The 288,358-nt window shown below is 35.5% G+C and overlaps 3 protein-coding genes across 9 annotated transcripts; 1 reads left to right on the forward strand and 2 right to left on the reverse strand.

The window, feature by feature from the left end:
- Nucleotides 1–17,273: 17,273 nt before the first annotated feature.
- On the reverse strand, nucleotides 17,274–147,429 carry Rnmt (RNA guanine-7 methyltransferase). 2 transcript variants are annotated; one of them, XM_090397359.1, is made up of 12 exons: nucleotides 147,401–147,429; nucleotides 138,080–138,165; nucleotides 120,961–121,012; nucleotides 115,989–116,121; nucleotides 105,863–105,994; nucleotides 94,046–94,170; nucleotides 71,270–71,451; nucleotides 60,407–60,571; nucleotides 46,712–46,829; nucleotides 40,483–40,599; nucleotides 25,354–25,387; nucleotides 17,274–20,532 (listed from the first exon to the last, which is right to left on the reverse strand). In XM_090397359.1, exons 3-12 carry the CDS (start codon nucleotides 120,982–120,984, stop codon nucleotides 20,402–20,404), a joined length of 1,161 nt encoding a protein of 386 aa, XP_090253485.1. In that variant the 5' UTR covers nucleotides 120,985–121,012; nucleotides 138,080–138,165; nucleotides 147,401–147,429; the 3' UTR covers nucleotides 17,274–20,401. The 2 variants fall into 2 exon arrangements, with proteins under 2 accessions (XP_090253485.1, XP_090253484.1); XM_090397358.1 differs by lacking the exon at nucleotides 138,080–138,165 and having other exon boundaries at nucleotides 147,401–147,428.
- A 29,935-nt stretch (nucleotides 147,430–177,364) lies between these two features.
- On the reverse strand, nucleotides 177,365–239,406 carry LOC150103259 (uncharacterized). The gene is made up of 8 exons (XM_090398429.1): nucleotides 239,335–239,406; nucleotides 208,159–208,188; nucleotides 207,994–208,056; nucleotides 207,623–207,852; nucleotides 205,395–205,518; nucleotides 199,833–200,050; nucleotides 185,163–185,298; nucleotides 177,365–177,585 (listed from the first exon to the last, which is right to left on the reverse strand). The coding sequence occupies exons 1-8, from the start codon at nucleotides 239,404–239,406 to the stop codon at nucleotides 177,415–177,417; spliced, it is 1,044 nt and encodes a 347-aa protein (XP_090254555.1). The 3' UTR covers nucleotides 177,365–177,414.
- Nucleotides 235,909–288,043, forward strand: LOC150103260 (uncharacterized). Of its 6 annotated transcripts, none has more exons than XM_090397484.1 (4): nucleotides 235,909–235,943; nucleotides 254,389–254,696; nucleotides 275,676–276,006; nucleotides 285,562–288,043. In XM_090397484.1, exons 2-4 carry the CDS (start codon nucleotides 254,456–254,458, stop codon nucleotides 285,827–285,829), a joined length of 840 nt encoding a protein of 279 aa, XP_090253610.1. In that variant the 5' UTR covers nucleotides 235,909–235,943; nucleotides 254,389–254,455; the 3' UTR covers nucleotides 285,830–288,043. The 6 variants fall into 6 exon arrangements, with proteins under 6 accessions (XP_090253610.1, XP_090253608.1, XP_090253607.1 ...); XM_090397482.1 differs by having other exon boundaries at nucleotides 235,916–236,263; XM_090397481.1 differs by having other exon boundaries at nucleotides 235,916–236,190.
- Nucleotides 288,044–288,358: the final 315 nt, after the last annotated feature.

The following is a 288,358-nucleotide window of genomic DNA, read 5'->3' on the forward strand; positions in this document are numbered from 1 at the left end:
ATAGTATAGCAAACAACAAAAGACAACTAGATGAAATAATGAATTTATTTATTTTTTTTTTTTATGTTGAGCCCGTACACGAGAAGTTGGTTGATCAACCTTTAGTACATTAGTACCATGTATGGGTAGAATGAATTAAAGACAGTATCAAATAAAGTAGATTATACTTTTCAACTATGAAAAAAAATTAAAATAATGACAAATATCAAAGTAAACCAAGGAACAAATAACAAAATAGAGAAAGTACAAGAATATGTAACCTTGGAAGAAATTTTGTGTTAGGAAAAAGGGAAAAAAAAAAGAATTTAGCAAGGCTTAGATGACTTTTGGCAAACTGGAAAAATTCCCGTGCAGTAAAATAAAACCAGAAAATAGAACCAAACTTTTCAACCAGTGTGTCAATCAGTTATGAGATATGGAACAAAGACAAGGCCAATGACCAAACAAATGCTAGACATAATGAGGGAAACAGAGCATAGAATGGAGAGAGAGAGAGAGAGAGAGAGTTGGATGAAAAGCAGTAAATAACACCCAGTGCCAGTTGAAAGAGGACAAATTCCTGAATGATCAGAGACAAGGAAGGATGATCTAGCAGAAATGATTAGAGAACATTGGCACTGGAAAGCCTTCAATAAAGAAAAATTGAGACAAATGGGGGAGGGGCTATAACCAAACATTATTATTATTACCTGACACCTCCAAGGAGTCCAAAGACTCATCAAGGGAGGGTACCTACTGCACAACTCTGTCTCCACCACTCACAGTCTACCAACTACAATGAACTGCCGTTATCACCACCAACGCCATCTACTTCCTACTACCACTAGTATTTTTACAGACAATCGCAAACATCCATGGCAGGATTTGAACCCGTAGCCTTTTGGCTGGAGAGTGGATACGTTAACCAATCGGCCAAACAGACTGCAAAATTCATGAAATATTGCCAATTATTACTCAAAATAGCACTTATCTTTCTGGAGCTCTTTCCAACACTACACAACTTATGGCCCTCTTTATTAGGGCTTAGAAGAAGAAAAATGGTTGAGGTGGATAAAGGAAATAGATACACTGACACTTAGACTTTGTATTGGCATTTGACAGCATATCATATGAAAGGCTGTTGCATCAAGTGGAAAATAAGATTGGAATATAAACTATTGACTTGGATAAGTTGATGTCTGAGGGGTATATAGAAAAGGGGGGGGGTTATCTGCTAGATTTAATGTGACGTTCAATTTATGTATTAATGATATTGGAAGGATTTGACAGGAGATGTATAGTTGTTTGCTGATAATGCAAGGATAGGCAGGACAATCATGGATGCTGCTGATATACATACAGTGCTTACAAAATGATTTGAATAGGCTGGAACTGTGAGCAAATGATAATTGCTGCGAGTTCACTGTTAGTAAGTGCAAAGTTGTGCACTTTGGCATGATGAGATTTATATTGGTGGGATTATGCGATGAGGCTAGGGATCTTGGAGTTATGGTTAATAGGAAGTTGAAGTTCAAATGTCACATAGCAAAAATTGCAAATTCAACTCAAAGGATAATTATAATGTTGGAAGAGCAGTAACATGTAAAGATAAGGAAGTAATTTCACCTCTTTACAGGTCCTTGGACTACTGTGCACAGATTTGGTCTCCTGGGTTTGGATGGAATAAAGAAGCTGTGATGAAATAAAAGAAGAGTAACAACGATGATATCAGGATCATGAGACATATTAAGAATGTAGATTGCAGACACTGGCAAGCAGGAGAAAGAGAGATGGTATAATAGAGATCTATATTGACTGATGAAAGTTTTTTATATGGAAGGTAGGAGAGGACAACAGGCTTCCATGGAAATTGAGTTGTGTGTGTAGTTAATTAAGGGATGAAAGTTAGATTTTTCTCACAGCAGTGGGTGAGTAGAACAGCTAGCCTATCAAAGTAGCAAATGCATCTAGTGTGAATGAATTTAAGAGAAGATATGAGAAATGGTATGGATGATGTTCTTATTAAAATCTCAAATAATTTTCATATAATAAAATTAATACAATAATCCTATTTTACTATTAGATTTAATCATGTTACTTAATGCTATATGATCCACATAGATCAGTGTCTGGAGATAGTTTTATATTAAATCACATGAAAAGCAGAGTTCTATGTTATCTTGCTTATACTTCAGTTTTTAACCTCCCTCCCTCTATCACTGTGCAGTGATGCTGTATCGCACACTTTATTTAAACCAGCGAACTTTAGAGAGATCCTTATTTTATTCCCAGGATTTCTTGACTTAAAGTAAAACATCTGGTCTCAGTAATTGTTATTTACTGAACCCAGTTTATTTCTCAGTAATTAAATGCAGTTAATCTCAGTAAGATCTACAAAATACCCCGCTAAGATGCAATCACCTCTTGATTCAAAGAAAAATGCTGACCAGCGAGGAAGAGTTTTAGTTTAGGGAAGAGATAGAAGTCAGAGGGAGCCAAATCTGGGGAATGGGTGGATGTTCCAACAATTTATAGTGCAGATCCCTTAATTTTTCCATTGCCAAAACATCTTTGTGGGCAAGGTACATTGTCCTGATGAAAGATGATTTTTTTCTTCTGCAAACTGGGTCTTTTCTCATGAATGTTTTCGTCTAGTCTGGATAAAAGATCAGAATAACATTCCCCGGTTATTGTTTTACCCTTTTCAAGATAATTAATAAACAAAACTCCTTTAGCATCCCAAAACAACGATGCCATGATCTTTCCTGCTGGTGGAACCGACTTTGTCTTCTTTGGTGCTGAACAACTGGCTTCTGTCCACTGTTTTGACTGCTGTTTGAATTCTGGTGTGTAATTGTGAATCCAAGTCACGTTCATAGTAATAAATCTATGCATAAAATCAGTTTTATTCTTGTCAAAACGCTCCAAGCACTGTTCAGAGATTTTCATGCAAGTGTGTTTTTGATCTGCTGTGAGCAAGCGTGGCACCCATCTTGCGCAAAGCTTTTTCATTTGCAATTCATCATGCAATGTGTTCTTTTGAAATGCCTATAGTCTCAGCAATTTCATGCACTTTGACTCGTCAGTCATCCAATACCATATAGTGCACTTGATCAATGATTTCTAGTGTTGTTACATTTTTTGGACATCCTTCACATGGATTGTCTTCAAGGCTGGTAAAGCCATGTTTAAACTCAGCAGCCCATTTTTTAATTGTTGAAAATGAAGGAGAAGAGTGTGCCCATAAACTTTTATGAATGTCGAATGAATTTATTTTGGTGTTAAACCTTCTTTAACAAAGAATTTTATAACCGAATGATACTCAATTTTATCCATTTCAAGGGATACAGACAGCTGTATAAAAAAAAAATACTCGATAGAATGACTTGCAATTTCACATGGATGCTTATGACAGATGTACCAACTTAGGAAAAAAAAAAAAAAATCGTGCCGATAGTGTTGTCATCTATGGTCAAGGTTGAGAATTTTTCAGACCACCCTTGTATGTATACTATTAACTACAGGAGAATAACTCCATTGACGAATATTAGAATTCAAAGAAATAATTGCAGATTTATGAAACATGGGAATAAGGAGCATTACTTAGGATGATTTCCCAAAATTGGGAGTTTAAGGCAGTTGTTTTTGTTGAGGTTAGGTCTGTGAATGTGGGCCTTCACATTTGTGTAGGACTTCAGTTTTCTTCCAATAAATTCTATGCCTGGTGGACAGTGCATGTCTGGCAAAACCAGATTTATCAGACTCTTGATGTTCTAGAAACACACCTCACTGTCTCTCCTACTTAATCCTCCAACTACCATCAACACATTGCCATCTACCACTCACCTTCAGTTAGTATTTTTTTTTGTCTGAGAACTCTTGAATTGTGCACTTTCTTGGCTGATTTGTCTGTATGCAGATGGTAACCCTGAGTTTCCAGGAGAAATATCTTTGCTACCTCCTATATTTCTGTTGTCATGTTGTTGTTAGGTATTACACTTTAGAGCCTCTGTAGCACAATTGGAAGAACAACGATATATTACGCCCTTTGATTGGAAAAGGCCTAAGTTCGATTCTCGCCGTGATGGGAGGAATCTTTATGTAGGTTTTTTCAATTGAATGTCAGTTAGCTGATCTCAAACATAGGTAGCAGGTTTTTTTTTTCTCCTGGAAACTCTTAATTTTTCATCCCAGATACAGACTAATTGGCCTTCAGGACAAAAAAATACTAGTGGTGGCAGTGGGCAGCAGATGTCGTTGGGATGAGAAGCTTGTCAATGATAGAGATGGATAGAAGTGGTGGAGACAGAGAGTTGTAGAATAGGTGCCCTCCCTCGGTGAGTCTTTGGACTCCTTGAAGTGTAAAAAAAATATTATTGTCTAGGGAGGGGGAGGAATATTTCTTTGAAATCAGTGTACAAAGCAAATTAAGTTGTGTGTAATGAACTGCAAATGGAATACTGAAATTCCCTCAGACAACATAATGGCAGTTAGCAGGACTTCATTTTGAGCAGGTTGAATATCTTAGCAAATAAATTAGAACCCACATTAGACTTATTCAAGAGATGGGTAGGAGGCCAAATCCAGCATATCAATCACATGCTATGCTATTAATCTTGCATGAGATACAGTACAGACTACTTTTTAGGACTTCATGAGGAAAATAATGTGTTCTTCAAAGCTAAAGTGTTGGCATTAGGAAAATTTTTATATTTTAAAGTGAGGAAAAACTTGTAAATATTAGTGATAAGTGAAGTTGCCTTATGAAGTATAGTGTCCTTAGGAAGCTAACCTTTTAATTATTATTGCAGAGCACCTTTATGGAATTATAGAACAATATGGGAGGACATAAACAATTATTCCTGTAAACTAAATATGTTTTCTGGTTAGTTTACATGCTTTTCAGGAGGAAACAAAAAAAAAAACTGGAGAATAAAAATTCTGTTGCCTCTTTGAGACCATCCAATTCACTTTCAGTTGAAAATCTCAAAGTTCTCACCTTGAAAAGAATCAGATGGAAAGACCTGAGTTTGAGGGATGCATGTTGTGTCACTGTAATGATTCCCATAGAAGTTGTTTTCATATATCTAAGGTCTACCTTTTGAAACACAGCACTTGGCATCAGTAATACAAAGAATATATATGCATGAAAATTCAAGGAAGAAAGTGCTTATGATCAATTGTACTATTAAAGCTGTTTGCATTTTTTATTAACAGAAAAGTATTATTGTGCTTAAACATGATAAACCCAGATCCATCATAGGTTGCAACGAACTGTCTATTGTTTGGCATTAATTCAATAGAGTTTGTTAGTAAATGGTCAAACCTGGACGGGACCATTTAATCTTATACCATGACATTTTCTTTGATATTCATTGTTGGGTTGGAGTGTCGTATAATATTCTCTTAAGCTCAACCAATGGATCTAAGTGTTACGTAACATTTCTTGTCATTCCATAGGGACTGTCTTTGTTTTCCAGAATTAATAGCAATGGTAACTTGCTACCCCAAACTTTATTTTCTGGTGTTAAGTGGGACTTAACACCAGAAAATGTTGCCGATAACTAATCTGCAGATTAGTTATCGGCAACATGGGTCCTGTAGATCAGTTGGTGGCCTTCAAACAGATTTGTAAAAATAAAAAAAAACATTATTTATTTTTTTTTAAATGCACCTCTTTTCTGCCCATTTTTATGTATACATATATACATGTTTCTTCTTATTATTATTACGTGACACCTCCAGGGAGTCTAAAGACTCATCGAAGGAGGGTACCTACTCTACAACTCTCTGTCTCCACTAACTGCAACGAACCACACCAACACCATCTACCCGCCCACCACCACCACAACTGGTATTTTCACTGACAATCACAAACATGCATGCCCATGGTGAGATTCGAACCAGCAGCCTTTTGGCTGGAGACCAGATATGCTAACCACTCAGCCAACCAGGCTGGCACTAAGCTAGAGAAGCTTGTGGGATGAGTAGGTGCATTTGTGTGGGATGGGTACAGTGTATCCCATATATATATGTCAATATGTCACTAAAAAAAGTGTTTTTATATTAAAAAAAAATTAATATCCTTATATTATCACACTAAGCTAGAGAAGCTTGTGGGATGAGTAGGTGCATTTGTGTAGGATGAGTACAGCATGTCCCATGTGATCAGTTCAACTCAAGTATGCCTGTCCTGCAGCTGAATGTATCCACAGCTCTGATCTCCAGTTTTTCATATCGGCATGGAATGATGTGCCTATGCACATGAAGGTTTAATTATCTTATCTATCAATTTTCATAATCTATTGCAACCTTTTTTTTTTTTTTAAACTTACTTTGCACTGTCTTATTTTGTCACATCGGCTACCATGTATCTAAATCTCATTAATAAAAACAACTCGTGAAAAGTTGAACTATATATTGTTGATTTATAAGTTGAACTATGTTATGTTGATTTAGGTTTATAGACAAAACATATTATTTGAAGATTAAATATAGAATCTGATTTTTAAAAAATGCAAGGTCAACAGAAGTCATATGCTAATATGTATTTCTTGACATTTGAGAATTAGTGACTTGTGTAAAAAGTAAGATGGTAACTCAAACATAAAAATAGCATTTGATGTATATCACAATGAACTATGCAAGGGTTATGAGTTCTGCCATTCTAAAGATGAGCAAATATGCTACAACTGACATGCTCTCTGGATACTTTTGACTTGAGAAATTTATTGGTGGTTGAATCAAATAGAGCTAGTAGTAGTAGATTTGATAGTTTAATGTTGAATGGCCTCCCTCTTATGATGAGTTAGGACTAGTCCAGTAAGGTGCCATTTTTTTAATTTAATCTTATACATATCTTATAATAATCATAATATTTATACATACAAATCTTATACATAAGAGAGCAAAAGCTCAAGTATGTTAGTGCTGTGTGGCCAAGAGACAAATGAAGGAAATTTTTTTTTTAAGAGCTAGTATCTTTGGAAGTGGGGAAACAGTAAAAAAAGGTCAACCATTGCTAATAGCAACTACTTCCAACTTGGTATTCAGTGGAATTGGAAAAGGAAAGGGGAGTCAATTGAAGTTATGAACACCGAATTTTCAAAAAAATAAAATAATAATCTAATTCTTTTGGTAATTGATCCACAGTAAACGTTTGAAGGGATTGAAGGAACTTTTACAAAGGTTGGAGAGCAATGATAAGAATTTCATCAAAAAAGGTGATTCTCAGTTTGATATCTGACACAGTGATGAGGATGTTAGTAGAGGTGTAAATGCAGTCTAGTAATTAAAATAGCTAGTTTCACCTAGGTCAGTTTGATTCCTAGCATGGGCAATTACTTTTGCAGGCCTGGTTGCTGAGTCGTTAGCATACCTACTGTCTAGTCAGTAGACTTTGGATTCAAATTCCACCTGCATATGAATGTTTGGTAAATAAATGTCTTTAGGTAGCAGATGAATTTCATGACCCAATGTGTGAGTCAGGTTGTTTTGAATTGCGACTGAAACAAATAAGCTATCAGTCATATTACATCTGTTAATTGCACATTCTGGCTGGTTGTTTTCCAAGATGAAAAACTAGTTTCCAGAAAGAAAACTCCTGCCACCACCATATGACACTAGCTAGCTCACCTTCAGCTGAAAAGCTCTTAGATTCTTTGCATCCTAGACAGGATTTGAAACCAAGTCTTTTCAGCCAAAGGGCATTGATGTGATTGCCTTAGCCACGGAGACCACCAGCATCTGTTAACTGCTCCCCTCATTACTGGAGGCCTGCAGTGGCATGAAAAAAAGTTCCATGTTTGTCCTCTTGAGTATGCTTCTAGATTATCTAACCCTTAGCCCATTCATAATACTAAATAGTACGTCTTATGGGTGGGATTTACATGGCCAAAGGATTCGTACAGCATAGGTTGATGTTCACTGATGGATAGGTCTTGTCTGGATGTAAGTGGTGGTGTACATAATCTACTTGGCACTTAGGCCCCAAATGTAGAAGTGGGTATGTTTTGCAGGTGGATTTTTGACTTTTCTTTTTTTAATTGCAGGAGGTTTTTTTTTTTTCCCTAAGATGCATCTTAGATTTTTCTATATGCTTTCATGTCTAGTTTAAGTTTGAAGACATCTACACAAAACAACACCCAATTCTTTAATCTTAGCTGGCCTTTGAATGCATGCTACACTACTATACTTAACCCTTTTCATTTACTATATAGCAGAGCAAGTAGCAGTAGGATTATGCACTGTCTGGTCAAAACGCACCAGCTGCATTCTCATCGGGTTTGGCCACCATCTTGAAGTTCCTACCCCAATATATTATTGTCTACAACAGTATGGGTTCTATGGATGCAAAACACATCATTTTCGCAGGGCTACACAGACCTACATTTAAAACTATCTTCAGGACTCATCCGTCCTCTAGACAGTCTTTCTGTCATTCATATGTAACTCACATCTTCTCATTGTTGGATCTTTTATTTTTATTCCTTATGCTTGTATTAAAAAGGTACACATTGCAGTTATTGAATTAGAAACCTTTATTTAATACTGTATTGGAATCTTAATACCGATCCTCTACCCTGTGTATAGTTTAGTGAAAAATGGGATGCAAACAGCCTTCATTAAATGCTTTGGTCAATTGCTGCAAACAGGAAGTTCTGTTTGCATGTACAAGCTTTCTCAGATGATGATGATCATCTCATTCCTGACACTATCTCAGGATTACAGTTATATATACTTAGACAAGTTCTATGCATTATTTTTTACTAATTAAACACCAAGGATATCTTATCTTTTAAGAAGCCAGTCACCTTTGCTGTTTGCAAAATCACGGTTCTAGCCAGACGGGCACCCACAATAAGCCTTTTATCGAACTCTGAAAGATCCTTTGTTTTTCCCATTGCAATCAACGCTATTGACAATTAACAACAATGCTACTGATATGAGTGAAGCGAATTGATTTTCATATTCCCCTTTATCTGTGTAGAAAGTCACACTCAATGGTTAGTAAAATGGTCTTAGGTCTTTTATGCTTGTGGTGGTCATATTCGTTGTAATCTGCAGCTTGTTTGATCAGCTGATGTGGCTGCATTTGAAAAAAAACTACTGCTAGCGAGTGAAAAAAAATAAGAGATATATGGGATATTGGTATCACTGTGAATCTGTTCTTTTTGATGAACAATGGGGCATCTAGTATCATTTGTTTTGTACTTGTAATCAAAGTATGTTGGATTTGGAAGTATAGTTCCAAGTTGGCAAGGCATAAGCAATAGGTGATAAGGTCATATACCACCTGCTAAAGTAATAGTTTGTTTCTTGTATTTAGTTTGCTGCGTCATTTAATCATGGAGTAAAGTTGAATGATAGCTTTGGATACTTTCGGACAGATGAGTTTAGTGTGACTATTGAATTGTACTCCTTTATCTGATTGTATCCCAAGATATTTAGTTTCTGTTTGCCATGGGATTTTAACATTAAACAGTTGAATATCTCCTTTTGGGGGATACTAGCCTTCTGGTGAAGAATGTGGCTGTGCTTTTTTGAGGGTTTACTTGAAGCCTCCAATCAGAGAACCATTTTTTAGCGTGGAGATCTTTTGATTACCAGGCAAGGACAGAGAGATCTTGTTAATATTGCAGTATCGTCTGCATATAGAGCTGTGATGGTTGTCATAGGATTTTGTGGAATATCTGTCATATATAGATTGAGAATAAAAGCAGAGCCTTGTGGAACTCCAACTAAAATTTTGCATTGGGTAGAATTTGTGCCACTAATCCTGACCTGCATTTTTCTTACACTAAGGTATGATTTATTGGTATGTTTGCTCTGATAAGTTTGTATAGAAGACCTTGGTACCAGATTTAATCAAAATCCTTTGCAATGGCCAGGAATATAGCACCAGTGTGCTGTTTCCAGTTATATCCTGTACTAATATATTCAACAAGTCAATGGATTTGCTGAACTGTATTATGGTTTCATCGGAAACCGAATTGTTCATTTGGGATGATGTTTAATTTATCTGTTGATTCTTGTAATCTAGATGGGATGATTTTTTCTGCAATTTTCCCTAGATTGGATAGTAAACTGATGGGTCAGTAGTTTTGAGGAAACTGTATGTCTTTTTCTGGCTTATGTATCAGAATAATGTTGGCCATTTTGCATGTTGGAGGGAAATACTGCAATCTTATATTCCGTTTATGATGTATTATAGCTTTGCATGGGAGATGTTTTTGTTTGTGACACCATCTGAACCTGGTGCTTTTTTTTGTTGTTGAGGTGTTTGATAATGTTAATTATTTCTGCTCGAGAAGTAGGGTTAATCAGCTCTTAAGTTGTTTTTGGGTTGTCTTAATGTGCTTATATATATTTTGATGAACCTTATGAAAACATAAATATCAATTTATGTTTTCATATGCTGGACTTCATTGCTTTCAAAAATGGCTGACAAGAGCTTTGGCTTTTTTCATCTGTATATACAATACAATGTTTGGCCTACACAGGGGGAAGAGATTTTTGTTTGTTACGGAGAGTTTTCAAAAATTTTCATATCGAGTAGTCTTCAGGACTAAGAGATGTTAGCTTATTTTGCCATTCTTGATTTCTGTAGTTTCTCTAACTTTGCTGTTCATTTAGTTAAGGATTTTTGCACGTGTGTTGTGATATCTTTTCCTGGCTTTGTTCTTTTCTCTGATTGAATTCATAATGTCATCTGGGAGAGGGTTAGGCTTATGAGGAATTTTAGTCTCGGTGACTGCTGTTAATGCTTTGCTAATTTGATTTGTAAAGTTGGCTATTGCTTCATCTATCTCACCCTGTTTTTTGTATGGAGGACACTGGCCCACTGTGTTTGGAGTTACTCTGAATAATTTTTCCCAAGCTATAAAGGAATGAGATGGGGAGAATTGCTCCTGAGTGCCGAATCCTTGCCGTTCATAAGATTTGCAGTTAGATAGATCAAGAATTTTGTTGGTGTAGCAGTTGGCATTCCAAGTGGCGATCGGCAGAAAGTTTGGTAGGATTTTGTTTCTATTCATTACTGTGTGGTTAGAATGTAGTGGGTCTCTTATAGAAATCAGTGTTGGGCTGGATTTACTACAGTCTTGTAACATGGTAGCTAGTAAAGCAGTAATGACTGCAGTTAGGTTGGGATTTATTTGTTCAATGTGTGTCAATTTCTTGGAACGTACTGCATCGAAATAAGTTTAGTTTTCCTTCCTCGTTATTTTACAATTTATTTAAGTTGGTGGATGATCAACTTCTTGACAAGAGTGGAAGTTTAGGAGGAAGTCTATTTCTCCCCATCAATCGATTTTTTGGATAGAAACTACATCCTCTGTAATTGGCAGGTATGGTTCTAGGCTTGGCACAGAAGTTGGGTGATTTTCACCACATTTCAGACATCTGTAGTCAACCCTATGCAGCACCTCTTGGCATGACCAAAATTTTGATATCTACATCAACTGTAGAACCCACATTATTTCAGACAGTAACATATCCTGTTAGGATTAGGTATCAAGAGATGGCAGCACTTGTTTGCCCGCCTCTTCATCAATGCCACCTATTTTAGCGATACACATGGGCCAGCTATCTCTGATTGGTTACCAGTGGAGATCGAACTGCCCACTCAGCCTCCAAAATCTGATTGGTTACCAGTGGAGATCGAGCTGCCCACTCAGCCTCCAAAATCTGATTGGTTACCAGTGGAGATCGAACTGCCCACTCAGCCTCCAAAAGCTATATATATAGGGTTAAAAGGCCTCGCCTATTCCCTGTAAAAAATAAAAGGCATTAACTGATTTTTTTTTATTGCATTACCCAGATTATGTTCTCTTTTTTAAGGGGTTCTAGGGTAATTTATGAGGCCATAGATATCGGTTAACTCATGTATTTGTTCCTGAGCATTATTAATCTCCACTAACACAAGTGGCATTGGCTTTTTGTCAGTTCAGTACATCCTGCCCACCTTTATTGGAGTCAAACTATGATAAGATCTGTTGCGATCTCTTCTGGAGTAATATCCTCCTCTAATTTCAGATTTCTTTTGTTACTTAGGGCAAAAGTATGGTATTGAGTTTAAATTATCCATAAGATTGGTTAATTTATGGTAATCACTGACTGTAGTGGGCTGAATTTTTATGTCATCTGTGTTTTTGCCCAGGAGCAGGGCCGACTCTACCGACGGTGCATAAAATAAAGGGGAAGGGACAGCCCTGTCCAGGAGTAGGTGATATTTTGATCCTTGATAATTAGTGTGACTGAAGTCCATTTGTCCTTGTCGTGCAGAATGAGTGGAGGAACTTTCTCGCTATTGGTACTTGGAATATCCTTTATAGGAGTATCATCGTCCATATGACCGTCTTTGTGAACTTCCTGTCTTGCGCTTTTTACTAACATGTTCTTCCTGTATTTCGAACTGATGAAATTCCTTAGTTGGGGAGACCACTAAGTTTATATTTTTGTTATCTTTGCCTGTATCACCTTCAACGTAACTTCTTAATGAATACAGGTTTAAATATCCAGACCACTCGACCTCAAACCTCTTCAGCATTTTAAGATCGAGTCATCCATAGTCAAAATAAAATTCTTACCTGTTAATCTGCTAGTGATGTTCACTAAAAACACAAAAGTAAAGATCAAATTAGTTCTTCACCATAAACAACTTTATGACACTAAGCTTACATAACAGTCGAATCTATAATCACAAGATCAAGAAACAACCAAGACTTGTCTTGGCTGTTTCTCCCATTAAGCTATCTGGGTGTAGTTTGTCTAAAAGTATTCTAAGCTTTCTCCCATTAATCTTTCCTCTGGCGATTTGTTTGTAGTGACAAACAAATCACCAGCAGAATATACCATTCTTGGTGAGGTGGTATCGGGGATTAGTTCCCGTTTTTTTGTCCTCGGTTGTGTGCGATCAATGGTCAAGTCTAAATCCTAGGGATTCTATTGAGCGTATAGCAAATTCGCATTTGGTGCTGTTAGTGTATAGTCCAACGTTGAGTAGTCTTTTCAGGACTTATGTTATCCTTTACCATTTTTTTTTGGGGGGGGGTGTAATGTTAGATTCCAGGTAGGAGTGTTAATGGTATTTGACCTTAAAATGTTTACAATGTCTAGTCTAATCTTCGAAAACCAACCCCCACCAGTTAGCTTTGCTAGTACTTCATTGATCATAAAAATGGATTTAAAAATGGTATTTACTGCACAACTTTGTCACGTAGCAAAAAAAAAATTGGAGACAGCCCTTAAGGGTTATGTGAACTAGCAATCCCTTTTAGATCCTTAAAATTATCCAAAAGTTGTGTACTGCTTGAGGCACTAGTTGCATTCCTCATGCAGTACAAATCATTCAGGAGTCTGATTCCCAGTACCAGGCACTACTCCCCTTCTACCTCTCCCATATAAAACGAGTAGGTTATATTTGGCTATGTGGCTCTTCCATTCTACTTCGCACTTGCTACGATTGTACTTTTTCGAAGGTATTACTGATTACAGAGTACGACGCTCCTGAATATATCTCCATGTCCAGAGGCTTTTCCTTTTAGCAGCAGTCTGTTGATAAGCATGCATGACTCTCACATGTGGAATAAATATTACGTGACATCTCCAAGGACTTGTGGGAGGACACTACTCCGCACATCTAACCCCTCCACCATTTAATTCTTGTACACATAACTATCATCCATCTAGCATATCACTACCACCTAGTTATTTTTTTATCTGTAAATTGCATGTTCTGATGGCCGATTTACCTGTATGCAGGATGAAAAATCCTGCTACCTCTGTATGAGATTGGCTAACCTCACCTTCAAATGATTATGTTGGATGCTCTTGAAGAAAATCGAACTTAGGCGTTTTCCAATCAGAGCCCAACATACCATGAGCCTCAGTAGCTGTCAGTATAGAGGTCTATACCCTTTGGTTGGAAAGACCTGGGTTTGATTCCAGTCAGTGACATGAGGAACCCTTATTCAATCTCTTTCAACGAAAGGCGAGTTAGCCAGTCTCATACAGAGGTAGGGTTTTTTAACCCGGAAAAACTAGGGTTTTTCATCCCTCAGGACAGGTAAACTGGACGCGTGAACATACAGATTACCATATGCCAGTCCCGAGCCCAGGTGGGGGGGGGGGGGGGCAAGGACTACAAAGTCGCCTAGTGTCAGAAACGACTGAAGGGGGGAAAACCACCATTAAGGCAAGAATGAGTTGACAAGAATAGGTTTATGTATTTGCACAATTACTTTTGTTGGCCGAGTGGTTAGCATATCTACTCTCTAGCCAAAAGGCTGCAGGTTCCAATCCTGCTGTGGGCATGGATTGTGTCAAAAATACTAGTAGTGCTGGTGGTCAGTAGATGGTGTTGGCAGAGGGTTGTAGAGTGCCCCCCCCCTCGAATCTTTGGATCCCTGGAGGTGTCACGTAATAGAAAATCATCATACCATCATTCTTCCAATTGCGCTACTGAGTCATCCCTTGAGTTTCCTCTGACATGAGCTTGAACTATTTTCAGAAGCCGGTTTTTTTCCTTTACAAAACACATTTTCTCTAAGTGTCGTTTTTACTGGTGACACAACCTTCATTCGAGATCAGGTTGAGTGATGTTCCTCCCTGCAATGTAAGCAGTTGTCCATTCCTTGGACAGGATGTAACTTGGCTGATGACTTTTATTTCAGATGTTTTTACATGGCACATCTGCCATAGCTGTCATGCATCTTTTGAAACAGTCTGCTAACATTTGAAAACTTGCAATCCTTGCTTGAGAAGTTCTGCTAGCTACTTGGTTGACTTCTTAGCCCAGAGCTTTCCAAACTGTGTCGGCTGCAGTGTGAAGGTGTGTCACACGAACATAAGGCGTTAAACAGAATAATCGCTGAAAATTTCCACAGTGGAATCCATTTCGCAAAGTAGTGGTACGACTTTTAGTTAGCAGCGTCAAAATTATATATACAAACTATCTTTTATTTTTAACCTTTAAGAATATTTCATATCAATATATTTCGACAAATAATGGAGAATAAATGCAGCCGAATTCATCCCTACACTTAGTAGTCGCTCAGTTTTATTATCGTTCGACCAATAAAAATAAAGTGCACCACTTATTCATACAAATGTTATTGATGTTTATTCTAACTGCAATGTGAATAAACGAAAGAGCTGGTGCTTTTATTTTTAGTTACTGTTAAAGCTTTACAATAAATTCGCAGTTTTACAAAACATAATTGTAAAAGCATATACTTAAACTACATCCGATCTGGCCATGTGACCCATGAGAGGCACATCACTGAATTACTGTGCCGCGAAATTGCCCGTCTAAAAAATGCATCACCAACATGAAAAGTTTAGAAAGCACTGCCTTAGCCCTTTGGTCACAGCAATGAGCAGTACTGCACAAAGGATTCAGCTTGGTTTTTTATTCTTTAGTTCACACTGACTCTCACGTATGCATATGACTGCATACGTCAGAGCTTGTTTATTTTCAGTTTTACAGTGACAGTGCCTTTGATACTCTGGTCTTGTTAAATCTTTCTATTCATTTTGTTTAACTAATAAAGAATGGAAGACTACATTCTTATTCTTTGCAAATAACTTGCCTGCAATATATCAAATGTTCTTTTATGTGTAATAAAGATGATAGTTTTCGGCTCTCAAATGGCCATCAATGTCAAAGTGAGAAAATTTACCCCCCCCCCCAACTTCAAGCTATTAATTTAGAAGATTTAATAGGCATTCCAGAAGTTTTAAATCATAATTTGCAGTAAATAATACTCACTTTAATTTTTAGTAGCATCTATTGAGCATCTTACAAAAACTGATATGATCTGTCATTGTTGAATAATACTCCCATTCTCCATGACCAATGAGTAAAATGTGATTTATTTGGCAATTACTCTTTATTTCTTGTTAGAAGAGGGGAGGAAGAAAAGAGTGCCAGATGAAGAGAAGGAAGCGATATGTTCAGGAAAAAGATGACAAAAGGACGGCCTGTGGCACACAACTTAATAAATATGGGCAACATTTTTTGCCCATAATATTGAGTAAAGCTATTAATTTAAAGAGGATTTCTTGAGTTAACTCCATATTTTTGTGAAGGATGTCTGAGTTTCAATTGTAAGTTACTTTGCTGTAAAATGTATGTGGGAAAGATTTGTTTTGGATTTTCTGTAATAGTTTTCAAGGAAAGGAAAAGTAGCACTATCAGAACTTTGAACAACAAAAAACTACTGTTATATGGTATAGCAAAATATTACAATACATATAGTGCTTTCAACCCAAAAAGGAAAATACAAAGCTAATTCACAGCAAGAATAACAGAATTCAGACCAGTCCTTAACATACACGCACGCGCACCCCCCCCATACCTCTCTGAACATAGTGAATAATGTATCAACCATTGTATTAACACCAAGTTTAAAGAGGCTATTACAGTGACTTTTGCAACAGCAACCTGAGAATACTCAGATTCGTAGATTACCAACCTTGATAAATCCACTTTCCAACCAACAAACTGCAGGTTCGAATCTTGCCATGGATGTTTGTGATAGTCTTTAGGTGAAAGATGAATTTCATTGCTTGGTGAGAGACTACTGCCCCACTTATTGGAGGCCTGAAGTGGCTTGAAAAAATTTCATGTTTGGTCTCTAGTCCAGTTTTTGGACTATGTAAAAATAAAATAAAATTCCTTCCTTATATGCAATGATCAAAATTGATGTTTAATTATTTCGTGTACATGCATGGGGTACAAACATCATGATCACAAAAATAGCAGAAAATGATAGCAGGAATTGTCATTATAAGGCTGATTTGGATGAAGCAACTAACCCCAAAGGCCAGTAAACTATTAGTTAATTGCATATCCTCAAGTCAGTTTTATGGAAATAGGAACTTCAAATTTTCAGGAGGATAAATCCTATCTCCATGAGACCAGTTAACTCTCCTAATGAAAAGCCCTTATAATGGAGTCAAAGAGAGCTGTTATGGGCACCAACCATGAAAACAGTATTTCAGACATGTGGTTAATATAGTATAGCAAAGTGATATGCGGAGCTAAATGAAAAACACAGTTTCATGCATGCTGAGAAAAATTAAGTTACAGTTATCACAGAAAAAGAAATTTTACCTGGTCCAGAAATTATGATTTTATCGAAGGACTTGAACACATACACCTTGTTCCTGGTAGTATCTGCTGTCCAATTACAGATAATCTTTCCTAGTAAATGTGTAGGGTGGAAAATTTTGAATAAGGTTGACTTTCAACAAACAAGTGAAACTGTTCTTTTTAAAATAATGTTACGTAAAAGGTGCACAAGAATTTTATTGAAAAAAATAAAATAAACAATGCAAATTCTGTACAATAATGTTACATGAACATCCACAGTCATTCTGTATACATTTTAAATGCCTGAATATTCTACAAAAAAAATAATGTTCTCATGATTCAGTTGTGTGAAATATTACTGGTTTCTGAGGAGTGAGTTAGTTTTACATTTAAGATACCACAGCAAGTTAACAAGGTTGCATTGTTCCTCTCAATCACCGTTGTTTACACATTCCACATATATATACACATTTTTTAACTTCAGATGTTACTACCAAAAGTCAGGAACTAGAAAGAATAAGTATAACACAGTAATAGACATATTTCAGGTATATTTTCCAATATGTTCGGTAAGCTTTTAGATACTGTACAAACTTACTGTTTATTTATGAACATAAACACTTAAGTCTATAGCAGAAGTTTCCATAAATGAATGCTTTTATTGCCGATCAATCATCCAGTGTTTTTGAATGAACTATTTAAAGACAATTGTTAACGAATGCAAATAAATTCCTATCTTTTAGCTTATTGCTGCCATATTCAATCTTTGCCTTATCTTGAGGACACATCTGACACTTTGCCATGTCAGACATGGCAAAGTGTCTCAAATACTACTACTATGACAACTATTTTTAAATTTTACTCATGATTTGTGGGCTAAGAAGTATGTGTCCTCTTGCTTATACATCATGTACACAGCTTTTTTAAAATAAAGAACTGTATAAAAGAAGTAAATTTTCCCACCCTTAGCTTGAATGTAACCATGCTCTAGCCAGAAACAGAAAATTTGACTTCTGGACTGTCCTTTACTTAAAAAAGCTGTATGATGCCTGCTAAAACTAATTTCCATATTTCATCCCATGTATGCACCAATATGAACATCTTCATTCCATTAAAAAAAACATTCCAATGTAGCTTATTCCTCTTAAATACTCATACTACAAAGAAAACCAAATAATGAAACTCGTGTTAATTAGACCTTTTCTCCTATTTCATTTTATTACATTCTTTCTCTTATGTATTATATCATAACATGTGTTATGGCAGAATAACATGGTTTGCCAGTATAAACCCGATTTGCAGTAATGAAAATACAGTCAATGAGTTTTCTTTTCTGGTTGGATTACTGGTTTAACAGAAGAGAAAAACCCTTCCACCTCTTTCTATAAGAACGGCTAAATCAGTTTAACAGCATAAATTTAAATGTGCTATATTCTTTAAATGCTCCTGCATTCCCGACAAGATTCGAACCCAGGTCTTACCAATCAAACAGTATTTTATGTTACTGATTCATTTTGATTTTTTTTTTTTTTTTTTTAAAGGCAAATATTTTGGAGCTACAGCTTTTCATTTTCTCTATTTAAAGCTAAAGTTTAAGTCTCATTACATTTTTAAAATACCAGAAATGACTAAGCAGCACTAGTCTTAACACTAAGTATTTTATGTATTTACAGGACATTATAAACTTCAGAAAAAATAAAATAAAATTTCTGATCCAATTTACTACTGTATTATATTACATTTTCTTCCCCAAATGTACCAAAATGAATCATCAGGTGAATTAGAAGTTCAGTAAAATGGAGGTCAATATTGAACAATTCAATATACCTTATAATCCAGAGTGGATCCTATTCACCCAATGGTTTACAGCTCATTTATTTCAAAAAAGGAATCATTTTTTGGTTGAATAGAATATGCACGCTTATTGATTATTTAGCTTTAAGTTAAAAAGAATGTAGATATCTAAGGAGGAGGAGAGGATACTTTTACTCTCTCTCTCTCTCTGAATGTTTCCTTTAGGCCTCTTAAAATGCTTTACTTTCAAAACAATTTTCTAGTGACACACATAAATGTGTCATTACCACATAAATGCATTAGTTCCATCACTGTAGAGCAACCCCCAGTAATGGAGAACCACTAATTAAGAAATCCCGTAAGTATTATTTTTGAAGAATCTGAAATATATTTTAATATATATTTAAACTACTGTCCCTATATTAAGTTGAATGGTTAAAACTCCTATAAAATAATATACTAAATACTTTCATGTTTTGCTATATGAAAATGAGGTGCAAGTGCCTCCATAATTATTATGGAAGAAATGATACACCATCAGTTACAATAACCCACATAAAACATTTCTATTTGTATTTTGCATAAATGACCAGTAACTTTGTAGGAAATGTTTGTATAATTGAAATTCAAAATGAAACAGTTTTACTCTATATATGTACTACGGATACCCCCCCCATGCTATTATAGTTTGATGATATTAAAATATGAAACAATAAATTCCTATAGTGGTTAAAATGTCATTATTACAAAATTCTTTCTCAGAATGCATCAAAAGGTAATCTTCTGTTATTCTTTGAAAAGAATAACAAATAATTCCAATTACTGTACAAGTTCTCCAATGGCTGTTAATTCAGGAGAAATACATTCGTATTAGTAATTAATACAAATTGTACAGCTAGTATTTCAACAAAAATTAAAAATTCAATTTGAATATTACAACCATGATTTCATTCTTAGCAAAGCAAAATAACCAATACAACTGTGTACAAAGATTTTACAATGTTTTTACTTAGAGATCAAAGAACAATTTACATTTAAGAATGCTAATGGTGATGTTTACAGTAAGTAATGAAGTTGAAAATAATAATTAATAAACTATACATTTTTGAAAGAATGTTAAAACACTGAGTACTTTATTTTTTACTGTGAAAAAGATTTTGTCTAAAAAATTATTACTTACATTGGAAGGCATTAAAAATACAACAGCACTTTATTTAACAGCTAAATAACACTATCTTAAATAATACTGCTAAATCATTTTAGCATTTCAATTTGTAAAAATCCACATGAAAATTAAATTTTAAATGAAGAAATTTACTAGTAAATCTCAAAAATTCTAGATTGCTCAAAATAACATACAATACTTCCATTTACCACCTGTTCTTAAATTTACATCATATTAAGTGTAAAACCAGAAAGGGTATTTTGTTGCACTATAGATATATTACATTTCAACTGGAATATACTATGCTACGCAACATAATTACATTAAACAAATATAATATATCAAAAGATATTTAAAATCTTTTTTTATTGCCTTTTTTCAATTTGATCATTTTCTTGCGATGTTTTTTCTGATTTTTCCTTGACAAGATCTTGTTCTTCCTCTGAACCTTTTTCATCTGGTTTCACTTTTACAAATGCAAACACAACATACATACCTACAAAAATAATTGGATATTAATACAAAAACAACTGTAACACTAAATGTCATCTGAACTAACTCTGATATTAAATTTCCAAACAAATATTTATAACTTAAATAACAGCTTTAAAAAAAAGTAGTATTGTCTAAAAATAAGTTCCAAACAAATACTTGTCATTAGAAAGAACACATCAATGTGGTTTCAACTTTTTTTGAGTCCTTTCCAGAACGTGTAGAATCTTAAGAGATTTTCCAATAAATGTGAAGTTTATTCTCACTCATAAAGTTTTTCCTCCTGCAAGACAACAAACTAGAGAATAAATAGTCCTTGACTTATGTTGACTTGAGGCACTTGGCTGGTCTGGACAAAACAAAAGTCAAAAACATGTGCACTGCACAATTTAAAAATTAGTTAACCTGTATTATAACATGAATGTAATAGTTGGAATGCGACAAATTGTTCTACAATGTATGCATGTAACTGTTTATGTTTCTACTCAACATCTGTCTATGTGTGAAAATTATGGTTTAATAATTACTTTAAACTGTTTACCTTTTAAAATTCCATAAAGAGAAATTCTAGGTGGTGATGTTTATCACTCTTAACAATAAGAAAGTGAAACTGCAGAAAATTGGAATTAACTAGTCTGAAAAAGGTTAGATGGCAATCAATATCAAGTGAACCTTGGATATCTCTTGTATGACTGGTGACCATCATAAAAACAAAAAATTAAGGAAAATAATAAGAGGTGGTCACATGCAATCAAATGACAACTTGGTTTCAGAATCAAATTCAATATCATGCACTTTTTAAAAGGTGAACAAAGAGGTTTTGGAGGTTTCAGGAGATGAGAGATTTTGTTGATGGGATAGAAGGCAACTTTCATATTTTGTTGACATGGTATCCTTGCTGTTTTATCTGTGTCTGATTATATGTAGGGGATAATCACTGGTCCTCTAAAGTCTTGGCTTTCATGTTCATCTGAATTTTGTTGACTAATGTTATATATATTACTAGAAATTCTGTAAGCTCTTATCACATAAAGAACAAATAATGCCTATTTCTGTCCTGGGTAGTGATGGGATGTGGTGTGTAAGCAACATCTGGTATTTGTTGTTTACAAGATCAGCAATAGCTGTGGTTTAAATATACAAGACAGACATACAGGTCAGAAGAAGTATGCCAATCTGAACACACCATGAATGGTGATAATGAAAGAAAACACAGATCAGGACTGGCAGTACATACAATTGAAACCAAACATCAAGTATTATGGCAACAAACAAAAAATGCTCCATACAGATTACAGATATTTCTCAAGAACATTCAAAAAATCAGCTGAAATGATGAAACATCATCAGCAGTGCAATAAAAAAAACAAGGGATGATTTACATCAGGTCTGGTCTTCTCTAGTTCAATACAACATGCACATAGTTACCAGTAGTATGCAGCAGACCACAAACCAGCAAACATGAAAACAAATGTGCACTCTTCATTGTTATTCTTGTTCAAATATTTTCATTAGGTACATTACGTATTATTTAGTTTATTCACTTATTTCTTCTGATGATGTGAAATGCAAGAATTTTCACAAAACTAGCAGAGCATTCAAACAAAAAAATGAGCATCATATCCCATCTGGTCATTCTTGTGGAGTAATACCAACAAAACATTTCTATTATGTCCTTTCTCTACAGAAGCCTATGCAATGATTTGTTAATAATATTCTGGTGTGTGTCTTATGTTCCATCGAGTCATTTTCAACTCCTGGTGATTCTATGAACATATGCTCTCCATTGAGATCTGTCCCTGGCCATATCTTTCAGAATTTCCAGGCGCATTCCAGTTGCTTCTTTAACTTCATCTACCCATCTAATTCTTGGTCTTCCTCTTCTCCTGCTTCCATCAACTTTAGCAAGCATCATCATCTTCTCCAGACTGTCATTTGCTCACATAATATGTCCAAAGTATGACAATTTTTGATTGATGATCATAGCTTCGAGGGAGTAATCCAGCTTTATTCTATCACCGATTTATTGATTTGTTTTGCAGTCCATGGTATTCTTAGCAAGCGTCTCCAAACCCCATCATTGAAATGTCTATCTTCCTTCTTTCACTCTTTCTCGGAGTCCAACCTTCACGATTTTGAATTTTGTTGCAAGGCTAATATCTTTAATCTTTAAAGATCTTGCTTAAATTTGTCATTGCTTTCGTTCCGAGTAATAATCTTCAGTACAATACCCATCTATCAATTCGGGATCCTAGGACCACAAAATGGTTAACTGCTTCCATTTTCTCCCTGTCAAAATCATTAACTTCACATGTTGCCATAACTTTTGCCTTTTTGAGATTAAGTTTAAGGTCATATTTAGCACTTTCTTCTTTAACTTTCATAATAAGTTCCTCCAAATCTTCTTTGCATTCTGCTAGTAAGGTGGTATCATCTGCATACCTCCAATTATTAATATTTCTTCTGCCAATTTTAATTCCAACTGAGGACTCCTCCAGCCCTGCCATTCTTAAAATATTTGCTGTACAAATTAAATAGGTACGGAGATAAAATGCAACCTTGTCATACCCCTTTACCTATTGTGAAATACTCAGTTTCTCCAAGATCTGTTTGGACAGTAGCTTCTTGTTCATGGTCAAGATTCCTCAGAAGGATAATGAAATGCTCTGGTACTCCCATTGTTCTTAACATATTCCACAGTTTCACATGATCTACAAAGTTAAAAGCCTTACTATAGTCAAGGAAACAAAGGTAGACATTCTTTTGATATTCCTGTACTCTTTCTATTATCCATCTCACATTGGCGATCTGATCTCTTGTTCCTCTGCCTTTTCGAAATCCTGCCTGTTCACCTGGCATTTCTCTCTCTTCATGAATGGTTCCAGTCTTTTCTGAACGATCTTAAGTAAGACTTTACTTGCATGAGAAATCAGTGTTACAGTTCTGTAATTTTTGCACTTTCTTGCATCGCCTTTCTTCAATAAAGGTATATAAACTGATTTTTTCCATTCCCTAGGCCAAGTAGTTGTGATCCAAATTTGCTGACATAAAGCTGTTAAAATTTTAACTGCCTCTTCTCCCAGGGCTTTGAGCAGCTCAATAGGTATTCCATCCCCCTCTGGTGCTTTTTTACTGGATAGCTGTTGCAGTGCCCATCCTTTGTGTTTACTTTTCTATTCCCTGTCAGTTCCCTGATCTTTTTGAAAAGATCTTGTTTTTCCTTTCTTGTTCTGGTCTTCTCTATTTGTTGGCATTCCTGGTTAAACCATTTCCCCTTGTCTCTTCTAGCTTGTCGTTGAAACTCTGCATTCAAATGCCATACTTCCTGCAAATTTCCCGTGGCCTTCATTTTCCTCCTTTCCTGAGCAGTTTTGATGACATCTTCTGACAGCCATTTAAACTTCTTACAAGCCGTTGGAATATTCTTCTTTGCTTCTGTTTTAATTATATCTTTAATCTCTCATAGTTCATCTGGTGTTCTCTTTCACACAAATTGAGTGTGTTGAATCTGTTCTGTATACTAATATTGTATTCATCCAGTATGTTTCCAAGATCATATCTGATCAACATTTGTGTCGTTTTCAGTTTCGATAATTTCACATTTCTAGTATGTCATTTCTCTACAGAAGCCTATGCAATGATTTGCTAATAATGTTCTAGTATACAACACTTTATTCTCTTGCTTACTCTCTTCCTTCTATATCAATGACAATTTGCAACTGATAGCAAATCCAATTCACAGTTTTACTGTTGCTAATTGCATTGTACTTAGCTTTCTTATTTGACAAAAGCTTTGTACTTAGCAGTGAACAAAACTTCTAAAATCTTAAATATCATCTCCAAACCTTTATTTGGTAGGGATCTAATAACCACAACCATGTTTAAATGAGTTTTGCTAAACCACATTTAGCAAAACTCATGTCTAATTTCTCTTCAGCAGAACTTTTTCTCCCACTTTTACTTTTGATAATATTCAAATTTCAAGACAAGAAGAGATAATTTTACAATCATATGTTTAGGCTTAGGATCAGGCTAAAGTTCATGTTGATAGTTTAATGGAATATAAATAAAAAGCACACAGGAATGAACTGAGCGATGGTATAATAATTTCAGATTTCTCTCTCTCAAAGAGACAACACTAGGGACCTGATACAAAACAACAAACATGCACACAGGCAACACTCAGCAATACCAAAGATAGGTTTAAAGACAAATCCAGAAGGGCACCAGTAGGTATTGTAGGCTGAGTGGGAGGTATAAGAATTATGGTTTCTTATATCTTGAGGAGTTTCACACAACCATATTTGTTCAGATTAGTTTTTGGTTTTTAGAGCAGCTGCTAATTCCAAAAAAGTTTCTTGTATTTGCATTTGCTGTGATGAATGCACAGTTTTTTTCCATTTCATTCTGTGAGTAATGTATGGCATGATCTGCTAGACCAGATTGTCCATAACCTTACAACCATGTCAAAGGGTGCATTCTCATAAACTTTTAGTCACTCTCAAAACTTAGTTTCAAAGGCAAATAGTTTGGCTACTTGGCTATAAAACAATAATGGATATTTATTATTCTGACCAAATGATGCCTGGCTCTTTTTTTTTCTCTACTTATTTATTCTAATTAGAAGAAACAGTTTCAGAAATGAAAGATGCTTGATATACTCTTTTTCCCATGAAAGGGAGAAACTTTCACTCTTTTGTCAGGTAGGGTAGAGAAATCCTAACCAATTAATTAATAACTATTTTAACATGTTAAAGCTTGCATTATATATAAACAAACTGTTTTCTTAATATCTAATAAAAAGTGGTCAACAAAATATACTTACAAGCTGCTTCCCACTCAGCTTTGGACAGTGTACCCTGCAAAATTAAAAACTGATCTTAGCAGAGAATATTCATGACTATTATTAATACATTAATTTATTCTACAAATATAAGTTAAAGAAGATGGTCATTATCAGTCAAATGATGCGATTAAGATTTATTCTCACCCACAGTTACCTTTTACTGGACACATGTTTTGACTCTAAACAGATTAACGTAATTTAAAGAACATAAAAACTCCACTTTTGGGTTCTTTAAAGAGCAGTATAATTTCTAATTCAATATTCGAGAAAGATAAATTTCTACATTTTAAACCCCTTCCCCCCCTTAACTGTTTTACCAACACAAACATAAATGGCACCACTTAATCACTCTGATTTCTGCAGTTCAACTACCCAAGGAATGAGGTCATTTTCCTTGATAACGTGGATATTTGAAACCTCAATTGGTCCTTCCCCTTTCCAACTCCAGTGATCAAGCTGGAAGAGATAATCCAAGTATCTGCTGTAAATAATGATTCAACATACCAAACAATCATAGATAACACTCTGCTCTCCCACCATTCAGTCTTTTCTTAACCACTTCTCCTTCCAAGCATGCTGTAGAGCAGCGTTTCCCAAATTTTTCCTATAACGGAACACTTCATAAATTCCTGAAATTTTAACAAAACATCTTGGTTATAGTCGCAGCTTTTAAAACCATTCCAGGCTCATATTAATATTAATTTTGATAATATTTCACAGAACACTTATTCACTTTCCGTAGAACACAATCTGGGAAACCCTGCTGTAGAGATAGCCTTTCCTCTCTTCAGACCATAACTTCACTCTCAACCTTGTGTGCCAACACTATCATCATCATCAAATTCCTACCATGTACCCTCAAGGGTGTACAGGATATGATAGTACTACATGAAAAAAATTACATCATTACTAACTTCTTATCTACAATTTTCCTCCAAATCAGTCTGTTACTTATCTCCGATCTTATATTTCTATCATCTAAGGCACTTTGTACCGTATCAATCCACCTATATCTTGGTCTTCCTCTGGGTCGTTTTGCTGACAACCTGGAAGAGAATACCTGTTTTGCTAATCTTTCTTCGCCCATTCTGTTTAAGTGACTATACCATCTGAGATTAGCTCTGCTAATGCATTCCTGAATGCTGACAATGTCAAGTTCTTTCCTAATATCCTCGTTTTTAATATGATATTGCCATTGATGCCATCTGTTCATGCCTATAATCTTTCTCAGGACTCTCATATCTGCGGTCTCTAGTCTTTGGTCAAGCGTTTTACTTCGATCCATAAGTTAAAACTGGTTTAAACACTGTCTTGTATACAGCTAATTTAGTGTTGCGACTAATTTCTCTCTTATTCCATATGAATTTATTCAATTGACGGCCTACCATACCAGCTTTGTTGATTCTGTTGTCTATTTCCATATTTAATTTACCATCTTCAGTAAAAATCATGCCTAAGTGGCTGAAACTTGTTTACACAGGTTCTCCATTCACAACACAGTTGACATTTTCAATGATTCTGCCTATTTTCATTGTCTTTGTCTTTTTATTGCTGACCTGCATACCATATCTATAACAACATTTATTCAATTTAGTCAGGGAATCTCGCAAACTTCTAGAGGATTTATTTAGAAGTATAACATCGTCTGCATAAAGCAAAGAGCATACATTAACATCTCCAATTTTGATATCATGTTTAATACCACTTTTCTTCATAATGTGATCCATATAGATAACGAATAACAGAGGGGATAATGTACATCCTTGTCTCACACCAGATTTAACATTAAACCATCTTCCTGTACTTCCTTCAATTCTAACTGCCGACTTACAACTCAAATAAAGACTAAGTATTGCTTAATATAATGCCCCATTGACACCATATAACTGCAGCGTATTGAATAGCTTCTCTCTTGGCACCTTGTCATATGCCTTTTCCAAATCGACAAAACTTAAATACAGATCTTTGTTATATTCCCATGCTTTCTCGACTATTTGTCGTATAGTGAAGATCTGATCCTGACAGCCTCTATTTGGCCTGAATACAGCTTGTTCTTCACCAAGCTTTTCTTTCACAATTCTTCTCAACCGTTTCTCAAGTATACTTGCATAGATCTTGCCAGGAACACTCAGTAGGGAAATACCTCTGTAATTCTCACATGCAGTTTTATTTCCCTTTTTATATATGGGTACTATGAGAGCTCTACTCCAATCATCAGGAATTCGTCTCTGTGTCCAGACCTTCTGAACCATGCAGTGCAGCCACTGTAAGACTCTCACACCACCATATTTCAGCATTTCTGGTCGAATATCATCTACTCCTGCTGCCTTTCCACATTTCAAGCCTTTGATGGCTTTTTCTACTTCGAGTATAATTATGTATTCCTGACTGCATGCCTGGTCAGTGTTTTTCACCACTGTGCTGTCATCTCTGCTTCTTTCATTTAGCAGTTTTTCAAAGTAATTACTCCATACTTCAAGGATATCTTTTTCTCCCGTTTTCATGTCACCTTTATCATCTCTAACTCCTTTTACAGCTCTTTCCTAAGCTTCTTCAACAACCTCCAGAATATTTTGCCACCTTCTTGATATTTATTTTCTATATTCTTGCCAAAGTCCTCCCATGACTTTTGTTTAGCTAGTTTTACACAGTGTTTAGCATTCTTGCATTTGTCTCTGTATTCTCTAAGAGCACAAGCTGACTTATTTGACAGGAACTTTTGATATGCTTTCTTCTTTTCCTTCACTGCCTCTTTAACTTCCTGTATCCACCATGGAGTTCTAATTTTTCTATCCTTGCAGACAACTTCACCACATGCCTCTCTAGCTGAATCAATCAGGGCTTTCTTCAAGGCTTGCCACTGAATCTCCAAGATTTGATTCCTGTTCTCAAACTCTTTATTCCAAATGGTATGATTTCATAATTTCTTCTACTCAATAGTCTGATTACCATTTCTACTTTTCTGATCCAAACAAACACCCAATTTCTTTTTTCAATATTGATTCCATACATGACATTTCAAGACACCTATAAGCATAGCAGTGCTGTGTGTGGGTGCAGATGAGGAACAAAACTTTTTTTTTTTTTAATTTTTGGAATACTTTATGAGAAAGGCCATTTCAAAGGACAGTGATGGGTGGAAAAAAAGAGAAGCAGGTTTGGTGTATTTGCAAGGGATGATGGGCAGCTGCTGCTCTTGTATTAATAAGTGCAACACAGAAAGTGGAGGAATGATGGTTACCAATCTGTTGGAACAGTGACCATAGAAGTACTACCTGTAGAATGAACACAATGCAGAAACAATGTCTGTGAGATAAAAGTTGAAGTGAATCTAGAGATCAACTATGAGCCTAATTGCTCACCTCAAAACAAAAGATTTTAAAGGAAGTTTTAGATGCACCACCCCCAAACATGAGCAGTATTCTAAACAAGGACATATTTAGGATTTGTATATAGTTAAGAGATAGGTGTAAAATAGTCTCTTGAACGAAAGATAATGCCTAATTTCTTGAATGCTCAGGAGGCTACTGATGTGGTGCGTTTATGCCTGGAGAGAATGGAGGTAAATGGTAATCCAAGCAGAGACATCTGATCTTGTCTAGTGATTTGTGTATTATTGAGGGTAAGGGCAGGTGAACGGAGAACTCTTTTGTAACAAAGAACACAAGACTATGTTTTGGTGGCATTGAATATGACAAGGCTGTCCTTGCCCAATTGAAGGATAGAATGTAGATCAATGTTTAAGGCACTAGTTGTAGAGGATCTTATAACCGGGGATGTCAGAGTACTGCATTGTTTGTCAAATGAGTAGGATGAAAGGAGAGTACTATCATCTCCAAAGCTGTGGATAGGATCTCATGCACATAAATGACTTACTCACAAATGATTATGAATGTCATTTATATGCATGAGAAAGAGTAGGTAATAGAACAGAGCTTTGAGGCACTTCAGCATTTGGTGGTGAAGCTCAAAGTCATCTACCATGACTTGCAGAGAACGACCAGAGAGAGAGAGAGAGAGAGAGAGAGATGGCTATCCAATTATAAATGGTGGGAAGGAGACCAAAGGATGGCGATTTGTTTAGTAGGTCTTGATGCTATACACAGTCAAAAGCAACAACACATAGTGGTGGTGTAAGCTACAAGGTTGGCTGCGGATCATGAATGGTGGAATCCATATTGGTGGTCATTGATTAATTGGTGGGCCTCTAAGTAATGGATGAGTTGGATATTGATAAAATCTATTACTTTAGTGAGGACAGAGATGATTGCAAATGGTTTATGGCAAACTTCTATCACTAACTTGAAAAAACTAAAAAATCAAGAAGAAATGAAAGACTCACATATTCCTCATTATATAAAAAAACAAAACAAATCACTTCAAATGATGTCTCCCAAAGAATATTTTCAAACTCAAAATAGTGACAACATTTTTGCAGTTTGGAATGGTTCTTTGCCTGATTTAGATCATTTCGCATCAAAAATAAATGGTTCATCCAAGAATTTCAGGTCACTTTTAGAAAAGGAAATAATAGCCTGTTTGGATTAACTAATTCTTTGTCAACCTGAAAGCAGCCTATAATTCCTCAGAACAACACCAACACAGGCTAATTCATGCAAATTTGCACCATCATCCTAGTAAAAAAATTGGGACTATTAAGATCTGAATACATCATGCCCATACTTTTATGCTCTAGAGATAACTTGCACCACATTAATTCAACTTTCTTTTCAAATGGCCTCAGTGAAGTATTCATTAATAAAGCCTTCGACAGCTATAGAATTCCTGCCTATATTTTTGAATAATGGCTTCACACATGTAAGAGAAAACTAAATATAATTTATTACTCTTATATATTTCAATTCAATATGTCATGAGCTTCTTTCAGGGAGAAAACAGAAAAACTGGCAATTGCAAAGATGTCATCCACAAAATGTAGCCAAATGCAAGTCGAGGAGAAATGGTGTTACAAATTTGTCCCTTTAAATGCTCCATAAAATAATCAGCCAAAGCAGGTGATATAGGACTACCCATTTCCGTACCTTCAATCTGATGAAATGCAATCTGGTCTCACTCTGAAGCAGAACTACTTCAGTTTCTGGATAAAATTAACTTCTTATATACTCACATTAAGTTCACTAGTGAAAGTGAATCCAACAACATTCCCTTTTTGGATACTTTAATACACTGTAACTCTGCTGGCAATACTGAATTTTCTGTTTACAGGAAGCCATCCTTTACTGGAAGATATATCCATGCATCTTCACAAAAAAATATTTAGGTATTATCAAAAGTCTTGTACACTGAGCATGCACAATTTGTTCTTCTAAGTATCTTCTATTAGAAGAATCAAATAAAATAAAACTTACTCTGTTTACTTTATGGATATAGTGATACCTTGATACAGATTTGATAATTACCATCCCTCTTCCAGACCACACTTTTATGTTAAAAGGATCAGCATACCCTACCTTAAAGGAACATCTGAACAAATAGCAAGGACCCTTTGCAGATATAATTTGTATGCCACCTTCAAACCAGCCTGGAAGTTGTCATCTTTCTTACCACCCTGTTCTTTGTGTTCATCTTTGCTACTTTGGACTTTCAGATTTACAAAATCTCATATAATCTTGATGAGATTTTTGGATTTTGAAGGTTCAGGCCTTGCTTCTCATGCCATTGACACTAGACAAAGTTCACTGGAACCATACCAAGATGTTATGCTATAACAGGTTCAAATTTAATCATCTATTTCTTGAATCATGTGAAGCCCTAATGCTACCATCCTAATCAGACAGAATGTGTGCCTATTTCTAAGTTTTGGGAAGTGATTGCTGTTTATAATTTTTTATATTTTATTTATTATTTTTAAATTAATTAATTATACATTTATTCCCACTTCTCTGAACTCTAATAGTGTTTCCTCCTACCTGACAGTTGCAACTGAGACATGTGATATTATATGCATGCTGTATGACTTGTTCTTGTATTCAGAAATCTTGTTACCAGTTTTTCTGTCTTCTCCCTAAATGAAGCTCATGACATATTGCGTGAAATATATAGGAGTAATAAATTATATTTAGTTTTCTCTTAGTATTCAAAAATATAGGCAGGAATTCTATAGATGTTGAAGGCTTTTTTAATGAATACTTTACAGAAGCCATTTGCCAAGAAAGTTGAATTAATGTGGTACAAGTCATCTGTAGAGCATAAAATTATAGACATGATGTATTCAGGTCTTAATAGTCCCAATTTTCTTTACTAGAATGATGGTGCAAATATGCATAAATTAGCCTGTGTGAGTTTTGTTCTCAAAATATATTTTGTATTCAGAATTTAAATATTGTTGCTAGTTTTTCTGTCTTCTCCCTGAAAATCATGACATATTGAGTGAAATATATAGGAGTAATAAATTATATTTAGCTTTTTCTTACATGTGTGAAGCTATTATTCAAAAAAATATAGTATGTCTAATGCGCATGTCTCTATTAAACAATTAAAATTCCTGCCTCTTCTGCTCAAGAAGAAAATTACTCATATTCCGCTGCCTTACATGAAGGGAATATCAAAGCATATTGCAAAACCTTTCAACGTTTTTGACATTCTCCAGTCAAAAAAATCTCCACCGTTCTGTCTTCACAAAAGGACAACCTTCCTTCACTTAGTTTTTCACTATCTACCAGATTCCATGCTTCCGTGGATAGTATTATTACAGACAACATGGAAGATCTACTCCATGTGGTATTACATCAAGTATTATGAGCCTTGCTGAATATGCCATCTCAACAAGAGAAGTCCTCTGTAGTAGTAAGACCAAATCCTACATAACAGCATAACTCCATTATCCAAACTTAAATATTTGATGGCTTAGCATATCTCCTTCATGACAAATAGGAGAGGATAGAAGATTGAAAAAGTACTAATTTGTTTAATTATGTATTAGGAATTTGTATATTGTTTTGTTACTTTTAATGCAGCTATTGTGGTGCTATTTTAGAATGTCTGTTATTCATTTATTATATTGTTTCATTTTTGTATTTGATGCCTTTGACACTTAGGCTGAGGGTGCTTAAGGGTCAAAGCTATATAACTGAAAGGAGACCTCCACATAACCTTTAAAGGAATACACAGATCGGACCAGGACTTCTGACCTAATGTTCAATCCTCACCTTCTCATGGTGCATCCTGTTAGGAATCTACCTGGATACCAAACAAATGAGGATGGACTGGCAATTTGTGATTTGGCCAACCAAACTATATTCTTATCGTCTTCAACCACAATATAAAATGATGGTACAACATCACAATTTCATGCCGGCTGGGGCATTGCCAGTTAAACAAGAACCCCTTGCTTTTGCAAGGGAACGAGGGTGAACAGCGAAAAGTCAACTACTGGAACAAATCCTGAAACATATCCCAGAGTTCAAGATCAGTACTATGAACATAAGAAGCCTGAATGGCAAAGAAATGGAGCTTGCAGAGGAACTGGATAAGTACCAGATCGATATAATAAGGATGATTGAAAAAATCTTTATAAGCAATAAATACAAAATGCTATATTCAGGCAATAACAATCAGGGAAATGAAGGAGGAGTAGCTGTAGTATTCAATACTAAATACGAAGCTAATATCCTTGAATGGGAGGCATATCAAGAACAGTAATGTGGGCAAATATAAGAATGGGGAACTGGACAATGAGACTTATTTGTGCCTATGGTCCCACAAAAGGTTCTACTAATCAAGACATAGAGGAATGTTTTGAGGCATTACAGAAAACAATTGACACAATGAAAAAGAAAAAGTTGGTCCTTGTTGGGAATCTAAATAGCAGAGTAGGAAATAATTGTCAGAAATACAAAAATATTTTGGGAAATTTGAAGAAAAGAACAAAGCTAATAATAATGGCAAATACCTGTTGATTTTCTGATCAGGACATGGACTGGTTATTAATAACACAATGTTCCAACATAAAAATGTGCACAAATTCACATGAAGTGAAGAGGAAAGGAATAAAAAAAGTCTCACTGACTATGTTATTATTGATAGTGATGTTTTCTAACTGGTGCAGGACACTTAGAGTATGCAAATGATTTGAAATTGAAAGATCATCATTTAGTTTTGAGCAGGATAAAATTGAATTTCATATTGAAGAAAGTTTAAAAGTTGAGCAGCTCTCAGATATGAACTGTAGACTAAAATACACAAACATTATTCAAGAAACAGAGAAAGAGTTTGATAACAGGAACCAAACCTTGGAGATTAAGTGACAAATCCTAAAGAAAAGATTGACTAATTCAGCCAGAGAAGAAGAATGCAGGGAGGTTGTCTGCAAGGATAGAAAAATCAGAACTCCATGGTGGACACAGGAAGTTAAACAGGCAGTGAAGGAAAAAAAAAAAAGCATATCAAAAGTTCCTGGCAAATAAGTTAGCTTGTGCTCTCTTAGAGAATACAGAGACAAATCTAAGAAAGCTAAACAATGTGTAAAACTAGCTAAACAAAAGTCATAGGAAGACTTTGGTAAGAACATAGAAAATAAACATCAGGAAGATATTTTGCAAGATATTTTGGAGGTTGCCTGTTGAAAAAGCTCAGAAATGCAGGAAAGAGTGTTGTAAAAGGAATTACATATGATAAAGGTGACATGAAAACTGGAGAAAAGGATATCCTTGATGTATGAAGTAATTACTTTGAAAAATTGCTAAATTAAACAATCAGTGACAGCACAGTGGTTAAAAACACTAACCAGGCATGCAATCAGGAATACATATTCATACATGAAGTAGAAAAAGCCATTAAAAGCCTGAAATGTGGAAAGGCAACTGGAGCAGATGATATTCAATCAGAAATGCTCAAGTATGGAGGAATAAGTTTTACCGTAGCTGCACTGCATAGTTCAGAAGGCCTGAACAGAGGAATGAATTCCAGATAATTGGAATAGACCTCTCATAATCATAATTTATACCCGTATATAAAAAAAGGGGAAATAAAACTGAATGCGAAAATTACAGATATTTCCCTACTGAGTGTTCCTGGTATGCAAGTATACTTGAGAAATGGTTAAGAAGGATTGTGGAAGGGAAGCTTGGTGAAGAACAAGCTGGATTGAGGCTGTCAGGATCAGATTTTCCCTTTATGAAAAATAGCTGGGAATATAACAAAGATCTGTATTTAGTTTTGTAGATCTGGAAAAGGCATATGACAAGGTGCCAAGAGAAAAGCTATTCAAAACACTACATTTGTATGGCGTAAATGGGGCATTATATCAAGCAATACTTGAGTTGTTTATTTGACTTTAAGTCAGCAGTTAGAATTGAAGGGAGTACAGGAAGATGGTTTAATGTTAAATCTGGTGTCAGACAAGGATGTACATTATTCCCTCTGTTATTCATTATCTATATGGATCACATTATGAAGGAAAGTGGTATTAAACCTGATATCAATGGAGATGTTAATCTCGGCTCTTTACTTTATGCAGACAATGTTATACTTTTAAACAAATCCAGTACAAGTCTGCAAGATTCCCTGAGTAAATTGAATAACTGTTGTAATAGATTTGGTATGAAGAGCAGTAACAAGACAAAGACAATGAAAATCGACAGAAACATTGAAAATATCAACTGCGTTGAATAGAGAACTTATAGAGCAAGTAAAACATTCCAGCTACTTAAGCATGATGTTTAGTGAAGATGGTAAATTAAATATGGAAATAGACAACAGAATCAACAAAGCTGGTACGGTAGAAAGTCAACTGAATAAATTTATATGGAATAAGAGAGAAATTAGTCAAAACACTAAATTAACTATATACAAGACAGTGTTCAAACCAATTTTAAATTATGGATCTGAGAGCTGGGTTAGAAATAAAAAAACTTGACCAAGGACTAGATACCACAAATATGAGATTCCTGAGAAAGATTAGAGAGGTGAACAGATGGCATCAATGGCAATATCGTATTAAAAACGAGGATATTAGGAAAAAACTTGACATTGTTAGTATTCAGGAATGTGTTAGCAGAGCTAATCTCAGGTGGTATGGTCACTTAAACAGAATGGGAGAGGAAAGATTAACAAAACAAGTGTTCCCTACCAGGTTGGTAGGAAAAAGACCCTTAGGAAGACCAAGATATAAGTGGACTGATACAGTGAAAAGTGCCTTAGAAGAGAGAAATATAAGATCTGATAATGTTGGACTCTTGTCAGGTAACAGATTGATTTGGAAGAAAATTGAAGATAGGATAACGATGTAAGTTTTTTCATTTAGTACTATCATGTCATGTACATTCCTTGAGGGTACATGTCAGGAATTTGATGATGATGACACTTAGCCAAAAATGCACCATTAATTAAACAACAAATTATTTGAGTCTTCTATTTCTTATATTTTTAATTGTAATGTAACCTTTGTCTATCTATTTTCCAGTAATTCACTTGCAAGGAAAGCTAATTTTCTGCATCAATTTTCTCCCCAATTTCTCCATATGCAACCTTGCATTGATATAGAATGCATTCTATATCAATCTCTTTCACAATCAGCTGGCATTTGTTCACACAGTATAAAAACAAGTTTTGATACAGGTTTCATAAAATAAGCAATATAGCCAAACTAGTTTTGTAAGTAGTTAGACTTACAGAAGATTTTTACGTTACTTCACGCCACCATCGATTACAAAAGATTGGCATGATTAAAACATGAGACGAGATAGATCCTACATTTCCAGTAAGCAAAAAACTGTGCTGCCTGCAGTATACTATATGTAATTGTGGAAAGTATTCCCTTTTCATATTTTCCTGTTATTGCAGGTATTCCTGAGAGTTCTGTTATTTTCTCCACCCTCTTCTTGATTTATATAACTGACCTCCTCCCACTGATTGAAATTCTTATTCATAGTTGGCTGATGATAGCACTCTCCACTCATCCTACCCACACAACAAGCAAAATTGCATCCTTTTTCACTCAAGACTTTTTTCTGTTACTTGTATAAATCCCAAATTTGGCCAACCTTGGAACATGCTCTCATGTTTTAAGTGCACTTACCCCCCCCCCCCCAATTCTCTCATTGAAAATCAGTTTCAGCATTGTCTCTCTTCTACCATGGCTGCTGTTCAGCAGAACTAGCATCCATTATGCCTCCCAAATCTACAGGAACTCAAGCAACAGCTGCTCACTTGGTTATAATTTAAATTAAACTTGACAAGAAATACTCTTCTCGAATCCTTGATCCAATTCTTGGATCCAACTACTTTACCAAACAGGATTTTATGTCTATATTATTAATAAATTAGTAAAACTTTGTTATTACTGGCACCCTGCACAGACAATTCATTATTGCATGTCACTGATGACCTGGGAACTCTGAGATGTGTTTGTCTACTACCCTTAGAAATTGAACAATGATTTTTCGTGTATTATTCCTTTAGAAGACGTGAATTGTGCTAATATCTTTTTTTACTTCAAAGAACAGACAACATCCTATCCTATCCTATTTCCCATTTTCTATTGCATGTTAAGCTCAAATGTATTATCATGATGTAAAAGGACACATGGCACTTTTCAAGACTACCTCAAACTGCAGAAAACAGATGTCAGATAGACAAACTAAACAAGACTCCTATATTTAGAGTTTAGATAAATAAGCTTTAAATAGAAACACCAAGGGGGGGGACACAAGGAGCAGTCAGTCCTAGAAACAAACAAATCATACCAAGTTCCTAGCAAATAAGTCAGCATTGTCCTAAAAAATACAGATAAAAATGTAAGAGAGCTAAGCTGTGTGTATCAGGAAGGTGACAAAATATTCTAGAGGCCATTGAAGAAGCTTAGAAATGAAGGAAAGAGTACTGTAAAAGGAATCGGGGATGATAAAGGTAACACGAAAACTGAAGATGAGGATATCCTAGATGTTTGGAGTACAGTCATATCCCGACTTACACGAATCCTGAGTTATGCGGTTTCTTATATGTACATATTCCCATCCCGCTTCACCACTAGTCGTATCTTTCAGGCGCCGGCCGCATTCGCCAGTGTCGCACATGCTGTGAACAAGCACTGACGTGTTTCATGCGGTCTCCATTCATATGCGATTTTTATAGTCTACAAACCTTGCGATTGTTTAATGTTATGTTCTTGATAAAAATTTTATCACCAAAAATAATAATGTCATCCAAAAGAAGCAAGTCCGGTTCTTCTACTGCTAGTAAGAAAAGAAAAACATTAACTTTGGAAACAAAACTCAACATTACTAAGGATTTTGAAGGCGGAATGAAAATTTGTGAGCTAGCAAAGAAGTTCGATCTACAGGAATCCACAGTAAGAACAATCATAAAAGAAAGGTTTACAGATTTTGGAGGACATAGATTCTAACGAGGAACGAATTGTAGCCACAAGGCAAGGAATAAAAAAATCATTAGCTTGCTACGAAGAAATTTTGCGTGACAAGAAAAAGACATTATGCCGTCAGACGAATCTATTTGATTTTATGAAACCATCGACACTGAAATAACTTTCTTTTTTTTTATGTACGAAAAACTACAATTATGATTATATTTCTTAAAAAATATAGGTGTTTTTGTAAACCTTTGGTCCCAATTGTATATGTTTGTATATATAAATTACATGCAAAATTATACCCCGAGTTATGCGAATTCGACTCGCACGCTTTTTGTTGGTCCCATCTACTGCGTAACTTCGGGATGTTACTGTATTTACTTTGAAAGACTGTTAAATGAACCAAGGAGTGACAGAACCATATTAGAAAATTTGCAAGAGGAATGCAAAGAAAGAGTACATATCAATACTTAAGGTAGAAAAAGCTGTCAAAAACTCAAAATGTGTTAAGGCAGCTGAAGTAGGTGATATTCGACCAGAAATGCTGAAGTATAGAGGTATAAAGGTTTAACAGTGGCTACTCTGCGTAATTCAGAGGGCCTGGTCAGAAGATTGAATTCCCAATGATTGGAGTAGTGCTCTCATAATATACATCTAAAAAAAAAAAAAAAAATGGGAATAAAACTGAATGTGAGAATTACAGGGGAATTTAGTATCCCATTCAGTATTCAGAATTACAGGGGAATTTAGTATCCTCTTTTCCAGAACTACTAAGAGTTCTGGAAAAGAGGTTCAGAAAGATTGTGGAAGAGAAATTTCGAGAAGAACAAGCTGGGTTTAGACCAAATACAGGCTGTCAAGATCAGATTTTCACTTTAAGACAAATAGTTGAGAAATTGTGGGAATATGACAAGGTGTGTTCTTAAGTTTTGTAGATCTGGAAAAGACATAGGACAAGGTGACAAGAGAAAAGCTTTTCAAAACACTACAATTATATGGGGGTGAATGGGATACTATACAGAGCAATACATAGTCTATATTTAAGTTGTTAATCAGCAATTAGAATTGAAGCAAATATAGGAAGATAGTTTGATCTAAAATCAAGGGTAAGACAAGAATGCACAATATCTCCACTCTTAATCATCATCTATATGGATCACATTATGAAACCAAGTGGCAACAAGCCTGGAAATGCTTTCCTCTTTGCTTTATGCAGATGATGTTGTACTCCTAAATGCATCTAGTGTAAGTCTCCAGGATTCACTAAGTAAATTGAATAACAGCTGTAATAAATTTGTCTTCTAAAATCAGCAATAAAAAGACCAAAACTATGAGAACAGATAGAAGCATAGAAAACTTAAGCTACATTCTGAATGAAAATTCTATAGAACAAGTAAATTATTTCAGCTATTTAAACACAGTTTTTAGCGAAGATTAAATCTGGAATAAGAGAATTAGCCAAAATACTAAACTAGCAGTATGCAAGATAGCGTTCAAACCCGTTTTAAGTTATGCATCCGAGAAATGGATTAGAAATAAAGCACTTGATGAAAGATTTAAGACCACAGATATGAGGATTCTGAGAAAAATTAGGGAAGTGAACTGATGACATTAATAGTAGTCATGTTAAAAATGAAGATATTAGAAAGGAAAGTGGCATTGTTAGCATTCAAGAATGTGTCAGCAGAGCTAATCTAAGGTGGTATGGCCACCTAAACAGAATGGGCGAAGAAAGCTTAGCAAATCAGGCGTTTGATGCCAAGATGGTAAGAAAGAGACCCAGAGGAAGACCAAGGTCTAGATGGATTGATTCAGTCAGAAGTGCCTTAGAAGCACAAAATATTAGATATGATAATATTGGGGTGCTCACAGGTAATAGACTGATTTGGAGGAAAGTTGTTGATAGGAGATTAATAATACTGTAAACTTAATCATGTAGTGCTGCCATAGTAACCTGAGCATCCCTCTGAGGGGACATATCAGGAAATTGATGATGAGCTTTAAATAGCTTTGATTTAATTAGTTATGAGTGAATTTAAATATTAATACAGCATGATGTGCTTAAATCCAATAGTGGTCTCAACTGAGTAAATTGCAAGGATTAACACCCTTTCTTTGTTCATTTGTTTTGGACTGACATTCTTTCCACCTTTCTATTAAATTCCTTTTTTTGATTCCTCCCTGCTTGAGTGAATTTTAGTGCCAATACCTTAGTTATAATAAAAACTATACAAACAGAAGAAAACTCACATTAAAACTTATTTGTAGAATTTTCACCTAAATTTCATAAGGTATCTTCAGTAAAATTACAGAATGCCAATCGAATAAACAGCACTCTTACAGCTAATATAAGAAAACTAAAACGTTTTAGTTGACTTACATTAGCTAATAAGTTGGCGCTTTTTAGAATTTTGTTATTGTGTGATTGCAGTTCAGAAATTCTGTACTGAAGATGTTCAACTGGAAAATTCTACAAATAAATAAATTTTAATGTGAGTTTTCCTCCGTTTGAATATTTTGTTATTTTTATTATGCTAACTTACAGTATTCCAATATTGAAACAATTTAATATTAGATTCATAATAATGGGATACTTTCTGTATAGAAGGAAAACAGAAAATTCTACATTTAGCACACAGCCTTCATAGCAGGGTGATTCCCTCACACTTTCTATACAGAGGTTATATACCAAATGTCAAATTTTCTGTCAATTCTATACAGAAAAATAACACTTAAAGCAATCAGACATATGTCATAGGTCAATAAAACTTTAAACATACCAAATTAATATGATGTGCTTTTTGATTTCGAGAATCTTGTAAAGTTTCAAGGTGCTTTCTAGCATCTTCATAATCACTTTTTTTTCCCATCTGCTGTCCATTAGGAGATGGAAATGTCTGTTAACAAAGGATACTGATCATTAAAACAATGCTGATAAAAACACACACACACACATACAAAAAAAAACCCCATTTAATTTACTACTTGTCACACTTGATAATTAATGGTTTCATATATATCACATGATCATAATATTATTATCATCATGTGATATATAATAAGTTGAATTGATCTCTTTCTTTAGAATAATTTATGCATGCATAATACAGGTACAAGAGATTGCAATCCTTAATCTCAATGGATTTATTAAGAAAATTTAGATTTTCAATAAGAATAATTTGAAAAACAAACTTATTTATATATTTTATTCTATGTTACAAATTTATATTCTTGTTCTATCAAGTAAGTATAGCATACAGACAAATAAACAAAAGTGCGCCACACTATTAATAAGGTGAGACTGATGTTACTTTGAATTATGCTATCTAGTTTACCCAATGATATTCTTTTAAAGTATTTCCCCTGAAAAAAAAAAAAAAATTTTTCACAGGTAGTGTTTCACATTTGAGTCTTTGAAATCTATCATAATCAAATTCCTGATAAATACCCTCCAAGGGTGTACAGGATATTATGATAGTAGTTGTTAGTTATAAGTTATTAGTAACATCCTATCAACGATTTTTCTCGAAATCAGTCTGTTACTCAATATTGTCAGATCTTATCTCTCAGTCTCTAAGGCACTTCTAACTGCATTAATCCACAAAGATCTTTGTTCCTCCTGTCATCAAACATATTTTCTTACCATTTCTTCTCTCTCATTCTGTTTAAGTGACCACGCAATCCTAGATTAGTTATGCTCATACATTCCTGAATGCTAATAATGTCACATTCCTTCCTAGTCTTCATTTTAATACAATTTTGCCACTAATGTCATCTGTGCACACCCTTAATTTTTTCACAAACAAATTACCTATTCTCTAGTCTCTGATCAACTATGCAGCTGATATCTATGTTCCTGGGTATTTTCCTAGTCTTTGCTTTTTTGTTGTTGATTTCCATACCAAATTTGACACATCAGTTATTTAATTTAGTTAAGATCCTTCAGGGTGGTATTTTAAGATTTATTATAGCATACATAGTAAAGAGTTAAAATTATCATCAGAGACCTCCATGTAGTCAAGGACTGATCAAGGGAGGCCACAGATCATCCACCAGATGTCGTATCTTCTCTTAAGTGCATTCATGCTGGATGCACTCAACACTTCAACAGGTAAATGGTTTCACCCATTCACTGCTCTATGAAAGAAATAACTAGCTCTTCTGTTTACAAGTGTGTGGTCCACATACTCTCAATCTGTCCTCATAATCTACATTCCATAATCCTGATATCATCTTTGTTACTCTTCTTTGTACATTTTCCATAGTTTCTTGATCCACTCCAAATGCAGGATACTATGCACAGTAGTCCAGGCAAAGTCATATCAAGGCCTTTATAAAGAGATAAAATAACTTCCTTATCCTCACACGCAAACATTTGTTTCAATGTTGCAATTATCCTGAGTTGTATTTGCATTTTTTGTAATGGGAACTTTGAATTTAAGTTTCCTATCTGCCATAACACTAAAATCCCTGGCATCATAATTTCTTGTAACATAATCTCATCAATATAATATGCTGTTGGAAATCTCATCACATCAAAGTGATGAGATTTCCCCTTATTCAAATCATTCTGTAAGTGCTGTATATCAGTAATATCCCCGATTGCCCTGCATATCTTGTATACCTGTATACAAGATATGCAGGGTATTTGTATATCTTGTAGATACTTGTATATCCTGTATACCTAGAGTCCGAATAATAAATCAAGTAGGGGTTAAATGGATGAATAACACCATTAAGCTTGAGCTGCAAAAAAAGAAACACCTATGGAGGGAATTTAAGGAGAAAGGTGACCGGCAGGCACATGAACAGTATAAAGCGCAGGCCAGAAGGGTAACGAGTGTGGTAAGAAAAGCAAAAAAGGATTACGAAAGAACATGCAGGCTAAAGAGAATCCTAAACAGTTTCTTAGATATGTAGCAAGTAAAAGGAAAAATGTACATGGCAGAATGATTTTAAAGAATGCCGATAGTAGGGAGGTAACTGAATCAGTTGATATAGTTGAGTTACTGAGTGAGCACTTTACAAGTATATATCATCCAGGTGGTGACATTGCAGAAACGAATAAACCAGTAGATTATACGGGAATTGTGGTGAATGAGGTGGAGGCGAGTAGTCTGTTGCATAACCTCAATGTCAATACATCCGTGGGATTGGATGGTATACCAGCTCGTGTCGTACGAGAGGCAGCTAAAGAATTGTCAGTACCCTTGACCATTTTGTTTAATTTGAGTCTCGGGTCTGGGTTAGTCCCGTTGGGGGGGGGGGGGGGGGAAAGAGGGGAAAATAGTCCCACTGCATAAAGGTGGTTCCAAGACTGCTGTTGTAAATTACCAACCAATTAGCATATCAGGAATCATTGTAAAGGTCTCAGAGAAATTAGTCAAGAAAAGAATACAGGATTGGATAGATGAAAATGGGATATTGTATGGGGGACAACATGGTTTTGTGAAGGGTAGATCATGCCTCAGTAACTTGCTCACGTTTTATAACACAGTGACGGCTGAACTCGATAAGGGTAATGGGTTTACAGTGATTCTACTGGACCTTGCCAAGGCCTTTGACAGGATACCACATGGAACCCTAATCAGTACACTGGAGCAGATGGGGATAGATATAGGGTTGGTGAGATGGATAGGAGGGTGGTTGAAGGAGAGATGCCAGAGAGTGGTTTATTCAGGAGTTGAGTCCAAAAGACGGCTTGTGACTAGTGGTGTGCCGCAGGGCTCTGTTCTTGGACCAATACTTTTCAATTTGTTCATCAATGATATAGGAAAGGATTTGAGAGAAAGTGTTCACTTGTTTGCTGATGATGCAAAGTTGGGTAGAGCAATTATGAGTGCACAGGATGTCAAAATTTTACAGGATGATTTGGATAGTTTGGAGGACTGGGCTAGGAAAAATGGATGTCAATTTAATGTGCCAAAGTGTAAGGTTATGCACTTTGGGGGGGGATAGAATAGCAGCAGTATATCACATTGGTGGAACCGTACTCCAGGAGATTGATGAGGCCAGGGATTTGGGAGTGTTGGTGGATAGGGAATTGAAGTTTAGGGGGCACATTGCAAAAGTGACTAAATCAGCTCATCAAATCACTTGGCTTCTGAAAAATACTTTAACATGCAGAGACAAACAAGTTGTTGTTCCTCTGTATCGAGCCTTGATAAGACCCCATCTGGACTACTGTGCCCAGTTATGGGCACCAGGGTTTCTTCGTAATGGGGAGGAAGTGGAGAGGACCCAGAGACGAGTGACCAAGATGATAGAAGGTCTGTGGAATGAACCTTATGAGAATAGGTTGAAGATTTGTGGGTTGCAGAGTTTGGACTCAAATTACTGAAAGGTTTCTATAAGATTGATCCAGAAGATATTTTTGAAAATATGACTGGTGGTTGGAGGACTAGGGGCCATGCACGGAAGCTGGGCAAGAGGGTGGCTGACAAGGGAGTTAGAGCTAGGTTTTTTACTTGGAGAGTGGTGAATGAGTGGAATAGGCTTCCAGAGTCTGTTGTGGGGGTGCTATGACCGTGAATGAGTTCAAGGCAAAGTATGATAGATACTGTGTCAATGTCACTATTCGACATTGACACAGTATGATAGATACTGTGTCAATGTCAAATAGTTGTTCTTGACATGATGTTAGGGCCTCCCTCGATGAGTCTGTCGACTCCTTGGAGTTGCACGGAACAATAATAATAATAATCTTTCCCAACATCATTAATGTATAGATGAACAACATGGCCTAAGGAGAGATCACTGGTCACCTTAAATCTAGAAGATTCACACCTACTCCCCATATACCATTTTCTGATACTGATCCATCAGCCACTCACCTATCCAAATCAATTTATATTTCAGTCCCATATTTCCAAGTTTATACAACAGCCTTTCATGTGGTCTATCAAATGTGTTAGCAAAGTCTAACAGTATCAGTGTATCCATTCCCTCTATCCAGTTCTGCCATAACATTATTATAAAATATGAGCAAATTGCTAAAACATGACCTCTCTTTAGTAAATCCATGCTGTTCCCTGCAGAGTATAGCTTGGCTGTCGACCCCTTTCTATACGCAAGTTCTTACCAACTTCTTTAAAATCTTCACCACCACTCCAGAGATACTGATAGGTTGGTAGTTAGACACATCAGGTTTTTGCACTACCTTTGTACAACACAACTATCATATATTCTTTCGGTTCCTATGGGATCTTAGCTGAGATTCAAGTCATACAAACACAAGGGCCAAGCCATTTTGGTTGAACATTCCGTTAGCAAACATGCTGATATCATTTCAGCCATTATCCTAAGGCTGAAATGATATCAGGTTATGCAACAGGTCTTGAACCTCATTCTTATGTACCCCTATCTCTTCATTCATTATAGTGGTAGCATTGTGCCACCTGGTAGCACAATGGCTGATAGATTAATTGAACAATCTCATCTGCTGCTGACACAAGAGTACCATCTACATTCAAAGTTATTCTTCAAACACTGATTTTTGTTTGTATTTAAGCATAGCAATAACATTCTTTCAGGTTGCCTTTAGCCATACTCCAATTTAGCTTTATGTACAATATTTGTAACTTTTCCGGCCTGAGCTTTATATATTTCAAAACTCCTCCCATTCTTAAACATTCTCATATATTTTTCCACATCTTCTTATGTATCTCTTGCTTACTAAGATTACACATCGATTTTACTCCCACCCTATTTGTTCTAATCTAGGTCTGTAACAACACCCCACCATGTATTTGATCTTGTTAGATCCCATCTCACACCAGATAACTTCAAACTCTGCTGTATGGAAAACTGTTACTAATATCGCAATCATTAGCATTATTCCCCTATCATTATTAAAAAAATATACTGTACACTCCTACACTCAATATCAGTTAGTATATTTGCATCAAAGCCAGGTGCCAAGGCAACTAACACAACCCCTTTGTTTTATATATTCTTGCACATATTTAAGTCTGAACCAGACAAACACCGAGTCATCTTTTCATCATAATCACCTTCATGATTAAGCATATTTATATCATTAACATAGCTACATAACTTAGTTGCTCTTACATATAGATTCTCAACCACTCCTTCCATCACAAACTAGTTTCCTTGACTCCATATTACATCAGCTAATGCCTTTTTATTTCCATATAGGGAGTAAGCGAGGCCGTTTAAGCCCTATCTAACTTTTGGAGACTGAGTGGGCAGTTCAATCTCCACTGGTAGTCAATCAGAGATAGCTGGCACAAGGCTGTCACTAATTAAACAAGCACGTAGTGAAGAGACGGCTCAACAAGTGCTGCCATCTCATGGTTCCTAACACAATATATTTAATGTCTGAAATAGTGTGGGTTGTATGGTCGACTTTCTTGAGTTTCTGGGATGAAAACCCCGCCTGCCCGCACCGGAGATCAACTAGCTCGGGAACCGGTCGAAAAAAGGATTAGAAAATTTTCCTCTAGCATAGACTAGATTCAAAACCAAGCCTTCCTTTGTGCAGTCAAGCGCCATGGTGTGCAAACACCACATCCACTGAGCTATACAGGCTATACCATATTAGGTCTCATACCAATAAATTTCTCCAGATTCCTGATACCAATGCATTCAAGTGCAGGCCATATATCCATTATATCTCATATCCATCAGACTCGCTTCATGCACATCGCAAAACAGCCTACACATATGTAAAAATGTGTAGGCTGGCCCCGTGAACACATGCATCTACAGACATAGGACACACTAGGAGGCATATGGCTAACCACCTTATCCTCGAGTTATAGTTGTGGTTGCAAAGTCCAAGAATAGTTGGAAGGTTGTGGGTGCTTAAGTGCCTGTTAGAACCACTAATGATGATGATGATGATATATATATATATAAACAAAACTTAAAAAAGAACAGCACTGAAAAAAAATCAAAACGAGTATAAATGATAATGTAAACTTATCATGTAGTATACTATCATAAATCAACATCAATGATGAAATAAAAATTTTTAACTTATCATACCTCTAATGCTTTCATCTTCTTAAGAAGAAATCTGCCGTCTCTGCTGTCCTGATGATCTTGAAAGAAATCTTCAAACCTCTTCCGATAAACCAGTTTTAGTCCATACTGAGAAGCTAGCCTGGTCAGTCAGGGAAATATCAGGCATCCAAGCTGTCAGCACATTAATCATGTGTCTGCTTTATAAACTGAACACTGAAAATCTACCTCTAAGAATTACCCTATTTTATGTCAAGATTTATCATGCAAAATGATCACGCATTTCTATCACCCAATTTAACGATAAAATTTATTTTTTTTTAAATATTTAATAAAAAATATTTTTAAAAGTTGGAACTATTACTGTATTATTTCGTTTGCATTTGAAAATATCAAATTTTTGAATATAACCATGCAGAGGCACAAGCTCAGCTTAATTTTTTTTTTCATGAATTTAAAAATTAAAAAAAAATTGTAAATCAACATCAATCAAATAAAGCAAGTTAAAAACTGCATGATACACCACCACATAAATTGCAACCCTATACAGTCAAATATATTTAACCACCCAACTGGCCATGACGGCAAGGTTACCATGGATGCGAAGTGCATATTAAAATCTCTTACCATTGATATTACACTGAAATATATGATGGATACGAAGTGTGTGCGGAGTGATGTGATGTATTTTATCCATATGGCTGGTTGGGTGATTAAAGAATAGAAGAATAATGGTTTTATAAAAATTCAAATGACATTTATAAACAATAAATTACAAGGCTGTTTCAAAATATAAGCTATCAAACAGTTACACTAAGAATATTATCATGCAGGCTACTCCAGGGAGTCAAGGATGTTATCTCTTCCAGGACAATGCCTAAATACCTAACTTATATCTTTCTATCATATCTTCTCTCTTTACACACACAGCAATCCCCCAATTAATGCTCTAATGCATTCTTTAAAATGGGCACGTTAATTGAAAACACGCTAATCAAATATAATAACCTATGGGAAAAGTATAATTTTTTTTTTTTATAAAAAGAAGGGCCTAGTTAAAGGAAAACCACCAAGCTGAAAGACAATAAAACATATTCAGAATATAAATTTATTTTACTTTTTAATGAAGAATTGAGGCTAATGTAGTTTGGAAAGCATTATGTGCCCCCCCCCCCCCATACACCTGATGGTTCTTCTGCAAATTTTACTGCTTCTCTCTTCATCAGGGTCATCCTCTAGGCATTGCTGTTTAAAAACTTATTGTTTGAAAAATATTTTCAAATTGTTTCAGTGAAATCTCTTTTGGCCGACTATCAGTGTTAAAAAGTGGTTTCTTCATATTTTTCAGGATCTTCCCACTGTGTATCTAAATTTAGCAAACTTCTGTCCTATCTTTGCTCTGGACTTGTCTTGTTCATTTTTTTTTATTATTTCAAGTTTTTCTTCCGATGAGATTACTTTCTGAATCTTTTTCACACTTCCACTGTTTGCTCACTAATTCTTTTACTTATGATTAAAGGTTGGGAAAATACTTTAAAATAAAAAAAGTAAGAAAAGCAATTGCAAAGGAGGCACGAGATATGATCAGCAAAATGCTATATAATTAGCAGATGACTTTTAGCAGTAAATTTGGAACACAGCGTACATGGAAATAGCGTAGTACTGTATGCCATTAAAAATAACTTTGTAAAATGTTTTAAATCGGTAACTATTCATCCTGGTGAGTAATTTTTTAAGTTAGCCATAAAAAATGTATAGATAGAAAATTTTTAAAATCTGTAACATTTATTTTTAAGATGTATATAGCACACTAATCTAATTTTAGAGGCGCATTAATTGAAAACACACTAATCGAGGGATTACTGTGTGTGTGTATATATATATATATATATATATATATATATATATAAATTTCCATATATTACTGAAATGTTGAAGACTGCTATTCCAACGACTAGTATGTGGAATAGCAGTCTATTATAGAAACTAGAGCCTCCATAGCTCAATTGTTATAGACAAAGCCCTTTGGTCAGAAAGACCTGGGTTTGATTCCCATCCATGACGTAAGGAACTGGTCTCTTTTGATTAAAGGTGAGTTAGCTGGCCTCATATGGAGGTGGAGGGTTTTTTCATATGGAAAGTCAGGTTTTTCGTCCCTCTGAACACACACAGATCTGTAGTCACAATATCCCTCATTAGGAGGGCCCAACCTATCCTAAGGGATGGGGGATGAAAGGGGGAACCCCATATGAAATAAATAAAATAAATTATAGAAACTCAAAGGGATAGGTATGCAATAGGCTGTGACATCAATAGGAGATTAGCTGACTGACAGCTATCAGAGAATAAGATATGGAGGTGCCGAGTCTAAGTGAAAGACTAACTTGTGTTTTAATGATACTGGAGTTGGTCTTTGCTGGTGATGAAAAGTTAGGAAGGGTTGATAAGGATAACTGATACAGCATTCCTGCAGGCTGATCTCAACAAACTGGTTCTAAATTAATAAGTGAAAACAGCAGAATAACTTGCGTGATAATTTTTACATATCATAAAATTTTGCTCTGCTATGAAGAGCATTGTCAGTATAGATGTTTAAATTTGGCATAAGCGATAACTGGAAGACTCAACACCGAAAACATGGGCTACATACAAATGATGTGTCCTAACTGCATAATTTAAAAAAAAAAAAAAAACAGGTATGCTATTGTATGTTTAAAAAAATGTACATGGTGGGAAGTATGAAGAACTATTTTTCATAAGGATAACTTTAAACCATCGTTTCTGTCCAGAAAAGCAAAGCTTCACAATTTTCTTTGTATGAGTGTTCTGAAAGAGAACTACTGTTATTATATTTTTGAAAGGACTATGTTCAGTAGAGAGGGCAGATTTCTGCAAGTCCGTGCTGTTGTATCTCATGGGCTTTAATATAATCAAGATGTACTTCATTACTTTGAACAACCACATATCTACTAGTTTGACTAATATGGCAGGGGAGTTGGGTAGAAGTTTATCCTCTGCAGAGTCTAAAAAGGGTGGATGAAAGGACACATGAAGGCCAACAGATCTAAGCAATTTAGCTATTCTTGCATAAAAAACTTCAACTTATATTCCTTATGTTGAAGTTTTTTATGACAGACCACATCTTTGGAGGAAGGTGACAAAGTCCTATAATGACTGTGTTAAAATAAGACTTGGTGAAGTCAGTAGCCAGGAAAGTGATCTTAATATGATTTATTTCTTGTGATTAACAGAAATGTTAATCACAAGAGTGAAACAAGAGTCTTAATAATGACAGATTTTTTGACAAGTATATTTCTGTTAGTTTCATTTACAGGATACACACACAAATTAGATTTCAATACATAATTATTAATGCAAAGTAGTAATGTACAGAACAATAATAATTTGGACTTTTCTTCTCTTTATAAATCTCTCCATAAAGCATGATCACGTGAAAGGGCATGAATCTAAAGCATTCTGATGCCATCTTGAAACACGACAAAGGAGATGATGTTTGCATTCATTGAATTAGGGGGAATGCTACAATTAGAGAAGATGGATCCTAATGCTTCACTGCTCTTAAAAGTCCAAAGAGAAATTGATTATGCTTTATTGAGAGATTTATGAAGATAAGAAATTCCAAATTATTTATTTTTCTGTTTATACATCACTACTTTGCATTATTTATTTCATAATTACTTACTGAAATCTAATTTGTGTGTGCATCCTGTGAATAAAACTAACAGAACTACATAAACAGTAGGGTGTGATTAACAAGTGGAGAATTAAATTCAACTTATGTAAAGATTGCAGTTGGAATTGAATGTATTTTTGACTGCACTACTGTCATTTGCAATGTAGCTCATGCATTTCATTAAGTCTTCCATTTTTCTTCTACAGAGAATACTGCTCTCAATACAACGAGTGAAAATTTTATGATTGAAAATTATCATGTTAGTTATCCTGGTATTATTATTTATTTAGTTATGCCAACTTATGTTCCTATATGTTGTATTAAACTAATTCTATGGGTATATGATAATGAATGTCAATTCTATATTCCTGGGTTCTAGCTTATGCATTGTGGTCTGAGGACATGCCAGGCAGAATATTATATTAATGGTAATTTGCTATAAGTGGTAAAGTTATTCTTCCACTTCTGCTGGACAAGACTTTGATAAGACTTCTTCTTAAGCTTTCGTGAACCATTAAGGTTCTTAGCTATGGACTTCACAACTGTGACCGTCTTGAGGATAAGGTGGTTGGCCTATGGCTCCCAGTCTTCCCTATGCCTGTAGATGCATGTGTTACTGAGGATGGTTTGGAGAAGGGGGGGGGGCAAAAAATGAGTTTCTGGGTAAAAAAAAACTTCCTACCTCCATATGAGACTGGTCAACTCACCTTTAGTCAAAAGAGACCAGATAAAGGTTCTTCACATCTTGGACAGGAGTCAAACCCAGGTCTTTCCGACCAAGGGGCTTTGTCTATACCGACTGAGCTACAGAGGCTCTCTTGAAATTACATATTGAAATCTAATTTGTGTGTGCATCCTGTGAATGAAACTAACAGAAGCTTTTAAATGTTAAAGCCTGTGAATGAAACTTAGCTTTTAAAACTTCCAACTCATTCACCTCTATTTAGTTCTACTTCAGCATTAGCTAATGACTGGGATGTATATTTACTAAAGTGATCACTTAACAACTCAGCTATTTTTTCTAAAACATCTGATTTTCCAACATTCTGCATTAACTACAGTTATCCTTCAGTGGATTTTTTTTTTCTTCCTTTCACTTGCCACACAGTGAATAAAATCTTACCAATGTGAGCCTCACTGATATATGTCTAAATTAAAAATGAATGAAATAAAGGACATTTTTTCCTATTATGATAAAAAAAAACAATTTTTGGAAAATGAGAAAGCAGAAAGTCCAGAAGACGTTATGGAAAAAAATTTTCAATGGTATACAATGAGTTGGCAAGAGACTGGGTAGGTAGACTAAGAAGGTAAAAAAAAGAAAAAAAGATTGGTTATCAGACAAACCTGGAAATTCATAGAAGAAAGAGGCATAAAATTAAAATGTTTGCAAATGCCAAATCTCAGAGAACTAGAGAAAGTCATATGAACAATCGTAAAGAGGAAAAACAAGTTAGTTAAAAGATCTGCAAGAAAAGATACAAAGTATTATGTGAACACTTTGGCAGAAGTTACACAAGAAAAGGCTGCAGCCTTAATACATATTTGAAAACTGCATGAGGTGACAAGGAAAATATGCTCTGAAGAAAAGAAGGAAATTGATGCTATAAGGGATAAAAATGGTTTACTACTAATGGAAGAGGAATGAGATTGTTAGAAAATGGAAAGAACACACTTTTATGAGATTTTAAGCATAGAAAACACATACCTGACATGATTAGAAGTTCAGTAATGGAAAAATCTTCAATAAGCACATTTAAATAATACACTAGAACCAATAACTAAAAATAAAATAATGAACATAACAGAGATGAAGAAAAGTGAAAAAGGCATGTGGCAATGATAATATAGCAACAGAAATGCTTAAGACACTAAAGAAACTGTTATTGATTGATAAATTGCAACTGATCTTTAACAATGTGCAGTGGAAAGAAACAATGATAACTATAATTCCAAAGAAAGGAGATCTCATTAGTTGTGAAAATTGAAGGGGAATTAGTCTACTATCAGTACTTGTAAAAATTTTCTGTAAAATATTGCTAAATAGGATTAAAAATGAACAGGTGGGAGTACTGTGCATCACATTTTTATCTTAAGGAACATCATTGAACAGTATTGAAAGAGAAACATCATCATGGTTAACTATTAGAAGCCATGGAATTCCTGACAGTTATGTGAGAATAATCAAAGAAATGTAAAAAGGAAGAAAAAGTTGCGTTATTGCACAGCAAACAATATCCGAATGGTTTGAGATAAAGACTGTGAGACAGGATTGTGTAATATCTGGTTTACTGTTTAACATAATCATTGAGTGGATTATGAGATTAATCATTATGAGAAAAGTTACAGGTGTAAGAAGAGGAATTAAATGGAATCCTATGTCACAGTTTGAAGATTTAGATTATGCAGACAACATAGTCTTAATATGATCAAAAAGCCATTGATACACAAGCAAAATCAGAAGCATCGTATAAAACAGCTGAAATGGTTAGTCTTAAAATAAATGAGTAAAAGAAAAGTTTTTAATTTGAACAGCAAATGTCACAAAGAAATTAAAATCAATCAGCATGCAACAGAAGTTAAGAATTTTACATACATTGGAGCAAATGTAGATACTCAAAGTCAAATTGAAAGGGATATAATGCAAAGATTAACAAAAGCAAACACTGCTTTCACAAAATTAAATAACAACAATTATTATTATGTGAATTATTATATATTATGCGAATAATGGCCAGACATTATTCACACAATATCTATCATGCCTCTCTTTAGACTCATTCACAGACAAAGCATGCAGAACTACCTCTGGCAACACATTACACACATTCAGCCCCCCCCTCCCCAAGCAAAAAAATCTAGTCCTAAAACCATTGTTAACCACACTCTTGCACAATTTCCAGGGTTGACCCCTTGATCCTTCCTATACTATACAGAAAAAAAGTCATCAGTGCCGATCCTATAAAAACCCTTTAATAACTTATGTGCATCTATCCTATCTCCTCTCTTACACATATCAGCTAGTTTTTGGAGCCCACAGACTTTCAATCCTCATAGGAAACATTCCACAGACCTGTCACAATCATTGTCACTCACCTCTGGATCCTTTCCACCACTTCATCACCAAGGAATCCAGGCAAACAGATCTGTGTACAACAGTTCAGATATACTGCCTTATAAAGTGGAACAATAACTTCCCTATCCCTGCCTGTCAGTGTGTTCTTCAATGTCCATGTAATTTGATGTGCTATAAATTAAAGATACCAAGAAATTATATTCTTAGTTTCATCCTTTATACAAGTGTAAACAAACAAAGTTTGCACATGAAGTCACTTCACTACTGGACTGCTTGTATATAGAGACTACTGACTTTGCATCAGTTGCCCTAGTATCCCATAATGTAACATACATATCCTTATGGACATAGCATTAAAAGTGTCCATAAGGATGTGTTACTTTACAGGATACTAAGGCAACTGATGGGAAGTCATTAGCCTCTATATATACAAGCAACCCAGTAGAGAATTGACTTTAAATGCAAACTTTGTTTACACTTGGATAAAGGATCAAACTAAGAATATAATTTCTTGGCATCTTTAATTTATAATATAACCAAGGTGAAAAAAACTTACAAAACCTGATGTGCCGTTTTGACCACCTTTGCAACATGCCCTTTAAACTCAAGTTCTTTGTCCATAATCATCCCCCAAGTCCCTTGCCTCGTTCTCTTCTTGCAGTTCAATTCCATCAATATATAGTATACAGAGAATGTAATCTTATCCTCCCAAAGTGCATCACCTACTTAGCCACATTAAACCGGCAGTCATTTAACTTTACCCATACCTCCAGCATATTTAAGTCATCCTGCAAGATCCCTACATCACCATCAGTGACTGCGGCTCTTCCCAGTTTTGCATATCAGCAAACAAGTGGATATTTCCCATCAAGTTATTTCCAGTATCATTAATGTATAAATCAACCAACAGAAGACTCTGTACTAAGCCATGAGGAATATCACCAATCACATGCCTTCTTCTGGACTCAACTCCTCCATAAACCACTCTTTGATATCTGTCCATCAGCCACCCTCTAATCTAAATCACTAGCTTCAGATCCATTCCCATTTGCTCTAATTTATGCGAAAGAATTCCATATGGAATCCTGTCAGATGCCTTTGCAAAAGTCCAGCAGTATCATCAAATTTCCATATCCTCTTCTTCTGCAGCTTGTCCCACTTAAGTAGGGTCACTGATTGTAGTGAGTCTCCTCCACAACCTCCTGTCTGCCTGTAACCACATTCAAGTTCTTCATCCTCAAGTCCTCCCCCACCATCTCTTCTTTGGCAGCCCACGCTTCCTCCTCCCCTGCATGACCTTTTAACCCACATACTCGTCCTCCCCTTCTTATCACAGGACTAAACCATCTCAACCTTGTCCCCTGTATCTTTGCTCCTAAGTTTGTAACTTTCACTGTTCTCCTTACATAGTCATTCTCAGATGATCCTTTCTGGTCACACCACACATCCACCTAAGCATTCTCATCTCCGCTACTTCCATCCTGTTGATGTTATTTTTCCTCAGGGACACAGTTTCCGTAGCATACGTCATAGCTGGTCTCACTACTCTCCTGTAGATTTTGCCTTTTAGATTAAATAAAATAAATAAAACAATAAAACCAAAATAAAGATCTTGAACAGCAATATTAAGTATATATTATTTTTGATCAGAGACATGGAAACTGACCAATAAACAGGAAGCTAAATTAAAGTTTTCAAACAAAATGTCTGTGTAAAATATTAAAAATATTTTGGTCACAACCTGACTGCCCAAAAGAGTATTACCAGTGAAATAAAAAAAAAAAAAAGAGAGAGATGGAAAGTGATTGGACATGTACCGTGGATAGACAGCAGAGAGACTCCAAAGTAGCATTGACCATGGATTCCAGAAAGAAAAAGGAAAAGAGGAAACCTAAATTACTTTGTCAGAAAAAGGAAAGAAGACTGATTGGTTGGGAGAGAAATGGATCTCAACCTTACGTATCATGAAACACAAAGATGATAAGCGAGTAAAGAAAGATGTTAAGCCTAACTGCTTTTCATAGACAGATTTCACCATAGGTCTCTTACTACTTTTCAGCTTTCTTTTTTTTATACTGCTATGGGCCCTGGTAATCGCACCTTTCCTGGTACTGGATTCATATTTTCTTTTTAAGAAGCACTTGATTCAAAGTCTTGCTCATCCATTTAATGCCTATATGCTTTATTCTCTTGACTCTAAGAATGCGGTTGGCTATACTGTAGCTTCTTTCAGACATTCTTTGACACATCCCATGCAATGTGGATTCTCTTATCATGCAATTTTTTCATGTCAAGGCACCACAAGGCTTGAAGATGCTTTCTCAGTCTATCATAACACTTACCTAAAGTTCACATACATCCTTTTTTATTGAAAGTTTTCACATGACTAGCCACCTCCCAATTTAAATTGCACAATACCCCCCCCTCTCCAGTTGAAAGCAAAACAGCTACCTCATTTATTAGCTGTTCCTCCTCACATCTCTCTCATACAAACAGACTATAGTAATGTTGAGAGAAAATTCTAGTTTTTTTTTTCTAAGGTGTCTCAGATATAGGGAACAATAACTGAGACACCTCAGAAAAAAACAGCTAGAATTTTAAAGAAACAATCTCTGCACTGCTTTCAAATCTCATTTGAAGCTGGCCTCAACTTCTCCAATCTTCTAAGGATCCTCTTCACTCCCTCTGTTCCAAGTGTTTAAAAGGTTCCAAACTGGGAGATATACTATATCTATTTTGATGAACACAAGAAATACATTCTCTGTCATAACTATAGTCAGTCAAGTCTAGCTAACCATGCCTTGGATACAATGCACAGGGATCAGATGTTAAAAAATACCATGCTTCATCACAGCAAATACAAACTTGAAAGACTCTTTTTAGAATCAGATTTAAAAAAAACAATCCTAAATAAATATGGTTCTGTTAAACTTCCTAAGATTTGGGAAACTAATTCTTTGGCCTCCCACCTAACAGCACCCATAGAGGGTGCCTCTCATAGGACTTTATGACTTTAAAAAAAAAACCTTTCTTAAACATTTATTTTATTATCTTCCAGAAGAAAGTTGTTTAGTCCCAGATGATCCCTTCGTATTCCAAAGGGGCTGAGAGCATCCAGAACAAGTGACAGAAATGGTGATCTAGGGATTAGGGTTTAGCAGAGAAGATTGGCTATAACAGAAACAATATTTTATAGAGAAGATGCTGAAGAAATTTTTCTGTACATGACCGGACAGGAAAGAGCAAGGGAAGTTGCTCCCTTGAAGTTGAATCACTGTAATCACTACTGGAAGTTAGATAAGGATGTGATGTGAAAGAGTGTGATGAATGAATTAAGGAGAGGTATGACAAGTAAGAGCTAAGCAAATAATGGAATGCGAGCCTCCCAGGATGACTCTTCAGACTCCACGAAGGCATCTGTATGATATAAATTATGCATTCCCTGCACATTTTATTTTGAACACCAATTAAGAGACCTCTACAATAAATAATAAAGAAGACATTTTTTTCTTTTTTTTGAGTGTAGGTGTGTGCTCATGTATTCTCTCCAAGGAAAGTCATGACATATTTATATGCTGGTTAGAAATAACAAATCTATCAAAAAGGAGAAATTTGCTAAGCTTCTAGCATTATTATTATGTTTTTCCTCAAAATTTTGCAAAACATGTTTTTTTTTTTTTTTTACTATTAGCTGGCCCTATGGGCTAAATCCTAAACTGCAAAATAAATACCTGAGATTAAAAAAAAAAAAAAAAAAAAAAAAAAAAAAAAAAAAAAAAAAAAAAAAAAAAAAAAAAAGGGGGGGGGGAGAGAAGGACACAGGACAAGAGTCAACTCAGGAGTGCATACATTTAGAGAACAATCAATAAATGCCATCAGTACCGCAAGCTCTTTTTTGGGTGTATCCAGTGACAAGATTCTTCTGATTTTATGGGGGGGGGGGGGGAAATCAAAGGCAGCACTAAATATTGTGTATTTGTAATGGTAGCCGAATATTTACCAAACTCATCAATGCAATAATTGGAAGAAAATCAGTTATCTATTTTCTTTTTTTTCTGTGAGTAATACAGTCAGAAAGTGTATCAGAGTAGTTGAAAAAAATTCAGCTTACTGCAGATGGTTTGCATCTAGGCTTTATGTTTTGCTCATACCAAAGCATGCAACAAATGCAAAGCTGTCACCAACAGACAACTTACCTCCTGTCCATATGGAAACCATGTCTTCTGATCCTTGCTAGGGCTGTTGGACAACTTCTGTTCACCTGCACTTCCACTCCTGTTACTTCACCCAAAGATAAAGCTGATCTAGCATAACTCTTTTCCTCAAACTACTGCAAATGCCACCTACCATACCAGAATCCAAGCACTGTATGCCTCCTGTAATTTTTCGACAAAAAGACGTCAGAAAATTACTAAATAATTTAGACACTAAAAAGTCTCCTGGTCATGATGGCATCTCTCTACTGGTTCTCAAACATTGTACTCCAGAGCTAACACCTGTCCTATATCATCTCTACAATCTTATATAGCTGGTACTTATCCCAACATGCAGAAGTAATCTCATATGCAGCCTATTCCAAAATAGGAAGATAGAAGTCTACCATCAAACTATCGACCAACTGCCATCACCCATCACCTCTGCCTTCTCCAAAATAACGGAGAGTCATTAATATTCATCTCCTCCACTACTTACTTAGATGCCAGCCAATTAATCCACAACCACCAGAATGGATCCAACACATCACACCAATAGCTTCCTTGGCATCCAAGAAATTAGGCATTCTCTTTTGTTCAAGTGACAATTTTACACCCAACCAATTCTTAACAACATACAAATCCCAAATTTGCCCAGTTAACTTCACCTACCACTGAACATGTGCAATGGAAAGGTTGACAAAACTTGTACTGTTGCTCTTTACATTTCCAGAGCTTTTGATCATGTCTGGAATCAAGGCCTGCTATACAAGCTGCCATTTTTTTGGTCTACCTATCACCTTCTGTAATTGGGTTGTTAGCTTCCTCTCTGGTCATTCATTGCATGTCATGGTTGATGGCTGCCTCTCTGAGCTTCACTACCAATAGTGAAGCTCAGAATATCTCAGGACTCTGTCATATCACCTACTCTCGTTTCTCATGTACATAACCGGCTTTTGATCATCACTAATCTTATCCACAGCTTTGCAGACAATAGTACTCTCCATTCATCCTACTCATTGGGCAAATCACACCGTAATCTCACATCCCAAGAATCAAGATCATCTACAACTAGTGCCTTAAACACTGATTTATGTACTATTCTTCAATGGGGAGAGGAATCTGGCCATGTGCTTTGCTACCAAATCAGTTTTGCCTCTTCCCATGCAAATTTCTTTTGCATGGGAAGTTCACATTACTCTCCTCAGTAATACATAAATACCAGACAAGATCAGATCTCTCTCTCTCTCTCTCTTGGACTAATTTTTGACTAAGTTTGGACTAATATTTGCCTCAAGTCTCTCCTGGCACCAACACATCACACCAATAGCTTCCTTAGCATCCAAGAAATCAGGCATTCTCTTTTGTTCAAGTGACAATTTTACACCCAACCAATTCTTAACAATATACAAATCCCAAATTTGCCCAGGCCTAGAATACTGCTCATGTGTTTCAGGTGGAGAACCCAAAACTTCACTAAAAATTCTTCATGCTATCCAGAGGGAAGCAATTTGGATCATAGACAATCTTTCTCTTACAGATTCAGTTTAATATCTATCTCATGAATGAAATGTTTCAGCCGTCTATTCTATAGGTACTTCAATAGTCACTGCTCCGTTGAACTGGCTACCATCATTTCTCCACTTTCTGTTGCACCTGTTAATACAAGAACAGCAGCTGCCCAGCACCCCTTTACTGTGCACTGCAAACACACCAAATCTGCTTTTCTCCTTCCTCTTTTATTCCATCTTCCCTCCATCCTCTAAAAAAGGCCTACTGCAAGAAGTATTTCCAATCAACTACAACTCTTCACAAGTAAATAACTTCTGACTTCTCACCCGCATTCCAGACATGGCATTGACGTGCTTATAGGTCTTTCAACCGCTCATGTATGGAATCAATATACTTATATATATATATAAGTTAACTGAGACTATAGCAAACTCATGGGTGACTAACTACAGGAATGAGAGAATAGTTTGCAATAGTGATTTTTTTTAATTTTTTTAAACTTGGCATTGTAATTGTAGAACTTTAATCAGGATTTTGTATAGTAGTTTGTTATAGTGAGCAAGTTTGCTATATAGCAAACTTGCTCACTATAACAAACTATATAGCAGTGTACTAAAGCGAGAGATGACTGTAAGACTGTAATGAAATAGAACCATTCAAATTATACTTCTTTCAACCAGAACAAAAGTAAGCTAAAGGGTCCAGCCTATGCAGAATTATATCAGTTTTTCTCAGCATCATATACATAACCTATGACCATTTAATGTTAATAACTTCTTCTCACTTTAGCCTATTAACAGTGCTAATGTATTAGAGGAATGGAGTCCATAACTAGTGTATATGAGATTCTAATACAAAATATAAAATTATGTTGGTTACATGCCTGTCCAAATTTTTAGACATGAGATTAGAGAAGGAACCATAATTCCTGTTAATATTCTCTTAATTCTTGTCTACCTCCTTGTGATCTACATGATTTTTATTTTGAACAGTCAGATGTAATATTATATGATGCTACATGAAGTTTGTATTTAAGCTTATCACAAACACTAGAGTATTTTTCTATAGCATTGTAACCTTTTATAATGCAACAACAATAAATGTTCAAAGTTTACTTAATATCAATTATTAAACATCGAGAACACAAAGTGAATACATTGTGGTTTTCAATATATTTTATGATAAGGAATGTAAAAGTATTATAAAAACTATTTCTAAATGTAAAGGAAAATTAGAATACTTACTCTTCGACAACTGGAAAATAAACTAAAAATTCAGGACAATTTACAACCCCTTCTAAATGGAAATCATACTGAGCACCAAAAAGGGGAAGCTTTTCTTTAGACTGGAAAGTTACAGAATATACATCACTGCCAAACGAAAGTCCAGGAGATTCTTGTAGCCTCCTCCTAATTTAGAGAACGAGTTTCATACAATTATTTGTCTAAACTTTTTAAATATTATTTACATTAATACAAAATGTTATTTACACTTACACAATTTTAACTCATTTCTTGGTATGTAATTGCAAGAGGTGTCTAGACTGCTATGATGGTACTATGTAATTAAGTTTAATTATAACATTAATAGCTTTCTATCAAAAATTTGGGAAATCACTTAAGGATCAAAGCTAGATATTGAGGAGAATTCCACACAGATACCTATTCATAATCTTCTAAGGAATACAAAAAACCAACTAGGAGTTTTGACTAAATGTCCAATCCTTGCCTTCTCAAAGTGTGCCCCATTATTAGGTATCCATCAATACTGAACAAATGAAGGTGGTATGGTAATTTCAAAGTTAGTTTTTTGGTGTTCTAGCTTTGATCAAATAAAGCAGTGTTCCTTAAAGTGTGATAAGCACACCCCTGTGGATACAAAAGAGCTTTATGGGGTTGAGGCACTATTTTGTTGTTGTTGCTATACTGTCACAGATAAGTGCAGGTATATTCAATAATAATTTTTCAACAAAGATTTAAAGGAAATTTTAAACAATATGCCTCTTGGCATGTATTGATTCACCTCCTTTAGGGCCGCACCTGGTTGATAGCATGATCATGTTTCAACCAGGTGGTCAGAATTCACCTCTAAATTTCATAATTTTCGTTTCTACTATATTTTAATTGGATTCCTATAACTAAAAATGTATTTAATAATTAAAAAAAAATGTCATGTTTGTAATTTATTATAACACAAATGCTAAAGAATTTAGTTTTATTTTATGTAGCTCCCATCCACAAAATGTTATTTCGTAAAATAGTATATTCATGCTATGGATCTTTTTTTTTTTTTTTTAATGAAAGCCCTGCACTAGAGACCAAACCTGGAACCTTTTCCAGGCCCCTTCAATACGTGGCAAAGTGGTCTCATGCCAGGCAATGAAATCCTACCTAAAGACAATTACATCCATGCCCACAGCAGAATTCAAACCTGAAACCTGTCAGTTGGAGAGCGAATATGCTAACCACTTGACCAACCAGGCTTTATTACAACTTCTCCCAAATTGCTTTTACTTGAGAGAAAGTATATCGGTGTCACTAATATTTTAAGAGATACACAGGTACTGAAAGTGTGGTAAAAACTGAGATGAAGTATTAGGATATATAAGATTACAACCACAGAAGCAATGGATTATGAATGAGATACTTAATTTAACAAAAGAAAGAAATAAAGCAAAAAAGAATAATAGAAAAACTGGATGAAAAAAATATGTAAACCAGACATTAAAAACTAGAGGAGATAAGGCACAATGAATAATTGCATACACCTGTAATCCCAAGTAGGTTGAAAAAAACTTATCAGTAAACAAAGGGATATCAGAAAGATTGGAGGTATATCTTTCTTTGTTATCTGTCAAAACTCCAACATTATCAGATCTTATATTTCTGTCTTCTAAGCACTTTTTACTGTATCAATCCACCCTATATCTTGGTCTTCCTCTGGGTCTGTTTCCTGCCAACCTGGCAGAGAACACTTGTTTTGCTAATCTCTCCTCTCCCATTCTGTGACCATACCACCTGAGATTAGCTCTGCTAACACATTCCTGAATGCTAACAATGTCGAGTTATTTCCTAATATCCTCATTTTTAATATGATACTATTCATGCACCTAATCTTTCTCAGGACTCTCATATCTATGGTCTCTAGTCTTTGGTCAAGTGTTTTATTTCTAACCTAGCTCTCAGATCCATAAGTAAAAATTGGTTTGAACACTGTCTTGTATATAGCTAATTTAGTGTTTTGACTAATTTCTCTCTTATTCCATATAAATTTATTTAGTTGACTTATGTAAGCTTTCTTACATTTTCTGCATTCTCTAAGAGCATAAGTTGACTTATTTGTCACAACTTTTGATATGCTTTTCCTTCACTGGCTCTTTAGCCTCCATAGCTCAGTCAGTATAAACGAAGCTCTCTGGTTGGTAAGACTTGGGTTCGGTTCCCGTGCCTGACATGAGTAACCTTTACCTGGTCTCTTTCGATGAAAGGCGAGTTAGCTGGTCTCATATGGAGGTAGGGGTTTTTTTCACCCCCCAGAGCAGACAAACCATCCCTGTTGAAAGTTTATTTTTCACTTGGTCAGACTATAATAAATTTAGTTTAAATTTATTATATCAAAATCAAAATTAAGATTTTTGTTCTAAGAAGGTTATAACTAATTTATAAACTACTGGAATATATTGGGCATGTTGTAAATGCTCACCAAACTCTTTGCAAGAAGAGGGCTTGGTCAACATTGCCATTAGAATTTAAAAGGAAAGCTGGCACAGTTGACTTTCACTGTAGCAGCACTTATAACCAACTTGCTCACTATAAAAAACTATCAATAGGTCCTGGTTGAAAACATCCATTTCAAACTATACCCATAACAAACTGTTCTTGTGGTCCCTACCATTTTGCTGGAGTGAATAAGCTCATACAAAATGGTAGAGTGTTGATTCATACATTCAACAATTCATAGTGCCTACTTTCTTTAATCTGCAAATCACCTTCTGGTTCACATCCTGTTTGCCTCTTCTAAAGATCAACTTGGTCCATTATTCCATAAGGGAGTCTATCATGTTGTGTAAGAACTTCAGTTTTGTTCCAGTATACTATGTGTCCAATTGGAGAAAAAAAAAAAATGATGTGCAATACCTGATCTGTACATCTTCTGATACGATATAGACTGCCATAACATCATGTGTAAGAACATGATAGACTCCATTATGGAATAATGGATGAAGTTGATCTTTAGAAGAGGCAGGATGTGAACCAGAAGGTGATTTGCAAATTAAAGAAGGTAGGCACTATGAATAATAGTTTTGATCAATCTTTAACATATGGGAATGGAAATCCTATGGATATGTTCTTGTGAAGATTGAGAACAAAGGTCATAATTGTCTATTAATCTTTTCTAGAAGTTGAGAGCTACTGCTAGTAGATAGAAAAGTGCTTTAATATGTTCTGCCATCATAAAATGAGTGAGAATTTCCAGTTACTACAGAGTAAACTGGATTGTGCTAATGAAGAGTTCCAAACTGGATGTTTTTTTTTTTTTTTTTTTTTTTTTTTTTTTTTTTTTTTTTTGGGGGGGGGGGGGTATCCACTTGTGGAAGGTCAGGAAGTTGAATTGCTTAACATGTTCCATTTAATAATTGATAAGAGTGGGTAAAATTGAGCCCCACAGTTGGTGTGTTTTTTCATGTGAAATAAACTGAATTAATTGCAAAGTCAGGTAACTGAATGATGTCTGGAGGAAAATCTCTCTTTGGTAATTTCAAGTTATCAGCCAACAATATTTGTGAAAAGGGTTGTTCTCAGATTAATTAAAATGTCAGAAGAAAATAACACCACATGAAAGCCCTTGTATTTAATGTACCTGCACTCTTTCAACCTACATAGGTTGAAAGAGTGCAGGTAAGATGTGCTAGGTGGAAAATCTGTTTTATGGCTCTAAGACCTTCTCTAAACTATGCAAAATGTTCCACTTCAATTACTTGCCTTTGGAAATGACTGCTAATGGAACATATGTTCCACTGGTAGTCAATTCCATGGGCAATGCACAGTTATAAACTAGTTAAAAAGTTATCCATAGTCCTTTTAATTTTTTAAAGATATATTTTGTTCTTATATTTAGAAGATTTAAATACAACTTGTCTAATGTTATCTTTTATTCCTTTGACTGATACTTGGAATTACTGAAGAAAGATTTTCCTCCAGATGTGAATTATTTGAATTTTCAATTAATATAGGTTATTTTACCTGTTCATTAAAAACTATTCAGACAGGTTGAAGAAACAGCAATCTCATACTCCATTTGCCCATGTGGTTCTTTATGTTGTTTTTGCACTTTCGAGCCCTTCACAGCAGGTTTACATTTACCCCCCCCCAAAAAAATAAGAAGATTAAGCCAGCATACTCATGTTAAAAACTAATAGTATTCTGCTGTTCTTAGATATATTTATGTTAAATCACCTAAGTTAAAACACCTGAGTCACCAAGATTATTGTAATCTTCTGATCGTATAACAAGATTCAACAGTCTCATACTCTGAGTTTCCTTCATCAAGTTCTGCTTCAAGTAATTATCTCTCTCTCTCTCAGTAAGGGTATGGAGTCCCTTTCCTTCCTGGCATGTGATCTTTCCTCATTTCAATCTATGCTTCCAAAGTTAAAATCCCCATTATAATTACTTGACTTGCACTCATTGTACTAATCTGCTGATGCTTATCTTCCACATCATCCCTGGCACCTATTGGCCTCAATCTCATAGCATATTGACTCAAAAGAACGGCAATCTGCCCATCTGACTCTTACTTTTGTTGGTTATAATTTATTTGTTATCATCATCAGTACCCCACCATCTGTATGCCGTGTAGAAATTGTATCTTATTTTAGCTATTGCTATAGTTTTCAGTTAGGCGATTTGTTGATTGTTTAAGTTCTTCACCCAATACTATTCCAGGACTTCTTTTTTAACTTCATAGTCTGGTTTGAGGGTGCTTAAAAGTCAAAGCTGTATGACTGAGAGGAGACCGCCATGTTGCTTTTAAAGGAATGTGGAGAACTGACCAGAGCTTCTGACAAATGTCCAATCCTAACCTTCTCATGGCGCACCCTGTTAGGTATCTACCTGGATACTGAACAAACGAGGATGGACTGATAATTTGGGATTTAGCCAACTAAACTGCATTCTTATTGGCCTAAACCAATATTAAATTATGGTACAAATAGAATTTCATGCCGGCTGAGGCATCGCCCAATTAAACAAGCCCCCCCCCCCCATTGTTTTTGCCAGGGAACCAGGGCAAACAGTGAAAAGTTAGGTACTGGAACAAATCCTAAAATCCACCCCCAACTCAATATCACCAGAATTGAAGATTGATACTATCAACATAAGCCTAAATAGCAAAGAAATGGAGCTAACTGAGGAATTGGATAAGTACCAGATTGACATAATAGGGGTGACTGAAACAAAAAAGGCAAAAACTGGTGAGATCTTCCTGAGCAATAAATACAAAATATTATATTCAGGCAATAACAATCAAGGAAAAGGAGGAGTAGCCATAGTAGTATTCAATACTAAATACGAGGCTAATCTTCTTGAATGGCAGGCAATTTCAAGTAGAGTGATGTGGGCAAATATGAGAATGGGGAACATGACAATGACACTTATTTGTGCCTATGGTCCAACAGAAGGTTCTACTAAGGTAGAAGTGGAGGGATTTTTTGATGCTTTAGAAAAAGCAACTGACACAATGAAAAAGGAAAAGTTGGGGATCTAAATAGCAGAGCAGGAAATAACTGTCAGCCATACAAAAATATTTTGGGAAAATCTGCAGAAAAGAACAAAGCTAATAATAATAGCAAATACCTGTTGGATTTCTGCTCAAGACATGGACTGGTTATTATTAACACCATGTTCCAACATAAAAATGTGCACAAATTCACATGGCAAGAAGAGGCAAGGAATAAGAAAAGTCTCATTGACTATGTTATTGTTGATAGTGATGTTTTCTCCCAGGTGCAGGACACCAGAGTGTACAGAGGATTTGAAATTGGAAGCGATCACTATTTAGTCTTGAGCAAGATAAAACTGAATTTCATATTGAAAAAAATAACGTAAGAAAGTTTTAAAGCAAATAAAAGTTGAGCAGCTCTCAGATGTGAACTGTAGACTGAAATATACAAAGATTATTGAAGAAAAAATGAAAGAGTTTGAGAACAGGAACCAAACCTTGGAGATTCAGTGGCAAGCCTTGAAGAAAACCTTGATTGATTCAGCCAGAGATGCATGTGTGAGATTGTCTGCAAGGAGAGAAAAATCAGAACTCCATGGTGGACACAGGAAGTTAAACATGCAGTGAAGGAAAAGAAGAAAGCATATCAAAAGTTCCTGGCAAATAAGTCAGCTTGTGCTCTTAGGGAATACAGAGACAAATGTAAGAAAGCTAAACAGTCTGTAAAACTAGCTAAACAAAAGTCATGAGAAGACGTTGGTAAGAACATAGAAAATAAAAATCAAGGTGGCAAGATATTCTGGAGGTTGTTGAACAAGCTCAGAAATGGAGGAAAGAGCGCTGTAAAAGGAATTAGAGATGACAAAGGTGATATGAAAGCTGGAGAAAAAGATATCTTTGAAGTATGGAGTAATTACTTTGAAAAATTGCTAAATGAAACTAGCAGATGACAGCACAGTGATAAAAAAACACTGACCAAGCATGCAATCAGGAATACATATCCATGCTTGAAGTAGAAAAAGCCATCAAATATCTGAAATGTGAAAAGGCAGCTGGAATAGATGATATCAGACCAGAAATGCTCAAGTATGGAGGTATTACTATTACTATTATTACGGGCAACTCCAGGGAGTCATTAGACTCATCGAGGGAGGCCCCAAATCATATTCATCACAACTATTTGACATTCATACAGTATCTATCATACCTCGCCTTAAACTCATTCACTGTCATGGCATCCACCACAGACTCAGGGAGCGCATTCCACTCATTCACTACTCTAAAAGTAAAGAACCCAGCTCTAACACCTTTACTAACCACACTTTTGCCCAGTTTCCATGGATGTCCCCTAGTCCTCCCACAACCAGCCCTGTTCTCAAAAATATCTTCTGAATTAATTTTATAGAAACCCTTCAGTAATTTGAATGTCTCAATCATATCTCCCCTTCTCCGCCTATCAACCAATTTTTGCAACACACAAATCCTCAACCTGTTCTCATACGGTTCATTCCACAGACCTGCTATCATCTTGGTCACTCGCCTCTGGATCCTCTCCACCTCCTCCCCATCAAGAAGAAACCTAGGTGACCAAATCTGAGCACAGTAGTCTAGATGGGGTCTTATCAAGGCTCGATACAGAGGAACAATAACCTGCTTGTCAACGTATTCTTCAGCAACCAAGTGATCTGATGAGCTGTTTTGGTCACTTTTGCAATGTGTCCCCTAAATTTCAATTCCTTATCTACCAACACTCCTAAATCTCGTGCCTCATCAATTTCCTGGAGCACGGTTCCACCAATGCAGTAAACTGCCGCCAATCTTTTCATCCCAAAATGCATAACCTTACATTTTGCCACATTAAACTGACATCCATTCTCCTTAGCCCAGACCTCCAATCTATCCAAATCATCCTACAAAATTTTGACGTCATCTGCATTCACTATTGCCCTACCCAACTTCGCATCATCCGCAAACAAATGAACTGTTCCTCTCAGATCATTTCCTATATCATTTATGAACAAATTAAACAGCAGTGGTCCAAGAACAGATCCTTGTGGCACACCACTAGTCACAGGCCGTCTTGTGGACTTTACTCCCGAGTAAACCACTCTCTGATATCTCTCCGTTAACCACCCTCCTATCCATCTCACCAACCCTATGTCCATTCCCATATGCTGCAATTTACTGATTAGAATTCCATGTGGAATCCTGTCAAAGGCCTTGGCAAGGTCCAGTAGAATCACCGTAAACCCATTACCCTTATCCAGTTCAGCCGTCACTGTGTTATAATACGTGAGCAAGTTACTGAGGCATGACCTACCCTTCACAAAACCATGCTGTCCCCGATACAGTATCCCATTTTCTTCTATCCAATCTTGTATTTTCCTCTTGACTATTTTCTCTAAGACCTTGACAATGATTCCTGATATGCTAATCGGTCGGTAATTTACAACAGCAGTCTTGGAACCACCTTTATGCAGTGGAACTATTTTCCCCTCTTTCCACCTGCTCGGGACTAACCCAGACTCGAGACTCAAATTAAACAAAATGGTCAAGGGTACTGACAATTCTTTAGCTGCTTCTCGTACAACACGAGCTGGTATACCATCCAATCCCACAGATGTATTGACATTGAGGTTATGCAATAGACTACTCACCTCCACTTCATTAACCACAATTTCCGTATAATCTACTGGTTTATTCGTTTCTGCAATGTCACCACCTGGATGATATACTTTTGCAAAGTGCTCACTCAGTAACTCAACTATCTCAATTGATTCAGTTACCTCCCTACCATCGGCATTCTTTAAAATCAATCTGCCATGTACATTTTTCCTTTTACTTGCTACATATCTAAAAAACTGTTTAGGATTCTCTTTAGCCTGCATGGCCAATGTTCTTTCGTAATCCTTTTTTGCTTTTCTTACCACACTCGTCACCCTTCTGGCCAGCGCTTTATACTGTTCATGTGCCTGCCGGTCACCCTTCTCCTTAAATTCCCTCCATAGTTGTTTCTTTTTTTGCAACTCAAGCTTAATGGTGTTATTCATCCATTTAACCCCTACTTGATTTATTATTCGGATTCTAGGTATACAATCAGCCATTGCTTTATGCAAGCACATCTTAACTACCTCCCATGCACTATCAACTTCTAGTCCTTGCAGTTGTACATGCCATGGCACTGAACCAATCAAATTCCTAAGCTTGTCATACTTTCCGAACCGATAATTCCACATATACCCTGTCTTAATTGAAAATTCTGCACCTTTAGCCACCTCCCAAGTTAAGACCCTATGATCACTCTCACCGATTGGTGGCAATGTGGTCATATTTGTTACAGCCAAATCCTCAGATGTAATTACTAGGTCAAGCACTCGCTGACCCCCTAGTATTTTCCATTACATGCTGTCGCAGATAGTTATCCCTTAATAACCACATAAAATCCAGTTACTTCCTCCCGTGTGTCCTCTCCTCACTCCAATCAATGCGACCATAGTTGAAATCTCCCATAATAATCACCCTCCTTCCACCCATTTCTTCTATTTGCTTGTGCATACTGTCACCACCATCTTTTCCATCACCTGGTCTATAGCAGCACCCAATTGTATATTTAGTTCTGCTAGCCACAATCTCACACCAAATGGCCTCAAATGTGCTCTTTTCTCTATCCTGCAATTCAACTTCTATTCTCCTTGGCTGGAGCTCATCAGCTATCATCAACAATACTCCTCCCCCCATAAAAGGGTATAAAAGTTTTACAGTGGCTACACTGCATAGTTCAGAGGGCCTGGACAGAAGGACGAATTCCAGATGATTGGAGTAGAGCTCTCATAGTACCCATATATATATATATATATATATATATATATATATAAAGAGAAATAAAACTGATTGTGAGAATTACAGAGGTATATCCCTACTGAGTGTTCCTGGTAAGATTTATGCCAGTATACTTGAGAAACGGTTGAGAAGGATTGTGGAAGAGAAGCTTGGTGAGGAAGAAGCTGGATTCAGGCCAAATAGAGGCTGTCAGGATCAGATATTCACTTTAAGACAAATAGTTGAAAAGTCATGGGAATATAACAAAGATCTGTATTTAAGTTTTGTAGACCTGGAAAATGCATATGACAAGGTGCCAAGAGAGAAGCTATTCAAAACGCTACGGTTGTATGCTGTCAGAGGATCATTATATCAAGCAATACTTAGTCTTTATTTGAGTTGTAAGTCAGCAGTTAGAATTGAAGGAAGTACAGGGAGTTTTTTAATGTTAAATCTGATGTCAGACAAGGATGTACATTATCACCTCTGTTATTCATTATCTATATGGATCACATTATGAAGAAAAGTGGTATTAAACCTGATATCAATATTGGAGATGTTAATGTCAGCTACTTGCTTTATGCGGATGATGTTATACTTCTAAATAAATCCGCTACAAGCCTGCAAGATTCCCTGACTAAATTGAATAACTGTTGTGATAGATATGGTATGAAGATCAGCAATAACAAGACAAAGATAATGAAAATAAGCAGAATCACTGAAAATATTATCAGCTGCATTGTGAATGGAGAACCTATAGAACAAGTAAAACATTTCAGCTACTTACGCACGATTTTTAGTGATGATGGTAAATTAAATATGGAAATAGATAACAGAATCAACAAAGCTAGTATGGTAGGAAGTCAATTGAATAAATGTATATGGAATAAGAGAGAAATTAGTCAAAACACTAAATTAGCTGTATACAAGACAGTGTTCAAACCAATTTTAACTTATGGATCTGAGAGCTGGGTCAGAAGTAAAACACTTGACCAAAGACTAAAGGCTGCAGATATGAGAGTCCTGAGAAAGATTAGGGGCATGAACAGATGGCATCAATAGCAATATCATATTAAAAATGAGGATATTAGGAAAGAACTTGACATCATCATCAGCATCCAGGAATGCGTCAGCAGAACTAATCTCAGGTGGTATGGTCACTTAAACAGAATGGGCAAGGAAAGATTAGCCAAAGAAGTGTTCTCTGCCAGGTTGGCAGGAAAAAGACCCAGAGGAAGACCAAGATATAGGTGGATTGATACAGTAAAAAGTACCTTAGAAGATAGATATATAAATATAAGCTCTGACAATGTTGTAGCTTTGACAGATAACAGATTGATCTGGCAGAAGTTAGTAATGATGTAAAATTTTCATGTAGTACTATCATATCCTGTACACCCCTTGAGGATAAATGTCAGGAATTTGATGATGAGAAGTTACTTTGCTCTTATTGATGATATTAAAAATAGTTAATTTCTGTTCATATGAAATCCAATTTTATGCTTCTAAAAAATATATTTATGATATTTTTGAACTATCAAGATAATTTTAAAAGGAATCAAACTTACATAATATCATATGAGTCAGGAGTTGTACCAATAAAATATCCTCCAGGACATAGGCACTCACTTGCATTCTGGATTAAACACTTGGCCTGAGAAAGGCTTTCAAAGCAATAGTGAAAACTAAACTGGCAACTGACCAAGTCAAACTGTATATCAGGTTTGCTGTATAAATCTTTTAACCTGGCCTATATAAAAAAAAAAAATAGAGATAATCAAATAACTTTGACATTTATATAAATATTGAAATTTCAATTAACTGTAAAATAGAAGAGCATGTTCCAAATTAGTCTATTAGTTAGTTATAGATGTTCAAATTGGATCAATGCTCTCTTTTCAATCTTATCCAAAATACTAACAGTATTACCATATCTTATGTTTTTCTGATGTCTCTCCTAACTGCCATTCATCTTCCTTTTTGTAAATAGAAATACCATCTTAGATTAGCTCTGCTCACACATACATGAATACATGATGTGGAAGTTCCTTTTTAATATTTTCATTTTAATGGCTCTAACAGACTGATATAATCAATTCATTCTGCTAATTTTCTTCAGAAGCTTCATATCCACTGTCTTTAACAGCTCTCAGATTCAAAAGTTTAAACCAGTTTAAACTTTTACCCACTGACTTGGGTACAGCTAGTTTTGTTTTGGCTAATTTCTCTCTCTCTCTCATACCATATAAATTTATTCAACTAGTTCACTACTTTATTAGCTCAATTATTCTGTTATTTATTTTCATATTTAATTTTAACTAAAAAGTGTGCTTAATTAGCTGGAATGTTTAACTTGGTCTATAGATTTACAATTTCAAAATACTATAATCATCTAAATTCCTGATATACTCTAACATAGTGAAAAGAAAGTACAAAGCTCTTCAATTCCATACAAGTCCAACTAATATCTGGAAATTCATTCTCATCGTCACAAATACTAAAATTCACCTGTACCAATTTATTATTAAATTATATTACACTATCTACAATTAAAAATTTAATATCACCAATTTCAATGTCAGATTTAATGTCCCTTTTTCTTTCATAATGTGATCCATACAGATAATGAATATGGAGATGATATGCACTGGAGATCTACATATCAAATCATCTTCTAATTCAAGTGCTGACATACAACTTAAATGTCTGTATATGTTCTATTTAACATCCCATTTATACCATATAATAGTAACATTTTGAACAACTTTTCTCTTGGCTTTCATATGTTTGCAGACCTACAAAACTTAAAACTTTTATTTTCTCATCATATTGAATTCCTGGCATACCTTAAGGGGATGCACAGGATGTTAGATAGTACTTCATCCAAAATTGATATTATTACTAACCTCATATGGACAACATTCCTCCAAAATTAATATGTTATCTGTCAGATCACATATTTCAGTCATCTAAGGAAATGGCTTACTGTCTCAATCCACTTGCAACAAATACTTGTTTTGTTAACCTTTCCTCTCACGTTCTGTTTAAATGACCATACGAGTTCTTGAAATTAGCTCTGCTAACAATGCAAGATATTTCCTAATATCTTCATTGTTAATATGATGTGGTCATTGATGCTATCTCTGATCTATTGTTTTGATTTCTAACCCAGCTCTCAGACTCATAAGTTAAAATAGGATTGACTGCCTTGTATATAGTTCATTTAGTGTTTTGACTTTCTTTTTTATTCCATATAAATTTATTCAGCTGTCTTCCCACCATGCCAGATTTGCTAATTATGTTTATTTCCATCTTCACTACAAATTGCACCTAAACAGCAGAAATGTTTTATTTGTTCTGCATATTTCCTATTCATGTGCAGCAGATGTTTACAATGTTCCTTCATATTTTAATAGTCGGTTTTCTACTGATTTTAATATATAAAATTTATTAGAAGCTGTAAATCTTACAGGCATCAGTGAATTTCTGCAGCACTATAGTTTTCCCACTCACAATAAGCATATCACACCACAACCCTTGCACAACTGGCAGATTTTTTTTTTTTTATCACACTCATCTAATAAGTTATCACAACACTAATAAATTATTTGTAGAAGACAACATACAATAACGTGACAAAAGTAAAATGATCAACAGCTAGCTAATGAGTCACTTTATGCTACCATGCATGTGACCCCTCTTCCATATCTTATTTGGCAGTAAATTCTGAACAGACCTTACTTTCTGGACATGCATGAAGTAAAGAACTGAGTAGAATATCTCCCATTCTCATATCAGGACCACTTTCCTTCATAATGTGATCTTTACAGATGAATAACAGTGAAGATAATATACACCCTTGTCTCACACCTGATTTATCAAACTATCTTCCTGTACCGCTTTCAATTCTAAGTGGTGACTTCCAACTCAAATAGAGACTATGTATTGCTCAACACAATGTCCAACCTACATCATATACGAGGGTGGTCTGAAAAGTTCTAGGTCTCAACCATAGATAAACACTAAATAAAGATTTATTGTTACATAGACCATATATTTACAACGTAGTTAAGCTCTTACAAATTGCCTACCGGTTTCGCTAGTGACTGACCAGCTTTATCAAGGCTTGCATAGTACAAAAAAGAGGTAAATGCAAAAAAGGTTTCAAAATACAAAGAACCGTTAGTACCTGTTAGGTAGCTAGGGTGACACGTTCGCGTGACATAACTACTCAACATCATGAACACGCGTTACATGCAAACGCGTAATATGGTTATTTGCGTACTGTAGCTCTGTTGAACTGAGGGAGTTAATTAGATTTTTCCAGGTATCGTTCAGAATGGCCCCTTGATTTCTGTTTAGGTTACTTCCCGTACGTAGTACCACTGCCGCTTCTTTAAATACTCGATGCCTGTAATCCTCGTCTACGTAGGGCATGGAGCTGTTATTCCAGTCTATAGTGTGGTTCGAAGTTGAAAAGTGATGTGCCAATCCTGAGATGATCGTTCTGTTGTGATTAACATCGCCTATATGTTCTTTCTGTCTTATTTCCAGGCTTCTCGAAGTCTGTCCGATGTAGGAAAGACCGCACGTGCATGGGATATTATACACACCTGGATATTTATAAAATGGCACACTGTCTTTAGGGGATCTTAGGACCTGTCTTATGCTATTTGTTGGTTTAAATACAACCCTGATGTTATGTGTCTTTAACAATCTTGCAATTTTTGTTGAAGTTGAACCTATAAAGGGGATGACTGCTGTTGAGATATGCTGGGCGACTGTTCTTTCTTGTTGGTTATCTTTGTATAGAAATTTGTTGATGATGTGTCTAGGATAACCATTTTGTGATAGAGTTGTAGCTATTTGAGACAGTTCTGTTTGAACTTCTTCCTCGTCAGAGATAAATTTTCTAGCTCGATTTCTTAGCATGTGGATGATGCTGTGTTTCTGTGACCTATGATGGTTAGAAGAGTAATGTAGATATCTTCCAGTGTCCGTTGGTTTTTTGTAAATCGACAGTTTAATGCTGTTTCCTTGTCTTTTTATTAGTAAGTCCAAGAAGTGTAACTGTTCGTTATTTTCCACTTCTAGAGTAAATTTTATTTTATTGTGGAGTGCATTGATTTTGTTAACAAACTGATGTAGGCTTTCTAAGTTGTCTTTCCATATGATGAAGATGTCATCCACATATCTCCACCATATAGAAGGTTTAGGAGTAATGCTGGTGAATATTTCATCTTCAAATTTCTCCATGAAGAGGTCTGCACATGGTGGCGACAGAGGGCTGCCCATGGCTAGGCCTTCTAATTGTTTGTATATCTTGTTGTTAACTTTGAAAAAATTTGATTGTAGGCAATGCTCGAACATCTTTGTGATATTTGCAGGAAAGATATCTTTGATAATGTTCATTACTTCTTCTACTGGTACATTCGTGAACAAGGACACTACATCTAGGCTGGCCATTATGTCTGTTTGTGTAATTTTTATGTTTTTTAAGTTTGTCCACAAAGTGTTGAGAATTTTTTAAGTAGGACTCTGTTTGTCTAATTTTTCCTTTAAGTAAATTCGCTAGGTGCTTAGCCAATAGGTACATTGGGGATGACCTGCCATCCACAATCGGACGAAGTGGCACTTCTTCTTTATGCACTTTAGGCGCCCCGTACAGTCTAGGAGTGATGGGATGTGAGGATTTAAGTTTCCGTTTTAATTCTTCAGGCCAAGTATTCATGTTACGGATCAGGAAGTTTGTCTCATTGTGGTTCTTCATTGTGGGATCTCTGGTGAGGGTTTTGTACGTGGAACTGTCAGATAGTAAGTCGTTTAACTTCTTCATGTAGTCTTGTGAATTAAGGATAACGGTGGCATTCCCCTTGTCTGCTTTCATAATTATTATTTCTTTGTTCTTCCTTAAGTCCCCAATAGCTTTCCTATCATATGGAGTGGTATTCAGTTGTGTTTGTTTTGCTGTTGCTAGTATGATAGTGCTTTTGAATCTAATGTCGTTGGCTACACCTTGTGGTAGTGGGTAGAGACTTTTTTCAATTCCACACATAAAGTCCATTTTTGGGATGTAATTAGGAGTGATAGAAAAGTTAAAACCTTTTTTTTAGAATCTCCGATTCATGTTTCGAAAGGCAGTGATTCGACAGGTTGAAGATCACTTTGTTAACTGGGAGGCCCTTGTGTGTCTGGTATGTTTTCTTGTACAGTTCTTTAAATTTACTGATTTGTTTGGCTTTATTGAACTGGAAAGTTTTCTCGTAGCTCTGTTCTAACATGTGGTCTATATAATTCCAGGTCGTATAATCAAGACTGTTGGAAATGTCATCAAAATATTCGCGGCAATTCATATCACTAATATTCAATTCGTACCTGATGTGTTGGATTCTTTCTCTAAGTAGTGCCAACGACGCTTTGTGGTAAATTCTTCTGGCTTGTATGGATTTAATATGTCCCTTGATTATAAGAAATTTAGGGATGATGGAAAAATCCCTACACCTTTTTAGGAAAGTTAAGTGGTTCAATAGCTTGGCCTTTCTGCATTTTTCCTTTTCTAAGCACCGAACTTTGTGTTTCATTAGACTATTTAAATTATACATGTTTTGGTCATAAAGTATTACAAAATAAAGATTTATTGTTACATAGACCATATATTTACAACGTACTTAAGCTCTTACAAATTGCCTACCGGTTTCGCTAGTGACTGACCAGCTTTATCAAGGCTTGCATAGTACAAAAAAGAGGTAAATGCAAAAAAAGGTTTCAAAATACAAAGAACCGTTAGTACCTGTTAGGTAGCTAGGGTGACACGTTCGCGTGACATAACTACTCAGCATCATGAACACGCGTTACATGCAAACGCGTAATATGGTTATTTGCGTACTGTAGCTCTGTTGAACTGAGGGAGTTAATTAGATTTTTCCAGGTATCGTTCAGAATGGCCCCTTGATTTCTGTTCACATGCTAAGAAATCGAGCTAGAAAATTTATCTCTGACGAGGAAGAAGTTCAAACAGAACTGTCTCAAATAGCTACAACTCTATCACAAAATGGTTATCCTAGACACATCATCAACAAATTTCTATACAAAGATAACCAACAAGAAAGAACAGTCGCCCAGCATATCTCAACAGCAGTCATCCCCTTTATAGGTTCAACTTCAACAAAAATTGCAAGATTGTTAAAGACACATAACATCAGGGTTGTATTTAAACCAACAAATAGCATAAGACAGGTCCTAAGATCCCCTAAAGACAGTGTGCCATTTTATAAATATCCAGGTGTGTATAATATCCCATGCACGTGCGGTCTTTCCTACATCGGACAGACTTCGAGAAGCCTGGAAATAAGACAGAAAGAACATATAGGCGATGTTAATCACAACAGAACGATCATCTCAGGATTGGCACATCACTTTTCAACTTCGAACCACACTATAGACTGGAATAACAGCTCCATGCCCTACGTAGACGAGGATTACAGGCATCGAGTATTTAAAGAAGCGGCAGTGGTACTACGTACGGGAAGTAACCTAAACAGAAATCAAGGGGCCATTCTGAACGATACCTGGAAAAATCTAATTAACTCCCTCAGTTCAACAGAGCTACAGTACGCAAATAACCATATTACGCGTTTGCATGTAACGCGTGTTCATGATGTTGAGTAGTTATGTCACGCGAACGTGTCACCCTAGCTACCTAACAGGTACTAACGGTTCTTTGTATTTTGAAACCTTTTTTGCATTTACCTCTTTTTTGTACTATGCAAGCCTTGATAAAGCTGGTCAGTCACTAGCGAAACCGGTAGGCAATTTGTAAGAGCTTAAGTACGTTGTAAATATATGGTCTATGTAACAATAAATCTTTATTTTGTAATACTTTATGACCAAAACATGTATAATTTAAATAGATAAACACTATTGGCACAATTTTTTTTTCTAAGTTGGTACATCTGTCATAAGGATCCATGTGAAATTGCAATCATTCTATCAAGTAGTTTGTTTTATACAGCTGTCTGAAGCAAAAGTGTTCTCTGTATCCCTTGAAATGGATAAAATTGAGTATTGTGTGGTTATAAAAGAAGGTTTAAAGCCAAAAGAAATTCATTTGACGTTCATAAAAGTTTATTTGCACTCAAAGAAATCATTGATCAAGTGCACGATATGGTATTGGATGACCACCGAGTCAAAGTGTGTGAAATTGCTGAGATTATAGGCATTTCAAAAGAACATGTAGGATATATTTTGCATGAAGAATTGCAAATGAAAAAGCTTTGCGCAAGATGGGTGCCGTGCTTACTCACAGCAGATCAAAAACACACTCGCATGAAAATCTCTGAACAGTCTTGGAGTGTTTTAACAAGAATAAAACTGATTTTGTGTGTCGATTTATTACTATGGATGAGACTTGAATTCATCATTACACACCAGCATCTAAACAGCAGTCAAAACAGATGACAGAAGCCGGTTGTTCAGCACCAAAGACAAAGTCGGTTCCATCAGCAGGAAAGGTCATGGCATTGGTGTTTTGGGATTCTGCTTACTCACAGCAGATCAAAAACACACTCGCATGAAAATCTCTGAACAGTCTTGGAGTGTTTTAACAAGAATAAAACTGATTTTGTGTGTCGATTTATTACTATGGATGAGACTTGAATTCATCATTACACACCAGCATCTAAACAGCAGTCAAAACAGATGACAGAAGCCGGTTGTTCAGCACCAAAGACAAAGTCGGTTCCATCAGCAGGAAAGGTCATGGCATTGGTGTTTTGGGATGCTAAAGGCATTTTGTTTATCTTGAAAAGGTAAAAAACAATAACCGAGGAATATTATTCTGATCTTTCAACCAGACTAGATGAAAAAATTCGTGAGAAAGACCTGGTTTGCAGAAGAAAAACAAATCATCTTTCATCAGGACAATGCACCTGCTCAAAAAGGTGTTTTAGCAATGGGAAAATTAAGGGATCTGCACTATGATTTTTGGAACATCCACCCTATTCCCCAGATTTGGCTCCCTCTGACTTCTATCTCTTCCCAAAAATAAAACTCTTCCTCGCTCATCAGCGTTTTTCTTTGAATCAAGAGGTGATTGAAGCCTGTAGAGGGGTATTTTGCAGATCATACCGAGAACCACTACAAGGATGGGATAATGGCGCTGGAATAAATATATTAATCCTAAGGAGATTATGTTGAAAAATATAAATAATTTTGAAATTATAAATTCGTTTTTTCATTGTTAGAGAACTTTTCAGACCATCCTCATAATTATTATGTTTTGAAAACAGCTTTTTTCTATTGTTATATGCCTTTTCTGGATTTAAATTAGAGACCCAGTTATATTCCCATGATTTCTCAACTATTTGTCTTCAAGTGAAAATGTGTCTGCCAACCTTCATTTGGTTGAAACCAGCTTGTTCTTAAGTTTCCCTTCCACAATTTTTCTTAGCACAAAGAAAAATTGTGGAAGGGAAAGCTTGCACAAAGCTTACCAGAAACATAGTAGGGAAAGTTCTGTATAATTCTTTCACTGATGGAAGACAGCTTTACTTCCTATCTTTCCACATTTGAGGTTTTATCCCTCCCTCATCTCTAGTATTGATATATACTACAGATTGCATTTCACATAAATATTTTCTAATACTATATAATTACTCCAGACATCTAGAATATCTTCCATTCAGAGTATTCTTTTCTCCACTTCTGATTATTTTCGCTAATTTTTCTGGAAAACCCACATAAATCTGGGTTATTATAACAACTTAACCTTTTTTTTTTCCAATTTTTTTTTTTTTTTTAAGCCTCTTCAAGTAATGCCTCCATAAATCTTACCTGAAAACTGCATTTAATTCTCACATTCAAGTTTGACCGTCCTTTGTAAAGATGGATACTATGAGCTCTATTCGAAATTCTTTGGAATTTGACCGTGTGATCAAGCTTTTTTTTACAATGCAGCCACTGTAAATTTTTAATACTTCATTTCAAATTTCTGGTTGCTTCATGTGTTCATGACTTCATACCTCCTGAATGTTTTCTAGCATTTCTACTTATCTCTTTAAATACTTTTTCAAAGTAATTACTGTATATGCCTATAATACAGAGCACTTTGTGTACTCCAGGCACAGTGAGATATATGATCTTTAGTGGAATGTATAAAGTTAACAAGCTTTCACTGAGGCTTGAAAGCTGTGCAGACATTGCATTTCTTTAACTCTGGCAATTTTTTCTGAAGTGCCTCAGCCATAGAGAATGATGATAGCATTACTGAAATCTTTTTGAATAGAGAAGGTTGAGAATTGGGGGAAAAGATTGATTATTATTATTATTATTTATTTTTGCTACTGTGGGAACTGTAGCCATTAGATAAGGTGTGGTGTACAGTTTTGCTGTAAGAGAGGACCCACCGGAAGAAAGGTTATAGGCTCTATTGATTAGTGTTTCAGTGATACCATATTGCTGAGGGAGGAGGAGGAGTTGATGAATGTATCTGCCTGTGTGGGTGGGCTGGGCTTCCTGTATACTAAAAAGAATAAGTCAACATTGGGTAGGTGTGTTACCAAAGTACCTAGAAAGGCTAAACTATTATTAGTTTTTTTTTTTTTTTTTTTTTCATGGTAAACTGGATTCTAGGATGCGGAAAGTCTTGTGTTCATAGTACATGTTATTTATTTTCAACAGTATTGATGACAACACAGAATGACAAGAAAATAATATTTATTAACTTATTTGCTGATATTTCGCTAGTATTATATCCAGCATCTTCAAAGCACAAAAACAGTTTGTCACAGTACGCGAAAAAAACAAGAATTTGGTATAGCAGTGGGATTAGTTTAAAAACAATTGTAATGGACAACACCAGGAACTAAAGTCCTAATTAGGTATCAACTATGTTGGTAAAAGAGAGAAAATAAATATTAATTAGATCTTAAAATGAGTCTCCCAGATTTATGGTAAATTTATACAGCCATACTTGTTTAGGTTTGGAGTATGTTTTAAAGCTTCTGATGATTCCAAAAAACAATCTCTCTCTCTCTAACTTATGACTTCTGTGTAGTACTTTCGTTTTCTTCCAATTGATCTTGTGCGAAGTGGTATCCAAGAAATAGTCTGCTAGACCGACTTGCCATAACGATATGTCAAATGTATTTTTTATGTTAGCTAAGGCAGATGTCAAAAGTTCTTCCTGTCTATCCATAGTAAGCCTGATCACAATAACAGGGCACTTCATAAACTCTTGGATATAATAAAAAATAGAGTTTGTTCTTAGGTGAATGGATGAGAGGTGCCAATTTGACATAAGGTCTAAATACGGTGCATAGCTGATATTTACTGAGCACTCTAGATATCTTTTCAGATGTGCCTTGATATGAGATGATAACAGTTTTGCTGCAGTCTTCAGTGGTAGGCAATGGAGGGTATTTCTGGGGAACATATAGTCTTTTTTTCTATCCTATGGAGATTATAACCATTGGCTAAGAAAGTGTAAGTGAACGAGTTCTGCAGTAAGAGCATTGTCATTGGAATAAATAGCTCTAGCTCTGTGAGTTAGTGTTTTTAGGATACTATACTGTTGAGCTGGATGATTATGGTGTGACTGTGCAAACATCTCCCTGTATGTGTGGTTTTTTTTTTTTTTTTTACAAACAGAAAAAGATAAGGAACCACCTGAAAGCCGTGATTAGTGTATCCAGGATGGGCAGCAGTTATTAGCTTCCTGTTCCATTGTTAAGTGGATTTTAGGATGTTGGCTATTTAAATACACTAAATATGTATCCACATGCTTAAGGGTCAAAGCTGCATAACTGAAAGGAGACCTCCACATTGCCTTTAAAGGAATGTAGAGAACTGACCAGGGCTTCTGACCTAATGTCCAATCCCCACCTTCTCGTGGTGCATCCTGTTAGGTATCTAACTGGATACTGAACGAACGAAGATGGGCTAAAATTTGGGATTTAGCCAACCAAACTGTACTCTTACTGGCTTAAACCACAATATACAATAATGGTATGACATGACAGAATATCATGCCGACTGGGGCATTGCCCAGTAAAACAAGGCCCCTGTTGTTTTCACCAAGGAACCAGATCGAACAACGAAAAGTCAGCTACTGGAGCAAATCCTAAAACACACTCCAACTCAATATCCCCAGAGTTCAAGATCAGTACTGTATCAACACAAGAAGCCTGAATGGCAAAGAAATGGAGCTAGCTGAGGAATTGGATAAGTACCAGATCAACATAATAGGGGTGACTGAAACAAAAAAAGACGAAAATTGGTGAGATCTTTCTAAGCAACAAACATAAAATGTAAATTCAACCAATGACAATCAAGGAAAAGAAGGAGTAGCTATAGTATTCAACACTAAATACCAGGTTACAGTATATTATCGTGTATAATGCGAACTAGAAATTTTGTTTGAAAACTAGCCCTAAAATGCCATGTCCACGTATAATGCGATCTGTTAATCATGTTCCATAACATTATAAATAATACAATACGAATTAATGAAAGAAATATTTATTTTAAAACAAAATGTCAAAATACAATATGAATTAACGAAAGAAATATTTATTTTAAAACAAAATGTCAAAATCCTTTAAATTCTTCTTCATCTTTTGAGTCGTCAAACATTTCATTTATAAATTCATCTGTAGGGATTGCGTCATCAGTGTAGCAGTTGTTGTCATCATCTTCATGCTCTCCAATTTGATGTGCATCATCCTCGCTTTCGTATATGACGTGATCTTCGGATCCATCCATTGAATTACTTATTCCACATTTAAGAAATGAGCGTTGAATCATTTCAGATGGTATCGAATCCCATGCTTCTTTAACCCAGCTAGTGACTAGGGTGATCTCAAGTTCTGCAAATTCCCACCCTTTGTCATCTTCACCAAACCAGATGACATCCATTCTCTCCATTTTTCAAGTAAGTGATCTATAAACGGCTTATTCAAGCGGCTGCAAAACGGAAGTTCGAATACCCGGTATGACCGCTAGGTCTGTATGTAGACCAAGTGCTTTCTCTTTGCATGCCTCTGTTAAATGCGCCCGGAACATATCCCGGACTAGCATGCTTTGTTGACGTAACAAGCTACCTGGACATATGTTCCATACTTGATCCAGCCACAATTGTACACCTTCTTCATCCATCCAACCTTTCTGATTGGCACGAACAATTACACTTGGTGGAAATTTCCTTCCTTTTAAATATCACTGTTGGCTTTAATTTGGTTCCGTCTGCCATGCATACTAGAACAACGGTAAAATGCGTTTTTTCATGTCCTGTTGTTTTTATGAAGACACCCTTTTCACCAACTGAGTTTACTCTTTGATTCCCAGGCATGTCAAAGTACATGGGCATCTCATCCATATTGCCAATTTGGGAAAGTTCATATCCGTGACACTTCCATAATTTTATGATAAATTTATGGAAGGACTGCACTTTTCTTTCAAGCTGCTTTGGTAACTTCTACACAATTTTTGTTCGGTGTCATAATGTTAATGCTTTGCGTTCCATAAATCTGTTGCACAACCCAGGCGAAGCAAGAAAAGATGAAATACCGAATTTACCATTCTTGAGTTGTAGAGCTCGAAAACAAATTGCATTTCTTGTTACTATAATGCCACCTTGTCGTTGCGTCAAAATCCATCCATTTAGCTCTTCTTCGAGTTATGGAAAGGATGCTACATCTCCACGACGGGCACGTTTCGTTTTGGGGATTTTTAAAAGATTGTCTCTTTGCTTACGCCAAAGTCTAATATTACTCTCTGCTACACCAAATTCTCTCATAGCAACACTGTTATTATGTTCTTCTGCAAACTGCACGACACACAATTTAAATCCTGCTTCAAAAGATGAACGTTTACATTTCTGTTGACTCATTTTCAGGCTAGGTTTGTTTAACCAATAATATTTAAAATGAACTGTGGTTAAACCGATATACCTAACTGTGCTCTATCATTCGGCGACGGAGAGTGCATGTGCAGATACGATGCGCACTCGGTCGCCGAATGCGAGTGGATCAAGTAGATTTGGTTGCATAGGCATTAGGTAGTATATATTGTGTGTGCAAGTCTAATAAGATGTTATATTTTTTAGGATCCGCATATAATGCGAACCCCTAACTTTAGGTAGTATTTTTTACCATAAATTTTTTGCATTATACACGATAATATACAGTAATCTTCTTGAATGGCAGGCAATATCAAGTAGACTGATGTGGGCAAACATCAGAATGGGGAACTGGACAATGAGACTTATTTGTGCCTATGGTCCCACAGAAGGTTCTCCCTAAGGTAGAAGTGGAAAAATGCTTTGAGGCTTTAGAAAAAGCAACTGACACAATTAAAAATGAAAAGTTGGTCCTTGTTGGGGATCTAAATAGTAGAGTGGGAAATGATTGTCAGACATACAAAAATATTTTGGAAAAATTTGGAGAAAGGAGCAAAGCTAATAATGATGGCAAATAGCTGTTGGATTTCTGCTCAGGACATGGACTCTTTATTACTAACACAATGTTCCAACATAAAAATGTGCACAAATTCACATGGAGAGAAGAGACAAGGAATAAGAAATGTCTCACTGACTGATTGTTATTGTTAATAGTGATGTTTTTTCCATGGTGCAGGACAGTAAAGTGAACAGAGAATTTGAAGTTGGAAGTGATCACCTTTTAGTCTTGAGAAGGATAAAATTGAATTTCATACTGAAAAGAAGAACATGTAAGAAAGTTTAAAAATGAATAAAAGTTGAGCAGCTCTCAGATGTAAATTGTAGACTAAAATAATAATCTAGATTATTATTTTAGTGGCAAGCCCTGCAGACAACACTGATTGATTCAGCCAGAGAAGCACGTGGTGATGTTGTCTGCAAGGATAAAAAATTTAGAACTCCATAGTTGACATAGGAAGTTAAAGAGCAGTGAAGGAAGACAAGAAAGCATATCAAAAGTTCCTGGCAAATATGTCAGCTTGTGCTCTTAGAGAAAACAGAGACAAATGTAAGAAAGCTAAACACTGTGTAAAACTAGCTAAACAAAAGTCATGGGGGGGGGGGGGACTTTGGCAAGAATATAGAAAATAAATATCAAGAAGGTGGCAGAATATTCTGGAGGTTGTTGAAGAACCTTAGGAATGGAGGAAAGAGTGCTGTAAAAGGAGTTAGAGATGATAAAGGTGACATGAAAACGGGAGAAAAAGATATCCTTGAAGTATGGAGTAATTACTTTGAAAAACTGCTAAATGAAACAAGCAGTGATGACAGCACGGTGGTAAACCAGGCATGCAGACAGGAATACATATCCATACTTGAAGTAGAAAAAGCCACCAAACACCTGAAATGTTGAAAGGCAGCTGGAGTAGATGATATTCAACCAGAAATGCTGAAGAATGGAGCACTGCATAATTCAGAAGGCAGAGTTCCAGGTGATTGGAGTAGAGCACTCATAATAACCATATATAAAAAGGAAAATAAAACTGAATGTGAGAATTACAGAGGTATTTCTCTACTGAGTGTTCCTGGTAAGATTTATGCAAGTGTACTAGAAAAACGGTTAAGAAGGATTGTGGAAGGGAAGTTTGGTAAAGAACAAGCTGTATTCATTCCAAATAGAGGCTGTCAGGATCAGATTTTCACCTTGAGAAATCATGGAAATATAACAAAAATCTGTATTTAAAAGTTTCGTAGATCTGGAAAAGGCATATGACAAAGTGCCAAGCTATTCAAAACACTACAGTTGTATGGTGTCAATGGGGCATTATATCAAGCAATACTTGGTCTTTATTTGAGTTGTAAGTCAGCAGAGTAGAATCGAAGGAAGTACAGGAAGATGGTTTAATGTTAATGTTAAATCTGGTGTCAGACAAGGATGTACATTATCCTCTCTGTAATTCATTATCTATATGGACCACATTATGAAGGAAAGTGGTATTAAACCTGATATCAAAATTGGAGATGTTAATCTCAGCTCTTTGCTTTATGTGGATGATGTTATGCTTCTAAATAAATCTGCTACAAGCCTGCAAGATTCCCTGACTAAATTGAATAACTGTTTGTAATAGATATGGTATGAAGGTCAGCAATAACAAGGCAAAGACAATCAAAATAAGTAGAAACATTGAAAATATCAACGCATTGTGAATGGAGAACCTATAGGAGGTAAAACATTCCAGCTACTAAGTCACGATTTTTAATGAAGATGGTAAATTAAAAACAGAAACAGACAACAGAATTAGCAAAGCTGGTATGGTAGGAAGTGAAATGAATAAATTTATATGGAATAAGAGAGAAATTAGTCAAAACACTAAATTAGCTGTATACAAGACAATGTTCAAACCAATTTTAACTTATGAATCTGAGAGCTGGGTTAGAAATAAAACACTTGACCAAAGACTAGAGACCCCCAGATATGAGAGTCCTGAGAAAGATAGGAGCGTGAACAGATGGCATCAATGGCAATATCTTATTAAAAATGAGGATATTAGGAAAGAACTTGACATTGCTAGCATCCAGGAATTAGTAGAGCTAATCTCAGGTGGTTATATAGTTTATAGTTGAATTTATTTTTGAGAGCTCGATTTCTTTCTTCCTCCTTTAGCCAATTTCTATATGGAAAAGCTAGCCATAAACAGAGTCACTCTCAAACTAGCATCATAACTATGTGGGCACCTGTTAGTAGCTTAGGATGTAAACTGGATCTTGAAATATTTTTGTATTCTTCCAAATGGAAGATTTGGCTGATCTTTCTGTTTGTCCATAGTAAACAACCAAACACTGCTTATTGGTGGCCTGAAGCAGGAAAAGCTCATGTATAGTCTCTAGGGCAGGGTTTCCTGGATTATATGGGGGGAAAAAAAAGCTTAAATGAATATGGGAGGGGGGGAACCTTAACCTACTCAAGGTACTAATGTACTTTTTCCAAGTTTCCAACTTTTTGTAAGTGGGAGTCACATAATATCTTTTTCATATGAAATAAGAATTAGTCAGCCTCTGTAGTTCAGATAGTAAAGGCTACTGCTTGTTTGCTGTAAGGGAGGTGCAAATAAGCATTTTTAATTTTTACTATTGTAGCAAAAGTCTATTCTGGATAGGCTTATCATGGATCCGAAAGTTTATTATTATATTGTTTCTATAAAGTTTTAAAAAGAATTTAATTTCAGTAGCTTTTACAGGTAAATTGTAGACTCAACTATGAAAACAAGAACCAAACCTTGGAGTTCTCATTGGCAAAACTCTGAAGAAGACACTGCCTGATTCAACTAGGGAGGTATGCAGTGAAGTTGTCTGCAAGGATAGAAAAATAAAAACACCACATGGTGGACACAAGAAGCAGTCCTGGAAAAGAAGAAAACATAACAAAAGTGCTCAGCAAGTAAGCCAGCAGATGCCCTAAAAGTATGCAGAGAAAAATGTAAGCAAGACTTTGATAAAAAATATAGAAAATAAATATCAGGAAGGTTGCAAAATATTCTGGAAGCTATTGAAAATGCTTAGAAATGGAGGAAAAGAGTACTGTAAAAGGAATCAAAGATGATAAAGGTGACATGATAACTGAAGATAAGGATATCGTAGATGTCTGGAACAATTACTTTGAAAGACTGTTAAACAAACCAAGCAGTGACAGAACCATACTTCAAAAATTTCAACTGGAATGCAAAGAGAGATACATATCAATACTTGAGGTAGAAAAAGCTGTCAACAACTTAATGTGGAAAGGCACCAGAAATGTTTTTAAGTATGGAGGCATAAACGTTTTTCAGTGGCTACACTGCATAATTCAGAAGGCTTGGACAGGTAGTTGAAATCCTAATGATTGGATTACAGTTCTCATAGTAGTCTATAAAAAAAGAGAATAAAGCTGAGAAATCGTGGGAATATAACAAGAATCTGTACTTAAGTCTTATAGATCTGGAAAAGGCATGTAACAAGGTGTCCAGAGGAAAACTTTTCAAAACACTACAATAATATGGGGTAAATGGAACCCTATACAGAGTATAGTTACAATATATAGTCTATAGTTAAGTTGTCAATCAGCAGTTAGAATTGAAGAAAATACAGGAAGATTGTTTGATGTAAAATCAGGGGGTAAGACAAGGATTCACATTATCTCCACTCTTATTCATCATCTATATGGATTACATTATGAAACAAAGTGGCATCAAGCCTGATATTAGAATTTTTTTTTTTTTTTTTTTAATGTAGATGATGTGCTCCTAAACACATTTAGTTCAATTCTCCAGGATTCTGTAACTAAAATGAATAACACCTGTAACAAATTTGGCATGAAAATCAACAATAAACAGACTAAAGCTAGTCTTTTTATTGTTCTGAAAATGGATAGGAAAACATAGTAATCTTCAGCTGCATTTTGAATGGAGATCCGATAGAACAAGTAAAATATTTCAGCTATTTAGGCAGTTTTTAGTGAAGATGGCAAGTTAAATCTGGAAATAGACAACAGAATAAGCAAAGTCAACTAGAGACCACAGATATGAGGGTTTTCTGAGAAAAATTAGGGGACTAAACTGATGGCATCAATGTCAGAAAGATATTAGAAAGGAACTTGTTACTATTAGTATTCAAGAATGTGTAAGCAGAGCTAATCTAAGGTGGTATGGCCACTTAAATAGAATGGGTGAGGAAAGGTTAGCAAAATAGATGTTAGATGCCAAGATGGCAGGAAAGAGATCCAGAAGAAGACCAAGGTCTAGGTGAATTGATTCAGTCAGAATTGCCTTAGAAGAACGAAATTATAGATATGGCAATATTAGAATGCTTATAGGTAATAGACTAATCTGGAGAAAAATTGTTGATAGGAGTTTAATAATAATGTAGACTTAATCATGTAGTGCTGTTCAGTAGTAACATGAACACACCTGGTAAGTACATACCAGGAAATTGGTATGTACTTCCCAGGTGTGTTCCATGGTTTATCCATGGAGTCAAATGGCTCATTGCAGGAGACTCACTAACCATTATTCACACAATATCTATCATACTCTCCTTAAACTATTTCACTGTTACGACATTCACATCAACTTTGGAAATCCAGTCAACTCATTCACCACTCTCCAATCAAAATATCTAGCCTGCACAAGCTTACTAACTATATTCTTACACAACCTGCTTGTTCTTTCCCCACACATCATATAATGAAAATTTGCTTTTGTCTCAATCTTACAGAATCTCTTTAGTAACGTATAATTTCCTATCATGTCTGCTCTTTTCCTCCTTTCAACTAAAGTTTACAACCCACACCCCTTCAACTTATCTTTCTAGGGAATATTCCACAGGCCTGTCACCAGCTTGGTCATTTGTCACTGAATTCAATTCACCACTTCTGGTCCCCAAGAAACCCAGGTGACAAAATATAGTCAAGGTATGGCAGATAAGGATAACAACCTCCCTATCATTACTTTTTAGTCTTCATGATCTTCAACATCCAAGTAATCTCCTTGAGCTATTTTGCCAACTTTTGCAATATGTCCTCTGAACTTGAAATCTCTGCCCACCATCACTCCTATAATACAAAGTATGTAATCTTCTCATTTCAAAGTGCATTACTTTACATTTTGCAACATTAAATTGACAATCATCCTTTACTCAAACTGCCAATTTATTTAAATCGTCCTGCAAAAAGACATCACCTTTATCAACTGCTGCTCTCCTCAGTTTTGCACCGGAAAATAACTGTATATCCCCCCTTTAAATCTTTTCCTATAACATTAATATACAAATTAATGAGTAGTGATCTGGTACAGATGTCTGTCAGTCAGCTTTCCATGCCACTAGTCTCATATTCATTCCCATAGTTTTCCATGAAGTATTCTGTCAAATGATTTCAGAAAGTCCACTAGTATTATCATCATAGAGAAACCATTTCCTTTATCCAATTCTACTGTCACTTTATTTATAATAATAAAATGCGAATAAATTATTATGGCAGAAACTATCTTTTATGAAGCTGTGCTGTCCCTCCCCGACAGAGTATCATATTCTTATTCATCCATTGCTGAATTTTACCTTTAACTTTTTTTAATACTTTACCCACCAATCCTGACATACTAACTGGTCTGTAATTTGCGACTTGTCTTGGAGCCACATTTACATAATAGGACTATCTTGCTCTCCCTCCACTGGAACTTGGCCAGACCTAAGACAAACAAAGAGGCACTGCAGTTCTCTTCCACATTTTTGTAGCTACCCAGTACAACTGCTGTATTCACACTGATATTTTTCAATATGTTGAGCACCTCCAGTTAGTCTACCTCAATTCTCACATCAGCCTCTGCTATATCAGTACCTACAAGTAGCTCAACTATTTCTTCTGCTTCAGTCACCTTCCAACCATTAGTACTGATTAAAGTCATCGTTCCTTTTACATGCTACATATTTTTGGATTTGGATTAGCAGTTCATTTTCTTTCATAATCTAATTTAGCCTTTCTTGCCATACTATACTAGTCACGCTTCTTGCCTGTGCTTTGTATTGCTCATAAATAAGTTCTCTTCTACACTTGTAGCCACCCAGTACAACTGCTGTATTCACACTGATGTTGGGTAACTGTTCATATAACTTTTTTGTTTATATTCCCTCCACAATGATTTCTTTTTTTTTTTTTTGAGCTTCTGCTTTATATCATTACTTCCATTTAAATCCCTACTTGGTTTATCCTCCTCAGGAAGATAAACCAATTAGGGAATTATCCTCTTTAAATATGTTACTGAAACAGAATTCACACCACTGGAAAGGAGATCTTTTTTTTTTTTTTTTTTACTTATGTGGCTCTCACCCGATGTAAGGCTTCTATAACTGTAGTATACTCATTTGTATCATGAATGGGTTAAGGTTTTTTCCCCCTCCATTAAGTTTATTTTATTATTATTTTTTTTTTACACAATCCAGAAACCTTGCTCTAGAGACCAAAATTGGAACATTTTAAAATCATTTCAGGCCTCTAATAAGTAGGGTAGTGGTCTCACACTGGCTGATGAAATTCATCTCCCACCTAAAGACAATCACAAACATCCAGATGTAGCAGGATTTGAACCTGCAGTCTATTGGCTGGAGAGCAGATATATTAACCATTAGGCAAAACTAGGCAAGCAATATTGCCAACCAGTTTAAATCAATGGTTATGGAAGAGCTCATAGTTTGAATTATTTGGACAAGATTTGCCAAAGGAAGAAAAGGTATGGAGTAAGCTGCTATCTTCAAAACTCTGAGTAGGATCTGAAGTTAGCAAAACAAACGTATGCAATGTGCAGCCCTCAGATATGGTGGTTTGGTAAGTCTCTATGGAAGATGCTGGAAATGTCAAAATTCATATGAATTTCTCTGAATCTTTCTATGGACTGTATGCAAGGGTGACGGATAATGCTGACTAGAGGTCTGCTGATGAGTGATTATGGTGGAATCCATATTGGTGATCACCAATTAACTGAGCTTAAAAGGCAGATGAAGATATTCTTGAGATAGTCAAAAAAAGAGTACAGTGTCATCATTATCAATTTCCTGATATGTACAATCAAGGGGTGTTTAGGTTAATATGATAACATGACATGATCAAGTTTACATTATTATTAATCTTCTATCAACAATTTTCCTATAAATTAGTCTATTACTTGTGAGCACTCTAATATTGTCAAATCTAACATTTTATGCTTCTAAGGAACTTTTGATTGAATCAATCCATCTAGATCTTGATCTTCCTCTGGACCTCTTTCCTGACATTCTGGCATCAAATACCTGTTTTGATAACCTTTCCTCACCTATTCTATTTATTCGTAATTAGTCATACCCCTTAGATTGCTTATACATTCTTGAATGCTAACAATGTCAAGTTCCTTTCTAATATCTTCATTTTTAATATGATTCTGCCACTGGTTCAATTCCCCCCCTTTAGAACCCTCATATCTGCAGTCTCTGGTCTTTAATTAAGATCCCAGATCTAACCCAACTCTCAGATCTATAACTTAAAACTGGTTTGAACATTCTTTTATACTGTTAGTTTGGTGTTTTGGTTAATTTCTCTCTTATTCCATATAAATATATTCAGCTGGCTACCCAGATCAGCTATGCTTATTCTGTTGTCATTTAACTTGCCATCTTCGCTAAAAAATTGTGCCTAAATAGCTGAAATATTTTACTTGTTCTAAAGGATCTCCAAACAGAATGCAGCTGAAGTTTTCCGTGTTCCTGCCTATTTTCATAGTTTTGATCTTTTTATTGCTGATTTTCAAGAAAATTTGTTACAGGTGTTATTCATTTTAGTTAGAGTCCTGGAGACTTGCACTAGATATATTTAGGAGTACATCACCTGTATAAAGCAAAGAACCAAGTTTTACATCTCCAATTCTAATATGCGGCATAATGTCACTTTCTTTTATAATGTAATCCATAACGATGATGGATAAGAGCGGAAATGTGCATCCGTCTTATCCCTTATTTTACATCAAATCATCTTGTATTTCCTTCAAATCTGACTGCGGATTGACAACTTAAATACAGATTATGGATTGCTCTGTATAATGTTCCATTGACCCCATATAACTATAGTGTTTTGAAAAGCTTTTCTCTGGGAACCTTGTCATATTTCCAGGATTTTCTTAATCTCTTTTCAAGTATGCTTGCATAAATCTTACTTGGAAGAGAAATGCATATGTAAGTTCTCACATTCAGCTTTATTCCTTTGTTTTACAGATGAGAACTAATACAGCTCTACTCCAATCATCTGGAATTCAACTCTCTGAATTATGCAGTGTAGCCAATGCAAAACTTTTATACCTCCATACTTAACGATTTCTGGTCAAATATCATGTACTGCCACTGGTTTTTCACATTTCAAATTTTTGATGGCTTTTCTACCTCAAGTATTGATATGTACTCCTCCATGTATTCCTCTTGAGATTGTTCTAGTATGGTTCTTTCACTACTTGTTTTGTTTAACATTCTTAAAAGTATTTACTCCAGACATCAAGGATATTCTTATCTTCAGTTTTCATATCATGTTTCGTTTCTTTTACAGTATTCTTAACTCCATTTCTAGTTTCCAAAACATTTTGCGACCTTTCTGATATTTATTTTCTACATTCTTACCAAGGTCTTCCCACGAGTTTTGTTTAGCTACTTTTGCACATAGCTTAGCTCTTACATTTTTCTCTGTATTCTTTTAGGTCATCTGCTAATTTATTTGCTAGGAACTTTCAGTATGCTTTCTTCTTTTTCAGGACTGCTTTAACTTCTTGTGTCCACCATGGTGTTCTTATTTTTCTAGACAAACAACTTCACAACATACCTCCCTGGCTGAATCAATCAATGTTTTCTGCAGAGTTTGCCACCGAGACTCCAAGGTTTGGTTCTTGTGTTTTCGATCTGTTTCATTCTTTTCTTACATATTCCTTTCAAAATGATATTCATTTTTATCCTGATTAGCACTAAGTAATGGACACTAAGAGTAGTGTTTCTACTAAGTCTAAAACTGATGGAAGTGATGTTATTAGTCAACTACAATGTGAAGTTAACCAAGCAGTTAATAAAGCACTGTAAAAGTAGCTAAAAAGTCAGGAAGACTTCAGTAAGAATTCACTGCAGGACTTAGCAAACAAAATCAATAGAAATCCTGTAGGAGGAGTTGAAGACCAAAACTATGGATAAATGATAATGGATACCAGTTTAATGAAGACAATTGTAAGATCATGCATATTACATGGAATAACAACAGCACTCAAAGTAATGAGTCTGTGGATCTAAGAGTGATGCTGGAGATTTCAGAGGACATACTGCAAAGCTGGCCTAAAAAACATGGTATCATTAGTGTGGCAAAACACAGTATCAATTATGTAACCCTTCTCGGACTACTATGATGGGATTTGGTCATTTGGGTTTTATGAAATAAATGATAAAAAAAAGATTCAGAGACAGGTCAAGATGGTATCAGTATCTGGTCTATAAATTGAATGCTATAACGATAGTTTAAGGGTATGTGAATTACAAAGTTTTATTAAAGGCAGAAAACATGACTAACAAATTACTAAAACAATTTTATAGGACAGATACAGAAGTAATTTAATATATGGTGAGAGGAAAGAAATGTTTAAGAATAGGTGTGGTAGACATTGTGCAGACTGCTTGCAGTGCTAGAACTCCATGCCTGAATAATAAACTATACTCACTGAATCATTGCTTAATCATCAATGAATCTTCATAGGAACAGTTAGAATATACATGTATACTCAGGCACACCAATTAAAAAAAAAAAAACACAGCCTTTCACATATGCTCTCATTTCATTCTTATAAAATTTCTTTAGAATACTGAATTCACAACCAAATAAGGAACAAACCTTTGTGCAATCAGCTGTTATGAAATCTGCCTTAAACATATGTTCGGTTTCTTTAGACCTTCCTTGTCGCTGAAACATATCATGATACCTTTGCTGGCACTGATCTACTGAAGTGGCTGCTATATCTAAGAAAATATAAATCAACTATCAATAATACAGACAACTCTTATTATAGAAAACACTTTTATAACAAACTTGCTCATTATAACCAACTATTCAAAATTTTTGACCAATGCCTCAAAAACCACAATTCCGTTCTGTGGGAAATTTGCTATAGCAAACTATCCACTATTCATGGAGTTGCTTAAAGGTTAAGGCCAAATAAATGAAGACCTCCACATCACCTGTAAGGAATGCAGAGAACCAACTGGAGTTTCTGAACAAATGTTCAATTCTCACTTTCATATGGTCTGCCAACTTGGAACTTAGCTGACCAAATTGTACTCTGTTAGTTTAAACCACAAATGCACGTGATGGTAAATGATAAAATTTCATGCCAACTGGGGGCACTTCCGCAGTTAAACAAGGCCGTCACTGTTTTCATCAGAAACCATGGCAAACAGTGAAAAGTTATCTACTGGAATAAACCCAACATCAAAAGAATTGAAGACAAGAACCATTAATATAAGGAGTATTAATGGAAAGGAAATCAAACTTGCAAAAGAATTAGAAAAGTATCATGAATATAATTCGTATTACTGAGACAAAGAAGATAAAAACAGGCAAGATCTTACTAAATATTGAGTATAGGATGCTATAACTATCAAGGAAAGGAAGGGGCAGTGATAGCATTCAAGACCAAATATGAAGATAAACTTCTTGATTGGAAGGAAGTTCAAGTAGTTATGTAGGTAAACTTCAAAATAGGGAAATGGGCAATGAAACATCTGCCTATGGTTCCACAGGTTCTCCTAAGGAAGTAGTGGAGGATATTTCCAAGTCATTAGAACAGGCACCTGACAAAGAAAATAGAAAAAAGTGGTCCTTGTTGGAGATCTAAACAGCAGAGTAGAAAATGAATCACACCAAGCATATGGGAATATTTTGGAAAAACTGGAAGAAAACAGCAATGCTAATAATGTTATCTGCTTAACTTCTGTGCAAGAGACAGAATAGTCATTACTAATGCCAGGTTTCAACATAAAGATATCCAGAAGTTCATGTTGAAGAAGACAAGAAATAAGAAGTGCCTCAATGACTATGTCATTGTTGATAGTGATATCTTCATCCTGGTTCAGGATACAGGAAAGTAGAAGATTTGAAATTGGAAGTGACCATCACTTAATTTTAAGTAGGATAAAAATGAATATCACATTGAAAAAAGCAGTATGTAAGAAAGTTTTAAAAAGAATTAAAGTTAGGCAGTTTTTACAGGTAAACTGTAGATAAATATACAAAGGTAGGTGATGAAGTTGTTTGCAAGAATAGAAAAATAAGAATACCATTAGACACAAAACATTAAAAATGCAGTCATGGAAAAGAACGTATACTGAACGTTCCTAGCAAATAAGTTAGCAGATACCCTAAAATACAGCGAATAAGAGAACTATGTCTAAAAGCAACTAAACAGAAGTCATGAGAAGACTTCGGTAAGAATACAGAAGATAAATATCAAGTAGCAAAATGTTCTGGAGGCCATTGAAAAGGAGGAAAGATTACTGTAAAATAAATCAAAGATGATAAAGACAACATGAAAACTGAAAAGGATATCCTAGTGTCTAGAGTAATTAGTTTGAAATACTGTTAAATGAAACACAGAGTGACAGAACAGTGATAGAAAATTTTCAAGAAGAATGCAAACAGGAAGACCTATCAATACTTGAGGTAGAAAAGACATCAAAAACTTGAAACATGGAGTTGAAGATATTCAACTTGAAATGCTCAAATATAGAGCTATAAAAGTTTTGCATTGGCTATACTGCAAAATTCAGAGCCTGGTCAAAAGGTCAAATTCCAGATGACTGGAGTGGAGCTGTAAAAGTTCTCATCTGTAAAAAAGGGAATAAAGATGAATGTGAGAATTAAAGAGAAATTTCTCTATTAAGTGTTCCAGATAAGATTTATGCAGCATTCTTAAAAAGAGGTTGGGAAAAACTGGGAAGAGAAACTTGGAAAAGAACAAGCTAGGTTCATTGCCAAATAGAGGTTGTAAAGATCAGATTTTCACTTTATGACAAAGAGTTCAGAAATCATGGGAACATGACAAGGATCTGTACTTATAGATCTGGAAAAGGTATATGGCAAGGTGCCCAGAGAAAAGCTTTTCAAAACATCACAATTATATGGGGTAAATGGAATATTATATAAAGCAGCACACATTCCATATTTAAGTTGTAAATCAGAGATTAGAAATGAAGGAAATACAGAAATATGGTTTGATATAACCACTTGGCCAGCCGAGTGGTTAGCATATCCGCTCTCCAGCCAAAAGGCTGCAGGGTTCAAATCCCGCCGTGGGTATGGATGTTTGTGATTGTCTGTGGAAATACTAGTGGTGGTGGTCGACGGTAGATGGCATTGGTGGTGGTCGACGGTAGATGGCATTGGTGTTGGTCAGTTGGTGGATTGAGTGGTGGAGACAGAGTTGTAGAGCAGCTACCCTCACTTGATGAGCCTTTGGACTCCATGGAGGTGTCAAATAATAATAATATAAAATCAGGGGTAAGACAAGGATGCACATTATGAAAGAAAGCATTAAACATGATGTACCCTAAATACATCTAGTGCAACTCTCCAGGATTCTCTAACTAAACTGAATAATACCTGAAACAAATTTGGAATGAAATTTAGCAATAAAAAGACCAAAACTATGAAAATAGGCAGAAAGACTGAACATATCAAGTGCATTCTGAAAGAAGAGCCTATAGAACAAGCAAATATTTCAACTGTGTAGGCACAGTTTTTAGTGAAGATGGCAAGTTCAATCTGGAAATAAACAACAGATAAGCATAGCTGGTATGGTGGGTAGCCAGCTGAATATATTTTCCAAAACCAAACTAACAGTATAAAAGAGCATTCAAACCAGTTTTAAGTTATGGATCTGAGAATTGGGTTAGAAATAAAGCATAATCCTTAATCAAAGACTAGAGAACATAGAGACCATGAGGGTTCTGAGAAAAATAACCAAAAAATGAATTTCTGAGGGATAAATATCTTAATCAGCATGTGAATGAATCAACTAGAGATTTAGATTTGGTGATAACTTCACAAATTGTAGTGGTTAATGAGCTATTGACACTGCTGACAATTGGTAAGAGTGATCATGAGGTACTTGTTTGGGAAGTAGCGAAACAAGAAAAAGGTTACTGCCAAAAACGGATATATGTGGATGTATAAGGTGAGTGATAATGGAAGCTTTGTAGTCAACTAGCATCAAGAAAATATGTTGACAGTGCATAGAAATTCATAAGGCAATATCTGGCATAAGCAATGTATAACTGTATACCAAGCGTTAAGTGAGTAAATAGAAAAGGAATGAAATGGATGAACCATGAAATCAAGCAAGCTGTGTTGGAAAAGAAAATGCTATGGAGGAGGTACAAGATAGTTGGTGGTGACTGGAGCCAGGAAAGTGATGAGGATGGCGAAAAAGAAAAAAAGAAAGAAAAGGTGTATGAGAGATTGGCTGGTCAGGGCAAGGTTAATTCCAGGGAATTCTTCTGCTATATGGCAAGCAACAGAAAGAATAATTATGGGAGGTTGACACTGGTGTAGAGTCACGGCAGTATAGTGACCACTGCAAAGGATATAGCAGAATTATTGAATGAGCACTTTATCATCGTATACCATACTGGTGTAAATGATGCCATGCAATACACAGAAGGGAGGCAAGCATTTGGAGAAATGGAAGTGAAAGAATCAGATCTCGATTTGGTTAGATGTTAATAAAGCTGTAGGAATGGATGACATATCACCACACATTCTTAAGGAATGTGCACAACAGTTACTTATGCTATTGACCTGGTTATTTATTGAAAGTTTTGCAGTGGGTAATGTTCCTAAGAAATGGAAAGAGGGCAAAAGAATGACAAGCATGGTTCTAGGACAGAAGTTTCCAATTATAGACCAGTCTGTATAACTGCAGTTGCAGCTATGGTGTTGGAGAGATTGGTTAGGAATAGAATACAAGATTAGGTTGATGGATATAGTATTCTTTATGATGGTCAGCATGGATTTGACAAGTTAGGTTATGTTTTAGCAATTTACTTGCATTTTATGACAAGGTGACGTGTGTATTAGATAAGGGAGAATCATATATTTAGTGATATTCTTAGACTTTGCAAAAGCTTTTGATTGCCACATAAGTTGGTGTATAAGCTGCATATGATGGGAATAGATAGTATATTGGTTAGATGGATTTGAGATTGGCTCTCTGAATGATACCAGCAAGTTGTGCATGATAAAGCAATGTCTCAAAACAGGAGGGTAAACAGTGGCATGCCCATGGTTCTGTTCTTGGGCCCCTGCTGTTTAACTTGTTTATAAATGATACATCAAGTGGACTGACTGGAGACTTTCAGTTGTTTGCTGATGATGCAAAGTTGGGAAGAATATTTAAACTACAATCCCACAAAGGAGTGGGGTTATGGTATAAATATAAGTGCAAGGTGTTGCATTTTGCAGTGCAGAAATATAAAGCTGTGTACTATATTGACAGTGCCAGAAAGTGGATGAGATTCAAGATTTTGGAGTGATGGATGAGAATAGAATGAAATTTAGATGGAATGTTGCAGTGTTGCAAAGACTGCATATTGTAGTGCTGCTATGATATAAAGTACTCATATAGGGATAAGGAGGTGATTGTGCCTCTGTATAAACCACTGATCAGACCACACTTAGACTATTGCTCATATTTGGTCATTTGGTTTTCTACATGATGTAGAAACATTGGAGAGGGTTCAGAGAAGAGCAACTAAGACAATATCACGACTCTGGAAGCTGGCTATGGAAAGATAGCAGGTGATATGATAGAGATGTTTAAGTTAGTGAGGAGATTTTATCATATTAATTCAAGGGGATTATAAAACGAGTATAAGGCGAAAGGGAAAGAACCAGAGGCCATCCCTGGTTGTTAAGTAGGAGTGTGATGAAGAGGGGTGCGAGGAATAAAGTTTTTACACGAAAAACTGTCAGTGAATGAAATGCATTACAGGAATATGTTGTTAATGGAGGGAGTGTTAAGGGTTTTTAAGATCCAATATGATAGATTTGTCGTCATTTGAATGAACCTCCCACAATGAGCCTGCTAACTCCATGGAGAATGTAATAATAATAATGACACTTGAGAAATGGCAAGGATTGTGGAAGGAAAGCTTGGTGAATAACAAGCTGGATTCAGGCTAAATAGAGGGTGTCAAGATCATATTTTCATTTTAAGATAAATAGTTCAGATATCGTGGAATATAACAAAGATCTGTATTTAAGTTCTGTAGATCTCAGAAAAGCATATGACAAAGTGCCAAGAGGATAGCTATCCAAAAATGCAGGTCATATGGTGCTGATGGGACATTAGATCAAGCAATATTTAGTCTTTATTTGAGTTGTAAGTCAGCAGTTGGAATTGAAGGATGTACAGGAAGATAAGATGGTTTGATGTTAAATCAGGCATGAGACAAGGATGTACATTATCAATGTTATTCACCATCTATATGGATCACATTATGAAGGGAAAGTAGTATTAAACCTGATGCTAAAACTGTAATGTTAATCTCAGTTCTTTACTTGACAGATGATGTTATACTTTTAAATAAATCCAGTATAAGTGTACAAGATTCCCTGACTAAATTGAATAACTGTTGTAATACAGTGGTATAGAAATCATCAGTAAAAAGACAAAGACAATGAAAATAGGCAGAAAATATCAACTGCATTGTGAATGGAGAACCATACAGAACAAGTAAAATATTTTAGATACTTAAGCATAAATTTTATTGAAGATGGCAAATTAAAAACAGAAATAGACAACAGAATTAGCAAAGCTGGTATGACAGGAAGTGAAATTAATAAATTTATATGGAATAAAAAAAAAAATTAGTCAAAACACTAAAATAGCAGTATACAAGACAGTGTTGAAACCAACTTTAACTTATAGATCTGAGAGGTGGGTTAGAAATAATCTGCTTGACCAGGAGACGACAGTTATGAGAAAGATTAGGGAAGTGAACAGATGGCATTAATGGCAATATCATATTAAAAAGAGGATATTAGGAAAGAAATTAATATCGTTAGCATTCAAGAATGTTAGCAGAGCAGAGCTAATCTCAGTCACTTAAACAGAATGGGAGAGGAAAGATTAGAAATGTGTTCTTTGCCAGGAAAAAAGACCCAAAGCAAGACCAAGATCTAGGTAGACTGATATAGTAAAACGTACCTTAGATGACAAAAATATAAGATCTGATAACATTGGAATATTGACAGATAACAGCTTAATTTGGACGCACAACTAATTTGTCTTACAGTAGTACAATATGTACTACTGTAAACCCTCTGTGGGTACATGCCAAGAATTCATCATCATCAAATTCCTGACATGTACCTCAAGGGGTGTACAGGATATGATATTACTACATGAAAAATTTACATCATTACTAACTTCCTATCTACAATTTTCCTCCAAATCAGTGTTACTTGTCAAGACTCCAACATTATCAGATCTTATATTTCTATCGTCTAAGGCACTTTGTACCATATCAATCCACCTATATCTTGGTCTTCCTCTGGGTCGTTTTGCTGCCAACCTGGCAGAGAACACTTGTTTTGCTAATCTTTCCTCGCCCATTCTGTTTAAGTGACCATACCACCTGAGATTAGTTCTGTTAACGCATTCCTGAATGCTGACAATGTCAAGTTCCTTCCTAATATTCTCGTTTTTAATATGATATTGCTATTGATGCCATCTGTTCACGCCTCTAATCTTTCAGGACTCTCATATCTGCAGTCTCTAGTCTTTGGTCAAGTGTTTTACTTCTGACCCAGCTCTCAGATCCATAAGTTAAAACTGGTTTGAACACTGTCTTGTATACAGCTAATTTAGTGTTCTGACTAATTTCTCTCTTATTCCATATGAATTTATTCAATTGACGGCCTACCATACCAGAGTTGTTGATTCTGTTGTGTATTTCCATATTTAATTTACCATCTTCAGTAAAAATCATGTTTAAGTGGCTGAAATGTTTTACTTGTTCCACAGGTTCCCTGTTCACAACACAGTTAACATTTTCAACAATTCTACCTATTTTCATTGTCTTTGTCTTTTTAATGCTGACCTTCATACCATATCTATTACAACAGTTATTCAATAAATGTCGGGGAATCTTGCAAACTTATAGAGGATTTATTTAGAAGTATAACATCGTCCACATAAAGCAAAGAGCTGAGATTAACATCTCCAATTTTGATATCATGTTTTAATACCCCCCTGGTATTAAACATGATATCATGTTTAATACCGGGGGGGGGGGGGGGGGGGGGGGGGGGGGCAACTGCTCCACAATTCTGCCTCCACTGCTCAATCTGCTAACTGACCACAACTACACCAATGCCATCTACCGCCGACCATCACCACCACTAGTATTTTCACGAACATCCACGCCCACGACGGGATTCGAACCCGCAACCTTTTTGGCTAGAGAGCAGATACACTAACCACTCGGCTAGCAGGCCAGCAAAAGGAACTGCGCCACCTGGGTCACAAGAATGGGAATCTTGTAGGATACCATTATACCAGAGGTGCAAAATTTTCAGCCAAGTCCTAATGCTCTTTTCTGTAATATACTGGAATTACTGAAGAAAAATTTACTTGCCGATATTGCTAAATTATCGACTATGTCACTAATGTAGGCTATTTTACTTGCCAGAAGAAAAGAAGGAATGGTAAGATTTTTATACTCCTATGCACTTTATTTTCCATCCTTTCATTCCAATATGGAGACAATATTTCTTGCGCGTGAAATATTTCATCACCAGAATGATGTTCTTCTTCCAAAAATTCAGGTAAGTTAATTTGGAGGAAGAAACTAACTCCCATTCTAAGATCTACTCACTTCAAGAAAATCAAATGACAGCTTACAGTTTTTATTATGTAGAAAACCAAAAGAGAGCTATACTGAAGCTGTTTCCTACCATCATCCTCCTCAAGTTAAGTATGATCAAAACTTTTGGTCTGCTGAGATAGTACCTTATGATCAACTTTTCTTGCAATTTGCAAAAAAAGAAGCTACAAAATAACCATGGCTTTAATTTTCAATCTACTAAAGAAGACATTTATTGGGTAGTAATTAATGAAGTTGTTTTTTTTTATTTTGAATTACTGCTGAAGTAGCTAAGGCTGTGAGTTAAGTATGTCTGCTAATTACAAATGCTCTTCTGGCAGTTTGTTTCTAGATGAAAAACCCAATATTCCAGGAGAAAGAACTCTGCCCTCCATAAGAGACCTCCTCTATAACTCACTTTCAGTTCTAAGCCCTTATAAGGTCTTGAAACTAGCCAGGCTTTGGTCCTTTAAATCTACAGGAAACTTTATCTGATTCATGAGATAATGTTCTTCCTATGGTCTTCCAATTCACTATCCCATGCAGGAGTATCAGATGACATACTTGTTGTTCATCATATTATGATCAATCTGAGAGGTCAGCATTTATACACCCAGAAGAATATCAACATAAATGAGTCTGCAAAAGCAGATCATGCCCATCATGCAATTTCTCACAATCACAACTAGAACAAAACTAAAACACAAAAGCCAGTTTATAGTAGAAAGAAAATGTGAAGTTCTACTACTACATAAATAGAAACTAAATAAGAATGACTCAGAAAGCAATCTTGCAGAACAATCCAGTTTTTTTTTTAAACACACACTTTAATGTTTGATCTCATATGATTATTTTGTTTGTTTGTAACCTTTCCAGTACTAGCAACTTGAATGACAAAAAGAAACTGTTACAAATTTTTCTTTAAAAAAAGAAATAATATGAAAGTTATATCAATATAATAAATCCTCTAATACATTTATTTACTGAACAAAAGCCAGAGCTCCTTAGGCCCTAACTAACTTTTCTGAAGCCAACCTCTATTCTTCAGCCTTCAGTTGCAGTGTTTTCAAGCTATTAGCAAACCAAGATGCTAAGGGGAGGAGAGAGTATGGTAGACAACTAACTTAATCTTATGGCTATAATCTATAATGCAAATTCTATAGTCTATTTTAAGATGTAAGGTTATAATCCTGAGTTTCTGGAAGAAAACTCCCACCCATGTACCAAAGATCGACTAACTCGGGAACCAGTTCAAGGAAGGTCTAGAAAAAGTTTCTCTAGTTGGTGACTAGATTTTAGCATAACTTAGAGTTATTATGTATGTTCCTCCAGGAAGTTCAAGGACTCAATCAAAGGAAGACCATCTTATTCATTCCAGTCATACATAGCCAATATCAGTCAAATGTCTCTTTGAACACATTCACCAAGATGTGCTCACATCATCCAACAGTATCCCATCCCAAACATTCAACTACTCACCATGAAAAGCTCATGTGCTTCCTGCTACACCTTCAACCAGTTCCATGGATGACTTCATGTTCTGCCTGCATCAGCCATAATTCTGGTAGATATGAGTAATCAATATATAAGCCTATATATATATATATATAAATAACAATGTATATTCAAATATTAATTATAAAAACTGTAATTAATACTTTCCTATATTTTGGCAATCACCAGGGATCATAAAAACAATATGTGCATGCAGGCACTAACACTGGGAAAATGAGGTTGAAGAAAGGCAACCAAAATCAGGCCTAGATCCTAAACAGCACCCCCTAGTGGGCTGAAGACCTTAAGATGTATACTTCCCAAATTTGGGCCAGTTTCATGCACCCATATTTGTTGAGGTTTGGAAATTTTTTCAGGACTGAGATAGGAGGAATAACCTTTCATACTTGTATTTGCTGTTGTGTAGTAGAATGGTCTTCTTCCAGCATATGTTGTGGTGGATATCCAAAGCATGGTCAGCGAAGTCCTGAGTGGCTGTATTGGTGGAACCTGATGTAGTCCTTGTGTTCAGAAATTCTGATATCGACTGTCCTGCCTGTTTGCAACTGCAAATGACCTGGTAGGTCTAGGGAATGTCGTTGATCTTTGGTGGAGCAGACAAGAGATGCCAATTTCTTATGTGATCTGTAAGAGGTTGTAAGATAGTATTTTCTTAGGATTTTTGTCATTTTTCAGATATGCTCCAGATATATGGAATGGTGATAGATCTCGAGTAATCTCTGCTCTGAAGGAGGAAGGAGGGGGGGGGGAATGCAATTACAGGGTTTTAATATTTTTGGGGGGGTTGTAGCCATTAGCTAAGAAAGTGTTGAGGATATGAGCATCAGCCATAAGCTACAATATGTTTCTATTTAATCTTCACTCATCTATCTATTCTTCAAACTTTAAGAATCACATTTCTCAAATCTATCCTCATACACATAATTCCATAGGAAAGTTATCTTAGACACCTACTGCTAGATCGTTTAACTCTTTACCCATCTCCTTAAAACCCAGGTAACCAATCTGTGAAAAGTAGTCCAGATGTGGTCATATCAATCTTGAGTGGAAAAAATACCCCCCCCCCCCTTACAAGTTAGGGTTCTTTTCAATGTAGCTATCTGATGACTTAACTATCTTAGCAATATTACCTCTAATCTTTTAACTGAATGTCCACTATAACCTCCAAGACTAGCTTCACTGACTCGCAGCAAATTTCCACTGATATACTGCTTGCAACGTCCTTCATCCATAATACAATCAGGAACATTAAACTGATTAACTCATTAATAAAGGTATATAAATTCTTTCCTCCTCGACTTAGACACTTTCTATCCATTCTAAACTATGTGCTCATGGTTGAAATCATCCATAATGGTAATTTTCTTAAGATTTTAACATGCATATGATTTATATGATGTAATCATTCTGAAAACATTACAAAAACTGGCATTACTGTACAGTGCAAAACATCACTGAAAATTGCATAGTAACACCATCAGCATTCGAACGTGTAACAATTTGTTACATTCTAAATTATAACATAACATTAAGCATCTTCAGGTATCTTCATATAACACGTATGGGCTTTAAAAACAAGTTTTTTTTTTTTTTAAAAGTAAATAAACCTACAGTACATTCGTATTGTGATATTGTGGTTGGGATAAAGATTTTTTTCTATTTTTATTAATTTTATATTTTTTATGCAGTCAAGAAACCCTACTCTACAGACCAAACATCAAACTTTTACCAGTCACTTCAGGCCTCCAAAAAGCAGAGCAGCGGTCTCACAGTAGGTGATAAAATTCATCTTCCACCTAAAGACCATCATAAACATTCACGCACATGGTAGGATTCAAGCCCATAGCCAGCTAGCTGAGACGTGGATGCAGTGTCATGTATACAACAAACACACACAAAAAAATTCCCTTAGCATTCTGTTCTGTATGTAAAACATCTATTTGCAAAATATAAGTTGTGATAATGTTATTTAACTGTGCTAATAAAAAAACAAAGGATCATGTCATATATTAAAAAAAATGTTAATGAAGTTGCATGAAAATTATTTTAATATGAAACTAAAGATGTAACAGAGGTCAACCCTTCTAGACAAGTTTTTCTTTCTCTTAAATAATACTGCTATCTATTCTTTCTTGAGGGAAAAAATGCTGTGCATAAAATACATTAGGGAAAGATGTAAACAAATAAGAAATATTGGTATTTTCTTTAAAAAAAAACTTAAATAGTACAAAAAGTGCAATTATATATATTTTCTAATTCTGATATAGCTTACCTGCACAAATTAAATAGTGGATATCTCCTTTTTTCCATTTCAGCAAGTCCCCTCCTTTTCCAGCACCAATGTCTAAAACGTTAATTTGGTGATTTCTTCCTTTAGTTTGTCGAAGTTTCTGAATGAACTCTCCTAGTATAACAACATTTTTGGTAAGTTCTTTTTAAATAAATATCCATTTATTCATGTACATTTTGTTCTTTCTAATAAAACACCATCACTATAATGATTTATTTTCAAAATATTTCCTGAAGATCAATATTTTGTATTAATAATACTTGATGCTTTTTACTGATTTTCATTAGGCATCTGTGGATATTGTTGCTGATTTATTAATTAATGCAGATCTCATTATGAGAGCATGCAAGACACAAAATCCTGGAGATGCTTTCATGAACAAAAATCAAGTTAAGAGTAAACAATTAACATACTCCAGACAAGTCAAATACTAATTATCTACATTTATAAAACTAAAATTATATATGCATAATCAACAAACTGAAAAGACAATCTATCTTAAGCAAATTTGCAACAGTCAAGCTCACATTATAACAAACTATCCCTTTCGGTCCCTAGACTCAGATGACTATTAGAGTGCTCCATCCCTGCTTAGTGACTCTTACCAATTCTGGTGTATATGAATTTTTTTAAAAATTTTGCCCTACCTATTTACCGATCTAAACAGGCTTTTGGGTTCAAGGCTATATTGAAAAAGGTCTATTTGTTTAGCACTCTTGTAAAATAGGTGATTTTTTTTATCTGTTTTATTGTTTTCTTAGAATAATTAGTGTTTTATAGTACATCTGCTGATTTTTTTTTTTTTTTTTTATTGTATTTGGTTTATCTCATAATATATATTTGGCAAGATACTGCAATATAAAAATTGTGCCATAAAATGGCACCAAAAACACACAAGAAAATGCTTACCCTACTGAACATACCAGCACTGAAACAAATGAGAAGGCTGAAAATGAATTAGAAATCTCTCAAGATTAAAAACAAATTAGAGAGACAATGCAGAAATTAGAGGAAAGACAAGAAAGGTAAACAACAGCAAAAGGAGATACAACAAAGAATTGAAGCGAGTAACGTATTATTGGGAAATGATAATCAGGTAAGAGAAGAGTAGAATTATATATATACAGTCATACCCCGACTTATGCGAATCAGGAGTTGCGCAGTTTCTTATATGTACGTATTCCCGTCCCGCTTCACCACTAGTCGTATCTTTCAGGTGCCGGCAGCATATGCTGTGAACAAGCACTGACATGTTTCGCGCGGTCTCCATTCATACACGATTTTTATAGTCTACAAACCTTGCAATTGTTTAATGTTATGTTCTTGATAAAAATTTTATCATGTAAAAAATAATAATGTCATCGAAAAGAAGCAAGTCCAATTCTTCTACTGCTAGCAAGAAAAGAAAAACATTGACTTTGGAAACAAAACTCAACATTATTAAAGATTTTGAAGGCAGAATGAAAATTTGTGAGCTAGCAAAGAAGTTCGATCTACAGGAATCCACAGTTAGAACAATCATAAAAGAAAGGTTTACAGATTTTGGAGAACATAGATTCTAACGAGAAATGAACTGTAGCCACAAGGCAAAGAATAAAAAAATCATTAGCTTGCTGTGAAGAAATTTTGCGTGACAAGAAGAAGACATTATGCCGCCAGACAAATCTATTAGATTTTATGAAACCATCGACATAACTTTCTTTTTTTTTTATGTATGAAAAACTACAAGTATGATTATATTTCTTAAAAAAATATAGGTGTTTTTGTAAACCTTTGGTCCCAATTGTATGTTTGTATATATAAATTACATGCAAAATTATATCCTGAGTTACACGAATTCGACTTACGTGCTTTTTGTTGGTCCCACCAACCGTGTAAACTTTGAGGTTTTACTATGTGTGTGTGTGTGTGTGTGTGTGTGTGTGTGTGTATATATAAATAAGGCTATAATGTGGTATAATCACCAGCAAAGGTTGGTCGATTGTTAGAGCCTCTGCTACTAATGGCTCACGAAAAAAGTTAAGTTTGGGCATGGTTAGTAGTTGGAAAGGGTCAATCGTTCCATGCTGTTGGCACACTCTTCTATGAGTCTTTGGACTCCCTGGAGGTGCAACATAATAGTAATAATGATTCAAGTTAGCCGATCTCTGGCACGAAAAAGCGGGTTTTTTCTCCCAGAAACTCAAGAAAATCGACTGTAGAACCCACATTATTTCAGACATTAAGTATATTGTGTTAGGGACCACGAGATGGTGGCACTTGTTGAGCGGTCTCCCTCCACTGCGTGCTGCTTAATTAGTGATAACCTTGGACCAGCTATCTCTGATATGCTGCCAGTGGAGATTGAACTGCCTACTCAGCCTCCAAAAGTTAGATAGGGCTAAACGGCCTCACCTACTCCCTACAAGGGAATAAAAAGGCGTTAGCTGATTTTTTTTTTTGATAATGATTCAATTATAAAACATGCCACTAATGAGTGTGTTATTACTTTGAGTTTCTATAGAGTGAAAATCAAAAATTTAATGAATGCAATAAAAATAAATAAAAAGATGGTAAATCTCATAGGCACAAACCATTTAACTAGCAATAAATGCAGTATATGAGAGAGGATATGGAAGGAATACTGAATGAATGTAGCAAGAGCAAAATGTGAGAGTGGAAATCATTGGTCCACCAAGATATAATACCATATGCATTAGTATTTTTTTTTAAATAAAACAATAATATTACACACACACACACTTGTGACACAAAAAAAGTAAGAAAAGACAACAGACCTAGATAACTTAAGATTAATTTCCAAGTATGTATGTGCATGTTATTAAACTAAAATAAACAACTGTTACACATTTCTATCATTTCATTTTTAAGTTATAATTTAGAATTGGAAAATTCTTTTCATCAAAAATAAACTTTAATCTGGATCTATTTCAAATACAAGGAATGCATGGTGAAACAATTTAACCATATATGCACGATATATAGTCTCTCTCTCTCTCTCTTGGTAGTTTAATCACACATAGCCTGTGCCCACAAACAGAGATCTGATAACACTGCAAAAAAGCATTTTCCCCCTAGCTGGAGGAAGTGCAGTCATCCAAGATCAGACATAGTCCACCTTCACTATCCAAATTACATACTGCTTAATTCCTTTTGCCACAAGGATAGCACATGTGACTTTGTGAGGTGTGATACTGCTTGCCAGAGAATGTCTAATTTATAATTCCCTGCTTCTTTTGACCTCCTCAGAATACATCAAATGTTCGTCTGATGTATTTACCACTCTCCTCAAATTCTGAAAATTATGTCCACTTTTTCACCTTCTTTATCTCTGAATGTCAATTTGCTGCAGTCCAAATAATAAAGCTATCCAGCTATCCAAATAATGAAGTAATCTTCCTTGGTAACCTTGATGTCCACAACTCAAAATGGCTTCCATTTACCAATGCCACTGACCAAACTGTAGAAGATGCAAATTTTTGCTATAAGCAATGATGATCTAATACAAATTGTACATCTCCAACTTGAATTCCTTGTAACTCTTTACACTCTCCCAATACCATTATTTTTTTTAAACAGTTCTCTTTCCAAATATACCATAGAGATAGCCTCTACTCTCAGACTTGGATACTGTTAGGATAGGTACAAGTCTCCTCATGCTCGCCATTATATCATTATTGTTTAAACTAAATTCTGAATTAAGGATTTGAAATGAGCAGAATTAAAGAGTTAGCTAATTGTTTTACTAATTTAAGGGAGGAGCAGCCAGTAGCATCCACTATGGGACAGAGAGGGTAAATGGGTTTATGAATTTTTGGCAATCTGTGCATCCAAGGGGAGACAAAGGTTTTCAATAATGCAGATAAAATTTTCTCCCAGAAATGGCAAACCCATTCCAAAACATTTCCATATTAATCTTTGTGGTCTTAGCTCTAACAGAAAACTATGCTTACCTGCAACTGCAGACACATAAATGCAACCTGTTATTCTAACAGAACCCCAAAATTACAGTCTTGTGATTCCTTTTATCGTGAGAGTGGAACCTGTGCATTTGTCAGATCAGAGAAAATTCATATCCCATGTTAGAGAATGCCAAATAATGAATCTCTTCAACTGCTCTGGCTCAAAATTTACTTGTTTCATGCAGCTGCTTTCTCTAGTGTCATTCTCCAAATTCTGATAACTCTGACCTTTTTTATTGTTTGTCTTTGAAGCTTGATTTCTGCAGTCTAAATATCCAAATGGTGTAGGGTGTTTTGATTGGATAATTCCATGTTTACAAGACAGCTTCCTTTGTGAAGTCAGTTTTGAGCTGCAATGCCAAGATATTTACTGGCAGCAACCTTCTTTAATAGACTGTCCATCAGAATACCAGATAATCCTCTTCGCTTCCTCCCAAACACTTTTATAAACAGTTCTTTCAAATATATTGTGGATGTCAGCTCTCCTCTTGCTATCTAAGACTCAAACTTGTCTTAGGTTTCCATTTCTATGGAATGCCATTCACTCAGTCAATTCATATCTGGCACCATAATGATTTACTCCTTTCCTTGTGCTGATTGCTGTTTTTGCTTTTATGATCCAAACCCTTACTCAAACTAAAAAATTTAAATAATTCTTATTCAAATGAAAGTATTCATCCCCATTCCACTCAATTTCAAACCACTATAAAACTTTGGATTAGCATATTATAAGTAACTCAGCAAATCTTTAATATTTACCTAAATGAAATAATAATAAAATGGAATAAAAATCTTCATCAAGGTAATAAACTTTCTCCTACTGTGAACTTAAACACTCTCCTTTTTGCCAGCGACCAAATAATAATTGCAAATTCTGAAGATAACTTATAGAAAGCTATTTTAGATCTAAATGAGATAGCCAAAGATTATGGTATCATAATATCAACAGAAAAATCAAAAACTATGGCCTTTAAAGACAAGATCCAGTAAGAACTAAAATAGTAATAATAACAAGATCTTAGAACAGGTGAATTCATTTAATTGCCTAGGATGTATGATCACATATGAAAATGAAAAAGATCTAAACCTAAAAACTGCAAAATATTTAAAAATAACAGATGTAATTAACTATATATTTAAACCAAACCTAGTTCAAAAACAAACCAGACTAAGAGTATACAATACCCTACCAGTCTTATTGTATGGAAGTGAAATTGGGACAATAAAACAAAAAGACAAAGATTAATTCTGTAGAAAGACTTAGACGTTGGTTATACATGATTATTAATTAACTTAAAGAATTCATAATGTACACTAGAATATTTCAGCAACGTCACGTTGCCATCTTCAAAGGAACTTAAAATAAAGACACGTGCACTAAACACAGTAAATGAGGATGAAGCGAGGAAGCTATTGCTTCTCCTAAGAGTCCTGATGGTGCCCCCTAGCAGGCTATGTAGGTATTCTTGGTCATTGGGCTGAAGGACCCCTGATGCACGTCTCCCAAATTTGGGGCAGTCTCATGCAACCAAATTTGTTGAGGTTTGGCATGTTTCTTAGGGCTAAGGCTGATTGCATGAAAAGTCCTTCAAATCTGAAATTGCTACGGTGTATTATTGTGGCTTTCTTCCACCATATTCTGTGGCATGTATCCAGATCATGGTCTGCAAGACCAGAGTGGCTATACTGGTGAAAACGGATGTAGTCCTTGTGTTCTGAAATTCTGATATTCGCTGTCCTGCCTGTTTGGCCAAAGTAGGACAGCTTCCAGCTACAAAGGACTTGGTATACACCAGGAAGGTCTAGGGGAGGTTGGTCTTTAGTGGAGCAGGTAAGGGATGCCAATTTTCTATATGGTCTGTAACAAGAGGTCAAGCCATGTTTTCTTAAGATTTTGGTAATTTTTTCCACGGTACCTCGGATGTAGGGAATGGTGATGGATTTAGAGTAATCCTTGTTGTGAAGGGGGAGAGGGTTGTGGTTTACTGGTTTCAATATTTTTTGGATTTTTTTTTAAGGGGGGGGTCCTATAAACTAAGAAAACCAAGGTTCCACCAGGCTAGTGGGTCACTAGTGTGTCTAGAAGAGGGAGACTGTTGTTTTCCTCTTTTTCCAGAGTGAACTTTGATTCTGGGGTGTTGGTTGTTTAAGTGTGTTAAGAAGGAGAAGAGTGTATCAGAGCCATGTGGCCAAATAGCAAACCCCAACAAATTTGGTTGCATGAGACTGCCCCAAATTTGGGAGACGTACATCAGGAGACCTTCAGTCCAATGGCCAAGAATATCTACATAGCCTGCTAGGTAGGTATTCTTGGACTTTTAGGAGAAACAATAGCTTCATCACTTCGTCCTCTTTAATGTGTGTAGTGCCTGCATGCACGTCTTTATTTTAAGTTCCTTTGAAGATGGCAACGTGACATTGCTGAAATATTGGAAATATATATTAAAGTTTAATTTATATTCTAGTGTACCTTGTGAATTCCTTAAGTTAATTAATAATCAAACAAAGATTAATAACAGCAGAAATTAAGTTTATGAGAAAAATTGCAAAGTATACTCTATTTGATCACAAAAGAAACGAAGAAATTATGAAAGAATTAAACCAAGAATCAGTAATAAAAAAAATTAAAAAAACATAAATGGATGGAACACATTCAAAGAATGAAAATAGAAAGATTACCAAAACAAGCCTTAAAGTAAAAGCCATTAGGAAAAAGAAAACCAGGACGTCCTCTTAAAATATTCAATGATGCTTTCTAAGGCCAGAACATGCCAAGCTAGGCCTAATATAATATCATCTTATAATATCATCATCATCATATGCATGATGATGATGATGATATTATACTAAACCAGTGTTTCTCAACATTTTTTGGATCATGCCCCACCTCAACCTCTCAAAGATTTTGATGTCCCCCCTCCTTTAGCATAATAGTCAGCCAAGTTCTGAAAAAGTATAATATAAATATGTACATTTTCAAATCCCCCCGTAGGGATTTGAAAGATTTGAGAAACATTGCTCGAAACCAAAAGTCAAGTTTCGCATTCAGTCCTCACTGATGCATGCAACAATTGCACAAAGATGATATGCAAATTCAAACACTGAAAGGAGGCTAAGTGCAGAAAACTTGCCTCAAGTTCGAAGGAAGCTGAGCCTTGTGGTTCATTGACAAGAATATCAACTTCAACTTATATTCATCTATGTTTCAATTTCTCTCATATACACACATCCCAATTATACTACTGTAACATTACTCAAAGCTGACATCCTGGCATCATACTTTCCCTTTAACTCCTGCAGAGACAACCAAGGCAAATCTCCCCATTCCCACACATACAATTTCACTGCATGCCTCCTCTGTTCTTTCATCAGAATGGCATCAGGTGAATCCTAAATAGCTCGGATACAAACAACTGTATTATCCTTGACAAAAAATTATATTTTTGTTTTAATCCTTACTCAAGTGTAAGCATACTAAGTTTTCACAAAGTATCTTCATGATTAGTTTACTGGTCATGAAAATACTTCCATGATTGTCTGAGTAGTTAGCATATCTACTCACCAACCAAGAGGCTGTGGGTTTGAATCCTGTCTTGGGCACAGATCATCTTTAGGCAGGAGAGAATTTCAACAATTGGTGTAAGACCACCCTGCTTATTGGAGGCTTGTAGTGTCTTGCAAAAGTTCCATGTTTGGTCGTAAGAGCAGAATTTCCAGATTATGTAAAAAATAAATAAATCCTTAACCCATCCATGATACTAATGTACTAGAGGTTTACACAAAAACCTTCTGTGTATGAGTCCTGCACCAAAATAAATACTGAGGCAGTTGATGTCACATCAATTGCCTTAGTATTTCATAATGCAAAGCACACTTCCTTAAAGCATGCATGGATTATGAAAAGGGTCACTACCTAGATTGCCTTTTGACTTTTACTAAGGTCTCATCATTAGAGGGAGCTGGATTCAGGAAAATATTAAGATTGAATCAATGCAGAAGCCATATATTTTCCACATACAAGCAGTAAAATGCTATATAATCACTATATTATTAAAATACTGTACATCAGAGAAAGGTAGAAAGTTTCTCACTTGGTTATAAGTATATTATACTTGACATGAAATTATATTATTGTTTTAATTGTTACCCAAATATGCAAACTAAGTTTGCATGAACTATACCAACAAGCCTTCCAAGTTGGGGTAGAACACCTGATGTTCTTCCCCTTAATTACATGTTAAGTATGAAAGACTAAAACTTTAAGTCTTTCATACTTAACATGTAAGTTAGCTTATCTGAAGATGGGAGATAAAGGCCAGCCATTTTAACAGTAAAGCTATATTAAATTTTAGATAGAATTGTAGATATCTAGTGACTAATTCTTAGATTAAATACCACCAACTGATAACATCAATATTCCTTGCATGTTTTTGTTAAGATAGTCTAAATCAACCTGATGCTTATAAGAGCACCAGTATGTGTGCCATAGTATTCATCATAATCCTAGGGTGCTTTTCGACACTAAAATATTAAATCATAAATGTTTTAGAATTGGTTTTTTTTTCCTTTTCCTTTTTTTTTTTTTAATAGTACACCCACACTTTGTAGAGCTTCGCTTGGCTTGCTGCAAAGAATAGTCAATTCATGCTGAAGGAGAGAAATAAATGAAGGATGAACGAATTGGCCGCCAACATGTGAAATCAGATGCTTTCTTGTCTGTCACTGTACTAGTAGTAGTAGCTTGATTTTTGTTGGCGCTTTGTTGCATTATTTTTTTATTATTAATTTGTATGATGGATCCAGTACAGTCAACAAGTTCTGGTGTTAAACCTTTCAGCAGCTCTTGCAAAAGAATATTGAATAACGTGCTGACATTCTGCAAAAAAGAATCGTTAGAAGACAGTCTTCTTGTTCCCTTTTCTCAAGCCATAAAACATGCAAGTGCAATTGTGGGCGTATCAGAGTCGACTGTTAAAAGAATTCGTAGGGAATCAAAAGATGAAGGTAAGCCAAAATTTAAATCTGCTAAAAAAACCGCCAGAGAAAGAAAACCATCGAAACGTAGCTTTGAATGATTTTGATGTAGACGTTATAAGAAGAACTATTCACAAATTTTACGTGGTCAAGAAAAGAGTGCCAACTGTTCGCCATCGCAACGTAACTGGGGATATTGATATGTCAAAAGTTTTTAAGCTTCCAGAACAGGCGATTGAATGAAAGCATTACAGTATGTATTGGGACAGAGACAGAATTATCAAAGAATTATGTGAACCTTTGGTGATCAATTTAAGTGAAAGTGATGGCGATTCAGATGACTATGAAGACTAAAAGGATTTGATAGTGGTATTATTTTTTTCCAACCTTTTTTTGCATGGGTTTGTTAAGAGTCACAACAAGTCATAAATAATTAATCAGTTTAGGACATTAAAGTGTCTCAGTTCTCTCAACTGTAAGTTTAGAATATCTAAGTTCATTTGAAAAAATTTCTATTTTTCTGTATAATTATTTTTATTTTATACAAAACTTTCTTAAAAATACATTTTGATAAATTTTTGTTTTATGCTACACCTTTTTTTAATTTTGTTAGTACTCTATGTACATTTTTCCAACTGTTATACAAGCAAAATAGTTACCACTTTAAAAACTACAATGTTTGTAAAAGAAAAGTTACATTTTCCGACTTGTAATAATAAACAAACTCATCCCAGAAGATGGATTGATTACCCTATTATCGGAATGGATTCTCCTTTTTCTGACATGCGCAGAAGTGTCGAAGGGTCTCGAATCTGTGGGCGTACTATAGTTCAACATATTCCACACATCAAATTTTCTATGCTCATTTACAAATCAGTTTATAGCTAATAATCAAGACAATACTTTGATTTAACCACTGTGATAAAAGACTGGCAGGTACTACACAACAATGTTTCTCTTACCTTTTTTTTTTTTTTTTATATAATTTTTCCTTGTATAATTCTCAATTTTTTGAGAATTATACAAATCATAAGATATTTAGAATCTCATATCCTTTATAAAGGGCTCATACAGCAACAGAAAATTCTTATGTAAGATTTCTGTTGGTCCTAATTTTCAACTGCAATAAGCCAACTTTCAACATATAATGTGAAATAATTAATCCATGTTACCTATTAACATGCTTTTAATCCAGTTGTTGAAGTTGCGAAGATGAAGTATACGACTCTGAGATCTTTCTTCCAGTCCCTTCTCCTCAAGTTGATTATAGTGCTCAGCTACAACTGATGTTAGTCCTTCACTTTTCTAATGTAATAATAAAATATTCAGGTTTACTAAACTGTCAGTCATACACAGTACCTCAGAATCTTTATATAAATGATTAATGTAAATAATGTAATGAATTAAAAAGACAATATCAAAAAAACATTTTTACTCATCTTACTGTGCTTGTAACTGGAGCATTAAAGAAAAACAATACTTTTAGTTCTTCAAAGTTTCCAGCAAAAATGCCAATAGCATAAGCAAATTACTAAAACAATCTTTTCCTAACCTACATAGAATGTTCCTGTTTAGGTTGAAAAGTTTTCTTTATATAATTAAAGATGAACAAGTTTAACTGTGATGTCTATGTGTTGTCCAGCACCCTAAATGTTATCTTAAAATGGATGGGAACAGAGAACTCTCTAGGATGACCAAGAACCTATTCAAGTTCTTGGGTATTCTATAGATGTATGTTATTATAAATGCTGCCAATTTCTTTAAATTGATTCTACCACTGAGTGATACATTATCAGGCTGGTTAGCCTGAAAGATCTGACTCAAATTTTGCATACCAAAACACACAGCTTTTTTTGTTGCTATTTTGATGCTTGCTGATTAGAATGAAATAGATGTGTTACACAAAATGTAGGTGTATAAAAACTTAACTATCTAAGGTCATATAGACTATCAACTTGTTTGAAAAATACTTTCATTTAAAATACCAGCATTCTTTTATGGTAAGATACAAAGTCTCAGACATTGTTTACCAAAAATTGTCAAGTACACGATAATAGCATTACTTCCAGCAACGCGCTGATGTTTATCATATCAGCCAAGAGCAAAACTATATTGTAAATAATCTTTTACAATTCAGTCATTTACTATTTCTAAAGTTACACTGCTTCATTATTATAATACAGGTATTTCCATGGAGTCAGAAAACTCATCATGGGAAACCCATTATTCACACAACCCATTCACTGATAAAGCAAGCACTCACAACCACCTTTGGCAACCCATTCCACCTAATCACCACTCTTCAACCAAAAAATCTAGTATTAACACTCTTGCTAACCACTCTTACAAGATTTCCTCATTCTCTCCTTCCTGCCATGTACTGAAAACAGTCTTCTGTGTCAATCCTATAAAATCCCTTAATAAATTATATGCTTCTATCATGTCTCCTCTTTATTCACCTAACAGTTTTTAAACCCCACAGACCTTTAAATCTATTCTCATAAGGGGAATTCCATAGACCTGCCACAATTGTCACTCGCCTCTGGATCCTCTCCACTACTTCATCTCCATGGAATCCAAGCAACCAGATCTGCATGCAGTGAACCAGATGTACCTTTGTTAAAGCCTTATAAAGAGGAATAATAACTTCTCTATCCCTGCTTATTAGTGTGTTCTTATTTAGAACACACATTAATGACCTTATATTATCCTAAGATGACTGGGGAAAAATTAATATTTAATCATTTTTTGCACTCCAAAAATGAAGTACTATTTTCTGACTGACATATGCATGATCTGAAACATACGTTTCCATCTAGCAAGGACCATACTACTATCTAGCATAAAAATAAAAAAAATCCAACATGTGTAGTTATAGAAAAATTTGTACTCCTGCACCAGAAGTAGCCAGACAATATAGAATATATGGAACGACAAGGATTCATACCTGCATTAGCTTAAAATAAACATTACCAGTATGACAAAATGTTTTATTCATAATTCCTAAGTTACAAATCTTTACCCTCTCATAATTTTTAAAGAAAGATCACATGCTGTCCTATAAAGATACCTCTAAGTAAAAGTAATCTTCTACTCACATTATTATTTACTTCTTGTTCGTAAGTGGTAGAGTACAGAGATCTGTTATAACAAAAAAGTTCACACCATTTGCAGAAAAGGTCATTATATAATCAAATGAAACAGCATACTTACTCTTCAACTAACAACTTGTGGATGTTTGTAAATGTCTTTAGGTGGTAGAATTTTTTTCGTTGTCCAGTGCTAAATCATTATGCCACTTATCAGGTCTGGGCCTAAAGTGGACTAAAAAGTTCCACTTTAGGTCCAGATCTCTGTTTAGTCTCTAGAGCCATGTTTCCAGATCATCTAACTCTTAGCCCACTCAGGGTACTAACACTAAGATGCTGTTTACAACCTTTTGTAGGTAAGATTCACATTAAAAATAAAAACTATCACAAAAAATCAACGAGCCTGTGTAGCTCAGTGGATGTGGCGTTTGCACACCACGGCACTTGGCCGCACGAAGGAAGACTTGGTTTCGAGTCTAGTCGGCAACTAGAGGAAATTTTTCTAAGCCTTTTTTCGACCGGTTCCTGAGTTAGTTGATCTCTGGCACGGGCAAGCGGGTTTTTCCTCCCGGAAACTCGGGTTTTTCATCCCGTAAACTCAAGAAAATCAACCATAGAACCCACATTATTTCAGACATTAAATATATTGTGTTAGGGTTGGGGACCACGAGATGGCGGCACATTTAAGCCGTCTCTCTTCACTGTGTACTGCTTAATTAGTGATAGCCTTGGGCCATCTATCTCTGACTGGTACCAGTGGAGATTGAACTGTCCACTCAGTCTCCAAAGTTAGATAGGATTAAACTGGGCATTAGCTGATTTTTTTTTTTTACAAAAAATCAACAACAAACAGTAGTTATCACATTCCCTTAACATGTTAGACTCAACAACCTGTCAGAAACAAGTAACCTGGCTTCATATAAACTCAATTAAATCCATTTGCATAGTCTTCTTCATATGGAAATTGTATTCTCAAAATCAGTTTGTCTGTAGAATGAAAAATCCTTCCATCACCATATAAGACTAGTTAACTTACCTTCGACTGAAAAGACCTTATAAAGGGCACTTACATCCTTCACAGGATTTGAAGTAACTGCAATGACTAGTTTCTAACCAGGAATAGCAATTACTGAGCTATGCAAGCTCTTCCAATGATACTGCAATAATAATAATATAATCATCATATTTACCTTATTGACTTTGAAAAAGAAAGATTTTTTTGGGTCTCTTTCCTGTCATCAAACATCTGTTTTGATAACCTTTCCTTCCGTTCTGCTTAAGTGACTAATACCACTTTACATTAGCTCTTCTCACGCGTTCTTGAATGCTAACAATGTCAAATTTCCTTTCCAATGTCTACATTTTTTTTCATGATTCTGCCATTGATGTCATCATTTCATTCCCCTAATTTTTCTCAGAATCTTCATATCTGTGGTCTAGTCTTTGTTCAAGTGATTTATTTCTAACACAACTCTCAGATCCATAACTTAAAACTGGTTTGAATGCTGATTTGTATCTGCTAGTTTCCTGTTTTGGCTAATTTCTCTCTTATTTCTCTCATATAAATATATTCAGTTCACTACCCACCATATCAGCTATGCTTATTCTGTTGTCCATTTCTAGATCTAATTTGCCATCTTCATTAAAAACTTTGCTTTAAATAGCTGAAATATTTTACTTGTTCTAAAAGATCTCCAAACAGAATGCAGCTGAAGTTTTCCATGTTTCTGCCTATTTTAAATACTTTGATCTGTTCATTGCTGATTTTCATGCCAATTTTGTTATAGGTGTTATTCATTTTAGTCACAGAATCCTGGAGACTTGCACTAGATGTGTTTAGGAGTACATCATCTGCATAAAGCAAAGAACTAAGTTTTACATCGCCAATTCTAATATAAAGGCATTAATGCCACTTTCTTTCATAATGTGATCCATAAAGATGATGAATAAGAGCAGAGATAATGTGCATTTTTGTCTTACTCTGATTTTACATCAAATCATCTTCCTGTATTCGCTTCAATTTTAACTGCTGATTGATAGCTTAAATATAGACTATGTATTACTCTGTATAATGTTCCATTTACCCCATATAACTGTTCTGGTATTTTGAAAAGCTTTTCTCTGGACACCTTGTCATATGCATTTTCCAGATGCACAAAACTAAAGTACAGATCCTTGTCATACTCCCAAGGTTTCTCAACTATTTGTTGTAAAGTGAAAATCTGATCTTTACAACCTCTATTTGGCATGAACCGAGCTTGTTCTTTTCCAAGTTTCTCTTCCACAATCTTTCTCAATCTCTTTTCAAGTATGCTTGCATAAATCTTACTTGCAATTAGTAGAGAAATTCATCTGTAATTCCCACATTCCCTTTTTTTTAAAAAAACAGATGAGAACTAATATAGCTCTACTCCAATCATCTGGAATTCAACTGCCTGAATTATGCAGTGTAGCCAATGCAAAACTTTTATACCTCCATACTCAAGGCATTTCTGGTCAAATATCATCTACTCTAGTTGCCTTTCCACATTTCAAGTTTTTGATGGTTTTTCTACCTCAGGTATTGATATGTACTCCTCTATGCAATGTTCTAGTATGGTTTTCTCACTGCTTGTTTTCTATAAATGTCTTTCACAGTTATTACTCTAGAGATTTAAGATATCCTAACATCTTAAGTTTTTATGTCACCTTTATAATCTTTTTCATTCCTTGTACTGTACTCTTCCCTCTATTTCTAAGTTCTGAAGGCAAAGTTCCATTTAATTCCGAGATATAGGTTACATAACCTAGACACCAGAATTAAATTCACTATAAAAACAGAATTAAATGGTACTTTATTCTTTCTTAATTCCTCTTAAAAAGAGAAACAATGGCTCCCTATTGATTTCTATCTATTGCAGACAGTATCAATGAAACCGAGAACAGGGCATTAAAAAAAAAAAAAAAACTTCATGTTAATATTATACTCAAACAAATGGTAGAAATATCAACATTGGAAACAGGCTTCAAACTTTGCAAAATAAAGAAAATATGAATGTTACTATTTCTCCATTACCTTTTCCTGATTAACTGCAGACATTGTTAAATTTCTTGAAAATGTACTGCAACTGTAAAAGGCAAAGAATAATTTACAAAACAAAGAGTACTTATATATCATTAACAAAAACATTTTGCATTAAATCATTTATACACAAGCAATTATATATACACATGCACACGTGTCTTTTGTTTGAGAATGAAAGTTGAGAACATGATTGTGTTCTCAAATTTCATTGATGTAATAATCATTAGTTCAATAATAAGCGATATAATATCAAATAATACATGATTGTGTCATGTATTACTTTTTTCCCCCTGTTATTTCAGAGCAAGTGCCGAGAAGCCAAAGTTTTAGTAAAGAAAGCCACAATTTGTAACATTAATAAGAATAGCAGAACGAATTTCCAATGAGCTACTGAGTTCAAACATATGTGAATCAATCAAGAAATTCCAGTAAATATTCTGGTCTGCCACAACATCTATTAATGGCAGAACAGAATGCCTACTGGAATCACTTTTTTTGACTGAAGTAAGGCATCCTTATTCTTTTTTAATTCCTCTTAAAAGGAGAAACAATGGCTCCCTATTGATTAAGCAAACAAAAGTTTGCACCTGAAGTATTTTCAGGACTAGAGCAACTCGTGGTAAAGGTGGGATAAGTTCTGTTCACCTGCCTTAGTATCTCATAATGCAAAGCACATCTTGCAGACATGTATACTGCTATGCATTAAGGGATCACTACCAGAACGGTTTCAACCTTTATTGAGTTCTTGTCAATGGGAGCCAGACCCAGAGATGGTGATACTAAAGTGAAAGTAATGCAGAAGTCATATACCAGTTGCCAAAAGTGTCAACACCTTATTACCAAAATTCTCTGGATTACAGATAGTTGATGGAAGTTTTTTCAACTGCCATGCCACTAATTACACACCTGGTTTAATCCCCATCCAAGTGTAAGAAAACAACGTTTGCGCCTGAAATATTTTCAGGACTGGAGCAACTCGTGGTCAAGGTGGGATAAGTTCTGATCACCTGCTTTAGTATCCCATAATGCAAAGCACATCTCTTTGTGAACATGTATACTGCTATGCATTAAGGGAAAAACTTCCATCAACTATCTCTAATCCAGAGAATTTTGGTAATAAGCTGTTGACACCTTTTGGCAACTGGTATATGGTGATATGACTTCTGCATTAGTTCCACCTTAGTATCACCACATCTGGGTCTGGCTCCCACTGACGAGACCTCAATAAAGGTTGAAACCAGTCTGGGTAGTGACCCTTCCTTAATGCATAGGAATATACATGTCTGCAAGGAGATGTGCTTTGCATTATGGGATACTAAGGCAGGTGATTAGAACTTATCCCACTTTTACCATGAGTTGCTCCAGTCCTGAAAATACTTCAGGCACAAACTTTGTTTGCTTACACTTGGATGAGGATTAAACCAGGTGTATAACTGGTGGCATGGTCGGGTGAAAAAACTTCCATTATACTTATTTAGCAGCAAAAATATTCAACACACTAGCTTTAACTTTAACAATAAGAAATGAAACTAACCCAAACAAGTACAAAACTCATTTTCACACAGAAATGAGGAAGCTCAGTTCAGAATAATAATATAAATGATTGGTTTTTGCATATTGGTATTAAAAAATCCTATCTCAGGTGTAAAATGTAAAAAAATTAAATGCTATGCAACTTTCTCTGTACATATTAGCATGTCTCTTGTGATTTTATTATGTTATTATATTATAAAAATATATAATAGGTATATTATATGGATGTACATGTGTATATAATGATAATGCATTACATAACTTTTTGTAACTTTATGCATATTGTAACCTGGACAAGCTGTTACTCTTAGGTTACACATGACTGTCAAAATTTTGTACCAGAATATGAAGCTTACAATAAACTTCTTATTTGCATCTTATACTTGACAAGAAATTACAATCCTTGTTTAATCCTTACCCAAGTGTAAGCAAACGAAGTTTAAGCATGAAATATCTTCATGACAAGTCTATTTGTATACAGAGGATACTGAGTTCATATCAAATGCATTAGTATCTCACAGCAAATTCTTTCTTTTAGTGTTGCACGGTGATCAGCATTCATTTTAGAAATTATGAACTTTACAACAATGTTATAAATAACTATTTCAATTTCCTGAAGTTTCAACCATCATATTAAGGTCATCATCTAGAGCAGGGGGTTGACAAAGTGCGGCTCCAGAGCCGCATGCGGCTCTTTGAATGAATAATTGCGGCTCTTTTCGTTATTAAACAATCTATTTTTGAATAATGCAAAATGAATGTTATTTATTAAATTAGAAACTAAAAACCCTAAATTTAGCATTTGCAATAAATTATGGACATTTTACATTTAATCAAGGCCATTTTATATTAAGTCAAGGATATTTTACAATTGAAGTACATGCGATGCTGAAAAATTTAATACTTTCATGTTTGAACTCTTTGAAAGCATACGCAATAATCCTTCTTTACATTCTATTTACATTTAAAAAAATTTCTACTTTATGGTGGATATGACTTCCCATTTAAACGCACTAAATAAGAAACTACAGGGAAAGGGAAATACAGCAGTTTTGCTTTTAGAAGAAGTGATTTTGTTTGAACAAAAATTAGATTTGTTTGTGACAGACTTAGAGAAAGGCACATTATTATATTTTCCTATGTTGAAGAAGTATCAACAATAACAAGCTGATAATTCCATAAATTTAACCTTTTTTCAAAGAAACTGTGGTAAATATGCGATCTGCATTTAATGGGAGATTTGAGGAATTTAGAAAAAAGAAGGCAACTATGTCATTTTTATTGCAACCACTTAAAATTAATCCTGCCGAATTAAAATTTTCACCTTTGGTTGGAATTGATGAGGCTGCATTTCAACTTCAGTTAAAGGACTGAAAACCCAGGATTTATGGAATTCGAAATTTAGAAATCAAAGCTGACCTGAAGGAGTTGGAAAGACAAAAATCTACCTTTGCAATACAAAAAAATCATCAGAAATAGAAGATCTTAAAAAGCAAGATCAGATTGTATTTAACATGTGGAATTGTTTACCGGACACTTACATTCGGTGATTTCAAACATACGCACTTGGACTTCTATTGATTTTCGGATTGACATATTTCTGTGAGCAAATATTTTCTAATATGAATTTTATTAAAAGTAAGTTGAGAAACCTACTAAACAACATGAGTCTTTCGTCATGTTTGAAAATGAAAATTATAGCATATTCGCTGCATATTGAGAAACTATCCCAAGAAGTTCAACAGCAAAAGTCGAATTAGGAAGATATTTTAAATTAAAAAAAAATTAAAAATTAAAGAAATAGGTATGTTATTGGATTTTATACATGTTTTAATAAAAAATATCATATAATTTCGGGCGACATGCTACTACACCTGTGTTTTACAAGTATAATGTGTTATTGTTAAAAAAAAAACAAGGAATAAATAATTTAATTATAATATTTTTCAATGTAGTTTCTAAATTTAAAGCACTCAGTTCGATCTGCATAAAGAATATTTTCTTTTTCTTTGATAAGAAAGTATTAATTTATTTTCCATTATTTAACTATATTTTAAGTCCGCGCGGTCAGCCTAGTGGCTATGCGCTTCGCAACCATATGCCTGGGGAAGGAGTGTCCTAGGTTCGATTCCCGTCGGTGACGTGAGGAGCTGAAGGATCTTCCTCAGCCATAGCCAAGTTAGCCAGTCTTGGGCGTGGACAGCTAGATTTTTTCCCCAGTTTATTCTGGGGTTTTTCATCCCGCAAAGCAGGCAAACTGGCCTTGAGAACTCGACACTACAGGCCATAGGATACACCGGGGCATAAGGCTGACCACCTTATCCTGTAAACGGAGTGAGGTCCGATGATCAATGGACCCTCGACACCGCAAGGTAAAAGAGGGTATAAGGAAGATGATGAACTATATTTTAATTTTTTAACCTGCACAAATAAATCCACATGTAAAAATCAACATTCATAAAATAGAATTTTAATTAAAATATATTAATTCTGCAGTACAAAACGAACACCATGGACCGCACAAAAAACCTGAGAGGGCCGCATGCAACCCGCGGACCATTAGTTGCTCATCACCGCGTGCGGCTCCCTAAATTTTTTTTTTTTAACAGATATAATTTTAAAAATGGCTCTTCAATCCAAAAAGGTTGCCGACCCCTGATCTAGAGTATATACAAATATACAAGGATCTGATCAATAGTTATTCTACTGGCATGACCCCTTGTGAATATATAATATAAAAAAAAAACAAAATTATTTAGACTCTACATCAAAGCTAAATGCTTACTTTTTTTTTTTTTTAACTTCTGTAACACGTTACGCACGTTTAATGAGATTCTATTGTAATCATGCACCATAACTGTATGTTATTCATATTATTGTTTAAACTACTGTACTGATGATGTCCTAAAGATACTTAGGATGAAATATTTACAAGTAAATAATTTTCACTGTGGTTAATACGTGTGTTTCTTTTAATTAAATTCTATTTAAGATAACATAAGAGAAAGACTCTTTCATATAGTTTTCTTAGAGTAACAATGATGTCCTAGTTTAACATGACAATTGTTATATTAGATTTAAGATTCTGGATTATCTACAGTCCTGTTTATAGTTAACTCTTAGGGAGAAAGGTTCCGTGAATAGAATATGTGGCTTCCATATGCTTGGGATTTTCAGACCATCATTATTGTTCAGATTAGGGTGGTTGATAAGAATCTCACAGGCTTCCTTAAATTTACATACATACCACATTTTGGTGTGATAAACAACTGGTGCTTTTCCAGTCAATTCTATGTAAAATGTTCAGGACATGATCAGAAAGGCCAGCTTCACTACAGTTATATTTAATGTGTCGTTTATGTTCTTTTTGTCTGATAGGAATTGTGTGTCCTGCTTCCCCTATATATGGTAGATTATAGGTGCAATAACATTACAGGCATGCGGTTACATGCTCCGCAACTATATGCCTGGGAAAGGGATGTCCTGCGTTCGATTCTCGTCGCTGACGTAAGGAGCTAAGGATCTTTCTTAGACATAGCCAAGTTAGCCGGTCTTGGGCATGGACTGCAGAGTTTTTCTCCCCAGTTTATCTGGGTTTTTCTTCCCACAAAGCAGGCAAACTGGTCTTAAGAACACAACACATCACAGACAATTACACATGGTTGAGCGTCAGGGTAACGACCCCACCTCGTAGTGAGTTATGAAACCCAAAAAAAAAAAAAAAAAAAAAAAAATGGGAGGCCAAGGCCCTACATGGGGGCTGTAGTGCCAAAGAAGAAAAAGAAAAGAGAACAGGTGCAATAAATAAGGTATACTTCAGGGTGGGCCAGTGGAGGTTTAAAGGTGGCTTTGAGATTGTATTTCTATAGTATTGTTTTTTTTTTTTTTATCTGATGTCCCTTTAATGCAAGGAATGGTTATAGTTTTATAGAATACACTTCCGTTTCTAGATACACTTGTCGCACGTCTTCCTTCACTACTGGTCAATATATACACATAAACTCCTACCACCACCCAACACAAAAACTAGGTGTCATTAATACTCTAAAAAACAGGGCTCCGAAGATTTGCTCCAATGAACAAGCACTTAAAGACGAATTTAAAGTTATCAGCAATACTTTCATAAAAAATGGTTACAGCCAAAACACTATTAACAAAATTCTACAATACCTCAATAAAAAGTAAAGATAAACCAGACTACAATAAAACTATAACCATTCCTTACATTAAAGGAACATCAGATAAAATAAACAGAGTACTACAGAAATACAACCTCAAAGCCACCTTTAAACCTCCTGCAAAATTAAAAAGCTTACTCAACTCATCCAAAAACCCACTCTTCCTTCACTGGCCAACCCTGAAGTATACCGTATTTATTGCACCTGTAATCTATCATATATAGGGGAAACAGGATGCACAATTCCTATCAGACAAAAAGAACATAAACGACACATTAAATATAATAACTATGGTGAAGCTGGCCTTTCTGATCATGCCCTGAACACTTTACATAAAATTGACTGGAAAAGCACCAGTTGTTTACATCACACCCAAACATACCATGTTTTTGGTGTGATGTAAACCACTACCAACAACCACCCTAATCTGAACAATAATGATGGTCTGAAAATCCCAAGCATATGGAAGCCACATATTCTATGCAAGGAACCTTTCTCCCTAAGAGTTAACTACGAACAGGACTGTAGATAATCCAAAATCTTAAATCTAATATAACAATTGTCATGTTAAACTAGGACATCATTATTACTCTAAGAAAACTATCTATATGAAAGAATGTTTCTCTCATGTTATCTTAAATAGAATTTAGCTTTGATGTAGTTTCTAAATAATTAATTTTATCTTTTTTTTTTTTTTTATATATTATATATATATTTTTTAACATTATATTTTCACTAGAGGTCATGCCAGTAGAATAACCGTTGATCAAATCATTGTCTCTTTGGCATACTCTGCGAAATGTAATTCAGCTTATCCTTGTATATACTCCAGATAATGACCTTATATGAAGGTCAAAACGTTGGGAAATTAAAATAGTTATAACATGGTTGTAAAGTCCATAATTTCTACAATAAATGCAAAGCAAACTTCCTTTCAGATGTTATATATATGGGTGTGTATGTATATATATACATATATATATATATATATATATATTATTGCCATGCATTTGGATACTGATCCTTTCCATAATGTATAGCAATACACATCAGAAAGGGTTTTGCATTATAATACTAAGGCAACTGATGTGAAGTCAACAGTATATATATACACAGGCCTGCCATAAACACTATTACAACTTCCATACACCTTCAACGCTGCCCACAGAATTGGGTGAGCTTGGTTCCATTAGTGGTGTCATGCACAGCCTACATTCACATTTATCAGTAGAGAAAGAGAACGTTGTCTAGCTGTATAGAATAACATGCAGTGGGAAGATTATGAGAATCGTGTAGATGTAACAGCATTTCAGAAGGTTGGAATGCAACCACCTGTTATATTCAACATGCTAAAAACACTTGGGATCAGTAGGATGTTTGCGTATTAGACTATTAACCATTATAATGGTACAGAAGATGCATCTGACTACCATTATAGAAGGTGGTCAGATGCACCTTCTATAATGATACAGAAGATGCATCTGACCACCAAAGAACAGGTTCACCACACTGCGCTAGGACACAACAGCTTGTGAGGCTACGAAGGCATGCCTTCATCGTAATCCTGTGAGAATGCAGAAAGTGCTGAATGTTTTGCAGAGAACAATGTACCATGTACTGACTGATCACCTGGAGGATGAGAACCTATCATCGTTTTACTAGATACTTTTTAACAAAACGTATGTGGCAGTGGGTGATAAAATCAAAAGGTACTTCTCAGAGGTACACAAACACACAGAGATATCTTCCTCACAGATGAGATTTTCACCATTAAAGAGTTGTTTAACCACCAAAACAATTGGGTATATGCTACAGAGCATGTGCCATAGCACCCAGGATTCAGAGAGGTCATCACCCCACGTCAATAATGGATTGGTGGTGGGTGACATATCAAGGGAGTATCCAAGTTGCATTTCTGAAGAAAAGAATTGCTAAAGTGTATCGAGAAACTGTGCTGGAACACGTGGTACAGCCCCTGAACAATACCTTTTATAGAAGCCAGTGGACCTTCAAACAGGACTCGGCCTCTGCATACAAGATGAGGACCACACAAGTGGTTGGAGGCAAATGCGCCCAACCATATATCACCATCTGATTGGCCATCTTGAAGTCCTGATTTGAATCCATTGGACTTCAAATTGTGATCGGAGTGTAGCCTGCAAAAAATGACACCCCAGCATCACCAGCCTGAAGTGGATTTAGAGCAAGCAGCAGGTGGATTTCCACTGGATGTTGAGCGTGCCACCATTGATACGTGGCCTCAGAGACTTTGGGTGTGCATGAAGGCAAAAGGGGACATTTCAAACATTGAATGCTGCTACAAGCATGTTATACATGTGGTTTAACATGTATATGTGCTGAAAGCTGTAAATGATTTACTGATAGATTAAGGGTTTATGCTGACAATCTGTAACAGTATTTATGGCAAGACTAGGTACACAGAACTTGCTTACACTTGGGTGAGTATTACTGCTATTACTATTATTACATAGGCACCTCCACTGAGTGTGAAGACCCATCATGGAAACAAACTATCCCCACAATATCTATTTTATGTCTCCTTAAACTCACTAAGAAACAAAGTGCTCAACACTGGCAACCCATTCCACTCATTCACCACTCATCAAGCAAAAAATCCAGTCCTGATACCCTTGCTAATCACACTCTTACTCAATTTCCAGGGATGACCTCTTGTTCTGTCCTCTCTAGCAAAGTGGTGAAATATTTCCATTGCATCAGTCCTATAAAACCCTTTTAGTAAATTAACTTATTAACATTCAGTTCTATCATATCTCCCTCTTTTCTGTCTTTCAATCAACTACAACCCAAAAACAATCTATCATCACAGGGAGCATTCCACAGACCACTTACCATCTTGGTCATTTGCCTCAATCCTCTCTACTACTACCCCATCCTTAAGAAACTTGGATGACCAGTACAGTAATTCATATGTGGACATATCAAGGTCTTATTAAAAAAAAATGAATGATAACTTCCTTATCTCTGCTTGTTGGTATGTTCTTCAATAACCAAATAATGTTATGAGCTACTTTGGCAACGTATGCAATATAGCCTCTGAATTTCATCTACCACTCCAAATCCTCACCTTCATCAACGTCCTGGGCTATACTTTTGTCGATGGGGGGGGCCTAGATTGGAATCATTTCATCCCAAAATGAATACTTTCTTTATCCAATTTTGCATCATCAGCATACAACTGAACATTTTCCTTCAGATCATTTCCTATATCACTTATGTACAAATTAAACAATATGTCCAAGCACAGAACCTTGTAGCACACTGCTAGTCACCTGCTTTCTCCTGGATTCTGCACCTCATGAACTACTTTTTGGTATCTATCTATCAGCCGCCACCCACCCCCATATATATATATATATATAACCCATTTCATATCATTCCCATTTTTCTATAATTTGCATAAGAGTTCCGAAGTATCCCATCAAATGCCTTTACAAAATCCAGCAGTAGCTATTTCCTTTATCTAAATCAACTGTCAATCTATTATAAAAAAAAAAAAAAGTGGTAATTACTAAGGCATGATTGACTCATCAAATAAAACCATATTGTCCCCACCTGCAATAGAGTATCATTCTTATCCACGCCTTCCTGAATTCTGTCTGGTCTATAATTTCCTATGACCTTAGAAACCCCCTTTATGCTTTAAAGGAGTTATTTTTGCTCTCCTCCTCCTATTCCCTTGGAACTTTACCATAGCTGAGACTTTAAATAACCTAGTCAGAGGTACTGCTAGTTCCTATGCACATTCTCATAGAACACAAGCTGATATCCCATTTAATTCCATGGCTGTATCTGCATTACAATTCTGGTATCCTAAATACATTCAAAGCCTCACCTTATTCTCACATCAGTTCCTGTCACTCAGTAGCTCAACTATTACATCTGCTTCTGTCACCTCACTTCCATCAGCACATTTTAAAGTTAGGATTTCTTTTGGCCCTGCAGCTAATTTCTTCTCATAATCTGAATTTGCTTTCCTTACCATGTGATTGCTTTTCTTGCCTGGACTTAGACACATTCTCTAAAACATTTATTTTGCAGCTCCTGCTTAAATGATACTTCTCATCTATCTATCTAACTTCAGGTATGCAGTCTAATACTGTTTCCTTCAGAATAAACCTGACCATCTCCCATGCACTACTAATATCCTTCTCTTGCAGATTTTTATGCTATGGCAATGCATCAAACTGCAGGTGATTATATCACACTCATAAGCTAAATATAATCACCTGCCTTGCAATTCCATATCTACACCTTTTTAACTGAAAATGCCTCATTTCAAACCTCCCAAGTCAAGACTGCATGATCACTTTCCCAAATGGAGATGGTGTGACCACCTTGGTTATAGGCAGATCTGATCTTATGACCAGGTTCAATATTCACACCCTGCATCTCCTCTATCATGCTACTTCAAGTCATTATCTCATAGCAAGTGAAAAAAATTACACTTTCTTTCCTTATGTGATCTTTCCTCCGACAATCTATGTCTCTATAGTTGAAGTCCCTCATAATGATTTATTGGCATGCACCCAATGAGTTAATTTGCTGACATGTCTTCCACATCATCCCTGGCCTACAGCAGCAGCAGCCAACTGTTTATTTTGTCCTACTGACCTCAATCTCACCAGATTAGATCAAATGAACTGTCCATATGCCTGTTGACTGCAATTAATCAGCAGTATCCTTCCTCATGCTCTATCTCCTCTTCCCTGAAAATGCCAAACTTCTCGCACTCTATACCTGTAACTACATCTGCAGTTCACCAATCCTCACTATATCCAGCACTTGCTTTGTAAAACAACAGGTGCTAGTATACATTTATTGCTACCAGGAAAAAGTTGACAATTAAAATGATTTTGCATTGTCGTGTCGCATGGCACTGTTGATAAAGTTGCTGGTAGGCTGTACTGTTGTGTACCATCTCAAAAACTGCTAATACCTATAACTTTTGGTTAGGGTGCACCAAACAACCAGTGTCAGAAACACCTTTCTCTTATTTTTGATACTTCTGGCATTAGTATAAACCAGTGTTTCTCAACCTATGGTCTGCAACGATGGGACAGGTGGTCCGCAGACAGACTTAAATTAATTAAATAAATATATATTTTTTAATTATCTAAACAAATTAAAATTGAATAAGTAAAAATTATTGAAATCAAATGGAGTCTTAAAAAAACAACAAATATCGTCAGAATGTTCAAAGGTGGAAGCAATAAAACTATATTGTTGTTCACGTCACCCTTTTTATTATTCGTCATTCTACAACTAAATATGTAGCAGCAGAATGACCATAATAAAAGAGGAGTGAAGTGAACAATAATATAGTTTTATTGCTGCCGCCTTCCCTTGCTGTTTTGTCAGATTTGAAGTGAACATGTGTTATCCACATTTCAACCAATGGCTTCTTGTTTATTGATTTTTATTATTGAAGTTTTCCCTCCTTCAACCTTCTCAAGTATATCTTGAGAAGTGCTAAGTGATACTTGGATAAAGTGTGTCCTGAGTTAACCCCATTATTATATATTTTTCTCGGAAAAGTAGCTTAGAACTAGGAATTTGAAAAGAAAGGCAAATGAAACAGGTGATGCTAACTTTAATTGTGATACAAGTGTTGTAATGGCGAGTAAATCTGATACTATAAAAGTAGAAAAAACAAACAGTTCAAAGAAAAATAGAGTAGGAAAATAACAGTTCATATTTTGAATTCGGGCTTACTTGGTGTGGAGGTGAAAGTGAACAGAAACCTCAACGTGTTTTGTGTTATGAAGTGTTGTTGAACGAGTGCACGAAACTCCGAAAACATTTAGAAACTAAACATTATGATGCGAAAAATAAGTCAATTGAATTTTTTCAGTGACGCTTAGGGACATTAAATCATGGGAAAGATATAGTTTCAGCCATGGGTTCTATTAATAGCAAGGCACTGGAAGCATCCTATCTCTTAAGTTTGCATTTGCACATAGCGAAAACAGGGAAATCTCATTCTATTGGGGAAAATTTGCTACTTCCGGCTATAAAAAATGTGGTAAAAACTATGTTTGGCAACAAGTTACTAAAAGATGTAGATTTGATTCCTCTTTCAAATGGCACTGTCAGTCGCAGAATCAATGATATGGCAGGTGTCGTAGAATCTCAGTTAATCGAAAGAGTTAAGAAGAGCTCTTATTATGCATTACAAATAGACGAGACTACTGATGTTACAAGTGATGCACAGTTAATATGCTACATAAGATATGTGCATGATAACAACATTCATGATAATATTCCGTTTTATAGAACTTTGCCATCCCGAACAATTGGAGAAGAAATATTGCACACTATCAACAATTACCTAATACACAAAGGGATCCAGTGGGAAAAATTTGTGGGCTTCTGTTCGGATGGAGCTCGTGCCCTTAGAGGCAGGCATAGTGAGGTTGTTTCTATGGTCAAGGAAGTAGCTCCAGATATGAATTGGGTGCATTGTTTCATACATAGGGAAGTGTTAGCCTCCAAAGGAATGCCACCAGAATTTGAAACTGTGCTATATAATGCTGTAAAGTTGATTTTATTAAAGCTCGACCATTAAATAAGGTTATTTGCAGTAAATTAAGTTTTATTATTTGTAAATGAACGTAATTCTGATTTTGCACCACTCCTTCTTGACGAAGCATGGTTACCAACACTATCCTATCTTTTAGACATTTTTTCAAAATTAAATGAACTAAATCTCTCCCTTCAGGGAAACTCTAACTGTTCTTGATCCCTACGACAAAATAAGGACATTCGAGAAAAAACTGGTTTTAATGAATTAATTATGTAAAAGACAGACAATTTGCACCTTTTCCACCATTGGAATCCTTTTTAGTGGAAAATGGCATTTTTGTTGATTCCGAGTTTCTGGAAAGAGTTTGTGACCACCTCAAAAATATGAAACGGAATATATTTTCCGAATAACTTTTATAAGAAATTTCTGTGGGTTCACGACCCATTTCAGGCTTGCAGTCAAAAAAAGAACAGTTAATTGAGCTTTCAAATGACAGTGGACTTAAAATGCAATTCCGTGATCTTGGTTTGGCTCGATTTTGGATCTCGCCTTCAGTGAGAAGTGAATTTCCTGAATTATCTGAAGCAGCATTGAAAATCGTCATGCAGTTCTCTACAACCTATCTTTGTGAGAAAGGATTTTTATCGCTCCTTCAAATAAAAACAAAATACAGAAATCGTCTTTGTGTGTGTGCGTGCCGATCTTCAACTGAATTTGACCAATATTGAGCCAGACGTCCAGCAACTCTGCTAGGGCTGAGAAGCTCAACCATCTCATAAAAAGTAAGTAGTAACATAATTAGATCATATTATTTATTTGTTTAATGAAAATTAAAACTTTGTTCAATGATGATACACTTTTAATCATTTGCTTCCGATTTAATTAATTGTTTCCATATGTATTCAAAACATGCTTTTAAATTTATTATGTTACAAATGGCACAGTTTTTCCGAAATGTTGGTAATTCCTACTTAGGTTTTTAAAAAAAATTACAAAAAATCAAAATGACATATAGGGAAATAAATTAAAAACACTGTTTATTTTTGAAGTAAAACTTTAATTCCAACATTCTAAAATGTTATTTTTCTTGCTTTTCTGTTCGCAAAATCATCGAAGTCTATTTCATCACTCAGTTGCTGTTTTATAGACAAGTAAGGCCAGATTTCTTAAATGCCCAAAAAAAAAGTGCCACCCGGGGTGGTTTGCCTCCCCCCTTCCCCAGCTACGCCTCTGTAACTTAGTGGTCCGTAGAATTGTTTTCAGCATTTTACTGGTCCTTGTCCTTAGAAAGGTTGAGAAACGCTGGTATAAACTATAGCTCCCCCTAGGCCCTAATCACATTTGCAAATTGTATTGATTACCCATTCAACATTGTTGCTTATAGATTACCCATTTTTTGGTCATTCTTGCATTCACCATGCATAGGTGCCATTGTATGCACAAACACTTGTATCTACCCTTTTAGTATTTCTGACTCTTTGCTTCCACACTCTTAGTGAACAAAGCTCTCTCTCTCTCTCTCTCTCTCTAGACACTTAACTCTCATATCTATTTTAAGTAGATTCATCAGCATTACACTTCCATCCATCAAATTCACTCCATAGGTCTACAAATGCTACATCACTTCTACATAATCCTGCCTTGATTCATTTGCAATCATTGCCTTCCTCCTCAATATTATAGCATGGCAGCAGACTTACAATCTGCACCATCTCACTTTTCTTTTTTTGCCTCTTCAATAACTCTTTCATACCTTCTCTCATATAATATTTTTTACCTTTCAACGAACAAGAAAATAATACCATTAGTATTGCTGGAACCAAAGAGACAAACAAATGAGGTCTTTCTAGATATATAAAATGATAAATTTTAGGCAATATAAATTAAGAAAAGGGGAAATAACTATAGCAGAATTCCAGATATTCATCTGCTTGATTAAAAGTTACTCCAGTAGAAGATTAGGGGAATTTTTGCAATGGAAAATTTATTTATTCCTATGGTTCCATGGAAGGTTTTTGTGAGAAGCAGAATTTTTTTTGAATCTTAAGGAAAGTGGCTGACAAAAAAGCGCCGCTCCAATTATTGGAGGCGGTGGTCTTACAGTTAAAAAATTAACGAGGTTTATTCTTGTTACGAGAAATCACCTGAAGAAAAAAAAGCTGAAATAAAGAATTCTAAAGCTTTTATGCAAATTCTGCATTTCCAAACCTGGCAATGTATCAGACTTCATTTGAGACTGAAATATATGAGATATGTCATATTACAAGATTTAAAATTTTCTTCTGTAAATGATATAAAACAGAAAGAATCTAATCAATGTTCGTGTATAGAGGCTTAAATGCTGTGAAGACAATGTTGGAGGTTTAATGGATTTTTTTACAACACTCAGAAAGGATTAAAAAGAATTTAATACTTCCTATATTTCATCCTAGTCACTAGGACATCTACGGGGAATGCAAAAATAACTAATGTAACATAACACAAATATCATACAATACCAAGCCCAACCACATGGGTAACACACTAAAGTTCTATCTAGGTGGAGCACCCTCTAAGGGTGGTTGTAGGTGGCCTGGAATATAAAGTAGGATCTCTGGTGATGAGTGTTTCCCAAATTTTCGGAAGCTTAATGCAACCTATTTATTAAGATTTGGTTGATTTCTAAGAGCTGCTGCTGCTTCTAAGAATAGTCTCTCTTTCTTGAATTTGCTGTGATGGAGCATGGTGGTTTTCTTTCATGATACTCTGTGGGTGGTGTCCAAGACATGGTCAGCCAAGCCTGAATGACCATAGTTGTGTTTACAGATGTAAGACTTGTGTTCCTCTAGGCGGATGGATGCTGATCTGCCTGTCTGTCCAAAGTATGCCAGCTTACAGGAACAGGGTACTTTGTAAACTCCAGGCAGAGAGAGAGAGAGGAGGGAGCTGATCTTCCGTAGAACGGATAAGGGTAGCAAGTTTGCGGTGGGGCTTATATGATGTGTGTAGGTTGTACTTTTTTAGAATCTTGGCTATTTTTTCGAATGTGCCACGGATGTAGGGTATGGTGATGGCATTTTTCTAAAAAAGATTCTAAAAAAGTACAACCACACACAGCATATAAGCCCCACTGCAAACTTGCTACCCTTATCCGTTCTACGAAAGATCAGCTCCCTCCTCTCTCTCTCTGCCTGGAGTTTACAAAGTACCCTGTACCTGTAAGCTGGCATACTTTGGACAGACAGGCAGATCAGCATCCATCCGCCTAGAGGAACACAAGTCTTACATCTGTAAACACAACTATGGTCATTCAGGCTTGGCTGACCATGTCTTGGACACCACCCACAGAGTATCATGGAAGAAAACCACCATGCTCCATCACAGCAAATTCAAGAAAGAGAGACTATTCTTAGAAGCAGCAGCAGCTCTTAGAAATCAACCAAATCTTAATAAATAGGTTGCATTAAGCTTCCGAAAATTTGGGAAACACTCATCACCAGAGATCCTACTTTATATTCCAGGCCACCTACAACCACCCTTAGAGGGCGCTCCACCTAGATAGGACTTTAGTGTTACCCATGTGGTTGGGCTTGGTATTGTATGATATTTGTGTTATGTTACATTAGTTATTTTTGTATTCCCCGTAGATGTCCTAGTGACTAGGGCGAAATATAGGAAGTATTAAATTCTTTTTAATCCTTTCTGAACATTAAATCTAATCAATGAGTATGTTGATTTTTTTCGACCAAAAAAGTAATGTAATAAAAAATAACTAACAATGGATTTATAGTTCGTAATAATTATACAGGCCTGTGATGGAAAAGTTGTCTGAGAAAAGTAATAATTGATTCTTATAGATTTTTAGGTACTGAGTTCAGAAAAAATTGTAAAAAAATTCCATCACTCACCAATTTTACCCAATTTCTAATTTTATCATTTTTATTAGTATTTGGATTTAAAATCAGCACATTGGTATTTATTTTCATCTCCTTTATTTACTAATTAGTTGCATAAGTGCTTTTTTGAAGTGCCTTTTTATGGTAAATAAAGAAATTTCCACGAAACTTCTCATTCTTAAGATAGGAAAGAGAGGGAGGAATGCAGATAAAAGTGCAAGTGGCTACTTTGAATCTGATTCGCCAAGATAACGGATGACTATCCTGTTGTCACAGACACATTTTCTTATGTGATTCGTTGACTACGAAGGTTATCATATTTCTCAAAGTTGGCATATTTCCTAAGTTAGCGTGAAGATTTAATTTAATGTGTTTGCAGTTTTTTTTAAATGTTTTTACGTAATGTCGTGTAATAGTGTTGATGTCATTCGTTTAACAGTGTTTTAAGTGGTGTTTGTAATGGCTTCAAGAGGTTGCAAATAGTTGCAAAAATTCGCCTAACATTTTCTGCTACATATGCAGGAGTTAGTGGTAAAAAAACAATGAAGAAACATTACAGATTTCGTGAAAAAAGTGCACCATGCATATTTTGAGATGAAACTTGGTGACTTGGATGAGCCATAGGTGCCACATATAGTATGTTCCATTTGTGTAGAAGAACTCTGAAGGTGATCGAAGGGAGAACAAAAATCTTTCCGTTTCGGAATTTCCATGGTATGGCGGGAACCCCACAACCATACTGATGACTGTTACTTCTGTTCTTTGAATGTTCGAGGTTTTATTGTGAAAAATAAAAACGACATTTCCTATCCTAATTTACCATCTACAATACACAGTGGAACATGGTCCTGAAATACCTGTGCCAACATCTCCACAAATTTTTGAAGAACCTCTCAGCAGCAATTCAAACGAAGAAATTGAAGATTTTAATGATGACGAATACAAAGATAGCAGCCTACCTGAACTTTTTGCACCAACCGATTTAAATGACTTGGTCAGAGATTTAAGTCTTCCTATGGAATCTGCAGAACTGCTGGGCTCGAGCCTAAACAAAAAGAATATGTTAGCCCCTGGCACCTCTTTCTCATGGTTTAGATATAGAGAAAGAGATTTTCTTCCTTACTTTTCAGAGGAAGGTGATTTAGTTTACTGTAGCAATATTCCTGGACTGATAAGCAAATTCAATGTAAAATATGAAGTCATCGATTGGAGGTTGTTTATCGATTCCTCAAAGCTGTGCTTCTCCATAATTACAATAGGTATGCTTCAGTACCAGTAGTACATTCCGTGCATTTGAAAGAATGATACAAAAATTTAGCCTTCATTCTCAGCAAAGTTAAGTACAATGATCATGGATGGATAGTTTGCAGTGATCTTAAAGTCATATCTATGATTTTGGGACAACAAAGAGGATACACCAAATACCTGTGCTTTTTGTACGAGTGGGACAGCCGAGATCGAGAGCAGCATTGGATCAAGAAGGAATGACCAAAAAGGGTCACATTAGAACCTGGAAGTAAAAATGAGTAACACAAAACTTTGGTTGCTCTGGAAAAAATCCTTTTACCCCTGCTTCACATAAAGCTAGGATTGATGAAGCAATTTGTCAAGGCTTTGTTGAAAGAAGGAGTGTTTTAAATACATCTGTGCAAAATTTCCGGGATTATCTACAGCAAAATTGAAAGAAGGTATTTTTTATTGGTCCAGACATCAGGAAACTTATGAAGAATAAACTGTTTGAAGAAAAAAATGGCAACTGTTGAAAAAGAAGCGCAGAAAGCTTTGAAAGAGGTGGTGACCAAGTTTCTGGGAAATCACAACCCCAACTTTATGATTGTGGAAGACATGCTACAGAAATTCAAGGATTTGGGATGCTCCATGAGCTTAAAAGTGCACTTTCTCAACTCTCATTTAGACTACTTTCCTGAGAATCTGGGAACTGTCAGCAGAGAGCAAGGAGAGTGATTCCACCAAGACATCAAGAAGATGGAAAGAAAGTATCAGGTGGAATGAAAACATGATGGCAGACTATTGCTGGATGTTGCATAGAGACGACCTAGGAAAAGAATTTCACAGAAAATGTTCAAAAAGAAGCTTTGAAGGAAAAAGAAAAAGACACCACAATGAAATATAAAGTATGTACTAGAGATTAATCTTTAATTACTTTAATTAATTTTTTTTTCAAATACTTTCATCCCAAAAATGTTCATGGAAAATTTTAAATACTGTTATTTTACTTAACATAATGATTTTTAAAGCTATTTTACTGTAATATTGAGATCCATTTTGTAAAATGGAAGAGATAATTGAAATCAGCGGTCAAAAATAAATCAGAAACAGTTAATAGTTTCCAGACAACTTTTCATGACTCGAATTTTGCAGGCCTGTGTTATTTAATAAAGTTACTAGTTTTGCCACTTAAGCTAGTAGCTTTATCTGGGTGAAGGATGAACACAAATAGACAACAAGCATTAAATATGAATCATTACATAAATAAACACCAAATGTGTAGGAACTGTTAGACAAAAATACTGCAAAACAGAAACACATGGAGCATGGAAGCTGGCACATGGTCAGTCATTGTTCAGCAAATCAGCCTGATAGTTTACAGAAAAATCAAAGTCCAACGCATTAAAAGATCTAATTAGTGACTTCCAAATGTCACACAAAATCATTCCTTGGTTTCTGTTGAGTGCATTATGACTGGATTACCACTGTAGCCTCTCTGATGTTGTGGGTACTGAAGTTGTCTTCTACATAAGGGAAAGAACTCTTGTCCTATTCAATGTTGTGCTGAGTGTGGGAGAAATGGAAAGCCAGACTGAGATGTCTTCTCTATTGTTATTGACATCTCCAATATGCTCCTTTTGTCTTATTTCTAAACTTCTCGATGTTTTCCCTATGTAATTAAGAACACGAGAATATGGAATACTGTAAACTCCAGGATGTCTGTTGAAAGGGTTGTGGTAATTGGGACGAGCATAACCGATTTTGTACCATTATAATGGGTTTGAAGTCCACTCTAATGTAATAAGATTTCAGGAGATTTGTAATTTTTAGTGAAAGTTCGCCAATAAAAGAAATGGAAACCAAGGTTCCATAATGAATGCCATGAATCTGTTGTGAAGAGGGATTAGAGAATAGTATTCTTTGTGCCTTTTTTTAGGATATCCACTGCTGGTCAATAGTTGGAGAATATAATGCAATTCTTCTGTTCCTTTATTTCTTATAATAGAGATCATCTTCTTTTTCAGTGTATGTACAATACCCAATTTTTCTGAAATATGGTGCAACGAGGAGAAATGTAGATAATGGTCTACATGAGTTGGCTTACACTACACACCAAGAGAAATGCCTCTGCCTGCTATTTTTGTAATCAGAACGTCTAGAATAGGTAATTTTCCTTCATTTTGATTTTATGGTGGTAAGAGTTGATGACAGAAAATCATGTAACTAAGACATCACTGTGTTTCCATATTATGAATATGTCTACATATCTCCACCAAAGTGACAGTTTAGGATTTGTAGATTAACAAGACATCTTTTAGAAGTTTTCAATGAATACAGTTATATGGTGCCAGTGGGTCATTATATCAAGCAATACTTAGTCTTTATTTGAGTTGTAAGTAAGCAGTTAGAACTGAAGTACAGAAAGGTGGTTTAATGTTAAATCCGGTGTCAGACAAGGATGTACATTATCTCCTCTGTTATTCATTATCTATATGGAAAGTGGTATTAAACCTGATATCAAAATTGGAGATGTTAATATCAGCAGTTTGCTTTATGCCGATGATGTTATACCTCTAAATAAATTTGCTACAAGTTTGCAAAAATTACCCGACTAAATTGAATAACTGTTGTAATAGATATGGTATGAAGGTCAGCAATAGCAAGACAAAGACAATGAAAATATCAACTGCATTGTGAATGGAGAACCTTTAGAACAAGTAAAACATTTCAGCTACTTAGGCACGATTTTTAGTAACGATGGTAAATTAAATATGGAAATAGACAACAGAATCAACAAAGCTGGTATGGTAGGCCGTCAATTGAATAAATTCATATGGAATAAGAGAGAAATTAGTCGAAACACTAAATTAGCTGTATACAAGACAGTGTTCAAACCAGTTTTAACTTATGGATCTGAGAGCTGGGTCAGAAGTAAAACACTTGACCAAAGACTAGAGACTGCAGATATGAGAGTCCTGAAAGATTAGAGGCGTGAACAGATGGCATCAATAGCAATATCATATTAAAAACGAGAATATTAGGAAAGAACTTGACATTGTCAGCATTCAGGAATGTGTTAACAGAACTAATCTTAGGTGGTATGGTCACTTAAACAGAATGGGCGAGGAAAGATTTGCAAAACAAGTATTCTCTGCCAGGTTGGCAGGAAAAAGATGCAGAGGAATACCAAGATATAGGTGGATCGATTCAGTAAAAAGTGCCTTAGAAGACAGAAATATAAGATCTGATAATATTAGTCTTGACAGGTAACAGGCCGATTTGGAGGAAAATTGTAGATAGGAAGTTAGTAATGATGTAAATTTTTCATGTAGTAATATCATATCCTGTACACCCCTTGAGGGTACATGGCAGAAATTTGGTATGTCTAATTCTGCCAATGCATGTCATCCATATCTGTCTTTAGCAGCAACCAATAATATATTTTGATTTATTAGCCTCCATCTCCCACCAGACAATCTAAAATGAACCATTTCCCCAGATCTAAAATCCTATATCACAAAATTTTTTTTTCATTTTTTTTTGTGAAATTGAATGTCTTGAATCCTAAATTTCTTCATTTTGAGAGACCCAAAAAATCTTGAAGATAAATTTTCTGTCAGCAGCATAGAATACTTTTTATATAGTCATTGAATAAATAAAGATGCCAAGAAATTATATTCTTGGTTTCATCCTTTATCCAAGTGTAAGCAAACAAAGCTGTATGTGAAGTCACTTCACGATTGGGCTACTTATATATAGAGGCTGATGACTTCACATCAATTGCCTTTGTATCCCATAATGCAATGCCCATATCCTTACAGACATATAATGTTATGCATAATGGGAAGGCCACTATCCAGGCTGGTTTTTGCCTTACTTACACTTGGATAAAGGATGAAACCAATAATATAATTTCTTGGCATCTTTAATTATAATACAACCAAATGAAAAAAACTTTCAACATAGTCTTTGTAGCACAATCACATGAATTCCTTGAGCCATGTTTTGGAAAGCAAGTTTTTATGATGTTTGTAGTTGATGATATATATTTTTCTCATGTTTTTTAATTCTTTCTTATCTCTTACTGTCACCAATGGTTTTATACTATTTAATTAAACTAAAAAAGCTAGTCTGCATTTCCTTTCATAAAAATAATTCAACAGTAAAGACAAATAATACACTTTACGAAAACAACAGAAAATGGTCAGCACTAATAATGACAGTCGCATGTCAATAATGTGATTCGGTCTCTGATTTGACAAGTTAATTGTGTTTCTTAAATAACAGTGTTAAAAAGAATTTTCATCAGTAAAATGTTCAAGTATATAATTACACTAAGCCAATTCACGTTGTGAAGCTTATGCCTAGGGTTTATACAAAAACCGACTTTTGAAAAAACTGGTTTTCGAATTCCAGTATTTCCAAAAAAAGGGTTAAATTGGTTTTCAAATTTTTACAAAAAAAAAAAAAAAATACTGCATTTGCCGGCATATAAGACGCACCCCATTTTTTCTCCACTTTTAGGAAAAAACTTTATCTTTCATTTCCTTGCGTTAATGATGAATCGATGAAATTCAATAATTTTTTCTTCATATTCAGCTGGCATCTTTTGTGATATTTTTGTTTTAGTCCGCACACATAGCTGGACAATAAAACAAAAAGACAAACAAAGATTAACAACAGCAGAAATGAAGTTTTTGAGAAAAACTGCAAAGTATACCCTATTTGATCACAAAAGAAATGAAGAAATTATGAAAGAATTAAACCAAGAACCAGTAATAGAAAAAATTAAAAAATATAAACATAAATAGATGGAACATGTTCAAAGAATGAAAACAGAAAGATTACCAAAACAAGCCTTAAAGTACAAGCCATTAAGAAAAAGAAAACCAGGACGTCCTCTTAAACGATGCCTTCTAAGGCCGGAACAGGCATTGCTAGGCCTAAATCCTTGATATGCATGATGATAACATAGCTGGTTTCTCTTCATGAATCTTGAACACCATGATGTTGATCCAGTAAAGTTGCCGATCCCTCTGTTAATGGCTATGTTAATTTCGCTTGATGAATAATCATTTTTGTAGGCACTGAAAGTCCTGCTTTTCTGTGGTCTAAAATCCAAGTATCCAGTTCTGCCTCAAGTTCTGGCCATTTTCCAGTTCCACTTCGTAGGTTATATTTACTATGAGTTGCTTTTTTTAGATCCTCTTCCTGATTCCACCTAGTTCTGATCATTTTCTCAATTGGGGGTGGCCTGAAATGCCGCTCTGCAGCCCAGTTTCCATGTTCTTTGGCATATGCAATCACAAGTAGCTTGTATGCAATATTGTAGCAATGCCGACGTTTTTCAGCCATAATTTGCCAAGAAATTTAGAGAAAATTTAACAGCAGAAATTTATCACCATTCACAACAACACAACAATTAAAAAATATATATATAAAAAATCAGCTAATTGCATTAGAACACAACAATTAGAAAGTTTAAACAAACAGGAACACAGCTGTGATACCCGATGACAGCACATGCGCATCCACTGAACTCTATGTAATTGGAATGCTCTCACACCGCAAGGAAGCAAGAAAGAAATTATGTAACTCGGAACAGAGAAAATTTCAAGAAATGAAAGTAATAAAAAACTGACTATCGGTGTATAATATGCACCGACATGTTTTTCAGACCTGTTTTCAAAGAAAAAAAGTGCGTCTTATACGCCAGCAAATACGGTATATACTGTATATAATTAAACCAGTAAAAAAATATTTATAATTGTTTTAATATTTTTCAGTTTATTTAATATTTATGGAACTAAAAAAATATAACAAAATAAAATATACTCCATACAAAACCAAATAAATAAAACTAAAATCCATACAAAATATCAATTTTTATTTCACTTAGTATTTTTCTTTGGGAAATATGATTTCAAAAAAACATAAAATGTCCACTGAACGATTACTTAATCTTGTTCTTATTCTAGATACAAAATTTCCTGAAATAGAAAATACTCTCTCTCACTGGCTACTGAACTTGGTTTTATCATTTTCAAGGCATCAAATAATAAATCTAAATTCTTTGTTCTTTTATTGGTTGCCTCAAATACTGAAAATTTGGCCTTCAGTATCTTTGGATTTAATATTATTTCTTTGGCTTCCTCAAGAAACCTATGAATTGATTTTTCCATGGCTTCTTTTAGAGCACTGCCGTGATTAATAGTTTCTCCGTCTCCAATATATTCATCGTCAGAATCTGTTTCCATACAAGAATTTGGATATATTCTAGACAAGATTTTTCCAGATAACTTAATAATATTGAATTTGCTGAAATGTTTTGTGGATTTTGCAAATATAGCAAAAGGGTCCAACTTGTCTTCTTTCTTGAATTCCTACTTCTAAAGCATTTAATAATTTAGAACTAATTTCAGTCCTTTAAATTTTTTAGTTTATTTAACTTTAAATTTAAATTCAAATATGCCTTCACTTGTTAATAAATTGGCATCCTGCCGCCATAAGGCCTCAGCTTCTAGATGTACTGGTCTCAACACTTTGAAAAGCTCTATGATTTTAGGATATTGAGCTTCATTCCACATACGAGAATCACCAATATCATTCAAAACTAAAACACATTCTTTTACTGTTATAAGTATTTCAATCATGGCCTCTAAACTATTCCATCTCGTGTGTCAAGAATCAGACTTAATTCCTTTCTTTTTTCTTGTTTTTTACATAATTCTGAAGGATGCCATCTCTTACAGGAGATTTTTTAAAAAAATTTACAAATTTCTCTAATTTGGGAAACTGATTGCTTGTAATTGTCAGACAACATAGGTAATCCACAGTGGTTATCTGGATCAAGAGAATTTAAAAATCCTCGCCATAGTCATCTTCAGATTCCATGGCTGCCACATAGAATAGCATAATCGAATACATTTGCGGATTTGCATGTCAAACATTCGCCTGACTCATGAATAGTTTTACTACAACATGCTTGTGCCCGAGGTGATTTCAAGTAAAAATGTTAACATTTTAAATTAAATAATTAATTTTTACATATTAATTCCAGTATCTAAAACTGTTTGTTTTTTTTTTAATTTAAAAACCAGTTTTCAAATTTCCTGAATTTATCCAAAAAAAAAAAGAAGAAAAAAAAGGTTTTTAAAAACCGACAAACCGTACTTATGCCAATACTACATCATAACCTAATACCTACTTAAGGGCTAAAACGAGTGCTGGGAGAATACAATATAAATGTCTTATTTTGTATTATAGTTGGCAGTGAAACAAATGAAAATCAATTTCTTGTTAAATGAAATTTTTAATGGTATTTCTGGTTTTATGACTTGTGATAACTTGCAAGTAATGCAAAATAAAATGTTTGAGAATACTTGAGTATTTAAGTTTATAACAGAGTATAAGAGATAAATAGTACAATCTGTTGTCATAGATTGGAAATGAAATCTCAGAAACAGCAGCAAGGCATATGTTTGAGAATATCTTCATACAAACTGGCTTTTGGTAGGGACAAACAGTCTGCAAAGGAATTCTTAATAAATGAATTACTATGTGAAGGCTTGAAAGTAAATACTAACATCAGCCAAAATCATTAAAAATTTATATGCAAATGGATAAAGGAATTTACATGCAAATGAAGTATGAATGGACTGCATTCACAGATGAAAGAATATAATTGAGAAAAAGGTCACAACATTCATTCATTCAACCCACATAGTGCAGAAATCTTGCTGAATTTTCAGCTTAGGCATATAATTTTGGTTACGAGATGACCAATTGGCATTAGATTCAGCATACACAAAGTCTATGCAAAATATGTAAATTATATGTGGCAAGAAATTATATTCTTATTTGATTCTTCATCCAAATAAAAGCAAACAAAGTCTTCATACAAGGTGTTATCATGATTAGGCTATTTGTGTATAGAGAAAAATATATGATGTCTGCATTAATTCAACCTCTATGTCTTCCTTGGTCTAGCTCCCACTGATAAGACCTCCATAAACATTGAAACTAACCTGGATAGTGACTTACCATAATACATAACACTATACATGTCCAAAAGGAAGTGCCTTTACATTGTGGGATACTGAGGCAATTGATGTGAAGTCAGCAGCCTCTATACACATAGCTTAGTTGTAAGATACTTCATGCACAAAGATAATTTCTTATCAAGTATGATTTACTTTGTTACAAGCGGAAAAAATTTCTATAAAATGTGTATTTGTTAATTTTTCTATATGCTGAATAAAATTTAAGTCTCTTCCTTCCAAGTTTTTTTTTTAATACAGAATTAACGTAAGTCAGTGGCAGAAAAAAAAATCAGGAATGTGTTACTGCTAACAAAAAAAAAAAAAAAACGTTTTCCATATGAAAACTGTTATATTCAAAACATTTTACAAATCTGAATCCTCCTTCCTTTCAAATTATATCTCGTTTTTTTATTCTGAAATATCTGACCCCAATCAATTTGAAAGAAAAATGACTCATGAATATCCATAAATATCATCACTAGTGTATGGCTTATGTGTTTTAATTAAACACTTGTCTACTAAAATTGCACTTTCCTACTCTAGGATGTACTACAGGGTACAAAACTTTTATAGGTAGCATATTTCATACATGACTACCTTTCATGATTTCTAGCATTAGCGTAATTTCTAGCAAACATAGTTCTATTAATTGGTAAGGGTTTACAATATATAAATAAAGAATTAAGCAACTATGACGGGCAATTAAATACAGGTCTTGTAATAAGGTTCTGTGAAATGTCTACAGTTTTAAAAGATATGTAACTCGTCATAAACAGCGTCAATGAATAATTCAAAGACTATATGTAGCATTAATACAATATTTAGATTTCACACGCCATACATAAAAACACAAACATGTTACTAAAAAGACGGGAGAAAGCAAAGGGCATTTGATAGAAAAAAAAAGTCAGATGACTTTTCCATTAATATTTCATATCATTTCATTCCCATTAGATACCACATATAAAGTAATTAATTTAAAAAATAACGGCCATACATAGAACTCACCTATAAATTTCGGACATGTACTATTCGCGCCTTCCAATACTAGTGCTGCCGACTAGTGCTGTTAAATAGCAAGTTACAAAACTTCTAACTTCCATTGCTTTAGAAAAGAACCAAAAGTCTCAAATGACATTGAAATTATTATTACAAGAAAGAATACTCATATCCATCGTAAATGGGCAAACCACGACATTTAAAAATATATCTAGAATAGAAACCGCTTAAAATACAAAGTGACTAAATAATAATATTAATTTAATGACTACTATTAAGTGGTGCCAGTGATAATAAATAAATATTCCGCTAACGCCTTTTATGCACAAAAGAAGTAGTGCGATGTCGTTTTGCTAACTTTTGAAGACAGTAGGCAACCAAACTCAGCCGATACGCAATTACTAATAGTTGCCTCAAAGCTATCAATGAATTTAATAGCATCCGGGTGGGAGACTGCGATAGACTACTGTTGCTATCAGGGGCAAATTATTCATGCTTGCTGCGCAAGCTCATTACTTGAGAAGGAAGTAATATTTATTTGTTAATAAATGCATGCCTTTATAAGCATTCCATTTAGGCTTTTATTTTTATAGACAGAAGACGTTTTAAGCTTGCGCGGCAATAATTGAGCTTTGCGTTGTGTATCGAAGGCCGATGCTTGCTCGTCTAGTCAAAGCTACCTTGGCTTGCCCGGTTGTAGAAGATTCCAGGTCCTCGCAGCAGCACTGTGATTTCATGCGCGCGCATAGCCATTTCACGTCGTCTCACTCTGTTGCTTAAACACAGGCCAAACGCAGTCAACGTAGCTCTAACCAGTGAGCTTCAGCCATCCTTTACAAGTGTGCTTGTTGCTTGGGAAAATTAAGTTACAACCAACTTTTTATGCCGATGTTGTTGACCAGTTCATAAAGAAGAACCGTAGGGTAGAATTTGTATTCAAATAGCTAAATTGAAAAAGATAAAATATCATTTCTAAAATAAATGTTGTATTTGTATTATTAAATGTACATAAATTTCTAGATATGTAGTTTTAAATGGTCAGTAATTCATTATTCCGCTAATCAGACTTCAATCACACTTCTCACTCCCTGAATGATAACGAGAGCAAGCATGAATTTCAAGACCAGCATTCGCCCCTGGTTGCTATATGATATATCGTTATTCATAATCATCACCATCATTATCAACCATTATCGATCCACTGCTGGATGAAAGCCTTTCCAAGATTACTCCAAAACTGTCTGTCCATGGCTCTCCTTTCCCCATGTCACCCCTGCAAATCTGATGATATCATCAATCCACCAAAACCCAGCTGTTTTGATAGCAATTTGGAGTTCATGGATACAAGTCTGTAATTCATGCAGTTGAAATAAAGATAATGTCATCTGCAAAGCGTAAATGGCTTAGATATCTTCCATTTATCATCAGACCTGTTCCTTCCCAATCAAGAAGTTTGAATATTTTTTCTAGGTATGCTGTGAGCAATTTTGGACAGATTGTGTCGCCCTGTCTCATACCTCTCTGTATTTCCACAGTAGAGATCTTCCCACTGAAATGAATTGCTGCTGTGGCTTTGGTGCATGCTGATTTGATGGTTCTGACATATGGTTGCTCCCAATGGTGGATTAAGGATAGTTGAGGCCCCTAGGCAAATTATATTTGGAGGCCCCCAAAATAATAATAATAATAATAATAATAATAATAATAATAATAATAATAATAATAAAAAGAATTTAAAAAAAAATAAAAGTTAGGTGGCAAATAAACGAAATTTTGTTCTTTTGAATTTTTTGAACTTCTGGATTTTTCTGCCTGTTAAAGGGTATAAAAGATGATAAATAATAAAACTTTTTATTTAATATTTATTTTTTTTAATTTTTTTAATCTTTTTTTACCATTTTACAAATTTTTTTTTTTACTTGCACTACACTTATAAGCCTGTGTAGCTCAGTGGATGTGGCGTTTGCACACCACCGCGCTAGGTCGCACGAAGGAAGTCTTGGTTTCGAGTCTAGTCGGCGACTAGAGGAAATTTTTCTAAGCCTTTTTTCGACCGGTTCCCGAGTTAGTCGATCTCTGGCACGGGCAAGCAGGTTTTTTCTCCCGGAAACTCGGGTTTTTCGTCCTGTAAACTCAAGAAAATCGACCGTAGAACCCACATTATTTCAGACATTAAATATATTGTGTTAGGGTTAGAGACCACGAGATGGCGGCACATTTGAGCCGCCTCTCTTCACTGCGTACCGCTTAATTAGTGATAGCTTTGGGCCATCTGTCTCTGATTGGGTACCAGTGGAGATTGAACTGCCCACTCAGTCTCCAAAAGTTAGATAGGGCTAAATGGCCTCGCCTACTCCCGTATATACGGGAATAAAAAGGCGTTAGCTGATTTTTTTTTGACTTGCACTACACTCAAATAATGAAAACACGAAAAGTCACATTAAAAAGTTTTTCTTTGAAACAAACACTTCACTCTTACACGATTCAATAACAAATGAAGTTAAGGAGCAACCTGGCGAAACTTCCTATCTCGGGAATGCAATCAGTTAATCTTGAAGCTGTCAATAGCGCCATGCGCCGACATTGGTAATGCGGTTTAATTTAAAGCATAGATAGCATGCACTTTTCAAAATACAAAATACGAAGCTTGTCAACTAGCGCCGACATTGGTATTGCGGCATTATTTAAAGCTTAGATAGTGCGTGCTGTTCAAAATACGTATTAAAATGTAATAATTGTTTTGAAATATTTTTGCTTAAAATAATCAAGGGTTTTATGATGTTTACTGAAAACATTAAACCTATTTTAAAACACTATAGGAAAATGTCTTGGCTTGGGGGCCCCCAAAGCTCGAGGCCCTAGGCACGTGCCTCATTGCCTTAATGGGTAATCCACCACTGGTTGCTCCATTTGTTATTCATAATATTCATTATTCATAATATTATATATTAGTGTTAATTATTGAGTTGCAGTACTAAAAACCCAAGTTTCTTAGAAGAGGGAAACCACTATATGCCACAGATCAAGTAATTCGGGACCGCGTCGAGCTAAGTCATTTCCACAGGTGCACGCACACACACACACACACAAACACACACACACGAGCCTCCTTTAAATAAAAAAATAAACTAATAATAATGTAAAATCACAAGTGTGTAGATATTGTCCCTTGGATTTCAGAGAGAGAGAGAGAGAGAGATGGGGAGACAGCTGAAATGAACCAGAAGCAGGTAACCAAGAGAATAACTGGTCTGCATAATTCCAAATATGAGAGAAAATTGAGGAGAAAGAAATAGAAGGAAGAGAGAAGTGATAGAAATATACAATATAGTAAGGGGTACTAATCTTATATTATGTATAAGATTATGTATCCCTTACTATATTGTATCTGCACTGTAAGAATTTGCACCAAATCTGCAAATTCTTACTTGTATTATAAATACAAGTAAGAATTTGCAGATTTGGTGCAATAGAACTCACCATCATGAAAGATAAGGATGCCCAGAATATAGTTAGGAAGTACATAACGTAGAATGTAATGGATGTTGTAGTTGAGATGGCTGTTCTCTGTCATTTAGATGTTGTTCAATGTTGTTGAGTGTTCAGTTAATATATTCAAAGAGAGAGAGAGAGAGAAAGAGAGAGGAAGTTATGATAGGTATTTAAACATATTACTAAACGAGCTCTCCTTTGTTGAATTCCTGGGGTCATGTTATGATAATGGTACAGAAGTCTAGACCAATGGAAATGAGCTCGGCTTTCATACCGCTACGCTGCCTGTTCTAGGATCAATTCTAATCGGCAACAAACTTTTAACAAGATAACAAGATAACAAGACGCATGATCAAACTTCGCGAACAGTTCGACTAATTTTAAAAAAATTACCGTTATTCCTTTCACTTAATTTATCAGATGATCCGCGAAAAGCTAAATTTTGGCTACCAAGGAATTTAATAATTTTAATCAAGCGTTCTAAAACACTCGTCCAATGTTTCTTTTCCATTGAGTCTGGCAATCAATAGTAGTTTTGTTTTTTAAATTTTTATCAAGTTCCTTTCATTTTAAGAAATTTTTCATGTGAGTTAAACTAGTCTCATGTCTATGCAAAGTTGTACTTATATTTCTCCAATCGTTATAACGTTGTACAAGACTACTTGATTCAGTAGTTGCGAAAAGTTTCCAACAAAAGCAAAAAACAGAATTTAAAGTTTCGGAATAAATGAGCCATGTTCTTGGCACGAGCCCCTCGTTTTCCATTTTTCTATTATAATACGTGTCGCCAAATTTACGACCATATGTATCTCTGGGATATATTATATTTTTCTTTTGAACAGACCCCATTTCAATTAAAACATCTCATAATTTTTCATCAATATTTCCCCATTCACCGATTTTCTAAATTTACAGAGACTAACAATGTATTAGTTTCGTGGTCAACTACAACCAAATCTTCTCCTAACTGTTTTTAACTTAAATCATGCGTCTTGTTATCTTGTTCAATAGTTGCAATAGTACTTTCATGAAAACTGGATGATGTGCACGGTGTTCTTCAACTCTGATTTCTGATGTATCCAGTTAGTTACAATCTGCATCAGAATATTTTAATATTTTAACAAATTTATTAAGAGCCCCAGTTCGTTTCTTAATATCTGCTTCTTTCGCAGCATGACGCTTACGCTTTTGTGCACGGGATAACTTATTTTTAATTTTTGATTCCATTTCTATTTTATACCCCAAAAAATTATTACACAACACGACACAGAGACGAAATAATAGACCACACTGCGTTGCTATCAGTAGCCTACTGAGATGTGTACCATATGACTGGTTAACTAGCAACAAATGTTTTGTACGAAAATTCGTTTCAGCGCATAAAAACCGTTCATCGTTTCACTTTAGATAGACTGCACTAGACACAGCATTCTGCAGGCAAGCATTTAGCCTGCTCTCGCTGCAAACTTGTAAACAGCTGGTTGATCAAAGAGGCGGTTTATATACAATTTTTTAAAATTTTTATTCGGTGCATCCAGCCTTATTTATTTTAATATTGATCATTCTAAGAATTTTTTGTTTTCATGATAAAAATTTTGTTTCTTAAAAATGAACTTACGAACTGTGCCCCGGCGGCGGCGCCCCCTTCGTAGCGGCACCCGCATGCACCGCATGCTCTGCATGTCCGCTTCCGCCGGCCCTGCATGTAGTCTTACCTAGAAGATTACCCGAAATGCAGAATTTTCTTCGTGAAGAATGATATATATACGGAATTACAAAATACGGAAATGCAGAGCTTTGATCTATCACCAAAGCTCTGCATAAGTATTTGGAGGGGAGATATGTTGGTGGTGCATGGGAGGTGGATAAGCGATATTTGATAAAAGTAGTATCAGAATGTATACACAAATTCAGCAGCATAAATCAGATAGGATGAAGTTGTAGACAAAGAAAATTTTGCAGAGGAATTAGAAAGAAAACGTATTCAGTATTCACGCAAGGAGTATAAGGCTAGAGCAATGGCATGTATGGAAGGAACGCCAAAACTAATTATGAGAGAAAGCCAGTTGATGAGGCAAAAAAAAATCTAAAGGGTTCTTTTACTATGTGGCAAGTAAAAGCAGGAAATTTCTATAGAAGGACGTTTGATTTTAAAAAGTGCAGATGATTGGGGAAGTAACAGAACCAATCTAAATAGCTGAATTACAGAGTGTGCATTTTATAGGGATGTACCATCTAAGTGGCGATGTTGCAATGTCAGATATCACATTGATTGATGGGCTAATAGAGTGTAAAGAAATGGCACTAATTAAAATATTGCAGAACCTCAATGTGCACGCAGGAATTGCATTAAATGGTGTATCGGACTCTGAATATGCAAGGGAATTATCAGCTAATCTGACTAAGCTCTATAATTGAAGCCTCGGTACTAGGAAGGTTCCAGTGGAGTGGAAAGGGGGCAAATTAATTCCAATGCATAAAGGAGGATACAAGACAGAAGCAGCAAATTCTAGCCAAACAGCAAACCAGGAGTAATATTTAATGTATTGCAGAAATTGGTTGGATTGGAAAATGATACTCTATAAGGCACAACGTGGTTACTGAAACTGAAGTCTTGCCTTAGTGATTTGCTTACTTTTTTATAATAAAATAAGAACGAGTTGGATAAGGGAAATGCAAAGGGTTCTTCGCCTTGTTCTGCCAGCCATTTTGAAAAATAACTACTTAACATTAAAACGCGATTAAATAAAGAATAATTTCAATGAAGCCCGCGGGCCACTAAGCTGTACTGCAGTATTTAGAATTCTAAGATGCTTTCCAGAATCACAAAGAACGCTGTGCATTTGATACTTTACATAAAATACTATAAAAAAAAAATATTAAATAGACATGCTTCTTCAGCCATCTACCAGCGCCAAGCGGTACTTAGGTACTCGTACTAATGTCGCAGGCAGACGGCTGAAGCAGTAGTTCGTTCGAGTGCGCTGTCTAGTGCTTTCCAGATACATCTCGAAGGTTTTCAATACTTCGTTATTTTCATATAAATATAAAGGGATCTCATCCACAGTCAGTCAGTCGTGAACAGTGTGATATTCGTGTATAAGCGCACGCAAGTTCGTTGTGTCAGCCATAGCCTATTGTGATTTTATATTGCCAGACTTTTTTCATTACTGTGAGACATATTCAGTGGATAATAACGACACGGCAATTTTGAATCGTTTTTTTGGGTTCATCCCCTTCCATCACTATGGCATCTAAGAGTAAAAAGTGTAAATCAAGTTATTCTTGTCGGGGTTTTTAATAAAAATTGGACCAATTTGTATTTCTTTTTGTGCCGATCGACGATAAGTCAGTGTGTTTATTTTGTCGCAAGTCAGTGTCAGTATCAAAAGAATACAATATAAAACGACACCATGAGACAAAGCATGCGTCCAATTTCGATTACCTTCAAGGGCAGCTTCGTGTGGACAAAGTGAACAGTCTCCAAATTTATTTAAATTGCCAGGAGGGTACATTTAAAAGGCAGAGGGAAAAGAGCGAATCATGGATCAAAGTAAGTTATGCAATAGCTGAAAAAATTGCTAAAAATTCAAAATCCTACTTGGCGAGTTTGTGGAAGAGTGTCTCATCGCTGCTGGGAATGTTCTATGTCCAAATAATATGGAAGTGTTTAAAAAACCGAGTTTGTCTGCGGTGCTGTAACTGTAGCACGACGTGTCGAAGAACTTGCTAATGGCATTGAAGGAACTTTAAAAACACAGTCGTCCGAATTTCCGTCATATTCACTTGCTTTAGATGAGCGTACAGATGTGAAGGATACAGCACAACTGGCTATCTTAGTCAATGGGATTTATCAACAATTCAGTGTGACAGAAGCACTGCTAGCGTTCGTACCTATGAAGGGAACGAAAGGCACTGATATTCTTGAAACCGCCAAGATAACGCTCTAGTGTTTCGACCTCAGCTTAACCAACCTCGAGGGTGTGGGAACTGATGGTTCCCTTTCTATGGTGCGAAAGAACGAAGGGTTTGTTGCCCTGCTACGGAAAGAACTGAAGGAAAAGATTTCAACTATTACCACTGTTTAATCCACCAGGAGAATTTGTGGCGAAAACTATTGGATTTGAGAATGTCATGAAAGTCATTGTGACTGTCGCCAACATTACTGGGGCAAGAGGATTGAATCATCGTCAATTCCAAGAGTATTTGACCCAAGAGTGCGAAGGGGATCAGGGCGATGTGGTTTATTATAGTGATGTGCGTTGGTTGAGCAGAGGGAAGGATCTTAAAAGTGTCTTTGATTTAAGGAGCGAAATACTGCAGTTCATGCAAACCAAGGGGAATCCGATTGCGGAATTTAGCGATCCGAAGTGGATGATAGACTTTGCCTTTGTGATGACCGACATCTCGTTGCATATGAATGACCTAAATACGCGGCTACAATCCAAAGATCAACTGATGCACACTTTGTATCATATCAAAGCTTTTGTGGCCAAGCTCAAACTTTGGGAGTTACAACTCACAAAACAAGACTTAATTCATTTTCAGCTTCTCGCTGAGGCCAACTGTTCGTCTCTTAATGAATACGCTACAAAATTAGCCGTGTTGCGAAGTGGGTTCGAACTTAGAAGAGAGATTTAGTGATTTTCGTAACCAACAGTCTTTAGATTTATTTTCAATGCCATTCAGTGTCAATGCTGCTGAAATGCCAGGCTCAGTACAAATGGAGCTGCTTAGACTCCAAAACATCTCTTCTTTGAGAGAAAAATTATTCAATGTGCCCTTGCTTACATTTTAAAACGACTACATTTCTGAGGACGCATTCCCTAATCTTTGCCGGCATGCTTTGAAGATGTGCGCTTTGTTAGGAAGCACATCTTATGTGAGCAGTTTTTCTCCAGAATGAAGCATGTGAGGTCCAAGACAAAGATTACAGACCATAATCTTAGAATACTCTGCGCATAGCGACTTCCAACATTGACACCAACATCGACAAGGTGGTCAAGGAAAAACATTGCCAAGTTGCCCATTGACATTGTAAAAAATGAATGTTTACTTCATTCAATTATGTTTTTTCAAGTATTGATTGTATTTACTTATCATGAACCCGACTCCTACCCCTACGCTCTTAAAGATCAGTTTGTTTATTTTTATAAGATTTTATGTAAAGTATCAAATGCACAGAGTTCCTTGTGAATCTGGAAATCATCTCACTAAATACCGCAGAATAGCTTAGTGGCCCGCTGGCTTCATTGAAATTTTTAATGCGGCCAGCACTGTCTGAATTGGCCACAAACTTGGATCATTTATATTCACTTGATCACCATCGTTATTATTGTTTTCTTCGTTATTTGCTGTATCCAAAACGTTTGTATAATCAGAGGCGTCTTTTTCGACGAATCCCACAGTTTCTACATTTTTGTTGAAAAGTTGTGTAGCTTGTTTGGAGTTTTCTTCTTTAGTTGAAGTTTGAATCGCAACTGCCGAAGTCGTAGCAATTTCGTTGTCAGATTTATTTTGTAGCCATGAAAACAAATCTACTTGTGACTTTTTGAGATTTTGCTTTCTTCTTTTTTCTTTTCTGCTGATTTCCTTTTTTGACACCCAGAGGGATGCTTTCTTGGCATGGACATTATGGGTTAGGCTTTGCCTGTCGAATAAGTAAATAATATTAAATATTTTTAACTACAAAGATAATAAGCCAAAAGGCTATTTTACCGCGAATTTGTTAATTAAGAGGGAGATGTTAAATTCCGTTTTATTTTATAGACGGGTACGAAACTCGGGTCGAAATCCATCGACATCCATAGAGTTTCAATGCCAAAAAAACTGTTCCGCCGATAGTTTTTTCGGCATTGAAACTCTATGGATGTCGATGGATTTCGACCCGAGTTTCGTACCCGGCTATAAAATAAAACGGGATTTAACATCTCCCTCTTAATTAACAAATTCGCCGGTAAAATAGCCTTTTGGCTTATTATCTTTGTAGCTAACAATTTTTAACAATATATAGTACACCACTTCGGCAATTCGATAGTAGAGATATGTAAGTTTCTGTTCACTTTAAACCTTGATATTGATTGGTACAGAAAAAGATGGCGGCTCGCATAGTAGTCTCGCGTGACGGTTGTTGTTGTAAAGAATGTTTTTTGATATATCAGTGGTGATTAGTGAGTTTTAGATATTGTGAATCTGCTTTGTTTGCGGAATAGAAGGTAAGAATTTAACGTCTGATACAATTTTCTGGCCGTAGCCCGTTCTATTCGTCATCATACCTATCCGAAATATATCTTAATATTTCGTACACAAGAATGGAGAATGTAAACGATATCAAGGACGCCATTCAACAGCTAAACAAAGATATGTCACTTGACATTCTCAAATTCATCCTTAAGAAATTTGATACAGATTATCCTGATTGCTTGAATCTCTTCACTCAAGTAAATGACACTGAAGATGGTGATTTGGACATAGAAGAGGACAATACACCTGTTCTACCTACAAAGATTCCCCGACAGTTCGATTGTTCTCATGAGGAATAATCTAATAAAAGACGAAGAATATCGGGAGGTGAACTGGAAGATAATGTAACAACTCAACAAAATCAGATCTCCCAAGACAGAAAAGAAAAGGTCCCTTCAGTTATCCTTCGAGATAAAGACAAATGGACCTCAGTCTCAAGATCCCTAGGAGATCATAATATCAATTTTTCCTGGGCAAAAAATACTGAAGAGGGTGTAAAGATCCACCCTACCACTGTCACTGATTATCGCTTGATGACGAAAATGTTTGACAACTCAAAACTGCCCTTCCACACCTTTGCGCTAGCAAGCGAGAAGAACTTGAAGGTAGTTCTAAGAGGAGTGGCTGAAGGCATCACAACTGATGAGATCACAGCTGACCTCATCCATCAAGGACTGACTCAAACCAAAGTAAGTAGAATGTTGAGGTCAGATAAAACACCAATGCCACTAGTGTTGGTGGAAATCTCCAACACACAAAAAAGCATCAATGAAGTAACAGACATCTGTAAGCTCAAAATCACAACCGAACCTCTAAGGAAAAAGGCATCGGCAGGGCAGTGCCACAGATGCCAGAGGTTCGGGCATGCCCAAAAACTGTGCAGAGCTGCATATAGATGCCTAAAATGCGGTGAGGGTCATCAAACCAACTGCTGCACCAAACCCAGGTGGACACCTGCCTGTTGTGCCAACTGTAGAGGACCACATCCCTCTAATTACAAGGGTTGCCTTTTCCATCCAAAAAACCGTGGATCATTAAGAAGTAACCACGCTTCTCCAAGAAATGACACAATGCACATGCAAGCAGTTCACCCTCCAGATCATATTACCTCACATTTGACAGCATAGGAAGGCACTCGACCCTCAACCATGTCCAAATCATATGCGGAAGCGGTAAGAACCCAGACTTCACCATCGCAAGAGCGAACAAGCTCTAATCTCACATCAGTTTTAACCTCGTCACTTGCAACAATGCTGCATGAATTCAGCAAAGCAAGCACCTCACCATCCTCCAGAAAAAGATTCTACCTAGAAACCCAATCCATATTAACAGCTCTCTATAATGTTTAAAAAATTTAAACCAAATTCTCTCATGATAACAGCATGGAATGCTAATGGCTTAACAAACAAAATTCTCGAGCTGCAAGAATTTGCAAAAAGATACAATCCAGACATAATCTTGATCAGTGAATCCCACCTCAGACCATCAAACAACCCAAAACTAAGAGGTTATATTTTGTACATGACAGACAGACTTAACTCTAGTGGAGGCGGAACAGCTATTTTTGTCAAAAATTATTTAAGCCACAACTCGCTGACCAACTCCCAAACTCTAAACCTTGAGGTGACGGGTGTAGAAGTGCACACTAGTAACGCTGGCAAACTCAAAATCTATGCAGCGTACAATCCTCCCAGTATTCCACTATTGACAGCAGACTTGGACTCCATCCTCGGCTCCACGGACTCCATAATTATAGCTGGAGACCTTAACTCCAAACATACGGCCTGGTTCAGTTCGTCAATCAACACCAAAGGCCGTACCTTATACAACTACACATTACTCAATTCATCAATAGTAGCTGGACCCACTGAGCCCACCCACTACAGCCCATCAGGAAGTTCTGATGTATTAGACATAGTTATCCTCAGAAACATCAAATATCAATACCAGCTGGAGACAGTAGAAGAGCTTAACTCAGATCATAATCCCATCCTACTCAGGTTAGGACTTCAAGACCAGCTCTCTCCCCATCATTCTTTCATACCATGGGACAAGCTCTCCAAGGTTCTTCCAATCCACATTGGTCCTCCCCCTGTCATTCGTAAAAAAGAAGAAATAGATCATGCTGTAAACAATTTAACTAGGCAAATCAACACGCAATAGCATCAGTCACTCAAACCACTGTCTTTCACGCTCCTAACTGGATCCCAGAAGAGATAATGGACCAGATTAGAGCCAAAAACAAGGCCAGAAAGCGATATCACAACACCAGAGCCCCGCAGGACAAAGCAACCTTAAACACTTTGAACAGACAGGTTCGAGAAGCCCTCCAGGTCCACAGCAACTCCAAATGGGAAACCAAACTGAAGGAAATCAACCCAGAAGATAACTCCATGTGGAAGTTTGTAAATTCTCTTCGTACCAAAAGACAACCACTTCCCCCTTTAAAGACCAATCTTGGAGTTGCACACACAGATGAAGAAAAAGTAGAAGCCCTAATTGACAATCTGGAAAATCAATGCAGCCCATCTTATGCAAACTTAAATATCAATCTTATTTACAAAGTTCATCTTAAAGTTAGATATGCACTAAGTCAGCCTAAGGATGATTCAGAAACCATCACCCCCACATCTCCAACAGAAATAATAAATATCATTTCCCATCTGAAGAATAAAAAGGCCCCCGGCCTAGACGGCATTACCAATAGAATAATAAAGCTACTCCCACGGAAAGTCATAATTCATCTAGTTAATATTACCAGTTCCATTTTTAGATTCCAGTACTTTCCCACAGATTGGAAAATCGCGGACATTATACCTCTGAAAAAACCTGGTAATAACCCACAACTTTCCCAGAGCTACAGGCCCATCAGTCTTCTTTCCTGTCTTGGCAAAGTAATAGAAAAGGTCATCCTATCAAGACTACAATCAGCAGTGGACCAACAGAAAATAATCCCAAATGAGCAATTTGGGTTTCGCAAAGCTCACAACACGGTGCAACAAATTCACCGACTAACAGAACATATCACTCATGGTTTTAACTGGCACCTTCACACTGCTGCTGTGTTTTTGGATGTTGCCAAGGCCTTTGATAAGGTCTGGTATCAAGGCCTTATCTTCAAACTAATTGAAAACAATATCCCAATTAAACTTGTGAAACTCATATATTCTTATATCAATGAAAGATACATGCAAGTAAAACTCAACGGAATTGTTTCTTCAAGGCGCAAAATTCTGGCGGGAGTACCTCAAGGTTCTCTTCTGGCCCCAATACTTTTCACAACTTACATGGCAGATATTCCTCTCAATCCAAGAACAACTACTACAGCCCTTTATGCCGACGACACCGCTATTCTAGCTAGATCACTCAGCCCTCGCCTAGCAATCACTAGATTCCAAGGAAGTATCAATGAACTAGCAAACTGGTTCACCAACTGGAGGATTCAAGTGAACCCCCCTCAAAAGCTCAGCCATAATGTTTTCAAGAAGAAAGATCTGCAACAAAGAAGATATCCTGCTCTCTGGTCAAAAGATCCCATGGCATTCAGAGACCAAATATCTTGGGGTATTGATGGACAAGAAACTCCTTTTCAACAAACACATCAATCTCATTTGCTCCAAATCTTCTAAAGTCATAGCTCAGCTCTACCCATTGATCAACCGCAAGAGCAAATTGAACCTACATAATAAATTGCTTCTTTACCGGATGGTAATACGTCCAGTCATCACCTACGCCTCACCAGCATGGAGTCACACTTCAAGATCAAACATTTCAAAATTACAGAGAATCCAAAACAAATGCCTTAGGATGATCCTGGATGCACCGTGGTTCATCAGAAATTCACCGAGAAACCGGCACTCCATACATCTCCTCCCTTCTTCGTGATCTTGCAGAAAAATTCTTCATGAAGTCAAGTTCACATTCAAACCCACTGATCGTGCAAGCTATCAATTACAATGAGACTGATTTCTACAAACACAAAAGACCGAAGGCTATTCTTCTCTCAACCGATCATAGCTAACACTACTGCCCTCAGAGGGCGAGCTTAATTGCTCACAAATCTCCCATTCCCAAATAACTCTCATTACAGATAAAGGGGAATAAGAAAAGCACTTGTGCTTCACCAATCCTGTCAGTAACGTCAATGGTCAAAACCTTGATATTCCAGGTCTACCGACTCACTGATGGGACCGCAAAAAATGTTGAAACCAGTCTGGGTAGTGACCTCTTCTCATAATGTAAAACAATATTTATACATCTCTTAGGAGCTGGGTTTTACATTATGAAAGAATATTAAAGTTAGTGAGGGATCTTGCTCCACCTTTGCATGGAGTTGCCCTGGTGTTGTACTATCCAAGTGATCATTAAATATTTTTATCCCATGAATTAACAAAAAGTTAAATATGTACATACTTTTTACAATATTACAAAATTTTAGACACACTCAAGGAATGTGTTTATTTTTTTCGTTTGTTTACTTCAGTACATCAGTTTCGCCCTTATATATCTCTGTTAACTAAGTTGAAATTAATGTAGTTGAGATCTAATCACGTGCAGACAACACTTCATAATTCTGAATATTGATAATACATTTCACATAGCTTTAAAAATAACTTACCGTATTTACTTGAATATAACTGGTCCTCGCGTATAACTCGCACCCCTGATTTTACTTTGCGAAAAAAAAGAAATTGAAAAGTTTCGCGTAACCTCGCACAGAAAAAAAAAATTTAATCACGTTCACTTCATGGCAATAGTGACTCGCTTCCCGTGGCAAAACACGCGCCTTCCATACTAGCCAATACGTCTGCAGACGCCAGTAAAAGCAGGTCGTTTTAGTGTATCACTGAATAAGGTACAAATATTTGCAGTCTGTGTAATATATTTCTCAACAAATAGTGCAATTAGAGATAGCTGGGATAATCGCACTAACTAATGAATCGCATGTCCCTTACCCCAAAAACTATGGTATTTAGCCACAAGCAAAACCATATGCTGCACTGGCAAACACTAAAAACTAGATGTGTGGGAGTCTGTCCCTCCAGCTCAAATGCAGAACAACAATAAAAATCAACAGAAAGTGTTAAAATTCGTAAACGTGTTAAAGTTAGGAAATATATAGTAAATATTGTTATGGCACTTTCAGATATTGAATTTGGTTGAAGAGAATTAGCATTTCAATTCAAAAATTGTCTGCTGACTTTTATCTTTGACTCGCGCGATCTTTTGTTAATTCCGCACCAATCATATATGCACATATCTTTACTGGCCTAGTACCATAGCTGTCTGTTCATTAGTCATTCGTGAAGGATTGTTCATTAAGTATCTCAAGTCTTGTAAATTACTGCTAATTTTTGCTTGAAATAATGGGAAAGCAGATGGTGCTATTTGGGTAGGATGCACACAAAGAAACTGCTCTCTAGGCAGGAAATAGCAATTGCAATATATGCGGGATTTTACGAAAAAAACTGAAAACTTTAGTTTCCGAAAATCAATGTAAAGGAAATTTGCTTTTATATCTAATAAGTTAAACATATTAATTGACAATAAATACTTCCAATCCATATTTTAATGACTTACGATTTAATAAAATCCAAATACACTTTAGAAAACGGATACGTTCTTTACGAAACATGAAAAGATATATCAAATGGTAAAGGAGTCATGCCACATCTGGATGCCTGACGAATAATGCAACAACTGAACTGGACAAAACTTGTACATCAGTATATCGCGGAGATATATTGACGGCTTGGAAATAGGATGTTTGTTTCTAATTTTCTTATTACTTATAATTATGAAACAGTTGGTAGAGTTTAATTAATTATTGCATTTTTATTTGGTATAGCTGTACTTAATAAAATTGTATTATATTAAGTTAAAATATGTGTCAGCGAAGATGTTTGAAATGCATTTTTTATTTAATTATTTTTTAAGATGAGCCCTTTGGGTTGCGTGCCGGAAAAAAAAAGTCATTGGCGTGCCATGTTTGGCAGGCATGTTAAGGGTTGTCCACCCCTGCTCTAGACTAACCATATATAAAGAATATAATAAATATTTTTTCAACGGTTTCGATAACGAGCCAAATGATATAAATGTGTAACAGATTAGAAAAAACTAATGATGAATCAGGCATTTTAGGTTAAAAGTGAAATCGTGTTTGTTAATTTTTATACATTGCTTAAACGCATCAAAAGGGTTAAGCAAAAACCCTAATATAATAGAGAAACATAGAGATACTATTATTACCGGGGTGCCTAAAATCCTGTCGATGAAATCCCTTTAGTTGTAAGCAAAATTAGAAGAAGGAAAAAAATAATAAAAAATACGTTTCTGCAAATGTGTACTGACTGTGCCCACTCAATCGTGGGGCCTGGGTGCATTGCGCCCACTGCACCCTCTCCCCCCCAAGATCGCCGGCCCTGAGCCCAAGCAGAGGAGAAAAGGCAAGGCAAATATCCCGAAGCACCTTCGCTCATAAGTTTTTCTTTTTGCTGAGGGAGAGTAACCTTTTGCCAGAGCTGAATGAGTCCACACCTTGCTACGTTCCTGATGAGATGTAGCCGAGCCAAATTTCCTGAAGAAGATCTGAGACCAAAGAATTGCCATAGAACTTTAGTGAAAGTCTTTTGACTGAATGTGAGATACAGAGCCATTGTAAGTTCAAAACTTTTATATAATTCCTGTTATAGTTGATATAAGAAAAGTATAGAATAAAAGACATCACAAGTAATTAATAGAAATTACAAGTATACAAAGTTAAATAATAATAAAAGTTTACAATGTCGCAGTAATGACTGGATAGCGATAGTAGATGTATAACAAAAGCACTATAAGAAAGACTTTTAAGATATATGTTTAATAGTGTTAAAAAAAATGTCCATAAGAGAATCAATTGGCATGTTAGAGGTTGATATCAAATGTGTAAAGATAACTTAACACAGATTTAGGTAACCTCTTTACAAGTAAGCTTAGAGATTAATAAGTAAAAAATTTGTAAACTGAGAGTAGGTAACCTTATGTGTTAAAGAAAGTATTTAATGTTGAAGAAAGAAGGTTCAAATTTTTGCTAAAGAGTTTTTATAGATGGATAGAGAAGGCAATCTCCCTAATGTTAAAATTGTGTATATTTCATAGTAATGTAAATAATTGTCATTAGACTTTTTTATTAAAAGAGTTCTGCCTGTTTTTTTATTTACAACTGCACTGTTACTAAAATAAATAGGACTTGTTCAGCGGGAATCTAAGTGAGTTGGCCAAAGCGTAAAATTAAAAAAAGAATGGACCACGACTGTTTGTGAAAGTTTTAATGTAGGAATTTGTGTTAGAGAAAGAGAGAGAAAGAGAGAGAGAGAGAGAGAGAGAGAGAGAGAGAGAGAGAGAGAGAGGGAGAGAAAGAGAGAGAGAGAAATCTACCAGCCGTATATTTGAGTTCTTTTTGGTAATCGAAGATATTAGTGACGCAACCTCATTTTAAATAAATTTTCTAATATCTTAGGCATAAGACTCGTAATGTGAAAGGTAGATAAACGTAGCACGTAATAAGATAAACAACTGAGATTCTGAGAGAGAGAAAGTGCACAGCAAATTAGAATAACGGAGAATAAAGTATAGAATAAAAGACATCACAAGTAATTAATAGAAATTACAAGTATACAAAGTTAAATAATAATAAAAGTTTACAATGTCGCAGTAACGACTGGATAGTAATAGTAGACGTATAACAAAACCACATCGTATGCGCTTCGTTTAATTTGAGGATAATCATGAGTGTATCAAATAAATCGAAGAAGTATCATTTTCAGAAGGCATGGGAAACGGATTTTTTCTTTACAATGGTAAATGGAAAGTGTTGTTGTTTGATTGGTAATTCATCTGTAGCAATTCCAAAAAAAAAAAGGTAATATTGAGAGACATTTTCGATATCGCTACATGCAAAATATGATGAAGATTTTCCCAAAAATTCCGAAATACTTAAATCAAAAATTATAAATTTAAAGGCAGGACTTTCTGGACAACAAAATATGATTTCGAAAGTAATAAATAAACCAATATCAGTCCCTATTGCATCTTTGAAAGTGTGTCATTTATTAGCAAAAGCAAAAAAAGCCTTTTACTGAGGGAGAGATAAAAGAATCGGTTCTTGCAGCAGTAGAATCTTTATTTTCTGATTTTAAAAATAAAAATAAAATCATTTCGAATATTAAAGATTTACAACTTTCCAGAACAACGGTTATGAGAAGAGTTGAAATTTTAAGTGCCGATCTGAATACTCAGTTAATGTCAGACATTCACCAATGTGTTGTGTTTTCATTACAATTTGATGAATCAAACGACTTCACTGATATTGCTCAGTTAATGGTATTTATTCGCATGGTATTTCAAGATTATTCAAGTAAAGAAGAACTTTTGAAAATTATACCATTATTTGGAAGGACTAGGGGAGAAGACTTTTTTTGATGAATTTGTGAAACACAAACTTCCGCTTTTTAAACTTGTGTCTATTACTACTGATGGTGCTCCTGCAATGATAGGTAATAAATCAGGCTTCATTTCATTATGTCAAAACGATGATAAATATCCAGATTTTTTAACGTACCGCTGTATTATTCACCAACAAGTATTGTGTAGTAAAAGATTAAACACAAAAGATGTTTTGGATATTACATTTAAAATTGTAAATTCTGTTAGAGGAAAAGTCCTGCAACGGCGGTTATTTAAATTATGATGATGATAGGGAACTTCTGTTGTACAATAATGTTCGCTGGCTCAGCAGAAGTCAATTTTTAGAAAGATTTTTTGTATTAATTAACGACATAAAAATTTTTCTTGGTGAAAAAGGATATATTTATCCACAATTGAGTGATATAAGATGGTTGTTACACTTATCATTTTTAGTAGATTTTTGTACGAAATTAAGCAATTTAAATTTAGAGTTACAAGTTAGAGATAAAATTTAATTGGCATGTTAATTTCAATAAAAACTTTCCAACAATACTTTCTTTTATTAAAGAAAAATATAAATGACCGCGAATTTAGACATCTCCCATATTTATTAAAATTTTTTGAACAAAATCAAGAAATGCTTCGCTATGATTTAAAAGAATTTATTCGTGAAATAGAATTAGTTGAGGAAGAAATAAATTCAAGATTTAAAGATTTTAATAAAACTGAAATGATTGTATCTTTTATCAATAATCCATTTCAAGAAAACTTGAACATCACAGAAATTACACATAAAATTAGTGGGCTGTTTAATATAAACCAAGCTGAAGTAGAACTTGAGATAATAAACATTCAGAATAGTTCACATTTAAAATCAATAAACAATGAAGTCATTTGGAAGTATGCACATGAAAAATTCCCAATATTAACTGATATTGCGCGAAAAAATTCTGTCGTGTTTCGGATCGACATACTCGTCAGAATCCGCTTTTTCAAATATGACCGTCATAAAAAATCAATTAAGAAACCAGATTACAAATGATCATTTGGATGATTGTCTGCGATTAGCCACTTCTTCATATCAACTTGACTATGAAAATATTGCGAGGTCCAAACAATGCCAAATTTCACATTAACTTTTTTTTTTTTTTAATCAACCAGCATTTCCTGTAACTTGTGAGTTTGTAATCAATCTGTTTTTTTTTCTAACTTTGGTTTTCCAAAATAGAGAAATAAATATTTTATTCCAATATTTTTTTTGTTGTTGTATTAAAATAATTAAAAGTGATAAATAAATTTTTAAATACACAAATAAAGTTTTTAGTTGCTTATTTTTTTTTTTAAGTTGTTTATTTTTAGTTGTTTATTTGTGCGTAATCAGATATCAGGTTGGGGGAACGTGATCTATTAATATTTTTATTATTTTTTTTTTTTCCGGGCTACTCCGGGAGTCATTAGACTCATCGAGGGAGGCCTTAAACATCATGTCCACACAACTATACGACATTCTCACAGTATCTATCATACCTTGCCTTGAACTCGCTCACTGTCATAGCACCCACAAGAGACTCAGGCAGCTTATTCCACTCATTTACCACTCTAAAAGTAAAGAACCCAGCTCTAACACCACTGCTAACCACACTCTTGCCCAGCATCCATAGGTGTCCGCTAGTTCTCCCACCACCAGTCCTGATCTCAAAAATATCCTCTGAATTAATATTATAGAATCCTTTTAGCAATTTGAAGGTCTCAATCATGTCTCCCCTTTCCCGCCTATCAATCAGTTTCTGCAACCCACAAATCTTCAACCTGTTCTCATATGATTCATTCCATAGACCTGCTATCATCTTAGTCACTCGCCTCTGGATCCTCTCCACCTCCTCCCCATCAAGAAGGAACCGAGGTGACCAAATCTGGGCACAGTAGTCAAGATGAGGTCTTATTAAGGCTCGGTACAGAGGTACAATAACTTGCTTGTCTCTGCTCGTTAAGGTATTTTTCAACAACCAAGTCAGTTGATGAGCTGATTTAGCTACTTTCGCAATGTGCCCCCGAAACTTCATCTGCCTATCCACCAACACTCCCAAGTCCCAGGCCTCATCAATCTCTTGGAGTATAGTTCCACCCATGTGGTATACTGCTGCTAATCTTTTCACCCCAAAATGCATAACCTTGCATTTTGTCACATTAAATTGACATCCATTCTCCTTAGCCCAGAACTCCAATCTATCTAAGTCGTCCTGCAAGACTTTGACATCTTCTGCATTCACTATCGCCCTCCCCAACTTTGCATCATCAGAGAACAAATGAACTGTTCCACTTAGATCTTTCCCTATATCGTTAATGAACAAATTAAACAGCAGTGGTCCAAGAACAGAACCCTGCGGCACACCACTAGTCACAGGCCGTCCACTCCTGAATAAACCACTCTTTGATATCTCTCCATCAACCACCCACCTATCCATCTCACCAACCCTATATCCATTCCCATATGTTGTAGTTTACGGATTAGAATTCCATGTGGTATCCTGTCAAACGCCTTTGTCAGGTCCAGCAGTATCACTGTAAACCCATTTCCCTTATCCAGTTCAGCCTTCACCTTGTTATAAAACTTGAGCAAGTTACTCAGGAATAATCTACCCTTTACAAAGCCATGCTGTCCCCTGTACAGTATCTCATTTTCATCAATCCATTCTTGTATTTTTCACTTGACTACTTTCTCCAAAACCTTGACAACAACTCCTGATATGCTGATCGGTCGGTAATTTGCAACAATAGTCTTGGATCCTCCTTTATGCAGTGAAACTATTTCCCCCTCTTTCCACGCCTTCGGGACTAAACCAGACCTGCGACTCAGATTAAATAACATGGTCAAGGGCTCTGATAATTCCTTAGCCGCTTCACGCAAGACCCGTGCCGGTATACCATCTAATCCCACAGATGCATCCACATTAAGGTTCTGTAATAGACTATTCCCCTCCACTTCATTCATCACAATTCCCGTATAAACTAATGGCCCCTTCATTTGTTCAATGTCTCCACCTGGATGATATACTTTTGCAAAGTGCGTGCTCAGTAACTCCACTATATCGACTGGTTCAGTGACCTCCTTACCATCGTCATTCCTTAAAATCATTTTGCCATGTACGGTTTTTTTCTTGCTTGCATCATATTGAAAGAACTGTTTGGGATTCTCTTTTGCTTGCATAGCTAGTTTCCTTTCACAATCGGCTTTTGCTGTTTTTACCACACTCGTTACCCTTCTGGCCTGCACTTTATACCGTTCATGTGCCTGCAGGTCATCCCTTTCTTTGAATTCCCTCCACAGTTGTTTCTTTTTTTGCAGCTCAAGCTTAATGGTGTTATTCATCCATTTAACCCCTACTTGTTTTACTATTCGGACCCTAGGTATACAATCAGCCAAAACCTCCTGTAAATGCGCCTTGACCACTTCCCATGCTCTATCGACGTCCAGCCCTTGCAGCTGTACATGCCATGGTACTGATCCAAGCAATCTCCTAAGCTTGTCATATTTGCCAGCACGGTAATTCCACACATCATCATACGTATCAAGGATTTAGGCCTAGTATGGGCTGTTCCGGCCTTAGAAGTCATCGTTGAATCGTTTAAGAGGACGTTCTGGTTTTCTTTTTCCTAATGGCTTGTACTTTAAGGCTTGTTTTGGTAATCTTTCTGTTTTCATTCTTTGAACGTGTTCCATCCATCTATGTTTATATTTTTTAATTTTTTCAGTTACTGGTTCTTGGTTTAATTCTTTCATAATATCTTCGTTTCTTTTGTGATCAAATAGGGTATACTTTGCAGTTTTTCTCATAAACTTCATTTCTGCTGTTGTTAATCTTTGTTTGTCTTTTTGTTTTATTGTCCAGATTTCGCTTCCATACATTAAGACCAGCAGGGCTAATGTATTGTATACTTTTAGCCTGGTTATCCCTTTTAGCCTGGTTAAAAATCAATGCTTTATGCATGTTATTGGTGAGAGTGATCATAAGGTCTTGACCTGGGCGGTGGCTAAAGGTGTGGAATTTTTGATTAAGACAGGGTATATGTGGTAATTCCACATATACCCTGTCTTAATCAAAAATTCCACACCTTTAGCCAATTCCACATATACCCTGTCTTAATCAAAAATTCCACACCTTTAGCCACCTCCCAGGTCCTTATGATCACTCTCACCAATAAAGCATTGATTTTATCTATATAAGAGAGTAGATCGCCGAATAACTTTTTATAGAAAAGTAGTTCGCGTAGTAAAAAAAGGTTGAACACCACTGCCCTATAAGATAATAAAAGGTGTTAGTTTTTTATTTTCTACAATTATAATTCGGCTATCTGTATTTTATCTACAAATTTTAGAAATAAGCAAAAGTATGATGCTTGCTACAAGACATGGCTAAGTTGGCACATGCATAAAGCATTGATTTTATTTGTGTCATCACACTGTCGTAAATTTATAAATGAAGAGTTTGCATTTCAATTTTTGTTTGAAAGTGATCAAAAATGATTTCGGATTGTGTTGCTGTTAGCAATACTCCGAAAATCTTCATTATGACTTCAAAACGAGTTACTCACAATAGGGTATTATAAGGTCGATCGTGATCGATTTTAAGGATACCCCCCCCCCCCCCAAAAAAAAACACTTTTTGCTCGAGATTCAGCTTTAAAGAGAAAATCATTAGTAAATTACCTGTCTCATTCTCTCTCTCTCACACACTCACACGCAGTGTCTTGATACCCACGGGCAAGGACAACATGTCATTTGCCCTTCGACTGATTTTAATTTTAATTCTGCAAAAATCCCAGAATGTAAAACTCGGGAGATATTTTCATTCTATGAAACAGGCAAACCCGCCGGAGAACACATGCAGTGAAAAGACAATATTATAATAGGACTCATAGCCTTAGTTGCTTCTTCCTTCGCACACGCACATATGTATGAGAGCTGATTCAATATTGTTCGAATTCCATCAATGTCAGAAGGAACATTTATAAAGCCGTTATAACTGAAAGGAAGTTATTTGGTCTGATGTGGAAAGCGTTCTTCTCCCAGCAAAATAAACCAGAGAACATACATGTGAGAGACATGTATACTACGTCAGAACCTTCATTATTGTTGTTATTGTTATTTTATGATTACAATGAGGTAGCCTTTTACATTTTTCAGTCTTTCATGAACACAAATAGCTATATTTTTCATAGAACAGCGAACTGGGCTACTATTTTCCGCTAAACCAGGGATTGGGAACCTTTTTAGTATCAAGGGCGAAAATTGCTAATTTAAAAACTTCCGCGGGCGACTGGCAAATTGTATTTTCAATTTTTTTATTTTCAATAAACTAAAAATAAATAAATAAAAGCGCATGAATTTGATTAACTGAAATAGACTTGTTCTTTTGGGGCCTCATTATGATGTTGCGCCTAGGGCCTCAAAAAGTATAAATGCGGCCCTGTGTAAAAGCGGTTTTTTTTTCAATCAAGAGCATCGATTGAAAGCTCTTGATATGAGTGAGCAAAGAGGTCATTAGCTGATTGGGGCCTTGTAATTTCAAATTTAGATTATTAAAATAACTAGTAATATCTACTAAAAATGATAAATCAGTTTGAAACTTTTCATCCTCCAATTCTTTAATGGGACACCTTTAATGTCCAAGAAAATTTTCACTTCGTCTTTAAGTTCATAAAATCGCTTGAGCATTTGAGCTCTACTTAGCCACATAACTACACAATGGTACAATAAGTCCCCATATTCGGCTTCAAGATCTTGCAAAAATTCTTTGAATTCCCTGTTGTTCAACCCTTTACTTTTTATCAAATTAATCATATGCCAAAAAATCACATTAATCATATGATTCATATGGAAAATCTATGGCCTTTGTTACTACATTCATGATGCTGTTCATCTTGAGTGACTTTGCACATAGATTTTCCATATGAATGAAGCAGTGGCACACAATTAAAGTATTTGGGTTCAATTGATGTTTCTTAAATTCATTCTTAATCAGCGCCACGAGCCACATCAGCAAAGGGACGAATTGAAATAGACTCGCGGCCAAATTTCGCCCGCGGACGAGGGGTTCCCCACCCCTGCACTAAACGATGAACACGAGATGTTCACTATTTTTTATATAAGTCCCACTTTTCTACAATTACAGAGTGCTTTCTACTTTTAATTCGATACAGAGTTAAAATAAAACAAAGGTAGGGGGAGGAATGATTACAGGTCACTAGGCATTGTGTAGTTGTGTTGTTATACTTCTTTCTTTCCAACCTTCAATTTATCCATCTGGTAAAGCACAATGAATCCATTATTATAAGAGTATTTAAAAATATCATTTTTTTCAATATCAAATCGTTTTATAATAAATTTTATATTATTCTACAAAATTTTAGAAATGCATACGTGCAGCTTAAGAGCTACAGCTCATCCAGATTACAAAACGCAAAGATACAGATAGCTGTATACAGAAAAAAGTTGCAATATACAAAGTTAGTTTAATTTTGGGGGAGGAAAAAAATAAATAAAGAATAACAAAATACCACTTTTAAATTGTACACATAAGACAAGATCCTTGAACTCAACCAGTTGAAATCATTACCCTAATTGGATAATTATAATTATAATTATAATTATTTCGAGCAAATTTTCCTCATTTATTTAGAAAAATAAATATTATTGAATCAGATTCTTGTATTCGTTTGGGTGGGTTTCATGTCTTATTGATAAAGGTAGGGTAAATGAATATTTTTGTATATTTTAGTCTACTAAAGAAAGCCCCTTGTTTAATATTTAGGTATTCATTATTATTTTTACAAATAATTGTTACGCATAAATATCTAAGAGATACTATGTATAATGCGCTATGTTTATTGCACATTGTAATATCTATATATTTTTTAATTAGTTAAGATCTAAATTGCTTTGTGTCAAAACTTCGAATTTCGTACTTCAGTGTATTGCAAATCCATGCAGAATATATTTTTAACATTTCTAGATTTAAGAATCTATTCAAATAGTGAAGTCTATAAAAGTTAACGTAATCCGTAGTACGGATTCCATACTCTATCTACATCAGTGATGTGAGATTTCCAACTTAAATTACAATCCATTTCTGACTCTATTATGTTGATATTGATAATGTTGATATTAATGCCATCGTATCCTGAAGTTGCAGTTGTTTATAGTCGTAAAGGCTAGCTACAACAGTTTTGATTTCAATTTCACATTGAGGAAAATATAAGTGGAGTAGTCAATTCTTTTAGCAGTTAAGTCAATAGAGTAGTTTCATCCTTCCTTACAAGATTTTCTCTGATTGTGGCAAAATAATGATTAAATTCGTCAACTCAACTTCTTTATTCGTTTACTCATTTTTATTAATATCTTTAAGTGCAGGAAGAATTTATTTACCCACATCTTTTTTCATTAATCTATTCAAAAACTTCCTTTTTTTTAACTGTTTTAGTATTTTAGGAATTCATTTCTGTAGTACCGTTTATACTTTCTTTTAATTTATGGTTTATTAGATTCAAATTAAAATTATGCGTTTCACTACCATGTGTTATATTCGAAAGCATGCAATTATCGAATACTGTATATATATTTTAAAAGACAGATTGGAATGTTCCCTTTGAGTTTTTACGGTGTTTTCCAAAGACTGCAAAACCAAATATGAGAATACTTCTTACATTTATATGCAATATTTTTAGAGTACTTAAAGTGATGAAAGTGAAAAATTCCTTAGCTACTAAATCATAACACACTGAACATTTTTTAAAAATTGCATCACAATTATTGTTATTCTCATCAGTCATTATTGCTTGTAAGTTAGTCATCCATCATTATTTCTCGAAGTTTACAAGTTGCACACCTGATTCACCTTAATGCTACTCTCAAGCACGCCTGACTATAGCTATTCTCCATTGCACAAGAATACATTTTGTTCAGAAAGAAACATTTCAAGAGAATCTTTATTGTTAAAAAATATCATTTCTATCTAAGCTCATTTGAGACTAACATTTTTTGGTAGACTAAATCCAAAATGGAGTTATACAATTAACACATATAAGACAAAATAGTTAACTCCCATCCTTTGATGCATCATTATTCGTGATGCACAATCGAATAGGTCTTCATCTAATCTAACCTCTCCATTCCACTAAAACAATGAGCGTTCAAGAGATTTTCAATCTGACTTTCGTGACTTTCGAAGTGAACAAAAATATAATACCAGGATTGCTAAAGACATTCCCGTTGAAATGAAAATCTTCAACTGTTTGATTTTTATGCCACCAAAGTAATGCAAGCCTTATTATTCATATGAAAGCCAACTATTAATGAACTACTAATTATTCGAGATAAGGAAATAACGAATACAATATAAAACAAATTGACGTGAACTCAAGATGGAATCTTGGTTATTTTATGGTAACAAGGCATGTGTATCCCTGTGAAAATGACATTCGTATCAATAGTGCTGGGCCACCCAAAGAAAAAACCGTTCGAAATTCGATTCTAGTCGCCGGTCGGTTAACGAACTGATCGATTTCTGACACAGGCAAGTAGGGTTTTTTCCTCATGGATACTCGTGTTTTTCATCCCTTAACTGAAGAAAATCGACCTTCGCACTTACACTCATTCAGGCAATAATATATAGTTACGATTAGGAACCATGAGACGACGTCAGTTATCTTCCGTATTCTCTTGCAGGATGCCAATTAAAAATAACTGATAGTCATGTCCAGCTGTGTGAATGACTAAGAATGGAGACTGGCTGCCTGCTAGTCTTCAAAAGAGGACCTAAACAACCTCACCTATTTCATTTGAGAAATAAAAGGCATTGCCAGATTTATTTATTATTTAATTCATGGGGCTTCTTGACGCCTCGAGATCATTCATAATGTAAGTCAGAACTTTAATTCAGCTCGCCAAATTTCTCGTTTACCATGTGTTAGTGAAAAAGCTATCATAACGTTTTCATACCAGTTATGGCACACTTCTTAAATAACAGCCTTTCAAAGGAAAATTGAACATTGGCAATGAGAAACATATTTTTGGATTCGGTAACTTTATCTTTCATAAGTGCATAGCTTTAAGTGCACACTTAAAAGTAATAATGGATCATAAATCATTGCCTTTTGTAGCAACTCTAGTTTAATTATTCTACTGAAACAAAAATTGAAAAGGCTTGACATATTATAGCGTTCTTCCCAAATACTAATAAGTATTTGGGAAGACAGTGTAGACAAGAAAATATAAAACGGAACACTAACTTCTGTGTACTTATCAAATCTAAAATACACTGATCCCGATTAGATCTATAGAAACAAATCATAATGTGTTATATGTCTAAATGAAAGGCACTCGATACAACTTTTAATTTCATACCGAGAAAAGCATGAATTAAAATTCGGATTGTTGAGCGCAAATCTCACGAAATATTTCTAAATATTATATTTTGAAAAAAATGATCAAGAAAATCAAATTGCTTACTGTTTTGGTATATCTTCAGTTAAAATACACTTCGGCAAACAAACGCTATTCTGAAAAATAATATTTCTCAGTCAAACTAGTTAAAACAAATGTTCGGAAAATACAGCAGTTAATAAAGAAAAACATGTATTTCGCATTTTTGCAAAGCAATTAGTCACAATTAATCGGTCACAATTCGTTCTGTACTGTACTATACTGCATGCTGAGTTTGCCATCAGAGTTTCAAAATTTCGGTTTAGAAATGAATAATAAGTTTGGATTTAGATTCCAAAGTTGTATATAAACTATTTGAGCTACCTCTAATTCCCATTTACGAATTTCGTATACGCAACTTTTAGATGACGTCACCAAACAACACCAGGTTTTACTGAAGTATATTTTGCAAACAAATAGCAAAAGTCCGTAAAGTTTGTGAAATCTTTTATATATGTTTTATGTTACTAAGCATCAGTTGGGGAAAAAATTATATTATGGGGGAGGGGTGGGTACGTGGTTTTCCCTTTGGGTCGTTTCCGAGCGTTAGTGACTTTCTAGGCATTGCCCACAAAGTATTCCTGGTGAGTTTTTACAGATCGTTTACCATTGTTTTCCACCCCCACCCCCAATTTCCCGGGCTCGGGACCGGCATATTACTGGTCTATGTGTGTTCAAGGGGTTCGGTTTGCCTATTCTGGGAGACAAAAAAAAACCCAGAACAGGCAAACCGGGTGAGGAAAAAAAAACCCTACCTTCGTATGAGAGATCGACTAACTCACCTTTAATCGAAAGAGACCAAATAAAGGTTCCTCACGTCATTGACGGGAATCGAACCCAGGTCTTTCCAACTAAAGGGCTTCGTTTATGCTGACTGAACGACGGAGGCTCTATGGGGGGGGGGGGAATACAAATGTTTATTACATGCGTTTCACAGAATGTTTAAGCGCTCACTAGTTCTTTTGCTTCACCTATAAGTCCGCAAGTAGTCCATGAGCACAAAGAGGAAATACATGTCGAAATTAAATGCTGCAATAACTCTGTTCGGCTGATAGAATTTAATCATATTTGATATTTAGGATGGAAACAAAAAGATGTCCATGTGGTTATTATTGGTTTCAACGGCGAAATATTATTACAAAGTTTTGACAAAATGATTCGTACATATATTGTACTAATAAGTTCATACTGGACTTAATTTCATGGAGCTCAATAATTAAATAGCGCCTCATTGGAAGAACGATAAAACATGCTTCTTTCGATTAACTGAGGTTTTTTTTTTTTTTTTTTTTTTTTTTTTTTGTCCTGCAAATCGGCCAGAGTACGCAAATAGTGAGAACGGTGGAATTGTTCAGTGTTAAAAATCGTTTTGTCAAATATTTTTAATAATATTTCACCGTTTAAACCAATAATAACCACATGGATGTCTTTTTGTTTCCATCCTTTTTGCGGATTGTGTAGTACAGAAGCTTCCGCAGTGAAGATTCGGACTGCATGGAGATGTTTTGTAATAATAACATTGGCCGAATGTAAATAAACAAGATTTCATATTAAGCATTGAAGTTTGTCACGTTATTTCAATTTTGAGTTCAATCGGATGGTATACAACCGGTATTGTATGTAAACCGTTATGGAAGAACACTTCACATCCAATGTTCATTTAACATAATGGTTCACAACAGTTAGACTCTAATTCGTTGTTAAACCAATCACAGGGTTCAGAATCTTTACTTTACATCATGTATTTGCCTAGACGAAAAGTCCTAATTTTCGGGGTGGGGGGGATGAAATCATCTAGCACCGTATGAGACCTGTTAAGTCGCTTTCAACCGAAAAGCTCTGAAAAAAGATTTTTTTTTTTGCGTTTTTGCTGAGATATAAGTTTATTATCATGGAAAGAACAATGACAAACGACAATTTTTAGAATTAACCCCAAAACATTGTCTTTTTCGCGTGATTAATGTTCCAACAGAACATGTGCCTCCTTTGATAAAATTCGGTTGATACGAATGAGATGGAGCAACATGGACCTATTCATTTCGAAGAAAGATTCAAATAGAAATTGGTAGAAGCAATTACCTTGCCTCAGGATATTGTATGAGCCAAGATGATTAATATGATATCATATCATTAAGTATAGGAGATGTGGGAAAAAATCCACAACCACACATACATTATACATATAACTAACATTAACATTTATTATAATTTGTACGATATTGTTCAATTTATATAAACAGTGCCACGATCGTTAAATATCCGTTCGCGATCAACATTAAGGTTTATTACTACATATTTTGTATTGCTTCACATTTAACAGCATTGGAATTTTAACTACTCATAATGTTACCACCCCATTCCTTCAGTGGGTTTTATCGTATGTATCTTTATTTTTGTATCCTTGAACGTATCCAGTGTTTTCTACAGTGTCTGTTCCTTCGATACCTTTTCCTTTACCTGTTTCATCGGATCTTCCAGTATATCTGCTGGAAGGTTTACTCAGCCGTTCGACAACGTCCATTTTCAATGGTTTCTATTTTAATAAAAAAATAAAATAAAATAGACTTATTATAGATAATTCCTGATCAAAAGAAGTTTCAGTACATGAGACATTTGAACATTTTTAGCATCGAGGATAAAGCCATACCTATGTTTCTTTATCATTCTTCAGAAATTATTAGATTAATATTAAAACGAAAACGTAGAAAATATTCTTTTGTATAATTTATATTCTGCAAAACGTTGTTTGATAGGCATTGATATAATATATATCAATGATCCTCTATATATAATGTTATAATACTACAAACATCGAAATAACCTTATATAATACTACATAACCTAATATAATACTACAAACATCGAAGTAATACCATATCTTATGTATATAAGATATAGTATTACTCAATGTGTTTCTATACATTGCAGAACTTAGTAAATATAAAGCCTATGGTACAAAATTAAATTATCAGCTTTGGTTGCGGTGAGGTATGAATATATTTAAGGACTAACAATGACACTACAGACCATTTATTACTGAACTGCATATTTTCATTTTAGCATCGACGTCCTTTGTTCACTGTTAATTTTAGGAAGACACTCGAGAGATGAGATGTGAAAAATTTTCATTTCCAAAATATTTTTCTTGGATTCTTTGCTACAATCCCCCCCCCCCCCTCACAATTTTCTTAAGATTTGGTTCACTCTCGATTGAATAACGACTACTCATCATCATCGTAATCATTCTAAAGGTCTGTATTATTATGATGAAGTTCTTTCTTTCAAGTCTCTCTATCGTCAACTTTTCTCTTCATTTTCTTATAACTTCTTGACTGATTGAAGTACGTCTTCTAATAATGCAGATTCATCTTCTTTTCCACGTTATCTTTTTTTACTTTGCAATCCATTTGTTATGCGTCCGTACATGTCTCAAGAACATAATCTTCCTTTCTATGACTATCTTCTTCATCACTCTGTACTCTTTTATTTTGAGTAAAAAAAAAAAAGACCTTCCCAGGTCTTTCCAACCAAAAGACATCGTTGAAACCGACTGAACTATAGAGGGTCTTTTTTTTTACTCAAAATAAAAGAGTACAGAGTGATGAAGAAGACAGTCATAGGAAGAAAGATTATGTTCTTGAGAAAAGAACATAATCTTGGCGAGTTCTTGGCAAGAAGAACATACAATTGACAACCATAGTACACCATGCAGATGAAATAAAGTACATCATTAATTAAACCGCAGATTTCGGAGCATTGATTAGTTTATCAAGAAGCCAAGTTACCTGTCCGTGACAGGCCATTGAGCCTAACACTAATGGAAAATGGAATGGGGGAAGGAATCAGCTAACGCCTTTTATTCCCTAAAGGGAATAGGCGAGGATTTCATTCCCCCTCTCCAATTTACTCCTCGTAACACTTTCTTCTGTTTTAATAATCCAAATTTCACAACCATATCAGAATACACTCCGTACATATATTTATACACATCTTTTTTCTTGTGTCTTCACTTATCTTGTTTGTAATACATGATCTCTTATTTTTCTATAGTAGCTCTTTGTGTAACTTCCATATTCCATCTTCTTGAATAGTCCCTTCGCGTATATAAATGAGTTTAGTTGCTCAATAATCTTACATCTAATCACTATGTCTATCTTATTTTGTTCTTTAGAACACGTTACCATTATTTTAATTTTTCTACAATTATAGTAAATCTATACGCAAATAAAACATGTTCTGTCCTAAATAATATCTTTTTTAAATCCTGCTAATACTCACTTAAAACAGTTATATCATCAGTAAAACGTATCATATCTGCAATTACTTAAATTTTTACCTCCTTCATTCCATGGTTTATGGAATGAAGGAGGAAATTCATGGCGGAAATTATTCCTTCTTAGCCTCATGGGTTAAGAAGGAATTACTACGTCCGTACCAATCGTTTTGCCAATAAAAAAATTTTAAAAAATTCGTTAAAAAATCCCGAATCTAAGACTGGTTCAAAAATAAAAATGATCACTACAGCATTTGACCAAATATCTCATTATAATAATTTATTTTAACTGTTTACATAAAATTGAGTTTCTTACTTAAGTTCTTACTTTCATTGTATTGTCTATATACAGTTTAAAAAGTAAAGGCAACAGTGATAAGCAATCCTGTCCTACATCTTTTTTACTTTTACAGATGCGTCATTTCTCTGTATTCTTATCTTGATTCTCTGGTTGGCTTATAACTTCTTAATTAGGCTTCTATCTCTCCAGCCGATTTCAATGTCTTTCATTACTTCAAAAAAGCTTGTTCAATTGAACATTATCGAATGCCTTTTCCAAATTATAATTATACATTTACCTATATCATGTATATCTCAAGAAAGAGAATAATTTCTTTTTTTTTTTTCCATTTTAAATGAAATAAGCGATCGGACAGTTGCAGTCAATCATGCAAAAGATACGGTTCGATCGAAATATCATTCTTTTATAGTGGTATCATTCATTATCTCAAGAATCAAACCTAGTCGTTTCTTGCATATGTGCTTTAGGCATAATTTTGTTTTGCTTATTTTTTTATATATTTTATATCAATTCTACCAATAACTCCTAATTTTCATTAAATCCTATCAGGCTAAGAAGGAATTATTATGTCCGTACCAATCGTTTTGCCAACAAAAAAATTAAAAAAAAATCATTAAACAATCTCGAGCCTAAGTCTGGTTCAGAAATAAAAATGATCACTACAGCCATTTGACCAAATATCTCATTATAATAATTTCTTTTAACTGTTTACATAAAATTCAATTTCATTTTGAAATTGATCAGATATGCATTTTCTATTGGAGACATTTTTTTTTTTTGCTTTCATGAGGTCTCATTACATGGAGAATTATACTCATTACATGGAGAATTATACTCATTATACTCATTACACGGAGAATAAAGTACGGATAATTGCACAACAATAATAGGCTGTGGAAGCAAATGATAAAGTCAGAATAAAGCCTTCTATAACGTATCATTATTTCCTTTCTCTAATTGAAGCAGTTTTACTTTATCTAACAATCTGCGGAGCATTACAGGAGATGGCTAAGCAAGACGAATTCTAAATTTATATTTCGTACGAAACCAACAACATTGATGAATGTATTCACCCAGGCGCTTTGCCGTCATTGGTTTAAATAATAGCAGCTTTTCTGTGTCTCGTAGAATTTTCTAACCAGATAGTTTTCATATTTTACATGAGGTCTCATGATGTCTTATTAACAAAGTTACAATAGTCTGATTATTCTACTGAAAGATGGTACGTTTATAAAAAATATGAAGGTTAAGAAATCATTTTGTTTTACTAAATTCTACCACTGCAAATGGTCAAAGGAAAAACAAATCGAAATAATTCGAAATTTTAATAGAAATTTTCATTATGTTGTTATTTGGAATTATTGTCAAAGCAATTATGAGTCCAGTGTATTATGCCTGATGTGTGTGGGTGCGTGTGTGTGTTAATTAAATTTCATCTAGTTAACTCGTTCTTTTTTTTCTTTTGTTCTAAAGCCTTCTTACGTTCATTGAATTCCATCTCGCTAGAGCAGAGTTGTAATTTCCACACGTAGGGGGGTTCCGTTGCACTTCTTCAAATGGTCAGAGAGAAAAGAGAGAAACTAGAATAGCTTAACAGACGTTTGTATGGATCCCAAATACTAAATTGCAAGAAAATGCGCCCAAAATTTGTCCAAGAACTGACGAACTAAAGGACGGAACAATAAATCTAATGGGTGCTTAATGCACTTTGCGAAAGTACCTAAAACGCTGTTAGTGACTTACGAAAACACACACACACACACACACACACACACACACACACACACACACACACACACACACACACACACACACACACACACACACACACACACACACACACACACACACACACACACACACACACATCAGGCATAATACACTGTAAACAACTATAATTTAACATTAATTTTAATTCCTTTCCATGTTTCTTTTCGTGTTAGGCCCAATGGCCTGTCGAAACCAAATAACTTGGCTTCTTAGAAACCTGACTGCTGTTAATATAATAAATGTTCGAAATGGCTACCGACACATGGGATATACATCTTGATTGTTCGACTATGGTAAGTCATTTAAGAATTGCAGTATCATGAATGTGTCCTGAAGCGTTAAAAAAAGCGCTTACATAGTTCTCTTGTTCACCTTGGATTCATAAACCATATATTTCATATAACTTAAAACCTACAAATCTAAAAAAAAAAAAAAAAAAGCTGAGATCTGATCACACTATGTCAATTTTGCAATTTCCTATGGTGGATCATTTAGGACAGTGGTTTCACACTTCATTGTTTATTTTCGAGCCCCCCTCCCCTCCTAATGTACGAGATATTCCATCCACTTTTTTCAATACAATATAGCATTATTAAACAGTTGCAACTTCCTTGATTATTTCGTTAACATCATTACACTAAGTTATCATTATGGTTATGATTGCAGTCATTACGTAATCCAAATTTGATTTCGTTTAACGTCTAAGATTGTTATCAAATTCTCAGATGCCCAATATTCGGCACATCCAGGTTGTATGTCTTACTTCCATTTTTGTTAGGTCACTACTCTATCCCACTCTTCTCAATATTTGATTAGATTTGAATAGCTGTGGACTGTTTTGTCGTGGCAGCAAACCTGTGGTGAAATTTTCGAAAAGAATTCTTCAACTCACAGTTGAAAAGATAAGGGACATTTTTGAAATTTGACATACGAAATTAAAAGATACACTACATTTAATTTTGTTTATAAATAAATATCTTTACTTATTCGTTTTATATTTACCTTGCTCATCCCCTGATAGAAAATAGGATACACTCGTATTACTGAAATTCACATGGATTATTATTGATGGTGAGGAAAGGACGTTGTGTTTGCTTTGTATAAAAACATTAGCTGCATGTAGTATGAAACCCAATAAACCAAGATGGCATCTTCGAAGTGTGCATGCAAAATACGTTGGCAAACCCAGAAAAAGTTTTAAATTCTTTCAAGGAAAACTTAGAAGCTCTTAATAAGAAAAATAGACTTTTTAAAGCGGAAGAAGAAGTAAGAAAAAATAGAAAGCGGGAAGCATCTCTTTAAAAAATGCGAAACCATCGAGTTAGAGAGTTTATTCAGAGGAACTTCAGATAATACGGAATAGCTTAAATGATAAGATATAACCCAAAATGTTTCGCCTAAATTTCTGTTTACGAATTTCCGTTATTTCTAATGTATTTCTTTTCATTCAAAGATTTTCAAAAATACAATTTTTGGGAGGAGAGCGTATGTGGAATACTTTTTTTCATCCAAAACAATAAGCTATGTGCTTTTATGAAGTAAAACTGACAAAATAATAATAATAATAATAATAATAATAATAATAATAATAATAATAATAATAATAATAATAATAATAATAATAATAATAATAATAATAATAATCCTATGAAAACTAACTAAAGTCTACTTTCAAAAGTCATACACTTAAGTGTTTCTACTCCAGCCAAAATACCAACTATTCTATATTAAATATTACGCATGAAATATCAACTATTCCATTATCCCTGCATTCCCATTTCGAAATTATGAGTGACGTAGCCGCGAACTGAGAGTCAAAAAAAAAGTGAAACTAGACTGAAATGAAACTCAGTCTTCGTTCTATACATAGCCAAAAGCAATTAAGGGTATGTGGAATACAGTCGAGATATCAAAGAGACAGAAGCTCCAACAAGGCATAGAATTCCTCGCAGGCAGAGAAGGTGGGTGGGTGAGGATAAAGGAGTTAACAGTTCCATTGTAGTCCTGTTAGCTGCGACACTTTATAGATGAGAAACCATGATATTCCTTATTACCCGAAGTTCCTCTACTGAGTAACGTCCCAAATGAAATGTAGGGAATCCATAAATATGCACTATCAGCCTACTAGTACTAGAAATACTCTCCTTATACCTACCACTCATGTTCAAGAAGTAATGTCTCTAAGAAAGCCATCATTTCATTTAAGAAATGTGCAGCATGTCACCTGTTAAATATTCAGAGTTGGACTGGGTTGGATTAGAGTAGGTTGTTTTATATTACCGCTAAAGCAATTAAAACATGAAGCCAGTGTATTTAGGTGTTAATTGAGTGTATTCTATTAACCACTTTGCCTGTTTTACGGAACGAAAAATCTGAGTTTCAGAAAGAGAAATGTCCTCTACCTGAGTACGAGACTTTCTAAAGAACTTTCAGTTGAAAAGCCTTTCTAAAGGTCTTAAACTTTGTGACCTAAACGGATTGGAGCCTAAGTCTTTCCAACAAAAGAGTATCATAGATACCAAATGAGTTTACGGAGGCTTCCTACACATTCAGATGTTACGGAAGATAAACATACAGTCAAATTACATGGTCACAGAAGAACGCTACTGCCAATTATTTTCTGTTGGTCCATTGGAATTGTTATCATAAGACTATAAATGGCAGCTTTTAGTGTTATCGACTCCATCGGAAGTAAAAAGTAGCTCGTCGAATAAAATATAATAGTACAGACAGAATGTATACCAAAGGAAGAATTCCAATCTATTCATGTCGCTAAGGTCAAAATAATGAAATTCATGAGGTACAATATACACATTTCTTCATGAGTTTCCAGTTCAGTTGGTATCGTCGATGCACTTCAATGGTACGACTTGCGTTTGAATCCCGTGTAGGACGCGAAGAACCTTTATAAGCGATTTTCAACTGAAGATGAGTTAGCCGGTCACACACACACACACACACACACACACACACACACACACACACACACACACACACACACACACACACACACACACACACACACACACACACACACACACACACACACACACACACACACACACACACACACACACACACACACACACACACACACACACACACACACACACACACACACACACACACAACACACACACAGTTTACAGAACACAGTAAAGTAGACAATGCAGATAGGTTTAACTGCCCGCTGTATCAGGTTTCTTAGAAGCCAAGTTGCCTGTCCATGACAGACCATTGAAACAGACGAAAAGGGAGGCTATTTATTCATTCTATAACATTTTACCAAGATTGTAATTCATCTGACATGGAAGTGGAAGGAAGTTCTGTAGTTATTACGTGGACTGCGTTGTGCCATTTAAATAATGTTTTCTCTTCATTCAGGAGTCAAAGGCGTACTTACTCGGAGTAAGCTACCTGCTCGCAACTAGCAACAAACATTACTAATCACATGTAGAAGTGCTCTTTCTCCAGATATTCTCTCCGATATTCTTCAGCCAGGAATTGCAAGTCATTACAGAACAAATAAAATGCATATTTGCGTATTCTTCACTGAAATGTATAAACGCATGTTCATAGTTACTGCAATGGATTTTCATACGGAAAATGCGTAACAAATTTTCTCAGCACCGAACTTCCATACTACTCTCAAAAAATATTAGGAGAGTATACCCACATATAATCTAGATAATACCTTTTATATTATGTATACTACTCTCCTAAATACTTTCCGAGAGTAATGCATAAAGTATATATAAATACTTACAGTGATCTTGCTGCTTTCCCCAGGAGGACCGCAGTTGACAAGTTTATACTTTAAGACTCCTTTATAAAAAGATTTAGAACGGCATATGTCGTCGAGAAACTCCTCATATTCCTTGAAAGACATATGTTTTCTGCTTCTATAAAAGATAGTCGAGTAGCATTTGTGATATCTGTTGCTAATAACTGAAACTGCTGAACCCATACTAAAGATTTAACATATATCTTATTTCAAAATGGGCTGTTTATAAAATAAAGTTTATAGAAAAGTAACTATCATTGGTACAGCTATACTGGACAATTTTGTTTTAATAAAGACGAATCATTGGAACAAATATATTATTCATTTTTCTATTAGGATTACTACTATTCAAAAGTAATATAGAGCTCATAAGAGAGAACTATAAAAATAAAGTATTTTCCAATAATATATGTTTTGATATATTTCGCAGTTGTATTCTTCCTTATTATAGATGGCTACATAATGACACATATGTTCGAGGTTGTAGGAATAACATTGGATATTTCCACTGATCGACTTTTAGCTACTCTCTTCATATCAGTGTTTTCCATTTAATCTGAAATGAAAAGGAAACTAGTATTCGTCCCGTTATTACTAATAGCCTTTCATTAGTCCTTTATAATAATTACCTGCACTTTGTTGGATAGAGTTCTTCTTCTTCTTCTCTTCAGATACTAGGCCTAGTGGCCTGTTACGGAGCTACCTTTAGCCCTTCTAAATCGTACCCGTCCCGTGGATAAGGTGGCTAGCCCTACACCTCGGGACACAGTCAACTGGGCGATGGCCAAGTGGGTACCGGACATTTGGGCGACAAAATAATAGATCAAATATGCAATGCTATTCTATTGATCTATTACCCGGTAAATTTAAATAATAGTTTTTTGAGAAACGAGTTAAAAAAACGATATAGACATAAAATTTGAAAACTCTCGCTTATATTTAAGTTTATTTTTATTGTGTAGAATTACGAAATTGTATGGACGTTATATTATTGAAATTTCCCATGCAAAAAATGAGTCAGCTAGTTAACAAATATTTTCGTTTATATCATAATGAGAATATTAATTTTTGGTCGTGAAAGTCATGCAACGTGGAGCCAAAGCATGAATGAGTTATTTATGAATGGCACATTTTTACTTTCTCCCCTTCTTTTTGCTCAAATTTCTGTTATTTTGGCTAGAAAGAATGGAGGTCCTTTTCTCCCTGTTTTGTATTGTTTACTACCTAATAAGATTCTTGAAACATACACAAAATTATTTTATATGACACATGAAATGTGGCCATTACTAGATCCCGAAAATATAAATGTTGATTTATGAAAATGCCATTCGTCAAGCTTTACGTATGGTATTTCCGCAAGCTACCATAAATGGTTGCTTTTTTCATCTCGTACAAAATCTTCGTAAGTAGCTTCATGCAAACTTTTAACCAGATACAATTCTCACGGGCAATTCGCTTTAAATTAAAAAAAGATCACTTTATTTGCTTTCGTTCCAGAACAAGATATTATTTACGCTATTTCTGAACTTCAGAATCATTTATCCAATGAATTTGAACCAATTTTAGAATGGTTTACCAACATAGGTCATCTAAGGAATAATAGAACCAGGGCTCTATTACATGGAAGCGATAGGACAAACAATTTTGCGGAAGCCTATCATCGAAAATTACAGTTGAGCTTTGGCAGCAGCACAAGTCATCCAAATTTATGGATTTTTATAAACGGACTACAAAAAATTAAAAAACATATGATGTTGATTATGAAAGAGCAGTAGCAGGTTATCAACATCAGCACAAACGTAGACGTTACGATGAAGTTGACCAAAGAATTTTGAAAAAAAAAAGTTATAAATTACGATAGGGAAAATATAATAGAATATTTACGTGGTATTGCATATAACTATAATATGAATTAATAAATTTAAAATAAAAATTTTGTTTTGAATTTCATATATTTTTTTGTTTCAATATATATATATATATATCTGTACACTGGAGATAAAGCGCACTATGTCCATTTTTTACTTCTGGTTGCCATGGGATGAAGACAATTAAGTGGTTTCGCTTAAAAGAAGAGAGTGTGAGGAATCGTTTTAGGGAGAGAGTGTTAGAGAGGATTTCGGATGGACTGGAAAGTGTACAAGATTGGTGGAAACATAATTCAAAAGTAATCCTGAGCTGTGCAATCGAGGTGCTTGGTGAGACATCTGGAAAGATTAGAGAGCAGAAGGAGGGTTGGTGGTGGAATAATGATGTACAAGTGGCAGTGACAGCTAAGAGGAAGGCAAAGCAGAAGTGGATTAGTCAAGAGTCGAAGAGGACAGAGAGGTGTACAAAGAGAGAAAGCAAGAAGCCAAGAGAGTTGTGGCACAGGCGAAGGCCATGGCATATCAAGATCTGTATGATCAATTAGAAATAAAGGAAGGACAGAGAAAAATTTACCAACTAGCGAAATGTAGAAATAAAGCAGCTAAGGACATCTTACATGTGAGGCAGATCAAAGATGCTGAAGGTAGAGTATTATGGAGGGATGTGGACATAAGAAACAGATGGAAAATATACTTTGAGGGACTTTTGAATGAGGAAAATGCAAAGACTCACAGAGGAGATGGGCAGCCTTCTGAGGGGATGGTGCAGAACATCAATAGAATGGAAGTGACGGAGGCCATGAAGAGGATGAGGAATGGAAAAGCGGTGGGCCCCGAGAGAATTCCAGTGGAGGCATGGAAGGCACTGGGGGAAGAGGGAATTGACCTGCTGTGGGACCTGTTCATGAAAGTTTGCCAACAGGAAAATATACCCGAGGAATGGAGGGAGAGTACTCTTGTTCCCATCTACAAGGGTAAATGGGATGCACAAGACTGTAAAAATTACAGAGGAATAAAGTTGATGTCCCACACAATGAAGATCCTAGAAAGGGTTCTTGATGGTAGATTGAGGGAGGAGGTGGAGATTGCAAAGGAACAATTTGGCTTCATGCCTGGTAGATCAACAACAGATGCTATCTTTGGGTTACGACAGATGATGGAAAAATATCGAGAGAAACAAAGGGAGCTACATCTGGTATTTATTGATCTGGAGAAAGCATACGATAGAATGCCAAGGCAAGAAGTCTGGAGGTGTCTCAGGGAGAAGAAGGTGCCGGAGAAATATGTCAGGTTGGTGCAGGAAATGTACAGAAATGTGAAGACAAGTGTTCGGACCTGTTTGGGACAGACAGAAAGTTTTCAAGTAACAGTTGGCTTGCATCAAGGGTCAGCATTAAGTCCGTTTCTGTTTAATATTGTGATGGAGGTGGTAACAGAGGAGGTGAGAGAAGATGCACCTTGGACAATGTTGTATGCAGATGACATCTTGCTGTGTGTAGATTCAAGAGAAGAAGCAGAAACTAAACTGGAAAGATGGAGAAAAGTACTGGAAGAGAGAGGTATGAGACTGAGCAGAAGTAAGACAGAGTATATGTGTTGCGCAGTGGGCGGTGGCCAGCAGACAGACCTGGAGCTGGAAGGAAATGTCATCAGGAAGGTGAGAGACTTTAGATACTTAGGTTCGACAGTGGAAGAAGATGGAGGAGGTGAGAAGGAAGTGGGATGCAGGATACAAGCAGGTTGGAGGAACTGGAGGGAGATGGCTGGAGTGTTATGCGATAAGAGGATGCCGATCACTCTGAAAGGCAAAATTTATAGGACAGTAGTGAGGCCAGCTATGACATATGCTATAGAAACTGTGGCCCTGAGGAAAAATAACATTAGCAGGATGGAAGTAGCAGAGATGAGAATGCTTAGGTGGATGTGCGGTGTGACCAGAAAGGATCATCTGAGAAATGACTATGTCAGGGGAACAGTGAAAGTTACGAACTTAGGAGCGAAAATACAGGAGGCAAGGTTGAGATGGTTTGGTCATGTGATGAGGAGGGAGGACGAATATGTGGGAAGATGGGTCATGCAGATGGATGTGCAAGGAAGGCGGAAGCGTGAGCGGCCAAAGAAGAGATGGAGGAAGCTGGTAGAAGAGGACTTGAAGATGAAGAACTTGGATGTGGTGACAGCCCAAGACAGGAAGGTGTGGAGGAGACTCATAACAAACAGTGACACCACTTAAGTGGGAGAAGCTGCAGAAGAAGAAGAAGAAGAAGATGTCCATTTTTTACGGAATAGAGTTTTAGGTATATTTTAATGTTTTGTTTCATGCTCTTTTCAGTTGTGCGAAGCACTATCTCCTGTGTGTAATAATAAGCGGATTATTATTACACACAGGAGATAGTGCTTCGCACAACTGAGAAGAGCGTGAAACAAAACATTAAAATATACCTAAAACTCAATTCCGTAAAAAAAAGTACATAGTGCCATTTACCTTCGGTCTACAGATATGCGACATGTGTAAATGCTATTTAAATTAAGGCGATATTAAATTCCACATTGTTTTAAAACCGAATAAGAAACTCAAAGATCGGAATCGGAGAGTTTCATGCCGAATATAGTAAACTATAAAAGTATCAGCGATTACTAGCGTGAGCTAATGCAAGTAGTCCTGGTACGTAGTACAAGCTCGAGCAACACGCAGCAAAGGTGGTAAAGTTCTGATCGCTATTCTTGGTATTTTCCATAATGTAAAAACACATTTCCTAGGAAATGTATGCTGTTATTACATTATGGTGGGAGGTCACTACCCAGACCGGTTTCAGCCTTTATTGAGGCTTCATCAGTGAGTAGCTAGACCAAAATTAATACCAAAGGGTATAGAGAAAAGAACTTATATACTCTGCTATATGAGTTGTCGAAAAGGTGCAACCCATTAAGTTACTTAAATATATAGAAAGAGCCAACAGGCTTCATTTCGGCGATATAAACATTATTTTATATTACAAAACTCGGCACAAAAACGTAGTACAAATTCGGGTGTGTTGCCCGAGTTTGTACTACGTACTAGGGCTACTTGCATTAGCTCACGCTAGTAATCGCCGATACTTTTATAGTTTACTATATTTGGCATGAAACTCTCTGATTCCGATCTTTGAGTTTCTTATTCGTTTTAAAACAATGTGGGATTTAATATCCCTTTAATTTAAATAATGTTTTATCGCCGAATTTAAATTTTTATCGCCAAAATGAAGCCTGTTGGCTCTTTATATTTAAGTAAAATGTGTAAAATCGTTTGTTAATTACAAAATAAAATTAATAAATGAATTAAAAAACTGTATTTTTTCTTTATTTTAATACTGTGCAATTATACCTTTTCATTTTTAAATCATTTTCGGACCACTCTTTTTAACAATCTCTTTCTTAAATGATCCTACAAATTTTGATATATGATATACCGTATTTGCGGCGTATAAGACGCACCGGCTAACAAGACGCACCCCTTTTTTGTACACATTTTTTAGGAAAAAAACTTTATCACTGAATATTATAACGAATTTACAGTATTCCAAATATAAAGTAATAAGTTTAATTTCAACAAATACCTAATCTAACTAGAAAAGAGCACCCACATTTAAATCTTCCTGTTTCCATGTTCATTAGCATACGATCGCACGTAGCTTGTATGATATTGTAGCAATGCGGACGTTTTTCATCCATAATTTGCCAAGAAATTTAGAGAAAAATTAACGGCAGATCTGTGAATTAACAGCTGTGATCGTTGATGACAGCGCATACGCATCCACTGAATTCTACGTAACTGGAATGCTCTCACACACCGCAAGAAAGCAAGAAAGAAATCGCGTAACTCGGAACGGAGAAAATTTCCAGAAATGAAAGCAATAAAAATCTGAGTATCGGCGTATAAGACGCACCCTGTTTTTCAGACCTATTTTGAAAGCAAAAAAGAGAGTCTTATACGCCAGCAAATACGGTAATTCTTCGAAAAAATATTTTTTTTAATTTATCGAAAATTAGAATATCGGAGGCAAATTCATGCAGGTAAGCTTAAGTCAGTGTAGATCGTTAAATCTGGATTATTATTATTTTTTTCAATTATGTGGAAATAACTCATAAATCACACTTCATAAGTCTCAACCATATTTATATTTATATATATTTTACCAATATTTACAAAAAATCCGCAAAATCGTATGCCAACTATGCGTACAAAAATTTGTAAGTTTCTGGCGCCCACATGACGGTCGTCTAGTTAACCGTCGCCCACCTGGCTATCGCCCAGTTGACCATTGCCAGTTGTCGTGTACGCTATGCCTACCGGTGTGTCCTATGTCTGTAGCTGCGTATGTTCAAAGAGCCGGTTTGCCTGCTTGCGGGAGGAAAAACCCCAAATAAATTGGGGAGAAAAACCCTGCAGTCCAGGTCCAAGACCAGCTAACTTGGCTATGTATGAAAAAGATCTTTAAGCTCCTCACGTCGACGACGGGAATCGAACCCAGGCATATAGTTGCGAAGCGCATAGCCACTCGGTTAACTGCGCGGACTGGATAGAGTTGTAAATTTTATTTACTGCACGATTGGAATAAAAATAAGAAAAGTTATCACAATGAAATTCAAATTGTTAGTACTACAATCCTTAAACCATCATATTCTATTGAATGCCTGAGAAGGAAAATCTGTCGTATTTCATATGACTTAATTAGCTTGTATTCGGTGTAGAATGGATTCTACTGTTGTTCTCTGAAAGGTATTTGGAGTTATTTAAATCCTGTTGTTTAGTAATAGTGCTGCTAAGTAATTATGCGATGAGAGATGTGGACTTCTCTCAGTATAATATTTTCTAATACATTCCAAAAATTCTGCTTGATTCCAATTCAGGATTTGGACTGACTACGAAAGATCACCTGTTTCACTATTATATTCCTTAGGCTGCCAGCAGATCTAAATGCAATAGATGAGTAAATTGCCATTCAACCTTCAGGTTAAGGTAGAACACTGCAGAATGTCCTTATCGGTACCATTTAAACACCTAATAGATTTTACCTTCTCTTCAAATACGTGTCAGTGATATGTATGTATTCCTTGAACTATTATTCTGCCTATTGTACATTCAATGCAGAACTGTTGTTAGGGGTATATGCGACCCTAGGTAAGCACTATTTTGCCCCATCTAAAAAAAAAAAAAAAGTGTTTTTATCGTTGAGATATAGTTTTACTGGTTTTTGCTTCTCCTGCTTATTGTCTTAGTTGCTAAGTGGGTTACGATGGTCCTGATTAGAGATGACAGACACATCAATGAAAGATATATCACTTCAAAAGACTGATTGCACACTCTGGTCTCGTCATCATGCTCAGGTTGGAATGAGCTGGCTTCTGAACTCATATTGAACCAACCTACTACTCCTAATACCCATTTATTGTAACTGCAATCACTAAATTACACTACAGGTCCATTCACATTACTATTATTTTTGTTTCAAATAGATTTCGAAGTAACAGAAAAGTACATGCAGCAGCCACCATATAATTCTATATAATGGATTCTGGAGAGATAGGCAGAAAAATGTAACATAACCAGTGAGGAGTGAGGAAAAAAAAAACATATATCCTGCTTTCCATATTTAATAATTTCTCATAACTGACCCACCTAAATAACTCGCATGAAAAAGTATCCAATTCAGAACGAGAGCATAAGTGACATCTTTATTGCATATATGCAAACAGTAAATAGTAAAATGGCGAGAAATATAAGCGAAAATAATAAAATTGTTTGTTGATCATCACCATTCATCAGAATGATCAATGGTGATGATCATTCTAATTATCATCATCTTCCTTATACCCTCTTTTACCTTGCGGTGTCGAGGGCCCATTGATCATCGGACCTCACTCCGTTTACAGGATAAGGTGGTCAGCCTTATGCCCCAGTGTATCCTATGGCCTGTAGTGTTGAGTTCTCAAGGCCAGTTTGCCTGCATTGCGGGATGAAAAACCCCAGAATAAAATGGGGAAAAAAACGCTGCTGTCCACGCCCAGTCTTGGACGTGGACAGCAGCGTTTTTTTAGCAGCCTCAAAAAACCCTGCTGTCCACGCCCAAGACTGGGCGTGGACAGCAGGGTTTTTTGAGGCTGAGGAAGATCCTTCAGCTCCTCACGTCACCGACGGGAATCGAACCTAGGACACTCCTTCCCCAGGCATATGGTTGCGAAGCGCATAGCCACTAGGCTAACCGCGCGGACTTCATTCTGATTAGTATTAAAATAAAGTCGAAGAATATTCTCTCCTCACAGAGGATTCTAAAAATCTAGCTTAGCCATGAAATTGAATAAATCCCGTAATACCAAATTTCATAAAAATACGTTAAGTGGTACAAGAGGGAAAATTGTGAAAGACAGAAGTAACTTAACCATACTGTATTCTGTGGAAAGGGGCTGAAAAGCTTTGATAAACACACAGAACAAAAATGATATTAAAGCAACTGATATAACCTCAAGAAAGAACATACTAGTAGCAGAGTTATGAAGGTATGTCTTTCTTGTGGTTTCAGTTGCTTTAATATCATTTTTGTTCTAGTTGTGTATAAGAACTTTCCAGACCACCCGCTTGCATGAATAAATTAAGTGGTGGTGATTAGGTTATAGTTAAAGGAAGTAAAGGGCCCTCAAACTGAATGGAAAAGTTCAAGTGATGGGGGGGGGGGGGAGAGCAGTGCTTTCTTACTCCAGATTAACTCAATTTTTTATCAACTTTTTAAATTTCTGGTTCTTTATAATTGTTTTTTATATTCTGTAAAAAATTAATTATAAAAAAAACGGAATCCTAATTATGTCATCAGTCGTCATTTATAATTAAGAAGAGAGTGAAGGAATGCCTTTACAGATATTTGTTTTTTATTTGGCACATGCAGTACAATGTCTCCAAGGCGGGAGGGGTAAACTATTTTTCCGAAGCAAAGTGCTAATTACCTTTCTCCCCTCTTCAAATGAAGAATGCTTCTTAGGTTTTATTTATTTTTTTTAATTTAGAGATTGTATATTCAAAAACAATACATTAATATAATTGATATGTGCAATTACAAAAATACTTTGTTTTTGTTTGTTGCTGCAGTTTTGTAAAAATTAGTGTCTGCAAACAGCAATATCCCGTTGTTCCATGATGGGGCCTTACAAATACAATTCTTGCACTAAATGCTGAAAAATGAAATGAATACAAGTATTTTGCCCATTCTTCGCCCAAAAAGGATTCGACTGTCAGTTCTTGGAGTGAAATTGAATATGTTGGTTCTCTTCCAAAATCGATGTTTTAAAAGTGCTGAAGAATTCAGTGTTGCCTATGCTATTAATATGATATTCTGCGATCAAAAAAACGTTTTTCCTGCCAACAGCCATACGTAATCATATAAGTCCATCTGAATTCAGAATCTTCTTCTTCTTCTTCTTCTGTAGCTTCTCCCACTTAAGTGGGGTCACTGTTGATAATGAGTCTCCTCCACACCTTCCTGTCTTGGGCTGTCACCACATCCAAGTTCTTCATCCTCAAGTCCTCTTCTACCAGCTCCCTTCATCTCTTCTTTGGCCGCTCACGCTTCCGCCTTCCTTGCACATCCATCTGCATGACCCATCTTCCCACATATTCGTCCTCCCTCCTCATCACATGACCAAACCATCTCAACCTTGCCTCCTGTATTTTCGCTCCTAAGTTCGTAACTTTCACTGTTCCCCTCACATAGTCATTTCTCAGATGATCCTTTCTGGTCACACCGCACATCCACCTAAGCATTCTCATCTCTGCTGCTTCCATCCTGCTGATGTTATTTTTCCTCAGGGCCACAGTTTCTATAGCATATGTCATAGCTGGCTTCACTACTGTCCTATAGATTTTGCCTTTCAGATTGATCGGCACCCTCTTATCGCATAACACTCCAGCCATCTCCCTCCAGTTCCTCCAACCCGCTTGTATCCTGCATCCCACTTCCTTCTCAGCTCCTCCATCTTCTTCCACTGTTGAACCTAAGTATCTAAAGTCTCTCACCTTCCTGATGACATTTCCTTCCAGCTCCAGATCTATCTCCTGTCCGCCGCCCACTGTGCAACACATATGCTCTGTCTTACTTCTGCTCAGTCTCATACCTCTCTGTTCCAGTACTTTTCTCCATCTTTCCAGTTTAGTTCCCGCTTCTTCTCTTGAATCTGCACACAGCAAGATGTCATCTGCATACAACATTGTCCAAGGGGAATCTTCTCTCACCTCCTCTGTTACCACCTCCATCACAATATTAAACAGAAACGGACTTAATGCTGACCCTTGATGCAAGCCAACTGTTACTTGAAAACTTTCTGTCTGTCCCAGACAGGTCTGAACACTTGTCTTCACATTTCTGTACATTTCCCGCAACAACCTGACATATTTCTTCGGCACCTTCTTCTCCCTCAGACACGTCCAGACTTCTTGCCTTGACACTCTATCGCATGCTTTCTCCAGATCAATAAATGACAGATGTAGCTCCCTTTGTTTCTCTCGATACTTTTCCATCATCTGCCGTAACCCAAAGATAGCATCTGTTGTTGATCTACCAGGCATGAAGCCAAATTGTTCCTTTGCAATCTCCACCTCCTTCCTCAATCTGCCATCAAGAACCCTTTCTAGGATTTTCATTGTGTGGGACATCAACTTTATTCCTCTGTAATTTTTACAGTCTTGTGCATCCCCTTTACCCTTGTAGATGGGGACAAGAGTACTCTCCCTCCATTCCTCGGGTATATTTTCCTGTTGGCAAACTTTCATGAACAGGTCCCACAGCAGGTCAATTCCCTCTTCCCCCAGTGCCTTCCATGCCTCCACTGGAATTCTGTCGGGCCCACCGATTTTCCATTACTCATCCTCTTCATGGCCTCCGTCACTTCCACTTTACTGATGTTCTGCACTATCCCCTCAGAAGGCTGCCCATCTCCTCTGTGAGTCGTTGCATTTTCCTCATTCAAAAGTCCCTCAAAGTATATTCTCCATCTGTTTCTTATGTCCACATCCCTCCATAATACTATTCCTTCAGCGTCTTTGATCTGCCTCACATGTAAGATGTCCTTTGCTGTATTATTTCTACATTTCGCTAGTTGGTAAATTTTTCTCTGTCCTTCCTTTGTTTCTAATTGATCATACAGATCTTGATATGCCATGGCCTTCGCCTGTGCCACAACTCTCTTGGCTTCTTGCTTTCTTTCTCTGTACACCTCTCTGCCCTCTTCCTCTCTTGACTCATCCACTTCTGCTTTGCCTTCCTCTTAGCTGTCACTGCCACTTGTACATTATTATTCCACCATCAATCCTCCTCTGCTCTCTAATCTTTCCAAATGTCTCACCAAGCACCTCGATTGCACAGCTCAGGATTACTTTTGAATTATGTTTCCATCAATCTTGTACACTTTCCAGTCCATCCGAAATCCTCTCTAACACCCTCTCCCCAAAACGATTCCTCACACTCTCCTCTTTTAAGCGAAACCACTTAATTGTCTTCATCCCATGGCATCCAGAGGTTCTTATCTTCGATCTTATTTTAAAGTCTGCGCACAGCAGTCGGTGTTGCTGTGCTACTTGATGTGTTGGAATTACTTTACAATTTGTCACAACCTTAAGATGTTTTCTTCTAGTCAAAATGTAGTCAATTTGTGAACTGTTGTTACCACTCCTAAATGTTATGAAATGTTCTTCCCTCTTGTAGAAAAACGAGTTCACAATTGCCAGATCAAACGCTACTGCAAAGTCCACAACCATCTCTCCTTTCTGGTTCATCATTCCCACTCCGTGGCCACCATGCACCCTTTCACAGTCTCTATTCTGTCTTCCTATGTGTCCGTTCAAGTCTACTCCGACAATCACCATCTCATTTTCTTCCAATTCCCTCATTTCTTCATCTAACACGTTCCAGAACTCATCTTTCTCCTCTGCTGTACAACCAACTTGCGGGGCATATACACATAATACGACCACCCGCTCTTCTCCAAGACCCAATTTCATTCGCATGATCCTGTCGTTCCTTCTACCCACTTCCAGTACTTCACCCTTCATTCTGCCACACACCACAATTCCTACACCATTTCTTCCCTCGTTATTCGCTCCAGAGTAGAACAATTTATATCCATCTCCCAGTTCCTTTGCCTTTCCCCCCTTCCACCTTGTCTCCTGCACACATAAAATGTCCAACTTCCTCTTCCTCATCATGTCTGCCACCTCTCTTCCCCTTCCAGTCATGCTTCCAACATTCAGTGTTCCCACTCGCAACATCCTCTCCACCTGCTGGGCTCACTTCTTTAACCGCACCCGCCCTTGATGCGGTAGCCCTCGTCCACTTCTCGCAGCTGTAGGGCGATGTGGCTGCACGTCGCTTAAGGGGTACGCCCTAGCCCTTATATCATTTTCTCTTTGACTCATATCATAGTTTGAGCTGGCATTGAAGTTTTCCGACCGGATGTCCTTCCTGACATCAACCCTCGCATTTATCCGGGCTTGGGACCGCACCTATTGAGGCTAGCTTGCCTCCTTCGGTGGCTGCATAAGACGAAATGACTTAGCAAGATAGGAAAGACTCACCCCTAGCCCTCGAATACTCTAATAGCATCAGGGGGAAGGAGCAAGGAAAGGAGAAAGAAGCAAAGAAAGAAGAGGAGGGACCAGTCTACAGAATAATATAACAGATATATATTACATGAAGTAAAGCATGGTCCAGCATCTGGTACCTCGGGTTTGCCATGCCCGTACTCACTAAAGTGAGCCCTTCTTTTCAAATCAGATGGACAAGACAAGCTTTAAACGGTGTCCAAACATGGGAAGCTTTGCATCACGCCAGTCGAATCTTGCATTGTTTGACGCGACTACCATTTTCCAAATACATGAAAACAAGACTGGAAGTTAAGTATAATATTTTAGTACAGTTGAGGAGGTCTGAGCTCTTAAAATGAGTGAATCCACTGATTCTCAAATGCACAGCTATTAACATTCTCTCCTCCCTTTCAGCTGTCAGTTTACTGGTCCGCCTACTGTTTATTGATTTCTTTGACTAACGTTTCATGCTTTTAATGACATCGGCTACAAATGACCTCGAATTGGGCAATTGTGCAAATAATCTCATTAACTGACTGTTGGTTAATACGAAACCCTGTGAAGTCGGGTATTTCTAAACCATACCCAGTTTATATTGTACACAACTCTAGTCATTTAGTGCTCATTCTCCTGTTAGATGGGAATGGATAACATCTTTGTTATAGAATGCTATAACAGCCAGTGCAACTTCTCTATTTGCCGAGTGAAAAAAAAAAAAAAATTACAAAATGTACTCAAAGTTTGCAAATAACCTTTTGTGGGTGGGAGCAACATTAAGAAAAATATAATATAGTAAATTCTAATGTAATATAAAAATCTTCAGCAATGCATTGATTTTTAAATGTCATTCAAACAGGCGCAGTGTTGTCCAGATAAGTTCCAGCTAGATCTTTTCGCATCGCTTACATTGGAGTGCCAACATTAACACTGCTCGCACCAGCAAACTGCTGTCCCGAGTAACAAACATTGATCCCGGTATCCAGGAATCTCAGATAATATTTGTCACTATAACTGACGAACTACGAAAATCGCCAACAATCTGTTCTTACTCTGGCGTCGATATGTAAGAGAGAGAGAGAGAGAGAGACGCAACGTTCTGAATGCTATAATATCCCATGCAATTTCCCCATTTGTCGAGCAAAAAAATACATTAAGGATTCGTCTTTCATTTCGTATTTTTGTTTACAACACTAGATTATATCGAATAAACTTCACGGTGTTGTATATCGACATGTTCGACATACAACACTTTGTATATCGAACATGTCGATATACAAAGATGTTTGTTTATTTAGTGAACGCCTTTATTTTAGCCTTTTTTGTTCAAAGAGAACATATATGAAATCACCATGCAGTCTGCCTACACCTCCCCTTGTTGATTTTCGTTTTTTTTTTTTAATCGAATATCAGTAGTTCTTTTCTCGTTATCAGAGGCGATTTCAGTGAAGTAGTTCATAAATCTCAAAAAATAGCGCTGTAGTGAGACCTATTCCCCCCCCCTCCCACACACACACATTGAACTGAGATCTGAAATTCGATGTACATAGGAGATGTAAATTCTCTTTCTTAATTTTCAAGAATTAGGCTAGGTGTTCGGTTTCTATCCAGCGTTTCATCATTTTCTACCTCTGTTTCTTTATTTTGGTGAGTTAGTATCCAGAGAATGGAATTGCGCAGCAAATATCTTCAATTTTTTTCAGTTGCCAACTTCGCCAATTTCATCTATGTATTCATTTTTCTATTACTATAAATTTTGTAAACTTTTCAACCCTTCACTAGGCAGTACAGGCGTCCCTAATATACTAAAAATCAATCATTAAGTAAAGGTCTATTTTGATTAGTGACCGGTTAATTAAAAAGTAGCGACAACCAGATTTAAGAGTTTACTTTTAAATCTGGTTGTCGCCACTTTGTCGTCACGCAGAGATCATGCAGTGATTTTAAATTACAAACATCAAAGGTCTGAGGACTATCACTTCTCATTTGAAGAAACTTCCATGATATTAATGATAATCCTATAGTAATTAAATTAAACAGTACTAACCAATAAATATCACTAAGCCTTCAATTACTCAATGAAATATAAAATATAAAAATAGATGACAAAATGAGAAAGATATTGAAAGCATGTAACAATGCAGAATATGATGATAACTGTAATTAAATAAATAAACTAACTTCGCTATTTTTCCAAAATAGATGGCACTGTCAACAGTTGTAAAATTTCGATCATCTATGACCTTGGCCTGCTTCATCCAGCGATCGCTATTACGATGGGATATGGTGTCTCCGGGATTACCTCTGTCTCCATATTTAGCATATAGTGCAAACTGTTCACGAAATGAGGTCTCACTAGGTTCTTTACATTTACTCATTTCTTCTTCTTCTTCTTCGATCTGCATACCAAAATAATATAACAGATTAACTATTCTAAGTCTGTGTTACACAATGGTACTCATTTTTATTCACAGTTTGCCAATTTATATAATATGGAAATTCTTGATTTCACGCTTATTTGTCCTTGTAACACCATTGCAATAAAGAACTGAAACATGCCAATAAAAAAAGAATTTCAGAATTTATTCAAAAAAACTTTATAGATTATATTTATCTGGTGTAAAGTTAGCATTGTCAGAGCTATTTGGCTATTTTGGAATTATGACCGAACTGACTAAATCTGTGTTTATTGTGTTTATTAGGTTTCTTAATTGTGTGTTCTTCTGGCTGGTTTGTCTGTTTTGCGAGATGATGAAAAATCCGAGTTTCCTGGCATTAAGACCCTTTCGCCTCCGTATGAGATCGCTAGTATCAAAGCAAAAAGGACTATAAGGTAAATAATTCTTATAACAAATTCAAATCAATTAAACAATCACATTGATTCAATTTATTAATTAAAATCACTATTTATTAATTAAAAGACTGCATCACCCAAAATTAACTGTAGATAATTATTCATTGAATGATGCAGTTTTATTATGTTCCAAATGGACAGACGATTGATATGGCCTATGTTAATTCATAGCTCTTTCGAAGTCCGCAACTTCTTCTCCATTGCGTATAAAGATGCAAAGATGCACAGTTGACTCCAGGATTATGGGCTATGTGTAACGATAGAAATATACATATCGGTATGTTTTATTCTAATACAATAAGATGTCTAATACTTATTTTCAGATAGTGTTATGCGTTCCTGAAAATTATGGTAAAAATAAAAATTAATCTATACAGGTACCTGTGGCATAACTATAAATAATAAATTACACAATAACCACAGTAATTAACTTTAATGAAATAAAACTATAGGTATTTCGTACTGAAATTAACAGTACATCATCATCATCAGTGTAGACCAGTGTTTCTCAACCTTTCTAAACCCAAGGACCAGTAAAATGCCTAAAATAATTTATGGACCACTAAGCTACAGAGGCGTGGCTGGGGAGAGAGGGGGGGGGGAGTCTTCCCCGGGCGGCACTTTTTTTGGCGTTTAAGAAATCTTGCCATACTGTCTATAAAATAGCAACTGAGTGATGAAATAGACTTTGACAATGTCATCGGCGATTTTCCGAACAGGAAAGCAAGAAAAATAACATTTTAGAATGTTGGAATTAAAGTTTTACTTCAAAAATAAACATGGTTTATTTTTGAAGTAAAATGGTAAATTCAAATCGAAAGCTGGTGTTTTTAATTAATTTCCCAATACGTCGTTTTGACTTTTTGTAATTTTTTTTAAAAACCTATGTAGGAATTACCAACATTTCGGAAAAACTGCCATTTATAACATAATAAATTTAAAAGAATGTTTTGAATACATGGAAACATAATTAATTAAATCATCATTGAACAAAGTTTTAATCTTCATTAAACAAATAAATAATATGATATAATTATGTTACTACTTACTTTTAATGAGCTTGAGCTTCTCGGCCTTTGCAGAGTTACTGGATATCTGGCTCAATATTGGTCAACTTCAGTCGAAGATCGGCACACACACACACTAAGACAATTTCTGTATTTGTTTTTATTTGAAGGAGCGATGAAAATCCTTTCTCACAAAGATAAGTTGTAGAAAAGTGCATGACGATTTTCAATGCTTCTTCAGATAATTTCGGAAATTCACTTCTCACTGAAGGCGAGATCCAAAATCGAGCAAAACTAAGATCACGGAATTGCATTTTAAGTCCACTGTCACTGAAAGGTCAATTAACTGTTCTTTTTTCGATAACGAAAAGTCGTTCTCGTGACTGCAAGCCTGAAATGGATCGCGAACCCACAGAAATTTCTCATAAAAGTTATTCGGAAAATATGTTTTAAAATTCCGTTCCAGATTTTTGAGGTGGTCACCAACCCTTTCCAGAAACTCGGAATAAACAAAAATATCATTTTCCACTAAAAAAGATTCCAATGTTGGAAAGGATGTAAATTGTCTGTCTTTTACATAATTAATCCATAAAACCAGTTTTTTCTCGAATGCCTTTATTTTGTCGTAGGCATCAAGACCAGTTAAAGAATTTCCCTGAAGGGAGAGATTTGGTTCATTTAATTTCGAAAAAAAGTCTGAAAGATAGGACAGTGTTGATAACCATGCTTCGTCAACAAGGAGTGATGCAAAATCAGAATTACGTTCATTTACAAATAATAAAACTTCGTACCTTAATTGAAATAACCTTCTTAGTACTTTGCCCCTGGAAAGCCAGCGAATTTCAGAATGAAGCAAAAGTTGAATATATTCAACTTTTGCTTCATTTCATTCTATCCATTTCATCGCAGAGTACTGAAAATAAGCTGTTATTTAACGATAGAGCTTTAATAAAATTAACTAGTTTTACAGCGTTGTATAGCACAGTTTTAAATTCTGGTGGCTATTAAATATAATAGGCAAGAAGCCTATTATATTTTTCTCACTAGATCCCTTTGTTTATTACAAAATTATTGAGAGTGTGAAATATTTCTTCTCCAGTTGTTCGGGATGGCAAAGTTCTACAAAACAGAATATCATCATGAATGTTGTTATCATGCGCATATCTTACGTAGCATATTAACTGCGCATCATTTGTTCACAACCCACCACCCATATAGGGTACTAAGGTACTATAGGTTGACCAGCCAACCTCCTGTATATAGACCCAACATAAAAAAAAAAAAAATAAATAAATTGTAACATTAGTAGTCTCGTCTATTCGTAACGCATAATAAGGGCTCTTCTTAACTCTTTCGATTAACTGAGATTCTATCACCTGCCATATCATTAATTCTGCGAATATCTTTCCTAATAAACTATTTCCGAATAAACTATATCTTTCCCACGATTTAATGTTCCTAAGCGTCGCTGAAAAAATTCAATTGGCTTATTTTTCACATCACAATGTTTAGTTTCTAAATGTCGTCAGATTTTCGCAGGTTTCATGCACTCCTTCGACAACACTTCATAACACAAAACACACTGAGTTTTCTGTTCACTTTCATCTCCACACCCAGTAAACCCGAATTCAAAATATGAACTGTCATTTTCCTACGGTATTTTTCTTTGAACTGCTTGTTTCTTCTACTTTTATAGTATCGGATGTACTCGCCGTTACAACACGTGTATCACAATTTGGGTTAGCATCAACTGTTTCATTTGCTCTTCTTTTCAAAGTTCTACTTCTAAACCACTTTTCCATTATTAAAAAACGTTTCCGAAAAATATATAAATATATAAATACTGGGGTTAACTCACGACACACTTTGTCCATGTATCACTTAGCACTTCTAAAGATATACTGAGCCTTGGTTAAAGGAGGGATAGTTTTATTGCTTCTGCCTTTGAACATTCTGACGCTATTGGTTGGTTTTTTTTTTTTTAAGTCTGCATTTGATTTCAATAATTTTTACTCACTTATGCAATTTTTAATTTGTTTTGTTTGGATAATTAAAAATATATATTTATTTAATTAATTCAAGTCTGGTTGAGAAACACTGGTGTAGACAACAAATAATTCAAAGGAATGGAATACAAAGTACATAACAGTCGGTGATTATCAATTAAAAGCTGTTGCCGCGTGCTAGAAATTGATAAATAAATAATTTTATTAAATTTATTCTTAAAAACTTAAACATTTATTCGTAAAATTTTGATGGTTACGTAAGATAAGATTACACAAGATTAATAGAGCACATAAAGTGTGCTCCTCTCCCTCAAGCTTACAACAAGAACTTTTCACTATCAAAACGTTAATGGAATTTAATGGTTTCAACCATAATCAAATCCAATAGATAATGGACTCCTATGTTCCAACACCTAAGGATTCTTCAACAGACCGCAGGGTTCCAATCCCTTATATTTCTGGCATCTCGGAACCGACTGATAGAATTTGAAGAATTATCGTCTTATTCCCATATATTTTCCGATCAACAAAAAATCTCGCCTGTTGCCATCTACAAAAGACAAACTGGCACCTCTATCATTAGCTGACGTTTATTAGATACCGTGTGAATGTAATCTAACATACTTTGGACAAACAGGAAAATTTTTTTTGGACATACATTCTTTTTTCTGTGAAAAAAGAATGTATGAACATCAATATTATATCGAATACATTAAACCTCAAAAGTTTGGTCTGACACAACATAATATTGGCACTAAACACAATATCCAGTGGGATAAGGCTCGTCTTCTCCATAGATGCAAGTGTAAATATGAACGCCTTTTCAAAGAAAGCTGCGAAGCCTTTTTACATTGGCCAAATCTGAATCGCAACGATTGTCTCTCTGTAACCATAAAAAAATAGTTTTTAAGAATAAATTTACTAAAATTATTTATTAATATTAATTTCTAGCACGCGGCAACAGTTTTTAATTGGTAAGTAATTCACTGTACTTTGTATTTCATTCCTGTGAAGTGCTTGTTGTCTACACTGATGATGTACTATTAATTTCAGTACGAAATATCCGTAGTTTTATTTTATTAAAGTTAATAACTGTCGTTATCGTGTAATTTATTATTTAAAAGTAAAAATTTATTTTTTAGTGAATGAATATTAAGAAAGGTCTCTTCACAAATGTGCAAATAAAACTTCTGAGCTATACAGCAATAGTTAAGTATGTATATTTTTCCAGGTTATTTTAAGAATCAATTTAAAAGTGCTCATAAATCCTTAAATATATAAGTACAGAAGAATAACAATTAAACGCTCAGAGACTGATAGAGCAAAATGAACGATTCTAACACAAAAGAAAATTACAACAATCATTAAAATACAGATTCTAATCTGTGGTTCGAGAGCAGCGTACCTCCTCGATGTGAGTTAAGGTGTATGGAGGTAGCACTGCTATTTGTGATAAAAGAGACTAAGGATTTTATATCTTTATCGCACTCGTAAAAAGCGTTAAAATAGTAGTGCGAACTGGTATACAGCAAGCATCTATTCCTCCTATTTTATATCTGTGATCTAAATATATCATCATTATATCTAGAGCCATTCACTTCTAAATATGTGATATCTTTCAGGGCCTTGAAAATTATCATAAACAAAGAGCAGCATATCGATATAATAAAGAGGTCTTGGTAAGAATATATGAAAGGTTTACATTCCTTCACGAACGGAACTATCAAATATTAGTCATGCAGAAATAATATCTTAAAAGCGAGATATCCAGTTTTTATGCTAAATTTAATAAATATGAAACTAGAATACTTTCATATATCGAAAATCACAAGTAATCATCAGTGCAATGAGAAAAATACCCAGGAGAAGAACTTACCGGAGAGATTGGTTTCTCACAACTCAACAATTTATTCATCAGGTCTTCAAACTTTATTTTTTTATGCTGGGAAATTTCATGGATGAATTCTTTATACTGCTTCAAATTCAGGAGCCTGGTGTTTCTTAGAAAAAGTACATTAATTCATTCAGTTAGTGGATTGTTTTTCGTTTTTCGGAAGATATTTTCCAACACACTCAATGGCCAAAATATTATAGACATCTATGCTAAAGAAACTATCGGTAGCACGCGAGTGACGGTTCTAGCTATAAACTGGCAGTAGAGTACATCTGGAAGATATCTGCATTCAAGTGTATATATTAAAACATTATCATAGATACTTGATAATATTATGTTTTCAAAAACAATTTTTATGCTGTCACTATTATCTACAGTTCAATGTCATCGGAGTACAGCAGAAGAGACTGGAGAATGGTTCAGGGAGTGACAGTTCGCATTCGAGTGGGTGGGGGAGGGAAGCCAGTTTACTAAAATAAGTGTGTTAAATAGAAAACATCTAATTGATATCGGGAATGTAGCAGGAAACAAATGATCAATGGAGGGGGGGGGGACGAAGGATCGTAAAATTCAGCCGACCCTAGAATTGGTCCGATGACTGAATAAATGCATCCAGGAACTGAAAGAAAATGCATCTGAATGCACATGCGGCAGACACTCCCGAGTGGGAATATCCATTGAGGATATCAGCTTTCAACAAAAACAATCAGCTACAGTTTAAGGCAGATAAAAGATAATCAGCACGTGACATATCAGCGGAATGATATTGGCCGTGTGAAGTAATAAATCCCAATTACTGTTATTCATTCGGATTGAAGGGAAAGGATATGGCGACAACAAAATGAAGTCACAGAGCCACCATGCTGGGTTTCACCAATGCAAGGTGATAGAGTGATGATCTGGAATAAATTTTCTCTGCACCCCTTAGGTCTTAAATAATGTGGCCCATTTACACATCACCGTCGATTAGCGATGACCCCGCTTACAACTGGATAAAGTCAGAGTATGTGATGTCTAAGAATATTTACAAGACGGAATATGACAGTAATTACAACTTAAATTATGAATTCCGGAGTGTATCTCAATCCTAATGATCATTTTTGCGAAGCGATAGAACGAAATATTCTTGATAGGGATCAATAAACAGCATATCTGATGGAACTGCTATAATTAATCATGTCCATGTGAGATAGAATACCCGTGAAATGTTTTCAAAATGTTTTGGAATTGATGTCCAGTATATTCTGGCTGTCTGATGGTTCATGGGTATCTATTAAAACTGATGTCCAGTACGTTGTGATTGTCTGATGATTCATGGTGGTCTAGTACGTATCAGGTATCTTTAATAAAATGGCCACTCAGTGTACTTTAAAGAAAACATCAGACACCTTAAAGACTAATTTTAATAAATGAAAACACCAGTAAAATAAAGTAAAATGAAATCATCATTATACTCTAACTGCAAAATAGTAAAATTAATTTTTGCAGTAAGAGTATAATGATGATCTCATTTCATTTTATTTTACTGGTGTTTTCATTTATTAAAATTAATTAATTAATAATTAATTTTGCAAAATAGTAAAAGACTTCAATAGTTCAGATTATTGGCCAGTTAGCTGCATATTCTAGGTTTTTTTTTTCCTTTGTATTAACGGATACTCTAGTACAGGATTGGGACATTTGCAGCCTATTGAGATCTAAATGATTTATTTATTTTGCACAGCTGTCTAAATAAAAGCAATTTTTTTAAACATGTTGTACATCTTTCAATGATTTTAATAATGTTTTTTGTTTTGCCAGTAAAATCATAAAACAACCATGAAAAATAAAATACAAACTATAAACCGAAAACAAACTATAAATCGATACTATAAACCGATATCATATAACAAGGTATATATATATATATATATAGGTTTCATAATAAAACAGGACCTCTAAATACATTCGCATAGTATGAGCCACTAAGAGTAGCCTTTTACAGCCAAGTAACTTAGCTTTTAATTAACCTAATTTATGCTATGACGGAACATTTCATCCTAGCCTGTTTGGTTCCTCTGTAGGGAGGAAAATTTTAATAAATGAAAACACCAACTGTTGGTTCACATTCTGTTGAAAATTGTCGATAGCGACTGTTATTTAGTGCACGCCCTAAATACAGACTATATAAGTTAACTGAAATCAAACCAACAACAAAAGATAACACTCACTTTGCAATTCTTCTAAAATATTTGGTACAATCGTCAACCGTAAGCTTATCATCAATTATTTTTGCTTCTTTCAACCACTTTTCGGCATTCTTTTGTGTTATTGATTGACCCAAACTATTTGGATTATTAAACTTCGTAAAAGATATAAAAAGTTCCTCGAAATTCGGTTTTGGAGCATCATCCGAAGTAGGTAACTTAGCGACATCAATATCCTTACTAGTGGTTGCCACCTGGAAAGAAAATATACCAGTTGTATCCAGTGTCTACGTGTAACATTACACTAAAATGCAAAGTAGCAAATATGAATATATCTGAAATCATAAAACAGTCAAAATAATCTACAGACGCCACTCAAACTATAAGTTACTTACTTCTTTGATATTTTCCTCAGCGGTCGCCACCTGGAAAGAAAATATACCAGTTGTATCCAGTGTCTAAGTGTAACATTACACTAAAATGCAAAGTAGCAAATATAAATATATATGAGATAATAAAATAGTCAAAATAATCTATAGACACCACTAACTATAACTTACTTCTTTGATATTTTCCTTAGCGGTTGCCATCTGCAAATAAAATATGAAATTATACCAATAGTAAAGCATGTTGGTATTTTTACTGCAGTAAAAAAACTACAGGTAATGATACATTAAAATACAAATCAGTAAGTCTACATAATGTTCTTAAAAATATTAAAACAAATGTACTGTTACAAGTCAATAGATGATTTAAGGATGTATTTAAAGCTTCACAAAATCTATATGATAATTATCATTTTTTGAAACTGGAATCATTTTCCATGAGATATTATTATTATTATTATTATTATTATTATTATTATTATTATTATTATTATTATTATTATACTGGCACCTCCATGGAGTCCGAAGACTCATCGCGGGAGACTCAATCTATCACACAATCTATCATACCTCTCATTGAACCCATTAACAGAAAGCGCACTCACAGCTGGAAAGCACTCACAGCTTCATGCTGAAAGTTAAAATTTTGCTGTTTAGAATTAGATTAAAAAAAAACTATCAGTATTAAAATAAGTTCATGCGTTTTCTAGGCATGTTTTATCTGCCGAGTTTCAAGGAGACAAAAATGCTACCTCCATCTTTGACCTTTTAAATCATCATGAGCTGAAATTTTTAGAAACAAATCCTCGCTTCCTTGACGAGATTCAATCTTTTTTTTTTTTTTTCAATTTTTCTGGGAAATTTCATAACCACCCAATATATATATATATATGTGTGGAAGTTGATAATTATGGAGTTGGCGGAAGCTCACACACGGAATTAATATGATATACGCTCTACAAAATTGATAATTTAAAACAAAATCTTCTAAAATTAAAACTTTTCGTATATCTAAGTCTTCATAATTTTTAGCATTCTGAATAATGCAACAATATTTTACGGATGTAGAATTGTAGATTAAACTGCAAGTGCTAGAGTGCATACTTCAAGTGTGCAACACGTTAAACTACCAGAACGATAAACTCTGCAAATCAGACAGACAGAGAGAGATGTATGAAAGATACAGCGATGACTTGTACTTAACTTTGAAAGAACACATAATACTTCGACTGTCCGTAAAGTGATCTGAATATAGTAAAATCATAAATAACAAGAATACATATCATATAGTAACTACAAATATTCTCGAATAAAAATAAATCTTTCAGTTATATATAGAGCAGAAGATAAGGTATCCTGGAAAGTGTCTTAAAATTATGCCTTTTTTCCCCAAAAAATAAGAAGTACACAGTTTTGCCTTACAAACAGACGATAAGGACAATTTACTCCGAACAAGAAAAGAGACAAACAAAAGTTTCATGTGAATCATATCCACGAAACACTGTAAATCTATCGTACATTAGTACCGTGGTTAAATACTCTAGATCATTCCATCTTCAAGGCCCACCTTTCCTAATTGGGTTGCGGGGGCAGCAGCTGCAAGAAGGACTTCCAATGGTCACAATCCTCCATCACCAAGCTCAGGTGTTCTGGTGGGACTCCCAGACGTGCACCCAAGGTTTTGGATATAATCTATCCAGCGAGTCCTTGGGCTTCCATGTGGTCTCCCACCTGGCTTGGCAAAGAGGGCTTGCTGGGGGAGCCTCTCTTTGGAGCAAAAAAAACCCCAAAAAAACGCGTTTTTTTTTTTTTGCTCCGAAGTTATCAGTATCAGTTGGAGATGACATCACTAAAAGATATCTGCAAATGGGGAGGTCGCTCATCTCCCCTTGGCTGAGCAGATATCTTCTGGAGGAGAGGGGGGGTAGGGTAGGGGAAAGAATTGTAGGGAAAACTACTGTCACCCTCTCGAATACCCTTTCACCATCACCACCTAATGATATATATATATTTTTTTCCATCCCAACAATTGTCGGACATATGAGTGACAGAACTAGTCACATGCTCTTACATGAAAAACGATGTTTGTGGATAAAAAATACTTAACATAATAAGGATAAATAATATATAATACCAATCGAGCCACAGAGATAAGGTTTGCCCTATGATGTCACAAAGTAAGATAAAATCACATCAACATCATACCCAACAGCATGCAAAAATGTCCGTGAGTCATCTGCGTGAAAGTTTCATTTTTGAAGGAACAGTCAGGGTAGGGTGTGGTAAACAATACTATAAGGAAAAAACATTCGAGTCAAGTGCCTTTTCAGTTACTGCAAGCGTTTATTCCGAGCAGCTATCGTATTGTTTTGTGTTCCCGTAAAGTAAAATAATGAGTGAACCACAAAAGTCTTTAAAATATTCTTTCTTCAGGAAAATAGCACGAGACAGAACTCTTCACAGCTCTAAAAGGATGGAAACCGATTATTATTTTAGACGACACGTACATTGTGATGTATTTATCCAGGACCACTTGAGAAAAGTTATGCAGGAAGTGGTCTGATATCCTCAGTTACTTGCAAAGAAGAGTTGACAATGAAATGGACCTCAGTGAGTGTTATATTCTGAAGTGCCAAGCAGGGGAACTAATACTCGATGATACAGGAGATGTTGGAAGTAACGTTTTCTCTATCAGTTGTGAAGAAGCTGAGAGATTTTCACCAAAAATGTACGATATTGATAATCAGTTACTACTTTTGGAAACTGAATTACCAGCTATTCATATCATAGGCAAAATGATTGCTAATCATCTAAATTCATAAATGATAAAATTAGACTTTCAAGATTTTATTCAATTCGATAAAGATTCTTTATTTTGGGACATTTACAAACATTTTACAAAAACTGCTTGTGCATATTTGGTGACAAAAGAATACACAGAAATTTTAGGGAGGCATGGTGTCATTTCCAGACTGATGCAGTATCAAATGTATGGAGCTGTGCTTACTATGGTAGCCTTTCTTAAGACTCTTTGGCATGACCAGCTATTTTGATGCAAAGTAATGTAACCAAGAAACAGTGAGTAATGAACATTTTCTTTATTGAACTCTTTGGAAAATGTTAAGAGTGTAAACTAAATATTGTGAAATATTTTTATGTAATTACATGTTTCGAATTTTTTTCTCTGTAAATAATAATATTTCAGCAAAAAAATATGCATTTGTAAACTTAAATGAACAAAGATGTGTGTTGTTGTTGTATTTTCCAGTGAAATTTTTACTCAGTTATTCTGTTTAGAATTTGATATATAAAGCCATAACTTTATATATCTTAATGCAATTCTGTTTAATTATTGTAAAAAAATCGCTACTGTGAAATTAATGCCAGGAACAGGGGAAAAAGTGGGGAAAACTGATATCCTGTAATTAATTATTTTATAAAATTGTCCAGTGCTACCTATTGACATTATTTGTGTTATCTGTAAACATTTCGTTCACATACTCGAAAACCCCTAACTGATAATCTCAAATAGAATGTTGGTGTCATTAGAACACAGATGGACTATGCAAAAACATCAAAAGGGAGGATATGAGTCATGAAAAGACACTTTGAGTCTTATGCTCACCTAAAGATATCACTACTACTAAAGTTTTTAATGTTTGGAACTTTTAAGGAACCTACCAAATAACAAAATGAATTAAATAGTGACAATTTTGTTACTATATTAGATGTGTTGAATAGAAAAACCCAAAGAATTTTAACCCATCACATTACTAAACCTCTTAAAAAGTTTGGTGTAGAAAAAATAAATAAAAAGGTATCATACTGTGCAGTAACACAAATACAAATTTTGGGGAGTGTGAAGACACGATAAATAAATGTTCGTACAATATAACAAGAAGAAATAGGCAGAAAACTTTTATGCTGATTTCAAAAATAAAGAGAAGGTACATTTTTCTTTTCTTTTCGCACAATTGTACATGATAAAAGTTAAAATCAAGTGACTGCATGTAGAAACTTAGTTCACAACTTTACCACCCATACTATTCTAGTGTGTATGTGGGGGGGGGGGATTAAAAACAGCAGTCATAGCAAATAACAGAATTGTAGTTTTGTGAATAAAGTACAAATGAACTGAAAAGTTACAATTTTGTTATTATATCTGTAAATAGCTCCACCAGACTAGAAGAAAACAATTGTACCAAATTCTAACAGCACAACTGTTAGAATTTGGTTATTTTACAGAGAGACAGTAGATATTTTAACCCATGTTACTTAGATGCGACTTCTTGTTAGTACCACTCCCAACCGACCTGGGGGGGGGATATATTTTTGGCTGTAGTAGCGTATGTTTACGAGGCCAGTTTGCTTGCAGGATGAAAAACGCATGATAAACTGGCTGAAAAAACCTACTGCTAGTTCCCAAGACCGGCTATGTTGGCTATGGCTGAGGAAGATCCTCAAATTCCTCATGTCTTTGACGGGAATCGAACCTGGGACACTCCTTCCCGTCATATGGTTGCAAAGTGCAAAGCCACTAGGCTAACCACATGGACTTGACCCATCACATTACTAAAACTCATAAAACGTTTGGTATAGAAATTCAAAAGTTATTGTACTGTGCAGATAACACAAATACAAATTTTGGGGAGTGAGTAGTTAGGATAAATTAATGTTCATACAATGTAACAAGAAGAAATATACAGAAAACTTTTATGCTGCTTTTTTTCTTTTCTTTTCACACATTTGTACATGATAAAAGTTAAAAAACATGTGACTTAACATAATAAGGATAAATAATATAGAATACCATTCGAGCCACAGAGATAAAGTTTGCCTTATGATGTCACAATGTAAGATAAAAATCACATGAACAGTATACACACACACACAGCATGCAAAAACATGTCCATGGGTCATATGCGCAAAAGTTACATTTTTGTAGAAACGGTCAGAGTAAACAGTATTATAAGGAAAAACAATCAAGTCGGGTGAATTTCAGTTACTGCAATTCGTTCATCTACTGCAGCTATTGTATTGTGTTATGGTGTTTGTGCTTGGTAAAGTAAAAATAATGGGTAAGCCCCAAAAGTCTTCGAAATTTTCTTTGTGTAAAGTTCTAATTGTTTGGAATTTTGTAACAGAAAGTTAACATAAAATATAAGATCAGAGCTAATAATTAGTGAAATAATAATAAATAACTATTTATTTGTGGTGCCAATTAAAGTAACGTAAGAAGAATGAAGTGAAAAGAATATGAAAAATCTACAGTGGGTGAAAAATACGAATTTTCAGTTATCATTGGTATTATTGATGTTCAATTTCCTTTAAATAAGAGTTCAACTTTATTTCCTAAAGAAATTTCTATTTCTGATGGAATTATTGTAAGATATGCATTGACTAAATCACCATGTAGTTGGAAAGAATTACCTGAAAGGGCTAAAAAACAGAATTCTTGGTTAATAAAATATAATCATCAGCTGAACTGGGAAATTGGTTCACTATCTCTGGACAAACTAAGAGAATGAATAATAGAATCAACATGCAAATATCAAATATTGCTTGCCAAAGGAAGAGAAAAATCAAAAACATTCACAAATTTAATACTCAGACCTGTTGTTGATTTAAATAATCTGGGTTGCCCTAAACGTGAAAAAATTCCGTGTACTTTTGTATGTTTTTGGAAACATAACCACGATCACAAATGAATAAACTTTCAGGTGAGTGTCACACTGTCTAAAACCACGTGATGGCAATTCCACAAACATGGAAAATCATCCATTTGAATAGCAACGCAAATTTAACAATAAGAAGATTAAGGAACAAAAAATAGAGTGTATTTTACACTTTATTTTCTGTATGTTGGATTCAGTAAATACAATTTGTAAATATTAGGTTCAAATAAAATGTGTAAATTTAAATGGACAACTTGGTGTCATTGATGTGTTATGCAAATTTAGTACGACCATATATATATATATATATACAGGGTGTTCGGGATAAATTTGACATATTTATAATTAATTATATTTTTCCGTAAGTTACATGTATTAACACACACTTCTCTTCATTTAAAAGTTTGGACCCTTCTTCATTCATATACAAGATGTCAGAAAGGATGGATAGCTGGAACCCACCTGAATCATGGAAGAGAATAACTTGTATCATGATGATTCGTGCCCGCCATCAAAATAAGGATATTACGACTGCTGCCCAATGCTCCCTGAATACAGTAAAAACAATCAGGCATGAACTAGAGACTTGCAATGGTGACTACGAGGATGTAGCAAGAAGAAAGATCCCTAGCAGACGATCTGATTGCGTTCGTACAGCAGAATTCCTCGCAAATCTGCAGGAACAGGTGTTGAAGAACCCTGGCATTGGAATTCGGGCTTTGTTCGTGGAGTTGCTAACTGTAGTCAAGCCCTGGATAACAAGGGTAGCCAATGGTAGGCCGTATGTATGGCAGCAGGATTCGGCCCCTTGCCACACCTCTGGGAAAAGTCAAAAATGGTTGTCTGAAAATTTCTACGACTTCACCAGTCCAAATGTTTGGCCTCCAAACTCCCCAGACCTTAACCCCATGGATTATTTTGTATGGGGCGCAGTTGAAAAAGACACCAATCGCACTTCCAGTAATACAAAAGCCCAGTTAATGGATAAAATTAAAACAGTTTTTGCGGCCCTTCCCAGGGAGACTGTAGCATCAGCTTGTTCGAGGTTCCGAAGCAGAATTGAAGCTGTGATCGATGCTAATGGTGGTTATTTTGAGTAAATCTTGTTGATAGTATTGTAATTAACTCTGCCTGTAATGTTTTTTTGTCAATTCATTAAATTTAATAGATACAAAGAAGATTTTCTTTTTCCTTACGAAACTGTCAAATTTATCCCGAACACCCTGTATATATATATATATATATATATATGGTCTAACTAAATTAAGCCTTTTTTCGGCCGGTTCCAGAGTTAGTCGATCTCTGGCACAGGCTAGCGGGTTTTTTCTCCCGGAAACTCGGGTTTTTCGTCCCGAATCAAGAAAATCGACCATAGAACCCACACTATTTTCAGACATTAAAAATATTGTGTTAGGGTTAGAGACCACGAGATGGCGGCACTAGCTTTAGTTAGTAGGGTAAACGGCCCTGTCTACTCCCTATACGGGAACAACATAGGCGTTAGCTGATTTATATATAAATATAAATATATATATATATATATATATATATAGATTTATATATAAATATATATATATATATATATATATATATATATATATATATATATATATATATATATTTAAAGTCATGGCGAATTCACACAGAATTTATTTATTTATTTTGCTCAGTTATTCTGGTTAGAATATGTAGTTAAACTGAATTTTAAAAGTAAAATGGAGAAAAGCAATTAATCAGTAAAACAAAAAAAATTACGAGTGCAAATACCAAATCTTAGTACAAACTGTCAGACTACATTGTGAAAGTAACAGAATAGGATAGCGGTGAAAAATATGGGATTCTGAAGTATAATCTTTGGAAGTTGTAACAGAGGAATTAAGTTGAAAATTATAGTACCAAACCTAATTCAGTTGAAATAAGAATAAATAATTATTTATTTGTGTTGGAAAAAATACCTAATATAATAAATGAGTTCAAATATATGTAAATATCACTACTGTGAAATAAATGCCGGGCTGAGAGGACAACAGTCAACTGGGCCTAACGGAAATGAGTCAAACAAGGGAGTTGACACCTTTCATTCTTTGCATTTGCGCATATTTGATGGTAAACTGCTGTCTCTCCTGTAAAATCAGAGTTAAACTTGTTTTAAAATGTCACATAGAGAAAATCACGTGAATGCCACGTACGCGCGATTCACGGATTTAAATTTCCGTGGGAAACATACGAAACCCTGGAAAATCATACCCTTTGAACATCAACGCAAATGTTAAATAAGAAGAGTAAGAGACAAAAATAGTGTCTTTTTCACTTTATTTAATTTCTGTATATTAGATTCAGAAATACAATAGTGTAAATAATATTTCAGTCAAATAAAATGTAACATAGAAATTAACAAAGTATACTACAGAGCTGATGTTCATTTGAAATATAAGAAAATGCTAACGAAAAGTTCCAAACTCAAACACAGGATATCACACATGGGCGTGAAAAAATTGCATTTCCAATTCAACTGTATGATGTCACTTTGGACAGAAACAGTGGGAAAAACATAGCATGATCCCCAGTGCGATGGAAAGTAACGAAGAGTTCCAAAGGGACAGAAACCTAAAGGAACAAAACCCAACACACACACACACACACACACACGCACGCACGCACGCACGGGTTGAAGGTTATTTACACAGAAATTTTTCGTTCCTTCAACCCTGTGTGTGTGTGTGTGTGTGTGTGTGTGTGTGTGTGTGTGTGTGTGTGTGTGTGTGTGTGTGTGTGTGTGTGTGTGTGTGTGTGTGTGTGTGTGTGTGTGTGTGTGTGTGTGTGTTGTGCTATGAATATAGGTTATAATTCAACTATTTTGAAATATCTATTTGCATTCAGAAGAGCCATCTGGAGAGAATGTAAGTTAATCTAAATTATCATTAGAATTTTCCTAGAATACATACAAAAGTTCTTGTAATCCATTTAAATCTCCGTTGTTTTTTTTTAAATGCCGATTGGTTTTTCATTCAAAAAAGAAATCATTGACTAATTCATTGACTAGAAATGATTGACTAAAAACTAAAATTTCCAATAGCCAAAAACTTTTGTAATAAAGATAACAATAATTAGAAAAAGTAATGAAGTTTAAGATATTAAAATTTTAGACAATCAAAATATTCGGATGTGTTATGTATATGAGAAAAAAAAGTATGTGTTCGAGGGGACAGCAATGATAGTCTATAATTAATTATTCAGAAAATGTCTAAATGCTGTCGCCATCTCTTGACTCTAAACTAAGAATTCCCATACTCGTTCATTGACAAGAAACACTGTGTGTGTGTGTGTGTGTGTGTGTGTGTGTGTGTGTGTGTGTGTGTGTGTGTGTGTGTGTGTGTGTGTGTGTGTGTGTGTGTGTGTGTGTGTGTGTGTGTGTGTGTGTGTGTGTGTGAATTTGAGGGGGGGGGACAGCAATGATAGACTAAAATTAATTATTCAGAAAATGTCTGAAGAGTTAAGAGATGGCGGAAGCATTTGCTGCCGCCATCTCTTAACTCTAAACTAAAAATTCCCATACTCAATAATAGGAATGAAATATCACAAACCTATATTGGAAAATTCGTACTGCCAACTATAGACAAAACGTGATGTCAATGACAGATGAGGGTCCCCAGCGAAATTCCAAACACACCATACTCTATCTTATCTCTAACCATCACCAACAATACCAAACGCGAACAAAACACTACATGATGTCAATGACAGATGAGGGTCCCCAGCGAAATTCCAAACACACCATACTCTATCTTATCTCTAACCATCACCAACAATACCAAACGCGAACAAAACACTACATGATGTCACTGAGACATCTGTTCCCCAGAAAATTCCAAACTAATAACGTCACGATTCCTTATCTCTAACCCTCACCCACAATTCCATACGCAAATCATTTACTTATCTACATCTGATAACACACATCCATGACACTGACGTCGCTTCCCCCATTCACTGCACGGCACGAATCCTTATCCACTAATATATCTTCCTTTTCCATTCAAATCAATAACGTCACTTATTTACAACAAAAAAATTACGTCACTTATCTACATCTGATAACAACACACATCCAGGACACTGACGTCGCTTCCCCCATTCATCCCACCCCTATTTAATTTAAAGTGCCCCACCAATCACGATACGATTCCTTAACTCTAACCATCACCCACAATTCCATATGCAAACCAAAACACACGACCTGACGTCAACGACACATCTTCCCCCAGGGAAATTTCAAACTCATGACGTCACGCACTGCATCACAGACAATAACGTGTCTGATCTTATCAGCCAATCACGTCACGATTCCTTATCTTATCTTGATCTTGATCTGGTTCATATTGGCAGGTATTCTACTGGGGAACAACAGAGACTGTGAAAAGGTTCAGACTTTGTGCTGTTTACCCTGACACAAAACTCTGGGCATTCATACAGGGACTTGATGGCAGCTAATAGTTGGCCATCCACTCCATACTCCTGTACTACTTGCCAAAGCTTATCCTGAGGAACCTGGTCATATGCCTTCTCCAAATCTACAAAACATGTGTAGACATTCTTGGCATATTCCCAAGATTTCTCAAAGACTTGCTTTAAAGTGAATATTTGGTGAGTTGGTCAGTCATGCTTCTACCAGGACGAAAGCCACATTGTTCTTCTTGGAACTTCGACTCAACTATGCTCCTGCACCTTCTTACCAAGCACCTAGCATATACTTTCAGCAGCAGGCTGAGCAGAGAGATGCCACAATAGTTGCTGCAATCTCTCTGGTCTCCCTTCTTGAAGACTGGTATTATTATGCCTGTCTGCCACTGCTTTGGTGCTCGTCCAGATATCCAAGCAGCCTGATACACTCGAGTCAGCCAGAGAACACCATCTCGATTTAAGGCTTTTAGCATTTCGGGCCGAATTTCATCATCACCAGCAGCCCTGCCCGATTTTAGCGATTTTATTGCTAAATGGATATCTTCTGCTGCGAGACTAGTCATCGTCCCGATCTGCACCTCTTGGATGTCCACAGCGTCCAGGCCATCCGGGTTAAGAAGGCTCTCAAAGCATTCCCTCCATCTGTGGAGGATAACCTTCTCGGTTATTAGAAGTGCACCATTAGAGGCTTTAATTGTCCTTGCTGTGCACGATTTCCTCCCTCGAAGGTAGCGGATGGTCTGCCAGAATACCTTGTTTGCATTTGCATAAGACGAGTCTAATCTTTCTCCAAAGGATTCCCAAACCTTCTGCACTGCTGTCTTTACTGCCTCAGCAGCAGCCTTTCGCTCTGGTGCTCCTCAGTGTACCGGAAACGCATCTCAGGTGAACTGACCCTAAGCCATGTTAGGTCGGCCTCCTTTTTTGTCCGGACAATTTTTGGACTTCTTGGTTCCACTAAGGGCTTCTTCTTTTCTCTGCCCGTCGCCACGCCGAATCGCTTTCTGCCACAGTATGAGAGTGCAGAGGCAGTGAAAGCTCCTCCTCAACATCTGCAGTATGTCTGGGAATCTCTTTGAACCTGGAGATGTTATCTGTAAATTTCTTCCTCACGGTCTCATTTTCCAATGCCTTCCATTTCAAACGGTATAGCTACTTAGGTCTACCAGCGTTGATGGTAGCATTTGGTTTCTTGGTTTCTGTAACCGTAGTGTGCAGACAACTAGGTGGTGGTCAGTTGACAGTTCTGCTCCTCTCCTCACACAAACGTCCAGCACTGAGGAAAATAAGTCTGTTGAGACTATAAAGAAGTCAATCAGAGACCTTTGTCCAAGTGTATCCCTGTAGCAGGTATACTTATGGACTTCTCGGTGCTGGAAGAAGGTATTCATTATGGACAAGCTGTACATACAGAAGCACACCAGAAGTCCAATAATTTCAACCCATTCGCGTTAAGGTCAGAGTCTCCGTTTCTCCCAACCAATACCCTGGAAACGTCTATAAAATAAACATGGAACATTTTCAAACTATTTCAGGTCTCTAGTAAGATGTCTGTTGTTTCCACAGAGTGATGAAATTTATCTCTCACCCAAAGATACTAACAAACATGCCTGCAGAGGAAGTAGGTCTGAGGAATTCAAGCCTACTACTACTTATTAGGTTGAAGGGTGAAGTTTACCCACGCGATTAACCAGGCTGGCAATATATCTATATATACGAGTATATTTTTGGAGTTATGATACAAATAAAAATTTTGAAATAAATGCTGTTAGCGAAAAATTAAAGTAAGATATCATTTTCAGAGCTATATGCTTGAGAAGTGCGTCTACACGTTAAAATGAAACAACCTATCACAGCATCGAAAAAATATGGTTATAAATGCTGCTAATCGCGAGCTATACATCCAATAGTACAAACAAGGTAATTAATTACTTATTTTTTATAACCATTCTAACTAAACACGATAGTAAGCTATTACAGAGTAGAGGTTACAAAGTCCATCCTCTGCCCCAGAGATTTTCCAAGCCACTTCAGATCTCCAATAAGCAGGGGATGGCGATCTAGCACCACCGATAAAAATTATTTAATTTACTTACACTTAATTATTAAATTTATTCGAGTACCCATTTTTTCGTTTTTCTCTTTCTTTCTTTCTTTCTTTTATGTATCTTCTCTCACTCGAGAAGTTGCAGAAACTACAGTACAACAGTTGCATGTATAGACAGAGATTAGGGGGGAAACGGAACGAGTGGATTTTCTCTCTGAATATATGAAGGCTGTAGTCATTCGGAAACATTAAATGAATTAATTACTTAATTTACTCGCAATTAGCTAACATTCGGTAGCATGTAACTGAATGAGAAGGAAAACATTTACTGACGATATTTTTGGACAGCAGCGGAAACGAGCATTGACTACTCGTCGCAAACAGAAGCTACTGTTGCCATGAGAACACAGAAACATGCCGTCTTTTCGAGAAATAGATGAAATTATTTTATTACACAAAGAAAAAAAAAACCCTGCAACTGTAAAATCCAATAGCTATTCCTCAACCGCTTTCCTCCAATATCTGTTGGTTCCCTTCTAAAGTCTGAATCTAATGCTGCTTTCAAAGCAATAATTACAATATAGACAAAAAAGACGAAAGTAGTTAAAATCTCATACGCAAATTTCATTTTATGATATAAAAATATGTTTAACATCGAAAAGTATACATGGGCAAAGTATAATACATAACAGTTGAAAAACAGTCATGTGTTCTTGTAAATGTCTCAACCAGGGTGACCACATCTAGTACTTTCGTACTAGATCTAGTACTTTTTATAAATTTTTAGTGTTCTAGTACGTTCACCAACAGATCTAGTACTTTCTTCCTTCCGAATAATAATAACAACAACAACATGAGAGTTAGACATATGAGTTTAATATTTTTCTCTTCTCCCACCTCCCCATATGTCACATTCAGTGACACAAGCATGATTTCTCTCTTTTTTTCCTTCCCTTCTCACTGTTCGCTAACCTTCTCTTCCCCACCCCCGAACCCATACTCACACAATCCGACTGGTATTAGCTAATGAAAATATATTCTTTGCTATTCAAACACCTCTCGCGCGCATCATAAGATCACTATAGCAATTAAAACAAGTGGAAAAATTAAATATTTTAATATGAGTAACCACCTTATGCACAGCGTCATTTGGACCCCATTGAAAAGATAAATCTAACCAACAATGGGCAGTTTTTAGACATAGAAATGTATTTTTAGGGGCGTTACGAAGAGCTTGATAGAGAATGGCAACTATTGAAGACTGTAGAAGCATTTGAAAAAAGGTTTTTTTGGAATTAAGTTTTTGAAATGAAAAATACTGTAGGAGAACAAATATTCCCTAATTTAACAACATCAGTTAAAGCTGTACTGTGCCTCCCTCATTCATCAGCAGCAACTGAAAGAATATTTTCAGCAGTGATAATAAATAAGAATAAAATAAGAAATCAACTATAAACTCACTTGATGAATGGACTCCTTTTGACAAAAGAAAAATTGAAACTTTCATCAGCTACAGATTTTACTATTTCTGAAGAGTTAATTAATTTAGCAAAATCTGCTAAAAATAATGAATAAATATTTCCAGTGTTTTTCTTGTGAATGGGCACCCCTGTATATGTATATATGTAAATAGCATATTAAATAACTGAAAATTTAATGTTACATTATTTTAAACACTAAACAATATGCATTATATTATTTTAAACACTAAAAATTATATATTAAATTAATACACATATTAAGTGCTAGAGTTACAACTGGGACTTCTGTTATGATGAATGACTGCAGCTCTTGGACTCATAGATGACTACAGTGAGATGAGTTTCGACTTTTTTTCTTTTCATTTTTGTCGTACATGTGTTAATTTAGAGGTTTTACATCGAGTTCATCTATGATAATAAGGTAGTGATAATGTGATAAAATGCCCAAAACAGAGTGAAACGAAAGCAAATAAAAATCTAGTACTTTTTTTTCAGATTTAGTACCGTTTTCTTGCATAAGTTGGTACGAAATATTTTTGCTGAGTGGTCACCCTGGTCTCAACCTGTCCATATTCCCGACTCTTAATCACATCAAACGAAATGTTTAAAACAATACTAGACGGGGGGGGGTATGAAGGTGGTAAAATATTTGGAATTATTTTATAACAAGGCCAAAGAAATTTGAATATACCTTGTGGTCATTTTTAAAAGACGATTCTGGAGAATGTGATATTTTGTGACGAGAAAAGGAGGTGGGGGGGGGGAGGCATCTCTAAAATATCACGTCACAGAGAAGTATTTTCATATTTTCAGATTAGAAGTCCAGCATACCTTAACATATTAAACAAAATCTAAAACTAAAACTTGGTGAATACGAAACAAAATTTCTCTCATGATTTCAAAATATTTTAGTATCTGCAATCACTGAATAAAAGTCCCGAAACCAGTGTGACATCATTTAAGGATAATTCTTTTTCATAGATGTGTAACTGTCATATCTGTCCGTTGGCACATCAGGATTTCCTTCGTTAAGGATAAATGACCTGTTACTTTCAAACAATGTCTTTTAATAAACCTAAATTCTTTTGGTTTATCTCCATAGTTTTTACCTCCACGGTGCATTCACGAGGAAGTTGCAACGGCTATACTCTTGTTGAAAAGATCTGGGTGAGAATCCTGTCTAGGATAGAAGGAAACTTCATAAGGGATTTCTAACTGAAAATGAGTTAGTCGGCCTAATATGGATGTAGAAAGTTTTTTTTTTTTCGTCCCAGAAACGACAATTTTATTTCTTATAAATCAGGCAGACTTGTCAGAAAACATACACATTTAAAACACAATACATTGGCCTCATAGTCCTAATTGCTTCTCCGTAATTAGCTTGAAGAAATCATAAGCTCCTTTCGCATTCTGAGTAGCGAATTAGTGTTAAAGATATAATTTTTGAAGTAAAACTTTATTATTAAAAAGGAATAAATAATAAGTTAAATTAAAAATGAGAATTTTTTTGGGAAAAAAAAAACAGAAATTCATCTATGTTAGACCCACGCTAAACCACTATATAGAGCTTTAACGTGGATTTAGCAATGAGTTCTGGGAATTACATGGAATAATTTCAGACTGTTTATTATCTTAGAAGTTCTAATTTAAAAACAGCTGGTCTGTCTTGAGCTGAAATATTTTGGTGATTTTACTAGTAACAGTAAAACACTTTAGGGCACCATTCATTTCTGTGGACGAAATATAATTATGCACATGTAATGAATTATTTTATGTATTATTTATAATACAAACTTCATCTTTCAGCTATTTACAGTAAGTCAAAAGATTTTATCAGACTGCTGGTTAAGACTAACACACCAAGTTCAGACGATCTGGCAGCTTTTATTTTCGACAATATTATTTTATCAATGTTAAACGTCATCTTTCAGAAAAACTAAAATTTCTGATGATTTAAGATAGTATTATCATATAATATTATTCTATCCTCATTTCTGCTGTTCCACATTCCAATATTTAGCGCAATGTTATTAAATACTAAAAAAAAAATACTAAAATAACCCATATAATACTAATAAGTGACGAGACGTAATGAATTGAAACGTATCAAAAACAAATACGGGTTGAACTGACATCTGATTTTGCAATCGGGTAATTAACTAAATTGCAAAATTGTACAGATTAATTAATTTAATAATAATAATTCAAAAATACTTCTTCATTTACCACTAATATGAAGTACAGCCAAAGATCACAAGCAAACCTGCAAACGACCTTTTTGGAAGATGGAATGAAGTTCGAACGGTGTCTAATTTATGAAATCACGAGCCAGTTACAAGTATGACAATACAGTAGCATCGCGAGATTCATTTCATTGCGGAAATAATGTAAAAAAATCAAAATCAAAATATTACTTCTAAATAAGTAATGAAAAATACGTAATCAAAATATAGGATAGAATTATACCAAGAGGAAATACGTGTATTAATTAAATTGTGAGATATTAGATAAACAACTATAAATACAAACGAACAATACAATAAAAATGGGCAACTATTCAAAAAAGTATTATTATTATTATTCATGATAATAAAACGGTTATTTTTGACCACGAGAACTATAGGAGAGAATGACTACTACTACTAAGTTTATTTTAAACTTGATTTAAAATAAATACATTTGACCAAAAAACCCAAATAGTAGTCATTCTCTCCTATATTATTTTTTTAACGCATCAATACGTTCCAAGTTTGTGTGTGTGTGTGTGTGTGTGTGTGTGTGTGTGTGTGTGTGTGTGTGTGTGTGTGTGTGTGTGTGTGTGTGTGCGTGCGTGCGTGCGTGCGTGCGTGCGTGCGTGCGTGCGTGCGTGCGTGCGTGCGCGCGCGTGCGTGCGTACGTGCGTGCGTGCGTGCGTGCGTGCGCGTGCGTGCGTACGTGCGTGCGTGCGTACGCGCGCGCGAATTTCTCTATCATAGATTTCGCAGCTTCTCAACACGCAAAAAAAAAACAATAAATAATAACCAACTGGTGTCATCCTCAGATAAGCTTACATATAAGCTTCGAGGATGAAAGCAGAGAAATTAGTTATCATCCAAGATGTATCATATGTAACCAAATGCATGTAATGTACGTATCAAATGTAAACCAATGTATGTAATGTAAGTATCATATGTAAACAAATGTAAGTAATGTATCATATGTAATCAAATGTGAGTAATGTATCATATGTAATCAAATGTATGTAATGTATGTAATAACTGTAACAAAAGTATGCAATATAGAGTGATTATATCCATTGATATTGTATAGATAGAGTGTAAAAATTGCAAAGAACCATCTGTAATAATCATCATTATGATTATTATAATAATATATGTTGTAAATGGTTATTATTATTATTATTATTATTATTATTATTATTATTATTATTATTATTATTATTATTATTATTCAAAAAAACTTTATGTACGAGAAAGATATTTGTTATGCATAATTGTGTTCCTATAATGTATGTAATTCATCTGAGAAATAATAAAAATGTTTTTAAAAAAATTATTATATATTCATCGAGGGAAAAAGAGAGAGAGGGGTGGGGAAGGGTACCATTAACAATTACATAAATTATATAAGAAATATACATTACATTGCAATGAGAAATAGGTATACATATAATGCAAAAGTCCACAGACTTACTGAAAAGCTTCCCTGCCTGTAATATACCTATTATTTTTATAATATAATATATTACAATTTTATTATAAATAAAATTTATAATACAGTTTCATAATACGTTTTATTATACCGTGACAGCTGAACTGGATAAGGGTAATGGATTTACAGTGATACTGCTGGAACTTTGCTAAGGCCTTTGACAGGATACCACATGGAATTCTAATCAGTTAACTACAGCACATGGGGGATGAATATAGGGTTGGTGAGATGGATAGTTGGTGAGATAGGAGGGTGTTTGATGGAGAGATATTAGAAAATAGTTTATTTAGGAGTCAAAAGAAGACCTGTTATTAGTGGTGTGCCACAGGGTTCGGTTCTTGGACCACTGCTATTTAATTTGTTCATTAATGATATACGTGCCGGTTTTATCATGAGGCAAACCTAGGCAATCACCTAGGGGTGCTAAGACTTTGGGACGCTAGATTTTATTACATAGTTCGGGGAAAAATTACAACCTTCGAAAAAAATTAGTATATATATATATATATATATAATTAGTATATATATACAAGGTGTCCAAAAATTCATGCAAGAAGTAATTTTGATAGAAAACACAGGTTTTTAATTAAAAATTGTAATTTCTTATTGATTCATACAGTATACAGTATAGGGTTATGCATGGAATAGCATATCGGGTAAATATGGCCTCCACGGCTTTGCTGGCACATACGCACTCTTTTGTCGAAATTTTCCATGACCGTTTTGCATAAATGTGGCTGAATTTCGTTGATACAGCGCTCAATTTCCTCCTTCAAGGCGTGGGCGGACGTGGGCATGTTGGCATAAACCGTAGACTTCAAAAAACCCCAAAGAAAAAAGTCCAACGGCGTTAAGTCACATGATCTGGGCGGCCAATTCTGATCACCAAAACGGGAAATTACACGACCAGGAAATGACTCATGCAGTAATTGAATTGTTTCTCGGGCTTTTGACATGTGGCACCATTTTGTTGAAACCACATGTCGTCCACATCCATATCTTGCAATTTAGGCACAAAAAACTGGATTATCATGTCGCGATAGCGAGCACCATTAACTGTTATTGCCTTACCAGTCTCATTTTCGAAGAAGAATGGACCGATGATGCCTCCAGCCCAAAATCCGCACCAAACAGTGACACGTTGTGGATGCATTTGTTTTTCAATAATCACTCGTGGATTTTCTGAACCCCAAATGCGACAATTTTGTCGATTAACGAAGCCATCAAGATGAAACTGAGCCTCATCACTGAAGATGATTTTGTTCGAAAAATATGCATCCACTTGTTGTTGTTCCATAATCCATTCAACGAGCTCTCTTCGCTGTGTGTGGTCAGTAGGCTTCAGTTCTTGAGTCAATTGAACTTTGTAAGCATAAAGATGCAAATCTTTCGTGAGAATACACTGTAGAGAGCTTCTCGAAATGCCCAATTCAAGACCACGGTGCCGAATTGATGTTCCTGGACTCTCAGTAATACTCTCACGAACTGCTTCGATGTTTTCTGTTGAACAACTTGTTGAAGGACGGCCAGTGTGTATAAGATCACTAATTGATCCAGTTTCCTTGAATTTTTTAATTAATCTTTTCAGAGTTGATGAAGTTAATTCACTATTCCGACCATATTTTGTACGAAAATTGCGAACTGTAGCTGCCAAACCTTCATTATTTTTAAAATATTGCTCAACAATGAAAATGCGTTGTTCTTTCGTGTAGCGCTCCATTTTTAATAACCCTGAACTATCAGCTGTCATGCTGTCTTTTTTTTTCTCTTTGGCAACACTTTACCGCACAAATGGTGCTAAATTTAAATCTTGCGTGAATTTTGGGACACCCTGTATATATATATATTTTTAAACATCAGCTAACGCCTTTTTATTCCGGTATACGGGGAGTAGGCGAGGCCATTTAGCCCTATCTAACTTTTGGAGACTGAGTGGGCAGTTCAATCTCCACTGGTACCAATCAGAGAATAGATGGCCCAAGGCTATCACTAATTAAGCGGTACTCAGTGAAGAGAGACGGCTCAAATGTGCCGCCATCTCGTGGTCCCTAACCCTAACACAATATATTTAATGTCTGAAATAATGTGGGTTCTACGGTCGATTTTCTTGAGTTTGCAGGACGAAAAACCCGAGTTTCCGGGAGGAAAAACCTGCTTGCCCGTGCCAGAGATCGACTAACTCGGGAACCGGTCGAAAAAAGGCTTAGAAAAATTTCCTCTAGTCGCCGACTAGACTCGAAACCAAGTCTTCCTTCGTGCGGCCAAGTACCGTGGTGTGCAAACGCCGCATCACTGAGCTACACAGGCTCAGTGGATGTGGCGTTTTTTTTTTTTAGAAATAATATTTTTTGTATATTACTGAATATTGTCACCTCAAAAGGTTTTGTAAAAGAACAAATGAAAATAAGTATAAGATAAATTGTGTCTAAAGAAACCACTTAGTCACCGGTAATTCCAGACGGGTTATCGTATTAAGTAATGACCTGGGGCAACTGCAGCCTCAAAGATCAACAGTGCACGGGGATTTCCCGCCTGAACGCAACGACCGAGAAGGGTGGTGGGTGCAGAACATCATAAGCAAACTGGTCATCGGAGCCAGATAAATAGAAAGTTGCGATGGCGAGAAAAGCGTTCAGTGCGGCGATTCAGTTTGGTTCCTGACAGTGCAGTTCGTCGGGTTCGAGTTCGTCTGGTCCCGTTCCCGCGTCAGCGAGACGTTTCAAGGTCACATGGGGTTTCGACCAGAAGTTACGAGTTCCAGAAGTAAATGAGGTCCCGGAGTCGAGAAGCACGATGATACGACGCACGTTACGGCAACAGAGTTTTGATAACATTCTTGGGAAATGATTTCTAATCGCCATCGGAGACCTTCGTTCCAGATAGTAAATGCTAAGAAAGCGATGTGACTAAGATAAATGGTTTTAGATGAAATTAGAAGCTTTTCATGCCGCCAAGATCCAAATGTTCGCCGATATTAAGAGGAGATCGCACGAAATCCTGGAGATGATATCCAAGTGCAGTACTAAAGTCGGACGGTAATAGAAGGAAATGATTTCAGGGATTATTCAGAAAAGACCAAACATCTGTTCAAAGTAAGATCTTTTCTTTGTTTAACTAGAAATAAGAAGATTGTGACGGTGATTTAATTAAGGGACTTGTTTTATAGTGTTACTTGAGGACTGACTTTAGGCCTTATGCTGATATTCGAAGTATTTTGTTATATGTGACAGAAGGTCTGGCAAAAATTTAAGATGAAACACGTTGTATCTAATGTTATAGCTATTGCCTAAACCTGCAGAATGTTATGCAAAAATTGATGTGAGTATTACCAAGTTTATCAAGAGAAAATTATAGACAAGTGGTCTTACTATAATTGATTATGATAAGGAACTGAATTGTAAACGTAATCGTTAGTTGTGATTTGAAGCATAGAAGCTAATTTACTTAGTACTTAAAATTGACCCATTGTACATTTCATTGATATTAAATAAATTGTTTTCTTGTTTAAATAACTTGCCTGATTTCTATTTCCAATGCACTACTCATTAATTCGAATCTGTGAGCCTTAAGGTAGATATTGTCACGACTGCATAACAGAAAATTTTAGTTGCTAGATTTACTTAGAATTAAGAGGGAAAAAGTTCCATGTGGTTTACTGTGTGCTACTTTTCGGAGGGAGATTCACCTCCCACCCACGAATTTGATGGCGCAGCTAGAAACTAAATAAATTTTCCAAATTCAGTTGAGAATAAACACGAGTGAGTCAGACAAAGAAATTGGCTCTGGCCTGAGGCAATTTCTTTGTTCTGTAAGTGTTTTGCACATGTGAGCTTTATATTATTTTCGGCCATAAGCAGGGAGCCCCCTAGGAATTTTTCCTCCCCGTACAGTAGCATATTTTGCCGCCCCTTCTCCCTTATTTTTCGTATAGTTTATGCCAACTTTACCTCCCCGTGCAAATGCACGTCTTGCACCGTCTGTAGAGCGGGCCCTGGCCATAAGTCAGAAGTTTAGTAAAAAGTTAAGGAGCAGACAAAGATTTAAACAAGACTAAGTAAGATCAAATAAAAGAATATAATAAAAATTAGCATATCATAACAGTCTAAACACCTTTAATCCCTCTCCCTACCTTTTTTTAGAAACTTGTAAATTCAGAACAAAATGTATCAATAAATTTCATACCACAATAATATATAACATTTGAAATAATGTTTTCGCAATGTTAATATTTTGAATTTTGCTATTATTGTTAAAGAAAATTCAAATATTAAAGTTTTAAAAATATGGATCGAAAAAAAGTATCGAAAAGCATAGCTAGCGGACTCCATCCCACTGCACTGCTGCTTATCTGAAATAAAATTGAAATCCCATCCAGAACCTTATAAGTGAAAACTCAACATATATATGATCAATGAGAATATAAAGAAATAATAAGAAGAAGAATTTATAAAGAAGCCGTTATTATTATTATTTATATGGGTACTCCATGGAGTCAAAGAACACACCGCGAGAGACTCACTCTACCAATTAACATAATACCTATCAATGCATCACTTTAAACCTATTCACTGTTAGGGCGTTCACAACCACATCTGTAATCCATTTCATTTATTCATCACTCTCATCCTTACTGACCACACTCAGATACCTTCCAAGTGTGACTTAAACTGATTCAATGTGTCCACATTCACAACACACTCAGGCAATGCATTCCACTCGCCAACCACCCTCCATGCAAAGAACCTACTTCTTACTCCTTTGCTCACACTCTCCCTATACAGTTTCCAGCAATAGTCTCTTGTTCCACTTCCCTCTCCAATTCTATAAAAAATCTCTTCCATATCTACCTGATAACAACCCCTGACCAGTTTATATGTCTCAATCATAAGTTTTTAAAATAATGATCTGCTCAGAAGTTCTGTGAGTATCGAGACAAAGAAAAGAATGATAAGAACATTAGTTTGGCCAGTTTTCACATATGGTTGTGAGACCTGGATATTCAAGAAGAGAATGAGACAACAAATAATGGCCTTTGAAATGTGGTGCTGTAGGAGAGCTTTGAAAATCTCATGGACAGAACATGTGACAAATACACATGTCCTACAGAGAATGAAAACACAGAGATCTTTATTGCAGTAAATGATCCAGAGAGAGATGAGATTGGCAGGACATGTACTGAAATGTTCAGCAGGACAGAGGATACTAACAATTTTAGAAGGAAAACTAATGGGAAAAGGATCAAGAGGCAAAAAACGAAGGACATGGCTTGAAGATATAAGATCATGGACAGGATCACATGGCTATGCAGAAATAAAAAGGAAGCCATCAGCAGAGAGAACTGGAAGGACATGGTGCTGCACACTCTCACTGAGGAAGCTACATGAAGAAGAACTACGTTTTTAAGACGGTAAGGTTTTCTGCATTATTATACTAAGTAGAATTAAGAAATTAGTTGAGAGGCAACTCAAAGATGAACAAGGTGATTTCAGAAAGAATATAAATATAACCGCTATCGTTATTTGCATTTTCAAAAGGGAAGTGCGTAGGGCCGTTTTAGGCCAATCTAGCTTTGGATGACTGAAGGTATCACTCTTTGTCTTTAGCAAATCCGGGTAGCGGGTTCGATCTGGGTGAAGAATACATTTTCAACAAAAGAGTACACAGACAGTTTCTTTTGTTGAAAACCTGAATCCACAACTACGAGCCCAAGAAGAGACACGATCGATTGCTTATTGAAGTTTTCTTTCAGTTGACTTCATATTGTAGGAGTGACAGCAAATTGTGAAGTCATCGAAATAAAGACTGTAATAAAGTCATCGAAATTACGTACTGTAAGAGGAAGCTGTTCAGTGATTGAACTAACCCTGATAGCAAAGAGTCGAAGGAAAGCCTGTGTAGCTCAGTGGATGTAGCGTTTGCACACCATGGCGTTTGGCCGCAAGAAGGAAGACTTGATTTCGAGTCTAGTCGAATTTTTCAGAGGAAATTTTCTAAGCCTTTTTTTCGACCGGTTCCCGAGTTAGTCGATCACTGGCACGGGCAAGCGGTTTTTTCTCCTGGCAACACTCGGGTTTTTCGTCCCGTAAACTCATGAAAATTGACCGTAGAACCCACATTATTTCAGATATTAAATACGAGTGTTAGGGTTAGGGACGACGAGATGGTGGCAATTGTTGAGCCGTCACTCTTCACTGCATGTCGCTTAATTAGTAATAGCCTTGGGCCAGCTATCTCTGATTGGGTACGAGCCAGTGGAGATTGAACTGCCCACTCAGTCTCCAAAAGTTAGATAGGGCTAAAAACGGCCTTGACTACAAGCAAAAGAAATTTCATTATTAAAGTTAGGAGAACCAACGTTAGCAACGTTTTATTGTTGTTGTTGTTGTTGTTGTTGTGTAATAGATAACTTATCAGACAGAATAAGGCATAAATGGAAGGATTTTACAATTATAAGTCGTACACCAATCAAGCCTGGCCAACAATTTTGAGCAAGATCTTTCTCCAGAAAAAACATTTTGGATTTTTTTTGTCTGATTCTTCTTAGGCCCTTTTTTTTCAACAGTTAAACATTAATATCAATCGACAGTTCATTCAAGTAAAGTATCAAAATCACTCAGCTAACGCCTTTTATTCCCGTATGTGGAGTAGGCGAAGTAAAGTATACAACTTATAAGAAAGAAATAAATAAATCTCTAACTGCTTTTACTCTGTTATTCCCTAAAGGGAATAACAGAGCTCCTTTATCCATCCATCTGTTCATTGGACATCAACAGATGCTGTATGGTCACTCAGATGCTCGGTGATGTGTCACACCAGTCCTCGCCACGTGGTCCTGTTATATGCTTTTGTGGAGATTTCAACTCTCGGAAGATCAGTCACTCCAGATATACCATCCATCTCATTGAAGGTGTACCCCATTCCTCTTTTTCAGGAACTTTATCTTCAATTACTGTTCTGAGAAATCCTTCTTCCATTCTTTCTATGTGACCACAATATTTCAACTTTCTTCTGTCAATATCTTTAAGAAGCCTTAAAGTTCTACTAATCCTTTCTAGCATCCATCCATTTGTCTGCCTTTCAATATATGATATCTTCAACAACCTTCTGCAACACAATACCTCAAAAGCAGCTATTGTTTCCCTATCAGACATTTTTAGGTTTCAGGTCACGTATCCATAAGTCACTGCTAGAAAAGCTGCATCAATAGTACTCCACTTTGTTCCTGTGGTGTAGATCCAGACTTTGGACAAGACTCTGATTGTTGTTTAAGCCATTCCTAATCTTTTGCCATCTTCTGAACAGCAATTCTTCAGATTAATAATGGATCCCAGGTACTCGAACTTGCTGACTTCCTTAATTCTTTATATGTACACTTGTTGGTCAGGAGCTTCCATGTTTGTATTTCCTTTGAGAAGCATAATCTTTGTCTTATTAGGATTGAGATGAAATTCTCTTTTCTTACTGATTGATCTCGTTAACTTCAAGAATTTATCCAGTTCTTCCTTATCATTACAGAGGAGTACTGTTTCATCAGCATACCTCAGATTACTGATAAATCTATCACCTATCCTAATTCCTGTATTGATCTCATCCGTTGCTACACACATGATGTCCTCAGCATAAATGCTAAACAAGCGAGGAGAAAGTAGACATCCTTGCCAAACTTCCTTTTCAACCGGAAGTCAATCAGTTAATCCAACACCTGTTCTTCTGTGGCTTCTTCCTCCCTATACACGTTGGCTATCAGCCTGATTGTGTTGAGAAAAAACCCATTCTTTACATTACTTCCTACACTTTCACATGCTCAACATAGTCAAAAGCTTTACTGTAGTCTATGAAACACATTACCACAGGAAGTCTAAAGTCTTTATTCTTTTCTATGATCTGTCTAAGGCAAAAGAATCTGATCTCTAGTACTTTTACATTTTCTAAAACCTGGTTGTTAAACTTTGGCCTCAATTTTATTTAGAAGGATCTTTAATAAAATCTTGTTTGCAGGAAATATTAAATTAATAGCTCTGTAGTTTTGCAATCTTTCATATCCCCCTTCTTATGCAGGTATGAAAACCGACTTGAAGTCTTCCAGTCTCTAGGCCATGACCCCGTCTCCCATATCCTTGTAATCAATCTATGAAACACTCCCTCCATCTCCTGTAGCCTTAATGAACTCTGCTGGGATTCCATCTACATCTGGGGTTTTATTGCTATTAAGCTGTTTAACTGCTTTTTCAACCTAAGTGAAAGAGGTTCCAAATCGAAATTTTCCTGGTGAGAGAGCTCCTCCAAAGTTTATTTTTCCTCTCTGTTGTAAAGTTCCTCACAATATTCTTTCCCACTTTTTGATTTCCCGTTCTTCGGTTAATACTACTCCATTCCTCTCTTTGATGACATTCAGTTTGGGCTTAAACTTGTGCTTAGGTCACGAACTAAACTAAACATCCTTTTGTATTTGTGCCACCACATCTGGAACCCTATTTCTTCACATATATTAATAAAAAAACTTCGTCGTACTGCCTGATGACTCTTCTGACTTCTCTATGTAATCCCTTATTATTCTTCAGTCTGTGTCTCTTTGTTTTTCTGACCGCCTTCTGTCGATTAGATCCCACATTGAATCCTGATATCCATAGTTTCTTGGTCTTGTTATTGGGCTGAGATAGTTCTTGTCTGTATCCTGTATTTTAACCTTGACTCCGTAAAGGATTTCTGGTGAATACTCCTCACTAGTTTCCAAAGAATCATCCAACCAAGTTGATATTTCTTCTCTTCTGTGAACCAACTAAAAATTAGTAGTTTCTAAGATTTACTCTGACATCCAGTCTAGTGGGATTTGCTTGACTTGGAAGGTTTCATAGTCAGTCTTACTTTGGCTCCTACTAGCTGATAGTCTGTACCACAGTGTGCTAGAGACAAGTATGCATATCGGAGATGTTCTCTTCCACCATTGGAGAGCTAGTATGTAATCAATCTGGTGCCTTGACTTACCACTGTTAGATGTTCAAATGTCTGTCATAGGTGTTTCTGGAAGTAAGGTGTAATTAATAACTGATCTGTTAGCATGGTCAAATTTCAACAGTCTTTCACCACGGGTATTACGTTCACCCAGACCAAACGTGCCACATTCAGGCCTAACTCTCATACTCTTTCCCACTTTTGCATTAAAATCCCCCCAAGATGTAATGTATGTTTCTCCTTGGTAGGTAGACACTCCAAAACAATTTGTAATTATTCATAGAAATCCACTCTCTTCATCAGACCTATCTGTGTGGGTGTGCATAAAATACCACGATTGACACATTGGTAGAATTAGCCGTAAGTCCAATACAAAGTATCCTGTCATTAACAGGATTATAACCAAGAAAGGTTCTTGCCTGACGTGTCTTGACAATCGATTATTTTACGCCACAACTGATGCAATATGAGACGTATTATAATGCAAAACCATATTAGCATTTTGGAGTGAAGTCACAGCAAAAAAAAAGTGGTAGGATTGCATAGGGCTCTCCACATTTTGGGGAAGTGCTGTTCCCAATTCATCCCACGTTGACCATTTGGATAGGGTCTTCCGCTTACTAGATGAGACAGACTCCCACTGCATAAGACGAAATGAAATAGCAAAATAGGAAATATTCATCCCTAGCCCTTGAATACTCTAATAGCGTTGGGGGTAAGGAGCGAAAAGAAAAGAATGTTGGAAAGAAAGAAGGGGATGGACCAGTCTATAGATAATATAACAGATGTGTATTGCATGAAATAAGGCATGGTCCAGCATCAGGTACATCGGAATCGCCCTCCTACTGATTAAACTGAGACTTAACTATTTTTTTTTTAAAGTGAACATTCCTCCATCCTTCAATCCTTTACTGATAGTGACCGAAGCTATCAATGAATAGAGGCTTTCAATAGGTACTTATGATAGAGAGGGGGGGGGGCAGCGAATTGCCGCCAGCTCTTGGCCCTAAACCCTAGCACTATATTATTGTATGTAATGGTATGAGTTTAACGGTCAAGTTTGTTTTTTTTAGATGCCGAGGAAGAAACCTACTTGTTCGTGTCAGAGATCGACCAACTGGCCAAAGAAAGGCTGATTAAAAGTCCCTCGAGTCTCTGTGAGTAGAATCGAACCTCTTAATGATCATTCTTTGGACGAGTTAGTACTGTAGACGCAAACGCTAGCGTGGAAACATAGGCAACATGCTGAACAACAAATTCGGTATTTAGAGGGTTTTTTTTTTTTTTTTTTTTTAAGTCTCGGATAAGAATCGACAGTTCGCAACAGCCGAGACATCGGACTCGTGGACGAAATAAGATTTATAATACAATGCTAAGCCATCTCACAGTAAAATTTCTATTTTCGTAACTCCTAATGAAAGCAAAAAAGCTATTTCTCTAAAATTTCATGTTAGTATTTAGTATATCCTTTTGTTTAATAGTGCCAAGATAACACATAATAGCAACAAATAAATAGTGATAAATTAATAATAAATAACAGCAATGAATGGCGGTAGGGTCGCTACAGTACCATCTAACTTTCCTGGTGCTCGTGGTTTGGGAATCTGATGAAATTAGATCTGTTTATTTTTGGTGTGCTTATTTTTGCCGACCTTTATGCTCTCGAATAGAAATTTTCTTAATAATATTATTGCATAAATGATAGTTGTACAATCAGTTGCATCATGGTTGGTTATGTTTAATATATTCGGAATTCTTATGTCCATTGAATTAAAATCAAGCACTCCTTTCAGCTGATAGTGAAAGGTGAATTTATATGTGGATCCCTTAGTAGTTAAAATGGATGTTATTGTCCTAATTTTGTCAGTCACCGGGCCAGGTTAGTCATGTTCATTTAATATTTTGTCACTCTGGAATGCGGACCTGCCTCCGCAAGGATTAGTTACCTCCAGGTAACGTGCATACAGGAATTTGTTTAGGGGAAAGGGGAGGTAATGAACTAGCGTACCTACGATTTATGTTATGGCTCTTGCTTAATCTGACAATCAGTTGTCAGATTAAGTAATATTACGAATTACGAATAAAATTTTCATTCGTAATTCATAGGAGGAATTTTTCATTTTTTAATTTCCTTAAAAAATATTAATAGAATATTAATAATTAATTGCCTATTTAGGTTGAGATTCGATTATCTGAGACCACTGGAGACAAGTAGCTTACAAAAAAAGTACTATGTTATATAATGAGTAGGGTATCCATATTATATGAGAACATTTGCTGGGCTCTCCAGGAAGTCACTTAAAAAACCTGCTAACTTCCTTGTCTTAAATATGTACTTACAATTAGTATAAACAATGTTTCTCTCCATATGTATATTTTTTATGTTGATGTGACTTTATAGTAAAGCATGGATAAGAAAAATATTCTTGGGCCACCTAAAAGTATTTGAATTAGAATGAAAAATGATGCAGACTCAAAGATTGGGTTATGCTATATTCTGCTACCAAAAGAGACCTAACTAACATACACATGTAGGGGGGGGGATTACACACACAGCAAAGTCAGTTAACAATTTGAAGCATTGAAATTTCTCATCCTGTGAGCCAACTGAGCTTGTGTAGTGGTGAGTGTGTGTGCACGCATCTACAGTGCTAGGCTGCTTGAAGAAAGAACATCTTAATTTTAGTTCTAGTCACTGACCTAGGAGGAGCTTTTTCTACGCCTTTTTTTTTACCAGTTCCCGAATTAGTTGATCTCTGACAAGCATGCTTTTTCTATATGCACCGGGTTTTTCATCCTGTAAACTCAAGCAAATCGACTGTAGAACCCGCATTATTTCTGATAGGTAAAGCATATTAGGATTGGGGACCACAAGATGGCAGCACTTCCCCACTGCCTCTCTTCACTGGATGCCATTTATAATTAGTGATAGTCTTGGGCCCAGCTATCTCAGATTGGCTACTAGTAGAGATTGAATTTCCCCCTCTCAGTCTTCAAAAATTAGATAAGGTTAAAGTGGCTTCACCTAGAGGAATAAAAGGCTTTAGAGCAGTGGTCAGCAAACGTTTTAGACCATTGACTCCTTCATGGAATCCTTGATTGCTCATTGACCCACATCATGTTAAATAAATGAATAAATGTTATGAATAATAAATTTCTCAATTTAAAAATAATGATTCCTTCACCCTTTTACTTTCTTACTGCTTTGCGCTAAGAAATTTATAAAGAACATTAAAAATTTAAACCCCCTTTTAACCCATAGACATTTACCGACCCTTGGATAGCCACATTGATCCCAGGGGTCGATATTGATCATTTTGCCGACCCCTGCTTTAGAGGATTTATTTTTTTAATTTCTCAGTTGTGTGGTTTACAGTCAGGTAAACACACACAAATAGCTAGTGTGATTGTACAATGAGCACATCCACACTGATTTGAATTGGATACTAAAATTTGGCCAAAGAAACTCATTATTATCAGACCCATTGAGTCCAACTCATTGTGGGAGATCCCACTGTCACACACATAGCTCCTACTGTGCCTTAAATGCATTCATCAACTCTACTCTCACCTGCATTTCAATCACCTTCCACTCTCCATGCAAAAAACCTACTCCTTGCTTCCTCACTCACAATCTCCACCTTTCAGAGATGGCATCTTGCCCCCCTTTGTGAAAAACCTCATTTGCATGAATCTGGTAATAATTTCTTAGCAACTTCTACATCTCAGTCATTAGACTCTGCAAATTGCCTTTCTTCAATCTGTCTTTACATTCAACATTCCAGAGACTGGAAACCACCTTAGTCAATTGTCTCTGCACTGTTATTATCAGTATCTCTTCATCCTTTTGAAAATCCGGTGACCACATTTGTGCATAGTAATCCACTGCATTCTGATCAAAGCCTTATTCATTGGAACTGAAACATTCTTATTTCTACACATCAATGTTCTCTGCATAATTGCTCTAAACCTCTGTGCTGTCCTTACAATTTTATGTCTTTGAAATGTTAGGGCCTTATTCACTATTATCTCCTCTAAGACATCCTGGCCAGTTTCATATGCATTCCATCCACACTTCCAGAATTTTAAAACCCTTACATTTTTTAACATTGAACTGGCAACTCTTCTCACTTGTTCATTCAGCTAGTCTAGTCAAATTCTCTTGCAAAGCTACAATTTGCATAATCTGCAAACAGCTGTATATCACCATTCAAACCTTCCCTAATATCATTAATATACAAGTTAAACAGCAGTGGTCCCAAAACAGAACCTGGAGCACACCACTAGTGACTCTGATATTGTTTCCCATACACAATTGCTGATAACTATCACACAACCAATTTCCAATCCAAGGTACTAATTTACTATCTAACCCCATCTGTTAGTTTAATTACCAGCTTGTCATGTGGTAATCTATCAAAGGGCTTTGCAAAATCTAAATATATCAACCACTGTTTATGCATCTCCCTTATCCAAAGTATTTTTGTCACCCTGTTATAAGTAAGTACATTGCTAAAACATGCTTCCTTTAGCAAACTCATGCTGTCCATCAAAGAGAATGCTGCCACTTTTGTCATCCGAGTTATGCACTTTCATCCCACTAACCTCTAATACTTTAATCACAACTCCAGATCACAACTTTCATGGACTGGCTTATAATTCAGTGCCATAGTTTTATCACCTTGCTTATGAAGGAGAACAATTTTGTCCTCTTTCCACTCATTTGAAACACGGCCCAAACTAAGACCTCGTGTTAAAAAGGTACATCAACTTTGTTGCTGTCTTCCTGGAATATTCCCTCAAAACATGCCATGATATATCAAAGCCCTACAGCTTTACTCACTCACCATGAGTGAGCAGGTAATATTGGACAAAATAGCAAGTGTGATATCTGGAACTGTATCAAGGCAGTTCCACATGGAGAAATAATTTAAGCAGTGTGTTTGAAGGAATATGCAGGTTACTATTCAAAATGTTAATTACATTTAAAACTCATTCCCAGCCTTAAAAATTCTTGACATACCAAAGTTTGGCTGGTAGCTGTGCCTGTAGAAACAAATAACAAAAGGTGCTGTGATGGAGCAAGAAGGATCATTGTGAAATAAAATCTTGGTTTACAGTATTTAATGCAGTGATGGGTGATACTTAATGAATTTAAGTCATTGCCATATGGTAAACACAACAAATATCAGGTGGCAAGATATTCATTCTGAATGCAACTAGCCTAAGGATTTGCGTTTTCATAATTTTATTAATTTTCTCAGTTTTGTTGGCATATGTTGTTTGATGTGGCAACCATATTAGAGTTATGAATTCAAGAACATGCACTAGTAAGCAGTAAACATGTTTATGGGTATTTATATTCTTAAAACGTTTAGTATTTTTATGGAAAAAAACCTAAGAATTTAAGTGCTTTTCTACAATACATTCCAGTTTGCTTAAGAAATGACAGTGCTGGATCAAAGAGAGTGCCTAAATTCTTACAGTAACACTCAATCTGTCTACATCAGATTCTATATTTATAAATTTGATTATTGATTACCACTATACTTTCTTTTATAGTGGTAATCAATAATCAAATTTATAAATATAGAATCTGATGTAGACAGATTGAAGCATTTATCATTGTTTATGCACTAGAAGACTAAAAGTTGTGATATTATGGAAAAGTTTAAAGTAATATACAAAGAGAAGATATTTGACATGAAATAAGAAATATCAATAAAATGAAGAACAATTTGACTGAGGTAACTTTGAGGAACTCGAAAAGAAACATGTTCTGGTTAACTATTTGATGCCTTCTGAGTAATTCTGGAGTAATTTAGGCAGTTCCAAAAACATCCAAAGAATCCAGTATATTAAAGTTTATATATATATATATAGAGAGAGAGATTTACATAATCAGAAGTCTTGGAAAAAATGAGTGCATAATTTTTGAGTAAAATAGATTAGCAGTACTAAATTTTCCCTGATGAAAACTGCCATATTGAGGAAATATATTGACATAGGTAAAACTATATATCATAAACAAGACTCAAGTCGTCGTCATCCTTTCAGGGATTTAGGCCCAGTGGCCTGTTCCATTCCATCTTTTCCTTGGTCATCTCTGACTTCTATATCCTCCAGCTGGGTGGGAGTGGTATCAGAGTATTCTTTTGGGTAGTCTTCAACTGTTTGTTTTTTCGATATGTTCGGTTCACTCCTTTTGGTATTCATATACTTTGTTCAATACTGAGTCTATTTTTAGTTCTTTATGTATTTCTGTGCTTTTTTTTTTTCTTATTCCAGAGAATATAGCCAGTTTTTTATTCTTCTGCAGTTTTTATGGTCCATAAATTCCCTTTTATACAGTAAAGAAGGTCTTGCCAAAACTTCAAGTTTTCTTGTATATGCTTTTGAACTTAGTTTGAAAATATTAGTGACCATTCCTATTATCTTTAGAAAGCTTGAAATTTTGATATCAATGTTAGCTTCTCTTGTATGTAATACAGCACATCCAAGGTATTTGAATCAGTTAATTTGTTCTAATTTTTTTTTTTTTTAAAAACATGATTTTAATTCTGACTACAAATGGTCCTTTAGAAACCATGATTTTTGTTTTATCTGTTGATATTTGTATTCCAAATTTTTTAGCAATTGTGTTTAAGGAGTATATTGATATTTGGAGTTCATCTTCGCTTGCTATAATTATCTGGTCATCTGCAAACAAAAGGATATTAAGTATAGTTCCACAATCTAGTTTAAATGCTGGTTTTATATTTTTCTTCCTATTTCATCTATATGATATTAAATAATAAATGATGACAATGGACATCCTTGATGGATCCCTCTGTTTATTGATTTCCATTCTGTAACTTTTTCATTGATTCTTACATCTATTTGTTGGCATCTGTTGTTTGATGTAGCAACTATATTGGTTATTGCAGTAAGCAGCTGATTTGGAATATTTACATTTTGGAGTATGGTCCACAGTTTGTTTTTTAAGACTCAGTCAAAGGTTTTGTGGTACTCTATATGTACTATGTGTGTTTCTGTGTTGAATTTGTAATGTTTTTGCATTAAGATTTTTTAATGTAAAAGCTGGGTCAATATACAACGGGCTTTTTGGAAGCCATTTTGTTTATCACGAAGTTTATCTTCTACATGTGATTTGGCCAGCCTGGTTGGTCAAGTGGTTAGCGTATCTTCTCTTCAGCCAAAAGGCTGCGGGTTTGAATCCTGCCATGAGCATGGATGTTTGTGATTGTCTGTGAAAATACTAGTGATGGTAGTGGACGGTAGATGGCGTTGGTATAGATGATGATAGTAGTTGCAGTTTGTTATAGTTGGTGGAGACAGAGTTGGAGAGTAGGTGCCCTCCCTCGATGAGTCATTGGACTCCCTGGAGGGTGTCATGTAATAATAATAATGTGTTGAAGTTAATATTTGTGCATATAGCTGATAACCAGTGTTTAGAAGACTTATTCCTCTGTAGTTTTCACAGTTGCACTTATTGCCTTTTTTGTTGGAATTGTTGAAAAATCCCAACTTTTTGGGATTTTTCCTTGCTGCCCGGATATTGTTAAATAATTTTAATTCTTTTGATGAATAGGATGCCTGCATATTTAATTAGATCTATATTTATTTTGTCTTCTCCAGGGAATTTTACTGGTTTGCTTTACTGTATTGCTTGTTCATTTTTTTGTAATGTTATTTCTTCCATGTAGTTAGTAGTTAGCATTATGTCAGTTTTAGATTCATTACTATTTTGCTATAAGTTTTGGAAGAAGTCTAACCAGATTTTCTCTTTGATTATTTCAAGACTCAAGTATTTTGGAATAATTGACTTGATGCATATAGGTCTGTATGTGTCAAGTCTATAATTTGAAAATAGCTATCATGTGATTAACTCTTGTTAATCACAAGATAGTTGATTTTATTAAGAACCTCATATTTTGTAATATGTGCTATATAATTTAAGAAACAATAGGGTTATAAAAAATTTAGAGGGAAATAGTAATGGTTTGTTACTGTAGAAAGAAATAATCATTAGTATAATTTATCATTTATCACAATCATACAGTTGCTAATAATTTGTTTTATGGAGAATATTGTAACTAAGTTCATCATGCTACCAAGCAATTTTGCAGCATGATGAAGTTAGTAACAATATCTCCCATAAAATACATTATTAGGAACTGTGTGATTGCATTTATGGGGTAATGAAATATGAGAAAATTTTGAAGTTCAGTGTACATAAGATTCAGTAAAAGTGATACAATATTACTTCTTGGTCTGTAGAATTCACTACTTAACACTGAGAAAAGAGTGTAATCTGACAGCAAAGCTGTTATTCTATATTCTTTATTAGTGGACTTCTTTCTATTCAAAAATAGGTAAAGTTAGCTTTCGAAGGCTGCAGGCCAGAGGTATTCGGTAGTGTGTATTGCTCTTGATACCAGCATTTGTGGTACTGGCAATTGTTTTTTTTTCGTGATCGAAGAGTGATAATATGTTAATTTCAATGACTTTAAAAGTTCAAATCATCTTTTGAGGACTACAGGCCAGAGGTGTATTAGTGTGTCTTGATAACTCATTTTATTATTATTTTTATTATTACTATTCTTCAGGCCTCCATGGAGTCAAAAGACTCATCGTGGGAGGTCCTTTCTAAGAAACACAAGTCTATCAAGACTTATCGAGGGAGGTCCCTCCTAGGAAACACAAAATCTATCATAACACTCCTTAAGCGCACTGACCGTTCTCGCTCTCACCACTCTATCAGGCAATGCGTTCCATGGTTCAACCACCCTCCATGCAAAGAAACCACTCCTTACCCTCTTTCTCACAGTTTCCTTTTGTTACTTCCAGGGATGGCCCCCCTTGTCATGACTCCTTCCTGCTGTTCAACCAAGCGAAAGAACTCCCCAGTGTCAACCCTGTAACTAACTTCAACAGTTTAAAAGTCTCAATCATATCACCCCCTCCTTCTATCCACCAAACTCTGCAGCCCACACTCCCTCAGCCGATCCTCATAACTAACATTATACAGTCTTGACACCATCTTTGTTATCCGTCTTTGCACCCTTTCCACAGTTAATTTATCCCCATCAAATCCTGGGGACCAGATCTGAGAACAATAGTCTAAGTGTGGTCTGATCAGAGTCTTATACAATGGAATGATAACCATTTTATCTCTGCAGGTCAGTGTCCTTCTCATTATTGCAGCAATCCTCTGTGTTACCTTCACCTTTGCAATATGTCCCCTAAATTTCAGGTTTCTATCAATCATCAACCCCAGATCTCGTCTCCCCTACTTCCTCCAGTATAACTCCTCTCATAGAGTATGCAGTGTCCCATCGATGTTTCCCAAACCTCAAGACCTTACATTTTGCTGCATTAAACTGATACCTCCATTCATTTGCCCATCTATCTAGCTTATTCAAATCCTCTTGCAGGGCTGCCACATCTGCACTATTACTAATAACCCTTCCCAACTAATATCCCCTTGCAATCCACAGACAATGTCATTGATATAAAGGTTAAACAATATAGGTCCCAGTACTGAGCCTTGTGGAACCCCACTTGTAACCTTCTGCTTCTTTGATATTGCTCCACCATGCACAACTCTCTGATACCTATCGGACAGCCAATCCTGAATCCAGTTGACCAGTCTGACATCCAGACCCATGTGCTGCAACTTGTATATCAGCTTATCATGTGGAACCCTGTCAAATGCCTTTGCTAAGTCTAGGAAAATGGCAGTATATGCCTTTCCCTCATCTAATGCTCTTGTAACTTTATCATAAAAGGCTAGCATATTGCTAAAACAAGAGCACCCTTCACAAATCCATGTTGACTCCCACTGATAACATTACCCTCATCTGCCCAATGCTGTATATGGTCCCTCGCTACTTTCTCTAAGATCTTACTAACTATTGATGACACACAAACTGGCCTGTAATTAGACACTTCCAGTCTGCTACCACCCTTATGCAATGGCACTATCTTACCTTCCTTCCATTCCATGAGCACCTTTCCTGCAGCCAGACTTTCATTGAAAAGCCAGGTCAAGGGCACTGTCAGTTCCTTCGCCCATTCTCTCAAAACTTGTGGTGAAATACCATCTAGTCCCACAGCTTTACTAATATCCAGAGTACTCAGTATGTGGAGCACACACACTCCTCCTGCACCTCTAAACCTCGAACCTGCTCTATCCCTCTAGTATTCAAATTGACTCCTCCAGGATGAAATACTCCAATAAAGTGTTCATCGAACAATTCTGCTATGTTCTCGGCTTCAGTCACTCTATTCCCATTTTTATCCCACAATGTCATTCTTCCACAGTCATTTCTCCTCCTGCTGGCCACATAGCTAAAAAATTCCCTAGGATTTTCCTTGGATCTAAGGGCCAATCTTTTCTCATATTACAGTTTCACCTTCCTTACCATACTAGTCACTCTTCTGGCCTGTGTCTTATATTCTTCATGCATCTTCTCTTCACCTGTCTCCTTATATCTCTTCCATAGTCTCTTTTTCGCATGTAGCTCCTGTTTAATATTGTTTGTCATCCACTTTACTCCATATTGTGTCCTCTCCTTCACTCGTGGAATATAGCTTACCATTGCTGCTAACAAATATTCCTTCACAATTTCCCAAGCACTAATGATATCCCGGCCTTCCAATGCCTCCTTCCATGAAACTTCCCCAAGTTGACGTCTAAGACTATTATAATCACCTGCTTTATAATTCCACATACGTTCCCGTCTCTTTGATACTCCTGCATGTCTATTCATTTTCCAAGTCAAAACCATATGGTCACTCTCTCCAACTGGTGGGAGAGATGTCATCTCAGTTATTATCAGCTCTTCAGATGCTATAACCAAATCCAAAACTCTTGAACCTCTTGTTCCCTCTGTTACATGTTGCCTAAGACATTTGTCCCTCAAGAATTCTAGAAACTCCATTTCCTTATCGCTACATGCATCTTCCTTATATAGCTTACCATTGCTGCTAACAAATATTCCTTCACAATTTCCCAAGCACTAATGATATCCCGGCCTTCCAATGCCTCCCTCCATGAAACTTCCCCAAGTTGACGTCTAAGACTATTATAATCACCTGCTTTATAATTCCACATACGTTCCCGTCTCTTTGATACTCCTGCATGTCTATTCATTTTCCAAGTCAAAACCATATGGTCACTCTCTCCAACTGGTGGGAGAGATGTCATCTCAGTTATTATCAGCTCTTCGGATGCTATAACCAAATCCAAAACTCTTGAACCTCTTGTTCCCTCTGTTACATGTTGCCTAAGACATTTGTCCCTCAAGAATTCTAGAAATTCCATTTCCTTATCGCTACATGCATCTTCCTTTCCCCAATCTATACTGCTGTAGTTAAAATCTCCCATAACAATCGTTCTTCTTGCACTTGCCACGCTCAACTGTCTCAACATCTCCGGTTCCCCACCCTCTCTGCTCCTTGGTCTGTAGCAACACCCCAATAAATATCCTGTCTTGCTCACCTCCACCTCACACCATATGCTTTCAAAATCATTAAAAATGCTGTACTCAGCAACTTCTATTCCTGTTATTATATCCTCTTCTGTCAACCACTTCTCTATAATTCCAAGAATCTTTGGCCAGTCTGATGCTATCAGTGACACCAATTCCTCTCCCTTATTCCGAATACTCCTTGACATTGGTATAAAGCATAAAAATGCCATTGTTTCTATACCTAGAATTATCCCCCCCCTTCTAGACTCCACTGGGTTCAGCGTTACCTGATGCCTTCTCCCAAGTACGCATTCCCACAAGAGGCCACCCCTGCTACCATCCACATTGGGACACACTGACTCATTCAGAACAGCAATCTCTCCAGATACCTACATCCTTCCTTCCTCATTCAAATGCAAGCAGTCTCTCGCATACAATTCCTCTCTGCTCTCAAATACACTCCAAGCATCCACATATGCGAATCCTCTCTTCTGACACATTCTCGCTATTATGCCATTCAATATCACCGCTCTTCTGCTCAGCTCAACATTATCATACCTAGGCAACACGCACACTATCTTTCCTCTCTGTGTCTTCTTTCGTACAGCCTCAAGCAAGAATCTCATATCTCTCGCTGCCCTATTTACACCACCACTCAAGTCATTTGTTCCCACCATCACAATCATCTCATCCATCCTTTCACCTCTCTTAATTGCCTTAGCCACACTTTCTATCATTCCTCCTAGCAAACACTCCTCACGCATCTTGAACACCACGGATCATTGAGCCCCCATACATTACGCCTCTTTCCACCGATTGCTTACATGCATTCCTCACTCTCTCTTGTAACAGTTTCTCTCTGTGCTCCCCTACTTACCTGCCTTCCTGACATCACTCTATCTCTAGTCCTTGTGCTTCCTTGCATTCCTCTCATTCTCTCTCTCCTGTTGTTTCCATTCTTTCCTCTTCTATCATTCCTATATCTGACACTCATTCCCTCTCTTCCACTTATCCTATTCTCAACTCTTTTTTCATTCATACAACTCTCTTCTACTGTTCCCATTCTCTCCTCTTCTATCACTCCCATAACTCCCTCTCATTCCCTTTTATACTGTTCCTATTCTCTCTTCTTCTACCATTCCCATAACTCTCTCTCAATACCTCTCCTCTACTATTGTTCCTATTCTCTTCTCTCATTTCCATAATTCTCTCTCACTCCTCCCCTGATTCACCTTGCATTTGTCTCTTCCATTCGCTTAATTTCATCTTTCACACTTCTCATCTCGTTCCCCAGACATTCCACCTACTCTTTCAACTCATCTCTCTCTCTCTATAAGTCAGCCACTCTTGTTTGTCATTCATCCTCCCAATTAAGACTATCTCCTAAAACTTCAGAATCATTCAACCTTTCCATACTCCCCACTCTTATTATTTTATTCATACTTCTCTCTCCCTCTATCATACCTGTCATCTCTATCTACGTGGAGAATCTCCCATCTCTGACTCAATGAGGTCAGTTATAGTCTCAACGAGGTCAGTTATGGTCATTTCACCAAGTTCCTCCCATTGCCTGCATTTTGCACATATGTGTTTTCTCCTTTCTTTCTTTCTTTCTCCTGCCACATATACAATCACCGGGATGCATACATTCCACACATTTGTGGCTGATATGAAAGTTTTTGATGAGAATGTTACAAATCCTGGAACACGTCCCAGCTCAACATAAGAAGCATCGGTGGAAAAAAAATGGAACTGGCAGAAGAATTGGATAAGTATCAGATCAACATAATAGGTGTGACTGAAACAAAGAAGACAAAAACAGGTGAGATCTTTCTAATCAACAAATACAAAATGTTGTATTCAGGAAATAACAATCAGGGAAAAGAGGTAGTAGGTATAGTATTCAACACTAAATATGAGGATAATTTTTTTCAGTAGCAAGCAATATCAAGTAGAGTGATGTGGGCAAATATCAGAATGGAGAACTGAACATTAGACTTATTTGTGCTTATGGTCCCACGGAAGAAATGGAGGAATTATTTGAGACATTAGACAAGGCAGCTGGCACAATGAAAAAGGAAAAGTTGGTCCTTGTTGGAGATCTAAACAGCAGAGTAGGAAATGATTACCAGGCATATGGAAATGTTTGGGGAAAATTTGAAGAAAAGCACAAAGCTAATGATAATGGTAAATACCTGCTAGATTTCTGTTCAGGACATGAATTAGTCATTACCAGTGCTTTTTTTCTGAAAAAAAAAGAGGTACTGTTACTTACTATGAAGATGTTATTACAGCAACTTCCACACTTTTAACATGTTCTCCGATATACCCTAGTCTTCTCTAGATCACTTCTTGCTTTTGGTATCAACTGCAGAATGACGACCTTGGAGCAGCCATGAGTCCATATATTTGCTAAGGTTGAACTGAGTGAGAGGAGGTCCTACTATCCTGACAAACATCAGTGCAAAAGTTGTTCGTACAAGCAGAGATGACCTAGATGAAGTTACTATAAGATTCATCTGAGAGAAACCCCTTTCACATTCACTGGACGATATTTCAATTGTGCCCAAAGTGTGCTTTAGAGTAGTATGTCCGGGACTTTATTTTCTTGAAGATATTCACGGAAACCACGAACTGCTTCTCTTTCATTTAAGCGAAATTTGCGTGCTAACTTTTTTAATTTCAGCTTCACCAAATGTCAGATGCTTCCCAGGATTTTCTGGCCACTACTTGCAATCTAAAATCTTAGCACATTCAGGCAAATCATCAACATCTCCTTCAAGCAGATGCTTTCCAACAGGCTCCTTCAGACTTTTATAGAAAGCAGATGAACTTATTGCAGGACTCTGTCTTTCATTTTTGTGGAGCTCAGTCCCTTTGAACTTCATGTTCTTCTGACGTTGAAGAAAAATACTCTATTTCAGACCAGGATTTTCAATTCTTTCTTCAAAAAGTTGAACTGTATTCTTTATCTTCTTGTCTGCTTTGTACAAGTCAATATTTCTCTCTCATAAATCTAGACTTAGTTCACTAAGTTCTTGGAGAGCATCACACATAAGGCCCAAATCAAGAATAAACTTGCATGATGCTATTTTCTTAAAAGGCCCTCATAAAGAAAGCGATCTGTTTTGCTTCTTCTGCTGTCTTCTTTTGCCTCCAGAAAGTGATGGATGAGGTCTTCAAAGTCTTGCCACACTACAGAAACAGTGCAAAAACTAGATGCAACCCAGCAAATGCTTAAGATTCTGCCAATTTTAAGAAGTTGAAGTTCTAGAGTCACTGCACATTCCTGTAGTTCCCTAGCATTCTTAGTTGAAGCATGATAAGTCACATAAAGTTTGTTCATGAAACTCTTAAAGCGATTCACTCCTGCCACATTATTGACTGTGTCACTAACAGACAATTCAAGGCGATGGCTAGCACAATGCCAGAAAATAACACTAGGACACTTCTCTTGCATTAGCCTCTTTACACCATTATGCACACCAAACAACATGGCTGCACCATCACAAGTTACAGACAATAAATACCCTTTAAGTAATCTTCAGATAATTCTAAACATTCAAGATGACTAATTAAAGAATTTAGAATTCCTCCAGCAGTTACATCTGATAATTCGATCAAATCTAGGAAAAGACTCACAGGAGCCGAAAGTTCAGGAAGAACTACACGAACAATAACAATCAATGTTGTTGTGTTACTCACAGTTATCGATTCATCGATAAGTAATGATATTTTTCTTTGAGTTCACTATATTGTCTATTAATGTTTTTCTCATTTCATTTGCGATATGGCTTACAATGTCAATGCAAGCATTTGCAGAATGAAGAATATATCCCATGTCTAGGCCATTAAGTTCCTGTAAATTTCTTTCGTCTTCAAAGTTGTTAAATGATTGATTTCTCCTCGCAACTTTGTAAGCAGTTTGAAACACTTTTTCTGTTACGTCTTTATTATGAGACAAAGTATTTAGAAAAACTTTCTCTGTTTCGTTTTTTGCCTCAGATTTTATTTTTTGGCACATTTTGTGTGCTGCATTCTCCTTATGATTGTAAATTTTTTTTCTTAATGACATTAACTGTTGTTTGCAAGATTCTTCAAAATAACTGCTCTTACCATTTGCCCACTCTGCTGAAATTTTTGTTTCCAAGTGTTTATTGACGGCAAGACTTCCGACATCATGACACACTTTACAGCCCAACGTTTTATTTTTGATATGCTACTCATTTCTCTCGCAGAAGTCATTTTTCTGCAAAAGTGCCCAACATTATCATCAGAATCTGCTTCCTTTTGACTACGTGGATCTTCAGTCTTGGTTTCATGATCCTCTTCACCAAGTGTATTTTCGGTGCTAGTTTTCTGTTGTACAGGATCATGAGTAGATTTTCAACAATTTTTGCTTCTTCAGCCTTCCTGTTTTTACTCAGTGGCATAAAGTAACTACTTATTTACTCATTTAGAACAATGATTGCACTGATTTAACTTAGATTAATTCAAAACTCACATGAACACGTGTCTGTTGCAGAGTGAATATAGAACTGATAAACTGATATTGGAAGCAATCGGAAGTGAACACATCTTCTTGTTTCTGGTTGCATATCAACCTATGAAACAGGAAAGCAGGGTACCAACTTATGAGTAATCAAAACTGAAAATTCAATTCGTGAACACAGTACCATCTACCAGAATATTTATAATACATTTGCTGTCAATAAATTGCAAATTTTTAAAAACTTAAGAAAAAAGGTGGCAGTACTGCATATCGTTGCGTACCACCAGAAAAAAAAAAAAGCACTGATTATTACTAATGCTACGTTCCAATGTGAAAATGAGCACAAATTCACATGGTGAGAAGATGCAAGAAATACAGGTTTTATTGACTATGTTATAGTTGATAGCAATGTTTTCCCACTGGTTCAGTACACGAGTATACAGAGGATTTAAAATAGGAAATGGTCACTATTTAGTTTTGAGCAGGATAAAATTGAATTTCATATTTGAAAGAAGGGTGTGTGAGAAATGAATCAAATTAAAATGAATTAAAATGAATCAAAGCTGAGCAGCTTTTGGACAGTAAACTCAAATATACAAACATCTTTGAAGAAAAAATTAAAGAGTTTGAAAACAAGAATTAAACCTTGGAGATTCAATGCAAATCCTGAAGAAAACATTGGTTAATTCAGCCAGAGAGTGGTGAGGTTGTCTGTAAGGATAGAAAAATCAGAACTCCATAGTGGAACTCAGGAAGTTAAAGAAGCAATCAAGGAAAAGACGAAATCATTTGGAAAGTTCCTATGAAGAAAGTCAGCTTGTGCTTTTAGAGAATACAGAGGAAAAATGTAAGAAAGCGAAGCACTGTGTAAAACTAGCTAAACAAAAGTCATGGGAAGTCTTTGTTAAGAACATAGAAAATAAATATCAGGAAGGTGGTAAAATATTCTAGAGGCTATTGAAAAAAGCTTAGAAATGGAGGAAGAAGCTGTAAAAGGAATCAAAGATGATAATGGTGACATTAAAACTGAAGATAATGTTCTAGATGTTTGGAGTAATTACTTTGAAAGACTGCTAAATGAAACAAGTAGTGTCAGCATGATGGGAAAACTCCCAATAGGAATGCAGTCAGGAATAAATATCCATACTTGAAATAGAAAAAGTCATCAAAACCTGAAATATGGAAAGGTAACTGGAGTAGATAAAATTCGACCAGCAATTCTCAAATATGCAGTATTTGAGAATTGCTTTTGCAGTGGCTTTGAGAAAAGTTTTGCAGCGGCTGCATGCCATAATTCAGAAGGCCTGGTTGAATTCTGGAAGATTATTATGGCAGAGTTCTCATAGTACCTATAAAGGGAAATAAAACAATATCAGAATTAAGAGGTATTTCCCTACTTAGTATTTCTGGTAAGATTTATACAAGTATACTTCAGAAACAGCTAAGAACAATTGTGGAAGGGAAACTTGGTGAAGGACAAGCTGGATTCAGGCCAAAAAGAGGTTGCAGGATCTGATTTTTTGCTTTAAGACAGATTCTTGGAAATATAACAAGGAATTGTATTTAAGTTTTGTTGATCTGGAAAAGGCATATGATAAGGTGCCAAGAGGAAAGTTCTTCGTAATGCTACAGCAGGATTATATGATGTAAATGGGACATTATGTCAAGCAATACATAATCTCTATTTAAGCTTTAAGTGGTTTGATGTTAAATCATGTATGTGACAAGGGTGCACATCATTTCTGCTGTTATAATTGAATAACTGTTGTAATAAATATGGTATGAAAGTCAGCAATATAAAGGCACTGAAAATAGGCAGAAACGTTGAAAGCTTCAACTATATACTGAATGACAAACCTATAGAACATTTCAGCTATTTAGGCACAATTTTTTTAGTAAAGATGGCAAATTAAATATGTAATTGACAACAGAATCAGTAAAGCTGGTATGGTAGGAAGTCAGCTGAATAAATTTATGTGGAATAAGAAAGAAATTAGTCAAAACAGTAAATTAGCTATACACAAGACAGTGTTTCAAACCAATTTTAACGTATGCATCTGAGAGCTGAATTAGAAATAAAATACTTGATCAAAGACTGGAGACCTCTAATATGAGAGTTCTGAGAAAGATTAGTGGAGTTAACAGATGGTATCACATTAAAAATGAGGATGTTAATAGAGCTAATCTCAGGTGATATGGTCACTTAAGTAGAATGTGAGAGGAAAGGTTAGCAAAACAAGTGTTATTTGCCAGGTTGGCAGGAAAAAGGCCCAGAAGAAGACCAAGATGTAGATGGATTGATACAGTAAAAAGTGCCTTAAAAGACGGAAATATAAGATTTGATAACATTGGAGACTTGACAAATTAATTTGGGAGAAAATTGCTCATTGGAAGGTAGTAATGATGTAACTTGTTCGTGTAATACTATCATAATTATTCTCTACACTCCCTGAGGATGCATATCAGGAATTTGATGATGAATATTACAAAATTTAACTCATTTGGGAACATCCCTTTTGGTAAACATTAGCAGATTTTCACCCTGCTATGTGCTTGCCATTACCATAATTTTACTTTTCATAAAAACTACAGCTTACCATTCTTGTAACAAATCACATTTTATGTGACCTTTTACAGCAAACCTCTGGTCCAAAAGCATAAAGTTTACTTTCTCTAAGTATTGGCTACCAGTCTGATTATGAAGGTTGTTCTTCTTCCTTTTTATCTTGCAGTGTCGAGGCTTTTCTATTCATTTAATTGCAACCGTACACAAGGATGAGGTGGTTAGCCCTATGCCTCCTGGTGTATCCTATGTCTGTAGAAGCATTGAGTTCTCTAGGCTGGTTTGCTTGCTTGTGGGATGAAAAAACCCCAGATAAACCGGGGGGGGAAAAAACCCTGCAGTCCATGCCCAAGACCGGCTAACTTGGTTATGTTGGAGAAAGATCCTAAGCTCCTCACATCAGCAACAGGAATCGAACCCAGGACACTCCTTTCCCAGGCATGTGGTTGTGAAGCACAGAGCCACTCAGCTAACCATGCAGATTTATGAAGTTGTGTAATTGAAAACTATTTTAATGTTGTTTTTTTTTTTTTTTAGGTTAAATTCACTGTTGCTTTTGGCTTCTGTTTATTTGTTTTTCTTACATAGTATTTCTTACTTAATAAAAATCTACAAAGAAATACTGTTTTTCCCCCACTTTTAGTCATAAGCCACAAAAGTAAATTTAAATCTGCTTTTCCTAGCCAATCTAGAGTTAGTATTGTGCACAGGTAATTGTTTTTTTAAAAAAGAAAAAACTGGTTTTAATGCTGCTTCTCAGTGAAATCAACCATAGAACAGAACTGTGTAAATAAACAAATACTGGTTAGGATCGGAACATCACACTGCAGAAATACACTGAGAAATACCAGAGATGCAGAAAGGTGAGGGACAGGTTTCCAAAAGTGAGCTTAAACAGTTTTACATGTTCCATTTGGGAAATGAAAAGGCATTAGAGAACAATTTATCTTAAGTAGCAACTTTACTCACAGCAATTGACTGTACTTTGAAACTTAAATTCACAAAAGTCACTCTGTTTTCTTTATCTTTTTCAGTAGTATATAAGTAAACCTTGTTTCTCTAACATTACATTCTTTGAACAAATTTTCAAGGTGCTAAATCTCCAAGAACACAGATTTCATGTTTTATCTGGATAGATAAATAACTTGCCTGGTCATGCTTAATACTTCACTCATAATGAGTAGAAGGAAAGTAAATAAGTCCAGAAGTTTCTTTCAGTTTGAAAGACTGAAAGATTTCATGAAACCTCTAATTTTCAGAATTTGGGGACAGTATATTGTTTGGAGGCCTAATCATTCTTGATTATATTTAAATTAATTATTTAGAATGTTTCTTTGCATTTATCTTTATCATTTCATTTTTATTTTAATTATGTTGATTAAAAAGCAAAGCAGAAATGATTACTCCTAACATATTAAAATAATTTATCATCACATATGTAGTCTTATCGCCATGTCCTAAGTTCAAGTAACTGTCACTTGTCACATTTCATAATATATTTCACTGTAATTAGTTAATCTGTTTGCTTTATTTTTTTTCCTGTAGGCTTTCAAAGGATCAGCAAGTTTTGAATTTTTCCCCAATTTTCGTTTAATATTATAATCCGTGTTCTATGATCACAGATAAGATGCACAGAACCTGGAAAGTTTGTAAGGTAGCCCTTTATTCTCTTCCACACAGAACATCATGCATTTCAAAAGTAACCTTATTTCATTGGCACAGAACTGCTTTTGGTCAGCCTCATTACATGTGGCAAGAACTGAGAAATGTCCATTCATCATACTTTCATTCTGGTGAAATTTGTGCCATAAACAAGCAGTTTGATCAAGTGCAGTTAAGGAATGGACAATTTAGTAAGTTTGCTTATTTTGTTTATAAAAAGTTTTTTGTTCTTGAAATAGCTGCTATGCACATTAACTATTTTATTTATTTTAGAAAATGCAATTAATACCATGGATTGAAAATGCCAGTATTCTACAAATATGGCTGTTTAAACATGCATTGGTTATACAGGTTAATAACTCTTGATGGCTTATTAACAAAATTTAATTAGGAAACTTATTAACAAAATTAAAAAAATTATCTGCTGTGTTTTAATAAACCATGATCTTATTAGTATTAATAGCTAGCTTCTGTTCTGCCTTGTTATTTTAATTAAAAAATTATATTTTGTACTTGACAAGAAATTTTTGTTTTCATCCTTCTCCTTCTTTTACTCATTGTAAGCAAAAAACATTTTGCATGATGTACCTTCACAACTAGGCTATTTATAGAGCAGTTGATTTCTCATCAAGTTGCTCTTTGTGTTCTGTTATATATTTGACACTCATTCAAGTATATACACACACACGGACAAAGAAATTAGCGCACCAAGAAGGAAGCATAGAATTCAACTGAAATTTTATTGGTGTAATGATACATGTGAGCAATGCACATGATGGCAAAAACAGAGCTGAAGGACAATTATAAAGGGATCTGTGGTATGCAATCCAGTCATCATCAATAGCACGTTGCACCACCTCGTGCGGCGTTACATGCTGCAATACGGTCCAGCATGGTGGTGAACAGATGCCTGATGTTGTCCTGTGGCAGACTGGCCCACACGTGTTAGACGCTGTGCTCCAAATCCCGGATATTGCGGCATGGTGGGAGCTGGCGTTTCAGCTGCTCCCAAACATGCTCAATAGGGGACAAGTCCGGGGAGCGGGTAGGCCATGGAAGTGTCTGTACACGATGTAGGCAGGCCTGGGCAACCCGAGCCATGTGCGAGCAGGCATTATCCTGCTGGTATAGCGCTCCTGGTATCCCGGTCAGGAATGGGAGAACATGGGGCTGTAGGATGTCGTCCACATACTGCTGCCCCATCAATGTGCCACGTACGACTATGAGGGGTGATCGGCTATCGTAGGCTATGGCTCCCCAGACCATAATGCCTGCAGTGGGGGAGGTGTGGTGCTCAATAGCGAGGTCGGGATTGTGTCCTTGACCAGGAATCCTCCACACCCGGACACGATGATCATCTGTCCCCAAGACGAAGCGGCATTCATCACTGAAGACCACACGTCGCTCTCGCCTGGCACCACTGCAAACAGAGTCGGCGATGTTGCGGTGTTAATGGGAGCACACATAAGGGGCACTGGGATTGTAGATTCGCCTCCACGAGGCGTCGGAAAATGGTTTGTCGGCACACAGGAGCCCTACATCTGCCTGTATAGTGGACCAGGTCACCGTGGGATCCCTCTGTGCTTGCTGCACGATCCATCGATCATCTCTAGCGTTGGTCCGACTGGTTCCGCTCTGCCATGTGGCAGTGCTGGAACGTGTCCACAGCTCCCAACACTGTCGGACGGTATGGTCAGAACGGTTCATGTGCACGCCTATATAGCACACCGACCACCCTCCAGTTTTCAGACCGATGATCATGCTTCTGTCAAAGTCCGTAAGTTGCTTAAATTGACGTCTCTGGTGTCTACCTGGCATTATTGTCACTCTGTACTCTAGCTTGCGTCAGCCGGTGCTTTTCACTTTAATCGGTTATCAACTACACACCGCCTTTATAAGGCTGCCGGTTCGTGCTTGCAGCGCCACCGCAGGGTGTGTGGGCATGCACAATCGCACCAAACTTGGACCATTTGTATACCACCCCGCACTCTAACTATTTGCTTAGTTTCGCCGTTGTACCATGTTTTCTTTCAGGTGCGCTAATTTCTTTGTCCGTGTGTGTGTATATGAGAGTTGCTATCCAGTGAACTTCCCCAATGATATACAAATATCTCGGAGACAGAAAATGTTATTGACACGACATTTTCTGCAGTTTGGCAACACAATGCCGTACATGTTACCCTGACATGTTAATCCTGATGGACATTTAGAAATGCATAGCATTGTTGTTTTAAGAATGCATTTTGGAATAAAGAAATACAAAAATAAATCAAATGTACAGTTATCTCACTATAGAACCTCTTGGAGACTGCAGGAATAATTTGCTATAATGAATTTGTTATAGAGGTGGTTGCTATAATGAGAGTCAGCTGTATTTTTGATGTCAGTCCTGATCACTAAAGATTTGAGAAGATATAGCATGTTAACCATCTGATCTGATCCTATGGCTTCCTCTCTTTGAGAGAGTTGCAGCTGATTACTAGGAAGATAATTGTTAAATAGTAATATCTATTGTTAAATTGTAATTCTATAATGTTATTTAGTAATGTCTATTGTTAAATCTTCAGTTTAATCTTAATATACATTAATTTACTGTTTCTTGAATCTATCCTTTTGCTTACTTAAAACCTTATACATTCAAAATCCTACCGGCTACTCTATTTGTTATGTCGCTGCTTTCTCTATATTATATCTTGTTCTACCTCTATAATAATTCTCCTTCTAATCTACTGTTGCGCCCTTAAGATATTAATTCAGATCTATCTCCTCTTCGGATATTGGCAAAATTTATATTTTGCTGCGCCAGCCAATATCCTATAACAGATGAGACTCTTGTTCAGGGAAATATTTCTAAATTCTAAAGAGATACACACAATTATTTTATCTCATGCTAGCGCTGTGCATATTCAGTTAGCAGTCGTAGACTGAATCTCACTTAAGCAATTATATCTAAATTCCTTCCCGCCAAAAAGGTTCTATTTCATAAGTGGTGGTTTGAATTCGTAATCAGGCATAAACTCAGGTATAAGGTACAAAACATATTTATTGGAAAACATAAAACATTTACAGTTATGTAAGTTAAAATACTCAATGGATCAAAATTTACTCTAAGTTAAGGGTTATACTAAATCACAATGAATCAGAGTAAGTTAAATCCTTCAATTATGAAAGGATAAGATTAGGTTTAAGCATAATACTACTACTATATAATTCCTTTCACAAGTTATTCACAGAACTCGCATTGAACACTTTCATTAATACTCTATCAATAATTATTTTAATTCTAAATTTCATTTTTAAGCAAGTCTAGCCATTCACAAATTACTGCCTATTAACAACTCTTCTTTGTTCTACAAGGGCTTAATTAATTCAGTCAAATTCTCACTAAAAGTTCTCTACTAGTATCCTTTAGTTACAGTGCACACAAATTTCTTGTTCTTCTAAACGAATTTTAACATAGAACGAAAACTCTTACATTACCGGATCTTTTCAGATTTCATGCCACCATCTCATGTAGGTCTGGATTACCTTACTGCATATTCTTCGGCCGTCTTTGCGCCTGGCGATGTACTACGCTTTTTCTTCTATTCGTTTCCGACTGTTGCGTGCAGTCTACCACTCTGCAGGAAACTTTCTCCAATGGGACATTCTACTAAGGCTCAATTCCACATAGGCCATCGTATTGCAATCAGCTTTGCTCGAAAATCTTCAAGCATTCTCAAGAAAAGAACCTGCCATCCGTCATTACCGTAGTCGGCCCACCGCTCTCTCATGAATCCTCCGACCAACTCCCCCTAAAACTCGAATCCGGCACCCGAAGATCAAAAGGTCAAAAAGCCCCCTACAACGGCGTGCTTCGTCTTTTATTCGCTCTATTCGATGTGGTTTTCACCCACGAACTCCATCGTTCATGCCCTTTGGGTGATCCTGCACTCTTCCTAACCTGTCAGGTTACATTATTCTAGGTAGCCGCTCTGACGTCATTTTTTCCGCGTAGGTATAGCCTCCATCGCTACGCTCGACCGTACAGATTGTACGTGATAATTCCGGATTACTACTTATAATTTTTCTCAGAATTTCGCAATGTACTAGACAGCTTACTTGGGAATTACAAATAACCTAACAATAACTCTCAGTATATGGCACACATGGACTGCACATCAGCTATATTAGAGGAAATTAATATTAGCATGTGCAGATATCTCCTTAATTAGTAGTAGTTTATCATGTTAAATCCTGAATAAAGAATTTACTTGTAAAGCTCTCCATTCAGGATCTAACATAATGATGCAAGGTTGTTTTCCCATTGCCTTCATTGCCATATTTCTTTGACTGTAGCCTGTGTGTTCACGGTTTGCCTGCTTGCGGGATGAAAAACCCTGCTGTCCACATCCAAGACCAGCTAACTTGGCTATGGCTGAGGAAGATCCTTAAGCTCCTCACGTCGTCAACGGGAATTGAACCTGGGACACTCCTTCCCCAGGCATATGGTTGCAAAGCGCATAGCCACTAGGCTAACCATGCAGACATGAATTAGAAATATAATGTTAACCATATGCAAGCTAAAATATCCATGTTCTGTTTCGAGATTTTTTAGTTCTTACATGGCATTAAGTGTCATGGTATAAAGTCTATCTACAATCTCTCTTGTGTGGAAATGATAGATGTATCAAATTAAAAATGCATATATATATATATATATATATATCCCCCAAGGAGTTTACTAAATATTATGAAGGTTTAACACAAGGATTAGTTTCTGATCAAGAGCTTTCTTCCAAATTAATTTATCTGTCAGGTGTATGTGTGTGTGTGTGTGTGTGTGTGTGTGTGTGTGTGTGTGTGTGTGTTTGATGAGCTCTTACATTTCATCTTCTAAAGCACCCCATCTGCATCAGCTCACTTATATCCACTGATTTCACATGTAAGAGGTCATAAAATCCTGTGACAGAAGTGCTATTTGTGAACAAGTGAGTAATGAGAAAGAAGGAATCTACTGATGCATTTCTTGAACAGCTGGAGTCAGTAAACCTTGGTATAGGAAGGCTATTCCAAAGAGCAGAAGTTGATGGAATGAAAGGAGAATGAGAAGTTGAAAGTAATAATTTTGAACATGAACTGATAGATCTGAAGTTGCAGTTGCTTGTGTCTTTCTTAGTGGAAAGGGGTGGAGAGGGAGAATGGTTGGGAATGGGGGGGGGGGCAGAAGGAGAGGACTGTGTATACATTAATGAAGATTAATAATGTCAAGTTCATTTCTGATTTCATTCCTCTGATTTTTCTTCAGAACTCATATCTGTGGTCTTCGGTCTTTGTTATATTTCTAATTCATTTCTCAGATCCATATGTTAAAATGCTGCGATCTGGTATATACAGGAAAATCTCGCTTAATGTGATTAATTAATCTATCAATTAATGTGTGCTGAGCGAAATCGCATTAAGCGAATACAAAAAACAATAGGAATAATTATAACTCATCTACCAGTTAACCTAAATTTGGAAGAAGAAAAAAATTACAGTATAAGCTATATTAGAGGAAATTAATAAAAAGCAATTAATTTTTAAATTAATTGTTTTTTTATTTAAATTAATCAATTAATTTTTTATTTAATGTCTAAACATTTGATTGAGCTACTTTTTTTTACAAAAAAGTTAAGTAAAGATGTTTGAATCGTGCTAGACTTTTTCATCTTGTCATGCAAAGTGCAATAGCTGCCGATCACTTTATTAAGATCTTCTTCATATGCATGCTGTTTTTCTAGTTGAAGATCATTCTCGCTTAACTGTTCTGAATAGGAATCGAGCAAGCTTCTCACATCTTCATTATCCAGTTCATTAAATTCAAGTTCTTTTCCATTTGTGCTAATTTCTTCAATAATGTTAGATTTTGGATTTTGTGCATGATAAATTAACATAGGCTTCAGTTTAAAGCCTATGCGTTGCCTCCTAATAAAAGCGTAAAAATAAAAGACAATCTTTAGATAATTAGTGTCCTGGCGAAGATACTTCAGTTTTAGCTGGGGAAGTTGTTGGCATATACTTCCAAATATTTGCCGATCGTCATAATCACCGTCCTGAATTATCCTTTACAATTCTTCAGGAAGCTTGGCGACAGAATCTTTATCAGCACTAGCAGATTGCTCAGTTATTCTTACGTTATGCAGTCCAACTCGATTTTTAAAACAGTCAAACCATCCTAAACTCTCTCTCAGTAAAGCTTTCACATTCCTCTTGAAATTTGGTCTCTTTCAATGACGTAAAAATGTTGAGAGCTTTTGCCGAATATTCCCTGTACTAAGAGGTCTTCTTTTTTGGTTATAATCCTCAATCCAGAGTGATAGAAGATGCTCCATCTCGATCATTAAATAGCTTCTATTTCGGCTGCAAGCTAAATTCTTGCATATGCTTTGTGTAAATCCTTAAGTATGCAGGTAATCTGCATACTTAAAAAACCAGTAGCAATTTTCTTTGTTCTTTGTATTCTTTGCTCTTATTTAATATAGTCCAAACTGTAGACTCGCTGTATCCCAGGTCTCGTACATTCATTGTATTATTAGCACCACTTTCATGTCTCTTAATGACTTCCAACTTTTCTGCTCGCTGCAGATTTGCGACAAAAAAGTTTTGCATAATGTAAAAAAGTCGTGTTAGCTGATTAATCACTCGCTTAAAGCAAGAAATGGTATCATTTCATCCAATCATGCTAACTGATTATCGTACATATCGAATTCGCATTAAGCAAGGTTTTCCTGTACTGTTTCCCTTTGTCTGATTTCTCTCTTGTTCCATATAAAATTTTTTCATCTGAGTTTTTTCAATATCAGTCATATTTTTCTATTATCTGTTTTGATATATAATTTCTCATCTTCACTAAAAGTTGTTTAAATATAAAAAAAATATGCAACCCTCTTCTATTATAGGGTTACTGCTGAGAATGCAGTTGATATTTATAGTTTCTTGTCTATTTTCACAGTTATTGCCATTTATTGGTGATTTTCATATCATGTATATTTAGAATAAATTATGTAATTTGGATAAAGACTTGATGATTTTTAGCAGGTTTATTTAAGAAGATAATGTCATCTTTACAGAGTAAAGTAACATTTAATATCTTCTATTTGGATATCCTGTGTAATAGCTTGGTTAATAATGGTTTGGTTTATTTAGATTTATGGCCGAAGCAACTCACGGGCTATGAGTCCAGTGTATTATGTATTGTAATTTGTGTGTGTTAATGGTTGGTTTGCTTGTTCTGAGGGGTGAACAACCGGAGTTTCCGGAAGAAAAAAGCCCTCCATCTCCTTATGAGACTGGCTTACTCACCTTTAGTTGAAAAGTCCTATTCTTTGTATTCTAGACCAGTGCTTCCCAAACTTCTGGATGTCAGGGCCCCCTTTGCAAAAATTAAAATATTTCACGCCCCCCCCCTCAAAAAAAAAATCGTAATAGAGAGATATATTATTATAATATTTATTGTATTTATATTCAATACAAAACATACACAGCGAATATCGCAAAAATCAAATGCATATATTACATTTTTTTGCCTCTTACCGTTTGGTTCTGAAGACGATGCGGGCTGTTCTGGTAAAATATGAAATACTGTCTTTTTTTTTTTTTTTTTTTTTTTTTTTTTTTTTTTTTTTTTTTTTTTTTTTTTGAGTCTGTTTCTGCTTCTGATTGTTTGCGGGAATTTTTTTATATTTTTTATCAGCCACTTATCCATCTCAGGGTTAAATTTTTTACTGTAGAATAGATCAAATAATATCACCACTTACCGATACTGGCACACCACAGACTGATAACATGAAATTAGTGAATATTACCTGAATAAGGGAATCCCCGGACCAGGAACATTTTTCTCTTTTGTGACTTTTCTCCCTTTACGGTAATTAAGCCTAACTCGAAACAGACAACAAAGGCAGGTTATTAAAACGTGCATATGATTGGTGCAGTATTAACAAAAGATCGCGCAACCGAAAGATAAAAGCATAGCTGACAACTGAGTCGAAATGCTAACTCTCTTCAACCGAATTCCATATGTGAAACTGCCATAACATTCATTATATATATATATATATAAAACTTCGTTTTAACACTTTTACGAATTTTAACACGTTCGGTTGAATTTTATTGCTACCTTGGGAAATCGAACTCACACACATCTAATTAATAACAATAGTTTTTAGTTAGATACTGTGTTTGCCCATGCAACATATCGTTTTGTTTCAGTCTATACAGCATAGTCTCTGTATGAGGGGACATGTGATTCATTAATTAGTGCGTTTTTATCCCAGTTTCTCCAAGTGCACTATTTGTTGAGAAATATATTACACAGACTCCTCATACCTTATTCACTGGCATAATAAAAGTACTTGTTTTTATTGCCTCTGCGGGAGGGCATGTTGTTTACCACTGCAAGCAGTTACTATCTCCCCACATGAACTTGTTTAAGCTTTTTTTTTCATGTGTGAAGTATGCGAAACTTCTATTGGTAACAGAAAACTAGCTCGGATGACAGTGATAATATAAAACGAGTTTTGATATGTATATAAAGTCAATATCAACAGTCCCTGATTACGAATGCCTGATGAAAGGGACAGGAAGATTTGCAGCTTCCCTGGAGAGCATTCAAAGTAAATACAATTAACCACTGCTTTGAAATTAAACATATGAATAAGCAATATTTACTAATATTCATTAAGTGCCAAAATACGCTGGAAGCAAAGTTTGTAAACCAACACCAATGTGTGAACTTTTCCATTAAAATATAAAAAATAGCAAAAAAGAAATAATAAATAATAAAAGTTAAATATCTTTGTTTTAAAATAAAAAAATATACTTAGTCTTAAAACATTTTAAATTTGTTTTCGTTATTTCATGGCCCCCCCTCAACAAAACCTACGGCCCCCAAGGGGGCCGCGGCTCACAGTTTGGGAAGCGCTGTTCTAGACTATTCAAACTCAGGTCTTTCCAACCAGATGGCATCGTTGAAACTGAGGTTAATAATGGAATCCATAAAGATTCCAAATAATAATGGTGATGATCAAACCATTCTGTAAATCATTAAATTTTTAATACTGATTTGCGTCATTTGTATTCACAGATGTGCTGATGATAGTAACCTCCATTCATCCCACTCATTTGAAAACCATGCAGTGCCCAGACATCCTAAGCTTTAAGATCATCTTTGACCAGTGCCTTAAACATTGAACTTCATACCATCTCTCAGCAAGGCAAGGAAAATCTCATCACCTTCAATGCACCCAAAATGCAGTCTACTTTTTTCTCACAATAGAGATATCAGCTAACTTTCTTTTATCCTGTTTTATAGCCACTTCTGGCCATAGGTGTCTCCCAATTTTCTCCATCTGTTTCTGTCCTGACCTGTTGGTGCCAAAGAGTTTCAATTGTTTTTCTTATATCATTTGACCATCTTCCTTCAGGTCTTCCAGCTGATCTTTTACCTTCATATGGTCACCACTCCAGTAACACTTTTAACCTCAGTAATATCTAAATCCTTAGACAGGATCAGATCTCTCTCTGCTTGGACTAACATGTTCCCCCAACCTCTCCTGCCATAAACACCTCACATCAGTTGCTTCCTCAACATTAAAAAAATTAGGCATTCTCTTCTGCTCAAGATGCTTTTTCTTTCCTGCCCACCCAGCTACTAACTATACAAATTTCAAATCTGCCCATCAGTAATACTCCTCAGTGCTAAATGGCTGAAGAGAGAGAGAGAGAGAGAGTGATAACGTTGCAAGTTCTATTCTAGTCGCCGAGAAAGGAATTTTTTTTTTTTTTTTTTTTTGCCAATCTGGTTGGCAGAGTGGTTAGCATATCTGCTCTCCAGCCAAAAGGCTACAGGTTTGAATCCTGCCGTGGGCACAGATGCTTGTGATTGTCTGTGAAAATACTAGTGGTGGTAGTAGTGGGGAGTAGATGGCATTTGTGTAGTTGGGGGATGAGTGGTGGAGACAGAGAGATGTAGAGTAGGTGCCCTTCCTCGATGAGTCTTTGGACTCCTTGGAGGTGTCGCATAATAATAAAATAATAATAATAATGCAGCTTAGTAATTCAAATGTGATATTTATGGGTAGATCAGATATGCAGAGGGAACACTGCAGCAGACAGAGCAAACATGATACCTCAAGTGACAGAAATACACTGTAATGATCAGGAGAAGCAAGCTTAAAACAAGATGATGATTTCTAACTGGCTGTTAAAAATGACTACAAAATCAGGTGTAGCTTGCCAAATGCATAAGTTGTTCGTATCTAGATCTTGTCATACACAATATGATCAAATGGATTTGCATCCCTCAGTTCATATATCAAGCCAGAACATATAGTCTTTTATATTATAACTAAGATGAAAAGCCAAACGGCTATTTTTTCTGGCAAAGTTAATTAAATTAAGGGGATAAAAACCTGGTTGTTGTACTACCAGGTGGTCACTTACGCTTGGATTTGCCGATAGTTCTTTGGCATGAAACTCTTAGATCATAGTTTTCGATCTTAGAGTTTCGCATACTGGCTGTAAAATAATAAGGGATTTTTATCTCCTTAATTTACATATAGTCATTATTATTGGATATAATTTTTACGTGAAATCTTTCTCTTATAAAAATTTCATTTTCTGCCTTAAGCTTGTAATTTCAAACATGTAATTCATGAGTATAAATTGCAGGCTTAAGTGTAATTCGTTCCAATCCACAGTAGCCTGGTGTACAAATCTCATATAGAAATCCTTTAAATTATTATCTAATGCACCCCCCTTATACTGAAATCATTTAAATTGATATGCTCTACAGTGAATCCTTATCCTTTCCTTTATAACGTTCTTTTCCACCTTAAAACATATCACTTGTGTACATCTATGTTTCTAAGTTCACAGTATAATTCACTCTATGTTTTAGTATTTAATCATTTTCTGGCATATGTTCTCATGAGATATTATTCACAATCGTTTCCCATCCACTTTTTTCCAGACTGGTATATTATTTGTTAAGGCTCTGATATGATCATCTCTTACAATTCAGTCTTCTAAAGCAGTGCTTCCCAAACTGTGGGCTGTGCCCCCCCCCCCCCCTGGGAGCCATAGGTTTTGTTGAGGGGTAGCCATGAAATGATGAAAACAAATTGAAAATGTTTTAAGACTAAGTAGATTTTTTTATCTTCAAAGAAACGTATTTCTTATTATTTATTTTTTGTTATGTTTTATTAGAAAAAAAATTGCACATTGGTGCGGGTTCACAAATTTTGCTTCCTGCTTATTTTGGTGCTTAATGAATATTAGTAAATATATGCTTATTCATATAAGTTTCATCTCAAAGCAGAAATCTAAGAATTGCAGTTTCAAATATTTCACCTGATATTGACTTTTTGTGTAGCAGAATTGAAACACATCCATCACATGAAATTGTTATTAAACTTCTTTTATGGTTTTAATTCTTTCTTTATTGCTAATCATTTTACGTTTCATGTGCTTGTACTGCAAATGTACAATAACAATATATCTATCTATATGAAAATATGAGATAATGTGCCATGTCAAATGTGTATGTAAGATGAAAAATGTAATATTTGCATTTTTGCAATATTTGATTTTTGCGATATTGAATATAAATACAATAAATATTATAATATTGTCTATATTACGATTTTTTGTCGAGGGAGGGGACGTGAAATATTTTAATTTTTCCATAGGGGGCCCTGATATCCAGAAGTTTGGGAAGCACTCCTATTTCCTATGAAAATGTTGTTCCTGATCTCAGATTCAAGTATTTACTCAGTTCAAAGAATATTTAATCACTGTCTTTTATAGCTGAAGTCAGATTACTCCAAGTATATCCAAAAAATTTAGAATTATATATATACCGGGTGATCCAAAAGTCACAGAAAAAAAATAAAAATTCAATAATTCGAAACGTATAGACAATAGCATGATGCAGTTTTCACAGAAATGCACAGAAAGACATGGGATTTTTTTTAATAACGAAAAATTTTATTGCCAGAATAGTTACATTAGTCACTAACAGGTGGTGCTGTAGCAGTCCCAGAGCTGCTGCCTGTCACTATTTAAACAGTGAGGTATGTAAATTTCAGATGTAGTGAATACTGAAGTTAAACTTTCAGCATTTAACATTTATTATTGAAGTTAATCGTTCTGCCAAGGTGAGGCATGTTATCGTTATGAGATAAAGCACTTTTAGTTAAGCTGTATTATCAGAACTCCAAATGTGCAAGAGAGACAAGCGCTCCACAGTGTAGCATTCATGCAGAATGGAGCACCTTCGCACATCACAGGTCCTGTCCAGCACCTGCTGCGATCGACATTTGGCGATGACCGTGTCCTCAGTCGCTCTTTCCCACACGAATGGCCACCAAAATCTCCAGACCTTACACCTTGTGACTTTTGGTTATGGGGCTACTTGAAGTCACAGGTGTACAGAGGTCGGCTGACGTCATTGGTCATGTTGAAAGAAGTTATTCGCCATCATGTGACAGGAATTACAGCTGAAACCCTCTTCGATGCTGTGCAGGGTGTCATGCCACGTCTGACATCCATTCTCATGAATGACGGCCGTCACATTGAATATTTGTAATCCTAGCTGCGTTGTGAACTGTGCTGTGCCACTGCACAAACTACTGACACAACTGAAGTGTCACCTGTCGGTGGCAAATGTAACTATTCTGGTAATAAAATTTTTCATTATTAAAAAAATCCCATGTCTTTCTGTGCATTTCTGTGAAAACCACATCGTTCTACTGACTATACTTTTCGAATTATTGAATTTTTACTTTTTCTGTTACTTTTGGATCATCTGGTATGACTTAAAATATTAAGTCATTCACACACTTTCTCCCAAATTGTACAAATCATTACAGATAAATGTCCACTGAGCTCGACTATAAAAAGTTTAACAAACTCATAATGACAAATGTGTAAGCCAAGATATAGCATCATACTAATCCATCAGTAATGCCCTAAACAATTCTGAATAAACCTTCAATAGTTTGTTCTCTGGGTGAAATGCAGAAAAGATAAATTATATCAAATGCCTGTATTGCATTCTTTCAGTTTACTAGTTGTCTATTCCACATGAGCCTGGAGAATTTAATGATGAAACAAAATAGTCTTACCTTCCAATAGTTAAGAGAATATTCAAACACTGCTTCCATTCCAGTGTAGAATATTAGTTCTTGCACAACACATTGGAAGTACATATATTAGTTTCTTCTGTTCTGTTCAAGGTGGGAGATGAATTTCATTGCCCCGGTGTGAGACCACTGCCCTGCTTACTAGAGACCTGAAGTGGCTTGAAAAAAGATTCCATGTTTGGTCTCTAGAGCAGGGTTCCAGATTATGTAGAAAATAAATTAAAAAGAAATTTAAAAAAATGGGAAGAAACATTGAAAATCTCAACTGTATCCTGAATTGAACCTGTAGACCAAGTAAAACATTTCAGCTATTTTTACACAATATTTAATGAAGATAATAAATTAAATATGAACAACAGAATTAGTAAAGCTGGTATAGTAGAAAGTCAGTTGAATGAATGTATATGGAATAAAGAAATTAATCAGAACACTAAATTAGCTTATACAAGACAGTGTTCAAACCAATTTTAACTTGTGGATCTGAGAGCTGGATTTTTGTATTTAGAAGTATTTAGAAAATATTCCAGATTTTTGTATTTAGCATATGATTCTTTGTATACTTGAGGTAGAAAAAGCCATCCAAAACTTGACATGTGGAAAGGCAGCTGGAATTCAACCAGAAATATTGAGGGATAAAAGTTTTGCAGTGACTACACTACATAATTCAGAGAGCCTGGTCAGAAGGTTGAATTCCAGATGACTGCAGTAGAGCTCTCATAGTTCCTCATCTATAAAAAGGAGAATAAAACTGAATGTGAGAATTACAGAAGAATTTCTCTGCTGAGTGTTCCAGGTAAGATTTATTCAAGCATATTTGAAAAGAGGCTGAGTAAAATTGTGGAAGAGAAACTTGTAGAAGAACAAGCTGTGTTCAAGCCAAATAGAGTTGTCAGGATCAGATTTTCACTTTACGACAATTATTTGAGAAATCATGAGAATATAACAAGGATCTGTAAGTTTTGGAGATCTGGAAAAGGCATACGACAAGGTGCCCAGAGAAAAGCTTTTCAAAACACTACAGTTATATGGGGTAAAGGAAACATTACACAAAGCAATATATTGTCTATATTTAAGTTGTCAGTCAGCAGTTATAATTGAAGGAAATACAGAAAGAAAGTTTGATTTAAAAGTAGGTGCAAGACAAGGGTCTGCACTATCTCTAATCTTATTCATCATCTTATATGGATTGCATTATGAATGAAAATGCTATTAAACCTAGTATTAGAATTGGAGATATCAAGCTTAGGGGGTGGGTTGGGACAAAGGGACCTCTGTATTTCATGTATACTAATGCCAGGAGTATTACGAACAAGAAGGAAGAATTTTTGGCCTTGATTGGCTCTTCCTGGACACAGGTTATTGGCATTAGTGAAACATGGCTGACCGAAGAGGATATAATTAGTGGGATAGAATGTGTAGGTTATAGTGTGTTTAGGAGGGACAGAGAGAATAGTATGGGGGGGAGGAGTGTTATTGATGATAGCTGATGAACTGCAGCCAAGGAGAATTGAAGTTGTATTGCAGGATAGTGAAAAGAGCTCGTTTGAGGCTATTTGGTGTGAGATTGTGACTAGCAGATATATAGTTGGGTGCTGCTATAGACCAGGTGATGGAATAGATGGTGCAGACAGTATGCATAAACAAATTGATGAAATGAGTGGAAGGAGGGTAATTATTATGGGGGGATTTCAACTATGGTAACATTTTTGATTGGAAGGAGGAGAGGACACGTGTGAGGAAGGAACTGGATTTTATTCAATTATTAAGGGATAACTATCTGAGACAGCATGTAATAGAAATACTAGGGGTTTGAGAGTGCTCGACCTGGTAATAGCATCTGAGAATTTGACTGTAATGAAAATGACCATGTTGCCACCTATTGGTGAGAGTGATCATAAGGTCTTGACCTGGGAGGTGGCTAAAGGTGTGGAATTTTCGATTAAGACAGGGTATATGTGGAATTACCCTGCTGGCAAGTATGACAAGCTTAGGAGATTGCTTGGTTCAGTGCCATGGCATGTAAAACTGCAAGGGCTGAATGTCGATAGAGCATGGGAAGTGGTCAAGGAGGTTAGCCATTTACAGGAGGTTATGGCTGATTGTATACCTAGGGTCCGAATAGTAAAACAAGTAGGGGTTAAATGGATGAATAACACCATTAAGCTTGAGCTGCAAAAAAAAGAAACAACTGTGGAGGGAATTTAAAGAGAAAGGTGACCTGCAGGCACATGAATGGTATAAAGCGCAGGCCAGAAGTGTAACGAATGTGGTAAGAAAAGCAAAAGCGGATTATGAAAGGAAACTAGCTATGCAAGCTAAAGAGAATCCCAAACAGTTCTTTAAATATATTGCAAGCAAAAAAAAAAAAAAAAAACTGTACACGTCAGAATGATTTTAAGGAATGCTGATGGTAAGGAGGTCACTGAATCAATCGATATAGTGGAATTACTGAGCAAGCACTTTGCAAGAGTATATCATCCAGGTGGTGACATTGAAAGAATGAAGGAACCATTAGTTTATACGGGAATTGTGATGAGTGGAGGTGTGTAGTCTATTACAGAACCTTAATATGAATACATCTGTGGTGGATGGTATACCGGCGCACGTCTTACGTGAGGAGGCTAAAGAATTATCAGTGCCCTTGACCATGTTGTTTAATCTGAGTCTTGGGTCTTGTTTAGTCTCGAAGGTGTGGAAAGAGGGGAAAATAGTTCCACTGCATAAAGGAGGATCCAAGACTACTGTTGCAAATTAACGACCAATCAGCATATCAGGAGTCGTTGTCAAGGTCTTGGAGAAAGTAGTCAAGGGAAAAATACAGGAATGGATTGATGAAAATGAGATACTTTATGGGGGACAGCATGGCTTTGTGAAGGGTAGATCATACCTCAGTAACTTGCTCAAGTTTTATAACACAATGATGGCTGAACTGGATAAGGGTAATGGGTTTATAGTGATACTGCTGGACCTGGCATTTGACAGGATACCACATGAAATTCTAATCCGTAAACTGCAACATATGGGAATGGATATAGGGTTGGTGAGATGGATAGGTGGGTGGTTGATGGAGAGATATCCGAGAGTAGTTTATTCAGGAGTAGAGTCCAAAAGACGGCCTGTGACTAGTGGTCTGCCGCAGGGTTCTGTTCTTGGACTGCTGTTTAATTTGTTCATTAACGATATAGGGAAGGATCTAAGAGGAACGGTTCATTTGTTCGCTGATGGTGCAAAGTTGGGTAGAGCAATAGTGAATGCAGAAGATGTCGAAATCTTGCAGGATGATTTGGATAGATTGGAGTTCTGGGCTAAGGAGAATGGATGTCAAGTTAATGTGACAAAATGTAAGGTTATGCATTTTGCAGTGAAAAAATTAGCAGCAGTATGCCACATTGGTGGAACTGCACTCCAGGAGATTGATGAGGTGAGGGACTTGGGAGTGTTGGTGGATAGGGAGATGAAGTTTAGGGGACACATTGCAAAAGTGGCTAAATCAGCTCATCAAATCACTTGGTTGCTGAAAAATACTTTGACGAGCAGAGATAAGCAAGTTATTGTTCCTCTGTACCTAGCCTTGATAAGACCTCATCTTGACTACTGTGCCCAGATTTGGTCACCTAGGTTTCTTCTTGATGGGGAGGAGGTGGAGAGGATCCAGAGGCGAGTGACCAAGATGATAGCAGGGCAATGGAATGAACCTAATGAGAACAGGTTGAAGATTTGTGGGTTGCAGAAATTGGTTGATAGTCAGAAAAGGGGGAGATATGATTGAGACATTCAAATTGCTAAAGGGTTTCTATAGGATTAATTCAGAGGATATTTTTGAGATCAGGACTGGTGGTGGGAGAACTAGGGGACATCTATGGGAAGCTGGGCAAGAGTGTGGTTGGCAAGGGTGTTAGAGCTGGGTTCTTTACTTTTAGAGTGGTAAATGAGTGGAATAAGCTGCCAGAGTCTGTTGTGGGTGCTATGACAGTGAATGAGTTCGAGGCAAGGTATGATAGATACTGTGAGAATGTCAAATAGTTGTGTGGACATGATATTTAGGCCTCCCTCGACGAGTCTAAGGACTCCCTGGAGTCGCCTGTAATAATAGCAGCTATAAGACCAAAAGAAAAAAACTAGGTGAGAACATAGAAAACTTCAGCTGCATTCTCAATGGAGAACCTTTAGATGGCCGGGAATAAAAAAAGATCCAGAGGAAGACGTCTAGGTGGATTGATTCAGTCAGAACTGCCTTAGAAAACTCAAATGTTATATACAACAATGTTGGAATGCTGATAAGTAATAGACTGATTTGGATGAAAATTATTGAAAGGAGATTAATAATAATAAACTTAATCAAATAGTGCTGTCGTAGTAGTTTGTATACCCCCTTGAGGGTACATATCATAAAATTGATCATCTTTGCTTAGTAGAGATGGCTTGTTCACCTTGGCCAGATTAGTTGAGGTTAATGATATTTGATATGAGTTTTTTATGTTCCTAACAACTGACAACAGCAGATTCATCAGATTTTCCAAAATAAAATTGGCCATAAGCATAAGGACTTTGGTAGATGCCTGGAAAGTTAAAGTATAAAAAACTTGTTTTTTGGTGGAGATATTTATGACATGGCAAAATGCCATGTAAATGTTGAGGAACTTTAGAATTCTCACCATATGTTCAGAAATTCCTTTAACATAAGGAAGCAGAATGTGAGTAATTTCTTCTTGGGCATTATGGACTGGTATCATATAGCTGCTGAATGTTTGCTTTATATAAAATATTGATGATAGATAACTTATTGATGTAATAAGTTATCTATAAAATATAATGCATGAGCTGAAAGTTTATTTTTCACTTGGTTAGAGTATAATAAAATTAGTTTAATCCTTTTTCCAAGTGTGAGCAAACAAAGTTTGCGTCTGAAAGTATCTTCAGGACTGGGGTAAGGTGGTACAACACTAGGACAACTCATTGCAAAGGTGGATCAAGCTACCAACATTCTTATCTCAGTATCTCCTATAATGCAAAACACATCTCCTTGCAGATATGTCTAATGTTATGCATTAAGGGAATGTTGTACCACCTTACCCCAGTCCTGAAGATACTTTCAGGCGCAAACTTTGTTTGCTCACACTTGGAAAAAGGATTAAACTAATTTTATTATACTCTAACCAAGTGAAAAATAAACTTTCAATATCTTTCTCTAAATCCAGAGTAATTTATTAAAAAAGGGTGGCACACCATTTGGAAACTCCTATAGGTAGAGATGACCTGCTAATGCTTCTGCCTGGTATCTTCACTTGGGCCTGGCTCCCACTGAAGAGACCTCAATAAAGGTCAAAACTAGTCTGGGTAGTGGCCCTTCCCTTAATGCATAACATTAGACATATCTGCAAGGAGATGTGTTTTGCATTATAGGAGATACTGAGATAGGACTGTTGGTAGCTTGCTCCACCTTTGCAACGAGTTTTCCTAGTGTTGTACCACCTTACCCCAGTCCTGAAGATACTTTCAGGTGCAAACTTTGTTTGCTCACACTTGGAAAAAGGATTAAACTAATTTTATTATATAATGCATGAGCATGATTCAGGTCTTAATAGTACCAATTTTTTGTTCAGAATTTGATGGGTTTGATGGTATGTTATTTCATTCATGAGATTATAATCTTACATGAGATTATGGTGGTGACTGCAGTCATTTTAAAAAATTCTGTTGCTGCTTGGGACCAGTGCACCCTTTGCCTCTACTTTGTTTTCATTATAATATAAGTTATTTCAGTTATCTTTGAGTTAATAAATATCGGTGTTGCACTAATCACTGTCTTCTATAGTTATGCAAAGCAGATGTAATATATAAATATTGTTGTTTTATTAAACTGGTATAGCAAACATAACCACTATAACACTATTGATTTAAAATAATATTAATAAAATTGTTGACCCATTACTCACTGACCTGTTTTATCTAGTCTTCTTTTTCATATAGAAAAAGTGTGTGAAAATTTGTGAAAGTATGTATATACAGTCAAGATTACAGGAAAAATCTGATGTATTATGTCATAATCAAAATATTTACAGTTTGGTTTCACTAGCTAATCACAAAACAAATTGGACTCTGGACATTCTTTATCAGAATGTCCAGAGTCCAATTTTTATGAAGACAGCACAGTCTTCATAAAAACTGTGCTGCCTTGAGAATATGTAAGCCAGAAATAAATGTTTTCATTGAAAGTATAACCATAACTCTCTAATTTGGTCATTGAATTTATTCTGTTGGTATAGGTAGGAATAATTATTATTTATTACTCAATAAGTTAAAGTTAATATGGCTGCAAAATATACATTACATTAGTAGCTAGAATAGAAGAATATCAGTTACCTGTTGTTTTAACAAGTTAAGGCTCTTCTGAGGTCCAATAATTTGTCGAACTTTCATCATTGATTGATATTATTACTTAAAATATATGCTAATAAGAGATGAAAATGCTGACTTGTTTTGTTATTGTGTGGTTAGTTGAGAAATTCTTTAAAAATTAAAGCATTTCTATCAAATCATGCAAAAATGGCAACTTACTACATAATTACAAATTATCTAATATCACTTCAGATCATTAATATTGAGTATATCTGATTAAATGCTTTTTAAAGAAAAAATTGTACAAACTACATGTGTGCTGTTCATGCAATTACTAATAATACTTGTATTTAGATTTAAAAGTTAATGCAGGATTTTGAGTAAAACCTTAATCTGTATTTAATTACTTCTTTTGTATCTTTTTTACTTTTTAGATACTAAATCAACAAATATTGTTACATCTAAAGGTTAAAAGAGTATTATTAGAAACCTATATTTCTAATTGCAGATCATATATGGAGATTTTAATTTTCCTGAAATATTTTCTTTAAAGCATTGTAGTTTGAGATGTGTATACTCTAATTGAATTTTCTGAAACTTTCAAAAGTGTTTCTCTCAGCATGTATAAGGGTGTGTATCCTACTAAAAGTCATGGGACATGCTCGGATATAAACACGACTTTATCACCAAAATGAATAATATGCTTTCTTGCATTTATCTAAATGAAGTTTCCCACATTGCTTTGGTGCAATGTGGGAAACTTCATTAATTTCTGGTAGAAAATTTGTGGTATTTTGTTCCACTCCATCTTTAAAGCATTACTAAGTTCCACGATTGAAGATAACTACCTTGACTGCTATAATTCAGCATTCCACGTCATCTTGTTGTCGCTTCATGAATTAAGCATTATTGTGTTGGAATGTAAAATGCAGTGCAGGATGTGCAAAATTGTCCAGAGAATGTCATTCACTATGATGCTATTCATATGCCATGACCAGTGGATCAAATCCATACCATTAAAAGCAACCTTATATCATTTATTATACTGCCACCTGCAAAATTCATCACTTAAGTAAAATGCATTCTCATAGAGACATTTATATCCAAAGATTTCTATCAGAATGGAATAACTTAAAATGGCTTGTCACTCCACAGGATTGATTTCCATTCCTCCACAGTTCAGGTTTCATGTGCCTTGGCCCATGGTAACTAAGTGTGTATTCATTGTTAATAAAGGGTTGTGGACTGCAGTATTTTGTGACTATGCACTCTCCAAATTCAGATTCTTTAAGAAGTGACTTCAAGATTAGGTCACCCATCTTTTCAAGGAATGTTGGCTCCTAATTACAGTATTTTAAGCCAGTTTGTTTGCATCTTGAATTCAGTGTCATGAGCTTCCATTTCTTCAGTACTTTGTCAGCTATGAACTAGGAAATGCTTAATTGCTATACAGACATTTTCCCCAAATAACATGATTGTCATTCCCCTATAAATTTGCATAGCCACATCCATTTTCCTGTAATCAGGTGTCCCATGACTTTTTGATAGGGGTGGGTATGTCTGTATAAAATTTATTCTCATCTTAGCAAGTATTTATTAATATTCTCCTTTCAGATAAAGTATTTGCATTTCAGAATTTATAGTTTCTTTCCTTATTTGATATAGGGACTTTCAGCACAAGGTCCTTGGTAATGTTTGGAAATGGTAAATTATTGCAGTGTAAATATCCTGCTTTTGAGCTACAATCTCTTTCCCAGACAGAAGTTTCTCTAAGTTATTTTTCACATAGTTCAAAAGTACTCTTACAGCATGAAAATCCAAAAGATTATTCAAATAAAAATGTTGACCCTCCATCTTCTCAAGTTGAACCAGAAAAGAAACTTTCACTAATACAGCGATACAAAAAGATGCTAAAAGAATACTGGTATGTTTTAATACCAGTACATATTTCTACCTCACTAGTGTGGTTTGGTTCTTTTTATTATTTAGCATCAAGGTAATTGCAAATTTTTATCTTGTTGTTATAATTATAAATTAATTGTCAAAGTCAATCTCTGTGCTAACATAAGTAGTTATTGAATACTTTAGATCTTTGATAACTGTACTGTACCAATGACTTATAGAGTTTCAAAAATCTTTTTAACAATCATTTAATGTTTCTGATAATTATTGGAGATCTGAAATGGCTTGAAAAGTACCGTGTTTGGTTTCAGGCAGGATACTTGATTATCTAAACCTTTTCCCATCCATACTAGTGTGCTGCTGTTTATAAAATCCTTTCATAAGTATAACTGCTATTAAAAAAAAAAAAAATTTTTTTTTTAAATAAAAAAACTGTATACGCCGTAAGACATCAGAAGAATCTTTAACAACCTACATACCAAAAAGACTTCATAAGCACAAGTGATGTACACTTGTCCTTTATCATCTGTACACTGTATTATATTCAGCTGACATCAATACTACAGCATTGAAGCAAGCTCATATATGATTGATTCCAATAATAATAAAGTGATGTTTCTTCCATCAAACTATTAACCTGTTGTTCTTGCCTCATTGCTGTCTTAAAGTAATTGAAGCTGGAAAAACCAACTAACCAGTGACCATAATTCAAGAATCACAGTACATCCCTTTGTCTATGTGTCTTTCAATATTTCCAAGGCATTTAATAGAGGATTCAGCATTGAGGGCTTCTCAGCAATTTGTCATCATCATTATGGTCTACCTTGTACCTTTTATAATTGGATTGCCAGTATTTCCTCAGGCCATCTCATTACAAAAGTATATAATTTACCACACTTATAACAAAAAAAAAAATTCACCAACCATTGTATTTGATTTTGTAATCTTCAGTCTTGTGTATTGATTTTGAGAATTTAAGATACATTAGTGCTAATAAGTGAATGAATTGTTCTTTTTTAAGTGTCATGTGAATTCTTTTTTTGGTGTCACATTTAAGTGCTAAAGTTAGATAACTGGGAGGAGACACCACATAGCCTGGTAAGAAATTCAGAGCAGCAGGGACCCATGACTTTGGAGACATTGGTTGCATTGTGATGTATAATTCTTATCTTCCCAAGATTGTACAGTTCCTACTTTTCCACTCTCTTAGTTAGTGTGATCAAGTCTGAATAAATGAATGGATCTGGCAGACTAGAAGCAGATCAAATTATATTCTACGTTGGCTTAAAACCACACACATATATTATGGTACAACATAATCATATAAACATGCTGGCTATGGCATCACAAAATCATGCAAGGCTCTAAATGTTTTCTTCAGGAAATCAGGAAAAATAAGCCAGCTTCAGAAACAGCACAAAAAATTGAGGATTAGAAACTATGGATATATGAAGCATTAATGGAAAAAAGCACATCTAGCAGAGATATTACAAAAAAGACACTTTTAAATAAAAACTATAAAGATGATTTATTCAGGCTTTAGTGATCAGAGAAAGGAAACAGCTAGCATACAATACTAAACAGAATCCTCTTGAATGGTGGACAGATTTTAAAGTGGGAAATTGAACAGCAGTTTTATTTACCTGTAGTCCCACAGAAGGTTTTAGTAAAGAAGTAGAGAAATTTTTTGAGTCTTTAAAGAGGACAGCTGATGTGGAAAGAAAAAATGAGAAAGTAGTCCTTGAAGATCTAAATAGAGTAGGAAATAAATGCCAGACACATAGTGTTTGGGGAAAATTTGGAGAAAAGAGCAAGCTAATAATAGTAATTGGTAAATACCTACTGAGTTTCTCTTTAGGAGGACTTTGCATTATTTATATCATGTTGTTCAAACATAAAGATATGTAAATTTTGTTCAGAAATCACAAGACATAGGAAGTCTTATTGCCATTATTGTTGCTATTAATATCTTCATAAGAGTAAATTCGAACAGCTTTCAGAGATAAACTACAGACCTCCGATATATAAATATTGTTGAAAAAAAATAAATTAAAGTTCGAAAAACATCCAGGGAAGCATATATATTGAATCTCTGTGCAAAGATAGAAAAACCAGAACTTCATGTTGGGCTCAATTAAGAGGAAGCTTGAGAAAAGAAGAGATGATAACAAAAGTACTTGCCAAGTAAGTTAGCATGTGCCATTACAGAATACAGTGAAAAATGTAAAAAATATAAGTTTTTATTTGTAAAAGTTGCTTTAAAAAAACCTTAAAAATAGAGGAAAGAGTGCTATAAAAGGAATTAGAAATTATAGAAAGATGACAAAAACATTTCTGATGTCTTAATGGTGTGCAATTAGTATTGGTGAAAAAAGAACATTGTTATAATATTCAAGTTAAATGTAATCAGAGTAGATGTCAATACTCAAATCTAAAAAGTCATCAGAGGTCTGAAATGTGAAAAAAGCAAAAGAAGTTGATATTCATTTCAAATATGGATCTATAAAAGTTTTACAGCAGTTGCATTGCATATTTCAGATGATTCATAAGAGACTCCAGTAGTATTCACATAAAAAGGAAAATAAAACAGTGTGAGGATTAAAAATTTCTGTACTGAATCGTTCAAGGTAATTATTTATGCAATCATGCTTGAGAAAAGACTAAGAAGTATAAGAAAGAAAATGTAGTTGGCAAGCCCAGATTTTTACTTTACGATAAAGTCAAAAAATCATGGGAATAAAACAGTGATCTCTAGTTTTATAGAACTGGAAGAAGCTTGAAATGAAAATGAAGAAGAAAAATTATATGGTGTATATGGGACATTATACAGAAAAAAAAAACAGCACATTAAGTTTTTAAGTCAGCAGTTACAGTTGAACAAAGTGCAGGAAGATTTGATGTAAAATTAGGTGTAAAACAGGTGCATATATTTCACATTGAGAAAGAAAGGGGAATTAAATCCAATATCACAATCAGAACTATTAAACTACCTCCTTTATGCAAATGACATACTACTAAGTAAAGCTAGTATGAATCTTCAGGACGTTACCTTAATTAAATATATGCTGTATATTCATTGAAGTATATACAATCAATCAGGAGTGTATACACATGACTGAAAAATATATGATCAATCATGAGTATATACACATGAAAAAATCAGAACATTTCAGCTTTCAGACACAATTTTTAGTGAGGATGACAAACTAAATATGGAAATAGATAATAGAATAAGGTAAGCTAATATGATGGGCTGTCAGTTGAATAAGGATAAGAGAGAAATCAGCCCAAAAATTAGTTAAAATTGGTTTGCAGATTGTTTTATTCACTGCTAATTAACAATCTTCAAACCAGTTTGTTTTAACAAATTTTTCTCGTAATCTGTTTTTGGTTAGCAAAACATTTTGCTCGGTAAAAGATCAAGATTATGGTGGGTGATGCAGTTAATAGTACTTTAGAATTAAATATAAGGTTTGATAATATGAGACTATACAAATAATAGTATGGAAGAGAATTTCTGATTGGAACTAGTAATGATGTAAACTTAATTATGTAGTACTATTATAGTATCCTATATATTTCCCTTGACGTTACATTTCAGGAATGTGATGATTGAAATGTGTCAAGTATGTATCTAAACTGGAGAATTTTTAGCTACCAAGGAGTCTAAATTTATATATAGCCTATGGCTACTACCAATAAATTGGGGAGGCATACAGAATTGGTTGATAGTAGGTCTAGTGATGCTTACATTACTCAAAAACTATATAAAAGTGAAGGTAATTACCCCAGAACAATCAAAATTTTGGGTCCCCACATAGTTCACGGTAGGATGAGCTACCACTAAAATTTGATCACAGATTCTGTAGCGAAGAATTGTAGAAACAGATACCATGGGATTTGTTTATACATTTATTTCACTGGGGTCTTAAAAGGCTTGAACATAAACATTGTTTTTTATGAAGGAAATGTAACAGCATTTGTTATGCCTCTTCTTTAATTCCTCATGAAGTATATCTGAAATAACTGTGACTCTTTATTGGGAAGGAAGTGAAAGGTTTTGGACACCCACTGGGAAGTGAAACCTTTCACTTCCCAGTGGGTGTCCCTTAATCTCAAATGTTACCATCAATATCAAAAAAGTAATAACAGTAAAAATATAATTTAACTGCTCTCATACAGTTTTTAAATGAAACAGATCTCAGGTATACTTCTCTAATTGGAAAGTTAAACTCATTCCACTGATTCATTTGATAATGCTTGGCACTCACACAGTCATTCAAGTATTTTTAGATAACATCAGGAAAAGTACAACTTATCTTACTGAATTCAGTTTCTCAGTTCTATGGTGATAAAATTGTACATTATTATTATGTTGTTATTATGTGACATCTCCAGGGAGTCCAAAGACTCATTGAGGGAGGACACCCACTCCACACCCCTCCATCTCCACCACTCAATCCACCAACTACAACTAACCACAACTACACCAATGCCATCTACTACCACCACTAGTATAAATGATACTTCAGTAAGATAAGTTGTACCTGTCTGATGTTATCTAAAAATACTTGAATGACTGTGTAAGTGCCAAGCATTATCAAATGAATCAGTCTGAAAGTGGAATAAATGGAAGGAGCTTGACCTTCCAATTAGAGAAGTATACTTGAGAGCAATTAAATTCCACTTTTCCTCTTATTACCTTTTTGATACTGATGGTAATTCAGTCTATCATTTAAAAAAAAAAAGCTTTTTAAATCTTTTCAATTTATTTATTCTGGAGGAAGAGATTTTCTTTCTTTGATTTTGTAAAGCCTTACCTTTCTCTATTGCAGTATTTTATTTGCCTTCATGGAATCTATTTTGCCTGTGTTCAGCAATCTTTGTTGTCCTTGATATAATTTTGTTTTGCATCTAGAGAGATGTTTTCAAAGTACAAATTTCCTTTTTTTTTTTTGTGAATGATTTTTATTAAGTTAAACACTTGTCTGATGCCAGAAAATTAGTTAATTTTTCATATAATTGCAGGTAACTTAAAGTAACTTAAAACTTTTAAACATGTAATGTTAATTGCATAAGATGGTGTCATTTCAAATCAGTTTGTATGTATGTATTACGATCCTTGTTACAAACAGAGGCAGACCTGATGGATGTCTGGTTTAGCAAAGGAAGCTTATCCTTAGTTAAAGAAAAAGAAAATTATGGATTTTGCAGACTTTGTTATACAGCATTTCTTCAAATGCTGTATACAGTTTAACTTTGTTGTCACAAGCATGGAAATAATATTTCCAATAATTGTAACGGACAAAAGATCTAAAGTTCTGAATTTGATGCCTTCTAATGTTGGTAATTTTTTTTTACATTAGAGGACTAGATCTTTTGTCCATTACAGTTTGAATTGTTTCACTTGCTCATTGTTGCATATAAACTATAACATGCTGATTTGAAATTCAGTGAAATATAAGCTAGTTAATAAACTTCTTTTTTTAAAAAAATAGTTTGTTTGGTGGTAGTGTAAATACTATTAAAGTTGCGAGTATGTGGATTACAGACTCTGGTTAACAATAGAAAGAGGGGTGATATGATAGGTCTATAAACTTTTGAATGGGTGTTATAGCGAAAAATTTCAAATGATGAAATTTTTCGTTATATGGAAGGCGGAGAGAGAACACGGGGGTATCCATGGAAGTTAAAGTTGCTCTCGGTCAAGAAAGGGGTAAGAGCTAGGTTTTTCTCCCAGAGAGCAGTGAGTGAGTGGAATAATTTGCCCTTACGGGTAGTGAGTGCATCTAGTATAAATGAATTTAAGGGAAGGTATGATGGCTGAGTTGGGTAATTTACAGCCTCCCTCGATGAATCCTTGACTCCCTGTAGGTCTCAGATAATAATAATAAAATAACTGCTGAATAATATTCAGCACCTAAGCTTGTCTGTTAGAGATTGGGAATAGTACCTTCTGATTAGAATTTGTAATGGTTACCCAATTCATAAGGGGGGGGGGGTTCATTACATAAAGTGGAGAATCATATTGTTGGGATCATTTCTGAGCAGAGTATAGCATTTTTATGAAGGAGAGACCATTTGTGATATATGCTTGCTTTTTTTTATGATGAAGGAAAATAAATTGAGGTTATAGCTGTGATGTGATTTATATAGATTTTAACATTTGATGATGCTTCACATAAGTTATTTTGATGAAAATGTGCCCAGTAGGTATGGATAATCACCTGGAGAGATTGGTAGCAAATTGGTTGATAGACAAAGCAGTATTTAGAGGAGAATGTTTCAAGAGGTAGGTTGGGAGTAGGGATACTCTAGGGCATTGTTAAAGCCCTAGTTATTTAACAGATTCAAAAAATGCTTTAGGTATGTTAAGAATAAATTTCTTATTGCTGATGATGTGAAGCTGCAATTTATTGTCTGGGTGATATTCTTCTTCTTATGGTGCTATCTTCTATTGAAGGTCAGCGACCATCTTGGCAAACAAACTGCGTTCTTGTGTTAATCTGAGCAGTTGTACTCTGCTCTTTCATGTCCACATCTTGATGTTGTCAAACCAAGATATTCTTTTTCTTTTTTCTTCCTCTAGCTCCTTTGCCATCAATTCTTCCTACCAAAATAGTTTGTAGAAGTTGATATTTGCCATTTCTCATGATGTGGCCAAAATATGATGTTTTTTGTTTCTTGATTGTTTGTATGATATCTTTAGCTTTGCCAATGGATTTTAAGACATCTTCATTGGTAATTTTTTCTGTCCATGATATCTTTAGCATTCTTCTACTGTATATAGCCACATCTCAAAGGCTTCAATTTTCTTGATGGTTGTTGCCTTCAGTGTCCATGTTTCAACTCCATTAGCAGAATGGACCAGACGTAACATTTCAGCATTCGGCATCTGACTTCTATCTTTAGATCTTTACTGCAGAATAATGTTCTCATTTTCATGAAGGACTGCCATGCAACTTGGATGATATTAATAAATTGAAAAGAGTAGACAGGGAAGTGGTATTGAAAATTTCAGGTAAGCAAATGCAACTTTGTGATTGGACAAGAAAATAATATTTTATTATTATTATTACATGATACCTCCAGAGAGTCCAATGACTTATCGAGGGAGGGCACCTACTCCACAGCTCTGTCTCTACCACTCAATTCACCAACTGCAATCATTATATACACTAACGCTATCTACCGCTCACTACCACCACTAGTATTTTCACAGACAATCGCAAACATCCATGCCCAAGGTGGGATTTGAATCTGCAGCCTTTTGGCTGGAGAGCAGAATACCTGACCACTTGGCCAACCAGGCTGGCTGGCCTTATATTTTATGGATATAAGTTAGATGGTCAGGCTTTAGAAAAAGTTAATGAATCTGAGGATTTGAGTGCCTTGGTTGAAGTTTAGGAATCATGTTTGTAAGACAGTTAGTTTATCAGATCGTAAGCTTAATTAAAATAAACTTCACTTGTAGGAGAAAGATGATACCTTATATCAATCTCTTTGGTCAGGTCATATTAGATTATGGCTTGCAGCTTTTCTCATGAAGGTTTTAATGGATGTCAAAAAAAAAAAAAAGAGAGAGAGAGAATATTCAGAAAAGACTGATTGTGTGTGCAGAGGAATAACACTGTGGTAGTTCCAAGAATCAGCTAATTGTGATCTGATGAGTTCAGCAGGAAGAAGTAAAGAGATTTAATTGAAGTTTATAAGTTACTTTACAGTATATACAAGGTGTGTTCAACAAAAAAGACTGAACAAATGACTTTATTGCAACATTTTAAGCACTGTTCCCTTCAAAGTAGTCCCCCTCTACTAGAGATACACCATTCTCAACATTTTTTCCATTGTTGGAATGCACTTTCTGTGATGGTGTGCAGTTCTCTTATCACATTTTCCTGAATCTCCTCTGTGGTTTGGAAGCGATGTCCTTTCAAAGTAGTTTTAAGTTTGGGAAACATGAAAAAGTCTGCTAGGTATGGAGAATAGGGTGGATGGGGCACAACGGATGTCTGAATGTTTTGTCATGTAACTGTGGCTAAGGAGTGACGTGTGAGCTGGTGCATTGTCGTGGTGCAACATCCAAGTTTGGGTTTTCCCACAATTCAGACCTCTTCCTGTATACAGCATCCCTCAAACACGCTAAAACTTTCTGGTGCAACTCTTTGTTTACCATCTGACCATATGGTACAAATTCATAATGAACAATGCCTTTCCAATTAAAAAACACAACCAACATCACCGTTCTGCTTTTTTTAAAATGCTTAAACCACTCATAGCTTTTCGTTTGGCTCATACAGTCCTCCCCATATGCTTGGTTAAGCAATTGAAATGTGTCTATAAAATTTTTACCAAGTTTGCAGCAAAATTTCACACACACACGTTCTTCAAGCTCTTTCATTATCGCTTTATCACTAATCCGACGAATATCTTGTGCACGTGCTCACTTCAGCGGATGTAACTCGACAAGTAATGCTCATAGCAGGATGGGCAAATGGCAGTTTGTTGTCGAACCTGCCACTAGGTGCGCTCAGTAGCCGCAGCACACTCTTTGTGCCAGTTGGTGTGCTATTTAAAAAGTTTGGTCTTTTTTTTGAACATTCGTTTTATATTATAGTAGAAGTTACTGCACTTGCTGAACCAGGCTCTACTAGAAGGCATAATCAAAAGATAGTGAAGATGAGAAAATGACTATACAAAGTTCATTTTTTACTGTTAGGATAGAAAACAGTGTCCATCAGCAGTGGTGGGGAACTAGTAATTAATAATCATAATGAACTTGGTACCTTATCCTTATTTTGCTCATTCCTTATCACAGTTGATGCTTAGTAACAGTCCTATCAACAATGAAAAGCATACATAAGGAAATGGGAAGGAACACATGTCTATGTAATGAGGGTAAGCTTTTATGTTGTATGTATGAGGAGATTCTAGAACTGAGACTGGAATTAATGAAATGAGGAATCCTTTGCAACATTTTGCTTAGTTAGAGCATCTGATAATTTTCTACATTGTTCTGATCAAAAGCAAAAATAGTACATTAGACTGTATATATAAACAGTATGCCTGCACCATTTACTTCTTCCACAGTTCTTTATATTAAATATTTGTTATTCCTAACATATATTCTAATGTACTGTTGAGTCGCTAAGTCATGATGAATTTTTGAATTAACCAAAAAAATATATTAGTAAAATTTGATCTTTCATGAATTTCAAAGGTTTGTGTAAACAGCAATGCATTGAGAACTATTGGTTTATGCCTGTAGTGCAGGGCATTGCCATGGATTTGGAATGATTGGCTTATTGAGTAGGTTTTTTAAAGATATAACCTTAACATGCATTCATAAAGGAGATGACTTATCAGTGCTTCAAAGTCGTGTGTGTAATCATGATAAAATCTTGATTACACAAATGAGTGGTGCCTCTATTTCAGAAAGCAATTACTAAAAATCGGTCTCACTTCAATATATATGAGAGTTTTTAAGTTGATATGAAAAATATTAAGATAAAGGAAATTATCTTAATATTTTCGTGTGTGTGTGTATATATATATATATATATATATATACATACACCATTATTATATATATATATTATATTTTTTGAAAAAAAAAATTAAATCAATATAAATTTTATAATATTTGCAGGGGGTTTGACGTATTACCTTATCTAGAGGCATTAGGAATGAGTGAAAGCATACTCAGACCTCTAAAAACCTCAGGACTTGGATATGTAGCTGTAGCATCTGCCATGTATAAGCTTGCCACACCTCTTCGGTATATGGTGACGTTAGGAGGCACTACCTTTACTATTAAACATTTAACTAGGAGAGGACTTATTAAGCCTGTTCCTTCCAAAGACCAGTTGAAAATGCTACTGAAGAAAAAAACTGATTTTAGTAAGAAACAAACATGATGGAGTATTTTGAAACAAACAAAAAAAGCATGGTTTGTTTACTAATAGAAACTGGCTCTAGTGAAAAAAAATCATCGCATACATTTTTGTATTTAAAATTGTCATATAATTTTATTAGTTAGAATATAATTATGGAATTATAAGAAAAATGTCTACATAAAATGAAATTATAATTGTACCAGATTATATCTGTCAGATTTTCTTTTTGAAAATATGTGCTGCATCTCTCTCCAAGCATCTGAACAGCTGAATGTCGTTCTTATAGATTGTTATTTCATACAGAGAAGAGTACAGATACAATATATATTTCATGATATTGATTTTTGTCTATTTTGAAGTTTCAAAGAATTTTATTATTAAAGAGGTTATTGCCTTGCAAGTCACATAGTACTGTAAGAAGCATCAATTTTTTGAAGAACAAGAAACCCCTTTAGAAAATTAATGTACAAAAATTGTCATAATTAATTTATTGGCAACTCCTTTCACTGTTTTATATACTGCTATTATAGTGAATGAATATTATTTTTATAATTCAACTTTTTTTAGTTGGCTATTATTAAAGAATTTTATTATTAAATAAGTTATTGCCCTGCAAGTCACATAGTACTGTAAGAAGCATTAATTTTTTAAAGAACAAGAAACCCCTTTAGAAAATTAATGTACAAAAATATTGTCATAATTAATATATTGGATGAATATAGCAACTCTTTTCAGTGTTTTATATACTGCTATTATAGTGAATGAATATTATTTTTATAATTCAACTTTTTTTAGTTGGCTATTATTAAAATAGAAAACCATCTGCAGAACTTTTAAAGAAATAATTTCTAATTAGTTAAGTTTTAAATCTTAATCATTTTAATCATTATGGCATTTGTTATAGATGTGTTGTTAGCCATGCAACCACAAACAAAAACTAGATTTTCAATTAAAGCTTATTTGCATTGAGATTTCTTATGTTATAATCAGAATAAGAAAGAACATTTCCATGATTTAATAGTTTCCATCCTAGAGAATTGTCATAATTTTATAGACAGATTAACAATACATTGATCCTTAAGCTAGGAACTGTTGCTTTAGATAAAAGTTGAAATTACAGATTAGTGAATTACTTGTGGAAACATATGGAAATAAAAAATTGTTTTTCGGTATTTCAAAACAGAAATCTCTAAAGAATGTGTTTAGTTTTACCTTATCATGTTATTAAAGAAAAAAAATTAAATCTGAAATACCAAAATTTTATATACGTTTTTCTCTCCCTAATTTTTATGTCTGTTTTTATTTTATTAATGACTTGCTATTTATTTTTATGTAAATGATTATGTATTTGGAGAGAACTGGAAAACCATCTGCAGAACATTGGGGTTTAGAAATTTGTCCTGATTGTTTTCTTGAATACCTGTTGTATTCAGAAACCACTTATGGTTTACATTATATTTAATTCTATGCCAGTTCTTATGTTTGTGTGTGTGTGTGTACATGTGCGCACACGCACACACATGCAGAATTTCATTGAAATTTTAAGCTGATATGAGATCTATAAAATGTAGTTCATGCAATGAAACAGAAATCTTTGTTAGAATGTTAATGGAATTTAAGTTTAGTTTCACTTGTGTACTAAATAAAGAAGAGGTGAGTCAATATTTGCTATGAGAAAACAAAACCAAAAATTTTGAATTTAATATTTTAAAATAAACTTTGATAACATTTTAAAAATATTTATTCTAAATAAGAATAAATTTGAAAAACTAATCAAATATATAAATTTCAAAAATGAAAAACAGTGAGGACTTTGTTTAGTTTTTTTATAAAATAGAATATTGATTACAAGAAAGTTTGTCTGTGATATTCTGTAATTACTATCTCCCTCCCTCCCTCCCCATACCATTCATCCCACTTTATTACAAATACATCAATAAAAAATTAATGTAAAAGGCTAATTATGTATTATGGCTATGAAATACACTGATATTTATAATTTGTTTACTTTGTAATTTTAATGAAATTTTTCCATCAGATCAAGTAATGAACAATTGGATATTGACTTGCACTGTGTGCTGTATAAAAAAAAAAAAAAAAAAAAAAAAAAAAAAAAAAAAAAAAAAAAGTCACACTCTTGGCTGCCCTGTTTTGCTGAATTACTGTTTATTTTTATATCTATATGAAGGCATGAAGACATTTTTTTTTCTAAAGCATTTTCTGTTTTAAAGTATTCATATATTCTTGTAATGCAAAGAAAAAAAGAGTAGGATTTGTTGATTTCACAAAATGAATAAACATTTGAAAAGCATCTCATCATTTTACTGACATTCACAACATTAGATTTTTATATCCTACATTAGGAAATATAAAGTAATCATCAAGATGAAAAGCCAAACGGCTATATTTTCTGGCAAAGTTAGTTAAATTATCATAGTTTTCGATCTTAGAGTTTTGCATACTGGCTGTAAAATAAGAGATTTTTATCCCCTTAATTTAACTAACTTTGCCAGAAAATATAGCCGTTTGGCTTTTCATCTTAATTATAAT

This window comes from Typopeltis vanoorti, chromosome 9, assembly GCF_054136105.1.
Source record: "Typopeltis vanoorti isolate ZY-2024b chromosome 9, IOZ_Tvanoo_1.0, whole genome shotgun sequence".
In the NCBI taxonomy this organism is placed as follows: domain Eukaryota; kingdom Metazoa; phylum Arthropoda; class Arachnida; order Uropygi; family Thelyphonidae; genus Typopeltis; species Typopeltis vanoorti.

Bases quoted from the DNA above. Each gene is read 5' to 3' on its own strand.
- Rnmt (XM_090397358.1), bottom strand. The intron at 46,830-60,406 runs GTAAGTATTCTA...CTGACTGACCAG, and splicing joins TATTTTCCAGTTGTCGAAGA to GCTAGCTTCTCAGTATGGAC. The intron at 20,533-25,353 runs GTAAGTATATTT...TTATTTTTGTAG, and splicing joins AGCTGAGTGGGAAGCAGCTT to GTATGTATGTTGTGTTTGCA.
- LOC150103259 (XM_090398429.1), bottom strand. From the start codon at position 239,406: ATGATCCTTCTTGCTCCATCACAGCACCTTTTGTTATTTGTTTCTACA. The intron at 207,853-207,993 runs GTAAGTAACTTA...TTTTCTTTCCAG, and splicing joins CTGAGGAAAATATCAAAGAA to GTGGCAACCACTAGTAAGGA. The intron at 185,299-199,832 runs GTTAGTTTATTT...TATCTTTTATAG, and splicing joins TATTTTGGAAAAATAGCGAA to AAGCAGAAAACATATGTCTT.
- LOC150103260 (XM_090397484.1), top strand. From the start codon at position 254,456: ATGATCACAGATAAGATGCACAGAACCTGGAAAGTTTGTAAGGTAGCC. The intron at 254,697-275,675 runs GTAAGTTTGCTT...TATTTGATATAG, and splicing joins GTTAAGGAATGGACAATTTA to GGACTTTCAGCACAAGGTCC. The intron at 276,007-285,561 runs GTAATTGCAAAT...TAATATTTGCAG, and splicing joins TTTTATTATTTAGCATCAAG to GGGGTTTGACGTATTACCTT.